Source organism: Lissotriton vulgaris, chromosome 8 (genome assembly GCF_964263255.1).
Source record: "Lissotriton vulgaris chromosome 8, aLisVul1.2, whole genome shotgun sequence".
NCBI lineage: Eukaryota > Metazoa > Chordata > Amphibia > Caudata > Salamandridae > Lissotriton > Lissotriton vulgaris.
In genome coordinates this window covers 954,458,215-954,746,572 of record NC_141696.1, presented here as the reverse complement: position 1 = coordinate 954,746,572, position 288,358 = coordinate 954,458,215, and positions in this window count along the sequence as shown.

Sequence of the window (288,358 nt, the reverse complement as noted above, 5' to 3'; positions counted from 1 at the left end):
GTGAAAGACTTGATCTTGCAAGCCAAGTATTGTAGACTCGCAGGGGAACAAAGTTCAACTGTAGGAATGTTGCGCTTGAAAGTAGCGTATCCAAGTCCCTTGTCAAAATGCCGCAGTCTAGATGATGGCGATTCCAAATAAGTTGATGACCAACTGACACTCTAGACACAGATAGGCACTCAGGCATTCTATGATGTCATGAACATTCTAACAGGGCAGTACAGTGAGGAATAATAGAGAAGTAGTTTACCACAAACAGCCTGCCCAAAGGAGGAGATACCAATAACGCAAGCTCCGTTCACGAGGCCGTCGATCTTGCAACTCCCCCCGAGAAAGGTACTGTGGGCCCGATTCACAGAATGAACCTACTACTTTTGGCATTCACAGAATGCACTTACTACTTTTGGTATTCACAGAATGAACTTACTCATTTTGGTATTCACAGAAGTTAGGACTACTAACTTTAGGACTCCTAAATGCCTTCTGTGAATACCGGAAGTCTTAAAATTAGGATTGTTCTCTATTTAGTAGTAGTAAAGTTAGGACTCCTAACTTTAGGATGCCTAAATGCCTTCTGTGAATACCGAAAGTCTTAAAATTAGGATTTTTCTCTATTTAGTAGTAGTAAAGTTAGGACTACTAACTTTACTACTACTAAATTGAGAAAAATTGTAATTTTAAGACTTTCGGTATTCACAGAAGGCATTTAGACATCCTAAAGTTAGCAGTCCTAACTTTACTACTACTAAATTGAGAAAAATCGTAATTTTAAGACTTTCGGTATTCACAGAAGTCATTTAGGCGTCCTAAAATTAGTAGTCCTAACTTTACTACTACTAAATAGAGAAAAATCCTAATTTTAAGACTTTCGGTATTCACAGAAGGCATTTAGGTATCCTAAAGTTAGGAGTCCTAACTTTACTACTACTAAATAGAGAAAAATCCTAATTTTAAGACTTTCGGTATTCACAGAAGGCATTTAGGAGTCCTAAAGTTAGTAGTCCTAACTTCTGTGAATACCGAAATGAGTAAGTTCATTCTGTGAATACCAAAAGTAGTAAGTGCATTCTGTGAATGTCAAAAGTAGTAAGTTCATTCTGTGAATCGGGCCCTGTGTGTATTGAGATGCAAGAAGTCTCTGTAGCCAACCTGCACATTATCGCTGGTGGCTGGATTGGCCTGAATAGCGCTGGTCTTGCAGGACCTGCAGTTGCCTCACTGTTTCCCTGACTGCCAAAGTAATGTATCTGTTCCAATGCACTGAGTAAGCCTATTTGCCAATCCTCTGCTTAGATCACCGTAATTTCCCCAGCGTTACAATACATGACCTACAAGAAGCACATGTGTTTTCAAAGCTGTATTGCATTCATAACTTTGAGCAATTATAGCGCATGAACCATTGACTGGATTTTTGTAGTTTTGATCTTGTTTGAAAGAGCTAAAGTAATACTATTTTTTACAAAAGTCTTTTGTGGGGTTTTCACTGTGTTACTGTGTGTGTGTGTGCACACAAATACTTTAGACATTGCCTCTTTACTTTAGCCTGACTGCTCTGTGCCAAGCTACCAGAGGGTGAACACAGGTAAACTTGTAGTGTGTGCTACACTTTACGTGACTAGATTTGTGGTTCCTGCTTGAACAGGATGCATACCTCTGCCAACCAGAAACCCAGTTTCTAACATGTACATAGACAAAGTAATGATATGCAAACGCTAAATATAGTACAATATCAGGAAATTGAGGGTCTATCATTGAAGGAACTTTTGGTTTCAAGTTACAAGTTTAAGTCAAACAAAAATAATATTATAACCTGCATTTTTTGAGTGGGCGTCTAATGGTTAGTACAGCAAAAATGTCCGGTCAATAAAATAATAATTCAACAATAGCAGTTTTATTGAAATGATGGCATTGTTGTCGACTGACAAAAGTGTGGAATAATAATAGAGGAGGGAGGTGAAGGTATTTTCTGGTGGGGAAACATGGGAATCTACCCTCTTTCAATAAAACTCCAAAAACTAGGGGAACAGTTCATGAAGGGACTTAGGTGTAGTAAAGTTACAAGTGCATATTCTTCGCACTCGTGTCAGCATCTCTGCACTGACAACTGTAGTACAGAAATTCCCCCCATAGTGTGGACACTACGCCACGAGTGCAGATACTCCTCACTCAACTTTAATACACATATGTCCCTTCAAGAATTGGATCCTGGGAGTGAGACTTGACTTCTGCAACCAAAACCTCATGCTTATTTACTGTGTGTAATTACTGTAAGGTAAAATCAGGGCTGTTTCTTCCAAACCTGGAAAAAACTGTGTCTAAAAATGATGCACTACCGTGTCTAAAAATGATGCACTTGGAATCAGGTGGAGTGGAATTCAAAGTGGTAATTCATCTCTGCCTTACTCGTAACAAGGGCTTGAATGTGTCCCTAATGGTATCGTAATGGTATCTTGTATGAAACATGTAGACGTGAGGGACACCTACTGGTGCAAATTTTAATGTGATGACATCAGGCAAGAATAACCCAAGTACAATTTAACACATCATATGCTTAATAATAGGAGCACTGTTTGGTTACGTATAACCATTACAATTAACAATAGCATATACAAGGTTACAATTCCAAGTCAGATAGATTTCAAAGCATTTTTTCGTTTAGCAGTGTGCTATTAAAATCAGTAGTCATATCTACTATCTTAAAATACAAGTCAAAAGTTATTTTGAGCTCTTTGCAGTTGTCGAAACTGCTGGTGTGCACATCATATTTATTAGAATATCACCTAATATTCCACTCTTTCCTGGTTTACTTTGGTGCTAGAATTTCATTCAGAGCAAGATTACCCCCACTTTGAAGCCATAAAGGAGGGGGAATGTGCTCAAAGAGACACTCCTATTTTTCCCTGTGCTCGAAACATCTATTCAGGACATAAGATATTTTGCAACAGAAAGGTCATCTGTGCCACCTCTTAATCACTGCTCATAGTGACAAAATCACCTAAACAAACATATAGTACATCTGGGCCTTAATTTCAGAGCATATATTTCTAGTAATTAGATGATTTTTTTCCAATATATGATTTCATAAGTGAAACACGTACAAATGAATTATCGTTGATCTGCAGGTCACTGACTGTAATCTTAACAACGTGACTCTAGCTTGCACCCGCCATGTCAGTACATTTAGTACCATTACATTGGTCAATAACAAAGCTTGGGGCCGATTTAGTGGTTGACCGACAGCACTCTGTGTGTCAGGGTGGATGGAAGACATTGCCTCTGTCATCCTGATGGAGTACCACCCCTCAAGTGTTTTCAGTTTGGTTGACATCCACCATCAGTTTTAATAACATTCAAAAACCATAAATAAAAAGTGTTTTTCAAAAACAAATTTCCAAATCAGGAGTTTATTCCTGAAAAACAAAAACCTAATGACCCCCAAACTGGAAGAGGGGTGTAGTACCCTGTTTGCCAAACTCTAAATCAGGCCCTTATTGTTTACAGAGCTTAAAACTTCATATGTACTATCTGAAGAGCTATATAAAATGCAAGTAATTCTTACTATGTTTTGACAGAGCATCCACTACTATGCTACAAAAAGTAAAAAAAATAGCGAGGCAGTGTATCCAGACAATGCACACATTTCAAATTGGATCTTCATTTAGGCGGTTGATACGTACTATATTGATAGCATCTTCAGCCTATACCAATGCCTTAAGTGCACTACCTGGTGATAAAGGTGACTAAGGTGAGTATCCGAAGACCATTTTATTTGTTTATTTGTTTAAGCTAAAATACGAGTCATACAACTTAAATCAAATCTTAAAAATATTCAAGTTAAACAAAAATACTCATCTGTGTTCAAGTTTTTTGCATCCAAGCCTCAGCAAAGCAAATTTCCATCTGCAAGTTCATCAAGGGCAATACAAAGCAAACAATTTAAATTGTTTTTTAACAAAAATTATTATTAAGACCATTGAAATAAACTGAGCATTATAAGGGTCCCAGCCAAAAGGATGTAGGAAAAATCTGGCAAGGTGTGGTATTGTCACTTTAGGGCTGGATGCTGATGGCTGTTGTGCAACAAAGATCTTTCTTGAAGATGTTTGAATGTCTATCTTTTTGTCTTTTTTAAAACACCACAAACCTGCAACAAGAATGGGAGGGCTCTTATGATGAAATGACCCCACCTCAACATTTAGCAACACTGAAGAACGGGAGAGAGTTGTCAGAATATTTCACTTGGAGGAGAATCCTTGTCTGATGAAGAGAGAACCACTTAACATGATTGGTGAGAAATTGCAAGCGTTGGTGGGCCTCTAAGGTGCTATGGTCCTCATGACTGCACTTCAATGTGATGGTTGCCAGCTGCTGCACCCAAATTCCTACTGAGAGAGTTGAAATGATTGTGTAGCAACCTCTGCACCTTTCAAAATAAAACTGTTGACTTGTCTACGTGTGCAGTCTTTGTGTGGTATTTCAGGAAATCAAGGCCTATCTCCTGCTGAAAAAAGCCTGAATATGTGTGTGATGCATGCTAGAGTCCATTTTGGGAGGTTGGGCGAAATAACATGTAAAGAGATTGGAGGTACGACATAAGGTGATAAAGTAGTGAAGGAAAGGTGCAGTAGTAGAAGATACCCTTTTATGTGTGGGTTGTAGCATTGGAACTGGCCTGTCACAGTGATAGGCATACCTCTTGTTATCTGCTCTCCTCTGTGACAAGGTAACCTGCTCAGTGACTGGCTATTTCCAGCAAATTAAGTTGCGTGTGACTCTTTCATAAGCGTGAACAGTCAGTAAAACAACAACCTGGTCAATGGATAAGTTTGAACTTGAAAATGACTTGTTGATTATGAGAATATTTGTGTTTGTTAGGGGTTGACAATTTATGCTTGCGTGTTTATTTGAGATTTTTGTGATAAGTCAAAATAAAACCTGTGTGGAGCCTCAGGTTATAACTTTCTTTGGTACATTATTGATTTTATTTTATAGCACTAACCATTCAAGAGATTTTGAAATGTAGAACGTTATTCCACCTGTGTTTTTTCTGAGTAGTCAAGGAGAACCTACTGTGAAGTAGCAAAAGTATAAAAAGATAATTACAAATTACGTAATAGTCTGTGTAACAAATGTAAGTGCTGAAAGCAAATACGTCTGCATGGTCTTGGGGGAAAAGGCCAGGAGATGTTAGAAAACCTTTGCAAAGAATAAGTTGAAGCTGGTATCGGTGAACAGAGTAGAAGAGTCGGTGTGTCATGTAAAACAAAAGAGCACATCTTGTACAGAAGGGAAAACGACATCTGAGTGTTTCTGATGTGGGAAAACAGTACACAAAGTGAATAGGAACACATGCCCGGCATGGCAATCCACATGCAATACATGTTGGAGAAAGGAAAAATGTTTCAAATGTTGCAGAAGTCACGGAAATAAATAAATACAACAAGAGTTGAAAAGATAGTTTCAAAGTTTCAAGTAGGTGGTTGTCAGTGTAGACATCCAACTGATGAAGTCATGATTGATGGAGTCGTCTTGGTAATGAAATTTGATTCATGTTCGCATCTCACAATGATTTCAAAAAGATCCTTTGACGTAACGTTTAGTGACAAATTAAAAATGCACAGAATGGATGTATCTCCAGTTGGATATGGAGTGTACCCACTGAGATGTTGGGTTACTTCATGGCATGCATTGAATTTAGTGGGGAAAATGTTGGCAGGGAAGTGTATGTATCTAAGAAAGGGATGCAATTTTGGGTTGGCCACTTCATAGACAACTAGGGGTGACACTTAATGCCAATGCTGACTCACAGGTTCAAGTACAGGAGATTTGGAAAGACCCGTACAATTTGAAAGGGAGTTTGCAAGTATGTTTCACAAAGAATTAGGATATTTGAGAGGGTACAAATATTGGATAAACTTGAAAGAGGGGGCACAACCAGTTGTAGCGGAAGTCCTCAGATTATCACTGAATGTTTAGGAAGGTGTGCAGAAGGAAATTGAGCATCTAGTCAAGATAAGGATAATTGAACCGGTGGAAGCCACCAATTAGCTGGCTCCTAATTTGGTGGCGAAGAAAATAAATGGAGAGCTTTGTTTCTGTATTGACCTATGAGCACGAAATAGGGAGGTAGTGTAAATGTCCTCTCCCAAATATAGATGAGATAGTGTCAACACTGGCAGGAGTAAGTTTTTCTTCAACTTTAGATTTGGCTTCTGTCTGTCATCAGGTTGAACTAGATAACGCCTTGTAAGATCTTACAGCATTTATCACACCTATGGGTACTTACAAGTCTTTTAGAATGCTGTTTGGCTTAATAACTGCGGCCTCGGTTTTTCAGGGAATTATAACATCTGTACTACAAGGGTTGTCTCGGGTAAAGTGTCATCAAGATGATGTATTCATTTTTTGAAAATACTAAAGAAGAGCATGATCTGCTAGTATGTAAGATATTACATAGGCTGTGGAAAGCAGGTTTGACTCAAAGGATGGATGAATGTATGAGTGGTGTAATAGAAGTAGATTACTTAGGTTATCACATCTTCGTGAAGGGTGTTAGGGGAGAAGTGTGGTATGACATACCTCGTGATAACCTAGGTAATGTTCTCAAGTAGAATACACCTAGGATGAGATTCCAGGTTCAATAGAATGATTTGGGTCATTCCAGTTGTGTCAGTAAAGGGCGGGATGCTGATGGCTAAGGTGCAATGAAGACCTTTCCTAAAGATGTTCAAATAGGTGTCTCTTTGCTTCTGTAGGACACCAAAGAAGGCCTCTAGTTGCATCTGATAACATAGAAATATAGCCTCACTATGATACCTGATTTTGTGTTGGATGGAGAAACTGACTCCTTTCCTGCAGTGATTTTGCACAAAGAAGAATGAAGTGGAACACAGTTCCCTCACCACTTGTCACACAGTTACAAAGACCTAAATAAGTCTTGGCATTAGACCATTTTTGTGAAAGACAGTACCAGCAGTACTCTCAGCCTAAATGTAATGTGCAATGTACCTTTTACCTCCAGAAAAATATTACCCATATGCATTTCAAAGGAGTTTTGGGCCTTGATTCTGAAGAACTGTGTTAAAAGGCTGTCCCCTTTTATGTGGGACTTGGCCTTGCTCCTGATATTGCCGTTCAATTATTGCCAAGGTCGATCTGTCATTAACTGAGCGATCTCCAGAATGTGGTGTATCATATTTCATTTAGTACTTGAGCAGTGCTTTAAAGCCAACTGAATTCTGAGAGTTCTTCTGTAGATGACGTTAAGCAGCAATATTTCTGCTCCTGCCTGGAGTAACCAAAGACCATGTATTTATGTATTTGTTTCAGCCAAGAACCACAGCCATTTTCCATAGCCATTCAAATTAAACCATAGTAGAAACAATAAAGTTAACATAAAATACAGATCTGTTTTTGAGGTTATTACATCCGAAACTCAGCGAAGCAAATCTCCAACTTCAAGTTCATATAGGGCAAGGAAAAGCAAACCATTTTAGATTAATTTCCAGCTTTGGGTTGGTCCAAAGGCGGTCCCTGTACTGTAAAGATTTCAAAGCAATCAAGTCTTCAGGGTTGTGAGGGTTCAAGTATGCCCTTAATATCACCATTGGAGTGACAGGAACAATGCTTAGTAAATGCTTCTGAAATAAATTCTTTATTTTTTGCAGTCCTGGAATCTTTTGGAGCCCTCAGGGCTCAAAACTATATATGCCAAGGCTTTAATTTTGTTGTATGCTCGAGGCTCTATCAGTTTTCTACCACAGTTTCTGGAAAAGCATATGACCGCTCCTGCATTCTGGCTCATAATTGGCCTCAATATTTGCAGCCTGTTCTGCCCAGGAAAGTTTATTATCAAAGCACATTCTTAGATAATTAAAGTAATGTACATTATCGCTGTTCTTTGGATTTGAAATGTTGACTTAAGGTTTTTGAGTTAAGTATCATCATTTTTTTTCCAATGTTGAGAGTGAGGTTTTTTGAATCACAATGCTTTTTAAACTATTTTAGCAGCAGATGCATTGCCAACTCTACTTGTGTAAATTATACAGCATCATTGACAATATGTTGTAGGGGTATATTGTCTCTACTCATCACTGGCATATCAAAGTTCAGGGCCAATAGCTCTTTGCCTGCATTGTTTATAATCAGATTCAACAAAATGGGAAAAAGTACATACCCTTGCCTAACTTCGGTTTGGATGTGAAAGTCGGGCATGCATTCACTTCTTGGGCCATATCTAACCCATGTTTTTCCAACAAAGCGGTTGTGAATGGCAAGGTGATGGCCTGGTAGGCCTAGCTCCTTCAGTTCATGCTAGAGCAGCATTGTACGACCAAATCAAAGGCTGCCTTTAAGTCTATATAGTCAATTTAGAATTGTGATTTTTTGAGTGCTTGGCGTCCTGACCTTTCTTAAAGCCAACTTGAAGGTGTGCTAAGGTATTTATATAACCATCCCAGTTCTGAAAATGGTTCAAGAGCAATATGCCATTTACTTTTCCCAGTGTATCCAGCAGGAAAATTGGGCAATAATTTATGGGGCTGTTACGTGGACACCAGCAGGAAAATTGGGCAATAATTTGTGGGGCCGTTACGAGGAACTTTTTTAATGAATTAGTACAATAATAGCTTCATCCAGAAAGATGGAAGCTCCTCATGCTCCTAGCTCATATTTTATACTGTCTTGAGGACAGGGATGCAAAGGCATGTGTTGCCACAAACGACAGCTGAAGGAATTTTCCCAAAGTCTGGTGCCTTCATAGGTGTTTGACTGTATATGGTTTCATGGACTTCTTCTTCTGTGAACTCAAACGTATGTTTGATAGTATCCTCTGGCGCTATACATCTAGCCAAAGCAGAGCTAGAATGTCAACTGTACCATATTTATTAGGGGCGTTCTCAGCAGCCAAATCAGGGTTAGAGGCCTTCAAGTAAATATGAGAAAAGTGTTTTATCCTGGCAGTCAAACTAATTCACTTCTCAACATGATAAGAAAGACCCTCGCAGCCCCATCTGACTAACTACCAGAAGTTCCTTCTTGAAATTTTTTAATGTTTCTAAACTTGTTTGGTGTTTTTCAGGTTCTCTTCACAATATAATTTGCCGTAGCTGGTCTTCAGAGTGTTTTTTTAACGCACTCTCATTTTAAACTTTTGTCACTGAACCACTCTGCTTGAGTTGTCCAAGGCTTGGCCCATGCAGGGGATGCACTTTCCTTGAGGAGATTTGTTGTAATTGAGGTTAGGGTTACATTTAATAAAGTCTCTATGCTTCAGATTGCATCTTTGTTCAGCGTAGACATTTTTATTGGTACATTATGTTCGCAGTTCCAGAATTGAAGTGCCTTTTGCCTTTGTTGTTTATCTGGCCTCCATTCCTAAGTTAAATTTTTTTCCTATTTGGCCTGAAGGCCAGGTTGCCAGGCTTGGGATAGCACTTAGCTTTGGCTCTATAAACTTTATTTTATGGGATGGGAGCTTTCATTGTTAATGGTTCTTGGTCACTTTTCTTTCTTCTTTCCAATTTCATGTCAATGTCTCTGCTTCAATATAAGCCAATGGGGGAATACATTCCCCCATTCAGTTTTTAAAAAATCTCCAAATTTACAGTTTGAAAAAACTTGGAATGCATGTATAATGCACGTGTCTTAAAGCAATAATAAAAGATGTATCTTTGGGATAACATTTCCTCACCTAACTAATTAAGCTAATTGATGAGAAGCATCAGCAAGTTTCACACCACTCATTGTTTTTCATTTGAGGTGCCTTTTAGAGGACAGCAGAACTGAAGGACCGGGTTTTAGAACCCAGCGGCGTTAGGGAAAACGCCCGATGCCTTAGAGTTCCCCTGCCTTGGCAAACAGGGACACGGGACACTTCTTGATGACGTCAAAGACCAAAGTTTATTGGCTGCAACCAGGAGCTGAGGTCTACGAAGCACACACGGGTGGTTCGCTAGAGACTGCACACTTTCAATGAGCGGAGCATGGTCTTTTATGCCAAAAATCAAGCCTCAGGCAACATTCCAAATTAACATTGGGTTCATACAAACTAACCAATGACAGTGTGACAATTCAAAAGTAGCGTATGACGACAATCCCACTTTCCGTTGTCCAGCCCACCAGAAATGACCAAGCACATTCTAGTATTCTTGTTCAGTCAGGCCGGACAAACCCATCATAAAAACCTCAACCCAAATCAGCGATTATGTCGTAAAGGAAGGAACAGAAACAGACTGGAAGCAAGATAGAAAGGTGGGTGCAGTGTACTGTAAACGCTGGCATATCCTGCTCTTTGATCTTTATCTGACCAGCTGCTTAACAAGGAACTGGATCAGCAAGGTCAGCCTCGGGCAAGGGAGTCAGTTCGGCCAGGTCATTCAGAAGTCAGCTAAGGTGTACGTGTCCCAAAAACTCGTTTGGCCGCAGTCTTCGGCCTATGTGAGGGCAGCCATACAAAATGGCTGCCGCACACAAAATGGAACCCGAAGGTTCAAACAAAATCCTCAAATACATAGTGTTCTCCTCGATCGATTCATGCGAAAACACTCGTACCCTCCTTTTGCCCTTACATAGGCAACAGACCCAAACCCATGTCAATCTGAATACGGATCTATATTCATCAGATCATCAATATGTTGCTGTAGCATCATCCTATTACCTAGTACCTCTCTCTGGACAGGTCTCCTTGCACACGAAGTAGCACAGAGGCCACAAATAGCAGGAGCACACTGTACACAAAGACAGAACATGAAAAGGATAGCTAAGACCATCCCAATGAGCATCAAAATCTTCCAACCCCAAGTGGATATCAATCCCCATAACCATCCCATCAACGACCAATCTCCTTTGTCCAAATGGACAGAGTCAGAGATCTTATGTAGCTTGGAAATGGCCTGGAAGACTGACGGAGCGTTGTCAGGAATGAAAACGCAGCAGCTCGATTGTATCAGTTTACAAACTCCACCTCGATCTGCTAGTATGACATCAAGGGCAACTCTATTTTGAAGTGTCATAAGTCTATCCGACTGGAGCTCAGCAGTCAAGTTACTAAGGGCACCTGCAGTTTCGACTATGGTGGACTCAACCACTCTCGTCAACTGGCGAATATTCCTGCTATTAGCCATTGGTCCCCAGAACGGCAGAAAAACCTTAAAGAAATCTCCCAACTCTTGCCCTGCAGTGTCTTTTTGACTAAAGACACCTCTTGCAACTCTCGTCTTATGGTAATCTGCCGCAGCTGTAAAAGTGGGAGGCAACAGGAAAGAAACAAAACATGTGCCCGAAAAATAAGGGGGCAACCATGTATATGCTTTGTCATAGCAAACAAAATAAGTACCCTTAGTGGCTAGGAATGCTGGGGAAGACTGAGACGTAAATACGTAGGTGTCAGTACAAACGCTCTTCCCTAGCTGAGCTCTCGGATTCTTGCCATTACCCTACAGACAATAGCGACCTTGATGGGGCACTATCCAAATCGGTGGAGAACTTTTCGCTCGCTGGTTAACACTCAGACTAACTCCATATCCAGTAATATCCCAACCACTATATGGTTGTCTCTCATCCATCGGAATAGTTTCAATGGCATTAGTCCCTTTAACCATGTCGACTATGCCTCTAGCAACAGCACTATTCTTCGGGTTGTCCTTCGGTGAACGTAGGGGATAGACACTATGGGCATAAATAAACATTGTTCTATAAGCCCAAATCGAACCATTCAAACTAAAAGGCAAAACTAAGTACGGAATACCCTTATCAGTCGTATGGGGCATTAGACCACAGATCCAACAGTTTGTCGTGTTCATCACTAACTGGTGTTGGTGCAAAAGTTGAATAAAGGAATTATTAGCAAATTCCAGTCGTCTAACTACCTCATGTTCAGGCAAAGGGTGAAAAGAATGAGAAGAAATAGTAGGTGGAGGTGGAGGTTGCACAGTGGGAACAAACGTTACTTTAAAAGAGAATGTCACATAACCAATTATGAACATCATTAAACTCAATAGCAAAAATACACAAGGTATTATAAAACTTTTCTTTGAAATCAATTTACATATCTTCTTTCTAAAAATCATTGTCCTTGCAGTTCTCACCAACTCAAAGAAATCCATCCTTAACTAAATATGCTGCTCGCGATGGTAGTGTGTTCTATGCTAAGGAATGCCTCTGTCAACCCAGGGCAACTCCCTTTAGGCCAACCAGAACCTTCGACCTAGTGTCTCAGGCTTGCACTCCAAAGACTTTCGGCAACCGCGACCCTACAGCTGAACCCGGATGGCGGTTCGAAAAACAAAAATGAGTAGATGCTCGCTGGAGAGTTATCCTGCAAACAGAAAAATCATAAAAACTTTATTTGTGCTTTATTTGTCCATGACTCTCGGTCGCAAATTATAGCGGCTACTTCCAGGCAATTCTTGATCTTTAAACAACAAATCAGGCTCAGTAGTGTTCAATCGATTCGAAGGAGGCACAGCTTCTTGTAAAAGATCCTCACTTTGTCTCTCAGAGTTCGTACCAATCAGATGAGCATCGCTGAATGGCAAAAATCGTGGAACAGTGTCTGTTTCAGAGTCTGGAAGTCCCTCCTGGACCCACTTATCGTACGGTAAGGGCAATGGTGCTCGCTTACAGTGTACGCCGTGGATCCAGTTTCTCTTGCCTTGTACTCGAACCGCAGAACGTGTCGATAGTAACACTTGAAAGGGTCCTGTCCAGCGGGGCTGATCGTTCTTGCTCCGCTGGAAATTCTTCACGAAGACCCACGAACCAGGTTCAATAGCGTGGCCTGGATCTTCTGAAGCTTGTGGTAGGCTCTCGTGCACCTGTTGGTGTAAGACAAGCAATTTAGTCGTCAGTTCGCGCAAGTAGTCAAGCAACACAGGGTACTCAATCTCGCTAAATCTAGTTGGTCTCGGCACACCCCAAATATTCGCTGGGCGGCCAAAAACTACTTCATACGGACTCAGACCCATTCTCGAATGCACAGTCATTCTTGTGGACAAAAGCGCTAAAGGCAAAGCATCTGGCCACTGTAGACCAGTGCTCGCTTGGATTTTAGCTAATTTAAGCTTCAAAGTGCCAATTTAGCACTCGACTAAACCAGCTGATTGGGGATGATTTGCAGCGTGGAACTTCTGCCGGATTCCTAGTCCCTCACACACTCTCTTCATGACTTGCCCCACAAATTCACTCCCATTGTCACTCCAGATAATTCTCGGCATTCCAAATCTAGGGAAAAACTCTTTTATCAAGACTTTCACTGTGGACAAGGCAGTATTGTCCTTAAGGGGATAAGCTTCTACCCATCTAGAAAAAGAGCAAACAACCACTAAAACATATTTCAAGTTGTTGCATCTCTCCATGTGGATAAAATCTAGCTGCAAAGCCTCAAACGGATACGTAGGAGGAGCAAAATGACCAGCTGGTGTTGGAGTTCCCTTACCAGGATTTTACATCAAGCACACCATACAGTTCTTAACCAAGTTCTCTGCACATTTTGGAATTCCCGCATTCTGCCAAACCGGAGCCAACAACTTGCAAATCCCTTTCACGCTGATATGTGCCATGCCATGAGCCATTGTAACAACCGGAAGCACATACGCGTTAGGCAACAACCATCTCTGATGCTCAGACAAATCAGTCCAACAACCATTCGAATCCAATTTACCCTTGCTTTCTCTCCATTCATTCAACTCTTTCTCCGTAGCTTCAGCTTGAATGGATTTCACACTCTCAATCGTATCTTCACACATACTCTCCTCTGGAACCCATCTCGCCGGACCTGCAACATACATTCGACTCATCACATTTCTCGCAGTTTCTTTCGCAACTTCATCCGCAAACGCATTTTTGCGACCAACATCATCCGTAACTTTCTTGTGGGCACTGCATTTCCCAATCTCTACTTGCAACGGCAAAGTAAGAGATTCAAGGAGTTTATTGACCAACTGCCCATGCTGGATCTTCGTTCCATGCGAAGTCAAGAACCCACGTTCACGCCACAAACGTCCAAAGCTATGAGCCACGCCAAAGGCATATTTGCTATCAGTATACACATTCACTCGTTTTCCTTTCGCCAACACACATGCTCTCGTTAATGCAATCAACTCTGCTGCTTGTGCTGAATTATGTGGAATACGTGCAGCTTCAACAATCGTATGCAAAGTCGTAACAGCATATGCCGCAGTCGTATCACCATTCGGCAACTTAAAGCACGAACCATCAATCCACAAAGTACCATCACACTCAGGAAGAGGAGTGTCTCCAAGATCTACTCTCCCTTTCGTTTCTTCTTCAGTTCTCAGAAAACAGTCATGCTGTTCTTCACTATCTGTCTCAACTGAAATTGGCAACAACGTGGCTGGATTCAACGTGCTGCATCGTTTAATGTGCACATGACTCGCTAACAATGTTAACTCGTAACCCGACAACTGAGCACTAGTTAAATGCTGTGTCTTGGTACGGTTCAACAAGGAATCCACTGCACGTGGAACCATTACCACTAACGTATTGTTCATAACTAAACCAGCAGACTGTCGAATTGAAACAGCCAATGCCGCCGTAGCTCTCAAGCAACTCGGCAACGCTCTAGCTACCGGATCTAAAGTCGACGAAAAATACGCACATGGGCGTTGCTTATCGCCAAACTGCTGAGTCAAGACTGACAATGCACATCCCTCTCTCTCGTGAACATACAATGTGAAAGGCTTACTGTAGTCGGGAGTACCAAACACAGGAGCCGAACACAACGCTTTGCGTAATTCAGAAAAGCTCTTTTGACATTCGTCAGTCCAAGGTATAGGATTTGGAGTATCCTTAACAGTAAGAACTATGAAAGGCTTCGCTAACAAAGAAAAATTAGGAATCCACTGTCTACAGTACGACGTAATACCCAAAAACGCACGTACTTCTCTCTGTGTCGTAGGCACACTCATTTTCGCAATAGCTTGAATTCTCTCTGGGGTCAATTTCCTTCCCTCCTTCGATAAGAGGTGACCTAAGTAGGTTACTTCTTGTCGACAATATTGCAACTTGGAGAGAGAAACTTTGTGATGAAAATCAGACAAGTGGCGTAGCAATGACAAGATGGCTTCCCTACAAATCTCTGCAGTGTCAGCGGCAACTAGCAAATCGTCAACATACTGAATAAGGGCTGCACCATCAGGTAAAACCAACAGATCAAGTTGTGTCTTCAAAGCTTGACTATAGATCGATGGACTCTCGCAATAGCCTTGAGGAGCGCGCTTAAAGCGGAAACTTTGTCCTCCTAAAGAGAATCCAAAGATGTCCCTACTCTCTATGGCAATCGGGATGCTGAAGAAAGCATTCTTCAAGTCAATCACCGAAAACCATGTGGCAGTAGCCGGAATCAGAGTCAACAAGGCAGTAATATCAGGCACAACAGGAAATTGTGGAACAACAATCTTGTTCACTTCCCAAAGGTCGATGACAAACCTATATACAGGAGGCTGTGAAGAATCAGTTCTCTTCAGAACAGGCAAAACAGGACTATTTGCACACATTACCTCTCGTTTCCTCAATCACGCCCTTTCCAATCAGATCATAAATGATCGCTAGAAGTGCTCTCTCACCATCACTCGAGATACGATACTGTGGAATGCGCGGTAACTTAGCATTCGCCTTCAGTGCCACAACATATGGGGGAATTTCTAGTAGGCCCACATCATTCAGACCAGTAGCCCACAATGAATCTGGTAAAGAAGACAATTCAGATGGAAGACTATCTTTCGACATATACATCGGAGAGATCACTCTCTCACCCAAGGTAAGATGTACTCCTGATGGAGAACAATACAGTGTCGCATACAATCTTTTCAATAAACCCAATCCCAACAAATTCTCATTACAACCTGTAGTCAAAAGTAGGGGTGCTTCGAACTTATGAGGACCAAGAGAATGAGACAATGGAGCAAAAATCGGATTTGTAACGGGGGCGCCAGAAAAACCTACAGAAACATTGTCAAAGCCAGACAAAGGTGCACCAGGGAGTTTAGAGTGCATAATAGAACTCTTCGTAGCACCAGTATCTAGCAGAAAAGGCTCTGACACACCTGATGCAATCACTTCAACATAGGTCCACTCTGATCTACTGGAACTGAAACAACTCCCTCTCTTTGTCCATGGCTGTCCTAACAATCATCACCATTCCCTCCATCACCTTCAACATAGTAATCATCCATATAGTACTGTGCTGTCCTACCAGACGAACCTTGCTGCTGATCAAAACTATTCATCGAGTTTTGTGGAGGCAAAGAACGTATGTTCTGTCCGCGACCTCTACCTCTAGGCACTTGTTGAGCACCTCGACCTTGTACACCAGAAGCACCATTTGTGCGCTGTAACAAAACCGGACAACTATTCTTGTAATGGCCCTCTTCTTTACAGTACGCACACTGATTAGGCCCATACAGGAAACGCTGTTGAGAAGACTCGTTCCTTTGCGAGTTTCTCGAATATTGCTGAGGTTGCTGATAATCGCGCTGACTATTACGGGCTGGATAAGCTTGTTGTAGAAGAACTTTAGTCTTCAATTCCTTAGTCTTCTTATCCGCTTTCTCTAACTCATCTTTGCGCCTATTTTCATAGTACTGGGCCGTAGCTAAAATCTGCGCTGACGTGGAAACTGACCAAGCACTCTCGGAATCCTTCAACTTAGTGCACAACTCGGGAAGCAAATTATGCACAAACTTGTCAACAAACAATCTCTGGCCACCCTCGGTATCCATATCCTGACCACTATGATCTGCAAAAGTCTCTTCAAACCGCGTGAAGAAATCAGACACAGTCTCATCTTTCTTCTGCTTACATGCAGACAACTTGTCCCAATTAACACGCACTTCGGGCATCAAAGTCTTTTTAAAATAAAATTAATAATCCTACCAGGGAGATGAGCAATTAGATCTTCAGGCTTAGCACCTCCAACTTGTCTATCATTCGCAGCAACAATATTAACCCAAGTATCACCCAATTCATTATCATGATCCGTATGTCGAATCACATTCCAGATAGGCTGTGGAACAACATTGCCAAACAACATGTCTATGTCTGCTAAATTCATAATGCACAAACCCACAGTTTGAGTGAGCTCTTTATAATATCCCGCCGGATTTTTGCGCGGATCAGGTAAAGTCTGCTTAAGCGCTAGAACTTCAACACGCTTCCAAGGAACATGTACCCATACTTGCTGAAAATGCGCAACAACAGGTGGATGAGCATTTGCATCAGCAGGTCTCCAAACTGGAGGAACCTCACGCATCAGATATTGACGCGCTTTTCTCCTAACTGACGAATCAGGCTCAAACAATCGCTCAGGAGGAGCATTATTACGAAACGACAACAACGTCGACACCGCTCTCTCAATGTCGAGAAGACTCACAATCGTTCCTTTCGCAAACTCGGAACGTACAAAATACAATTCTTCAGGAGCTTTACCCACTCCGTCAATCCATTGTTCATGGAGAAACACACACATCATTTCAAAAACATATTGTTGCTTTAGTGCTTGCCATTGCCGGAAAACATCCATAATACCCTCAAGATCATACTGGGAGGTATACGTAACCCATCTACGTGCCATGCGATCCAAAACTACACGCTCATCTGTGTCAGGCAATTGACTACGTGATTGTCTATCCTCATGCATTGGCGACATACCCAATTGTCCCAACAAGGGAGAAAAGAAACCAGAAACTGCAGCAGTCATTCACTGTCTAGTAGAAGGAGAAGATGGAAGAATAAGGGAAGACGGAACAATAGTAGAAGAATCCAAAGTCGGAACAGAAGGAGTATTAGAGACAGGCGTAAGAGTAGCAGGCAAAGGGGGAGGCAAAGTTGGCGGCCCCTGAGGAGGCTGCGCCAAAGGAACAGTAGCCAACGGAGGAGGAGCTGGCTGTGGAGGAATTACAGGTGGTACAACAACTGGAGGTTGCACAGCCACAACTGGTGGCGGTGGTGCCGTAGCACTTTGTGCATAAGGGGGTGGCGAACTCAATAGATGCAACATTAAAGGATCTTTCGCAAGATCTTTCTTCTCTTCCTGTTCTTTAGGCGGCAAAACTGGGTAGCATCTATCTACCGCTAACATCTTAACTCTTAGCATCTGTTCGCTCTCTTGCTCTTCCTCATTATCCCTAAACGCAACATCAGCTTGTACCATTGACATACCTCGTTCTCTTTTATTCTTCTTCGCTAATTTAATTTCTTTCTGTTTGGCTTCTTTGCGCCATATGCGGAAAGAGTCAAACATTGCCGGCCGGGCTTTCTTCTTGAACAATTTCACTTCGAGATTGTCTAAAATCTCAGCTTCAAAACTACCATAACGGGGCCACTGTAGGACACCGTCTTTTCTCGTATACTTTACCTAGATCTCATTATACTAATAGGACCTACACCATGCTTCACGTATAATTCATATGTAGGAGTTCCAATTGGAGGAACCGGACACGAATCCTCTAACCGGGAATCCTTAGAACAACCACAACCAAATATCTTTCCAAGTCTGCTAAGACCAGGCATCTTGCTCACTAGTCTAGCTTCAAACAACAAGGGAAATCTCAAAATGATAGTCTCGCGAATACACGAGTCCCTTGGCTTTGGGGCCTGCAGGTACCAAATCAAAGCGATCCACTAAAGGGATACCAAAAACAAACTAAGGACTAGGAGACGCTCCACTCATACTTAACTGAAATGTCGATGGCGTCACCAGAAGACCCGTCAATCGTCTTGCTCTACAAACGTCTAAGGCTCCAAGACAGGGCGACAGTCAGGGCAGCAGTCCTTTGTAGCCGTCGGAAAGCGGGGTACCTCACAGCAAAGACCTTCAGACCACGCCGACATACAGGGGTCGATGAAGTGGTTGGCCTTCCTCCAGAAATTTCACACGAAGCTCCTCACGATCTTCGGGCTTGGACCGGTACCACTGAAGTCGCCCAACGTTGGGCGCCAACTGAAGGACCGGGTTTTAGAACCCAGCAGCGTCAGGGAAAACGCCTGATGCCTTCGAGTTCCCCTGCCTTGGCAAACAGAGACACGGGACACTTCTTGATTACATCAAAGACCAAAGTTTATTGGCTGCAACCAGGAACAGAGGTCTACGAAGCACACAAGGGTGGTTCGCTAGAGACTGCACACTTTCAATGAGCGGAGCATGGTCTTTTATGCCAAAAATCAAGCCTCAGGCAACATTCCAAATTAACATTGGGTTCTTACAAACTAACCAATGACAGTGTGACAATTCAAAAGTAGCGTATGACGACAATCCCACTTTCCGTTGTCCAGCCCACCAGAAATGACCAAGCACATTCTAGTATTCTTGTTCAGTCAGGCCGGACAAACCCATCATAAAAACCTCAACCCAAATCAGTGATTATGTCGTAAAGGAAGGAACAGAAACAGATTGGAAGCAAGATAGAAAGGTGGGTGCAGTGTACTGTAAACGCTGGCATATCCTGCTCTTTGATCTTTATCTGACCAGCTGCTTAATAAGGAACTGGATCAGCAAGGTCAGCCTCGGGCAAGGGAGTCAGTTCGGCCAGGTCATTCAGAAGTCAGCTAAGGTGTACGTGTCCCAAAAACTCGTTTGGCCGCAGTCTTCGGCCTATGTGAGGGCAGCCATACAAAATGGCTGCCGCACACAAAATGGAACCCGAAGGTTCAAACGAAATCCTCAAATACATAGTGTTCTCCTCGATCGATTCATGCGAAAACACTCGTACACACTACACTCGTGATTTGCAGTCTGCTGACACCAAAATCGTCTATTTCCGACGACCTTTATTGAACGGATTCGGAACTACCGAACCAGACCCACAAACTCACAGAACTACAGAACATCACGCTTATCCACTGTTTATTTATTTCATTGTTTCTTTATTTTTACGGTGCAAAACACAGACCAAATGTACTTTGTCTGGGCTCCACATATCTGTATGAGAAAGAGCCAAAATAACCCGCATGTCATGAAGTTAGAATCAGTAGAGGAGTCATGCTTTCACAGCTTTACGAAAAGTCAAAAGAAAACATTCCTTCAAAATTTGATTTCGACTGTTGTCCCAGAGTTTAGACCTGATAACGAAATGTGTTATCACCCAGAAATGTACATTTTCTGCAAAGAAATGTCAGACACATCTTGGTAGCTGATTATGGTGGTATGTTATGTACATATTTGGTAACTTTTCAATTCAGATATATAGGAGCCATTCAGAGCATGCAGAGACACAAGAGTGTCTCTGAATACTGGGTGGGTTTGTAAAGGCGGGTGGGAGTACAACAAGGTAATTTACCCTGGTACATGTACTCTTTAGGGCCTCTATTATGGGGATGTGGCGTATGGCAGGGTCACAATTATTCTTGCTGCACTGCCCTATGCCAATGTGAAAGGGTAGGAATGCACTGTATTTACGAAATTGGTGCATTACATTCCTCCTGCGCTTCTGCAAAATTTGGTTGAGAGGTTTCTGCCACTGGTGCGCCAGAAAAGTGAAGCTCCAGTGACACAAGCCTCTCATAAATAAGCTCCTGAGCCTCTGTGATTATGTTTCTACTATGATGGCTATACCTGCTGACAGAATATTCAAGAGATGTGGGATCTACATACCTTCTATGAATCAGGCACCAGTAGGAGGATAAAGAACCTGACTGGACCAGTCTTTATTGATCTGGTTGAGAGACAAGCTAGCTGTGAGACCCCAGTAAGTTCCACTGAGACTTTAAATACAAACGGCGCTGTGGAAACTTTCATGACATTTTACCACCACACAGTGCCATAACAAATTGAATAAAGCTCCTGTTATTAAAATATACATTGCCAAGATAATGTTCATAAAGACCCCTTTATTTAATACACACAGTGCCATGACAGTTTCTTTAAAGGCCTGTCGACTTACATAGCTCTATTAAAGTGTCTTTCTGTGTACTGCAAGCATTCACCCCACTCTCATTGGTTTGGATACACTATATGGTTTTGCATAAAGTAAATTTGCTTTGAGGAACCCATGGCCTGGTTCACAAAGCCTAAAGTTAGACTTCACATCTAAATTTAGACTAAAAGTCTAACTTTACTACTAGTAAAGCTAGACTTTTGGGTCTAAACGTAGACTTTTGGTCCAGGTTTACCTTTGTAAATTGGGCCCAATATGTTGGCCTTTGCGCAAGTAAACTATTGTAACACCAAGAAAGCACATTGGTTTACCTGAAAAAGCATATAACCTAAAGTGTGTGATTTTCAAACACAACATATTGGTTATTGTTCCAGAAACACAGGTTTATACAGCAGAAAATATCTGTGTCTATTTTTTGCATTCTTGTATGCGCAGTAAATACCAATGTGCGTATAACACAATTGTGTACTTGCACAATTGTTTTGCCCTCATAATTAATTGGTTCACATGCCAAACATTGTGGTTTGCATGCATACCTACTGCTGTGCATGCATAACACACTGGTTGAGATGTTTAACATATTAGTTGAGATGCATAGTATATTGGTTTGCCCTCTTAATGTACTGACTGTATGCACAGCACACTACTTTACATGCATATTGACCTGCATTGGAAGACTAACAAATGGGTGAAAAAGATCAGGTCCTAATTTATGAGGCCCTACGGCACTTTTGCGCCCCTGGAACATAACTTTTTGAGATTCTGGTGGGTTAATACGCCACTGCATATTTATAAGACAGCGCAAAGCCGCTTTATGTGGCTTTTCATGGCCTTATAAATATGTGACCCTTTCAACCAGAAAACTGTGTGAAAGGGGTGTTCCATGGTTGTTGCTGTGGGTGTTCTCCCACAAAACCAATGGAACCTGACATTCCCGGATTTAAGAGGCATCGTAAACCTGGGAATGCGTAAGAACCTAACGGAGGCGCAAGAAAGAGAAATTAAACATTTCTCTTTGTGCTTTCATTTTTCTATGTGTGCTGCAGAATGCAGCACAAATAGAAAAAGGAAAGCACCTGAATGGATTGATTTTGTGCAGGAAGGATCCCTTCCTGCACAAAATCAATTATCCCGGCAATGTAGGCACCCTTGCACCATGGTGCAAAGGTGCCTGCATTGGCACACAGCAGCCCATTGTGCGCCAGTGCAGGGGAAAATGACAGGAATGCGCTGTATCATATAGATAGGGAAACCTGCGGCGCTGCCCTACGACAAAAGCCCCTAAATAAGGCGGTCAGTGTTCTGGCTCATATATATATATATATATATATATATATATATATATATATATATATATATATCATATGGTCATGTGCTCAAGGCCTTTTCAGGGCTGAAACGCGTCATGGCGGTTTTGGTGTCGGGCACGCAATAAAGAAAATCTCACCATTCATTGTGTTTGCCTTGTCTTTTTGCTACGCAATTTGAAGACGTTCCTACCATATATATATATATATATTCACTATTGGAGGTTCATCGACGATATTTTTATCGTCTGGAAGGGATCTCAAGAACAAGCAGCTTCATTTGTCAATGACATCAATATAAACAATAGGAACCTAAAATTCACGGCTAACATTACATCTAACTCTGCTGAATTTTTGGATGTCCAGGTTTATATTGATCATAACACTATTCAGACTAAACTTCACAGGAAAAGCACTGCGGGCAATTCCATCTTGCACGCCCGCAGTGCCCATCCCCCACATACCATAAATAGCGTACCTCTAGGAGAATTCATTCGTATCAAACGCATTTGCAGTAGCCCAGATACCACCAAACAGTGTTTATTGGAATCTAGGGAAAGATTCCTCAGACGAGGTTATAATCGAGCTATCTTAGATCGGGCTCTAACTAAAGCACAAGCTTGCCCTCGTGAGGAACTCTTGACCCCTAAAGTCAAAATTATCGCTGACTCCGCTACCTTGGGCTCAGCTCGCTTTATCACCACTTACTGTTCCCGGACCTCCAAGTTAAGCTAGATCATCAGATCAGAGTGGTCTATAGTATTAACGGATGTGATACTTGGTCCATTCTTGCCTAGATCACCGGCCATCACTTTTAGGAGGGCTCCTTCTATGAAAGATTCTTTAGATAGAACCCAACTTGAGCTTCCACCTAAAACCACCTGGCTGAACAAACCGGGTTTTTACAGGTGTACTTCGTGCCGTGCTTGCACTTTTGCTGTCAATGGCACGCACTATACATCTGCCTTTAACGAGAGAGCTATTCCAATAAAAGAACATCTGACATGTCGCAGTGACTATGTAGTCTATCAACTTACCTGCACATGTTCACTCTCTTACATTGGAAGCACTAAGTTGCAAGCTAACCAACGAATATTGCAACATATCCGGGCCATAGTAAACTCTGATATGAATTATCCAGTGGCTCGCCACTTTAAAGCAGTTCACGATAAAAAATTGAAAGATTTGAAATATACTTTGTTGTGTTCTGTAGCTAATCCGGGTAGGGGTGGTGATCGTGAGAAACTTCTGCGCCAAAGAGAAGCATTCTTTATCTTATTGCTTGATACCAGATCTCCTAACGGGTTAAATGCTTTTGATGAATTACATCATTTTCTGTAATGTGTGTTTCTTGTCTTGACCATGATCAGTGAGATATGTTCCCTTTTTGCTATTTATATATATATATATTTTTTTTTGTCCATTATGACATGTTGATTTAAGCTTGATGATTACTTATTGTTGTTCTGTGGTATTTATATATATATTTTTTCTGCAGGTTTTCACAGGAGTTTCCTATCGCCTAATTGTATTCCATGTATCTAACATCTGAATATGAGGTTTTTTTAAGCATTTGCACTTTAGCATTCAAGCACTTTGAGACATTGGTTTACATAAATTTACTGTTTAGGCCTATGGACTTAAATTTTTACATTAACCACATTTTGCAATTGCAATAGACATATACATTTTTTCCTTGTTATACTCTGTGATGAAATGAGGGGAGTTTACACAAGAAGTATATATGTTGTGGTTTTTCCATCTTTATGGATGAGGTTGTCATGGCAAACTATCAATTGAATTAGATTTGATTTACATTGGTTTGTTTGCACTTTTTGACATCCGGCCTTTTCAATTGTACTTGAGAAATATGCTTTGATTTTGTCTCTCTTTCTTCAAACATCTCTATGCATTTTAGCATTTATTGTCAAACATGATGTTTGGTTACTGCTTGTATGGCCGGGATGCCCGCCACCCCCTCTCAACACAATCCCCAAGGATGGGAAGTCGGACACAGGTTTAGAACTTTTGGAAGGCGGGAGGGAGTCACCCTCCCGGCCGTATTTATTAAAATATGAAACAAAATTTAAAACATTAAATAAAAGTTTCATCATTATGTACAATTTTACATTTATTACATTTTCGATGAAGACATGTTCTTTGGCTAACCTTAACAGATCTCTAATACAAAGGTTTCCTAGCCGAATCTAACATCCTGAAAATGCATACATTCTAAATTAAAATTGTACATCCTAGCATTAAGGGCCAACGGCAAGGTCTTAACCGGTGTCAGATCCCTTACTACCAAAACTCTCGCCCTCACGATGTGAGTGGCGCATGCGCAGAGGACTCTACCCTCATTGCCAACTGTAACTTCCCTTGTCGTGGTGGGGGCCCCCTTTCCACTCGACGCCATCTTAAAGGTCGTCCGAGTTCCCGTGTGAGGTATCTGTAGGAAGGACAGCGTGGACTCCCCCCCATCTCCACACTCTCTATCCGCCGTCGCGGATATCCGGCCCCCGGGAAATTAGTAGGAGGGGCATCTAGCCGCCTCCCCCCTGGGAGGGGCCTATGGCCGTCTCCCCCTAGGCGACCCATCCTTAGTGGGTGCCGCCTCCCCGTGGAAGGGGCCAATGGCCGCCTCCCCCTGGGCGCTCCCATCCATTCTGGGTGGCGCCCCCCTCTAGGGACCTTGAAATTACTGCTCACCGATCATGACCTTACCGCCCGACCAACAAATAAATACGACAGTTGTTTACCTACTAAGGAAGGAAAAAATTCTGACATAGCCTTGATGTGCCATCAACTGCTCTCTTCTACAAAGAAAAAACATAATCCTACAAGCAGAAGTCATATCCTTATCTTAAACATTCCTTCTCTTTCTCTACAAAGGAAAAAAGGCCTATCTCAGCAAAACTTTATTTAACCAAACATTGCCATAAGGGGCTGGTGGGTGGGTCAAAATTGCCGCTTGTTCCGTCGAGGGCTCACAAGCAACAAGTGGGTGCGGCCTTCAGAGCACAGGAACAAGAGGACGCTTCTTCGGATTCCCGCTCTATTTATTCTTCTGCGGGAGGGCGTGTACCCTCCTCCAGTACGCCTACTGGGCGTGGTCTTCGGTGTAGGTGTCTAGGACAACCCCTCTTGGGCGGAAAAAGACGCGCCCCGGCTACGCCACTTCGGGCATACCAGCCGAGCCACGCCCCCCGCCCAAAATGGTTTCCCGGGAGGATTGGGGCACCCAACCATACGTTCGGGGGGACCGAGTGGTCGCCCCTTTCCATATGGCCGGGATGCCTGCCACCCCCTCTCAACACAATCCCCAAGGATGGGAAGTCGGACACAGGTTTAGAACTTTTGGAAGGCGGGAGGGAGTCACCCTCACGACCGTATTTATTAAAATATGAAACAAAATGTAAAACATTAAATAAAAGTTTCATCATTATGTACAATTTTACATTTATTACATTTTCGATGAAGACATGTTCTTTGGCTAACCTTAACAGATCTCTAATTCAAAGGTTTCCTAGCCGAATCTAACATCCTGAAAATGCATACATTCTAAATTAAAATTGTACATCCTAGCATTAAGGGCCAACGGCAAGGTCTTAACCGGTGTCAGATCCCTTACTACCAAAACTCTCGCCCTCACGATGTGAGTGGCGCATGCGCAGAGGACTCTACCCTCATTGCCAACTGTAACTTCCCTTGTCGTGGTGGGGGCCCCCTTTCCACTCGACGCCATCTTAAAGGTCGTCCGAGTTCCCGTGTGAGGTATCTGTAGGAAGGACAGCGTGGACTCCCCCCCATCCCCACACTCTCTATCCGCCGTCGCGGATATCCGGCCCCCGGGAAATTAGTAGGAGGGGCATCTAGCCACCTCCCCCCTGGGAGGGGCCTATGGCCGTCTCCCCCTAGGCGACCCATCTTTAGTGGGTGCCGCCTCCCCGTGGAAGGGGCCAATGGCCGCCTCCCCCCGGGCGCTCCCATCCATTCTGGGTGGCGCCCCCCTCTAGGGACCTTGAAATTACTGCTCACCGATCATGACCTTACCGCCACAGGCCGTATAGTTGACCGACTATCTGGCCCCCCCAACTCCTCCTAAAGGTCATGCTTACTCAAACCCCTTAGCCATGCTATGAAGTCTCCTATGAGTAAATCATTCCCCTCCCTGGACAGGTGAACCCCATCATTCAGATACATGAGATCACCCCGAATACACCCGTGAGGAATGCTATGCAACTGCGAAGAGCGAAACAATTTACCAACTTTATTGTTAACCCTTTTCACCGAATGGTTCAGTGCTGACACCGAAAGGCCCCCCCACCATACCTTCCTGGAATCATGTGAGACCAGGCAATCGTGCACCCCGGGATTCTTTTAGCCAACCAACTAACAGCAAACAAAATTTGTTCAAACAACACCCGTCTACCCAGTGTCACCAAGTCATTGCCCGCCAGGTGTACTATGACTACAGATGGCGGTGACCTTTGCCGCCCTAAGAGACCCTCAAAATATGATTCGAATTGGTCAAAACAGAGCCCGCCCTTCCCATTGAAGGCAACTCTGTACCCGTATTCCCCAGCTGCGTGATTCGTGTCACCTGCTTTGAATACGTCCCCGGCACGCCTCACGTATGAGTGGCCCACGACCCATACCACTCTCTCCCCAGACGGTGATCCTTGACCGCTGGTCTCCTGGTGCCGGGTCGACTGCAAATTCCGCCCCGCGTGACAGGCTTGCGAAACTGTAATTCAAACAAAAGACAAGAAGCGTGAGTGCGTGTCAATTGATCTTTACAACATGTGCAATCGCACATACCTTTTGAAGCAATTCGAGGACCATCGTCCCAGCTGTTTCACTTCCTCCGCACTCTGACCCCTGGCTGTAGCCTCAGTAGCAGCCCCTATCCTAAAGGAGTGGGTCCCAAAATCGCGCGGGTCCATGCCCGCCGCAGCGATTGTCAGCGTTAGCACCCTCTGGAACTGAAACCTCGTCAGTAGGGTGCCATCCTTGTGCCTTAGCAAAGTCCCCCCCCATGTATCCGCCCTTACTGCCAAGTATTCCTCTATACACTTTATCGGGCACGTGGGGGACCCTCGCGCGCGCTGCACGACAACACTATTTCCCATAGCCCCCTGGTCGGTCTTAGACCTGGCTATCGAAACCACCACCGAATCACCCCTAATTTGGACGTGATCCCTGCACAAGCCTCCCTCAACGTCTCTCTTATTCCTTGCGACCAGTTCGCTCACCCGCATAGCCCCATGGAATGCTAATGCGAAGGCTGCCCGGAACAGAACCGCTTCGAAATGGGAGGAGCACGTCTCTTCTAGTTTTGCTCCGAGTAAAGATAACCTGTTTAAGGCCAATCGGGCGCCTCGCATCTTGCTTGCGACCCTCGAGGCGCTGCCATCCGCGAAGGGCCTTCTTAACCAAAAAGGAACCCGTTGGGTCTTTTATGCCATGCACCTGTGCCATGAATGAAATGGCCGCCCTATGCCTATTGGCCGTTGCCGCTGTACGGCCTTCTCTGTGCAGCGCCACCAGGAACCCCAGGAAGGATTCCTCCTGACCCCAGCTCTGACTCCCTGTTGGACCCAAAAATGTGCAATAGGAACGAAACGCTCCTTCGTATGCCTTCCTTGTCCTGGGGGCTAAGCTTGCTGCTACGAGGTCTTGTAATCCGGGGCACCGATTAGCCATAGTGCTTCGGGGAATGGTGCCGCCACTAGGTCCGCTATAGGTAGATAACCCCTGAACGCCTGCATATGTGAACGAGAGAGTGCATCAGCTGCATGATTCAGTACGCCTGGCACATGTTTCGCCCTGAACTGTACATTCAGTCTCATGCAGAGCAGCACAACTTCCTTCAACAATCTCAAGATCCATTTGCAGCGTGCTGCCTGCTGGTTAATGCATTCGACAACAGTCATATTATCAGACCAAAACACCACTGAGCGGTCCCTGAAGTCGTCTGGCCATGCCATCAGAGCAACCCAAACGGGGAATAACTCCAAGAACCCAATGTTACCTGTGAGACCGCTGGTGTGCCACCACGTCGGCCATGTTTGGGCCGACCATCGATTACCAAAGATGGCGCCAAATCCCACGCTCCCCGCTGAGTCAGTCCACAGACCTAGTTCATCTGAAGACACTGGCGGCTTGTTCCACACGACTCGACCGTTGAAATCCGCCAGAAATGCCAACCAAATGCGCATATCCTGGCGAACCTCAGCCGACAGTCTCGTACGGTGGTGTCCCTCTCTGAGACCAACCATAGCTTGTGCAATAGAGCGTGAGAAGGGGCGGGCCATTGGTACCACCCTCAAGGCAAAGTTAAGCTGACCCACTGTTTGTTGTAACAGGTGCAGGGTCACTTTCTCCTTGCCCAGGCATTGCGTCAAGGAAGCCCTAAACTTGGCCACCTTGTCCATCGGTAAACGGAAACATCCCTCCACAGAATCGAGCTCAATTCCCAGAAACTCCAGTGAAGTAGATGGTCCAACCGTCTTACCCGGTGACAATGGGACTCCAAACTCCCTCATGAGGATGCAGAAGTCATGTAGCGCCTGCGCACATTTCGTGTCGCCGGCTGCTCCCAAGAACAGGAAGTCATCTAGATAGTGCATAACATGCCTATGCCCTGTGGCCTCAGTGAATGCCCATTCTAAAAAACAGCTGAACATTTCAAAATAAGCACAAGAAATAGAGCAACCCATAGGCATGCATTTGTCCATGTAATAACTCCCTTGAAATGCAAAACCTAGCAAGCGCTGATCCTGTGGGTGTACCGGGAGCAACCGGAACGCTGATTCGATATCTGATTTCGCCATCAGCGCCCCGGGGCCCAGGCGATTTAACATGGCCGCGGCATCATCGAACGATGCGTACCGTACTGAACAAACTTCTGGGTCAATGGCCTCGTTCACCGAGGAACCCCTTGGAGCCGACAGGTTATGGATAAGTCTGAACGCCCCTGGGTCTTTCTTCGGGACAACCCCTAACGGGGAACAGATGAACTCCGCCACCGGCGGGCAACGAAAAGGCCCCGCCACTCGCCCTAAGCTGACTTCTTTTGCAATTTTCTTCTCTGCCACACTTGGGTTGTGCTGTACCGATAACTGGTTTTTACAAAAGGAGTCCCCCCGAAAATCCCCCGCCGGGATGTGGAAGCCATGTAAGAATCCCTTCCTCAACACCCCAGCGGATACATGATCAGGGTATTTGTTCAACCAAGGAGTCAAAGCCATGATATCAATGGGTGTAGGCAATCGGTCACAACTTTCTACCTCACTCCTGCTTAGAACCGCCTTTACCTCCTGTCCCGCTATTTTTAGATACACATGTACTCTCCGGGTGTGAGAAATTCCCACAGCCCGCACACGAATGCCTGAACCTACATGTTCCCTGCGGTCTGTTACAGTTGCCTCGATTGAAGCCCCAACAAACCCCACGCTTGCCGCCATTCCCGCCGGACTTGGGCTGGTAATCCCCACCGGCGCCCGCCCGAAAGGGCACAGTGGGCTTTGGGCGGGCGAATCCTGACCCACTCCCGCCTGGCGAGGACGTACCTGCCGCCCCTGGCAGGAGCTGTTTGTGCCATGACACCGAGTCCAGGCAATCCCAAGTCAAACTAGCATCGTACTCTTTTGCTTTCCAGAATTTCATATCATAACCTTTCCATTCCTCCCCCTCATACATTGAATAAAAATCCATAATAGGATTTTGATAGCAAGTTAACTCAGTCATCAGCTCGGGTTTACGTTCCCCCATAACTGCAGTAAATATCGAAAAGGCCTTAACCCAGTTTGTTACTGTCTCATCCACCCCGAATTCCGCCATCTTTGCGCGCCAGACGCTCGGGTGCCACAAATCCTTCTGGGTTTTAGCATACTCCATCTCGCGATGGTCAGTCAATAATGAAAACATGTTAACATATTTGTCTCCCCATATTAACTCTTTCGTGGCCATAGGGATGTGCTGTACCACCTTCTCCCGCCTCGAGGGTAATGAACCCTCCCCCGCCATTGGCAATGCGAGCTTACCAGGTTCGGCCGTTGTTCCCGCCGTTTTCTCGTGACCAACTGCAGGTCCTACCGGTGCCACCTGTGGGGAAACAAGAGGAACATTCGCCTTTGCGACATCTCTCGACTGCCGCAATTGCTCGATTAGTTGTCTGGCCTCCTCGACCGGGTCTCCAGGGGCCACTGCCCCCCCTGCTTTTTTCTTGAGCCATGCTGCCAACTGGATGGCCAATTCGGGAGGCATCTCCTCATCATTAGCGGGGGTAATCACAACCGGGATCGGCTGACCCATATCTGGGTTTGGTACCGGGTTGTCTGCCGGCATGATGGGGGCGACTGGGGGTACCTCTGGAACCGGGACCTCCCCCGAAACCGGCCTCTTCTTGACCCACTTCCCTCTACCCTCGGGGACGACTCACGGCAAGGCCGGGCCTATTACCTTCTTAGGGTTACCGGGGTTGCTCAGTGCAGCCAGCTGTTTTTTTGACCTCCGTCAAACCTCGACCGATCGATTGGACCTGTCCGAGTTTTCGGTCCATGCTAGCCATCCGGTTCGACAATAGGCATAACACCTGATCCGTCTCGGAACCCTTTCCTGCTTTCTTGCCAGCCATGGTTTCGAGTATACTGCTCCTAGCCGATCAACGAGGTCCTGGACTCTTCGACTCCAAATAACTGAAAGAGAAAAAACAAGATTACAAGTTCTCAAAATTGCCGCTTGTTCCGTCGAGGGCTCACGAGCAATGAGTGGGTGCGGCCTTCAGAGCACAGGAACAAGAGGACGCTTCTTCGGATTCCCGCACTATTTATTCTTCTGCGGGAGGGCGTGTACCCTCCTCCGGTACGCCTACTGGGCGTGGTCTTCGGTGTAGGTGTCTAGGACAACCCCTCTTGGGCGGGAAAAGGCGCGTCCCGGCTACGCCACTTCGGGCATACCAGCCGAGCCACGCCCCCCGCCCAAAATGGTTTCCCGGGAGGATTGGGGCACCCAACCATACGTTCGGGGGGACCAAGTGGTCGCCCCTTTCCATTTGCTTTGTTGTAAACCCTTGCGTCCTGTTTCTTTCGTCGCTAGGGCTTTTAATGACCATTTATTTCACCGCCTACTCCTGAAGCGTCATGTGACCAAGCTCCGGCCGCGAAGCGAAACGCGTCAGGGAGGGCACTTGCTCTTTCTTTTTTTTGCTTAATAAATATGCACTGCTGGCACTTTGATTGGCGGGATGGCTTGGTGATTTGACATCGTATATCTAGCCTTTGGAGTGGAGGTCTGCGCCTGCTGTAACTGCTACCAGAAGCGGTTGGGATTCTTCTTTTCATATATATATATATATATATATATATATATATATATATCTATATATATATATATATATATATATATATATATATATATATATGTTCACAACATCTCCCCCTGCGGAAAGAAACCGAGCCGCACACGTTACTTCACCTTTTTGCCGTTTTTATTTAAAGGGGACAGCAGGATTGGGACTGTTCTGACGCGTTTCGTTTCGCCATGGAAACTTTTTCAAAGAATTGTCCTTCACCAAAAGAACGTGCCATAAGTTCCACAGCCCAATGTTTTTAACTGATTTTTCGTTTCCTCCAATGGCACAACTCTGTGAGATCACTTCTTTTCTGTTGCTGCATTCTGGGGCTTGTGGTCCAAACGGCTGTTCATATTTCAAACCCTCCAGTGGGTGGTGAGTTAAATCCGGTTGTTTGGTAAACCACTTTCTTGGCAAGAAGTTCCCCCATGTCAGCCTACTTTTGAGACTGACTTAGGACCAATGCCGAGGTCCAGTCCTCGGTGGCACCACTCTCCCGATCCGTCTTTGTCGGGTCTGCACTTGGGTTCGAGTTGGGAGAGCGTCGGCGCTCTTATGGCGGTGCGTTTGCTCTTCGGCGGAACCACGCCGATATCAATGTTCACAACATCTCCCCCTGCGGAAAGAAACCGAGCCGCACACGTTACTTCACCTTTTTGCCGTTTTTATTTAAAGGGGACAGCAGGATTGGGACTGTTCTGACGCGTTTCGTTTCGCCATGGAAACTTTTTCAAAGAATTGTCCTTCACCAAAAGAACGTGCCATAAGTTCCACAGCCCAATGTTTTTAACTGATTTTTCGTTTCCTCCAATGGCACAACTCTGTGAGATCACTTCTTTTCTGTTGCTGCATTCTGGGGCTTGTGGTCCAAACGGCTGTTCATATTTCAAACCCTCCAGTGGGTGGTGAGTTAAATCCGGTTGTTTGGTAAACCACTTTCTTGGCAAGAAGTTCCCCCATGTCAGCCTACTTTTGAGACTGACTTAGGACCAATGCCGAGGTCCAGTCCTCGGTGGCACCACTCTCCCGATCCGTCTTTGTCGGGTCTGCACTTGGGTTCGAGTTGGGAGAGCGTCGGCGCTCTTATGGCGGTGCGTTTGCTCTTCGGCGGAACCACGCCGATATCAATGTTCACAACATCTCCCCCTGCGGAAAGAAACCGAGCCGCACACGTTACTTCACCTTTTTGCCGTTTTTATTTAAAGGGGACAGCAGGATTGGGACTGTTCTGACGCGTTTCGTTTCGCCATGGAAACTTTTTCAAAGAATTGTCCTTCACCAAAAGAACGTGTCATAAGTTCCACAGCCCAATGTTTTTAACTGATTTTTCGTTTCCTCCAATGGCACAACTCTGTGAGATCACTTCTTTTCTGTTGCTGCATTCTGGGGCTTGTGGTCCAAACGGCTGTTCATATTTCAAACCCTCCAGTGGGTGGTGAGTTAAATCCGGTTGTTTGGTAAACCACTTTCTTGGCAAGAAGTTCCCCCATGTCAGCCTACTTTTGAGACTGACTTAGGACCAATGCCGAGGTCCAGTCCTCGGTGGCACCACTCTCCCGATCCGTCTTTGTCGGGTCTGCACTTGGGTTCGAGTTGGGAGAGCGTCGGCGCTCTTATGGCGGTGCGTTTGCTCTTCGGCGGAACCACGCCGATATCAATGTTCACAACATCTCCCCCTGCGGAAAGAAACCGAGCCGCACACGTTACTTCACCTTTTTGCCGTTTTTATTTAAAGGGGACAGCAGGATTGGGACTGTTCTGACGCGTTTCGTTTCGCCATGGAAACTTTTTCAAAGAATTGTCCTTCACCAAAAGAACGTGCCATAAGTTCCACAGCCCAATGTTTTTAACTGATTTTTCGTTTCCTCCAATGGCACAACTCTGTGAGATCACTTCTTTTCTGTTGCTGCATTCTGGGGCTTGTGGTCCAAACGGCTGTTCATATTTCAAACCCTCCAGTGGGTGGTGAGTTAAATCCGGTTGTTTGGTAAACCACTTTCTTGGCAAGAAGTTCCCCCATGTCAGCCTACTTTTGAGACTGACTTAGGACCAATGCCGAGGTCCAGTCCTCGGTGGCACCACTCTCCCGATCCGTCTTTGTCGGGTCTGCACTTGGGTTCGAGTTGGGAGAGCGTCGGCGCTCTTATGGCGGTGCGTTTGCTCTTCGGCGGAACCACGCCGATATCAATGTTCACAACATCTCCCCCTGCGGAAAGAAACCGAGCCGCACACGTTACTTCACCTTTTTGCCGTTTTTATTTAAAGGGGACAGCAGGATTGGGACTGTTCTGACGCGTTTCGTTTCGCCATGGAAACTTTTCCAAAGAATTGTCCTTCACCAAAAGAACGTGCCATAAGTTCCACAGCCCAATGTTTTTAACTGATTTTTCGTTTCCTCCAATGGCACAACTCTGTGAGATCACTTCTTTTCTGTTGCTGCATTCTGGGGCTTGTGGTCCAAACGGCTGTTCATATTTCAAACCCTCCAGTGGGTGGTGAGTTAAATCCGGTTGTTTGGTAAACCACTTTCTTGGCAAGAAGTTCCCCCATGTCAGCCTACTTTTGAGACTGACTTAGGACCAATGCCGAGGTCCAGTCCTCGGTGGCACCACTCTCCCGATCCGTCTTTGTCGGGTCTGCACTTGGGTTCGAGTTGGGAGAGCGTCGGCGCTCTTATGGCGGTGCGTTTGCTCTTCGGCGGAACCACGCCGATATCAATGTTCACAACATCTCCCCCTGCGGAAAGAAACCGAGCCGCACACGTTACTTCACCTTTTTGCCGTTTTTATTTAAAGGGGACAGCAGGATTGGGACTGTTCTGACGCGTTTCGTTTCGCCATGGAAACTTTTTCAAAGAATTGTCCTTCACCAAAAGAACGTGCCATAAGTTCCACAGCCCAATGTTTTTATGTATATATATATATATTCACTGAAAAAAACATAGGTTATAGACCATATATAGTTAGGAATTCGCATTTACAAAACCTTATTTTACTCACACAAAACCATTGAAATTCCATATATAGTTAGTTGCACTAACTATATATCGCGCACCCGCAATCCACTGCTGATGATGTCACATATTACATCATTCATGACGTGGTCAGTGACATCACTGATGACATCACTGATGACATCTCAAATGACATCACTGATGACATCTCAAATGACATCACTGATGACATCACTGATGACATCTCATTTGACATTACTGATCACATCACTGATGATATCATTCATGTGATAATACGATGAACCTCTTCAGACTCTAATATAACCTTAGATACAATCAGTGTAAACAGACACTCACAGACTGTCACTCATCCATGGAGTTACTCAAACACCTAGTCAGTCATGCAAAGAATCAATCACACCTCCATTTCCTCAACTATACAGTTATACAAACTTTACTTATTCAAACATATACTAACACATATTTACTCTCTTATACAATCCCTGATACAAGTTCACAATGATCCATACAGCCACTCACACATTCACTGGCTCTTATGCACAGTTATTTATATATGTCAACTCTCACATGTACTGTGTTTTACATATGTACTTACTTTGACATGTAGCACTGAGATATCCATTCACTCACCAATACACTCATGCACACAGTCAACCGCCCATACAGCTGTTTCCACATGCACTTTTGAAACCATACATCTAGTGAATCAACTGCTCACACATCTATGCACAGAGTCATACACCTCCCAGCCACCCACACACACACTCAGTCTCCCATACAAATACTTGGGCAACCAATCAATAACCCATATAGTTACTCATATAGCTACTTATCAACACATGCAACAGTTTACAGAACAACAGACATAATGATGCACAAATTAAGACAGTTTAGTCACTAACCCATGCACTCAGTGAGACACATTTAATCACTCACTCATACAGTCAGTCATGCACCTACTAAATCCTTCATCCAGACACTTATACATCCACTCATTCTTCAATATGTAAGACATATTTTAACTTTACAGAAACATACAGTCACTGGATGTTGTCATCAGTGATGTCATCAGTGATGTCATTTGAGATGTCATCAGTGATGTCATCAGTGATGTCACTGACCATGTCATGAATGATGTAATATGTGACATCATCAGCAGTGGATTGCGGGTGCGCGATATATAGTTAGTGCAACTAAATATATATAGAATTTCAATGGTTTTGTGTGAGTAAAATAAGGTTTTGTAAATGCGAATTCCTAACTATATATGGTCTATAACCTATGGTTTTTTCAGTGAATTTTCAAGGTTTTGTAAATGCTAATTCCTAACTATATATGGTCTATAACCTATGGTTTTTTCAGTGAATTTTCAAGGTTTTGTAAATGCTAATTCCTAACTATATATGGTCTATAACCTATGGTTTTTTCAGTGAATATATATATATACATACATATATAAACATATATCATCTGTATATCTATATAAATACAAACATAAATGCATGCATACATATACTTATATGCATACAGATGCATGTTATTTACATGAAAGTTGAAAAAACACTAATAAAAGCAAAGCTAAAAAGCCACCTCATTACAAACAGAATGGCTTTAACTTAAACGAGGGCGAGATCTATTGCATTTTCAATGCTTGTTTACTTTGGTTCCATCAAGAAGGCATTCAGATGTGTCACACATTTGCCATAAATTCTGAATGTTAGCACTCTAGTTGCACATTAGATCACTGTAGTAAAGCTACTGCTCACCAGGGACGTCTGCTGCTGGTATTCAAAGTGCATGTTTCAGTCTGCATGTCAGAATTTTTTTAATGAAATAGAAGAGGATTTGAGAAGTCACTCAAAATGATCCCTAATTTTTCTTTCTGAAGCACTAATCATACTTTCTATGGCAAAATTAACCCCCTCATGTTGTTCCTTTTTAAATTGACTGTTTTCAGACTTACCACTTCATTCCAATCAAGATGGCTTCTGGTGTGCCATACTTTTGTCATAAGTAAGACTGTTAGCGCTCTAGTTGTTCTTTAGAACACTCTGGGACATTCTGTCATTGGGCTATACTTGGGGTACATCTGGGTGATATTTGGGCTACATTTAGGCTCTTTTGTCTCTGGTGGCCATCTTGGGAGACTGTATGTCAGATTTTTTTAATGAAATTGAAGAGGGTTTGAGAAGTCACTCAAAATGTGCCCTAATTTTTCTTTCTGCAGCACTAATCATAATTCATATGGCAAAATATACCCCCTCATTTTGTTCCTTTTTAAATTAAATGTTTTAAGAGTTACCACTTTATTCCAATCAAGATGGCTTCAGGTGTGCCATACCTTTGTAATAAGTAGGACTGTTAGCGCTCTAGTTGTTCTTTAGAACACTCTGGGACATTCTGTCATTGGGCTATACTTGGGCTACATCTGGGTGATATTTGGGCTACATTTGGGCTCTTTTGTCTCTGGTGGCCATTTTGGGAGACTGCATGTCAGAATTTTTTAATGAAATAGAAGAGGATTTGAAAAGTCACTCAAAATGTGCCCTAATTTTTCTTTCTGCAGCACTAATAATACCTTCTATTGCATAATATACCCCCTCATTTTGTTCCTTTTTAAATTAAATGTTTTAAGAGTTACCACTTTATTCCCATCACAATGGCTCCAGGTGTGCTATACCTTTGTAATACGTAGGACTGTTAGCGCTCTAGTTGTTCTTTAGAACACTTTAGGAGGCTGCAGTAGAGCACAAAGGAATCAACTGACAGTCTCTGTCCTTGTTGGATGTACATGTTTTACTGAGAATGTCAGACTTCATTTTCACATGACTGAGAAAGATAATGTGAATTTACAGAAAATATGCTTTCAGTTTAGCTTATAGATCCCCTTCCAAACCACTGTGGGAAAATCATGAGATATTAGTTTTCTTTCAAACAATATTCATGATATCACAGCAGAAGGTTTTTTCACATGGTAAAATCACCTTAGAACCCACCACAATTCCTAAAACGAGTATGGTACCATCAACAAATGATTTATAATGTAACTAAAGTCCTAAAACCCTCTATTAACTACAATGCTTTTTAATGAGGTGCTATCATGTATATTGGTCCCAAGATGGCTGCCAACACTTCTTGGATGAAGTGCTGACAGCCAATCAGATCAGATGTGTGGTTAGGCTCCGCCCAGATATATATCTTTTTTTTAACCTAAATTACTCAAAGTCCACTGGAGCACATATATTGAGACCTAGCAAAGGCACATCGGGCTAACAGTCCCTACAATTTTGCCAAGTTTCGTGCAAATCCATTCAGCCGTTCGAGCTAAAAGTGAGGCCAACCGCCCAATGGAAATTAACATGGGAAAAACGCGTTTTGGGACCCCCCTTTTTTCTCGGCCCCACCTTGATGAAACCCCCCCAAATTGTCAGGGGCTGCTCAGAAACAAAATGTTCCATTTTCCTGAAAATTTCAGCCAATTCCGTCCACAAACGCCAAAGTTATTAGACATAGAATTTTCAAAAATCCCATAGAGAAAAAATCCTAACTATATATACCTACTGGCGACCACCAGTAGGTAATATATATATATATATATCAAGGGCAGCCCCTGCCCGAAACGCGTCATGCCTGCTGAAACTGCTAAAATGGATAATAAACGCTCGTTTTAACACTCAGGAAGTCGTGTGGTGGTCCTTACCTTCTGTGGTCTCAACTGGCGAGCAGATATTGCCCCAGTGGGGCTAATGCAATTTGCTTAATTTGTTTGTTCATGTGTTTCCTCCCCCTCCAGTGGGGTTCATCTCATTTATGTAAGTTTGTTTTGTTTCAGCTTATTCAACACTTCTCATTGTCTATTTACAAATGAATGTACATTTCTTCCGACTGATTTAAACCATGCGGATGTAAAGGTCTTAAATTCAAAATGTAGCGCGATTCTTTTTGTCAAAGCAGTTTTTCACGATCTCCTCCGCAATCTTTTTGGGGGATTGTCTTTATTCCATAGAATCTCAGCTGTTTCCAGTCTCCTTGATGGAATTGTTCCATGTGTTTTGATATTGCATTAGATCTGTCTTTGTGAGTTGTCGCTCTTATATGTTCCATTATTCTTTTCTTCAATTCACAGATCGTGCTTCCCACGTACAGTAGGGGACATGGACATTCGACCACATACACGGTATATGATGTTTTACAGGTGAAAAGCTGGGGTATTTCCCACACTGTCTTATTTGCCAGTTTTATCTCTTTTGTTGGCTTGGCTATTTGGCACATCTTGCAGGCATGGCACTTTACAAAACCTTTTGTTTTCAACCAATTTTCTTCTTTCTTCTTGCCTTTAAAATGACTATGAATTATGTAGTCTTTCAAGTTCTTTGCTCTTCTGTAAGTCACTGTGGGGTGATTTCCCACTATTTCTTTTACAGTCGAATCTCATTGGAGACTCTTCCAATTCTTCCTCAAGATTTTTCCAATTTGGCTGCTTTCATGAGCAAAGTCATTTATCATCCGTATTCTTCCTGTTGTTTTGTCTGTTGTACTTTTCTCTTGGGGGATTTTTGCTGCCAAGCATTCTTTTCTCGTTTTTGAATTTGCTCTGTCCCAGCATTTTGATACCACATTTGATTTGTTGGGTCTTCTTTTGAAGCATTCCACTATTTTCCCACTTTGTTTTATCCATTCTTCTTCTTCACTACAAATCCTCCCAATCCTTAAAAATTCTCCGTATGGGCTGCTAGAGATAGGGGGATTTTGGTGAAAGCTGGTTGCTTCAAGGGTGGCATTTGTTGCTGTGCATTTTAGCGTTGTATGGATCTGGTTCTCCTTGATATAGATCTCCGTATCCAGGAATACAACTCTTTCTTTACTCATCACATATGTGAATTTTAGATCTTGTACACAATTATTGATGATATCAAAGTACTCCTGGAATTCTGCTACTGTGCCATCCCAAATTATCAGTAAATCGTCAATAAATCTTTTCCAACTGACGATTTTATTGACAAAATGATCATACATTGAATTCCATTCTTTTTCTTGCTCAAACCATCCCATAGTTAGGCATGCATAACTGGGACTTAGGCAAATCCATTGCTGCTCCATTACTTTGACGAAAGAGTTCTTCCCCAAAGGTAAATACTTTTTGACTCAAGCAGATTGATATCATGTCAAGCAGCATTGCATTATGCTCACTGTATTTCAAATTTCCTTCTTGTAGGAAATAATTACAGGCATGTTTACCAAAGTCATTCCCAATGTTTGTATAGAGGGCAATGGCGCCCATTGTGATTAGAAAATACGACGTCTGTCAAGGTGTGTTTTTCAATGCCCTCAATAGGTCACTTGTGTCCTGTATGTAAGAGCTCAGTTGAGCTACATATGGTCTCAGGAAAAAGTCTGTATAGTCAGCCAATGGATCTAGTAATGATCCTTTCGCGGATAGAATTGATGTGCCCGGTGGTTTCTTCTGGTCTTTATGTAGCTTCGGTAAGAAGTATATGGTTACCATTATCGGGTGTGTGACCGTTAGGAATTTGCATTCTCCTTCATCAATTAAGCCCCTCGATGCCCATTTCAATAGATTTTCATCAATCATTTTTTTGATCTCATTTGTGGGGATCTGTCTCAATTTTCCGTAAAATTTGTCTCTTAATTGGCGGTGTGCCTCTGTCACATACTCTGTACGTTTCCAGACCACTATGTTTCCACCCTTATCAGCTATTTTTATTTCTATTTTGTCATCACTTGAGAGACTCTTTAGCGCTTCCCTTTCTTCCTTTGATAAAATGTTTCTGGGGCATTTTAATTTATAAAGATCTTGAATGACCGCTTCTTGGAAAAGGTCAATTTTGTTCCCAGGTCCCAATTGTGGATGTAATTTTGACTTCGGTTTTTTACCACTCAAACCTGCTCCAGATTATTTACATGCATCTTGTAATGAGATTTCCTCCCCTTCAATCGTATCAATATTCATTAAGGTTAGAAATCCTTCGGAATCTTTCACTTGCAGGCCTGCAGGTGTTTCACCTCGTGCTTCTTTATTTTGTTCTTTCAACATTGATTCTTTGAAAGCCTTGGCAAGTTTGATTTTTCTGATATACAAGTATAAGTCCATATGTACTTGTGCCAAGTCTATTCGACTCTTTGGAAAAAAATGTATTCCTCTTTCCAATAACAATGTCTCTGTAGAGCTTATTGGTCGATCTGATAAGTTCACTACCTGAAGTTCATCTTTTATTATTTCCTCCTCTGGCACATGCTCCTCGTTTCGGTGCCTACTTTCTCCGCACCGCTGTTTGCTCCTTTTACCTCTTCTCTTGCTTTCTTTTCCGGTCATTTGCCTGCCTCTTCCTCTTCCTCTCCGTTGTTGGAATTGTTTTGTGGGACGATTTTGTTCCCACTGTCGTTGTTGAAGCATGAGGCGCATGTCGCCTAAAAAAAGACAGCTTGATGCTATCTACCGATGTTCCTGGTTCTCCCTCATTTTGTTCAGTGGAAGCTAGATATAAAGCACTACTCAACATACTTGACATGCTAATCCATGTCACTTGTTCTTTCAAGCCATCGAATTTTCTCACAAAGGTGAATATGCGGCCTTCCATATAATCCTTAGTATCTCTTATGGACTTTGTGTTTTCTTTCCATTACTATATCTTCATGTTTTTCGATTTGAGCTTCAAGTTCTTCATTGAATTTATTCATTTCTGTAGATAACTTTAGTTGTGAAATTTATTTTTCTGTTTCTTTAAGCTGAGCCTTGATTTTATCAAGGCCTATTTCAATATGCTTCACCAAGATTTCTATTAGACCTAATGATGACCTTAAAATGAACTTGCCCCAATCCTGTAGCAATTCATTTGCGCTGTCTTGATTACTTGGCATGAGCATAATCCTAAGTCCCCTTGGGACACGTTTATCCTCCAGATACTTCTTCAAAGTAATACGTTCATGCCATGACATCATCCTTGTGAAAGAGTGGCAGACCTCCTCTCAGCGTAATATAACCTTTGATACACACATTCAAAAATAGATACTAAAATTTTCAAAAAAATGGAGATACCAATACCAGTTACAACAACCTATTCAGTAATTCCACCATCTACATACACAACCACTCATTCACCAACAGTTCTATATAGTCCCTCATACATGTACTCACTCATCATATGTACTCATACACCTATACATCCTGTTACACACCAACACTCATCCATAGAATTACCCACACACATACTCACACTTGCAAATAAACTCTCAAACATCCATTTATTTGCATATACAGCTATACACACACTACTACACTTCATTTTATAGAAACATACACATACTTACTCTCTTAAACAATCACTTATAGAAACACATTCTTATTTATACATGAACTCTTCCAATCTCTCACTCTCACATATAATCAATTATATACATCAATACTCACAAATACTAGATTAAAACATATATAGTTACTCATAAAGATACTATTGAGACAGTCATTCACTCAATAACAAACCCATACACACACTCATCCACCCATACAGTCCTGCACACATGCTGTCTTCAAAACACATACAAACTTTGAGTCACTCATTCATGCATCTATGTGTTAAGTAATACCCCCCACCAAACCATACAGACACTCATACTGATACTCAAAAAAAAATAATAACCCATATACACACTCATGTAGCTACTCACCAACCCATGCAGCCACTTATACACAAAGTGAGACACTGATACAGATATTTACATATTTAAACATTACTCGCTAATACATTTATTCAATAAGATACACTTAATAAGTCAGATATACAATCTGTAAAAAAAAACATCAATTTTTAGACAGTTATTTACCCATTTATTCTTCCATTGACCTTTAGATATACATGTATATAAATATTTATTTTTCAGCAAGACACACATTCACTGGATGATGTCATCAGTGATGTCATCAGTGATGTCATTTGAGATGTTATCAGTGATGTCACTGACCATGTCATGAGTAATGTAATATGTGACGTCATCAGCAGTGCATTACGCACCGCTGTTTGCTCCTTTTACCTCTTCTCTTGCGTTCTTTTCCGGCCATTGCCTGCCTCTTCCTCCTAATCTCCGTTGTTGAAATTGTTGTGTGGGATGATTTTGTTCCCACTGTCGTTGTTGAAGCATGAGGCGCATGTCGCCTAAAAAAGACAGCTTCATGCTATCTACCGATGTTCCTGGTTCTCCCTAATTATGTTCAGTGGAGGCTAGAGATGAAGCACTACTCGACATACTTGACATGATATTCCATGTCACTTGTTCTTTCAAGCCATTGAATTTTCTCGCAAAGGTGAATATGCGGCCTTCCATATAATCCTTAGTATCTCTTATGAATTTTGTGTTTTCTTTCCATTACTATATCTTCATGTTTTTCGATTTGAGCTTCAAGTTCTTCTTTGAATTTATTAATTTCTGTAGATAACTTTAGTTGTGAAATTTCTTTTTCTGTTTCTTTAAGCTGAGCCTTGATTTTATCCAGGCCTATTTCAATATGCTTCACTAAGATTTCTATTAGACCTAATGAGGACCTTAAAATGAACTCGCCCCAATCCTGTAGCAATACATTTGTGCTGTCTTGATTACTTGGCATGAGCATAATCCTAAATCCCCTTGGGACACGTTTTGCCTCCGGATACTTCTTCAAAGTAATACGTTCATGGAATTACATAATCCTTGTGAAAGAGTGGCAGACCTCCTCTCAGCGTAATATAACCTTTGATACACACATTCAAAAATAGAAACTAAAATTTTCAAAAAAATGGAGATACCAATACCAGTTACAACAACCTATTCAGTTATTCCACCATCTACATACACATCCACTCATTCACCAACAGTTCTATATAGTCACTCATACATGTACTCACTCATCATATATACTCATACACCTATACATCCTGTTACACACCAACACTCATCCTTAGAATTACTCACACACATACTCACACATGCAAATAAACTCTCAAACATCCATTTATTTGCATATACAGCTATACACACACTACTTCACTTAATTTTACAAAAACGTACACATACTTACTCTCTTAAACAATCACTTAAAGAAACACATTCTTATTTATACAGGAACTCTTCCAATCTCTCACTCTCACATATTATCAATTATATACATCAATACTCACATACTAGATTAAAACATATATAGTTACTCATAAAGATACTATTGAGACAGTCATTCACTCACTAACAGACCCATACACACACTCATCCACCCATACAGTGCTGCACACATGCTGTCTTCAAAACACATACAACAGTGAGTCAGTCATTCATGCATCTATGTGTTAAGTAATACCCCCCACCAAACCATACAGACACTCATACTGATACTCAAAAAAATATTAATAACCCATATACACACTCATGTCGCTACTCACCAACCCATGCAGCCACTTATACAGAAAGTGAGACACTGATACAGATATTTACATATTTCAAAATTACTCGCTAATACATTTATTCACTAAGATACACTTAATTAGTCAGTTATACAATCAGTAAAAAAACAAACATCCATTTAGACAGTTATTTACCCATTTATTCTTCCATTGACCTTTAGATATACATGTATATAAATATTTATTTTTCAGCAATACACACATTCACTGGATGATGTCATCAGTGATGTCATCAGTGATGTCATTTGAGATGTCATCAGTGATGCCATCAGTGATGTCACTGACCATGTCATGAGTAATGTAATATGTGACGTCATCAGCAGTGCATTACGGGCGCGCGAGTTATAGTTAGCTGAACTAACAATAACGGGGGAATTTCAATGGTTTTGTATGAGTGAAATGTCCAGCTAACTATACCATGTGTGAAACCTATGGTTTTTTCAGTGAATATATATATATATATATATATATATATATATATATATATATATATATATATATATATATATATATATATATATATATATATATATATATATATATATATATTCGAACACTGTTCAACTCCGTTTTGGATTGAAAAAACGGCAAGCACACAGGTATCCGTTTTCTGAACTTTTATTACAAACCCCTCACCCCTGACAGACGCGTTTAATTTTAATGAAGGTTGTATATGAATTATGAACCACATGAAATGTATTAGGAGTATTACACTTTAGGATGGCCACTATGAATGTAATCTAGGCATTAAGCACCATCATCTATGTTGTTGGAATGATAACAAACTGTGGCTTTAAATGGCGTCACTTCGTGTACACAAACTGACACTGACGAAACTCCATAGCGAAGCGCGTCTGTCAGAGGTGAGGGGTTTGTAATAAAAGTTCAGAAAACAGAAATCTGTGTGCTTACCGTTTTTTCAATCCAAAACGGAGTTGAATAGTGTTTGAGTGTGTAAGCGGCTCACCACCGCTGGCTGAAGCACCTGGGAATTGGAAGAGCGACGTCGGTGAAGAATCAGTGCCTAAAATATATATATATATATATATATATATATATATATATATATATATATATATATATATATATATATATATATATATATATATATATATATATATATATATATATATATATATATACCATGTTTGCCTACTCTTGTAATGTACTGGTCTTTATATGGGTTGAAACATGCAGCCTGTTGGTTTGAAAGCATTATATGCAGGTATGATTCACTTGTTGACATGTATAGGCTACTGTTTTGTATGAATACCACATTGATTTGTATGCACAGCGTACTGGCTGACGTGCAAAATTGTACTGTTCTCATACAAAATATATTGTTTCATTCTTGTAATGTAGTAGCTTGTATGCGCACAATACTTGCTTAAATGTAAAATAATTGGTTTGAAAGCAATTTTTGCTGTTTAGCGCACATGATGTGCTGGTTCTTATTTGTGTTCATAAAATACTGGCAGACATGCATAATTACATGTGTTCCTCGAATAACACATAGTTTCCAAGCACACCATTTGTTTTTGCATTTGAATATTCTTTTTTTTAAATATCACTTACGTGAACAATTTCCAGGTACATATTAATCGTATACCTGTTAGAACTGGGGGTCTCTAGTTGGCAGAGGTATGTACCACTGTCCAAATAGGCACCCTTGCTTCTGGTCAGGGTAAGGAGGAAACCCTCTGAGATAACCCCTGCTCACCGTCTAGGTAGCTTGGCACGAGCAGTCAAGGCTAATCAGAAGGCATTGTGTAAAGTATTTGTACCAACAATCACAGTAACACAGTGAAAACACCACAAAACTGACTCCACAACAGTTTAGAAAAATAACGGTATTTAATCTAAACTATACAAAACCAAAACGACAAAAATCCAACATACACAGTTCAAGAATATGGTTGCAAGAGAGTTCTTTAGGTTGTGATAAAAGTAATCCACAGTTGCGTGAAAAGTTCACAGTTGCATCAGGTTTAGTCTACAGTACCTTTAGTTGCGACAAAGTTCCAAAAGCAGAAGCTGGTGCGGTGGAAAACAAGCAATGCATTGCTCCTGAGACCTTGGGGAGGCGATGCGACAACCCCGCTGCGGCAGCGGGCGTGTTGCAACGAATCCGGTCTGTATGGGGAGGAAGGCCACTTGTATGGATTCCGGTACGTAGGTTCCATAGGAAGTTTGTTCTCGCAAAGGCACGATGTGACGATCTCGTAGGGGCTGTGACGATCTCCGGGGCGATGATGCGCGATCCACCGACGATCTCTCTCTTGCAGCTCCCCGATGCGATGGCTCTGCCGACGATGTTCGCAGCGACGTGATGCGGTCCTCAAGCAAGCGGTGCGGCGATCTCAACCAGCAACTACAGGCTCTGCGACGACACTCGCAGTGATGATAGTCTTCCGCACCGGTCTGCAAACAAAAGAAGCGACGGCTCTGGCAGCGGCAACAGGCGCTGCGACGATCTGTAGCTGCGGAAATTTCCTTGCACTGTCGGGGATGCGCTCCGCAGGTCGCAATGCGATAACTTTTCTGTAGCAAAGTCTTTAAAGCTTAGTTTCCAGCTTCCCAGCACAGGTACAACTTCCAGAGGCACCACACATGGGCCACGCAATCCAGGAAGGACAGAACTCTTTCAGTAGAGCCCAGGGGAAGCTGGGGGTGAATTCCTTTTGTTCCTGGGACTTCAAAACAGGGAACCAGCTCTTCTCAGGCGCTTGGAGATTCCTTCAAGCAAGGGGGCACAGCACAAAGCAAAGTCCTTCCCCTTTCCTTGGCAGCAAAGCAACAGCAGGGCAATCCAGCAGAGCAACAGCTGGACAATCTTCCTTCTTTAGTTTCAGCTTTCTCCTTGGCAGGGGTTCCTTCTTGATTCCAGGATGATCTAATTTTCTGTTGTCAGGGGTCCTGTACTTATACCCCTAAAAGTCTTTGTTCTCTTTGTGCAAGTGGGCCCTGAGGCCGGTCTGATCCAGTTCTGGGTGTTCCTTGAGCACTTTGTTTTTCTGGCTTCTCCTTTCCTTTCAGAGTGAGGGGCAGGGTCGTCAGCCACCCAGCAGGAGGTTGAGCCAGCATTGTGGAACGCAGGCACAGCCCTATTCAGGCCCAGGTGCTATCTCCTCCCACCACTCAAGTTGCAAATGCAGTCAATCAGCCTAGGGCTGACTCAGCCAGCCTCCTGGGGAATCCCCAGCCCCTGTCACTCTCAAACCAGACAGTCAATACACAAACAGGCCAAGGCACACAGAAAGGTCAGACAAGAGAACAGCAACTTTCTAAAAGTGCTGTTCTCAAAGACAGGATTTAAAAACAACCTTTCCTAAAACATGTGTTATTAAATTCTGAGTTCAGGGATACCAGACTTTTATGTCCTATCTTGTTCTGGAGTTCTGGACTTTTTGGTTCCGTCCAGAGGTGTCAGGGAACAACACCCAAAGACCCCGGAGTTCCAACCTGCCTTGGTGCACAAATGAACAGAAACACGGGCTTCTCGATGGTGGCGTCAAAGACCAAAGGTTTATTACTGCAGGGACACAGAAGTCACAGATACTACACACGGGCAGTAATCAGGAGCCTGTTCGATTTGTACAAAGAGGGCTGCTCCTTATATACTGTTTTTTATGCTAGGGGCAAATTCTTTACATGTAATACATTCCCAAAACCTTTGTGTCTAAAACAATAAATATTTGGCGTTACACAGGAACCGTCGATAATATCTGAGGCCAAACATTGCGAAGAGAGGGGTTCCCACTAGTTTGTCACAATTCCCTGTCAATATTGCATTCAGGACTTGGACCGCCTCATCGTAAAGTTCGTTACCTCCCCCTAATAAAGATTCAGAAAGAAAGAAACAGAGCCAGGTGTGGAAGATAGAAAAGTGGGATAAGGGATGTTTGTGGGTTGTAAATGGGCAAGGCTACCGGCTTCGGCCGCCTAATCACGATCAGGTACAATGGACACGAAGACCAGTTTGGCAGGGCTGGCCTCGGGCAGAGGAGGCAGCCTTTGTCGAGTCATGCAGCTACAGCGTGATCTGGTTTAAGGTGCACGTGTCATGAAAGAGGTGAATCTCCGGCTAAGGTTACATGTCCTTAATCGAAATGAAGTGATCAGAGGCTATTGCATATGTGAGGGCAAGAATCACAAAATGGCGGCCATGATCTAAGATGGATGCCGTGGGTAGATCAGAAATATGTCAATAGAAGGAGTGCTCTTGCTCGTAGCATAGCGAAAACACCAGGATATACTAAATGGATCATTTGCGGTTCGCTGATACCAATATTATGTATTTCCGACAAACTTGAAAACACGGGTTCAAGTCGTCACGGAACCGTCACGGAACCTCAGACCCTCCTTTTGCCCTTACATAGGCAATTACTCAGTCTATGTCAGAATCTAGTTCTATGCTCATCAGGTCTTGACATGCTGTTGTATCATCATCCTTTCTCGTGTCTTTTCTCCAAACGCAGGTGGTTTTCTGAGACAAGTTGCAGCACAAAGACTACACAGAGCAGGACCACACTGGATAATCAGACAACATGAGAATAGGAATACTAAGATGACACCAATGACCATTAGAACCTTCCATCCCCACGCTGATATCAGAGTCCAAAACCACTCCATGAAGGACCAGTTTCCCTTGTCTACATGTATGGAATCTGAAATCTTGTGCAACTTAGAGATCGCCTCATAGACTGTTGGAGCATTATTAGGAATAAAGACACAGCAGCTCGACTGGATCATTCTACATACCCCACCTCGATCTGCAAGTATAACGTCTAGAACCATACGGTTCTGCAACGTCATGAGCCTATCCGCCTGAAGCTCAGCTGTCAGATTGCTAAGGGCACCAGCAGTTTCGGTAATAGTAGATTCAACTACCCGTGTTAGCTGACGTATGTTTCTACTATTGGCCATAGGTCCCCAGAACGGAAGGAAGCCTTTGAAGAAGTCTCCAGCTTCCTGACCAGCGGTATCTTCCTTGCTGAAGACACCTCTCGCTATTCTGGTTCTGTGGTAATCAGGTGAAGCAGTGTATGTCGGAGGTAACAATCGAGCAATGTAACATGATCCTGAAAAGTCGGCAGGCAACCATGTATAAGCTCTGTCTCGACAAATGAAGTAGGTACCTCTAGCAGTAAGAAAGGCAGGGGAAGAGTTAGCCGGAAACACATAAGTCTCTACGCACTCACTCCTCCCTAGCTGAGCTCTCGGATTTCTCCCATTACCTTGCAAACAGACCTGACCTCGGTGAGGTACGACCCAGATTGGAGTTGAGCTTTTACGCTTGCTTTCTCCTAAACTAAGGCGATACTCTGAAGTATTCCAACTTAAATATACTCGCAATTCGTCTCTAGGGTAAGATGGAGTATTATTGACGTCCTTGACCATGTCAATAATTCCCTGGACTAAGGCTTTGTTAGCAGAGTTATATTTAGTGGAACGCGGTGGGCGTGGAGGATAGGTTTCAAGGGCATAAGCAAAGATGGTTTGGAATGCCTGAAATGATCCATTATAGCTGTAAGGCAAAACCAGATATGGAATACCTTTATCCATAGTGTGGGGTATCAAGCCACACACCCAGCAGTCTGTAGTGTTAACTACCAGTTGGTGTTGGTGCAAGAGCTGTACAAAAGTGTTGTTAATGAACTCTGAGCGTCTGGCTTGCTCATGTTCCGGAAATGAGTGAAAAGAGTGTATAGAAGAAACAGTAGAAATAGCAGGATCAAGGGGAGGTACTGTAGTAACTGGCACAAAAATCAAATTTACACTAAAGACGATTCCACCCACCAATGTTGCTAAAATAATCAAAAATGTAATGGCACATTGCATCAAAAAGCATTTGCTATGAAGAATTCTATTAAGTCTGTTTCTGCGAACATAAATCCCATTTTCTCGTTGCAGCGCAGGAAGCTCCATCTTCTACAATCCGCTCGCGACCACTGATGATGTGTACGTAGATGAAAATGCCTCTATCAGCCCTGGGAGTTCCCAGAACCAATAGAAAGATCGACCTTGTGTCAGACCCCTGCAAATTCAAACTAGGCACACAGCCACGACCCTACGGCTACCCAGACGGCAAGGCAATTTTAAAAAAACAATAAACAATAGTAAACTTCCTGGCTGAAGGCAAAAGTTCAATATATATCAAAATCGCAATATGCAGTTGCCTGCTTTATTTGTCCATTTTATGGCTTCTTAGGTTGTATCTCTGCTTCGCTGGTACTGTCTGATCGGAAAATAGTGTATTACTAGCAGCTGTTGCAGAGTTTAAGTTCGCAGATAGCAAAGTTTCTTCTGATGCTGGAGACAAATGTTCAATGTTCAAAGGAGTCTTTTCTGGAGGAGAGTCAGGTTTTGAAGTGTCAGTAATCAATTCGGCATCGCTGAAAGAGATGAACTTCGGTGTGATTTCAGATTCGGAGGCACCAATTCCCTTTTTCACCCAGTCGTCGTAAGGGAGCGGCAAAGGAACACGCTTTACGTGAGAGGCGTGTATCCAGTGCTTGCGGCCAGCTACACGAACTGCTGTCCTTGTTGCCAGTAAGATCTGAAAAGGCCCCACAAATCTTGGCTGAAGGTTCTTCGTCCTCGCGAAGTTCTTGATTACAATGAAGTCACCCGGTTTCAGCTGGTGCCCTGGACTCTCCGGAGGTTTTGGCAAAGCATCGAAAACCTGTTGATGAATAAGACTCAATTTAGCAGTCAAGTCGTAAAGGTAGTCTATCAACATAGGATATTCAATGGAGCAAAATTGTTTAGGCCTCGGCACACCCCAGATATTTGCCGGGCGGCCAAACACAATCTCGTATGGACTAAGCCCTATTCTAGAATGTACTGTTGCTCTCGTTGATAACAAGGCCAAGGGAAGTGCGTCTGGCCAGGCTAAACCTGTGGATGCTTGTATTTTGGCTATTTTCAGCTTGAGGGTGCCATTGTAACCCTCAACTAAACCAGCAGACTGGGGATGGTTTGCACTGTGAAATTTCTGTTTCAATCCTAGGCCGGCACACACACTCTGCATAACTTTCCCTATAAACTCACTTCCGTTATCTGACCATACAATCCGTGGCATTCCATACCTAGGGAAAAATTCCTTGAGAAGAATTTTGGCAGTAGATAGGGCAGTGTTGTCCTTTAGTGGGTATGCTTCTATCCACCTGGAAAAAGCACAAACTACCACCAGGACGTACTTTAGATTGTTGCAGCGTTCCATGTGAATGAAGTCTAACTGAATCACTTCAAAGGGACAGGAAGGAGGAGCGAAATGACCAGCTGGAGTTGGAGTTCCCTTGCCAGGATTATGCATCAAGCACACCATACAATTTTTCACCACTCTCTCTGCACACTTACTGATTCCCTCATTCTTCCAGACCGGAGCTAACATCTTACATATCCCTTTAGAACTTATATGCGCTACTCCATGCGCCATCGTCACTACTGCAAGCACATACGCATCGGGCAACATCCAACGCTGCTGTTCTGTCAAATCAATCCAACATCCATTCGAGTCCAACTTGCCCGTACTTTCTCTCCATACACGTTTCTCTTCCATAGTCGCTTCTTTCTGAATCTCTTTCACACTTTCCATAGTATCCTCACACATTCCAGACTCAGTAATCCATCTTGCAGACGTAGCAACATACATTCTGCTCATCGTGTCTCTAGCTGTCTGTTTAGCGATTTCGTCAGCAAAAGCATTCCCACGACCAACATCATCCGTGATTGCTTTATGAGCACTGCACTTTACAATCGCAACTTCAGTCGGCAAGGTTAGAGATTCCAACAAGTCGTTAACTAGCTGACCATGCTGGATCTTAGTCCCATGGGACGTAATGAACCCTCTTTCTCTCCACAACCGGCCAAAACTATGGGCCACGCCAAATGCGTACTGACTATCTGTAAACACATTCACTCTCTTTCCCTCAGCTAAAACACACGCTCTCGTTAGAGCTATTAATTCTGCAGCTTGGGCAGAATTCTGACTTACTCTTGCAGTCTCCACAATCGTCTTCAAAGTCGTTACTGCGTAGGCAGCAGTCACATCACCATTTTCCAATTTAAAACATGACCCGTCCACATACAGCGTACCATCCGGATCTGATAGGGGAGTATCTTTCAAATCGATGCGTCCTTTTGTCTCTTCCTCCGTTTTGAAATGGCAATCATGTGGCTCGGAATCACTCGACTCTTGATCAGTCGGCAACAGTGTTGCTGGATTCAATACATTACATCTTTTGATCTGAATATGACTCGCTAGTAATGTCAGCTCGTAACCAGATAATCTCGCACTAGTAAGGTGTTGAGTCTTCGTTCGGTTCATGAGTGTATCCACTGCATGAGGAACCATGACCACTAGCATGTTATTCATCACCAAACCATCAGATTGTCGAATGGAAGCTGCAGCTGCCGCTGTAGCTCTCAAACAACTAGGTAACGCTCTAGCTACCGGATCTAATGTTGATGAAAAATACGCACAAGGGCGTTGTTTATCACCGAACTTCTGTGTCAGAACACTCAACGCGCAACCTTCTCTTTCGTGAACGTAGAGCGTGAATGGCTTACTGTAATCAGGTGTACCCAATACAGGAGCTGAACATAATGCTTTTCGTAATTCAGTAAAACTCTCTTGACATTCATCAGACCATGGCACCGGACTCGGAACATTTTTCCCAGTCAAAGCTACCAATGGTTTTGCTAACAGAGAAAAATTTGGAATCCACTGCCTACAGTAAGAGGTAATACCTAGGAAGGCACGTACTTCTCTCTGTGTGCGTGGAACACTCATCTGCGTAATGGCTTTTATTCTCTCTGGGGTCAACTTCCTTCCCTCCTTTGACAAGAGATGACCTAAGTAGGTCACTTCTTGGCAGCAGTATTGCATTTTGGAAGGAGACACCTTGTGATTCAAATTAGACAAATGATGCAATAGGGAAACTGTAGCTGCTTTGCAAGTCTCCTTGTCATCGGCAGCCACTAAAAGATCGTCTACGTACTGTACTAGGGCAGAACCTGGAGGAAGGACAAAAGAATCTAACTGGCTTTTTAATGCTTGACTATAAATGGATGGACTTTCACAATAGCCTTGTGGTGCGCGTTTAAATCTGAAACTGCGACCTCCTAGACAGAAGCCGAAAATATCCCTACTTTCTTCGGCTATCGGAATGCTGAAAAAGGCATTCTTTAAGTCAATAACTGAGAACCATGTAGCTGTGGCAGGAATCAATGTTAACAAGGCAGTAATGTCTGGCACTACAGGAAACTGCGGGACTACAATCTTATTAACTTCTCTAAGGTCTATGACAAACCTATATACTGGAGGTTTTGTGGGATCAGTTCGTTTCAGAATCGGTAAGACAGGACTGTTACAGACATTTCCTCTAGTTTCTTCAACCACACCTTTCTTAATCAAATCTTGCACAATCAATAAAAGTGCACGCTCACCTTCACTCGATATTTTATATTGGGGAATTCTTGGAAATTTCACATTTGTTTTTAAAGTTACCACATACGGTGGAATTTCTAGGAGACCTACATCATTAGGACCAGTCGCCCAAAGAGAATCAGGGAGTGAATGTAGCTCCGGCGGGAGTGCATCCATTGACAAGTACATCGGAGAGATGATATTTTTACCCAACGTAAGCTGTACTCCTTCCGGAGAACAGTACAATGTCGCATATAGTCGTTTTAACAAATCTAAACCAAGCAGATTTTCATTACAACCTGTCGTCAAAATCAGGGGTGCTTTCAATTGGCACGGTCCTACAGAAATAGACAAAGGACCAGATATCGGGTTGTAAACAGGGGCGCCTGAAAAACCTACGGAAACATTTGTTGAGCCAGACAAAGGTGCGCCAGGGAGTTTCGCATGAATGATAGAACTTTTTGCGGCACCAGTATCCAACAGAAACGGTTCGACCACACCTGATGTTGCTACTGCGACATAAGGCCCACTCTGATCCACTGGAACTGATACTACTCCCTCTCTCTGTCCATGGCTGTCCTAGTACCCATTTTGCTGAAAACCCTCGTCTACTTCATTATAGTCCTCAACAAGATACTGTTGAGATCTATTTTGCTGAGCAGATTGTCCATTTCGCTGATCAAAGTGATTGGAGGGACGATCATTCGTTTGTGGAGGCATAGCACCTCGTCCTCGTCCTCTAGAATTCTGCACAAAACCACCACGACCTCTCTGAACTGCTGCTGCATTATTTTGCGCTAAGATCGGACATTCATTTTTATAGTGACCCTCTTTCTTACAGTACGCACACTGATTCCACTGGTATTGAGGTCTTGTTGAACCATAATCTGTCCTTTGGTATGAACCTTGCTGCGTATTAGTCTGATTCGTGCGAGGCGGATACGCCTGCTGCAAAAGAACTTTAGTTTTTAAATCTTTCGTTTTCTTTTCTGATTTCTCCTTTTCCTCTTTATCTCTATTTTCGTAGTACTGTGCAGTCGCAAGTATTTGCGCTGTCGTAGATACAGCCCACGCACTTTCTGAATCCTTTAATTTATTGCATAATTCAGGTAACAAATTATGCACGAATTTATCTACAAACAGTCTTTGCCCTCCTTCTGTACTCATGTCCTGACCACTATGATCTACAAAAGTCTCTTCGAACCTCGTGAAGAAGTCGGAGACACTTTCGTCTTTCTTCTGCCTGCATGCTGACAACTTGTCCCAATTTACACGTAATGCGGGCATCAGAGCCTTCATTAGATCAATTATTCTACCTGGCAGATTAGCAATCAGAGGTTCGGGTTTCGCACCACCTATTTGTTGACCATCTGCTGCAGTGATAGCTGCCCAATCACCACCTAAGGCAGCTTGATGATCCTCTCTACGGATTTTAGCCCACACTGGTTGCGGAACTACGTTACCAAACAACATATCGATGTCGGCTAGGTTCATTATACAAGCCTCAACTGTCTGTGTTAATTCCTTGTAATATCCGGCTGGATTCTTACGTGGATCTGGCAAAGCCTGTTTCACCGCTAACACTTCTGCTCGCTTCCATGGAATGTGTATCCATACTCGTTGGAACTGTGCTGGAGCAGCTGCAATTCCTGCATTATCATCACGTTGTATTGCTTCGCGCCAAATTAGAGGAACCTCCCTCATAGGATATTGGCGACTTGGCTTCATTTTACCTTTTTCTAAGTCTCTCGGTGAACGAAGAGATGGATCATTCCTAAAACTTAAAATAAGTTCCATCGCTTCCTTTATATTCTCACCCACTATCATTCCAGCGGCGAACTCTTTTTGAACCCTAATTAAATCTTCCAAATCTGATTCGACATCGTCTTCTTCTATCTCCTCACGTAACAACGAGCACATCTCATCAAAGACGTACCGTTGCGTTGGTTCCCCCCACTGCATAAATGTGTCGAGCACATTTCTCGTACTATATCTTCTACCCTTCGAAATCCATCTGAGAGCCGTGGAATCTAAAACTCCTCGTTCCTCAGTACTTGGAAGCTGACTCCGTCTCTGAACAGAATCAGGAGTAGGAGTCTTAATCAAAGTTTTATATATAGGAGACAGCATATTAGTAACAGAATCAGTGATTCTTCGACGAACAGAAAGTGGAGTTAGCACACTCGCAGACATAGAGAACGCAGTAGAGGTAGGAATAGATAAAGGAACAGTAGGAGTATCGAGGAAAATAGTTTCTGGAGCAGTAGGTACAGATGTAGGTATAGAAGCTGGCAGTGCAGGTAGAGAAGGAGCTGTAGGAACACTCACATTCATCACAGGAGGTACAGGAACTTGATTCTGGGGGACAGGAGCAGGAGCACCAGGTTGTCCAGCAACCGGCAATTGAACATTCGGGACGAGTGGAGCCGCAGCACCTTGTGCATACGGTGGAGGTGACCTTAACAGATAAGATAACAGAGGATCGTTTTCAGAATCCTCCAGTATCTTAGCCATTTTCGATGGCAAGGCAGGATAGCACTTGTCAATCGCTAAGTTATGCTCTCGAATAGCTACATCTATGGCCTTCTCACACTCGTTAGCCTGCAACTGTTTAGCCGCTTGCTCTAGAGTTAACTCTTCTTGTTCTTTCTGTTCTTTCTTCAACCTTTTCATTTCTCTCTGTTTGGATTCTTTTCGCCAGTAACGGAAAGAATCAAACATTGCCGGCCGGGCTTTCTTCCTAAACAATTTCGCTTCTAAGTTGTCGAGAATCTCTGGTTCAAAACTACCATGCAGTGGCCAACTAAGGACACCATCCTTCTTACAATAACGGACCCATACCTCATTATAAGATATAGGACCCACACCATGTTTACAATATAAATCATATAGGGGAGTCCCAATCGGAGGAACCAGACAAGAGTCCTCCAATCGTGAGTCACTGTTGCAACTAAAACAAGACAACATTTTCCGACTTACCATTTTCAGTCCGGAACACAAAACAAACAAACACGGAACAAATATGTGCACTCGAACCAAGAACTTAGGCCTACCAAAACGAACTGATGTATCGATACCCAAACTAAACCAAATAGATTATCGTAACTAGAACAACCAGTGATAATCCGACAAAACCAAACCAAACCAAGAACCGATCAAGGATTTTTAACAATCCTCACAAAGTAACCAGCTAGCTATCACTAAATACTTAACTGAGTCACTGAAGACGTCACCAAGGAGAAACCCGTCACGTTTCGCCGTACTAAGGACTGCACCTCGGGTCCAAGACAGGGCGACGGTCAAGGCAACGGCCCACTGCAGCCGTCCTGAACGGGAAACCCTCGTGGAAGAGAACTTCGGGCCACTTTTGCGATATGCCGGGATCGATGAAGTGGGGCGCCTCCCTCAGGAATCTTCACACAAAGCTTCTCGAACTCTTCAGGCTTTTGGACCGGTACCGAATGACGTCGCGCCACGTTGGGCGCCAATTGGAGTTCTGGACTTTTTGGTTCCGTCCAGAGGTGTCAGGGAACAACACCCAAAGACCCCGGAGTTCCAACCTGCCTTGGTGCACAAATGAACAGAAACACGGGCTTCTCGATGGTGGCGTCAAAGACCAAAGGTTTATTACTGCAGGGACACAGAAGTCACAGATACTACACACGGGCAGTAATCAGGAGCCTGTTCGATTTGTACAAAGAGGGCTGCTCCTTATATACTGTTTTTTATGCTAGGGGCAAATTCTTTACATGTAATACATTCCCAAAACCTTTGTGTCTAAAACAATAAATATTTGGCGTTACACAGGAACCGTCGATAATATCTGAGGCCAAACATTGCGAAGAGAGGGGTTCCCACTAGTTTGTCACAATTCCCTGTCAATATTGCATTCAGGACTTGGACCGCCTCATCGTAAAGTTCGTTACCTCCCCCTAATAAAGATTCAGAAAGAAAGAAACAGAGCCAGGTGTGGAAGATAGAAAAGTGGGATAAGGGATGTTTGTGGGTTGTAAATGGGCAAGGCTACCGGCTTCGGCCGCCTAATCACGATCAGGTACAATGGACATGAAGACCAGTTTGGCAGGGCTGGCCTCGGGCAGAGGAGGCAGCCTTTGTCGAGTCATGCAGCTACAGCGTGATCTGGTTTAAGGTGCACGTGTCATGAAAGAGGTGAATCTCCGGCTAAGGTTACATGTCCTTAATCGAAATGAAGTGATCAGAGGCTATTGCATATGTGAGGGCAAGAATCACAAAATGGCGGCCATGATCTAAGATGGATGCCGTGGGTAGATCAGAAATATGTCAATAGAAGGAGTGCTCTTGCTCGTAGCATAGCGAAAACACCAGGATATACTAAATGGATCATTTGCGGTTCGCTGATACCAATATTATGTATTTCCGACAAACTTGAAAACACGGGTTCAAGTCGTCACGGAACCGTCACGGAACCTCAGTTCCTACGGGAAGATCTGCTGGTAGCCACTGTAGCCAGCATCCCCCATAATAACCTATGGAGCAAGATAGCCTTTAAGCAGTGAAAATCAAAAATGGCGGTAAATCACTACTAGAGCATGTCACCTGCACAAGTATATGCTCTACCTTTCACATACACTGCACCCTGCCCAAGGGGGTACCTTGGGCCTTCCATAGGGGTGACCAATGTGCACAAAAAGGGAATTGTTAGCCGTGGTCAGTGGGGACACTGACCAGGAGGACATGGCAGTTCACAGACTGCTCACAGGCACTGCAGTGGCAGGCCTGCGACACTATTTTGGGGCTACTCATGTGGGTGGCCCAATCAGTGCTGCAGGCCCATGAGTGCAAATACAACAGTTTATGGACAGAATGCAGAACAATGTCATACATTCACCCCAGTACAGAGATCTGGGCCTAAATCCATCGTTTTTTTGCACTCCACACCACCCCAGTTCAGACATGGCCATATGCAAATCAGCCTTGACTCTGTGCCCCATGGGAACAGTCCAGCCCGAACTGCCAAGCCATGTCTTTCCTGGACCGGAATCAAGCATCCTAGGACCGGTTTCTGGCTATCAGCCGTCTTCAGCCAGAATAGCTTTACTCCAGTGGTGTGGAGAGCAAGGGACTCACGTCTGAGCATACCCATCCCACTCGGGGTGACAAATGCAAAAACAACAGTTGATGGACAGAATGCAAAACAATGTCATATATTCACCCCAGTACAGAGATCTGGGCCTAAATCCATCGTTTTTTTGCACTCCACATCACCCCAGTTCAGCCATATGCAAATCAGCCTTGACCCTGTGCCCCATGGGAACAGTCCAGCCTGAACTGCCAAGCCATGTCTTTCCTGGACCGGAATCAAGCATCCTAGTGCTGGTTTCTGGCTATCAGCCATTTTCAGCCAGGATAGCTTGACTCCAGGGGTGTAGAGGGATGGGACTCACGTCTGAGCATACCCATTCCACTCGGGGTGACAAATGCAAAAACAGTAGTTGATGGACGGAATGCATTTGTCATCACCAGCCCTGGCACACACAGTGCACTTTACTAGGGACTTCTTGGTAATACAAATATGCCAATCATGTAGATCCAATCACAATAACAATTTACACAGAGAGCGTATGCAATTTAGCACTGATCAGCAGTGGTAAAGTGCACTGAGTCCTATTGCCAACAGCCACGGGTCAGGAAAAATAAGGGAGGAAGAAGCAAAAAGTTTGGGGATGACCCTGCAAGAAGGGCCAGTTCCAACAATACCCATTGTGTATTATTTTTGATGTCCCCAATCACACTGGTTAATGGACAGCAAACTTCTTTTTCTGCATTGACTTGCTCCCGCTACACTATCGTTTGCCTCCAGATTTGATGGGGTGGAGACAGTTGCAAGAGTCACAAGGTCTCGGAAGCAGGAGGCTCCATTTTATCAGGTTGTGAGAGAAATCGTTTCCTCTGAGCTGTTGGCCTCAGTATGGAAATGCCTTCAATCTTTTCCTCATATTTTCATGTTCACAACTGCAAGGCTATATTTTTAAAAGTAATGTTTAAGAGATGGCAACGAAAGCGGAGGCCGAAAAACGCCGGAAGGCTGCGACCCGGGGGGGATCGATCCAGTCGAACATGATCGAACGCTACACCCAGCCGAGAGGCTCCCCTGGGGCCGTCTGCATGGGTGCTGAAGGACTTCAAACGGACACATCGTCTACTTCGGAAGTGTCGCTCCAAGACCTTTTGGCTGCCATTACTGGACTCAAGGCCGACATGAGTCAACAATTCGAAGCCATAGTGTCCAAAATAGACACGGTGGCGGTGGATGTGACTCTGATTCGGGCCGACTTGGCCAAAACAAATGAGCGGGTGAAGGCACTGGATCTTAAAACGTCGAGCCTGGTGAACGACATGGCTGAGGCGCAATCCGAAATTGGCAATCTGCGTGCATCGCACGACTTACTGCTCAAGCGGATGGAGGACTATGACAACAGGGCCAGGCGGAACAACATACGCATTGTCGGAGTGCCGGAAGGTGATGGTGCTGTAGCGACCGATCTTTTGGTTGAGGAACTTATAGTCGCCCAACTGGCTCCGGCAGGACTTAGTAAGTTCTTTGCCGTGGAGCGCGCCTATCGTTTTCCAGGAGGTCAAGTGAAGCCGGGGAACCCGCCGAGGCCTATCATCGCGAGGCTCTTTCACTACCGGGACAGGGACGCTATCCTCCAGGCCGCCCGTAAACATGGTCCCCTGAAGTATGACAATAACTCTGTCTCCATATATCCCGATTTCACTCCCCAAGTGCAGCGACAAAGATCAGGCTTCCTTGGAGTGAAGCGTCGCCTGAGAGACCGGGGACTGAAGTATGCCATGCTGTTTCCGGCCCGGCTCCGGATCGAATATCGGGAGCGTGCCTATTTCTTTGATCAACCTGAACGTGCAGCCGACTGGTTGGACTCGTTGCCGGCAGATGACTTTGGGAGCGGAGGCCCTGGTGGTGCGGAAGGTGGTGCAGCGGCCCAGGAGTAACTGAGGCCCTGGAGGTTCCGATTGAGACTATGCAACGTACTGTGTAAATTGACTTAGTCCTTAATGACTCTGCCCGTGGCGGTGCGGTAACGGGTGATTTCTCCCTTCCTCCTCGGGGGGTTCTTTGTGTAGAAGTATGGGGCGACAGGCACACTGCAGTTGGGGGTGGCTTTTTAGTCAGCAGGGGTGCAGGGAGGGGGGTGTTGTAACGGGTTTGGGTTTTGGGGTTGGCGTTTGGGGATTGGGTTGTGTTTCGTTTAATTTGTTCTGTTTTGTGTTTCATGGTATTTCGTATCTTGCAATGACTTTTCATAGTGGGTCCTGCTGGGGGGTGGGTGTGGAATGTTTTTGTCGCAATGGGGGGGGGTGAAATGCGGATTATTTCTTGGAACGTAAATGGTTTGGGTGACAGGATTAAGAGGGGCATTGTATTGCAATTCTTGAGGCGCCACGCCCCTGATGTTGTGTTCCTTCAGGAGACCCACTTGATTGGCAATGCTTGCAAGGCCTTAGACCGCCGGGGTTATCGACTGGTTGCACATGCGGGTTTCACCTCGGGTTCCCGGGGTGTGGGTATTATGGTAAAGTCTTCCCTTGCTCTTGCTATCGACGATGTTATCCTTGATGAGCGTGGGCGGTATGCTGCTGTTTCGGGGAGGTGGGAGGGTAAGCAGGTCGTGTTTGTTGTTGTCTATATCCCCCCGGGACTGCAGGCTACCACTTATGCTGATTTAGGCAGGACTCTCCTTGGGCTGCCAGACGGCTTGTTGGTCCTGGGCGGGGACTTCAATTCTGTCATGTCCGGCGACTGCGACCGGCTACCCCCTAGAGTGTTGCCACAGTCCCAGATGTGGCTCAGTGAAATGGCTGACACTTTTGGCTTAGTAGATGTCTGGCGCTCACTACATCCCACACTCCAACAATACACTTTTCACTCTGGTGCGCACGGCAGCCTCTCCCGTATCGATTATTTTCTTATGTTAGCCTCCACTTTGTCCACTGTTCGTGAGATTCGGCATCTCCCCCGGGGTATCTCGGACCACTCCCCCCTGCTGATTACGATTTCTGTGGGCGGTCTGCCTGGTAATAGAGTTCCCCCGATCCCTCCCTGGCATTTTCGAAACCCCCGGCTCCGCTCAGACTTGATTAAGGCAATAGATTGCTATTTTTCTGAGAATCTGGGCTCAGTCACTTCCCCCACTGTTCTCTGGGAGGCCTTCAAGACGGTTATTCGGGGTTCCGCCCTGTCACTCATTGCCACTGAGCGCAGGGTCAAGAGGGAGGCTGTTGTGGCTCTTGAAACCGAAATCACTGCGCTTGAAAGTGAGTTGGGTGGGAATGACACGCCTGCACTGTTGCACGAATTGGAATTGAAGCAAGCAGACTATAAAGCCTGTGTCACGGATGCTGCTAAATTGATGCGGTCTAATCAACTTGGTCGACTGTATGATGTGGGTGACAAAGCTAGCAAGCTTCTTGCGTGGCTGGATAAGACTGAGCGTGCGAGTCGTGTTGTTCCTTCCATTGTTCGTGATTCTGGAGAGACTGTTTCTGATCCGGGTGAGATTGTTGAGTGCTTTGTTGACCACTTCCGTATGGTTTACACGCCTGTTAGTGATCGAGATGAGGCCGACTCCAGGCTACTCCTACGTGACATTGCCCTGCCTACTGTGTCTGATGCGGACTGCCTCGCTCTGGAGGCCCCCTTTACTGTCGACGAGATCGCCCTTGCGATTCGTTCCCTTCGCTCGGGTAAGGCAATGGGCCCCAATGGACTCCCCATTGAACTTTACAAACTTTGCCCAGACAAGATGGCCGCCCACCTGCGTCACATGTTTCTCGAGGCGGTTGAGGCTGGATGCCTCCCCCTTGAGCAGCGCCTCGCTACTATAGTGGTCATTTATAAGGATGGCAAACCTCGTGACCGTTGTGCCTCGTACCGCCCCATCTCCCTCCTTAACGCGGAACCCAAAATCCTCGCTAAGGTGCTGGCCACTCGGATGCTTGCTGTGATTTGTGACCTGATCCACCCGGATCAATCTGGTTTCATCCCCCACAGAAACACTGCTCTTAATTTGCGTAGGCTCCACAGTGTCCTCGCGAGAGCTTCTATTCTCGCCGAGCCAGCAGTAGTCGCTTCCCTCGACGCCACGATGGCATTTGACACTATTGAATGGCCCTACCTATGGGCAGCCCTCGCTAAATTTGGCTTTGGCCCCAATTTCATCGCATGGGTCAAGCTTCTTTACGAACAGCCGCTGGCTCAGGTCGCGGTGAATGGTAGATGCTCAGACCCCTTCCCCTTGGGCCGTGGCACACGTCAAGGCTGTCCCCTTTCTCCGCTTTTATTCGCTTTGGCACTCGAACCTCTTGCCGCGTGGCTCCGGTGGGAGCCCTCTATCAAAGGGATCCGATGGTCCCCTGACCTCGAGGATCGTGTCTCCTTGTACGCGGATGATATCCTTCTTTATCTCACTTCCCCTCAGAAGTCACTCAATGTTCTCTTCGACGTCCTCACGTCCTTCGGTAAGAACTCTGGACTTGTCATTAATTGGACCAAGTCCTGTGTCTACGCCATAGCTGGTACCCTGCCGCCTCTCCCCCGCAGATTTCCCATCCTGGTAGCGACTGACGGCTTTAAGTATCTGGGGGTCCATGTATCCATGATCTCTTCGGTCCGCTATGAGCGGAACTTGTATGCTCCGCTCCGCAGACTGAAGCAGGATGTTCGGCGTTGGCGCGATCTGCCCCTATCTCCATTAGGCCGGGCGGCGCTCTTTAAAATGATGTCGCTCCCCCGATTCCTCTATGCCCTGCAAAATTTCTTCGACCCTGTTCCAGCTCGCTATTTCCGTGAAGTCGAGAGTTTACAGCGGCAACTCATCTGGGACGGCCGTGCCCGCATTGCCTTATCCAAGCTCACGCTCTCCTGGTACGACGGAGGTATTGCGCTGCCGGATATTAGACGATACTACTGGGCCTCGCACCTGAGCGCCATCAACCATGCGACATACTCTCCGGAGCCCGCTCCTGCCTTTGCTTTGGATAAACTGCTGTTGCCCGTGGCAACTTTAATAGGGCGCTGTATTCTAAGGCCCCCTTCCGACTCCTTACGGGCCCAACGAAATGTGCTGTGCGGGCATGGCGGGACGCTACGGTGGCCACGGGCTGGGGTGGTAGACTGACACGTATGACGCCGCTGTATGATTCGGAACGACTGGGCAACCTGTGGAAGACGAAAGGGTTTGAGAAATGGGACATGATTGGGAATAGCACGGTGGGGGACCTGTGGGCACGCGGCGCGGTTAAGTCCTTTGAATCATTGAAGCTGGAATACCGGCTCGATGATAGGGAGCACTTCCGGTACATGCAGGTGAGGCATGCCTTGTCTTCTGTCTTCCCCTCCGGTACGGACGTTCCGCAGTCCTCCCCTTTGGAGGATCGAGTTCTAGATGGCCACGTCCCAGACAGTACCATCTCCTTAATTTACAAGAAGCTTATTAATAACAGAGCTGACCAGCTCGAGAAGCTCCGGGCTGCCTGGACGGCTGACGGACTTGAATTGGACGACGAGGACTGGCAGTCAGCTGTGTCCTCCCCTAAGGAGGTGGCTATTCCGGCACGACTTCGCTTTATCCAATTGAAAATCCTCCATCGTGTGTATCTTACTGGAATGCGTCTGGTGCGAATGGGTTTGGTTTCGGATGGACGATGCAAGCGTGGATGTGGGATGGATGGTACCTTTCTTCATGTTCTGTGGGAATGTCCGATGATTGCAGCGTACTGGTCTAGGGTGCATGATGTGATGAGTCGTGTCACGGGGGTCCCATTGCTTCCTGAGGCACGTCGTTGCCTGTTGAATGTGTGGGAACCGTCTGACTGCACTGCTGCCCAGACACTTTGGGTTACCTTAGGCAATATGATTGCGAAGAGGGATATCGCGCAGCTTTGGGGCTCCCCTAGACCGCCAGTGCTAAGTGCCTGGAAAGAGAACATGGACTGGTCCATGTTCCGAGAGAAGACGGTATATGAGGCCCGGGGGCGTCCAGGGAAGTGGTCCAGAGTTTGGGCTCCCTGGAATACTTATCGGGGAGACATCTGTTCTCCCCCGCTTGACTACGAGGTCCCTCTCTCCTCCTTCCCGTGATTTACGTTCCTCTCCTATTCTCACCACATGCTTTGTTCTCTTGCGCGCGCCACCCCCCCCTCACCATCGTCGTTCCTCCTACATCCATCCCCCCCCCACCTCCAGCAACCCTTGCCACTAGGACACCATGTGTTTGTTTGTTTGTGTTCATTTCGACAAAAACATAAAATTAAACCTTTTTTATCCTATTTGTATGATGTTATGCTCTTGCCGATAATGTTGACGTGAGAGATTGCTCCAGCAACGTACTGCCTCATATTGCACTTTTCGCTCAGCCTGTTTTTGTCATAGCGGCCGGCCCAGCGGGGTTGTAGGCAGACGCTGTGTATTGTGCATTCGTAAATAAAGGTTTTAAAAAAAAAAAAAAAAAAAAAAAAAAAAAGTAATGTTTAACATTTTTAACAGTATTGGTTTTACCATTGGAAGTGTGACTTAGAAGACAGTAAATATACATTTAAATATAACTTAAATATAAAAGATATTGCTAAATGTTCCTACTGCTTGCAACAGTGTTGAATCCAGGTAGAAGGACATTCCTTAAAAGGGAGGGTCAGAAATTCAAAATTCTTACATAAGAAATATGTAATGTCTTAAAGACTCTTCTTTTTCAGTTTGCAGAGCGTTACATGCTATTTTTAAGGTCAGTAGTTGTTAACATGTTCTACAAAGCATGACGCTTTTGATATTAGAAGATTTCGGGGCATTATGCTGTCCTTAAATAAAGGAAATTAAAGTTTTACAGGTTCAGTGAAATATCTGAAAAGCACCAGCATAACACACATCATTTTGAACATTTGACAGTTAATTGTATTTCAGAAAAAGTAACTATTTACAGGTTACCAGGGCCATATTCTAGAAAGTGTTCTGGGGTACAAATGGCATGTGCATCTGCTTTTGCCACCTCCGGGACACCCTGGTATTGCAGCAGCATCAGATGCGTGTGTGGCTCTTTCTGTTGTATAAATCAAGCTGGCACTAAATGTGCACCAACATAATCTCAAGGGTGAGTTCCCCTTATTTGAATGGAGTGTGGCTTCAGGAAAATCCTTTGCCATTGCACCCATGCCACATTTCAGACGTGGCTAAGAGGCAAAGATGATGCCAGCAGTCACTTTAAAAGTGTGCCATCTAGAGGTGGCACACAGTTGTGCACCCCTTCAGGGAGTCTCTTGGGAGGGTGCACTAATGAGGTAATCAGTGATGTCATCAGTTATGTCACTGACCATGTCATGAGTGATGTAATATGTGAGGTCATAAGCAGTGCTTTGCTGGTACGTGAGTTCCAGTTAGCTCACTAATTATAATGGCTGAATTTCACTTGTTTTGTATGAGTGAAATTTTTGCTTAACCATAACATCCCTGTAACCTTTATTTTTTTCAGTGAATTCCTAAGGTTTTTTAATTCTATTTACTAACTGTAATGTCTCTTTTACCTTTGTTTTCTTAAGTGATTTTCTAAGGTGTTTTAAATTCGACTTTCAAACTATAATGTCCATGTGAACTTTGTTTTTTTAGGTGAATTTCTAAGGTTTTTTTATTTTCATTTATAAAGTGTAACCTGTAAACTTTGAGTGTTGCAGCACTGTCTGCAGACAGCACTAAGGGCTAGATGTAGGTAAATAGGTTTTACCGATTCTTAAATACCGAATTTTACTGATTCGGTATTTAAGAATCGGTAAAACCTATGTAGGTAAAAAATCGGTAAAAAATACGGATTCGGTAAGAGTCGGTATTTACTGATTCTTTTGCTATTGAATCCTATGGGCCTTGAAGCCCTTAGGATTCAATAGCAAATACCGATTCAGTATTTACCGAATTGGTAAAAATACCGAATTGCCAAGGGGGACAGGGTGTCACTTTGACACCCTGTTGCACCCCTGTTTCTGGCTTGTGTGCCATGTGGCACACAGACATGCCCTAAGGGCATGTCTGTGTGCCACATGGCACAGGTATACATGCACAGATGTGCATGTACACAAGAATTCGTTATTTACCATGCAATTGTATTGCATGGTAAATACCGAATCCTGAAAGCCCTGTAGCAGTGTTAAAAGTGCTTCCTACATTGGAAACATACAGAATCGGTAATTTTACCGATCGGTATATTTACTGAATCGGTAAAATTACCAATTCTGTATGTTTTCAAGGGCCCTACATCTCCATAGCCCAATACCGGTCGGAAACGGCCGAAAATCTGTATTTTCGGCCGTTTCCGACCGGTATTGGGCTACCTACATCTGGCCCTTAGACTCTAATCTGTGATAAATTCAGCTTTTAAAGTCGTGGGGGCATATTATCAAGGGGGTTTATCTCCGCTTCATTGGCTTTAAAAGCCAAGAAAGCGGAGATAAAATGATCTCCCTATTACCTAGCTGTCGCTAACACCAGTTAGCGACAGCTAGTAGGAGATAGCGACCATCTTGGGCCCCGCTTTGCATGTCAGTGATATTTATCGCTAATGACATGCAAAGTGGGCGTGCCAAGATGTTAGCGACTGGAAACAGTCACTAACATCGCTATCTCCTATTACCAACTTTTGGAGATATTCGCGCTAAGCGCGAATATCTCTAAAAGCTAACACCTGCCCCTGAGCAGTTCATAGCCATGTTATCCAATGGTAGGTGGATAACATGGCTAAGAGCATTAGCTCGGTAATGCATGAATATCGCTGACTTTTCAGCGATATTCATGCATTTCGGCCGATTTTTATCGCTTAGGAGATATACCTTGATAATAGCAAGGTCCCTAAGCGATAAAAATCGCCGCAGCTCGGCGATAAAAATATCGCCGCTAAACCAACATAGCGATAATTATCGCTAGTTGTTGGTAATATGCCCCGTGGTTATTTCTTGCATCTCCCTCACAGTGCGCAGGTGGTATATAGGGCTAAAATGCATTCATTATTGAATTTTAATGAAGTGATTCAGACCACCACATTAAAACGTGTTACTGTGACAGCAGGTATGTTTCAAATTTGGGTAAAAGTATTGAGGTGATTTGGTTTTTAACATAGAGGCGTTGATTATGTATTTTATAGGTGCAGTACTGTGTTAGTTTTAATGAGAGGTTTATAATTTTTTTTTAAATGTTGTCGGAGTTCGGGGGGGCGTGGTTTGGACGCCAAGAGAAATGGCGCCCTAGAACGTTTCTCCTCCCGTGGCAGAAGATCAAATGCAGGATTGAAGCCTCTCAAACCGGACCAATCTCGGTTCCGACACCAGTTTGGAGAATCAGAATATGAGGGGCACGCATTGGGCGGATTTCCAGACGTGAGGCAGCCCGAGAGACTCTCCAAGCTGTAACAACCCTGGCCGCGATTGAGAGCGAGCGAAGATCCAGCGGCTTCAGTCAGCCCCAACCAGGATAAGGAAACTTTCCCACGCGGGTTGAGCTCATGAATCGGGGCTTACCGACGGCGGTGATATGCGTCTGGGCTTCTGTGGCTTCCGGGGCCCGTGAGTGAGTACCCTTTCTAATCGCAAGCACTGCCTACACCGTTGGGTCGGCCGCATGGAACACGTATAAGGCATGGGAATACTAGCAAAATGGCCGCGTTATCCGTATCTGCATAGCCGAGGATCGGACCTTGGGCAGCAATCAGACCCACAGTCTCACTGCAAAAACGATGAGCGCAATCATAAACCTGCTGCATATGAACGCCTCTAGCCTCATTTACAGCAACCGATGCCAATGAATGTATGAATGAGCGCTTAGCGAACGCTGTTAAGGCTTTTGTAATCACATATTAACACTCTGCTCCGGACTCGGCAATGAAAACAACACACAGTCGGAATATAAAGACACACGGATGAACGCATCTTGCCTATTTTATGACCATTTGATGCACCACAATCTGTACAGTTGCGTCCCACCATTAAACTCTGATCACCTCAGCAGGAATGGAACGCACACAAAATGGCGGGCGCAGGTTATAGTGGTGAGAATGATTGGCGTGTAAGGTACAATAGTGCAGCAAGACTACGGGCGCTAGACAGGATGCTGACAACTAAAGTGAGTGATCTCCTTTAATAAGGCGGGGCAGTGAAGCTTGTACGGCGAATTGGTCCTGAAAGAGGCTTGACCATACCGATGGGCGCGTTCCTCACGCAATTCCTGTTATGAACATTAACCTGTGAGATATCAGTCAAAATCTTACTCTGCCCTTAAATAGCTCTCCACATCTATAAAAGTGGGTTACATTGAGGAATCAGGCAATAATAGGCCGCGTTTACGCACTTAACTGGGTCTCTGCAGTGTACTATACAAGGGGCAGTAGTTGCAGCTTACTCCATCTTCTCAGCCATTCGCCGATCTAGATGACTGTAGGTTGGTGACCGCTCACAGTCTACAAGCCTAATCCTAGCACTATTTGCCAAGAGCAGCCACTATCATCTCAGACGACAGACCACTGACTGAAAAGTCACAATACGTCTACATAACTCCCGCAGTCCACTGGGCGGCAACATGGGTGATAAGGAGCAAACAAAGAACCTGAAGAGGCTCAAAGGAGAACAACTGAGCCCAATCTCGCCCGTCAAAGGCGGAAAAGCAAACAGTGACGCCTTTGAAACTATACTAAGCAGACTTGAGGAAGTAAGGGACTTGGTCAAATCAACTAAAGATGAGGTTGTGGCTATTAGACTAAGCATGGGCGGAAAATCTGTTCCGCTCGCAGATTTTGCGGATTTTCGGTAAATTCGCAATCCGCGAACTCTCGCGAATTTACCGAAAATCCGCAAATTCGCACGCAGCGGATTTTTTTTCTTGGTGATACAATATTGCGGCGTGCGGCATTCACTTACCCTCATTTAGCGTTTGCCGAGTTGTTTTTCTCGATATTTTGCGAGTGCTGCACCATTTTGGATCTTGTTGCGGGATCCCCAGGAGTTTGGCGACGCATCGCGAGAGTTCGCAATTGCGAACATGTAGGTGCGGCTGGCAGCAACAATCTTGCACTTGCGAAATTACAAAATTTGCAATTCCGCACAAGAAATCCACAAGCAAGCAGCATAGACCTTCTGAAAATGATGATTTTTATCAAAATAACTACTCAGGTTGGCATTTGCCTGCACATTTTTGGATTTGAGGCCTTTTGACTTTCTTTGGATCAATTTTGGATTAGAAATCAACTTTCACAAGTAAGTTTGTTTGGGGCATTACAGTTGCTGTTCTGCAGAGAAACGAGTTTTGCAAAACTGAAAGCACTCAGCAGGTGCAAAAGTTCACTCATCATTAGTAACCATTCCCTGTAGTACTTCCTGAGGGGCCCCTCCAGAGTTCAGTTGCCTATGTTTGTTTGGGGCATTACAGTTGCTGTTCTGCAGAAAAACGAGTTTTGCAAAACTGAAAGCACTCAGCAGGTGCAAAAGTTCAAACTCATCATTAGTAACCATTCCCTGTAGTGCTTCCTGACTGGGGCCCCTCCAGAGTTCAGTTGCTAGTTGCAACAATTCTATGACCCTGCTCTAACCCTCACTGCAGGCTCATAGAATAGCTACAAGTAGGCCTCAAAGGTCCTGGAAAAAAAAATTGCACTGCAACAGAAAGCAAATTACAGATAAGGAAGCAGGTGCCAAACTGGAATTTTAAAACAGTGACACATTAATAAATCAACCCCAAATTAATTCATGTCAGTTGAAGCAGGGCAGGTGTGCTTGCTTTCCCCCCCATAATCTACAGTGATGAACCAGAGGGTGGCATTGATGTGCCAGAAGGTGGCATGGGTGACACAGGGTGGCAGTGATGAAACGGAGGGTGCTGTGAACCTGTGATGATGAACCAGACGTAGAAACAACATAGTCGCAACCGTTGCGAGCCGACAAGTAAGTTCGCAATTGCGAACTGGTACAAAACCCTCGCGAACTGGCAGAAACCCTTGCGAACACAAAAAAAAATAATCCGCAAATTCGCGAGAATTAGCGGATTTTGCGGATTGCGAGTTCGCAAATACGCAAATTCGCGAACGCCAGATTTGCAAAATTCGCCCATGCTTATATTAGACAAGACATTCGGGATACCAACGCAAGATTAACCGAAACAGAGGCGAGGATCAGCCGACTGGAAGACGTGGAAACCAGAACATGCGGAACTCTCAAGCAACTATCCATAACCTCAGACCAAATCACAAAGAGACTGTCTGAATTGGAGGATAGAAATAGGAGGGGGAACCTCCGCATCTTTGGTATTCCAGAGGGATCCGAGGAATCTCATGACTCCTGTGTATCATTTTTGGAAACACGGTTTTCGCAGGCCACCAACATCACCTTCCATCTGCCGCTGGAGTTTGATAGAGCGCATCGAGTCCCAGGCAGGATTTCCAAAAATCAAAAAGGTCCCAGAGCTATCGTCTGCAAACCACTAAGATATCAGCATGTAGAACAGATACTTTCCTTCATTCGTAAAAAAAATCATATATTATTGAAGAACAACAAAGTCTACATCTCGCAGGATTACTGTAAGAAAACGGTTGATGTTCGAAAGGCATTCCTTGCTCTCCGCCCCCAGCTCCATTCAAGAGGCTACCAGTATGGGTTCATAGGGCCAGCAAAGTACAAAGTGACCATACAGGGCTCTCCACATATATTTACAGATCCTCTAAAACTCAAAAGATTACTAGGCGATCAAGATGAACAAGATATGGATACAAACGGTCCAAAAGCTGAGACTGCCTCCGCATCCAGCTACACTGGGAATTCTTCCGCATCCGGCGGCAAATGAGTATCCTTTGCTTTATTTGAAATTTAAAAATTGAAAACTGAAAATTGAAAATCTGAAAATTGCCATGTTGCCATGTTCTGCCGAAGTGCCTGACTGAAGATATCTTTTCCCAGTAATGTTGTAAATGCTGATATGTTGGTGTACATCACTAAGCCTTCTATGTAAGGGCATAATGTCAGTTACATACATGTTGTACCCTTTTCAATGTCTATGCACACCAGGTAACATAGCAGCCAACGATGCTCTTTAATGTACTTAAAAATTACAAGTACCATGCTGGTAAACAGAGTTCACAACACCTAGTGTGTATTTCCATCAATGTATGGGTAGGATAATTGACCATCCCAAGGGTAAAGTCACGCTATGATGACTAACCATCGTTCTCGTATTACAGTGTGGAAATATGGTGTCTGTTGAAATTGCTACAGATCTAGAGGAGTAAATGATATTGGCAACCCGCACATACAATCTTATATGCAGGAACCATGCTTTTTGTGATTTGTAGCGTTCACCATACGATTGTTGTATTAAGTTGTCTTGACCGGCAAAGTCCGCAAATGTATTTTTACGTGGAATGGACACTGCATTTTCTGCCATATCCTCGTAGTTAATGATGTATGTTCACATCAATTTGATAAGTTGTTAAAGGTTTGGCTGAGGATTCAGTCCCCTCAGTAAGAATGGTATAGAAGAGATCCATGGGGGGAACCTACTGTCATTTTTCTCAAGTCAACATGCCTATCATTTATTTTTGGGGAGGGGTGGGTGGGGGGGATACGGGGTTGGGGTGGGGTGTGTGTGGGGTATTTCTTTTCTTTTATGTTCTACTATTGTTTGGTCATTGCATTCCAAATTCAGGTTGTGCACACTGCCAGGAGTCTAGTAAGGGTTTCCTCTTGATACATATATGTACACTACAGATACTCATACTCATAACTAGGTCAGGCCTGCAGTTGATCGCTAAAGGTGTCATTATGATTATATTTGTACTACAGGGGCTGTATGGCTCCCTAGTACACTACCAGAGATCATCTCAGAAGATGGACAACGCATATAGGGGCTTTATTGACACGGCCTTCTTTCAATCATTGCATCACACAAAACATGACTATGCCTACATCTATGATTAATACACCCCTAGGAGTAGCTAGGGTTGGACAACTGAAAGTAATCTCCCTCAATGTTAAGGGCCTTAATAAACCAGTCAAACGCCAAAAAATACTTGATTATCTCCGACGGCAGAAAGGAGACATAGCACTGTTGCAGGAGTCCAAACTAGAAGCTAAACACCTCCATACGCTTAGGAACAAATTCTTTACTGAAGTTACAGGCTCAGAGGCAGTGGGGAAAAAGAACGGGGTAGTAACCCTGATAGCCAGGAAATTCAACATTGACCTACTCTCCACCACGACTGACACCAATGGGAGATGGGTCATGACCAAGCTTCTGAAAGATGATACAGAATTCTAAATAACGAACGTTTATGCCCCAAATACTTGCGACTTGAAATTCTGGTCAGGCTTGACGAAACATATTGACACCATCCCGGACTCGGCAGTTCATATCCTTGCAGGCGATTTTAACCTCCCACTAGATCCAACGATAGACAGAGATTCCCGTTGTTCCTTTCGCAGCAATAGATCACATAAGGCCCTCCTCAATCTCTGTGACCGATTCCAGTTAGTTGATACGTGGCGCCTACAAAACCCTGATGGGAGGGACTAATCATTCTACTCTCCCCCTCATGATTTGTTCTCACGAATAGACTACCTGTTCATAACAAAGAATACTATACCCAGAATTGAAAACACATCCATAGAACCGAGGCTTGTATCTGATCACTCCTGCATCACACTCACCATCTCTGATATTAACCCCTTCGCTGCTCATGACGAGCTCAGCTCGTCATGCAGCACACTGGTCGTGTGCTCATGACGAGCTGAGCTCGTCATGAAATAATGTATTTCAAGGCTCTCCAGCACAGGAGGGGAATTGCCTTAGCAGTCATATGGTTATACCAACTAACCGACAATCTCTATGGCGCCTTAATGATGAGGTCCTAGATCATGAACAACATAGGGCTACCATTTAAACTGCCATCAGAGACTATCTGTCACACAATGGCAGGGGCGATACCACTGACTCGACTAGGTGGGAGGCTCTAAAAAGTACAATCAGAGGGGTTATCATAAAAATCAAGTCGGCCATGAATAAAAACCATACCAGGAAACTAGAGGAGCTAGAAAAAGAAATATCCAATTTGGAAGCCAGACATTGACATGACAGAAAGGACGAATCTTTGAATAAGTTAGCAAACAAAAAGTACGAGTACAATAAATTAGTTAGTGAGAGGGCTGGCGTGTGGCTGGATAGGAGGAAAAGGTTTAAATTATGTGAGTCGAACAAGGCAGGGAAAAGTTTAGCTGCGTACCTTAAATTCAAAATTCAGAAACATACGATAAAGTTTATTGTAGATCAGCTTGGGGTTCCCCAATCCGACCCGACAAAAATCGCAGAACTCTTTAAAGACTTCTACGAATGACTCTATGCTAGAAACACGGAAGTGGAAGTGGATAAAATCCAAAACTACTTGGGGGAATGCAGACTACCGTCTCTCTCCCCGGAAGACCAGGCGGACATAAACGGCCCGATTACGTTCATGGAAATTCAGAATGCCATTAAAACACTGAAATGCGGGAAGGCCCCCGGGCCCGATGGTTTTACCGCAAGGTTCTACAAGTGTTTCTCCCACGAAATCACGCAACCGCTCCTCCATATGTTCGAGGAGATCAGTGTGACAGGAGCAATGAAAGGCACTCTATCAGAGGCTATCATCACGGTCCTCCCGAAGGAAGGAAAGGACCCCACACAACCCAAGAATTACAGGCCCATATCCCTCATTAATCTAGATTGTAAGTTCTTTGCTTCTATTTTAGCGGGAGACTCCAAAAAATCCTACCAAAACTTATACACCCGTCCCAAGCGGGATTCCTGAAGAACAGGTTGTCTAGCGACAACACCAGGACTCTGGTGCATGTGCTAGAAAAAGCAAAACTTTTAACCACCCCATCTGTAGCAATAACGTTGGATGCCGAAAAGGCTTTCGACAGAGTGGACTGGGCGTACCTAGAAGCTGTATTACATAAATTCAATTTAGGATCGCAACTCATAAAGATGATCATGTCTCTCTACTTCTGCCCGGTAGCGAAAGTTAGGGCTGGTGGATCCTTCTCTTCTCAGTTCCGTCTACATCAAGGTACGTGACAGGGGTGCCCACTTTCCCCATCACTGCTTTTATTGGCAATCGAACAATTCCTATATCATATTAGACATAACAAAAATATACCAGGAATTCCCTTCAACAATTGCACTATAAAATTAACAGCATACGCGGATGACGTCCTGGTCGTCTCAGAGAAGGCTGCTGAAGCTATACCGGCCCTCCTCACTACTATTGAGGATTTCTCAAAGGTCTCAGGCTACAAGCTAAACAAAGACAAGACCGAAGTCAAATTACTCAATAATACAGGTGGTAAGGACATCATGGGGAACTCTAGTTTAACGTGGCAGCCGGGCTGCTTTAAATACCTAGGCATAGACTTTGAAAGTGACCTGATATCCACAATGCAAATTAATAAACATTCACTCCTGACTAAGATAAAGACATTACTTGATGGATGGTCTCCTAAATATTTATCCTGGTGGGGTAGGGCTGAGACCCTGAAGATGATGGTAACACCTCTGGTGAACTACTTGGCAAGCATGATACCTATGACCTATTACGACTTCCTACATAAAATCGACACATTGTTTGGTGAGTTTCTGTGGCAAGGGAAGAAACCCAGGATATCTATAAAGAAGCTACAGCTCACTAAAGAAAAAGGCGGCCTGGGTCTCCCAAACATCCGACACTACCAAACAGCGTTTTTATGCAAACAAGGCAGTCACTGGCTAAGCAGGGAATCGGAAAATACCCCGATATGGGTGGATATCGAAAAAGCCATCATGGGCACTATTCCACTACCGGCCCTACTCACCATGGACCTCACGCATCTAGCCAACTCAAAGTACATATTGCTGAACACGAGAAGGGCACTCCTGAGGCTCGATCAGTCAAACCATAAAGGCCTTAAACTTAAAAAGTCTAATTCCATAGCCCTATGGCACAACCCATCTTTGAAAATCAACGGGATACCTCTCAGGTGGAGCCAATGGTCCGCCAAGGGCATCAATATGGTAAGCGACCTCTATGACGGGAAAGATCCCCTACCGTTTTCTTCGATCCAAAACAAATACGCCCTCGAACCAATAGACTTCTATGACTTCTTGAAACTTAAAACACTCTTGTCTGCTCGCTCATTGACACCCTCTACACCATGGCTATGGAGTTCTATACCACGTATTAATAGAGCAGGTCACTTCGTCTTGAAGGTATACAAAATACTCCTCCCCCTTCCCCAGAAAGTGCACAGACGAAATGAAATAAGGTGGGAAGCTGAGCCCAATACATCGGGTGTGTCTCTTGACTGGGATGTAATTCATACAACATCTTTTAAAAACAAAGTCTCTCCTATATTGGCTCAAACTAAATTCATGTTAATCAACAGAACCTACTGGACACCGGAGAGGCTTTTTAAGCTGCATCTAAGAGATGACCCCAAGTGTTGGACTTGTGATGCAGGGGTGGGAGACTTGGCTCATATGTTGTTTGATTGCCCCACATTGAGGAAATACTGGAATAGAATTTTTTATTGCATTGAACATATTCTTGGTGTCAAACTGGTGAGAGAGTTTAGCTATGTTCTTCTAAGAGTGCTAGAACCGAATCTGCCCAACCCTGTTGATCGTCAGCTCCTCGATCTGCTTCTCACGCTGGCATGCAAAGTTGTGCTATGCAAGTGGAAAAATGCCTCGGAAGTAACATTTAAACAGTGGGTAGATTGGTTGTCCTTCCTGATAGGGTCTGATAACCCAGCCCTACAATCCGCACCAGGGCATGCACCTCATAAAAAGTTGTGGAAATCGCTGGACGCTTCCTCCTTTTCATTTGATCCCCCATAACTCAAGAATGCTGTAAAATTTTGTCCCTGAAGTTTGCAGTTAGCCGCTGATACCTATACCGTAAGTCGTACACAGACACTAATGTACTGTGCACCTAACCTGTCGTAGACAACACAACAAAACATTCAAATATGTATTCAAATGAATATGCAAATGTATAAGTATAATTAATGACCTCACATATTCTAGTTTCTTTTTATTATTGCATTATAGTGTATTGTATTGTAATGTATTGTATAGTGTGCCTACCGGGTGCAAGTCGCCCCCCCCCCCTTTCACCCATAAAAGACATGAAGCAGATTGTTGTCGTTCACCGCGTAGTCTTTTATTAAATCTTTAAGCAGTGTCATTTCTTTAATGCTTTATTCATCTTGATTAAGGTAGATCTTTAGATCTTTAAATACTTCGCTTATCCACATCACAGGATTCATTATAAATCTCAAAGTTATAAATTGTCATTATATTTGCAACCCGCTTTCCAAGGGGCCTTCTTCTTTACCTTCGGGCTGTGCCAGCAGGCCCCAACCAAGATAGCCTGCTCTCCTTAAGTTGACCGCCCTCCGGTCAACAGAGCCGCAGGTAAATCAAATCTGCCACCACTTGTGACAACCATACCGGGGTATACCCCCTCCAATGATTATAAATCTACGCACCGGCCTCTTGGGGTAGGGCAGGAACAGCCAGGACCACCAGCAGGTCAGTCCCCGCTCCCGCCAGCCCAGAGCCCATCAATGAATGCTTGCCCTTTCCATGGGCAGCCAATCCATACCAAAGGAAGTCCACACCCTTTTCTTGGCTGGGACCCCGCCACAGGGCGAGTAGCTTACTGGCGGGCTCGCCCTCCCCCCGCCCTACCCGCCTCAGTTTCTGGGAGCCACTTCACACCACTCCCTGTTCATGTATGAAATCACGGCTGATGGCACGCAGGGGCCTCCCTTCGATAATGTCGAAGGTGGACAGATAATAAAGTAACTTCAGGCTGGCTGCAACTTCTTGCAGTGACATGCCTTCCTTGCCAAGCTACCTGGCAGTACTGATCTTCCGATATAGACATAGATGATAGCAAACTTGGTCCACCTCCAGGAATTCCATGTTCTGGGAGGTAACTTTAATCCCTAGTCGAATATGATGCCCAAGGAAAGATGATGCTGGGAATGAATAATGTGACGCATAACCCGCGGCTGCGGAGCCTAATCTTGGCCAATGGGGTATTGCAGTAACTGCAACATCTGCCACTTAGTAACTGCGGGTGATCATCATAAAGGACCTCATATCTTATTAAGACTAAGGTAACGGAAATAACTGTGCTATGCAGAGCAGAGTTTTTTTTTTTTTTTTAGAAATTTGTGTGCTCAGCGGAGCGAGGAGTGCAGAGAACTCTGCAAACTAAGTGAACGGAGCGAAGTTCACCACCCAGGTCTACTTTAAGATGCATTCCCTTATCATCTATTTTTTGTTTCCAGAGGAGTCAACTTTTAATACCTTTCATATAAACTTCTACATCTAGGCATAGAATTCATGCAATAAATGCATGCTGTAATAAGATTTTTATCAAGTTAGGCTCGTTTGTTTATGCCGAAGGTGCCAACATTCTACCATGTTCGGCTTTTCCGATGAACTGGGATGGAAGCTAATACGTATTTTTGATTAATCCAGGCCTTCCGTCCATGACTTTTTGTGTATTTATGTAGATTAATCGCTATCCCGAACACCGGAGCAAAGAAGTATGCGTAAGGACCCCCGCAGGAGTAGCTCAGCGATGTTACACCCCGACGCAAATGCTTCAATCCCTTTCACTATAAAGATTTGCTTTACATGGTTTAACCTACCTTTATTGTGCATGCAATCACTGGTTACTAAGGGCCCTAATGAGTGACGCCTATAAGCCCATTGCATGTATGTCCAATTTCTTGTTTAAAAAGGGGGAAATGCAACACCTTTACTGCGTATTAAATGTACCTATGACCTCAAGCTTTCAAGGCATACCTTGTTACGGATGCCCGATCTAACAGATTATGAAAATATTGTAAAAATTATCACGCCACTGGCGAAGACCCGGTGCCTGGCCAGTAAAGCAATTGTTTACCGATGTATTGTGAACGGGATAGCCATGGGCTTATGCGTACTTAATGCGGCAATGCACATTGCCCGCTTATAACCCACCCATAATAACGGCAGTTAATAACATTGTTTGAAATATTAAGAGAAGGTCTAGAGTAATGTTTCCCAAGCATTATTTGTTAATGGAAGCCGTCTGAAATTTGAGTCCCTCCGGCAGAGCCAATAGTGCAGAAGCATCAGGTCACAATATGCAACATAATCTGATTTGCTGGGGAAAATTGAAGTCCTATTCTATACCTTGCCTCCAAAGTAATTCTGACTGTTCCGCGCCGAGCTACCTTAGGGCAAATGCAGGTTAATTTGTAGTTACCTGCCTTTAACTGACTAGGGTTGTGGATGCTGCTTAACTAGGGCATAGATCCCAGACAAGGAAGCCCAGTACTCCATTGTCTTCCTTAATTTGTAAACTCTTTAATATATTGAGTTCCACTTAAGAAACATCACGTATCCAAATACTTACACATAAATACGTAATCATCCTATTGTAGTGCCCGTACTCCCAGGGAGCCGAGTCGTAGGTCAAATAATCAATAACTGCCACCACCTGTGGCCTCAACGGCTACCCAGGTATGGGTAAGGAGTCCCGGACCACCAGCAGGTCAGCCCCAAATCTCCCGCCATCCCGGAGCCCTGATGACTTTTAATAAGATAGGCGTATACTGCCTGGGTGAAGTTATGTTGATGCAAACATTACATGCCTTTTGAACATACTCAGGCATAAAACTCCTGCTTCTGAATTCGAAATTCTATTCTTTTGCCTCTATTACCATAGAAATTAATTGTTTCCATTTCAACATGCTGGCATATATGAAATATTGCATTCTGGCGCCTGACAGGAAGCCATAAGCCATGATTCCTTTGCAAACTCCACCCACGAATACCACCCTTACTCTGAAAATTTATGCATTTTGGGCAATCAGTTTCACATATATCTCCTTTTTTCAGAAACTACTCACGCCGTTAACTCAAAAAGGGGAACTGAAAAGACTGTAGAGCAGTCTCTATTTCGCCAGTAGCTCTTTAAAAGCAGTTCTTTAGGGAACAGTTGCTCGACAGGGAGATTGGCAATTGTCTTAGAACTGTGTTTAATAGCAAATACAACCCTTTATTATGCCAGGTGGGAAGCTGAGCCCAATACATCGGGTGTGTCTCTTGACTGGGATGTAATTCATACAACATCTTTTAAAAACAAAGTCTCTCCTATATTGGCTCAAACTAAATTCATGTTAATCAACAGAACCTACTGGACACCGGAGAGGCTTTTTAAGCTGCATCCAAGAGATGACCCCAAGTGTTGGACTTGTGATGCAGGGGTGGGAGACTTGGCTCATATGTTGTTTGATTGCCCCACATTGAGGAAATACTGGAATAGAATTTTTTATTGCATTGAACATATTCTTGGTGTCAAACTGGTGAGAGAGTTTAGCTATGTTCTTCTAAGAGTGCTAGAACCGAATCTGCCCAACCCTGTTGATCGTCAGCTCCTCGATCTGCTTCTCACGCTGGCATGCAAAGTTGTGCTATGCAAGTGGAAAAATGCCTCGGAAGTAACATTTAAACAGTGGGTAGATTGGTTGTCCTTCCTGATAGGGTCTGATAACCCAGCCTACAATCCGCACCAGGGCGTGCACCTCATAAAAAGTTGTGGAAATCGCTGGACGCTTCCTCCTTTTCATTTGATCCCCCATAACTCAAGAATGCTGTAAAATGTTGTCCCTGAAGTTTGCAGTTAGCCGCTGATACCTATACCGTAAGTCGTACACAGACACTAATGTATTGTGCACCTAACCTGTCGTAGACAACACAACAAAACATTCAAATATGTATTCAAATGAATATGCAAATGTATAAGTATAATCAATGACCTCACATATTCTAGTTTCTTTTTATTATTGCATTATAGTGTATTGTATTGTAATGTATTGTATTGCTTTGTTTTTTCTGGAATCAGGATCTGGTATGTAGTAACACGCATTTATTGTACCTTTTGTATTTTATTGCACCTTATTGTACTGTCTTGTCTTCATTTTATTTTATTTCCCTGAATAAAAATGATTTGAATTCATAAAAAAATGTTGTGGGAGTTCTTCCCGCAGTTCCCCCACAAACATAGAAGAGTGATACTCTATGGTTCTTGTACCGATTACGTGATTTCAATGGCCTCGTGCAGCGAACCATGGATTCGTCCAAAATTCTGCTATTTTTTAAGTACGCAGGAGGTAGTGTTTTGAAATCTACAATAAGAGTAGACATATTTGGAAGGCAATATGAGACCCTGTATATTCGGTTTTAATTAAAATAAACTATTTTGCTATTTACATAGACCTTCAAATCTGCTGCTCTGGACCCATGGGTCCGCTAAATGTGAAAATAAAACTCTTCCATTCTATTAGGTAACAATACACCACAAATTATGTTAATGAGGACGACTCCCAAAAAGAGTTATTCTTTCTCTAGCGGTCTTTGAGGCAAAATCTCCTTGTGGTTCTTCCTTTAAGAGAGATTGCAACAAAGGCAGAAATGAGTCCTGCATGTCCACCAGAGAATATTACAGAGGAAGAAGACAATAAAGAAAGACCATCAAACAGCAAAAAAGAATCGGATGTGTTGCAATATTTTTCCATTCCAACTGGAAAAAAAGACTGCGCACGCTTTATGAGGTGCAAATTATATGACAAGCAGCTCTCCCATGGAACATCAAAGAAATATAGTCAAGAAAGTTTGTCCATGAGGAAGCATCTCCGTACTAACCATGAAAAAACCTGCCAACAGATGATTAGGGAGAGAGAGATGCTGCCCCCAGAACATCGGGCCCTTCACAGATTACTATGCCATTAGGATGTGAAGATTTGGGGAGCATAGTCACACATGCGCGACGTGTCATAAAACGATTGCAGTCAAAGGGAAGGGGATCACTGAGTTTTTCGGGCTGGTGAAGAAATCATTTTAATTATTTTCTTTAAAACATCCAGTTCTTTATCTCTATTATGCTTTAAAGAAGCAACATTCCTGCATTTAGTATTAGAGAACTGTTAGAACGTTTTTCAACAAATTTCTTTTTTTTTAAAGTGGCTCTTTTTAGAACCGCCATTGAGTCAAATAAAGAGTTGTGTCTGTGTTTTTATTATGTTTCTTTACTTCTTTTTTCTATGTACAGAGGTGTGTTTGGGTGTGTCACTTTATATGTTAGTAATTCAAGGTTGCATGAGTGTTTGTATAATTTAGAATATATATCTGTGTAAGTGAATGGATCACAGTGTCTATAGGTGTGTAGCTTGGTGCATCAGAGTATGCGTGTGTGTATGCCTGGCTGTGTTAATGTATGTGTCGGTGTGTGCAAAGGTATGTTAACATATGTATTTGTGTCTCTCTGGGTGTAGCACTGCATGCATCAGTATCTGCCTGGTTGTTAGGTGTATGCATCAGTGTGTGTCTCGGTGTGTCCCCATATGAATAAGTGTGTGGCAGATCATGTCAGTGTATGAATATATGTGTGCCTGGGTGTGTTCGTGCATCTATCAGTATGTGCCTTGGTGTGTTAGTGTATACATTAATATCTGCTTGGGTGAGTTAGTCTCTGCATTTGTGCATGGCCGGGTGTGTTAGCATATGCATTAGTATGTGTATAGGTGTGTCAGTGTATGAATCAGTGAGTGCATGGATGTTTTAGTGTATGCATCAGTATGGACCTGGGTGTGTCAGGGCATGCATTAGTATGCACTGGGGTGTGTCAGTATATGCATTAGGACGTACCTGGGTGTGTTAGTGTATGCATTATTATCTTGATGCATTAGTGTGTGGCTGTGTGTTATATCAGTGTGTGCCTGTGTGTATCAGTGTATGGATCAGTGTGTGTGTGGGTGTGTCTTCATATCTATCAGTGTATGACGAGATGTGTCAGTGTATGAATGAGAATGTCCCTGGATGTGTCAGTGTGTATATGAGTATGTGCCTAGGTTTATTAGCATATGAAGCAGTGTGAGCCTGGGTGTTTTAGTGTATGTATCAGTATGTTCCAGGTGTGTCAGTGTATGCATTATTATGTGCCTGGGTGTGTTAGTTTCTGCATTAGTGTGTATATAGGTGTGTCAATGTATACATCAATGTGCGCCTGGGTGTGTCAACATATGAATCAGTGTGTGCCTGCATGTGTTAGTGTATGCATCAATATGTGTCTGGGGGTGTCAGTGTATGCATTGGTATGTATCTGGTGTGTCAGTGCATGCATTAGTATGTTCCTGGGTGTGTTAGTATATGCATCGGCGTGTGCCTGAGTGTGTATACCTGTTTTAGTACAATTAATTCTGTGTACAAAGTATATGTATGGATACTGTATGGATTAATATAAATCTATGTTACTAAAAAGAAAAAGATCCTTTAATCTGTGAAAAGAGAGAAAAGATAGAAAGTTTTTTGTTATAAATTTCTCTATAAAGGATAATCAGTAATAAAAAAAGCTAGTGTTAATAATACAACACAAGACATTTATATCATTCATAGCAAGTATACATAGTTTTTAATCGTGTGATATTCCCTTCTTTCACTGTTCTCAGCGTCCATACTTCTACACTATAAATCAAGTGTGTATATAAGTTCAGCACTGAACAGTAGGAAGAAAAAAGTGTCAAATGAACTGTTAAAAAACCCTTAATTACATTGCACATTATTTCAAATTAATATAACAATGCTTCAAACTCACTACAAACATTTACCTCACTGTTTTATCCATATCTCTTAGATATTATAATGTTTGTTGGAGTTTTATAATACAATTATTGTGTATGAATAAAAGTGGTATAATCACATCACTCTCCATAGGCCAATTGACGTAATAAAATCTAGTAATCCATTCATCAGAAGTAGACTACACAAGTGCTGTATTTATTTTATTGTTTTTCAGCTGTTCTTCAAACATATGTTCTAATTATAATATTATGTCTACTCATTTAAAGTTATAAAAAATAGAAAGAATACCAAAAATACTTCTAAAATGAATAAGATTAGCAGTAATCCATTTTTTGTTCAGTCCATGTTTGTCCTTTTCATCTGTGTTACCAATTTAGTGTTATCTCTGGTATTTTCTTGGAAGATTGTAATATTTATAGTCTGTTATAAAGATATTACCTTTCATACAGCAAATTATATTTTAGCTGGTTGTATTAGAAGTTCCAGAAGAGTAGCATTCCTTTGCTTTAGTAATAAGCAAAATCGGAGATGCAGCACACAATGTAATTTTTATATCTCTTTACTCAACTCCATTCGGCCCAATTCCGGAGTTTGCTACCCCCCACACTCCCCCTCCCCCACCCCGCCCGCCACCCCGCAGCACTCCCTCGAGGAACCGCCACTGTCCTCCTTAGAACTTTGGTTCAAGAAAGAGAAGTTAAGAATTTGGTGGTTTATACAGTAATATGTGCATCAAACTCTGTCCATGCAGTTGTGTTTTCTCAGTTGATGGTGTGGTATGCAGATGTAACATTTACTCCTCCATGAAAAATAATAGTCATACAGGTATATATTTCACCAGAAACTGAGATTTGTGCTGCTTTAAACATTTTAATTTGTGTTTCTATTAATTTAGTTCCAACTGCAGTGCATCCCTGTAACATTAGGGTGACATATGTGCCATAATTTTAGAATAATAGATTTGCAATCAATAATATATTTGAAGGCCTCTGATCTTCTCAGATTATATGAGTTTTTTGCTGATTTTCTTGTGAGAGTTTGTCTCACTGCAGAGAAAAACATATTTACTCTTCCTTTGGAGATAACATGCTTTGGATATTCAAATTAACACCTTGTATAAAATTTACCTTTACATTTGTATCTTTGGCTGCAATCTTTCCCACATCTATGGGTTTCGAACCGTAAAACTTGTAGTCTTACGCTTTTGTTATTACCCTCATCTGGGATGGTGCAGGTAGCATACTGTTCTATAAGAGACAGTAACAAGTCAACAATATCAATTCCAAATGAAGGCGCATCCTTTATCCATAAAAGCAGGTGTATACGAGGAGCACCTCTGGTCTGGTATTTTTTTCGCCAAGAAAATTCTATAACTTCTCTTTTATTGCATATGAAAGCCAGTATTGCTTGAAACGTGTTATTAAAATACCTATGTACATTAATAAAATCCAAAGAGCAGATTTCTCCTACTATTCTCAAAATAATATCCTTAATGTTAGAATTTGCTTCTTTTAGAAATTGTATTAAATTATCCCATGGATACCTCACAAAATTAAGTGTCACAAACCAAGTAAGTGCTGCTAAATTTCAGAGCATACATTTAAGTTCTCCATGATGATGATACCGGTATTAATTTGTTCCATGTACACATTCCATCAAATTGATTAAGTTATACTCCAAATGTTCATCCTTACCTTGTATTTTATAAACAAACTGACTTGCAGAAACATTTAGCAGATTAACTCCTGTCTTGAAACTACGGTTGTACACACAAAGAAGCTACCCTGAATGAAGTAGTCATTTGGGACTAGTGACCGAAAATTAAAGACTGAATAGTGGGGTACTGGCCATCTCAAAAAATGTAAAGGACGTCCTAACACACCAGATGTCATGTTTCATCATTGGCAGTCCTGACTCTCTTGGAAGCACGTTTGGTAGAGAGCGGGCCTACACCTGGGGAGAGAGAAGCACTTCTATGATCTAAGTGGGGGCCCGTGAGAGAAGGGATTCTTAAAAACCAATGTAAAAACCGAAATACATTAATCCGCTGGGCATTTACTTGGTATTAAAAGCTAAGCTTGGGGATTGGGGTTGCTAGCACCCCATCACCACCATGGTTGTAGTTGTTTTTAGATTTGGAGGCCTCTAGGTGGCAGAGGTAGGTGCCTTTAACCAAATAGGGACCCTTGCGTCTAGTCAGTATAAAGGGGTACACTCCTAAAATAACCCCTGCTCACCTCTTTGGTAGCTTGGCACGAGCAGACAGGCTTATCTCAGAGGCAGTGTGTAAAGCATTTGTGAACACATACAGTAAGCCAGTGACAACACTACAGATGGACACCACACAAGTAGTAGTACAAAAATAAGTATTTTTATATAGACTTAACACAAGACCCCAAACGACAAAAATCCACAATAGTGTACTTTAAAAATGGTAGAAATAGCTTAGTTCACTTTAGATGTAAAATGTAACACTTTGAGTTTAATGTACCTTTGGATGCGTACCGCTATACAAAGAAAGGGTTGCAGGCAGGTGATGCATTGGTTCCTTACACACAAGAATGGTGATGCGTCGGATCCCTACTGCTGCGCAGGGGATGTGTCGATTCTTCTCTGTTTTGGTTTCTTACTGCGGTTCCATGGTGATGCAACCAGCAGCGCAGTGATGCGATGAAGATCTGGTGCAATGAAACAAAATGGCATCTTCTTCTTGATGCAACAGCGATGCGTACAGGCCCGACGGCCGTGCGGCGACTTAATAATTCTTCTGAGCCGCGACAGGCTCTGCAACATGTTCCCCGGTGATGTAACGGCATCTGCTGCGACGGGGACACTCTTCTTTGGTGATGCGAGGCGCTTTGGGTGATGCAATGGTGACAGTGGCAGCGGCGGCAAGCTTCTCCAGTGATGAGACGCATCTGCTGTGACGGCAACACTCTTTCTCCGGTGATGCAACAACGGCTGCGGCGGCGACACGCTTCTTTATCTTGAGTCGCGCTTTCAGCTTCCAGCAACACGCAGTCTCTCAGAAGGCCAAGCTCAACAGCAGGCACTTCAATTCCCAGCAAGGGAAGGCAGGGGAGCTGGTTAGTGAAGTCTGTTGTCCCTGAGACTTCAGCAAGAGGCACGCTCTTTCTCAAGCCCTTGGAGATCCTTTACAAGTTGATTGGAAAGTAGCACAACGTCCTTTCTCCTTTCTTTGGCAGTCAGACAACAACTGCAGACACATCCCCCAAACATAACTCAGCTTAGGAATAGTCTCCTCAGTTTCTCTGGTTCCTCTCCTCAGCAAAGGCTCTTCTTGTTTCCCAAAAGTGATCTAAAGTTCTTGGGTCTGGATTCACATATTTATAAAAGCAAATCCTTTGTCCTCTGAAGGTAGAGGATCCTGTACCCAGTCCAAACCAGTTCTGTGCAGTCCTTGAGCACTTTTTTGACAAGACTCCTTCTTTCTTTTAACAGTGTGGGCCAGGGACATCAGATGCACAACAGTAGGTGGAGCCAGCATGTGGAAGGCAGGCACAGCCCTATTCAGGTCCCAGGTGCACTCCTCCCACCCATCTACATGCAGACAGCCCTGTGCAGACTCACCCTGTCTCCTGGAATCCTCTAGCCCCTGTCACTCAAACTCCAGACAAGGAATACACAACCTAGCAGAGGCAGGCTTGGATAGTTAGGCAAGAAAATACCCACTTTCTAAAAGTGGTATTTTCAAACACAGAATGTTAAAACCAACTTCACTAAAAGATGTATTTTATCATTCTGAGTTCAGGCATACTAAACTCTAATTTCTACCTAGTTCACCGAATCAGTTAGGATTTTAAGATGTTATAATCAAACTGCCCATTCTGGCCTATGGGGGACATGTAGCCATGCAATTGTGAAACAGGAAACAGGAAAATGACTGTAATTCATTATTAGGACATGCCACACACGTCAGGGCATGTCCTACCTGTTACCTACCATAGGGGTGACTAATATGCAGAAAGGTTTAGGGACTGGCAAGTGGGGGTACTTGCCCAGTCAAAATGGGAGTACCAGACTGCACACAGGCTCTGCAATGGCAGACCTGCTGAACGGTATTCCTTAACCTGTAAAACAAATGTAAGATTCTGTCAGAATGATGTCTGAGTGAGGTCCGGTCAAATAAGAGAAGAAACATACACACCATGCATGTATCATCATTTTTTGCATGTGAATGTGAAACATGTGTCACTGCAAGCATGAAACAGATAATACAATGAATTTCAAACGTTTAGTGAGACCAGCTTACAACCTTACCCCAAGGGAGGGTCTAAATTGCCTCATGGAAAGGGAGTAAGAGGGACCTCTGCAGTCACACTCTAAAAAGGATGATATTTAAGGGAGGTAAATAATCACAAATGCAAACTATTTAATGCCGAAGCTCAAACTATAAAGTGAAATGTTCACAAGTTCTCATTAACACTTCCAGTCACACCCTTACTGTCTCAAGGTGTGTTCCTCGCCGTCTGCCTAGATGTGTCTACTCCTCTCCACCGATGATGGCGGAGTGGAGCAAGACCATCTTGTTTTATGGTATTTGTACAGGTTGATCATTGTACTGGTTGCCTACTCCTGTGGGAAATAGCTGTCAAAAGCAGTGGGCCTCTAACCCTTTCTCTCACACACTGTTTTGGAGCTCCTTTAACATGTTTCATGTGATAATAATCAATGGCATCCTTATCAACTTCTTTTAAATGAACTGGATTTATACTGTAGTGCTCAAATATTTCTTCTGCTTTTTCCTTATCCACTTTTTCTGGTTGCCTACTTGCTTGTAGGGGTTCATCATCAGTACAACTTGCATCTTCAGTAATATCCATATTTCTCTAAAAGACATTATCTTCCAAGTATAATGTGGCTTTTGTAACTTTATTCACATCCACCTGCTCTCGCTAGATTTTTTCACCTTTCGCTGGCACTCTATTTACTACAATAAGCAGTGGCTCGTTTATATCTCCGTCATCACCCACAGTGGCAACAATTATTTTTTAAATCTAAAGGTAAATAGATCATTCTTCCTTTAATTCCTTTTTGTAGTTCTGTTGCTGGTAGTTTACCTGTTTTATTTTCCACTCAAATTATTGCTTGAAATGGATGGACAGTTTGTATTACAATTGCAAAGGATAAATTGTTCCCGAGCACATATATGCAAGTTCTTATATTGTTTCAAGAGAAAAGATAACCACAATCAAATCAATGTTCTTTCAAGGTTCATCGAATCAAGTTCCTTTAATTTCCATTTCTTTTCTCTTCATATATCAGAAAATTCTTCACAGTCTTCATCAAGTTCATACAGAATGTAGCCAATAGATCAAAAAGACCAGTGCCAACACGTGTTTCGTCAGAGGGTACAATAACCCAAATGACTTCTTCAGGGCTACAACAAAATAAACAAATCCATAATATATACATTTCTCTTTAGATACAAAAGCAGTCCATCACGAGTGGATATACATTCCACCTGAGACTAAAAGGTTAAACTATAAAGACAAAAATTGTGTAAAGAAGCTGAAAAAGTCACATAAGGATCTCCAAGACACCAATTAAGTTGCATTACAAAAAGTAACACAAACGTGAAAGGAATAAAACAAAGTCCAAATTTAGAAAGAAACAAGGAAAAAAGAGAGAAAACCCAAGTGTGATAGATCACCACAGCGAGAAAATTATAAAACCTTACTGCCCAAAATGTGAGCACAAGTCATGAAAGGATGTGACGGCGAGTAAGCATACTCCCAAAACATATTTGAAAGGGCCGAGTATCAGCCCTTCAATTATAGAGGACAACCTCTCCCTAAAGGATAATTTAGCTCAAGATAGGAAGTTAACTCACCAGAAATTTAATCCAAATGCCAAATCATACGGGCCAATTCCAGAAGACAGTTGTTCCTCAATTATTAATTAGAACTGAATTAAAGGAGAATAATCAATTAGAGCCCATACTCTCCTAAATTATATCATTTTAAACTGCCTAGGTGCTATATCACAGCACACTTTTCCTGTCTAAAACAACAAAGCTCATCATAACCATGTGATGTAAATACTATATGTTTTAAGCTAGATTAAATTAATTAAAAAAACTCATCTTCAATAAAAATTTTAAGGAGAGTTACCTCAGTCCATATTCTATCGCAGAGTTCTTCATATAGGGTAATATATGATTTAGATCTGTAGAAAACAAACCCATATATATTTTCAAATTTTACTATAACATATTAAAATCGAGTTGTAATGCATTTTAGTAACTATAAACACACTGGATAATTAGTCCATAGTTATAAAAGGGAAGATCATATTATTAAAAAACCTGGCTTATCACACGCTAAAATGTTGATGGGTAATAGAGACCCGACTCGCTAGACCTATCATAAACAACAAGGACATAAATAGGTCTGATTTAATAGGGTTCCCGCTGTAGTGACCCTGGAATATTGGTGACCCATGATCCAATTACAGATAAGACAGTATGATTAATAGCGGTCATGTTACACGATCGGGAACAGACGAAACGAAACGAACCAAACCGGTAATCTATGTTTGCGAGCAAAATCAGAATAACACCGCTACATATTCGGTGCACCTCCCTATAAGCGAGCCAGCTATTAACCAGCCTTACCCGTAACCGCGAGAGCCCATGTAAGCGCCCATAGAACTCACCAGGGAGAGTACTCCTCACGTCATCAAAAGGGGTTCCGTGTTCAATAGTAACACAGCTGTCCTTAAGCGGCGCATTTAAATACCCGATCCGCCACACTTTTACTCCAGACCCAAAATAAACGTAGGACACTCACACTGTTACTTCTATCGTAAATGGCCGCCATCTTAGAGTGGTAAAACGACGATCGTAATGACGATCATATTATACATATGTGAGCTAATATAGCTGAAGAAATAAAACAGCATTCATATTTAAGAAAGGGATCTAACTTTTTCAAGCTGTCTTTAGGTAGCATTTAAAATCTCCTGTCCCGCCAAACTTTTCACTCCAGTCCTGAAATGAAGGTAGGACACTAACACTATAACTTCTTGTGCTCACATTTTGGGCAATAAGGTTTTATATTTTACTCGCTGTGGTGATCTATCACACTTGGGTTTTCTCTCGTTTTTCCTTGTTTCTTTCTAAATTTGGACTTTGTTTTATTCCTTGCACGTATGTGTTACTTTTTGTAATGTAACTTAATTGGTGTCTTGGAGATCCTTATGTGACTTTTTCAGCTTCTTTACACAATTTTTGTCTTTATAGTTTAACCTTTTAGTCTCAGGTGGAATGTATATCCACTGGTGATGGACTGCTTTTGTATCTAAAGAGAAATGTATATATTATGGATTTGTTTATTTTGTTGTAGCCCTGAAGAAGTCATTTGGGTTATTGTACCCTCTGACGAAACACGTGTTGGCACTGGTCTTTTTGATCTATTGGCTACATTCTGTATGAACTTGATGAAGATTGTGAAGAATTTTCTGATATATGAAGAGAAAAGAAATGGACATTAAAGGAACTTGTTCGATGAACCTTGAAAGAACATTGATTTGATTGTGGTTATCTTTTCTCTTGAAACAATATAAGAACTTGCATATATGTGCTCGGGAACAATTTATCCTTTGCAATTGTAATACAAACTGTCCATCCATTTCAAGCAATAATTTGAGTGGAAAAATTAATTCTCATTGAATTCTCTGTTCTCAGAGGACTCTCTTTGGGGACGCAGGTGGCCGCTTTCCCCTGTTCCCTTGAGCCATCTTATTAGGAGAATATTAATTTAGTTGTTGTTGCGCAAGAGCTACCCAGCCACTATCTGTTCTGTTTTGTATTACAATTGATTCATACACGTTTCATTGATCAAGTTTTTATGGTACAGGCACCAATTCTAATGTATTATGAATTGCTCTAGCTGGCATTTTATTGTCCTCTACTTTATCATTCCAATACTTACACCTTGTTTGCTTTATGGCTAAATCAAAGCATTCTTCTGCAAATATATATGTACCAAATGTTTGCCATTCATCTCTGTTATCTTGCTCCATTTTCGAAAATACAACTGCATTACGAAATTGGTTCTTGTAGTGAGTGCGGCAACAAATACAACCCGGATCAGGTTTATCAGAACATTCTGCATTGAACTTGCCTATATCTTTTCCAAACTTTTCAGTACTTATCTCTGTGTACTGTTGGTCTACACCTCCACTCACTATCTCCTAATTTTCCCCATACCTTTCTTTAGGAACAAAAAAACAGAACTGGTTGTATTCATATCTCATAAACATACGGTTGTAGTTTTTACATAATAAAGTCGTCTTACTAAATTTCGCAATTTTGAATGATGCACAACTAACATTCTAAAGTGACGAAAAGTACTTTTACAGAGTTTCTTTGAAAGACATGCCAGTAAATGACCTTGTAATATGGGGCCAGATGTATCAAGATTCCGTTTTGCGAATCTTAAATAGCGATTTTTTGCGAATCGCTATTTAGAATTCGCAAAATGGAAAGTATGTACAAAATCGCTATTTTTTAGCGATTCCTTATTATTCTTTATTTGCGAATTCGCATTTTGCGAATTCACAAATAAAGAATATTTTCCAATGCATTCCTATGGGCCAGGAGGCTAATCGCAATTTGAGAATTATTTCGAAGGTGCAGGGGTGTCTCAAACACACCCTGCTGCACCCCTGAAATCTACATGTGTGTGCATGTGGCACACATACATGCACTATGGGCATGTATGTGTGTCACATGCCACCCTCAGAAATGCCAAATAGGGCATTTTTAAAAGAAATCGCAAATTACCACCAACTACAAGTTGGTGGTAATTTGCGATTTCTAAACACAAAATCGCAATTTCAAAATGTTTCTTACATATCATTTAAGGAATCGCAAAATTTGCAAATCCTTAAATGCTATGGCAAAATAAGGAATCGCAAAATATTGCGATTCCTTAAATTGCGATTTTTTCATACATATGAAAAAATGCAAAAAGGCAGTTTGCGAGTCACAAAAGCCTTGATACATCTGGCCCTTAGTGTATTTCCTAAGTTTGCATGGATCTAATCTTTTGAGCATTTTAATCCTCTGTTTCAGACTTTCATGAAATTTCTCTTTAAAAAGTTTGCAATTTATGAATTGATTCCTGACAGATAGTACAAATACTATTATACTTTCACTTGTATACAGGAGCCTGTTTAAGCCTTCCTTGTACTTCTTTGGCTACCACTTGTTCTACATTCCTAGGAACTATCTGTTCTTTTTCTATTACAGTTCCATCTTTTACTTCATAGCAATGACCAATTGTGTCAACTGCATGCAGTAATGTGTTCTTCTGAAAGTATCTCTCTTCATTAAAATGCTGTTCTGTGCTAGATGTGTGAATCCATCCACCTCTAAACACTTAACAAAAATGTATTTTTCTTCATAAGTCTTTTCCTTAATTTTCTTTTCCTGATGCATAGTACTGTTATGTCTACTGTCTTCATTCTGTTTAATTTAACATGTTTTTTCTTCAGAACAAATGCTATGCTTTCAATAAGTTGCTTTTGTGTAACTGTAGCACTTCTCCTCTTATACTTCTTCATACTCTTTTTTAAATAATCTATTACTCGAATTTTAATTTTTTTACTCTTATCTTCAGTGGCAGCGGCCTCAGTTTGGGATAATGGGGTAGGTGGAGGGGGTGGGGGGGCATGAATAAAACAATATAAATTAACATACCTTCTTCATCTCCGCACGCCTCTCCTCCCTCTTGGCTCTCTGCCACCAGGAGCACCCAGGCCTCTGGACTCTCCCAGCCAATCACGAGCTGCATGAGCGGCATCATGATTTCTCTGAGAAGGCTTTTTGGCTGCTCATGCAGTACCTGGGAGGTTGGGCATGTTCTCCACTGGGCTGTGCAGCACAGCCCAGTGGAGAACATGGCAATTATGCATGACTGTTTGGCCAACCCCAGAGGGCCAGCCAAGCCGCCATGAGCATAGAGAGGGAGTGCAAATCACTCCTGCTTCCTCTGATGGTGGCGAACCCAGCCTGCCCCGTCCAACCTGGCTGGAGTCCCGCAAAGAAAAATTAAATGTTAATAACGTCTTGCTATTATCATTTTATTTTTATTTTACACTGCTCAATGAGCAGTGGGGGAACACTCCTCCACCTTAGCAGAGGAGCCACCACTGCTTATCTCCCTAAACTGTTACTCTCTGCGAGTTAAATTCTCTTTTTTCTAATTACACTTTCCATTTTTAGAAGCGTGTAGTCCTTCCTCTTTATCGTGTGATTTTAAATTCCTCTTTTTACTGGATGAATTAATTTCAGTTTGCAATTTTAGACATACTTTTTTCAAAAAGCCCTTAGTGCTCTTACCACCTGTTCTATTTTTATTTTCCACCTTGTCTGTCTTTTTCCTGTCAGTTTCAATTAGGTCATTTTGTTTCCTCTGTTTCTTTCTTCTTTCTGTCTTATCAGGCATTCTAAGGTGTTTTTCTCAATACTAGTAGATATCTGGAAATCAAATGCAAAATGCCTTTAGCTCTACAGAAAAAAACGGTCAAATTGCATTGTACAATTAATTAGCTGTGTGAGTGTGTTCACTACCATATACATGTCTGTCTCTAACTCCCTCTGTAGCAGGTGACTTATTATAGCCCAGCATAGCAGGTTATATTAACCATTAAAGGACTAGTACACCATTGAATGCCCAAGCTGAACTGCTCTGTGGCTATGTTAAAGAATATATAAGCACCCTCTTACTCTTCACGGTCTGTGTCAGCCACTCATTGCATTTTTTATTAGTCATATCACTTTTAGAATTGCCATGATAATCCATATATAAGAGAAAACATGTCTAAAAGTGCATGTATAAATGATTTTAGCTTAGAAGGGTACATTTCATATTTTGTCTACTTTTCTGTGTAACTTGATAGATATATATTAGTGATTTTCAGGTTGCATTATTGTATTTGTCAATGAGTACATATTTATATCACTGAATGCATCAGAGTGTCCTTTGGTGTCTTAATGTGTGTTTGGATATGTATATGTCAGTTTGTGAGTGTGTTAGTTAATGTATTGCTGAGTCCATGGCTGTGTTCGTATATGTATAAGTAAGCCCCAGACTGTAGCAGTCAGTGAGTGACTATTTTAGAGAATGTATCAGTGTATCTATACGTGTTTCAGTTTATGTATAAGTAATCCCTAGACTTTTGATGAGTGTATATAAGTGAGTGTGTGACTATTTTTCTGAATGCATTTGTGAATGCATTTGTGTGTCCATGAATGTATCAGTGAATGTATTAGTGAGTCCTAGTGTGTTTCAGTATATATATCAGTGAGTGTATAAATGTGTTAGTAAATTAATTGGTGTGTCCACATGTATTAAAGAATACCAGATTGTGTCTGTCTGTGTACCATTGACTGACTGAATCTGTAAGTGAATACATTAATGTGTGCATGGATGTCTCACTATAGGTATCAAGGAGTCCCAGAGTGTCTCAGTGTGTTTATGAGTAAGTGGGTAATATGTTACTGAACATATCAGTATTTACCATGCTGTGTCAGAGTATGTACCGCTCTGTACAAGAGTGTCTCAAGGTGTGTTGAGTGAGTATGTAATGTGTTAGTGGATGCATCAGTGTGTCCATGGATGTATCAGAGTATATATATGTGAGTCCTGGGGTGCTTCTGTATCTATATCAGTGAGTATATCAATGTGATAGTGAATTAATTGGTTTAATCCATGGAGTGCCAGTATATGTATTAGGAAATACCAGACTGTTGCAGTCTGTGTATTAGTGAGTAAGTGAATGTGCTAGTTTATGCATCAGTGTATGCATAGATGTCTCAATACATCTAGCAGAGAGTCCCATAGTGTCTTGCTGTGTGTATGAGTAACTGGATAAATATGTCAGTGAACACATCAATATTTATACTGTCAGTGTATGTACGAGTCAATCCTAGGGTGTCTCTATGTGTGTATTACTAAGTGTCTGAATGTGTTAGTGAATACATTAGTAATGCAGTTGGTGTGTCAGTGTATGTATCAGTTAATTCCACAGTGTCTCAGTATATGTCTAAGTAAATGTGTGGGTATGTAAGTGAATGCATTATTGTGTGCATACCTATGTTAGTGCATGCATCAGTCGGTCCTGGAGTGTAAAGTGTGTGTATAAGTCACTGGGTGAATATGTGAGCAAATGAATCAGTGTGCCCATGGCTGTGCCACTGTATGTATGAATGTGTGATTGGATGTTTAGTTTGTGCTAGAGTGACTGATTTACTGTGTCTGTCAACGTAAGAATGTGTACCTGGGTGTGTCAGTGTATGTATTAATACGGACTTGGGTGTGTTACTGTGTGAATGACTGTGTCAGTATTTGCATCAGTGAGTCACAGAGTGTATTAGTGTGTGTATGAATGAGAGCCTGAGTATGTCAGTGAATGCATCAGTGTGTCTATGGGTGAGTCAGTGTATGTATGAATGTCCCACACGATCAACTGTAATCTAGAAAGTATCCTTCTCCATCACCTATGTACAGCCTAGCTCAGTGCTCTATTTTGTGTAGTAAAAGTAATACTTCTGTGAATGCAAGAGTAGGTTCATTCAGCTCTTCACTGCAATTATGCCTCAGTAAATCAGGTCCTCTCTCAGAGTCCCACCTGATACTTTAGTGATTATACTGAGTGTTGTAAAACAACAGTTTAAGCATTCCTAAGAAACCAGTTCAATGAAAAATGAATCCGACGCTAAAGCACAATCTATAGTAAAAGCACTCAGGAATATGTAACGTAATAATTGTATGGGTAGCTGAGTACATTCTGACACTATTAGCTACATAATTATCTTAGTGCATCAGTACCTCTATGAGAATCCCACCATATGTTTATTAAAATATGTTACATTTACAGATAAGTAACTGTGTGTGCAACTCCTTCCAATTCTGTTATAAATATAGCAACTGTCTCGGTGTGTGCATGAATATATAAGCAGCTCTCTCACTGTCCGATTAGCTGTGTCACTGGCGCCCTCTTACTGTTAATAGGTATATAAGTTGCAGAATGCATATATATCTAGATTTTTTACACATACATGTTAAGTGGGTTTCTTGGTCTGTATATTTGTCTCTCAATATCAGTTCGACTTTCTTCTCACTGAAAATGCTCAAAAAGCATGTATAAGTATGGTACACCACTCTCGTACAAAGCAACCTTTAATGGCAATCTTTTCAACTTTGCTTTCAGGGTTACTCAATCACAAAGCGAATCACAACCTCTCTTTCATATTCAACTTAACTCTGACGGGTTCTTATACTTAATTCTTTCCAAAACATAGCCCTATTCCATACCAGCTTTCTCTGGATTTTCAGATTCACAGCGGTGCACAGTGCGGTCCCGTGTAACCCCGGAGTGGGATCAGTGGGGCTTAGTGCAGCTCCCTGTGTAGCTCTGCAGGCAGATCAGCTTATTCATGCAGGAGTTTGAAATTCATTTTTTCAAGTTATTGTCAAACAATCCCATATATACTCCTGTTTCAATACAAAAATCTCTTCACACCTAATGATTGTTTGAATTGTTTTTTTACACTAGAACTAAAACTGCAAAGTCACAGTCTAGTCTATTTTTGCTCCCTCCACCCCATTCTCCTGCTACTCTGGTAACATAATTTGAAACATTCTCTAGGGTCAGTAGGTCAGAAGTTAATAGGAGTTTGTGCAAGCGCCATGCTTACTTGCCGAGCAAATAGAGCAGGTGTGGCTGATTTTTTCAAATACTACAAATATCCCAAACAGCAATTTGTTTCTACTTTTTCAAAATCCAATCCAACATCAATTAACTTTTCTCACAAAATCACTACAGAGCTTCATGCACCAATATATTTACAACAACCAATAAAATGTGATCTTTCAAATTCTTCCTACTACCCTCCATTTTCAACTGCCTTTCACTTCAAAACTGCCTCATTCAGCTGTTGCCTTTTCCTGTCTGCTACTGCTCCATCCTTCAAAATGGTTAGCGTATGGATTGTGGATCACAGCTTTGTCTTCTGGCCTAGAGAATATGCTAGAAAGAGGGGCATAGACAGGGATTTGCATTTTCCTAATGTGGATAATATTAGTTAGTTTGGCCAGAGAAGGGTTAAATTGGCACCAGTTGCTACCACTGGGTGAAAGCATTATGGACTACCAACATTCACACCTCATAACTGTGCACTGTGCAGTAATAATCTGGGCACACTGACTGGGGTAGGAGTGGAAATCCTAATGAAAGATAACTTTGGACAAATGATGAATATTTTCCCTCAAACTACCTTGGTGTTCTCTAACATATTCCAGAGACAAAAATGGAACTGGTCATATCAATTTTATCCTCAAATAGATAAAGCTAGGAAACATGTTAATTAAACTGTTTCAGCATGTCTCAGAGACCATGCCATGGGTTCTATCTACAATCATAACCTGCACTTAAACATGCATGGAATATATAGAAGAGATGGTGTTCACTTCATGGACGAATGCATCAGAGTGTTTCTGTTTCTGAACAACTTGAAAATCTCCATCGCTCGTATATGTAGTCATCATATACACAAAATTAACACGATGGCACTTGTAAGAGCCACCCTATGCCCTAAACAATTATTATTTTTAACTGTAAATCTTTTTTAAAAGTTAATATTTTGAATCAGTGGACCCTATGCGGATTCACAAACCGAAAGCAAACATTTAATACAAAACAGCACATTTCATATTTGAAGTTTAGAGCTCTAAATTACTCTCACAGTGGATATGAGACTCTAAATTGCAATTATTTTAGTTGCTTAAGTGTCTCTATGCATATCTTAGCATTTGTAACAGTGTCTCCATAGATATATCAGAGGGTGTCAGACTCTATGCATTAGTCTATGAGTGGCAATAAAATGTCTGTCTGGGTGAAACAGTTGGTGTAAGAGTCTCTGTATGGGTTTTTGAACGGCTGTAACAGTGCTTGTAGCATATATGAATGGGTGTAACAATGCCTGTAAAGGTATATCAGTGGGTTCTATAGTGTATCTATATGTGTACGTATGTATGTAAGAGTCTCTGTATAGGTTTGTGAATAGGTGTGACAGTGTATGTATAGGTTTGTGAATAGGTCTCTGTATGGGTTTGTGAATGGGTTGAACACTTTCAATTATGTAAATTAGAGTATGTATATATGTGTATGTATGGGTGTAATAGTCTCTGTATTGGTTTATAAATGGGTATGACAGTGTTGGTATAGGTTACTAAATGGATGTGATAGTGATAGTGCCTACATGGATGCAACCGTGGATGTGAGAGTGTTTGCATGGATATGTGAGTGGGTGGAAGAGTATCTGTATGTATATGTGAGTCAGTGTTAGAGTGTTTATATAGCTGTGAGTATTGCTATGAGAGTTTCTGTATAGGTTTGTGAATGAGTATGACCATGTCTGTATGGGTTTGTGAGTGGTTGTGTCACTGTTTGTATGGATGTAACAGTGGGACTGAAAGGATCTCTATGGGTATGTGAGTGGGTGTCGAAGTATTTGTAAGAGTGAAAGTATTGGTGTGAGAGTCTGTGAATGGGTTTGTGAATGGGTGTAAAAGTGTCTGTAGATTGTATGAATGTGTGTAACAGTGTATGTATGGCTGTATCAGTGTGTGTGAAAGTATAACTATGCATCTAAATGTGTGTGTGTGTGTGAGCCTCTGTATAGGATTCTGAATAAGTATGACAGTGTCTGTATGGGTTTCTGATGGGTCTGAGTGGATCTGGATGGGTTTGTCAGTGGGTGTGAGCATGTATATAGGTGTAAGTATGGGTTTAAGGGTCTCTGTATAGGTTCGTCAATGGGAATGAGAATGTCTTAATGGGTTTGTGCCTGTATGGGTGTAACATTGGGTGTGAGACCGTTTTTATGGGTATGAGAGGGGGTCTGTGGGTCTATGAGTGTCTAGATGGATGTAAGTGTGGCAGTGAGAGTCTGTATGGGTTTGTGAATAGCTGTAACATTGTATGTAGAGTATTGCAGCCCCAGAGACCGTTTCCCAATAAAAGAAAATGGTGGCTGCAACTTCCCTGTCAGGTTGCGACTACCCAATTAGATTTGTTTTTTGGCATGTGAATACATGGATCGACCCGCAGTGGATCTGCAGAGGGGCCGCGTCCCTATATATCTATATTATGTTACCTTTATTGTCTCTGAAACTAATGAATGGGTTTACACCAAATCATAAAAAGTGTGATCTGCATAACTAAATCTACATTTCTCCCAAATTTGGTTTTAATCCATCCAGCGTTTCAGGCTGTAGGCATGTTCAAGGGTCCTATGACAATTAACATGGGAAAAACGTGTTATGGGATGCCCCGTTTTTCTCGTCCCCACTTGGCACATCACCCTGAAACTTTCAACACAGCAGCTGAACTGACTAAAGTGTACATTTTGAAAACTTTGTCAAGATTCATTAAGCGGGCCAGAGTTATCTGTTAAACAAAAAACGCTCTTCCTATGGAAACTAGGTCTGAACTATTGTATATGGTAAAATATATGTAATATATATGTATGGGTTTGCTGGATTAGTGTCCATCCCGCGCTATGTTCAGAACCTAAAAAGGAATAGGAAGATGTGGAAAGCATCACTTGTTAGGGGATCGTGAATGATGGAAGTGCAAGCAAGCACTACATATGAAGATGGCCGCCGTGTTCTCAAATCAGTGAATACTCATCATGACGTAGTGGGGACATTGATACAAAAGAATCTGAGAGATGTGGGCAAGCTTCACCTATTTTGAAGACTCCAGATCTGTTCTGTCAGTTATGTGGCATCCTGATGAACTTCAGAGAGGCAGTGTGTAGGCTGCTTGTTTGGCCGAGGTTTCATGGATCTCATGCTTGCTGGGATAAGAGGACTCACAGTTTGGATTTAATATTTTTGTGCATACTGTGTGGTTGCTTACTGGGGGTGCTTATTCTGGAGTGTCTAAAGTGTCTAGGAGACTGGGGACAGGGTTATTTTCCCTCTTCATGGCATGAACTGTATTTTGGAGTTGGAGTGACAAGAACATTCATTGGCAGTGCCTATTAAGGGAGGGCATATTTTCCAGCTTGAACTTCTGGTTTGGACAGATTGACTTCAATTTCATTTTCTATTCAGAATAAAAACAAATGGTGGTAGTGTGTTACTCTGGATTACTTTTCTAGATTTTAGGGTAATCATTTTTGAAAGTCCATTTTGCATGTATCATTGCGAGCTGTTTTGGATTGCCTTCTGATTTTGTATGCATTACTCTAAATTTGCCTTCTCTTTGACTATTGAAGGGCAGATGTGTGTGTGTATGTGTATATATATATATATATATACATATATATATATATTCACTGAAAAAAGGTTTTAGAGATGTTATAGTTAGCTGGATATTTCACTCATACAGAACCATTGAAATTCCTCATTTATAGTTAGTTGTACTAACTGTAACTCTTGCGCCCACAATCCACTTGTGATGATGTCACATATTACATCATTCATGACATGGTCAGTGACATCACTGATGACATCACTGATGAAATCTCAAATGGCATCACTGATGACATCACTAATGACATCATCCAGTGAATGTGGTTTGGTTTGTTATTTAAATATGTATTATATATACACACCAATCTGCATTGAAGTATAAGTGGATATATAAATATCTGCATAGAGGATTTAGTAGCAGTGTGATTGATTATTTACTTGAGTAATTTATATATTAAATATATTGGATAGTGACTAAACTGTGTGAATATCTGTATTACTTGTTCTGTTGTGTAAACTGCTGCACCAGTTGGCTACTAGCTACGTGATAGTCTATATTAGTTATTGATTAGTTAACTGAGTATTTGTATGGCAGAGTGAATATGTGTGTGGTTCGGTGAGGGGGTGTGACTGCCCAAAGATGTGTGAATAGTTGATTCAGTAGGTATATGAGGTTAGCACTACATGTTATAACAGTTGTTTGGATGACTAAATATCTTTTTGGATGAGGTGATGAGCAAATATATCTCTCAATGGTGCATTTCCAACAAACGAAAAAATTATAATTCAGTGTATGTGACATTTGTTGTATATAAATAAGTGTACATAAGACTCAGTGATTGTATGAGAGACTGCATGGATAAGTGTATACTTGTAATAGTGAATTTAATAATACACTAAATACTTTGATTTACTCTGCGGACAGCAAGGTTCACAACTTGAAGTCAACTTTGCATGTATACTACGGACAATAAGGAATTCAACCTTGATTAATTTAATGCAGAGACAATTGTACTGTATATGTTCTGATTTTGTTAAAATAAGTGACAAAAATCATTTGTCGATATCTCTGCTGACTACTGCCTTCAATTTACAGTGCGGACAGCAGGGTTCACATCTTGAATTCAGCTTTGAATCTATACTATGAACAGCATGAAATTTAGCCTTGTTTTTCTAAGGTAGAGTTAATTGTACTTTATGTCCTCAGATTTTGTTAAAAGACAAAAAAGAATTTCTTGATGTCAGTGATGACTCCTGCTTTTGATCTACATTATGAGGGCTCAGCATTCAGATAGAATGACGATTGTACATGACGCATTCCAGTAGACAAGAGACATTATACAACTGCGACCGCCCCAAACCACGAATCTTCACAGGATACGCACAGGCTGAGTTCTTTCGGTACCACAAACTCACTGCACCACAAGTGATTTCCCCGTATCCTTATTAAAGCAGAATTCACTAGGCAAAAAACATGATCCCAGTCCAGCCCGCTGCATTACGCATGATCGCAGGGTACGTACAAGCTCAGCCACAAAGATACTACTCACTAAGTGCGCCATAAATCATCGGAAAGAAGAGAGAACAGTTTTATGTCAGCAATGAGGCATACTATCACTTTTAAGTGGAATTCATGCAGAATAAAATCGACAAAAGACATTACTCCAATTACTGTGCCCCCCAGACCACACATCATCGCAGGATATGTACACGCTAGGCACCAAAGGTACTAGTAACTCAGTGCACCAAAAATGATTATCACATGGCCTTATTAAGGCAGCATTCATAAACACAAAAAATATTACTATCAGTATGGCCTGCTCAGACCACACATATTTGCAGACTCCACAGAGCCTTGTTGTTTTAGATACAAACTAACTCAGTGCAAACCAAAATAAGTATAACACCTATCAAAGCTACACAAAATCCATTTATTATTCTTCCTTCAAAAACTTCTTTTATATCACTTGTAGATTTATTTGAATAGTAAAATGTATTCTACAAACATGTTCTATTTTCATTTCAATCATGATTGCAGATAATGCAGTCCACCCTAAGATCTACTCTGAGGACAGCAGGGTTTACAGCTTTGGATCTACACTACAGACAGTAGAGAATTTAGCCTTGATTTGTTTAAGGCACAGACAAAAAATACTCCTGTGACACTGCTAGTATGTGCAAGCCCTTTAATCCCTACATCTTGTGAACTATGTTTACAAAAAAGAACACAGCGCCAAAATGTACCTGCACAAACGACAATACCAAGTACCTCTGGGGTATTACCTTCATCATCGCCACCAGACATACGTCCCCATTTTGAGAAAGTTAGAATGCACTGCGTGAAATGCAATTGTTTAATTTGTTATGGGAGCAATCAGTAGATCTAGTTTGCAGAGCAATTGATAACCATTGATGGTAGTTTTTTTTTAACCTCAAAGTTCATGCAGACCAGTATGCAACACTCAATATTTTGAGTACAGACCGCTATAACCACACATAATCGCAGGGTGAGCACATGCTGAGCACCACACGTACCACTAACTCAGTGCACCATAAATAATCGCCACGTGGCCTTATTAAGACAAAATTCAGTTGCCAAAAGACATTTTTACCAGTGCTTTCTGCTAGAACCCCGCATCAACGCAGGCTCTAGACAAACCACCCCTACCTCAGAGTACCAGAACTCATAAACCCTTTACGATAGAATTTTCCTTGTATAATTTCACATATAATGCTACTAGCTTTGTACAGCAGAATTTATAAACCATTTATGATTGAATATCTGTGTATGATATCATGATTACTATTCTACTTCTTACCAACAGAAACATATTAAAATGGAGTCGAGCACACATGCCCGTACCCACTTTAACTATCTATCTGTGTCAGTGTACTTATTATGTTTGTAAAATGGTGCTCCTGCGCCCTACCAAATTATATTGTGCTGTAAACAGCGTATGCAACTATCTTACTTCTGACAGTAAGTGTGGGCTATTCCTCCTTTTTATTTTTTTACCATATTTATATAGCGCAAAATCAACCCAAAACTATACCAGCAATTTACATGAGCACCGTCTTTACAGTACACTTTCAGGCATGCGTAGATTATGTCATTACTCTACAATAACAGGATGTGTTTGCAACTCCGAGCCTCGAACACTGACTTCCGGCACCAAGTTCGACAGTTTACCTGAATGACCACATACGTATATATATGAGCTGCCCTTCATGTGACAAAAACTGCAACCTAAAGCTTTCATAGCCCTGTATTACGACAGCTACAACACTCCACTGAATGTACAACAAACATTCATATTTGCAGAAATGCATTGTGTCCACCATCTTTTATGTATGCAACTATGGATGAATATAGGGTCAGTGATACCCAGTACCTTCCATGTTGGCCATGTTGTGGGACTCTACAGACATAATGACACATTTGCTTTTAAGACCTGGGTGACAGCAGCACTACAACACGGACACCCGAATCAGTTGATATCTCATATAGCTCACGACGGAACCAAGCCCATAGCTCCGGAGTCATCATTCATAGCCTCGTGCAGCACTGCCATACGTCAATCCAGCCCACTCCGCTTACGCTTCCAGGAAAACACAGCAACTCTACATGGCCCAGATTTCCATTGTTGTGAATTCTTAGTTCCAGGTCTAGTTGTCAGAACGGCACACATACACTCTCTCCTGGATGGTATACACTCACACCACACCCATCCAGCACATGCGTCACAACACACGTGACTCTACCAATAAAAAAGACGGGTTGCACGTGCTCTATGTCATTTTAGAGTTGCTCCCATCACAAGCGCTGGTTCGGATGCCGAATGTAGGCCCGAACTACCGAACAGGGGGCCCACCACCACGTGCGTGGCCTCTTTGGTCACTGAGTTAGTGGTACCGCAAGGACTGAGCCGGTGAGGAACCTACGATGATGATGGGTGCACAAGTATGTACTTTCCCATAGGGATATCAAGACTCAGCACCAAATATGAGACTTCTTGGTGACAGAGCAGGACTGCATGGTGTAGAATGTACCCTGTCTGCGAAAAGGTGAGCAGTGAGGTCTGGGTGCCCAGCGGAGGGAGTAGATGGGGTGCAGCAGACTGGATACAAAAAGGCAGCGCAGCGATTTAGGCGTACGCAGTCTTATATACCGTATTTTATTGCATTTGTATTTTTTTTTCCTATAGCAGGAAAGTTTTTATAGTCGGTCAAAAGTCCATCGCTTGTGATGATTGAAACCACGTGTATCACTGCCCACCACTTGTTTTCTATAACTGGATGGAAAACATTACCACTCTACTAATTCTTCATAAATCGAAGCCCATTAAACAAGTTAGAACTGTACAAATAGTTGTATTTTTAATGCAGGAGGGATTATGTGTGAAAGGGTGATGTTATGCTACTCCACATTAAGATAGTGACAATTACCAATCATAATATCTTTCTTTTACTATCTTTTAGATGTGCACTATGTCCCGACACATGGTGGAAGACACACCGGTGACAGAAAGGTGAGCTGCGAATATTCTTTTTAGTCACTTTCTCACTTCCTCTCTCCTTTGATAAACAAATGGCGCACAATCTTATCTTTCTTTTTATCTAACAGGTTGTGTTTCACAAATTGGTGCCTCCCCAACACCTTCAGAGCTCAACGTTTGAGGATTCTGCGATGATGTGTGGCCATCGTAACAACACATAAGAAGGCTGCTTCGACACGTGGTGGACCCTCTTTAAATCACGCCAATGGCACAAGGTGAGCAAAGAAGCTTATTTCCGAAGCAACGAGAAGTCACCTGTCGTCGGAGAGTGTGGATAGTGTGCAGCAGCTTGACTGCGTATGAATGAACAATTACCTCCGGGCAGTGGGAGTGGATAGATTGGAACAGTCTTGGTGTACAAGAAATTACACTTACCTCCGGACACTGGGAGTCAATGGAGTGCAACAGTCTGGGTATGCAGTAATGAGAACTCTCCGCTATGCAGTGGGAGTGCACGGGGTATAGTACTCTGGGAGAAAAAGAGCGCACAGACAACTCCTTGCAGTGGAAGTTGATGTTATACAGTATCCTGTGTCCAAAGGCATAACTCTGAAATATACTTGTGCAGTTGCATGTACTCTGCTATTACTAACTCTATACTATCTTTCAGATCACTAAACTTGAGGGTGCACTATGAACCGGCACCTGCTTGGACACACGCCGGAGGTAAAAAGGTGAGCTACGAAAATTTTCTCCAGTATCAACACTACCTCTCCTGCTCCATCTATTACTTTCTCTCTCACACATTCAATGTTGTTTTTTCTCTCTTTCCCTCTCTCCCTCTCTCACGTTGTTTCTCTTTCTCTTTTTAAGTTATGAACGCTGCTGTCCACTCTGCAGATAAATAAATCAAGCCTGAATTTATTACAGTCTGCAGTATAGAACCAAAGCAGAACTTAAATTATGAGCTCTGTTGAAAACATTGTTTACAAAAGGTAAGCAGAGCGGCCTAGATACACAATGCCTCCAATTAAACGTGTTGCAAATAAACAATTTTGTCCTACATCATGATGTGATCTCGCACCTAATTCTGTCTCATCTCTGAATCATTTTAAAGACCTGCTGGACCATACTGTAGATCTGACCCAGCAGGCACTTCCCTACAGACACCTCTTCAACAGGGCCTATGAGAGGGGTGGGATGTATCAGGCACACTGCACACGTGCGAATAAGCAATATTGCCAAGTGTTATGTTAATTTGTGATCTTTGACCTCATTCAGTCACATCGATCTAATTTTAAAGGCTTATTTTCATTTTTGTTTTGCAGGTTACCAACCTTCCTACCATTGGAGTCCATCTCACATTTTGTTCAATATACTGTTATGTTAAAGTTACGTTTCTATTTATTTATTTTTGTTTTAATAAAAGTTAAGAGGAAAAAAATGAGTGTATACGTCTTCTTTTTCTGGCAACATTTCACTATTATTTAGTGTGATAATCATATGCTTAGAGAAGATTTAACAATCAAAAGTAGAAATGATGTAATTAACTAAAAGTATAATACTGAGGCTAACTCTTTAACAGAGTCTGTAGCTGTGATTAACGGTTCCTCTGGAAAATTTTAAAAAGTCCAGCACACTTACTGTTTGGATTAGCAACATTGTGTGGTGAACTTGTGACCTGTGTGCTCAGTTAAGTGTTCCATGAACTGTTACTATGGTAACAGGCAGTAAGCAGTTTGGGGGGTAGGGTTGAAAGGTACTGGCTGTACAGAAACTGTTATATTTACCCAGGATCCTCTACATGACAGAGGGGCAAGCAAACTGAGCCGACAGAACACTATGTACATTACGAGCAAAAGAAGTACACAACTCTTCGAATTAACCTCAAGAGAGGGCTCGAGGAATAGCCACTGACGTTACAAAACCCCATGTACAATTTACCTACTCTGTACTCAACAATGGGCAATTCTTTATCGATCACAATTAGACAGTGTTGCTTCACTATTCACAGTGTGCATTTCACTAAATACTTCGTGCCTATTTAAATGGGAGTCGGGATTGTCAACATTCCAAAACTTAGGGGCATATTTTCAAGGATGGTGTTTAAATTATCGCCGCTTTAATGGCAGCAAACTACAGCTAAAATGGCGATAATGGATTTCTAAATCCTTTGTTGTCTTACCAGAAGATTTTTTCAACACTGCTGTTTGCTATGGCAGGGTGAGAGCTTAGGCTCCCATCCTGCCATAGCAAACTTGGTTTGCATTTTGAAAGAGAGAGCACGAAAACCTACTTTCTCTTTCAAAATGCAAAGCAGAATGCTTTTCTCCATGGGGAGCCGCATATTAGCAGGTCCACGTGTGGAAAATGAATGGTGGCTTCCGAAGGACGCAGGGAGCTGACTGGCACCGTAGGGACATTGGTCCTCCACCCACAGTCCCCAACGTTGAATATACACCCATGGGATGGGATCCAGAGGAAGAGTAAAAATTAGTAGGAGGTGATATTTTTTTTACAGTAAAATTAGGAGTTGTAATGGGCATATTTGCAAGGACAGCGTTAAAATGTTCTGGTGTAAACCTCTGCTTCTATTGCAATTCACACAAATTCTCAAAAGCCTATTATTAAGCCCATTATGGCCGCTTTAACGGCACCTTCCTAATGCTAAAGCAATGATAATTTTAACGCTGTCCTTGTAAATATGCCCACAATATCGCGAGAAACACCGCGATAATTCATGTTCACAAGTGAAAAGCTTGTTAATATAAGACTGTGGACTTAACATATCAATCCACCTCGCATATTAAACATGCTCAAGTCTACTTCAGAACAGATGTTAGGATCCCACATAAACTGCAATTACCAAGAGTTTTGCTATTGATCCTCAAATCCAGGGCCACCTTGTAAATACAACGATGTTGTCATACCTCCCTCTTCCATGTTAGATTGTCATAGGAACACCTACCTTGTTACTGGGAACACCTACATTGCAACTCATTGGAGATATGAGGCGAGCCATTAGCAAACCGGCTGCTAACATGCGTTAATGCATCTTAGCGTCGCCTAGTAAATAGGCCGATATAATTTTCACCGCATTTTTGGCTTTTTTGAAAAAATTGCGGCGAAATGGCACTTATTAATATGCCCTAAAGTTTGCTATGACAGAGCAGGAACCTCGATTCCCGCCCTGCCATAGCAAACAGCAGTGTCCCGAGAGTAGGCACCCCAAGACACAGCAGGAACCGCTCCTGGGGGGTAGTGTTCCCCAAGGCTTTTGATTGCTCCAGAATGGAGACCACGCGGCCCCCCTCCCAAAATATAAAAAGACCCAGAGGGTGGTAATCCCCGGGGCTTAGATGGACCTTTGAGATCCCTCACTCATTTATTTTGTAGCACTGAGGAATGGCGGTCCCGGCGCTACGGGCCCCTCTGAACCCCCTTCAAATGTAATATTTTAGACCCCGGGATTTGGCCCTCCCAGGTAGCTAATTTTTAAACAAGCACAGGTGCCCGTACTTAGTTTTTATTTTTTAATGGTGGATCCAGGCACCCAGCGCACATTTCTCTGTTTTTTCGAAAAAAAATAAAAATTGGGGGGCCCTAATGGTCCTTTTGGGACCCCCCCTAGCAGGCCTAGAGGGTCAAATATTTCTTACCTGCCCCCTTTATACGTTTTGAACACTTGTCCCACTAATTTCTAGATCCACGCTTCTACCATGGCACAAAATGGCTGCTTCAAATGTTGATAACCACTTGACAATCAATTAGCCCTTGATCGAGACGTTGCGCTTAGAGTGCGCGCAAGATGTGCAGATCCACCGAGGCCATAGATATATATTTACTATCAATTGTAATTTTCTCAGGAACAACTGAACGGATTTACACCATTGAAGCAAAAAGCACAAGTCTGAACCAAGGACTACCTCTTTGCCAAATTTGGTGAAATTCCGTTCAGCAGTTCGGGCTGTAGCCACGATGAACGGTTCCTTTGGGAAATTGCATAGGGAAAACACGTTTTGGGAGCCCCTTTTTTTTCGGGCCCCACTTGACGAATCACCCTGAGACTTTCAGGATAGGAGCGGACTAGTTTTAAAAATTTCGCAAACATTCATCAACCGGCGCCAAAGTTATTCTAAATAGAATGTTGCGGATTTCCTATAGAAAACAGGTCCTAACTATAACTACCTACTGGCGACCGCCAGGGCCAGCTCCAGCCGTGTCCCGGGGTGCCCACTGCTTGGACATTGCTGTTTGCAATGACAGGGCAGGAGCCTCACGGCTCCCACCCTGTCATTGCAAACTGCTTTGCTTCATTGAAGCGAAAGCAGGGAAACCTGCTCTCGCTTCAATGAAGCAAAGCAGATTGCTTTTCCACATGGGGGGCGGCATGTTAGCTGCTCCCTATGTGGAAAAGCAATGCCGGCTCCTGCAGGAGGTGGGGAGCTGGCGGGACTGTGGGGGGATTGGGGATCACCCCACGGTCCCCAAAGAAGAGGGCCAGCCCCGGGGGATGGGGTCCCCGGAGCTACAAGTGGCCCAGGATGGTGGCCATGCGGTCCCCCTCCCTTTAAAATAAAAAAAATGAGGCAGGCCGCCCCCCCGGGATGGGGTCCCTGGGGCCATAATAGTCCTGATGAGGGGGCCCACAAGGCCCCCCTCTATAGAATGTTTTAAAAAAAACAATGGCCAGGCCCCAGAAGATGGCAACACGCCACCCCCTCCCAAATTATACATACCATTTTTTAAAGAGAAAGGCCGGCCCAGGGGTTGGGGACCCCGAGGCCATAAATGGCCAGAGTAGGGGGGCCATGAAGCCCCTCCCCAAAAATTAACAAAAAAAGTGGCCATGCCATAAGGGAATGTGGTCCCTGGGCGATTATGGCCTTGGGAGGGGTGGCACGTGGCCCCCTTCCGGAATTTTTCATTTAAAGAAATAAATTAGGGGGCAGGCCCTGGGGGATGGGTTCCCCAGGGCGAAAAAATGAGAAAAGGAAGGGGGGCTACACAGCGCTCCTTCTTAAATAAAAAAAAAAGAGAAGACCGGCATTGCGCCGGAGGCCATGCCCCTTCTTGCAGCACTCTGCAAATGAGCCCCCTGTCTCTGGGGCCAAACTAGCCCACCAGGAACCTCCAGTATGCGCCAGGGGGCTGCGTTGGAGAGGTGTTCTAAGGCCACACCGCTTTTTACATCTCTCTGCAACGCAGCTCTGTGGTGCTTAATGGAGGTAGCTGGTGGGCTAGTTGCACCCCAGGGACCCTCAGTATTCAAGGGGAGTTTATCCCCAACTTAAAACGCACCATGGGGCGCGTTTGCTCAGTGGTGAAGGTAAGGGGCCGGGCCTGACGTGACATGTGTGCAAACACGACCTGTGGTAGATTTTAAGTTGAGGAATTAATACCTCTTCAATCCTGAGGGTCCCTGGGGGCCAACTAGCCCACCAGGTACCTCCAGGAAGCGCCACTGAGTTACGTTGCAGAGTGTTGTAAAAAGGGGAGTGGTATCTGAACACCTCTCTGCAACGCAGCTCTCTGGCGCATACTGGAGGTATCTGGTGAGCTAATTGGCCATAGAGACCCTCAGGATTGAGGATGAATTAATTATTCAACATAAAACATGTCACAGGTGTGTTTGTGGACATGTCACCTCAGGCCACACCCACTTCCTTAACCATTGTGCAAACGGGCCCGGTGGCGAGTTGTAAGTTGGGGAATTAATTATCTTTCAATACTGAGGGTCCCAGAGGGTCAACTAGCGCAACTGGTATCTTTCGTATGCAACAGGGAGCTGCGTTGCAGACAGGTGTTCAGAGGCCACGCCCATTTACTGGAAGTACCTAGTGGGCTAATTTGGGCCTAGGGACCCTTAGGATTCAAGGGGACAAATTCTCTCAACTTAGGACGGCCACAGGGCACGTTTACACAGTGGTGAAGGGAGGGCACGGGGAGTGAGGTGACATGTGCAAACACGTCCTGTGGCGCGTTTTAAGTTGGGGAAATAATTGCCTTCAATCCTGAGGGACTATGGGGACCAACTAGCCCACCAGGTGCTTCCAGTAAGTGCCACTGCGCTGCGTTGCAGAGAGGTGGTGAAGGGTGTGCCCCTTTTTACACCTTTTGCAATGGCACTTACCGGAGATAGCTAGTGGGTAATTTGCCCCTAGGGACCCTCAGGATTCAAGGGGAGTTATTCTCTCAGCTTAGAATGGCCACAGGGCGTTTTTACTCAGTGGGGAAGTGAGGGGATGGGGCCTGAGGTTAGGTGTGGAAAGACATCCTGTGGCACATTTCAAGTTGGGAAAATAATTCCCCTTGAATCCTGAGGGCCCTTGGGGGCTAACTAGCACACCAAGTGCTTCCAGTAAGCGCCACAGCATGATGTTGCAGAGAGGTGGTCCAGTCCGTGCCACTTTTTACACCTCTATGCAATGCAGCTATGTGGCTCTTACTGGAGGTACGTAGTGGGGCTAGTTGGACCCTAGGGATCTTCAAGGGGACGTATTCTCCCAAATTAAAATGGCCACAGGGTATGTTTACACAGTGGGGAAGGGAGGGGACGGGGCCTGAGGTGATGTGTGCAAACACGCCCTGTGGTACGTTTTAAGTTGGGGAAATAATTCCCCTTGAATCCTGAGGGACCTTGGGGCTAACTATCCCACCAGGTGATTCCCGTAAGCGCCATTGCAATGCATTGCAGAAAGGTGGACTAGGCTGTGCCCCTTTTTACACCTCTATGCAACACAGCTCTGTGGCACTTACTGGAGGTACCTAGTGGGCTAGTTGGAACCTAGGGACCCTCAAGATTTAAGGGGACTTAATCTCCCAACTTAAAACGGCCACAGAGCGTGTTTGCACAGTGGTGAAGGGGAGGGGACGGGCCTGTGGTGACGGGTGCAAACATGCTCTGTGGCACGTTTTAAGAGGTAGTTTTAATCTCCCTGCCCTATTATATACTAGGTGCTTACAGAGAAGGTCATGCAAATCACAAAGGGACCCCAACACATAGTATTCCCTAGTAAATGTAGGTGTTTTGACTGTATTATAAGTGGCTTTGAACATAGCACTGGCTGTGGGACTGGTTAATCAGACTCCGTTACCACCAGTATCTGTCTGAAAAAGTTGAGGTATAGGATGATTTGGAAACAAGGCTTCTTTCTTGTCTTCTGTTTGTTCTTTCTGCACATTTTCCTTCTTCCTGCACTTTTCTTCCTCTTTGAGGACTTCTGTTGCTTCTTTCTGCATTTATTTTTTTTCTTTCTGTGTGTTTTCTCTTCTTTCTTCACATGTCCTATCTCTGTAGGCATAGTTAGAAATAAGCATTTAAAAAACCTTTCAAATTCACTGAAAAAATCATAGGTTTCATACATGTTATAGTTAGGAATTAGCATTTAAAAAACCTTTGAAATTCACTGAAAAATCATAAGTTTCAGACATGTTATAGTTAGGAATTAGCATTTAAAAAACCTTTGAAATTCACTGAAAAACCATAGCACATGTTATAGTTAGGAATTAGTATTTAAAAAACCTTAGAAATTCACTGAAAAAAACATAGGTTTTAGGGGTGTTATAGTTAGCTAGACATTTCACTCATACAAAACCATTGAAATTCCTCCGTTATAGTTAGTTGTACTAACTATAACTCGCTGCCTGCAATCCACTGCTGATAATGTCACATATTACATCATTCACGACATGGTCAGTAACATCACTGATGACATCACTGATGACATCATCCACGTGACAATCTGAAACATCTCATCATACACTAGTATAACCTTTTAAAAATCATTATAAAATAGGGAGTACCATATTTGAAACCATTGACACACCAATACAAGTTTCTAAAAACCCACTAGTGATTCCTACATCTACACACACATCTAAACACTTACCTATAGATTCACTAATACATGCTGACAAAGATAAATAGAACACTATTAAATATTCGACATTACACACCAGTACACATCCTATTCACTTATGCAGTCATCCTACTCACTTATGCAAACAATTGATCATACTTACATTTACTAAGCTACACACTTATACAAACACCACTTTATTTATTCATATAAATAGTAACTCATACTTAGTGTGTTATAAAATCACTATTACAAGTATACAGTTTTACATATAGTCACTCATACAATCACTGAGTCTTATGTATACTTATTTATATACAACAACTGTCACATACACTGCCTTTTAAATTTCTACTTTGTTGGACAAGTATCATTGAGAAATATATTTACTCATCACCACACCCATAAAGAGATTTACTCACCCAAACAACTGTTTCCACATACAGTCTTAACCTCATATACCTACTAAATCAACTATTTACACATCTTTGGACAGTCACACACCTCCCACCCAACCACACACACATTCACTCTCCCATACAAATACTCACTTAACTAATTAATATCTAATATATACTTTCACGTAGCTAGTAACCAACTTATGTAGTAGTTTACACAACAAGAGATAAAGTGATACAGATAGTCACACAGTTTAATCACTATCCCATATATTTAGTGAGATACTTTAAATTAGTCAGTTAGACAGTCAATCACAGTGCTACTAAATCCTCCATCCAGACATGCGTACATCCACTCAGTCTTCAATGCAGATTGCTATATATATAATACTTATTTAAATATTGAAACAAACCACATTCACTGGATGATGTCATCAGTGATGTCATTTGAGATTAAGCATGGGCCAAAAATCCGCTACGTTTGCAAAATTTGCGGATTTTCAGCAATTTTGCGATCCGTGAATCTCGCGAAATTGCTGAAAATTCGCGAGCGGGCGGATTTTTTTTTTGGGGGGGGTCTTTTTTTTGGGGGACCCCTGTGCTCTTTGACGTGATGGCAATTAAGTGTTAACACACACATGGTCACTGGAGACAACTCTTCTGGCACTTTACGCAGCTGTCGTGAAGGAAAAGCACTATTTATCCAACTGTCCCCCAAAGTTCAACATGTAGGTAGGTGTATGTCGCCTAAATGGTGGGTGCCAGCCGAAGAATTTGAGCTGAAAGTGTAAGTTCTAATTGGCATTTGGCTTTCGAAAACTGGCTGTGTAGGTATTTTTCATCCTGTGAACAGGAGGCAATTACCCAGATTTGAAGGACTGGAATGCGCTTCAAAAAGTGGACACAAAAACATAACAGAAGGGCGGCAGGCCTGGTGAAAACAGAAATAAACTTACAAAACAGCAACCCTGCTGTTTTCCTACCACTTTCCACCATCTGTGCAGCATCGCTCTTAGGTCTTTTACACCGGTCACCCAGGTAACAAAAGAGCACGGCCGATTCCAGCAGTTTTCCTATTAGCACGCCAATCAGGCACGCCAGTCAGAGGTTCATCAGGCCCATATGGATGCAGCCAACTGCTGTGCTAAAGCAAGCCCTTTCCCTAAATTGACATGGTAATGAAGTCACGGTACTGTTCGCAGAAAGGCCCTATTATCCCCAGCGCGAACAAACAGGGCCCTTTCACCCTTTTCTGTCCCTAAAATTATCTCAGAACATTACATCATCTGTGAACTGTATTTTAGCCTGTGGATGCCTGCCATGTTTTATTGCCTTGCCATGCTGTACACACTTTTAACAAGGGTGAGACAAGAGCTCCCACAGGAACAGAGAAAAGTTTTAGATATTAAAAAGTACATTTCTCCGAAGATAATAACAGATGTGACTCCCTGCGGCCCCGCCCACCTCCATCCCATTCGCTGGCCTGGCCACCCAGCTGACCCGCCCTCCCAGGCTCCTCACTTAAGGGGCTAGCAGGGGAAGAGCCAGGAGTGACCACTGTGCCTTTGTCAAGGCCTGGTCACCCCTCCTGCCAGCCGCCACTCCTGCTGCCTGCCAGCTCCTGCTTCAGCGACCCAGCCGCCGCTGGGCCGCCCGGATCACCCCTCCTGCCTCCCGCGACCTCTTTCAGCTACAGAGCGACCCAGCCGCCGCTGGGCTGCCCGGATCACCCCGCCTGCCGCCTCGCCTGCCCCCGGGCCGAGGCCGCCGCCCAGAAGCTCCCGCCGCTGACTCCCTGCGGCACCGCCCACCTCCATTCCATTCGCCGGCCCCGCCACCCAGCTGACCCGCCCTCCCAGGCTTCTCACTTTTGACGCCCCCAGAGCGACCGCGCAGCGGACGCGTGCAGCAGGAGCACCGAATGAGCGCCGAAGGTGCGCCAAAGGTAAGCCCGTCTGCGCCCGTCCGCGCCTGGACCGCGCCCAGGGCCAGGACCCCTGGTCCCCGCTGACCCCAGCCCGCCCGCCGGACGTACGACACCGCCACCCTCAACGCACTCAACACCGGCCGAATCCCGGGATGCTACCGAGCCACCCCGAGACGCACCCACGGACCCTTCAGCTGCCATGCCTGCAAGTTCTCCTGCATCTGGACCTGCCTCGCACCAGCACCCGCCAAGCCGAACACCAGCAGCAACCACCTCAAGTGCATCCTGCTCAACACACGCTCCGTCCACAGACACGCCATCGAGCTCTGGAACCTCCTCGACACCACAGCTCCTGACGTTGCCTTCCTCACGGAAACCTGGATGAACGACTCCTCAGCGCCCGCCATCGCCATCGCCATCCCAGAGGGCTACAAGATCACCCGGAGGGACCGCACCACCAACCACATGGGAGGAGGCATCGCCATCATCCACAGGGACACCATCCACATCACGACCAACACCGACGACAACCTGACTACCGCCGAACACCTACACTTCCAGATCCGCACCGACCCGAAGACCACCCTCAGAGGCACCCTGATCTACCGACCCCCGGGACCACGCACACAATTCAGCGAGGACATCGCCGACTTCGTCAGCCCGCATGCCCTCACCTCCGCTGACTACATTCTCCTGGGGGATATCAACTTCCACCTGGAGAACAACAACGACCGCAACACCATCACCCTGCTCGACAACCTCGCCAACCTCGGACTAAAGCAGCTGGTGTCCACCCCCACCCACCTCGCCGGACACACACTCGACGCCGTCTTCTCATCCAGCAAAGACATCGACTTCAGCCACGCCACTGGATTACACTGGACGGACCACAGCTGCGTCCACTTCACCTTCAGAAGAACGACTATCCACCACCACCAGCAACAGGTTGCTCGAAGAAGCTGGAACAAGATCACAGCCGACCAACTCGCCGCTTCCCTGAGCCAGCACCCTCCCGCCAGCTCAGCGAACCCCTGCCAGGCCGCCAACAATCTCACGAAGTGGATCAGCAACTGCGCGGACGAACTCGCCCCACTGAGGACCCCGCCCAGCAGACCCGGCAGCAAGAAAGCCCCATGGTTCACCGACGAACTCAAGAGCTCCAAGAAGAACTGCCGAGCCCTCGAGAAAGCCTGGAGAAGGGAGCCAACACCGGACAACATGACCACCCTCAAGCTTGCCACCCGGAAGCACCACCAACTGATCCGCGCCACCAAGAAAACTGCATTCAAAGACCGGCTGGACAACAACGCACACAACTGCAAGGAACTCTTCAACATCGTGAAAGAGCTCTCCAACCCCAACGCCGAAAACAACGACATCACCCCATCGCAAGACGTCTGCAACTCCCTCGCCTCCTACTTCCACAACAAGATCGCGGACATACACAACAGCTTCAGCCCTCAACCGACGCACGCCACGACCGAACCACCGCCCCCCACCACCTCCCTCCGCGCCTGGACTCCGATCAGCACCGAAGACACCGTCCGCATGATGAACTCCATCCACTCCGGATCTCCGACCGACCCCTGCCCTCACCACGTCTTCAACAAGGCCGACGCTGTCATCGCACCCCACCTGCGGGACATCATCAACACCTCCTTCGACACCGCCACCTTCCCGGAGAGCTGGAAGCACGCCGAACTCAGCGCCCTACTAAAGAAACCAACAGCGGACCCCACTGAACTCAAGAATTACCGCCCCATCTCGCTCCTCCCGTTTCCAGCCAAAGTCATCGAGAAGACCGTCAACAAACAGCTGGCCGCCTTCCTCGAGACAAATGGATCCCTCGACCCTTCACAGTCTGGCTTCCGAGCCAGCCACAGCACGAGACCGCCCTCATCGCTGCCACCGATGACATCGGAGCCCTGATGGACAACGGAGAAACAGCGGCCCTCATCCTTCTAGACCTCTCCGCGGCATTCGACACTGTCTGCCACCGCACCCTAGTGCAGCGCCTCAGCAACGTCGGAATCCAGGAGAAGGCACTGGAATGGATCATCTCCTTCCTCGACGGAAGAACACAGAGAGTCCGTCTACCACCATACAAGTCAGAGGCCACCGAAGTCATCTGCGGCGTCCCTCAAGGATCCTCGCTGAGCCCCACCCTCTTCAACGTCTACATGAGCCCCCTCGCGGCCATCGCACGCCAACACAACCTCAACATCATCTCCTACGCTGACGACACCCAGCTGATCCTTTCCCTGACCAATGACCCCGCCGCCGCCAGAGCCAACCTTCACGAAGGGATGAAAGACGTAGCCGAGTGGATGACGACCAGCCGCCTGAAACTGAACTCAGACAAGACGGAAGTCCTCATCCTGGGCACCTCGCCCTCCGCCTGGGACGACTCCTGGTGGCCCCCCGGCCTGGGCACCGCACCCAAACCGACAGACCACGCACGCAACCTGGGCTTCATCCTGGACTCCTCCCTCTCCATGACCAGACAAGTCAACGCCGTCTCCTCGTCATGCTTCAACATCCTGCGCATGCTACGGAAGATCTTTCGGTGGATCCCCACCGAGACCAGGAAGACGGTCACCCAGGCCCTCGTCACCAGCCGACTGGACTACGGCAACGCCCTCTACGCCGGAACCACCGCCAAGCTCCAGAAGAGACTCCAACGGATCCAGAACACCTCAGCCAGACTCATCCTCGACATCCCACGACACAGCCACATCTCCGGACATCTGAGAGACTTGCATTGGCTCCCCGTCAACAAAAGAATCACCTTCCGCCTCCTCACCCACGCACACAAAGCCCTACACGATCAAGGCCCGAGCTACCTCAACAACCGCATCAACTTCTACGCTCCCAAACGCCATCTACGATCAGCCAGTCACGCCCTCGCTGCCGTCCCCCGCATCCAAAGAACGACAACAGGAGGAAGGTCCTTCTCCTACCTTGCCGCCAAGACCTGGAACTCCCTCCCGTCCGACCTGCGCCTGACCCAAGACCACCTCTCCTTCAGGAAGAAGCTCAAGACCTGGCTGTTCGAGCAGTAGCAGCACCCCCCCCCCCCCCCAAGCGCCTTGAGACCCTCCGGGTAAGTAGTGCGCTCTATAAATGCCTTTGATTGATTGATTGATTGATGTTGTGATACGCTTCCTGATATGAAATAAATAATAATGGTGGAAATGGTTCTAAAAATAAACAACCCGCAGGCCTCCAGCACGCAAACGACTTCTCGTCCATCCCCGGGTGGAATTCTGGATTCCCGATGATGGGTGTAAGGAGGGAAGGAAGGGTAGTGAGTTCTTGACTAACCCCTACTCGGTCCCAGATCTCCAGGGGCACCCGCGTGATGAAGGATGCGTAGAGATTGGGAGGCCTATGTTCTCGTCTCATAAAGGGGATTACCTGCAGAGTCCGTCCTGCGACGGCTTGGTCCTGAAACAACCAGTTTTTCCCAGATTCCCATCTAACCCATGGTTTGGGGCATGGAGAAACTGTCATTATCCAAGGCGGGGGAGGAAGCGTGCTATGCGGAGCTGTGGAAGCCATTCCTGTCCCTGTTGGCATCTGAGTTTAAGGAGGTGACTTGTCCTAAGTACCTCCGGCTGTTGAGATTAGCAGACACCGAAACAGACCCGAAAACACACTGACTCACCATTGAAGGTTGTGAGGGCCCTAGGCTGAGGCAAAAGCGGACCATGGACTAAGGGGAGGGGGGGCGGAGGGAATTGGGGGGGTGAGGGTTTGCGGGGGAAGGGGGTTCGGGGTATGGGAGAAGTTGAGACTGTCTAAGAGGGGTCCTCCCTTCTTTTTCCTTTCCGTTTTGTTTTGGGTTGGTTACTGAATTCCTGAGGATGGGGTTTTAAAGTGGATGACAAGCCGTAGAAGCACAGGAAGGCGCTCGAAGATGGACTGCTGGACATTCAGCAACCGTAATGCAGATAACAGGGCTACTGGTCTTTAAGCGGTTGGGGGAGCAGTGAGTGCCCAGAGATGCTCTCCAACCACAATAGGTTTATAGCGCGGCCGGCCCAGGTTGGGTTGTAGGCGGCTTGCTGTGTATAAGACTGCTTTCTCATTACGTGATCAGTGGTTAGTGCCTTCCTTAACACTGCTCGGCGGGTCTGTCCCCGGATGGATCTGCCACTCTTACATGACATTACTGTTTTGCTACTTGTTGTACACTCAATAAACATATGTAATACTAAAAATAAATACATGGTACACTCTTATGAGGGTCGGTCAGGTCCATGCAAGGATTTCCCAACGCCAAAGGCAAAGTCATAGTTTATCGCGGTTGCACACTGCCACATAAGGGGAAAATGTGCTGCCTGGGGATGAATTAACCCCTTGTCAATGACGCCGTTAAATCCTGAGCGGTTACAAATGCCTTGCCTGGCGATGTGACGTCTGATAGCACTGGAGGATGTGGTGAATGATTGTGTACCATAGTGAATGGCTCTGGTGAGAGGCACATAATTCAAACAATGCTTATAACTCTTCTGGTACTTTATGCAGCTGTAGGTTAGGAAAAGCACTATACATTTACCCAACGAGGTAGCACTTACTGATTACTTAGCCGCTGTAGACAGTGGGAACCAGTCTTTTTGGGCAAATCCGCAAGTTTGTGAATTTTTCGCGAACTCGCAGATTTTTTTGCTGATTTCACGCAAATTTGAGGGATCGCAGATCCGCAAAATTAACCCATACTTATTTGAGATGTCATCAGTGATGTCATCCGTGATATCACTAACTATGTCATGAATGATCTAATATGTGACCTCATCAGCAGTGGATTGCGGGTACACGAGTTAAAGTTAGTACAGCTAACTATAACAGAGGAGCATAGATAGATAGATAGATAGATAGATAGATAGATAGATAGATAGATAGATAGATAGATAGATAGATAGATAGATAGATAGATAGATAGATAGATAGATAGATAGATAGATAGATAGATAGATAGATAGATAGATGGATAGAAAGATGGATAGATAGATAGATAGATAGATAGATAGATAGATAGATAGATAGATAGATAGATAGATAGATAGATAGATAGATAGATAGATAGATAGATAGATAGATAGATAGATAGATAGATAGATAGATAGATAGATAGATAGATAGATAGATAGATAGATAGATAGATAGATAGATTCAAATGGTACTTCTATAGTACGAACTCCAGCTAAAAGGCATTGGAGCGTTTTACATCGTCAAAGGCAAGCATAAACGTGCCAAGTAACAGGAGAGAAAGCAGAGATGTGGACAGTTAATGCATTGTGATGAAGTGTTTGTTCTTTTAGGAGGTGAATCTTCATTTATTTCCTACATTGGAGCAGTGTTGGGGGCGATCCTTATGGAAACAAAGGTGTTATTCCAGAACCTGAGTGCTTAGACGAAAAAGATATATTGTCTTGTTTTGTTTTTACACATTTTAGTCTGCAGGCGGGTGGCATCCTGGCTGCTGGTGTGCCAAGAACCACCAGAGACTGCGAGCTTTCTGCTAGAAAAGTAGAGGTGCTGGTTGTGATGGTTAGATATGTGGTGGTGCTGGCTGGGATGGCTTTCATTTTTAACCCTTGATAAGGGCACTGAGTTAAATGCTCGCAGCTGACATATGTGTAAATCTCTAGATCATTAATTCAGATCTCAGCAATGCTAACTCAGTCGCCCCCCATGAAATTTGCTAAATAGGATAATAGTAACACCTCCTATTTGCAGCTTTTAGAACTGACAGAATTAATGAAGGAAAATTCAGATTAAAGGATTTTTAGTATAACTGTTCTACTTATAAACTATTAGGTAATTATATAAACACACCAGCTGTTGGCTGTGGTTAGCATAGCTTAGAAAAGTCAAGTGAAATGCATTTGCTGCATAACTTACCTTTAGGTTTTGCACAATCAAGCAAAACAAGACTCTGTATTTTAACATAAACCCTGTCTGCTTGAATTCACATGTAACAGGCTGAGATGCAGTGCCCTGAGTACAACACTGTTTTTCTCTCTACTACCTTTGGCCGCAAACTCTACGTTTTAGTATCTGATAATTTTTAAGTTAAAGATGTAGCCTCTCTTTTATTCATTTTTTATAAAAAACCGCTTACACACGTGGACTATACTTTCTACATCGCTTTTGAGACTCTGGAGACAAGTCACCCAATCTTCAGAAAAGCCCTTTGTGAAAGCCAGCAAGAATTGCATTTCAAATTTGACACATAAATACGTTGCTGCCAACAGAATTGGATGAAAACTTATGGATGAAAACGTATGCTCTATGGGATTTTTTTATTCACGTTTACACTTCGGAAAAATTGGATTGAAAAACAGATGGCATATAGAATAGGTGCTGTAATGTTGCATGGTAGGCAGAATTTTACATGAAATGACATCTACGGAATTTAACATTAGACTTCACTCATATTTATATACAATATGTACCGCTGGACATTAATAATGCATAGAGTACAATCCGCATTATTGATTTTTATATTTACCGAATGTGCACTTTTTTCTATTGTATTAGAAACTTCAACTACTAATAACCTTTTATGTTATTTCCCTATTCATTGATATCTCCCTGGTTTAGACAAACCTTGGGGCATATTACCAACAACTAGCGATAATTATCGCTATGTTGGTTTAGCGGCGATATTTTTATCGCCGAGCTGCGGCGATTTTTATCGCTTAGGAACCTTGCTATTATCAAGGTATATCTCCTAAGCGATAAAAAACGGCCGAAATGCATGAATATCGCTGAAAAGTCAGCGATATTCATGCATTACCGAGCTAATGCTCTTAGCCAGTGGAGAAGTGTGGCTCATGGGTGGAGAAGTGTGGCTCATGGTGTAGAGCAGGCAGACCCGGAAGCTGAGGTCAGACCAGGGTTCAATTCCCGACGCGGCAGGGTCTTGAGCTCAAATGTCCATGGACTCGATAATTCTCGCTTCGGTGCCTGCTCTAATCATGGGTTCTCACTCTGCAACTCTGGGCATTAAGCTTGCTTAATCTCCACAACGGCCCCCCTGCGGCGGGATGCCTGGCTTTCACCTTGGGGATGCCCTGTAGGGGCTATCTCACAGGGAAAAGCCAGGACGGGTTCCCAATGCAAGCGCCGGGAAACCTCCGGGTAGCTGTGCGCTCAATAAATGTAATAATAATAATAATAATAATCCACCTACCATTGGATAACATGGCTAAGAACTGCTCAGGGGCAGGTGTTAGCTTTTGGAGATATTCGCGCTTAGCGCGAATATCTCCAAAAGTTGGTAATAGGAGATAGCGATGTTAGCGACTGTTTCTAGTCGCTAACATCTTGGCACGCCCACTTTGCATGTCATTAGTGATAAATATCACTGACATGCAAAGAGGGGCCCAAGATGGTCGCTATCTCCTACTAGCTGTCGCTAACTGGTGTTAGCGACAGCTAGGTAATAGGGAGATCATTTTATCTCCGCTTTCTTGGCTTTTAAAGCCAAAAAAGCGGAGATAAACCCCCTTGATAATATGCCCCCTTTACTTTTATATAAATCGATATAACATAGTGTTATCAAACGAATAAAACATATATTAGTAATTGCATTTTACAGAAGACAAACTTATATAGTGGAAAATATACAGTCCTTTTGAAAGAACATTTATAAAGTCTTATGGTAATGTTTTTTGTCTTCTGTCTTTTCTTGGATCATGATAAGATGCTGATTAATGTGGAAAGGTTGTGAATATTTGTGAGAAGCCAAAGCAAACATCTCTAAAATGTTTTACCAGATGACATGATTTACGTATTTTAAGTAACAGTAGATTGCCTGACAGCATGGGCGTCAGTTATGGGCAGCTAGGAATGGTAGTTTATCCATCTAGCATAACATTTGGTACCACATCCATTGCCCTTGCTAACCATAGGCTTAGGGGTCATGAAGGCAGCAACAAGGTCAGACAGTGAAAGGGTCTCTAGTGACCCTGAATATTTTCTATATTTTTCAATTAGTGTCCATCCCTAGTTCTCCTCTCCCCGATTGCCTTCTCCTACTTAGCAAATAGGAAGCTACTGAGGGATACGGTGGGACAAGGGTAATGTCTTTGAGGGGTCAGGGGGCATGTGACATTAATTCTACCAAGCTAAAAATTTGGGGGCAGATTTACAAGCCCCTTGCGCCTCATTTACGCCGCTGTTGCGTCACTTTTGTGACGCAGCGGCAGCGCAAATCCTGCTCCATGGTGCTGGGTTACTTACAACATGACACATCTGGGAGATGCGTCACTTTCTAATGCCCTGCGCCACATGTAGGCGTTCCTGTGCGGGGGGGGGGCGTTCTGGCGCAGGAACGCCTCCTAAAAGTGGCTGAGTAAAATCTACAAGATTTCACTCAGTCACTTTTAGGCCCATGCTGCGTCAAAACCCTGCGCCTGCCTGAAGCAGGCGTAAGGATTGACGCAGCATTAACTAGATAGGGCCCCCATAGCATTGCTGGAGCTGCGTTGCGCTTGCGACGCAACTTCAGCAATGCGTCACTTTTACGGCACAGATGCGTCACGCATCTGTGCCATTTTTGCCCCATGGTGCGCCGCATTGTAAATGCGGCGCATCCATGATGGCGGAGGCATGGCTCATAATAACTGGTGCATCCCTGCTGATTTGCAGGGATGCGTCAGTTATTGTAAATATGCCCCTTGATATCCAAGATTTAAACCTAACTATTTGATGAAGCTTCAAAATATATCTATAGGGCAGTCAGAGTGCCCCTGCACCTCATCTGCCACCATTTTTACTCATGCAGTCACACGTGTAAAAGTGGCTGCCGAGGATATCAAAATCATAGAAATCTTTAGCTCTACAAACCTTTATTGTATTTTGGAATTTTTGTTTTTAAGCAAGGCACTAGTAAGAAAGAATACAAATATAATGTCTGCACGTTTTTTCAGTGCTCAAAATCTTCTTTGTTTTCAGTCATACTACAAATAGTTCACTCTATTCTAAATCTGGAAACCTATAAACAGAGGTAAGTTTACACAATAGAGTTGTGCATGTGTAAATGTACTCATATACTTTGTAGTAACTTTACTACTATTGGCTGTTCATCATTTCTGAGTGTAAAGTTACTCCAAATTGTAGACTTACATTTCCCCATCTGATGAAAAAATGGAGTGAAGCCACGCGTATAAGTGTACAGTTACTAATAGTACATTTTCACACATAGGCAGTAATTTTTGCCTCCAGGGCAGAGATCTCCACATAGTAAAGTATAGTGAAAAGTAAAAATGTGTTTAAAAGTTTCAAAACATTTTTCCTAAGGAATTTAACTTTCAGTTCCTGACGTCATTATTTTTTAAGAAAAGGTGTTGCAGTTCCAGTGATTGGCCATGTTTTGTATTAGACTTTCTCTAGGTCTGAACTGGAGTACAAATACAAGTATTGGAAATCTCACAGACACTCCCCCATTCCTCCCACCTTGACTACTAAAATAGAAACTTAAAAATGCAGAGATCTCTGCAATCAGAGCAGAGCTAGCTGCATAGAAACATAGGAGAGTCAGAGCTGGAGGTCTCTGCATGTACGTTTTAGAAATATCATTTTGTGGTGCACGAGTAGTACAATTGTAGCACTATTAAGCATACTAAAAAATGCTAGTTCCCCTGTTTTTTCCAGTCTCTATAAAATTCTGGTATTTCTGGGAAGACTGCACAGAAGAGGAAGGAAATGACAGTACCACCATCTAAGACATAGATGCAATTTCCTTCCAACCATCACAATCAAACTTCTATTCATTTTTCCCTATAAGAATCTCTAGTAGATCATAATAAGATGAAAGGTCAAAAGCACATGCAGGTATAAAATTCCCTAAAATGTAGTTACATTTCTTTTAATGTTAAACTAGAAACATATTTCTCATTTGCATGCTGCAATGAAAAAATGCATAGTGATGCATACTATCTGTGTCCTTTGTGATATCTACAGTATGCGAGAGAGAAATCTAAATTACGCCGGTATACCTTAAATAATTTTAGGAACTTTGATATGCTTGTTACGTGACATTCTGTGAATGCTGCCATTACACCACACACCACATTGTGTAATTACTACACCATTCATGGTAAAAGTCATAGCGCAGGTTCACAGGAACAAAGCGAACAACCAGAACAGGAGTAGCTGATGTTCATAGCAACTGGGCTTCTTGCACTATTGTTTTAATGTAAAATGCGTTCTGGCATCAGAATAATTGAGGCAAGGATGCATCTCATGCTACAATATAGCACTAAATGATGGATTTGCATTTTGTTAATTTTGCCTAATTTTCCTGAAACGTTGTGCAATCATGCAAAAGCAAATTTGACACACTCTTAGTCTTCAGCTAAAGCATGGATTGATGGACCTTTCTGAGAGTTCTCATAGATTCTATCTACAAAATTCCCAAGCTGCCTCAAGTTGGTGAAATAATTCTTCTGTTACAGTACATTGAGTGTAGTAGGGTGTAGCCGGGTAATACATGGAGACATGGATCTTAGGCCTTTCAAAGTCCACATTAACCTTTAAGGGGCATTCTCTCTAGTATGATTCTTCAGGCAAAAGTCAGTGGAATGAACCACATAATGGGAACCTATTCTTGTATATAGTTTTTTGTTCTGCCACCACCCTTGCCAGTTTGTTTGGTTTGCTCAAAGTTTCTACTACTAAAGCTTTGTGGTGTTTAAACCTTAAACTTCCCACCAACTCTTCCTTCTACATGTTTTTGTCTGCAGTTGCTCCTCCTCAGTACCTTCGTAGGAGACACATACCTTCACACCCATAACTGGAGGTTTAGGAAAGTGACCACTTGTCTTAGCACCAGCAGGCCATTAGCTTTAGTTCTATCCAGCTTCCTTGACATTTGAAAATTGTACTCACATATTTCCCTCTATTTTTTTTCTTTTGATGCTTGTTGAGAATTTCCAAAATGGAGCAACAATAGAAACTCAAGAAGTCATTCTGGCTTCAGCACTACTCCTTTGGTCTCTATTGCATAGATAACTATTTTGTCTTTTCTCCCTAGCTATTAACTTTGAGAATATCACGTATATCACGTATAAGTTTTATTTTCCACAGATCATACTGTGCTCTGGATATTGTCCTCTTTCCGCTACTTCAGCTCCAAGGAAGTCAAAAGCACTAATGGTGTATCTGGGCTCCACCAGGATCCTGCAATCCTGATTATATTCCTTCTCTCCCTAGTATTTTGAAGGATAATTGTTTTTTTTATTAGAGTACAGACAGCATTTGTTATATATTGCAAGAGCTCTTGCTATTTATTCTTAAAAATAAACTACTCAAACATGCAGAGAAAGTGAGCTTTTGCTCAACCTTTTTCAGCTCTTTGTTCACTTACTTTGTCCAAGTTAGGAATTGCTTTAATGGTCTGCCAGTTAAACCCACATCATTTTCTGGGATCTGTTCATTATGCTATAGTCTTTACATATTCTTTTTGAAGAGGCGAAACATAGATTATTGCTTTAACTGTAGCTGAATGTGCTTGATCACCCCATTGTTCTGCTGCTTGTGGCACCTCTTGTGAGGTATTACTCCCTTCTGTTACATAAAATGATTTCTGAGGCATGCTGTGGTCCACTCCTCTTACCACAGCCTCAAAGTTCTGTCTCCCACTCCCCATTTGGCAACCACTGCAGCCTCAAAGTGTCACCAACACATGCTGTGCCCTAATCCTCCTCTAGAAGGTTTGTCACAGGGCTGCTCTTTTCAAATGCAAAGTGCTCGTTGTCAACCAATTCTGAAGCTCTACCACCTCTCCTGTTGGTCCTCTATGGAGCTGCTGTTTCTGGAGAAGGACTCTTTCACATGGAAGCAGCAAGGCCCCCAAGCAGAGAATGTTAGGTTCTGAAGATGTAGCTTCTGGACACAAGCTAACTAGCAAAGTATAAGGTGATAGATTATCCCTTCAGATGCTGCAGGACTCCATAATATGTTATGTTATGTTATGTTATGTTAAAAGTATTTCTTAAGTGCACTTACACCAAGCGGTTTCATGGCGCTGAGAGAAGAACTGTGGAAGTGAGAGTCTAGGAATGTTGGGGCATATTACCAACAACTAGCGATAATTATCGCTATGTTGGCTTAGCGGCAATATTTTTACTGCAGAGCTGCGGCAATTTTTATCGCTTATGAACCTTGCTATTATCAAGGTTTATCTCCTAAGCGATAAAAATCAGCCAAAAAGCATGAATATCGCTGAAAAGTCAGCGATATTCATGCATTACCGAGCTAATGCTCTTAGCCATGTTATCCACCTCCCATTGGATAACATGGCTAAGAACTGCTCAGGGGCAGGTGTTAGCTTTTGGAGATATTCGCGCTTAGCGCGAATATCTCCAAAAGTTGGTAATAGGAGATAGCGATGTTAGCGACTGTTTCTAGTCGCTAACATCTTGGCACGCCCACTTTGCATGTCATTAGTGATAAATATCTCTGACATGCAAAGCGGAGCCCAAGATGGTCGCTATCTCCTACCAGCTGTCGTTAACTGGTGTTAGCGACAATCTAGGTAATAGGGAGATAATTTTATCTCTGCTTTCTTGGCTTTTAAAGCCAAAAAAGCGGAGATAAACCCCCTTGATAATATGCCCCGTTATTCGTAGGCTTGTGAGAACAGAAGAGTTTTCAGAAGAGTTCTAAATATATCATATCAATGGTACCGTCAGAGTACTGCCAGGGACTGGCTTAGTACCCTGGGGGGTTTTAGGGCTGTCAGTGGCAGGCTTCTGTGTAGGATGTGTTTCCAAGGAGGGGACCAGATCCATTCCTTCTCCTTTGCAATGATGCACATCATATAATAGTGCATCAAGTCACCTTTTGAGGTTGCTCTCTATGAACCTTTCTATCAGTATTAAAATGCTCAGACCCCTGTGGAAATAACATCAGCCAGCTACACTGCTGCCTTCTCAATCCATTTCCTGTAAGTCAAACATACATAATGAAGACGCCCAGTATGCCTGATTGAACCGGCCTTATGTTTCTGGCAGAGATCCTCATGTATGGGTTAGGGGGCCCATAGTTGATAGTACCAGTAGCTCTCCAGATTCAGTGGCTCCATGAACAATGCAGAGGAGAAACGTGCTGTATGTAGGTCAGAGAAACGCAGGCGAAGGGTACCCCAGTCTCTTACTCTTTCCTTTCAAAGTTAGCACTTGAGCTGCTCCTTTTTACTGGCCCTGCTTTATACTGTTTCTCTCACAGGTGCTGAATGTTCGTGAGGGGATGTTATGCCGCCTGCACCCCTCCTCCGGACAGAGTGAGGATGCTGCTTCCTACTGCAACTGTGCTTGTGGCCCCCTAATCAATCCTCTTCTACTTTCCCTCTCTACGTCTTCCCTTCTCTCAGTGCTGTGCTCCAATCTCAGTCTTCACCCTCCTCTAGCCCCCTTTCTTCTCCCCATTTCTCTAGACTCTTCTGCTCTGAGCCTGCTTCCCTCTGGCACCTTGGCACTCTGGACACATGCTCACTTTCTTGTTTCCACATCCCTTTGTTGACCCGTCTTTCTCTGCTCTTGCACCATCCAGCCTCCCTTCTGCAGATGAGGAACATTCACCACCCTATTGTACTTCCATACAACATGCAAATTGTGGTTGTGTGCCGTCTCATCTTACCAAAACATGGGAATCTGTAAATCAGATTGCACAAAGGCAGCTCTAAACCCTGGAGTTTTCATCCCTCATTTCCAAAGAATCATCATTAGAATCTGCACTCTGACATTTGTAATTCTCTAGTCTATGCTGTATGGCCTGTAGTCACCCCAACTTCTGAAATGTATCTCTCTTCTCCTCCTTGCACAATACTCTTTCCTGAAAGGAAAAGCAGACACACACTAGTCTTTGGACTCTCACTGTAATATGGAGTTGGACAGAGGCACAAGATGTAATGAAATCATATCAGCCATGCAGTCATCCATACCCACCCAACCAAGCTCTCACTCCAACTATCTATTGAATCACACATCATCCAACCTGTAACAAAAGGAAATGTTCCTTTTTTGCATAATCAGTCCTATTTATTTGGGCTGATGCTGCTGGTTTTCCGACTCTGTGCACTATGACTATCCAAACCAGGCACAAGTGCATGTGCTCTGACCTTTAAAACATTCAAAATTGGCTATTCTCTTGATTGGCACATTTAACTTACCTATAAGTCTCTAGTATATGGTACAAATGTAAACCCCATTTTGTTCTTTAAGGTAGTATTGCTGGAAATTGGAGTGGAATTGTCTGTTTTGGTACTTCTAAATGCTTTACATATTGTCTTAAGTTATGCTTGTCTGCTCTCTGCCATAGGTACCAGAGATTGAGGTCAGGATTAAATTACTGACCCCTTTGCTGGACCTAATGTGGAAAGTGACATTAGTACTTTTCGTGGATGTTAGAAATTTGGTCTCTAGTTGGCAGAGGTATGTACCCGGCCCAAGAGTGCACCACAATCCTGGTCAGGACATGCTAGATACACACTAATAGATCATCTGTGCTCCCCCTCTGGTGGCCTGGCACAGACCAGTCAGGCTTATCTAAAGAAGTCTGGAAAGTATATGTTCAATACACACACACGGTTTGGATGCTGGACGGTGGGAGGGGAAACATGGCGGCCATAGGCTAGAGCGGCTCCCACGTCCAGAAGCAGGCTCCTGAGACCCTCGCGGCTACTGCCGCGGATGATTGGCGTTATCGAATTTTGAGTGTACCTGTTCGCAGAGCCTATAGGGGAGGCTTGGATTTCCACTAAGGGGATTCCGCGGTGATTTTAGAGCTATATCGCAACCGCGGTTCAAACGACGGGCTTCCACGAATGTGCCCGCCGTTCGTTTCACCTGTCTCCGCCTCTCTCCTGTGCTGGGGGCGGGCAGCCATGGAGATCAGGCGTGGCCGAGCGGCCGCTGCTCGGAGCACACACACGGCAGCAGCGATCGGCAGAGGGAGAGGAGAGGAGTCACGGAGAATTGTGGCATTAATCGGCTCAGCCGTGGAGGAGACGAACGGCAAGACAGCAACTGCGGCGGAGGCTGGTTTGGAGGATTTTGGGGGCCGAGGCATCTTTTCTCATAAACCAAGTAAGGTCTTTGAATTATTCAAGGAGGGGTCAAAGACAGAGTGTGATTTAAACAAAGACTTACAAGACTTACAAGTAAGAGTAACAAGGAGTAAAACAAAAAACAGAAGGAAGGAGATTGGGCTAGAGGAGAACGGACTACAGTTCCCAGAGTGCACCTTGGGGGAGACTCAAAAGAAAGTTCAGGTACAAAGAAAAAAGTCAGAATTAGCAAAAGACAGACACATTACTCAAAAACAGCTCAAAGTAAAAATAAGAGTAAAAAATTAAAAGCTCCAGGTGACATAACTCCATCTCTGCGCTCATATTTTAGAGCGCTGCCACAAGTTTTGCAGATCACACAGGATATGGCCGCAGCTATGGAAAACAAAAATTTACAGCAGGGCAAACAGGATAAGCAGGATAAACAAACAGGGCATGGCCTATCCACCTCGAGATTAGATTTATCCTTGGTTCCTTCACTAGAGGGGACATCACCTGAAGCCCTTGTAAGATTTACCCAGTCTACCCTGCCTGATTCTGAAATACATACAAAGAGTCTCACCGATAACGCAACATCTGCCTAACAAAAGGAAACTTTAGAAAAAGAGACTCCAGCAGCCGAAGTGGTGAAGGAGAAAAATGCAACCGACCAAAATTTAGATTTAGGTTTCGGTAAAGCACTCGAGGCCATAGTCTCCTCTATTGCAGCAATGTGAGAGGAGATAAGAGACAAGACTTCGCAGTCTCTAAAACTAACCAGGCAGAGATCAGAGTAACTTGTGAGGAACTGGGTCAAAAGGTTGATGGCCTTTGTGAGAGAACGGAAGTACTAGAAAGCTCGGTAGGTCTACTGACCACAAATCTGGAGTCGGCTAGATCAAAAATACATACTCTCCAAAGAGATGGCGACAGCATGAGAGAGAGGATTGAAGTCTTAGAAAAATTTTCTAGACGCAACAACATTCGACTCCTAAAAATCCCGGAAGGAAAAGAAGGGGGGGATCTTAAAGGTTTTATAGTACAATTAATAAAAGGTTCACTTAACCTGGAAGAAAGTGCTGAAGAACTAGACAAAGACATTCAGCGAATACACAGAGACCCGTTTCGTATGAATCCGGCAAGGACCAAACCAAGGAAAGTGCTAATCAATTTCTTGACTTATGCTCTCAAAGAAACAATACTAAATCTTGCTCTGAAAGCTGGTGCAATAAAGGGCCCCGATTTCTCCTTTGAGATACGCTCAGATCTCTCGAAAACTACACTGGATATGCAGTGGGAGCTGGGGCAGCGCATGGACAAATTTAGATCATTTGGTGTGACGGTAGAGATGAGATTTCCTGCATTTCTCCGAATCATGTATAATAATAATATGCATAATGTTCGTTCTATACATGATGCCGACGACCTATTAGATTCCATCAGAGATCATGCCCAAGCCCAGGCTCATAAAACAAGTTAATTTAGGTATTACTGAAGATACACAGATCTTTTAGAAGGACAAAAAAAAAAAAGGATTTACACACATAAAAAGAGAGGAGAAAAGATAAAAAAAAAGCTATAAACAAATAATAAATAAAATAATATACGCAATAAAAAAACTATATAAAATAAATAAATGGTATTCATTTAAAATACAATATTGAGACACATATACACTTAAAATCCCCTCTTGGTATGAGATGGTGATTTTTTCGCCTTTACTGGCTCAGTTACAGCTACTTCTTTTTACTTGAGGAAAATGTAGCCGTAGGGGGTCAAAGTATAGGCTGCTGGTGGGCGTTTACCTGGTTCAACCCCAATCCAGAATAAACAAGGGGGGGTTTCCCAGGGGGAGGGTGAGGGGGGGGGTCGAAAAAAAGCAAAAAATCCTCATTTGTCAGTCCGATTTAGTGTTCTAGCTTTCTACTTTTCTCAAAATCAAATTTTCAACATGCTAAAATCAAAAAGTTATCGAATAAAAAGTAAAAGTAAAAGAATGAAGATGTTAGGGAATAAAGCCAAAACATGACAACTATAAACTACATGTCCTGGAACATGAATGGTCTGTGCGTGAGAGGAAGAAGAGATCGCATTTTACAATATTTGAGAGACTCACAGGCGCAGATCATTGCGTTGCAGGAAACTCATCTTCTTAAATCAGAGGCCATCACTATATTAAAAAAACAAAGGTGGATAGACAAATTCTGCTCCACAGACCATAATGCGAACATAAGAGGGGTAATATTAATCTTTAAAAAATCTGTAAAAGCGCAAATACTGGAATGTAAGGAAGACAATACAGGGAGATGGTTAATAGTTAGAGTCTCTCTCGATGGTCAGATCAGGACATTGGTAGGCTACTACGGTCCAAAATCAGATGACCCATCACACCTGAACGCTGTAAGAAATCAATTATTATTAGTCCAGGAGCCAATAATCTGGATGGGAGATTTTAACATTGTTCTTGATCCCAGATTAGATAAATCAACAACATCCAGAATTTGTAGCTGTGCTAAATCCAGAGAAACCCTTAAAACAATCATCATACACCTGGGATTGGCGGATTTCTGGAGAGAAAGAGTCGGCAATAAGCCAGGGGTGTCCTTTAGGAACAGTCGTTTTAAATACAAATCTAGAATCGACTTCGCTTTTTTCAGTTACTGTTTAAAGTTTACTCTGGTTTCAATAGATTACCTACCATCACATTTATCAGACCATTCTGCATTAAAATTTACTCTGAAATCTGATAATCTTGTTAAACACCCATCTTGGTCTTTTGACCGGACACTTCTACTTGAAGAGGAAGAGGTCAAATTTCTGTCAGACGAGGCTTTAACCTTTTTCGATATAAACAGAAACTCTGCAGGCCCAACAGTTGTTTGGGAGGCTTTTAAGGCCTTCCTAAGAAGTCAGATTACTAACAGAGCCTCTTATAGGCGGAAATTATATATTGGAAAAGTAAAGAGACTAGAATAAGATATGAAACTTCTAGAAGCAAAGATCGACCCGTCTATAGTAACATCAGAAGAACATGAAAAATTGGCTGAGTTAAAAACCCAACTGGAAAACACTCTACAAGAGAGGATAAACAAAAGGTGGGAAGTGAGCAAATCTTCCCAATTTGAATTCGGAGAAGCCGCAGGGAAAGTACTTTCATGGAAAATAAAATCTGACAAAGCCCTTAATTATATCAGGGAAATTAAGATAGTAGGAGAGTCAGAGACAAGATCTACCAACCTAGAAATAGGGAGAGCCTTCTTTGATTTTTTGGAGATTTATAAAGAAGATCTTCCCAATGACCAACAAGCAAGGGACAGTTGGCTGGATGCCATTACCCTTCCAACCCTATCAAAAAGTCAAATTAAATCCTTAGAAAATAAGATTACAGAGGACGAGGTAAAAAAAGCAATTCGCCAATCAAAAAAGGGAAAAGCGGCAGGCTCGGATGGTCTGCCAGGAGAAATTTATAGATCTCTCGAGAATATCATTGTCCCAGTGCTCACGGCACTTTTTAACGGTATCTTAATGGATGGAGATCAGCCGCCCAAATCCTGGGGTGAGGCCACAATCGTACTTATTCCGAAACCAGGAAAATCTCCTTTAGAGTGCGGGTCATATAGACCGATATCACTACTCAACAACGACTACAAAACATTTACAACTATCATCTCCACAAGATTGGCTAGCGTTATCAGCAATTTAGTTCATTCAGATCAAAAAGGATTTATTAAGGGCAGACAACTAGCGGAGTTAACACATGAAGTTGTGGGGGCTATAGACATCGCTACTGCCTTCTCTGTACCCTTGGCTACTTTGACCTTAGACACAACCAAAGCGTTTGATAGAGTCAATTGGCTCTATCTAAACGACGTATTAAAAAAATTCAATTGTGGGGAAGGGTTTTGTAGGACTATTAAACAACTATACAATGCACCCTCAGCCAGGTTGCTGGTTAATGGGGCCTTGACCGAAGCCTTTAATATATCTAGAGATACAAGGCAGGGCTGCCTTCTTTCCCCTCTCCTATTTAATTTATACATCGAACCGTTCGCTCAGCTTTTAAGGGACGAGGCTAATATTCCATCTTTTAGCTTTGAAGAGTGGGAAAGGCGGGTAGCATTATATGCAGATGATATTCTGGTCTTTACATCTGACCCATTAAAGGCATTTCCAGTCATTATTCAACGGGCTGAAGAATTTGGTCATATCTTGGGTTATGACATTAATTCTAGCAAAAGTCAGATAATGGCATGGAATTTACCAAATATACAACTTGGGGTAAACATATCAACATCAATGCGATACCTAGGAATAAGAATAACCCAAAAAGTGGGCAGCATTGGGCAAACTAATTTGGATAGAATACACACTGAGAGTAAAAGACTATTAAAATCTTGGACACATCTACCACTTTCTATAATGGGTAGAGTAAATCTAGTTAAAATGTGTATCCTTCCAAAATTCACCTTTATTTTTAATACTATCCCAATTGCCTTTGATCCGAAAATGATTGAAAAATGTCAAAGAGAAATCAACTCTTTCATACGGAACTATAAAACCACAAGAATAGCAAGGAAAAAGCTAAGAAGAAGTAGAGAAAAAGGGGGCCTTGCATTGCCGGATTTGTTGTATTACTCATGCGCCTTCCAGATGTCACACTCAAGAATGCTTCTAAAAATGCCATCTAATCTTACTACTGATTCTATGTATAGGGCAATGTTAATTGGGCGAATTTTTAAATTTGGAAGTCAAAAATTCTTTAAAAACATCAAACTTAAAATGGCACAATCATGGGCCAAAAACTGGGCTAATATTAGAAAAAAACTTGGCTTGTCATATTACTCCAACTACTCCCCAATCTGGGACTCACCCGGTTTACCACCATGCTTGAGAGATAGTCTTTCTACCATAATAGAACAAGCAGGCATTACAAGATGGGGCCAACTATTTAAAGATGGGAAACGAGTAGCCTGGGACGAGTGGTACGAACTAGTTGGCTCAGGGCTATCCAGATTCAAATACATTCAATTAGACAGCTGGGTGAGATGTCAGAGTCGCATAGATGCTAATATTGGGAAAATATGCATAACGGAACAAAAGTTGGTAGAACGATCCACAGGAGGAAAAGAAGTTCCTACATGGTACTGGCAGTTGTTGGAGGAAAATGACGGGGAGTTCCAACTTCCAGATGAGCAATGGGGAACTGTGACTGGTATTCCATGTGAGGAGAGGTGGCTAAATTCTTTAAGATACTATATAAAACCTTAAAGCCTTCATGGCTAAGACGAAACCATCTCTTCTCTGTACATCGTGCCTATATAACACCGTTGAAACTTTCTAAATTTCTACCAGATAAAAAGTGTAACAAATGCAACTTGGTAGGTGCTTGTGATATGCACATGTTTTTAGAATGTCCAGACATTTCAAATTTTTGGGAAGAAGTGAAGAATACTTTAAACTCTATATTAAATACATCTTTGTCAATAACCCTCCCACTTGTCATCTTTGGGTTGGAAGATAACATCAAAGGCAAGGCGAAATCTTTTCTTTTCTACTCACTCTTATTGGCGAGAAGACAAATTTATATACACTGGGTAGAGAAAACACCCCCACTACACTCTCGGTGGCTTTCATCCTTATATGAAACATCTAAAATGGACCTTAAAAGAACAGCTAGTAAGCGTAACTTGGCCTTCTGGGACTTCTTAATCAACTGGAGATAATTCCGGGGTTTTTTTTGTGTGTTTTTTTTCCCCCGGGTCCAAAGATTATGCCATGTACACTCCTGGACCAGGGCCAGCCCAGTATCTATAAAGGTCCTGCAGGCTGAAATATACCTAGATGGAGTTAAAAGAAAACACCCTTCCTTCTTCTGGGACATCTCTGCCACCAAAATGTCAAATCACGCCTTCAAGTCGTGCAAGGTGGTTGGTATCGCCCTCTTTTGAGGGGAAGGCAAATGAGGACAAAAAATAAATAAATACACACACACACACACTGGAACACAATCAAAACACTACAAAAATACTACACATAGGACTAGAAAATTGCAAATATTTTTTATAAGAAGCTCAAGACCAAAATAACAAAAATCCAATAAGTACAACCAAAGTTATGGATTTTTAAAGAATAAATCAAAAACTAGTGCTTAGATTCAAATAGCGCTTAGAGTTTACTTGAGGTTGCCCTGGACCAGGGTAAATCCAAAGTTCAGGCTGACCACGATGAAGTGCAGGGTGGCTACAGGACTCATGCAGTTGCCGCTGAAAAAGTTCCATGGATGGAGAAAGCTTTGTCTCGAAGAAACAATGTGAGGAGTCAAGGAAGTGCCGCGTCAGCATAGATCCCCAAAATGGGGGCGAAGTGTCGGAGCTTGTCAATGCAGTCAATGAGTGCTTCATCAACAAACCCCTTTACGATACAGGGGCTGTATTGTCATCGAGCCTGACTGTCTGTCGCGATTGAGCCACACAGTCTGTCGAGGCGATGTCGTTGATTGATTCCTGCAACAGAGGTGAAGGGCAATGCGTTGTTCCAAACAGCTCAAAGTTGTCACTGCATCTATTTTAAAGGTTGTGGATAGCAGAAATCATCTTTCAAGGCCCCAGGAATGGATTGTCACCTCTTGCCAGGGCGGGACTCACAGATGGCAGAGTCTAGGTGCTGTTTCAGGGTTGAAGGAAATATTTGATGGCCCTGGATTTCAGAACTGAGGGTAAGCCAGAAAGCTCTTGGAATCCCTCTGGGTTTAAGTGAGATTGGTAAAGTCCTTGTCCTCAGCAGGGTAAAGATCACCAGGCAGCAGGGAAGCTCGGCAGAGAAGAAAGCAGTTCCTTCAGGCAAGCAGTCATGTAAAGTGGCAATCCTTGTAGCACAGCAGTTATTACTCCTGGCAGAGGTCTTCACAGATTCAGTAATGTACTGTCTTGGAAAGGTCAGAGCCCCAGTACGTATCCCCAATGTGCCTTTGAGTTGGGGATGGCATCAAACCAGATCCTTGAAGTGTTCAGGTCCCCCTTTATACCAGTCCTGTCTGCAAGTTGTTCCCTGGGCGTAATCACCCCTTTGTGGGGGACACCGGACAATGCCTATTCAGGTGAAATTGTCAGCTCCCACTTCCTCCTCCTGCCCAGGAAGAGCTATCAGAATGTAGATGAATGCAGATTACTTCCTTGTCACACCCACCCTTTCTGTGTTTGTCTAGATGGAATGCACAAAGTGCAGCTGTCAACCACCCCAGATGTGTATTGGAGACAGGCTGCAAGGCACACAAAGCAGTAAGAACAGAGAGATGTCCACTTTCAAATCAAATCAAATCAAATCAAAGCAAAAACATTTATATAGCGCGCTACTCACCCGGAGGGTCTCAAGGCGCTTGGGGAGGGGGGGTATGCTAGTGCTTGAACAGCCAGGTCTTAAGCTGCTTCCTGAAGGCGAGGTGGTCTTGGGCCAGGCGGAGGTGGATCGGGAGGGAGTTCCAAGTCTTGGCGGCCAGGTAGGAGAAGGACCTTCCTTCTGCTGTGGCTCTTCGGATGCGGGGGACGGCGGCAAGGGCGTGGCTGGTCGATCGAAGCTGGCGGGTAGGAGTGTAGAAGTTGAGGCAGCTGTTGAGGTATCTTGGGCTTGGTTGTGTAGGGCTTTGTGTGCGTGGGTGAGGAGACGGAAGGTGATTCTCTTGTTGACCGGGAGCCAGTGCAGGTCTCTCAGGTGTCCAGAGATGCGGCTGTGTCGGGGGATGTCGAGGATGAGTCTTGCTGAGGCGTTCTGGATCCGCTGAAGTCTCTTCTGGAGCTTGGCGGTGGTTCCGGCATAGAGGGCGTTGCCGTAGTCCAGTCGGCTGGTGACGAGGGCCTGGGTGACCGTCTTCCTGGTCTCGGTGGGGATCCACCGGAAGATCTTACGTAGCATGCGCAGGATATTGAAGCAGGACGAGGAGACGGCGTTGACTTGTCTGGTCATGGAGAGGGAGGAGTCCAGGATGAAGCCCAGGTTTCGTGCATGGTCTGTCGGTTTAGGCGCTCTGCCCAGGGCGGGGGGCCACCAGGAGTCGTCCCAGGTGGAGGGCGAGGAGCCCAGGATGAGAACTTCCGTCTTGTCTGAGTTCAGTTTCAGGCGGCTGGTCATCATCCACTCGGCTACGTCTGTCATCCCTTCGTGTAGGTTGGCTCTGGCGGTGGCTGGGTCGTTGGTGATGGAGAGGACCAGCTGAGTGTCGTCGGCGTAGGAGATGATGTTGAGGTTGTGTTGGCGTGCGATGGCTGCGAGGGGGCTCATGTAGACTTTGAAGAGGGTGGGGCTGAGCGATGATCCCTGTGGTATGCCGCAGATGACTTCGGTGGCTTCTGATCTGAACGGTGGAAGGCGGACTCTCTGAGTCCTTCCGGCGATGAAGGAGATGATCCACTCCAGTGCCTTCTCCTGGATTCCGACATTGCTGAGGCGTTGCACTAAGGTGCGGTGGCAGACAGTGTTGAAAGCCGCGGAGAGGTCCAGGAGGATGAGGGTCGCTGTTTCTCCGTTGTCGAGCAGGGCTCGGATGTCATCGGTGGCTGCGATGAGGGCGGTCTCGGTGCTGTGGTTGGTCCGGAAGCCAGACTGTGAGAGGTCGAGGGATCCATTCGTCTCGAGGAAGGCGGCCAGCTGCTTAATCACGGTCTTCTCAATGACTTTGGCCGGAAACGAGAGGAGCGAGATGGGGCGGTAGTTTTTGAGTTCGGTGGGGTCCGCTGATGGTTTCTTCAGTAGAGCGCTGAGTTCGGCGTGCTTCCAGCTCTCCGGGAAGGTGGCGGTGTCGAAGGAGGTGTTGATGATGTCCCGCAGGTGGGGAGCGATGACAGCGTCGGCCTTGTTGAAGACGTGGTGAGGGCAGGGGTCGGTTGGAGATCCAGAGTGGATGGAGTTCATCGTACAGATAGTGTCTTCGGTGGTGATCGGGGTCCAGGCGCGGATGGAGGTGGAGGGGGGCGTTGGTGCGGTCGTGGGGAGCGTTGGTTGCATACTGAAGCTGTTGTGTATGTCTGCGATCTTGTTGTGGAAGTAGGAGGCGAGGGAGTTGCAGAGGTCTTGCGATGGGGTGATGTCGTTGTTTCCGGCGTTTGGGTTGGAGAGCTCTTTAACGATGTTGAAGAGTTCCTTGCTGTTGTGTGCGTTGTTGTCCAGTCGTTCCTTGAATGTAGTTTTCTTGGTGGCGTGGATCAGTTGATGGTGTTTTCGAGTGGCGAGCTTGAGGGTGGTCATGTTGTCTGGTGTTGGGTCTCTGCGCCAGGCTCTTTCGAGGGCTCGGCAGTTCTTCTTGGAGCTCTTGAGTTCGTCGGTGAACCATGGTGCTTTCTTACTGCCGGGTCTGTTAGGCGGGGTCCTCAGTGGGGCGAGGTCGTCTGCGCAGGTGCTGATCCACTTCGTGAGGTTGTCGGCGGCCTGGCTGGGGTTCGCTGAGCTGGTGGGAGGGTGCTGGCTCAGGGATGCGGCGAGCTGGTCGGCAGTGATCTTGTTCTAGCTCCTGCGTGCAACCTGTTGCTGGTGATGGTGGATCGTGGTTCTTCTGAAGCTGAACTGGATGCAGCTGTGGCCCGTCCAGTGGAGTCCGGTGGCGTGGCTGAAGACGATGTCCTTGCTGGATGAGAAGACGGGGTCGAGTGTGAGTCCGGCGTAGTGGGTGGGAGTGGTCACCAGCTGCTTGAGACCGAGGTTGGCGACGTTGTCCAGCAGGGTGGTGGTGTGGCGGTCGTTGTTGTTCTCCAGGTGGAAGTTGAGGTCCCTGAGGAGGATGTAGTCAGCGGAGGGGAGGGCGTGCGGGCAGATGAAGTCGGCGATGTCTTCGCTGAATTGTGTGCGTGGTCCCGGGGGTCTGTAGATGAGGGTGCCTCTGAGAGTGGTCTTGGGGTCGGTGTGGATCTGTAAGTGCAGGTGTTCGGCGGTTGTGAGGGTGTCGTCGGTGTTGGTCGTGATGCGGATGGTGTTCCTGTGGACGATGGTGATGCCTCCTCCGGTCTGATTGCCGCGGTCCCTCCGGGTGATCTTGTATCCCTCCGGGATGGCGATGGCGATGTCGGGCGCTGAGGAGACGTTCATCCAGGTTTCCGTGAGGAAGGCGACGTCTGGAGATGTGATGTCGAGGAGGTTCCAGAGTTCGATGGCATGTCTGTGGACGGAGCGAGTGTTGAGCAGGATGCACTTCAGGTGGTTGCTGCTGGTGCTCGGCCTGGTGGGTGATCGTGTAGTGCAGGTCCGGATGCAGGTGAACTTGCAGGAGTGGCAGCTGAAGGGTCCGTGGGTGCGTCTTGGGGTGGCTCGGTAGCTACCCGGGATCCGACCGGTGTTGAGTGCGTTGGGTTCGGTAGAGTCGTAGGTCCGGCGGGTGGGCTGGCATCTGCGGGGGCCAGGGGACCGGGTGCTGGTCGCGGTCCAGGTGCGGACGGGCGCGGACGGGCTTACCTTTGGCGCACCTTCGGCACGCAATCGGCGCACCCGCAGCGCGTCAACGCTGCGCATGCGCACGGTCGCCATTTATGGCGAAGTGCGAGGGAGGGAGGAGCAGCTGGGAGGCGGGAGCGGGGAGGGCACAGAAGGAAAAGGGGGCGTGTCCTTAGTCATGGCGGCGGGAAGCAGGGAGCGGGGCGGGAGGGCACAGGTGAAAAACGGCAGGGGAAAAACGGCACAAGGGGGCACAGAAAATCCGAAAAAGGGGGCAAAAGCCTAAAAAAGGTTACAAGGCAGCACAAATACCTAAAAAAACACAGTAGCGCAGGAGGCCACCCCGAGCGATGGCGGGGGGTGTGGTCGGCAGGCAGGCTCAGCGAGGCTGAGAGGCAGCGGCAGGTGGGGGAGCACACGCTAAAGCTGGTGGCTGTGCGGCGCGGGGGTGTCCTACGAGTTGCATTTCTAAAACAGTATGCCCCAGCAGCACTCCAAGACAAATGGTCTGGACCCCATACAATTGTTGAGAAAAAGGGAGAGGTTACCTACTTGGTGGACCGAGGAACTCCCAGGAGCCCCCACAGGGTGCTCCATGTCAACAGTCTGAAGGCATATGTTGACAGGGCAGACATGGGCTTGCTCATGGCTACAGATGAGGGGTAGGAGGAAGAGAGTGACCCTCTCCCAGACCTGTTAACTCAGAACCCTCAGTAAGATCCAGACCATAAAGGACTGGTCCCCTCCAACTACCCAGACTCAAGTCAGAGCTTTCTTGGGCCTGACTGGGTACTACAGGAAGTTTGTTAAGAACTATGGGTCCATTGTGACTCCTCTTAATGATCTGACATCCAAGAAGATGCCCAAAAAGGTTCAGTGGACAGTAAACTGTCAAAAGGCATTAGATGACCTGAAGAAGGCCATGTGCTCTGCACCTATCCTGAAGAGTCCTGACTACTCAAGAGAGATCATTGTCCAAACAGATGCTTCTGAGTTGGGAGTGGGAGCTGTGCTTTCACAACTTAATGTAGATGGTCAAGACCAGCCCATTGCTTTTATTAGCAGAAGGCTGACCCCCAGGGAGAAACGTTGGTCAGCTATATAATGTCCCTGCGTTTGGGGGGATGGAGGAGAGTAGGGTCTGCTATCCTATGGTCACCTCAAATTTTTGCTTTTTGCTTCACCCATTTATGACTTAATGTGGCTGTGGGCCTGCTAATCAGACCCACAGCCTGCTGTTCTCTCTCTAAATTAATGCCCATGCACTCTAGGTGCATTACAAATTGGAACTGGTTCACCTTATAGGCCCCTGTAATAGTGTACGCCAGGTACCCAGGGCATAGGTGTATCCAAAGCCTACCAGGGGCTGCAGCATGTAATGTGCCACTCCTGGCCTGGCCTCCATATTTGACACCACTGGCTGATCACTCAGCTGGGGTAAGTTGGTGTAATCACCTCTTACTTAGATATAGTATCCCTATATCTAACCCTATCTGGACACATGTTAACCTATAAGCCACTCCTATGGAAGGCCTCAGCAATCCTGGAGGCAGAGTGCTTGGTTTCATGTGAGATGACGCTCTGGCACGAGCTGAGCCATCTGCAGCTGTAGGGAACAACTCCCTTGGCTGTTCCGGGATATTGCCATACCATATACTCTTAAGTGCATTATAATCCTCGCGGTTATTTGCTAACTTTGGTTTGGCTTAATTAAAACATGTCGAGTAAGGTGTCATACGAATTGGGATACTACCCCCTCGCCAGTGCTGGCGACGGGGGTAGCATTCCACCCTTCTAGAGGGACACGACATGTACATATCCCTGAACCCCGGTTAAAATTAAACTCGAGCCTCAGCATCACAAAATGGATGCTGCCACCACAGACACAAGTCTGACCTCCTGCTGCTGGGAGTCCTTCCAGCAAGGGAGGCTTGGGCAAAGGGTTTCCTGCCTTGGGAGGTGCGAGCAGCACCCCAGACAGGATTTTGTGTATTGGGTAGGACAGGGCTGAATAGAATGAGACATGCCTGGGGCACACAAGGTGTCCCCGTGCATAAGCCAGTACAAACCGGTGCTGGGGCTTTCCAGCCCCAGTCCTGGCACGGAGCTGGACAAAGGAAAGGGGGTGTAACCGCCCCCTTCCTGGTCCCACCCAGAGGAGGGGCCTAGCAGGTGATCCGGCCCCCAGATTTGGAATAAGAGTAGGAGCTGTGTCCCAAGATTTCAGATCATCCTGAATTCGATTTGAAGCTAAGAAGAAAACTGGACTTCGACATTCTGCTGCACAGAAGACTGAAGAGCATCTCCCTTGTGGCCAAGGAGTGACCACCCTGTGAATACACAAACACAACAGGTGATGGACCGAATGTGGATCAATGTCACACACTCTACCCAGTCCAAAGATCTGGGCCCAAATCCATCGTTTTTTTGCACTCCACACCACCCTGGGTTAGACAATGGCGATATGCAAATCAGATCTGACCCTGTGCCCCATGGGAACAGTCCAGTCCGAACTACAAAAGCCATGTCCTTCCCAGAACGGAATCAAGGATCCGAGGAACGGACCGGTTTCGAGGTAACACCTCTCATCAGCCCGGCTAGCTTGACTCCAGTGGTGTGGAGTGCCTGGGACCCACGTCTGGGCATCCCCAGCGCACTTAGGGCGGAATATGCAAACACAACAGGTGATGGACCGAATGTGGATCAATGTCACACACTCTACCCAGTCCAAAGATCTGGGCCCAAATCCATCGTTTTTTTGCACTCCACACCACCCTGGGTTTGACAATGGCGATATGCAAATCAGCTCTGACCCTGTGCCCCATGGGAACAGTCCAGTCCGAACTACAAAAGCCATGTCCTTCCCAGAACGGAATCAAGCATCCGAGGACCGGACCGGTTTCGAGGTAACACCTCTCATCAGCCCGGCTAGCTTGACTCCAGTGGTGTGGAGTGCCTGGGACCCACGTCTGGGCATCCCCAGCGCACTTAGGGCGGAATATGCAAACACAACAGGTGATGGACCGAATGTGGATCAATGTCACACACTCTACCCAGTCCAAAGATCTAGGCCCAAATCCATCGTTTTTTTGCACTCCACACCACCCTGGGTTAGACAATGGCGATATGCAAATCAGCTCTGACCCTGTGCCCCATGGGAACAGTCCAGTCCGAACTACAAAAGCCATGTCCTTCCCAGAACGGAATCAAGCATCCGAGGACCGGACCGGTTTCGAGGTAACACCTCTCATCAGCCCGGCTAGCTTGACTCCAGTGGTGTGGAGTGCCTGGGACCCACGTCTGGGCATCCCCAGCGCACTTAGGGCGGAATATGCAAACACCACAGGTGATGGACCGAATGTGGATCAATGTCACACACTCTACCCAGTCCAAAGATCTGGGCCCAAATCCATCGTTTTTTTGCACTCCACACCACCCTGGGTTAGACAATGGCGATATGCAAATCAGCTCTGACCCTGTGCCCCATGGGAACAGTCTAGTCCGAACTACAAAAGCCATGTCCTTCCCAGAACATAATCAAGCATCCGAGGACCGGACCGGTTTCGAGGTAACACCTCTCATCAGCCCGGCTAGCTTGACTCCAGTGGTGTGGAGTGCCTGGGACCCACGTCTGGGCATCCCCAGCGCACTTAGGGCGGAATATGCAAACACAACAGGTGATGGACCGAATGTGGATCAATGTCACACACTCTACCCAGTCCAAAGATCTGGGCCCAAATCCATCGTTTTTTTGCACTCCACACCACCCTGGGTTAGACAATGGCGATATGGAAATCAGCTCTGACCCTGTGCCCCATGGGAACAGTCCAGTCCGAAATACAAAAGCCATGTCCTTCCCAGAACGGAATCAAGCATCCGAGGACCGGACCGGTTTCGAGGTAACACCTCTCATCAGCCCAGCTAGCTTGACTCCAGTGGTGTGGAGTGCCTGGGACCCACGTCTGGGCATCCCCAGCGCACCTAGGGCGGAATATGCAAACACAACAGGTGATGGACCGAATGTGGATCAATGTCACACACTCTACCCAGTCCAAAGATCTGGGCCCAAATCCATCGTTTTTTTGCACTCCACACCACCCTGGGTCAGACAATGGCGATATGCAAATCAGCTCTGACCCTGTGCCCCATGGGAACAGTCCAGTCCGAACTACAAAAGCCATGTCCTTCCCAGAACGGAATCAAGCATTCGAAGACCGGACCGGTTTCGAGGTAACACCTCTCATCAGCCCGGCTAGCTTGACTCCAGTGGTGTGGAGTGCCTGGGACCCACGTCTGGGCATCCCCAGCGCACTTAGGGCGGAATATGCAAACACAACAGGTGATGGACCGAATGTGGATCAATGTCACACACTCTACCCAGTCCAAAGATCTGGGCCCAAATCCATCGTTTTTTTGCACTCCACACCACCCTGGGTTAGACAATGGGGATATGCAAATCAGCTCTGACCCTGTGCCCCATGGGAACAGTCCAGTCCGAACTACAAAAGCCATGTCCTTCCCAGAACGGAATCAAGCATCCGAGGACCGGACCGGTTTCGAGGTAACACCTCTCATCAGCCCGGCTAGCTTGACTCCAGTGGTGTGGAGCGCCTGGGACCCACGTCTGGGCATCCCCAGCGCACTTAGGGCAGAATATGCAAACACAACAGGTGATGGACCGAATGTGGATCAATGTCACACACTCTACCCAGTCCAAAGATCTGGGCCCAAATCCATCGTTTTTTTGCACTCCACACCACCCTGGGTTAGACAATGGCGATGTGCAAATCAGCTCTGACCCTGTGCCCCATGGGAACAGTCCAGTCCGAACTACAAAAGCCATGTCCTTCCCAGAACGGAATCAAGCATCCGAGGACCGGACCGGTTTCGAGGTAACACCTCTCATCAGCCCGGCTAGCTTGACTCCAGTGGTGTGGAGTGCCTGGGACCCACGTCTGGGCATCCCCAGCGCACTTAGGGCGGAATATGCAAACACAACAGGTGATGGACCGAATGTGGATCAATGTCGCACACTCTACCCAGTCCAAAGATCTGGGCCCAAATCCATCGTTTTTTTGCACTCCACACCACCCTGGGTTAGACAATGGCGATATGCAAATGAGCTCTGACCCTGTGCCCCATGGGAACAGTCCAGTCCAAACTACAAAACCATGTCCTTCCCAGAATGGAATCAAGCATCCGAGGACCAGACCGGTTTCGAGGTAACACCTCTCATCAGACCGGCTAGCTTGACTCCAGTGGTATGGAGTGCCTGGGACCCACGTCTGGGCATCCCCAGCGCACTTAGGGCGGAATATGCAAACACAACAGGTGATGGACCGAATGTGGATCAATGTCACACACTCTACCCAGTCCAAAGATCTGGGCCCAAATCCATCGTTTTTGTGCACTCCACACCACCCTGGGTTAGACAATGGCGATATGCAAATCAGCTCTGACCCTGTGCCCCATGGGAACAGTCCAGTCCGAACTACAAAAGCCATGTCCTTCCCAGAACGGAATCAAGCATCCGAGGATCGGACCGGTTTCGAGGTAACACCTCTCATCAGCCCGGCTAGCTTGACTCCAGTGGTGTGGAGCGCCTGGGACCCACGTCTGGGCATCCCCAGCGCACTTAGGGCGGAATATGCAAACACAACAGGTGGTGGACCGAATGTGGGTCAATGTCACACACTCTACTCAGTCCAAAGATCTGGGCCCAAATCCATCGTTTTTTTGCACTCCACACCACCCTGGGTTAGACAATGGTGATATGCAAATCAGCTCTGACCCTATGCCCCATGGGAACAGTCCTGTCCGAACTACAAAAGCCATGTCCTTCCCAGAACGGAATCAAGCATCCGAGGACCGGACCGGTTTCGAGGTAACACCTCTCATCAGCCCGGCTAGCTTGACTCCAGTGGTGTGGAGTGCCTGGGACCCACGTCTGGGCATCCTCAGCGCACTTAGGGCGGAATATGCAAACACAACAGGTGATGGACCGAATGTGGATCAATGTCACACACTCTGCCCAGTCCAAAGATCTGGGCCCAAATCCATCGTTTTTTTGCACTCCACACCACCCTGGGTTAGACAATGGCGATATGCAAATCAGCTCTGACCCTGTGCCCCATGGGAACAGTCCAGTCCGAACTACAAAAGCCATGTCCTTCCCAGAACGGAATCAAGCATCCGAGGACCGGACCGAAGGATGCGAAGGACATGGATTTTGTAGTTCGGACTGGACTGTTCCCATGGGGCACAGGGTCAGAGCTGATTTGCATATCGCCATTGTCTAACCCAGGGTGGTGTGGAGTGCAAAAAAACGATGGATTTGGGCCCAGATCTTTGAACTGGGGTCAGTGTGTGACATTGATCCACATTCGGTCCATCACCTGTTGTGTTTGCATATTCCGCCCTAAGTGCGCTGGGGATGCCCAGACGTGGGTCCCAGGCACTCCACACCACTGGAGTCAAGCTAGCCGGGCTGATGAGAGGTGTTACCTCGAAACCGGTCCGGTCCTCGGATGCTTGATTCCGTTCTGGGAAGGACATGGCTTTTGTAGTTCGGACTGGACTGGTCCCATGGGGCACAGGGTCAGAGCTGATTTGCATATCGCCATTGTCTAACCCAGGGTGGTGTGGAGTCCAAAAAAACGATGGATTTGGGCCCAGATCTTTGGACTGGGGTGAGTGTGTGACATTGATCCACATTCGGTCCATCACCTGTTGTGTTTGCATATTCCGCCCTAAGTGCGCTGGGGATGCCCAGACGTGGGTCCCAGGCACTCCACACCACTGGAGTCAAGCTAGCCGGGCTGATGAGAGGTGTTACCTCGAAACCGGTCCGGTCCTCGGATGCTTGATTCCGTTCTGGGAAGGACATGGCTTTTGTAGTTTGGACTGGACTGTTCCCATGGGGCACAGGGTCAGAGCTGATTTGCATATCCCTATTGTCTAACCCAGGGTGGTGTGGAGTGCAAAAAAACGATGGATTTGGACCCAGATTTTTGGACTGGGGTGAGTGTGTGACATTGATCCACATTCGGTCCATCACCTGTTGTGTTTGCATATTCCGCCCTAAGTGCGCTGGGGATGCCCAGACGTGGGTCCCAGGCACTCCACACCACTGGAGTCAAGCTAGCCGGGCTGATGAGAGGTGTTACCTCGAAACCGGTCCGGTCCTCGGATGCTTGATTCCGTTCTGGGAAGGACATGGCTTTTGTAGTTCGGACTGGACTGTTCCCATGGGGCACAGGGTCAGAGCTGATTTGCATATCGCCATTGTCTAACCCAGGGTGGTGTGGAGTGCAAAAAAACAATGGATTTGGGCCCAGATCTTTGGACTGGGGTGAGTGTGTGACATTGATCCACATTCGGTCCATCACCTGTTGTGTTTGCATATTCCGCCCTAAGTGCGCTGGGGATGCCCAGACGTGGGTCCCAGGCACTCCACACCACTGGAGTCAAGCTAGCCGGGCTGATGAGAGGTGTTACCTCTAAACCGGTCCGGTCCTCAGATGCTTGATTACGTTCTGGGAAGGACATGGCTTTTGTAGTTCGGACTGGACTGTTCCCATGGGGCACAGGGTCAGAGCTGATTTGCATATCGCCATTGTCTAACCCAGGGTGGTGTGGAGTGCAAAAAAACGATGGATTTGGGCCCAGATCTTTGGACTGGGGTGAGTGTGTGACATTGATCCACATTCGGTCCATCACCTGTTGTGTTTGCATATTCCGCCCTAAGTGCGCTGGGGATGCCCAGACGTGAGTCCCAGGCACTCCACACCACTGGAGTCAAGCTAGCCGGGCTGATGAGAGGTGTTACCTCGAAACCGGTCCGGTCCTCGGATGCTTGATTCCGTTCTGGGAAGGACATGGCTTTTGTAGTTTGGACTGGACTGTTCCCATGGGGCACAGGGTCAGAGCTGATTTGCATATCCCTATTGTCTAACCCAGGGTGGTGTGGAGTGCAAAAAAACGATGGATTTGGACCCAGATCATTGGACTGGGGTGAGTGTGTGACATTGATCCACATTCGGTCCATCACCTGTTGTGTTTGCATATTCCGCCCTAAGTGCGCTGAGGATGCCCAGACGTGGGTCCCAGGCACTCCACACCACTGGAGTCAAGCTAGCCGGGCTGATGAGAGGTGTTACCTCGAAACCGGTCCGGTCCTCGGATGCTTGATTCCGTTCTGGGAAGGACATAGCTTTTTAGTTCGGACTGGACTGTTCCCATGGGGCACAGGGTCAGAGCTGATTTGCATATCGCCATTGTCTAACCCAGGGTGGTGAGGAGTGCAAAAAAACGATGGATTTGGGCCCAGATCTTTGGACTGGGGTGAGTGTGTGACATTGATCCACATTCGGTCCATCACCTGTTGTGTTTGCATATTCCGCCCTAAGTGCGCTGGGGATGCCCAGACGTGGGTCCCAGGCACTCCACACCACTGGAGTCAAGCTAGCTGGGCTGATGAGAGGTGTTACCTCGAAACCGGTCCGGTCCTCGGATGCTTGATTCCGTTCTGGGAAGGACATGGCTTTTGTAGTTCGGACTGGACTGTTCCCATGGGGCACAGGGTCAGAGCTGATTTGCATATTGCCATTGTCTAACCCAGGGTGGTGAGGAGTGCAAAAAAACGATGGATTTGGGCCCAGATCTTTGGACTGGGGTGAGTGTGAGACATTGATCCACATTCGGTCCATCACCTGTTGTGTTTGCATATTCCGCCCTAAGTGCGCTGGGGATGCCCAAACGTGGGTCTCAGGCACTCCACACCACTGGAGTCAAGCTAGCTGGGCTGATGAGAGGTGTTACCTCGAAACCGGTCCGGTCCTCGGATGCTTGATTCCGTTCTGGGAAGGACATGGCTTTTGTAGTTCGGACTGGACTGTTCCCATGGGGCACAGGGTCAGAGCTGATTTGCATATCGCCATTGTCTAACCCAGGGTGGTGTGGAGTGCAAAAAAACGATGGATTTGGGCCCAGATCTTTGGACTGGGGTGAGTGTGTGACATTGATCCACATTCGGTCCATCACCTGTTGTGTTTGCATATTCCGCTCTAAGTGCGCTGGGGATGCCCAGACGTGGGTCCCAGGCACTCCACACCACTGGAGTCAAGCTAGCCGGGCTGATGAGAGGTGTTACCTCGAAACCGGTCCGGTCCTTGGATGCTTGATTCCGTTCTGGGAAGGACATGGCTTTTGTAGTTCGGACTGGACTGTTCCCATGGGGCACAGGGTCAGAGCTGATTTGCATATCGCCATTGTCTAACCCAGGGTGGTGTGGAGTGCAAAAAACGATGGATTTGGGCCCAGATCTTTGGACTGGGGTGAATGTGTGACATTGATCCACATTCGGTCCATCACCTGTTGTGTTTGCATATTCCGCCCTAAGTGCGCTGGGGATGCCCAGACGTGGGTCCCAGGCACTCCACACCACTGGAGTCAAGCTAGCCGGGCTGATGAGAGGTGTTACCTCGAAACCGGTCCGGTCCTCGGATGCTTGATTCCGTTCTGGGAAGGACATGGCTTTTGTAGTTTGGACTGGACTGTTCCCATGGGGCACAGGGTCAGAGCTGATTTGCATATCGCCATTGTCTAACCCAGGGTGGTGTGGAGTGCAAAAAAACGATGGATTTGGGCCCAGATCTTTGGACTGGGGTGAGTGTGTGACATTGATCCACATTCGGTCCATCACCTGTTGTGTTTGCATATTCCGCCCTAAGTGTGCTGGGGATGCCCAGACGTGGGTCCCAGGCACTCCACACCACTGGAGTCAAGCTAGCCGGGCTGATGAGAGGTGTTACCTCGAAACCGGTCCAGTCCTCGGATGCTTGATTCCGTTCTGGGAAGGACATGGCTTTTGTAGTTCGGACTGGACTGTTCCCATGGGGCACAGGGTCAGAGCTGATTTGCATATCGCCATTGTCTAACCCAGGGTGGTGAGGAGTGCAAAAAAACGATGGATTTGGGCCCATATCTTTGGACTGGGGTGAGTGTGTGACATTGATCCACATTCGGTCCATCACCTGTTGTGTTTGCATATTCCGTCCTAAGTGCGCTGGGGATGCCCAGACGTGGGTCCCAGGCACTCCACACCACTGGAGTCAAGCTAGCCGGGCTGATGAGAGGTGTTACCTCGAAACCGGTCCGGTCCTCGGATGCTTGATTCCGTTCTGGGAAGGACATGGCTTTTGTAGTTCGGACTGGACTGTTCCCATGGGGCACAGGGTCAGAGCTGATTTGCATATTGCCATTGTCTAACCCAGGGTGGTGAGGAGTGCAAAAAAACGATGGATTTGGGCCCAGATCTTTGGACTGGGGTGAGTGTGAGACATTGATCCACATTCGGTCCATCACCTGTTGTGTTTGCATATTCCGCCCTAAGTGCGCTGGGGATGCCCAAACGTGGGTCTCAGGCACTCCACACCACTGGAGTCAAGCTAGCCGGGCTGATGAGAGGTGTTACCTCGAAACCGGTCCGGTCCTCGGATGCTTGATTCCGTTCTGGGAAGGACATGGCTTTTGTAGTTCGGACTGGACTGTTCCCATGGGGCACAGGGTCAGAGCTGATTTGCATATCGCCATTGTCTAACCCAGGGTGGTGTGGAGTGCAAAAAAACGATGGATTTGGGCCCAGATCTTTGGACTGGGGTGAGTGTGTGACATTGATCCACATTCGGTCCATCACCTGTTGTGTTTGCATATTCCGCTCTAAGTGCGCTGGGGATGCCCAGACGTGGGTCCCAGGCACTCCACACCACTGGAGTCAAGCTAGCCGGGCTGATGAGAGGTGTTACCTCGAAACCGGTCCGGTCCTTGGATGCTTGATTCCGTTCTGGGAAGGACATGGCTTTTGTAGTTCGGACTGGACTGTTCCCATGGGGCACAGGGTCAGAGCTGATTTGCATATCGCCATTGTCTAACCCAGGGTGGTGTGGAGTGCAAAAAAACGATGGATTTGGGCCCAGATCTTTGGACTGGGGTGAATGTGTGACATTGATCCACATTCGGTCCATCACCTGTTGTGTTTGCATATTCCGCCCTAAGTGCGCTGGGGATGCCCAGACGTGGGTCCCAGGCACTCCACACCACTGGAGTCAAGCTAGCCGGGCTGATGAGAGGTGTTACCTCGAAACCGGTCCGGTCCTCGGTTGCTTGATTCCGTTCTGGGAAGGACATGGCTTTTGTAGTTTGGACTGGACTGTTCCCATGGGGCACAGGGTCAGAGCTGATTTGCATATCGCCATTGTCTATCCCAGGGTGGTGTGGAGTGCAAAAAAACGATGGATTTGGGCCCAGATCTTTGGACTGGGGTGAGTGTGTGACATTGATCCACATTCGGTCCATCACCTGTTGTGTTTGCATATTCCGCCCTAAGTGCGCTGGGGATGCCCAGACGTGGGTCCCAGGCACTCCACACCACTGGAGTCAAGCTAGCCGGGCTGATGAGAGGTGTTACCTGGAAACCGGTCCGGTCCTCGGATGCTTGATTCCGTTCTGGGAAGGACATGGCTTTTGTAGTTCGGACTGGACTGTTCCCATGGGGCACAGGGTCAGAGCTGATTTGCATATCGCCATTGTCTAACCCAGGGTGGTGTGGAGTGCAAAAAAACGATGGATTTGGGCCCAGATCTTTGGACTGGGGTGAGTGTGTGACATTGATCCACATTCGGTCCATCACCTGTTGTGTTTGCATATTCCGCTCTAAGTGCGCTGGGGATGCCCAGACGTGGGTCCCAGGCACTCCACACCACTGGAGTCAAGCTAGCCGGGCTGATGAGAGGTGTTACCTCGAAACCGGTCCGATCCTTGGATGCTTGATTCCGTTCTGGGAAGGACATGGCTTTTGTAGTTCGGACTGGACTGTTCCCATGGGGCACAGGGTCAGAGCTGATTTGCATATCGCCATTGTCTAACCCAGGGTGGTGTGGAGTGCAAAAAAACGATGGATTTGGGCCCAGATCTTTGGACTGGGGTGAGTGTGTGACATTGATCCACATTCGGTCCATCACCTGTTGTGTTTGCATATTCCGCCCTAAGTGCGCTGGGGATGCCCAGACGTGGGTCCCAGGCACTCCACACCACTGGAGTCAAGCTAGCCGGGCTGATGAGAGGTGTTACCTCGAAACCGGTCCGGTCGTCGGATGCTTGATTCCGTTCTGGGAAGGACATGGCTTTTGTAGTTCGGACTGGACTGTTCCCATGGGGCACAGGGTCAGAGCTGATTTGCATATCGCCATTGTCTAACCCAGGGTGGTGTGGAGTGCAAAAAAACGATGGATTTGGGCCCAGATCTTTGGACTGGGGTGAGTGTGTGACATTGATCCACATTCGGTCCATCACCTGTTGCGTTTGCATATTCCGCCCTAAGTGCGCTGGGGATGCCCAGACGTGGGTCCCAGGCACTCCACACCACTGGAGTCAAGCTAGCCGGGCTGATGAGAGGTGTTACCTCGAAACCGGTCCGGTCCTCGGATGCTTGATTCCGTTCTGGGAAGGACATGGCTTTTGTAGTTCGGACTGGACTGTTCCCATGGGGCACAGGGTCAGAGCTGATTTGCATATCACCATTGTCTAACCCAGGGTGGTGTGGAGTGCAAAAAAACGATGGATTTGGGCCCAGATCTTTGGACTGGGGTGAGTGTGTGACATTGATCCACATTCGGTCCATCACCTGTTGTGTTTGCATATTCCGCCCTAAGTGCGCTGGGGATGCCCAGACGTGGGTCCCAGGCACTCCACACCACTGGAGTCAAGCTAGCCGGGCTGATGAGAGGTGTTACCTCGAAACCGGTCCGGTCCTCGGTTGCTTGATTCCGTTCTGGGAAGGACATGGCTTTTGTAGTTCGGACTGGACTGTTCCCATGGGGCACAGGGTCAGAGCTGATTTGCATATCGCCATTGTCTAACCCAGGGTGGTGTGGAGTGCAAAAAAACGATGGATTTGGGCCCAGATCTTTGGACTGGGGTGAGTGTGTGACATTGATCCACATTCGGTCCATCACCTGTTGTGTTTGCATATTCCGCCCTAAGTGCGCTGGGGATGCCCAGACGTGGGTCCCAGGCACACCACACCACTGGAGTCAAGCTAGCCGGGCTGATGAGAGGTGTTACCTCGAAACCGGTCCGGTCCTCGGATGCTTGATTCCGTTCTGGGAAGGACATGGCTTTTGTAGTTCGGACTGGACTGTTCCCATGGGGCACAGGGTCAGAGCTGATTTGCATATCGCCATTGTCTAACCCAGGGTGGTGTGGAGTGCAAAAAAACGATGGATTTGGGCCCAGATCTTTGGACTGGGGTGAGTGTGTGACATTGATCCACATTCGGTCCATCACCTGTTGTGTTTGCATATTCCGCCCTAAGTGCGCTGGGGATGCCCAGACGTGGGTCCCAGGCACTCCACACCACTGGAGTCAAGCTAGCCGGGCTGATGAGAGGTGTTACCTCGAAACCGGTCCGGTCCTCGGATGCTTGATTCCGTTCTGGGAAGGACATGGCTTTTGTAGTTCGGACTGGACTGTTCCCATGGGGCACAGGGTCAGAGCTGATTTGCATATCGCCATTGTCTAACCCAGGGTGGTTTGGAGTGCAAAAAAACGATGGATTTGGGCCCAGATCTTTGGACTGGGGTGAGTGTGTGACATTGATCCACATTCGGTCCATCACCTGTTGTGTTTGCATATTCCGCCCTAAGTGCGCTGGGGATGCCCAGACGTGGGTCCCAGGCACTCCACACCACTGGAGTCAAGCTAGCCGGGCTGATGAGAGGTGTTACCTCGAAACCGGTCCGGTCCTCGGATGCTTGATTCCGTTCTGGGAAGGACATGGCTTTTGTAGTTCGGACTGGACTGTTCCCATGGGGCACAGGGTCAGAGCTGATTTGCATATTGCCATTGTCTAACCCAGGGTGGTGAGGAGTGCAAAAAAACGATGGATTTGGGCCCAGATCTTTGGACTGGGGTGAGTGTGAGACATTGATCCACATTCGGTCCATCACCTGTTGTGTTTGCATATTCCGCCCTAAGTGCGCTGGGGATGCCCAAACGTGGGTCTCAGGCACTCCACACCACTGGAGTCAAGCTAGCTGGGCTGATGAGAGGTGTTACCTCGAAACCGGTCCGGTCCTCGGATGCTTGATTCCGTTCTGGGAAGGACATGGCTTTTGTAGTTCGGACTGGACTGTTCCCATGGGGCACAGGGTCAGAGCTGATTTGCATATCGCCATTGTCTAACCCAGGGTGGTGTGGAGTGCAAAAAAACGATGGATTTGGGCCCAGATCTTTGGACTGGGGTGAGTGTGTGACATTGATCCACATTCGGTCCATCACCTGTTGTGTTTGCATATTCCGCCCTAAGTGCGCTGGGGATGCCCAGACGTGGGTCCCAGGCACTCCACACCACTGGAGTCAAGCTAGCCGGGCTGATGAGAGGTGTTACCTCGAAACCGGTCCGGTCCTCGGTTGCTTGATTCCGTTCTGGGAAGGACATGGCTTTTGTAGTTTGGACTGGACTGTTCCCATGGGGCACAGGGTCAGAGCTGATTTGCATATCGCCATTGTCTAACCCAGGGTGGTGTGGAGTGCAAAAAAACGATGGATTTGGGCCCAGATCTTTGGACTGGGGTGAGTGTGTGACATTGATCCACATTCGGTCCATCACCTGTTGTGTTTGCATATTCCGCCCTAAGTGCGCTGGGGATGCCCAGACGTGGGTCCCAGGCACTCCACACCACTGGAGTCAAGCTAGCCGGGCTGATGAGAGGTGTTACCTCGAAACCGGTCCGGTCCTCGGATGCTTGATTCCGTTCTGGGAAGGACATGGCTTTTGTAGTTCGGACTGGACTGTTCCCATGGGGCACAGGGTCAGAGCTGATTTGCATATCGCCATTGTCTAACCCAGGGTGGTGAGGAGTGCAAAAAAACGATGGATTTGGGCCCAGATCTTTGGACTGGGGTGAGTGTGTGACATTGATCCACATTCGGTCCATCACCTGTTGTGTTTGCATATTCCGCCCTAAGTGCGCTGGGGATGCCCAAACGTGGGTCTCAGGCACTCCACACCACTGGAGTCAAGCTAGCCGGGCTGATGAGAGGTGTTACCTCGAAACCGGTCCGGTCCTCGGATGCTTGATTCCGTTCTGGGAAGGACATGGCTTTTGTAGTTCGAACTGGACTGTTCCCATGGGGCACAGGGTCAGAGCTGATTTGCATATTGCCATTGTCTAACCCAGGGTGGTGTGGAGTGCAAAAAAACGATGGATTTGGGCCCAGATCTTTGGACTGGGGTGAGTGTGTGACATTGATCCACATTCGGTCCATCACCTGTTGTGTTTGCATATTCCGCTCTAAGTGCGCTGGGGATGCCCAGACGTGGGTCCCAGGCACTCCACACCACTGGAGTCAAGCTAGCCGGGCTGATGAGAGGTGTTACCTCGAAACCGGTCCGATCCTTGGATGCTTGATTCCGTTCTGGGAAGGACATGGCTTTTGTAGTTCGGACTGGACTGTTCCCATGGGGCACAGGGTCAGAGCTGATTTGCATATCGCCATTGTCTAACCCAGGGTGGTGTGGAGTGCAAAAAAACGATGGATTTGGGCCCAGATCTTTGGACTGGGGTGAGTGTGTGACATTGATCCACATTCGGTTCATCACCTGTTGTGTTTGCATATTCCGCCCTAAGTGCGCTGGGGATGCCCAGACGTGGGTCCCAGGCACTCCACACCACTGGAGTCAAGCTAGCCGGGCTGATGAGAGGTGTTACCTCGAAACCGGTCCGGTCCTCGGATGCTTGATTCCGTTCTGGGAAGGACATGGCTTTTGTAGTTCGGACTGGACTGTTCCCATGGGGCACAGGGTCAGAGCTGATTTGCATATCGCCATTGTCTAACCCAGGGTGGTGTGGAGTGCAAAAAAACGATGGATTTGGGCCCAGATCTTTGGACTGGGGTGAGTGTGTGACATTGATCCACATTCGGTCCATCACCTGTTGCGTTTGCATATTCCGCCCTAAGTGCGCTGGGGATGCCCAGACGTGGGTCCCAGGCACTCCACACCACTGGAGTCAAGCTAGCCGGGCTGATGAGAGGTGTTACCTCGAAACCGGTCCGGTCCTCGGATGCTTGATTCCGTTCTGGGAAGGACATGGCTTTTGTAGTTCGGACTGGACTGTTCCCATGGGGCACAGGGTCAGAGCTGATTTGCATATCACCATTGTCTAACCCAGGGTGGTGTGGAGTGCAAAAAAACGATGGATTTGGGCCCAGATCTTTGGACTGGGGTGAGTGTGTGACATTGATCCACATTCGGTCCATCACCTGTTGTGTTTGCATATTCCGCCCTAAGTGCGCTGGGGATGCCCAGACGTGGGTCCTAGGCACTCCACACCACTGGAGTCAAGCTAGCCGGGCTGATGAGAGGTGTTACCTCGAAACCGGTCCGGTCCTCGGTTGCTTGATTCCGTTCTGGGAAGGACATGGCTTTTGTAGTTCGGACTGGACTGTTCCCATGGGGCACAGGGTCAGAGCTGATTTGCATATCGCCATTGTCTAACCCAGGGTGGTGTGGAGTGCAAAAAAACGATGGATTTGGGCCCAGATCTTTGGACTGGGGTGAGTGTGTGACATTGATCCACATTCGGTCCATCACCTGTTGTGTTTGCATATTCCGCCCTAAGTGCGCTGGGGATGCCCAGACGTGGGTCCCAGGCACACCACACCACTGGAGTCAAGCTAGCCGGGCTGATGAGAGGTGTTACCTCGAAACCGGTCCGGTCCTCGGATGCTTGATTCCGTTCTGGGAAGGACATGGCTTTTGTAGTTCAGACTGGACTGTTCCCAGGGGGCACAGGGTCAGAGCTGATTTGCATATCGCCATTGTCTAACCCAGGGTGGTGTGGAGTGCAAAAAAACGATGGATTTGGGCCCAGATCTTTGGACTGGGGTGAGTGTGTGACATTGATCCACATTCGGTCCATCACCTGTTGTGTTTGCATATTCCGCCCTAAGTGCGCTGGGGATGCCCAGACGTGGGTCCCAGGCACTCCACACCACTGGAGTCAAGCTAGCCGGGCTGATGAGAGGTGTTACCTCGAAACCGGTCCGGTCCTCGGATGCTTGATTCCGTTCTGGGAAGGACATGGCTTTTGTAGTTCGGACTGGACTGTTCCCATGGGGCACAGGGTCAGAGCTGATTTGCATATCGCCATTGTCTAACCCAGGGTGGTGTGGAGTGCAAAAAAACGATGGATTTGGGCCCAGATCTTTGGACTGGGGTGAGTGTGTGACATTGATCCACATTCGGTCCATCACCTGTTGTGTTTGCATATTCCGCCCTAAGTGCGCTGGGGATGCCCAGACGTGGGTCCCAGGCACTCCACACCACTGGAGTCAAGCTAGCCGGGCTGATGAGAGGTGTTACCTCGAAACCGGTCCGGTCCTCGGATGCTTGATTCCGTTCTGGGAAGGACATGGCTTTTGTAGTTCGGACTGGACTGTTCCCATGGGGCACAGGGTCAGAGCTGATTTGCATATCGCCATTGTCTAACCCAGGGTGGTGTGGAGTGCAAAAAAACGATGGATTTGGGCCCAGATCTTTGGACTGGGGTGAGTGTGTGACATTGATCCACATTCGGTCCATCACCTGTTGTGTTTGCATATTCCGCCCTAAGTGCGCTGGGGATGCCCAGACGTGGGTCCCAGGCACTCCACACCACTGGAGTCAAGCTAGCCGGGCTGATGAGAGGTGTTACCTCGAAACCGGTCCGGTCCTCGGATGCTTGATTCCGTTCTGGGAAGGACATGGCTTTTGTAGTTCGGACTGGACTGTTCCCATGGGGCACAGGGTCAGAGCTGATTTGCATATCGCCATTGTCTAACTCAGGGTGGTGTGGAGTGCAAAAAAACGATGGATTTGGGCCCAGATCTTTGGACTGGGGTGAGTGTGTGACATTGATCCACATTCGGTCCATCACCTGTTGTGTTTGCATATTCCGCCCTAAGTGCGCTGGGGATGCCCAAACGTGGGTCCCAGGCACTCCACACCACTGGAGTCAAGCTAGCCGGGCTGATGAGAGGTGTTACCTCGAAACCGGTCCGGTCCTCGGATGCTTGATTCCGTTCTGGGAAGGACATGGCTTTTGTAGTTCGGACTGGACTGTTCCCATGGGGCACAGGGTCAGAGCTGATTTGCATATGCCATTGTCTAACCCAGGGTGGTGTGGAGTGCAAAAAAACGATGGATTTGGGCCCAGATCTTTGGACTGGGGTGAGTGTGTGACATTGATCCACATTCGGTCCATCACCTGTTCTGTTTGCATATTCCGCCCTAAGTGCGCTGGGGATGCCCAGACGTGGGTCCCAGGCACTCCACACCACTGGAGTCAAGCTAACCGGGTTGATGAGAGGTGTTACCTCGAAACCGGTCCGGTCCTTGGATGCTTGATTCCGTTCTGGGAAGGACATGGCTTTTGTAGTTCGGACTGGACTGTTCCCATGGGGCACAGGGTCAGAGCGGATTTGCATATCGCCATTGTCTAACCCAGGGTGGTGTGGAGTGCAAAAAAACGATGGATTTGGGCCCAGATCTTTGGACTGGGGTGAGTGTGTGACATTGATCCACATTCGGTCCATCACCTGTTGTGTTTGCATATTCCGCCCTAAGTGCGCTGGGGATGCCCAGACGTGGGTCCCAGGCACACCACACCACTGGAGTCAAGCTAGCCGGGCTGATGAGAGGTGTTACCTCGAAACCGGTCCGGTCCTCGGATGCTTGATTCCGTTCTGGGAAGGACATGGCTTTTGTAGTTCGGACTGGACTGTTCCCATGGGGCACAGGGTCAGAGCTGATTTGCATATCGCCATTGTCTAACCCAGGGTGGTGTGGAGTGCAAAAAAACGATGGATTTGGGCCCAGATCTCTGGACTGGGGTGAGTGTGTGACATTGATCCACATTCGGTCCATCACCTGTTGTGTTTGCATATTCCGCCCTAAGTGCGCTGGGGATGCCCAGACGTGGGTCCCAGGCACTCCACACCACTGGAGTCAAGCTAGCCGGGCTGATGAGAGGTGTTACCTCGAAACCGGTCCGGTCCTCGGATGCTTGATTCCGTTCTGGGAAGGACATGGCTTTTGTAGTTCGGACTGGACTGTTCCCATGGGGCACAGGGTCAGAGTTGATTTGCATATCGCCATTGTCTAACCCAGGGTGGTGTGGAGTGCAAAAAAACGATGGATTTGGGCCCAGATCTTTGGACTGGGGTGAGTGTGTGACATTGATCCACATTCGGTCCATCACCTGTTGTGTTTGCATATTCCGCCCTAAGTGCGCTGGGGATGCCCAGACGTGGGTCCCAGGCACTCCACACCACTGGAGTCAAGCTAGCCGGGCTGATGAGAGGTGTTACCTCGAAACCGGTCCGGTCCTCGGATGCTTGATTCCGTTCTGGGAAGGACATGGCTTTTGTAGTTCGGACTGGACTGTTCCCATGGGGCACAGGGTCAGAGCTGATTTGCATATCGCCATTGTCTAACCCAGGGTGGTGTGGAGTGCAAAAAAACGATGGATTTGGGCCCAGATCTTTGGACTGGGGTGAGTGTGTGACATTGATCCACATTCGGTCCATCACCTGTTGTGTTTGCATATTCCGCCCTAAGTGCGCTGGGGATGCCCAGACGTGGGTCCCAGGCACTCCACACCACTGGAGTCAAGCTAGCCGGGCTGATGAGAGGTGTTACCTCGAAACCGGTCCGGTCCTCGGATGCTTGATTCCGTTCTGGGAAGGACATGGCTTTTGTAGTTCGGACTGGACTGTTCCCATGGGGCACAGGGTCAGAGCTGATTTGCATATCGCCATTGTCTAACTCAGGGTGGTGTGGAGTGCAAAAAAACGATGGATTTGGGCCCAGATCTTTGGACTGGGGTGAGTGTGTGACATTGATCCACATTCGGTCCATCACCTGTTGTGTTTGCATATTCCGCCCTAAGTGCGCTGGGGATGCCCAGACGTGGGTCCCAGGCACTCCACACCACTGGAGTCAAGCTAGCCGGGTTGATGAGAGGTGTTACCTCGAAACCGGTCCGGTCCTTGGTTGCTTGATTCCGTTCTGGGAAGGACATGGCTTTTGTAGTTCGGACTGGACTGTTCCCATGGGGCACAGGGTCAGAGCTGATTTGCATATCGCCATTGTCTAACTCAGGGTGGTGTGGAGTGCAAAAAAACGATGGATTTGGGCCCAGATCTTTGGACTGGGGTGAGTGTGTGACATTGATCCACATTCGGTCCATCACCTGTTGTGTTTGCATATTCCGCCCGAAGTGCGCTGGGGATGCCCAGACGTGGGTCCCAGGCACTCCACACCACTGGAGTCAAGCTAGCCGGGCTGATGAGAGGTGTTACCTCGAAACCGGTCTGGTCCTCGGATGCTTGATTCCGTTCTGGGAAGGACATGGCTTTTGTAGTTCGGACTGGACTGTTCCCATGGGGCACAGGGTCAGAGCTGATTTACATATCGCCATTGTCTAACCCAGGGTGGTGTGGAGTGCAAAAAAACGATGGATTTGGGCCCAGATCTTTGGACTGGGGTGAGTGTGTGACATTGATCCACATTCGGTCCATCACCTGTTGTGTTTGCACACCCTGTGAATACAGGCACCATCCAGCAACTCGACATCTGCTTTGCTGCCACCTTCCGCCGGAGACCGAGCCCAGAGCCCAACGAAACTCAGACTCCCAGACATCTCAGAGCCCGATCCACAGTCCCTGAAAAGAAGAGACCCGTGGAGGCACTGAGAGACGTGGGACCGGACATCTCGAAAGACCCACGCGAAGCTGACTGCGCAGCACCCGAGGCACCCTCGATGCTGTGCTTTGGAGTTTCAGAAGCCCCACCACCGAGCAGCATTTGCACTGAAGATCAGCCCCCCAGCATCTCCATGATCTGAGTGGGGCCCTTTTAAACGTTGCCACTCGATGCGCCATCCCGGCCACTTGCCACGTGGCTAGCGGCCATCTTGGCGACGAAACCTCCAAACAACACTGCTGGTCTGGTTTCTCCAGACTGGCCCTCGCTCCCCTGAAAAGGATCACCCGCTCTGACCTTGCTGGTCCGATTGAGAAGCTTGCATCGATTCCTGCGTGGCTTGCATTACCCAAGGCTTGTTTGCTCCCATCAAGAAGCCGATGCCGCCAACAGCTAAAGCCTTTAAGGGACAGCTTGTGACCAACGCCTAGACATCCTCGACCTCTTCGTGTCCATGTGGCTGCAGAGACAATCTTCACCTCTTCGTCTGTTTGCACCCGACATCGCCTGGTTCCATCCTGGTTCCACGGTAGTCACTGGCTAGTGACTTTGAACATTGTCTCGTCTGCTTTCAGGTCTTCACCTCTTCGACGACCCACCTGCAGCATCTTCATCTTCAGGCACCATCGACCTGCGTGACGAAACCCGACACTACTTTGCACCTGTGCACTCACTTCCTGTGGGTGAGGTAACTCAGCAACGCCAGTGTTCCTACACTGGTACTTACCTCTAGTGTCTAGGTCTTAGGTTTTGTCCTTCTAGGTCAGTCGGAATGTTCCTTAAACAGTAACTTTATAACTTTTACGCACTATTGACATTGCATTGGTGCATGCGTGTGCTTTAGGCGCTGCTCCCGAGTCCCGCGGGCCTTTCCCGACTTTTTCACTGTTAGTCCCGAACAGCTCCAGCGATTCCCCAGGCCCTAGTCCTACTTCCTTTCTGATAGGTGGTTCTTCTACCACTATTTTAGTATATGGTTTAGGTGGCCCCTAGGGCTCATCCATATTGTGCAACTTTTGTATATTTAAACTGTGTTTTGTTTTAACACATTTTTTTCTGTGCTCATAAAGAGTATAGGGGATTTGTAGTAAATACATATATATATATTTTCCATATATATTTGTGTGGTGTCCTTTCATTTGGTATTCAAGGGGATTGTGTATGGTAAAACAGCTTGCTTCACATGCCTATACAGAGTTTAGCCTAAGACTGCTTTGTCCACGCTACTAGGATAGCTGGTCTATAAGGTTGATTTACAACCAATCATCATAAGGGTTTCTTGGCATGGTACAAGGTGATCACTAGAACTAGTGAGCATCATATACCAGGCCAACTTCTCACACCATCCATCCATTTATTATTTACCTACCCTCAATCCACTCATACATCCCATTCTTCACTTGCACAACAACCAATTCATCCACTCACCTACCTTTGCACCATTCATCTCTCCAACCATGCATCCATTCACTCACTGCATAGTGGGTGGGTATCAGAGTATGCTATTATTTTAAGCACATACTTAGCCTCTCTCATTGATAACCAGTCTTTTGCTGAATGCATACAAAAAATTACGACCCCAAATGGGCAGATTTGTCAGTAATTCTATACAGTTCGATATCAAGCCTAAAAACATCAAGGGGCACATTTACCATTAACCCCATCGCTGTGGGGGTAATTACCCCGCTGTGCTGGGGAGGGGGGGGGGGCGCGCACAGCGCCCGCATGCTCACGGGAGCACCGTGCCTCATGACGAGCTCAGCTCGTCATGAGCATGGAAAAGGCTAATTCTCTCAATGTGGTACAGCTGTGGAAATTGCTGCTCTGCCTTGTGTGAAAAGGAGTGAGCAGAAATCCTCCATATTTACAAAGGTACAGAGCATTTTTCTCTCTTCTTGCACTAGCACACTGTGTGTTTGCTGCACAAAAACAATCCTAAGAGGCATATTTCTATTTCTTTGTGTGCACAGATGGAAAGAGGAAGTAACAAGAAGAAATAAAGATATTTCTCCTCTTAATGCTTCTGTTGGGTCTGCACACCATTAGGTGAAAACCCTGGTTTACAGTCTTTGTTAACCTGGGTTTGCGTTAAAATACATTAGTGGGTGTATGGGAAAGTTCATGCTCCACCCATGTACTGCCTACCTGACACAAATTAACCAATGCAGCTCTATGCTCTTGTTAGGTTATTTTGTACCATGCAAAGCCATGTAAAGTTAGTAAATACCAAAAAACGATTTTGTTTCAGAGCTGCACCACAAAAGTGAATCAACATAGACACAAATCATTGTAAATCTGGGCCTAAGTTTCAAGTGAATTTTTTAAGGGAAGGGAAACTCTTTTAGGTTATTGGAACTATATGTATGCAACCTCTGATTAACTTGTAAAAGCCGCCCTGTTTCCATTGCAGCCAGGTTCAATACCTCATATCAGAAGAGCGCGCCCTTTCCTATGTTGAGGCTAAATGTGCTGAAGACATTGAAGGTACAAAACTTACTCATCCTGTCCTCATTTTCTGTGGAAATAAAACGGTTGAACTGTCTGTAACAAAACTACATTAATTGTTTCATGAAACACATTTTGCTCCACGGTTCTCCTTTGCCATTTTCTTTACACAGGACGGGTTTGTGTTGAGATCGATTTTTCCAGCAGACCAAAGCATGTCAGTAAATGTCCTATTTCTGCGGAGAGTAAACACAGAGTGGCAGATCCGGGCGCGCAGTGAGAACAGCCTCCAAGGAACAACTCGTGTCCTGTGATTTCAGGTACACTTTTGTGTCTTTCCCTGTTAAAAAATAGCACTTCACACAACAAGGCAATCCCTTAGGCATTTTCCACCAATTACATATTTATGAATTCCTTCTTCGTGGAAAGTTGAGCTCAAAGTTTAACGTCTCTGAGACGTTGCCTCTAGAGCCCATGGGATGTTTTAGTTTAACAGAGAGGAGCACCAGCTCCCCCAGCCCTTCTTGCTGGAGCACATTTCTATTGTCTGAGGTGCTCACACGATTCCGAGAAGCGAGCTGTATAAAGGCAGTGAGAAAGACAAAGGGGCATATTATCAAGGGGGTTTATCTCCGCTTTTTTGGCTTTAAAAGCCAAGAAAGCGGAGATAAAATTATCTCCCTATTACCTAGCTGGCGCTAACGCCAGTTAGCGACAGCTAGTAGGAGATAGCTACCATCTTGGGCCCCGCTTTGCATGTCAGTGATATTTATCACTAATGACATGCAAAGTGGGCGTGCCAAGATGTTAGCGACTGGAAACAGTCGCTAACATCGCTATCTCCTATTACCAACTTTTGGAGATATTCGCGCTAAGCGCGAATATCTCCAAAACCTAACACCTGCCCCTGAGCAGTTCTTAGCCATGTTATCCTATGGTAGGTGGATAACATGGCTAAGAGCAGTAGCTCGGTAATGCATGAATATCGCTGACTTTTCAGCGATATTCATGCATTTCGGCCGATTTTTATCACTTAGGAGATATACCTTGATAATAGCAAGGTTCCTAAGCGATAAAAATCGCCGCAGCTCGGCGATAAAAAAATCGCCGCTAAACCAACATAGCGATAATTATCGCTAGTTGTTGGTAATATGCCCCAAAGTCTCTGACTTAAAACTTAAAATGCAAGCCATCATATTTGGCTCTACCAATGCTTGTTTTACGTATCATCAGGAAAAACATGATGGTGTTCCCACTACATCCCAATCTGCATGCATGACATCAGGCGTGGGTCAGTCATTAAGCTTAGGTTGAAAGACCCAGGAGGCCACATCAACGCCTGCTAAAGAAGCATGTCACCTGTGTACTTTGCAGTCGATGTCTGTTATTCTAGGGGACCAATGCAAATCCAGCCGTGGAGCCTGGGTGACATTCCTTAGTGGTGCCTCTTCAATCTGATTGGACGAGTAAGTGACTGAGGGGAAATACAATGACTGGTGTCCCTTTGTGAGGTGAGCCAAAGAGGAGGAAACCAGAAACTTGATTCACCTAGGGTTTCCACTCAATATTTCCAGGTGGGGCCTAGAGTTTGAAAAATAATGGTTTCGGTTATATTGTGTTTTAAAATGCTGCAACTCAGAGCTATATATATAGCTGACGTGGAAAGCCAACTTAGCACTTGGACCCCATTATTAGTGGGCCTTTAAATTCAGGTGTGTGTGTTGATTTCAACTACCACACAAATTGGAATTTTGAGTTTTATGGCAAACACTGTACCTCTGCAAGTTTCCTAAGGTACATTTTGACAGGTCAAATTCTCTTGAAATCTGCTAAGGGATAAATGTTTCATAAATACTGGGACATGCTGATTATGATGCGAAAAGCACCAAAATCCACTTATTAAGCCACACATTTTTGTAGGCAAACTTCGGGAAAAAAATGTATCATGGCATCTGATAAATTCTTACCCTCTCCATATAGTATTTAATGAGGTGCCATAATTATGGTATCCAACAACAGCCATCTCTCAATGAACGGCTAAATAGAGCAATAGCATTATCACTTAAAAAAATATGTTTAAGACATTCATATTTTCCATGGGAGCAGCCCCTTTTAAATACATCTCTCAAGCCTTTCTGCAATATGTATTAAAACTGGTCACATTATTTGACTGAAAAAATAAACTAACTCTTATTAGAACATTGTAATGTTGGGAGCTCCATTGAAAACAATGGAGTACTCCAATTCCCTCAAGCTCCTAAAAGGCTTTGTTTTTTTGTTAGAACATTCTGTCCTCTAGTGACAGAATGTTCTAATAGCCTTATAGCCCTTCATAGATGGGCTATACCGCTATTAAAGTCCCTCTCCCTTGTTGAAGGCCCTCGCCTTCAGCTCGGGCCTTTAACGCTGGAGAGGGCCTTTAATAGCCAGTATAGCCCTCTACGGCGGGCTATAAGGCTATATTAGAACATTGGAATGTTGGGAGCTCCATTGAAAACAATGGAGTACTCCGGGCTTATAATGGCTGGTATAAGCCTGGAGCTCCAACATTCCAATGTTTCTTTGTTCAAAGCTCTGGCTGTGAACAAAGGCTTCAGGGACCCTGAGGGGATTCCAATCCCCTTACGCTCCCATAAGGCTTTGTTCTTTTTTGTTAGAACATTCTGCCCTCTAGTGGCAGAATGTTCTAATAGCCTTATAGCCCTTTCGTAGTTGGGCTATACCGGCTATTAAAGTCCCTCTCCCTTGTTAAAGGCCCACGCCTTCGGCTCGGGGCCTTTAACGCTGGTGAGGGCCTTTAATAGCCGGTGTAGCCCTCTACGGCGGGCTATAAGGCTAAAGTAAAAGCCTGAAGCTCCTACATTCCAATGTTTGTCTTTCACAGCAACAGCAGTTCACAAAGGCTTCACAGAACCGTAGGGGATTTCAACCCCCTCTGTGAGGCCTTTATTTTACTAATTAGAATATTCTGCCCTAATGGGACGGAAAGTTCTCATAGCCTTATAGCCCACTGTAGCTGGGCCATACCGGCCATTAAAGGCCCACTCTTTTCTAATAACTGGCTACAGTGGGTTATAAAGCTATATTTGAATAATGGAATGTTGAGAGCTCAACTAAAAACAATTGAGAATTTCAGGGGCAATAATCGCTGGTACAGGCCTGCCTCTGCAACAGTCTGATGTTTCTCCTTTCTCTACTCAAATAGGCAACCCACAGTGGGCGGGATGTTGTAAAAGTCTTATAACACTTCTTCATCGGGCTATACCAGTTGTTAAAGACCATATTCTTTGGTATGGGTCATAACCAGTAACTTGAACCTATAACTTGGGCTCTGTGATAATATCTAATTTGCTTCTTGATTATTTTATAACCCTCACACAAATAAGAGGCCAATGTAAGCACTAGTAAAAATAGAAAGTGATATTAAGCCTCGGGGATCCCTTGAAGAACAGCTGCAAACACAACCACACGAGCACACTCTTTACTGTAGCACAAATACATGCATCTGAGATGATGCATCATCAATGATATTCATTTGATTAGATTCTTATAGAAAAATAGCATAAAAGTGCACAGATTTATGAAGCATCTCTCAACCTCTTAATCTCTGTTTTGCTGCATGACAGGTATGATTGAATATTTATAAATGAACACATTCTTTTATCAATATCAGTCCAAGCATTACCTCTAACAGTTACTGCTGTGAAAGATAAAAATGTTAATAGACAAGGTGTATAATATGTGTGGACATAAATAATGTAGACTACGCATGCAAATGCTTGCATATATATTATGCATCTAGTGAAAGTTGTACCTCAGATTTAGCTGGAAAACAGAGCCATTGCCTCTATGTTCCACGTCCTCGAACCAGTCATAACAATAGAGGTATATTCCACTGACAGTCAACAAAACTGGAAATAATTTTAGGCCACACCTGACCTCCTTCCAGGGGCTATAATCCAGTAAAAAGCACTTCCTGTTATGTTTTCTATCCGGTGGATATGCCAGGCTCTTACCTTCTTTTGGGTGTCCTCAGGTTACCTCCTTTGCTGGGCTCTCGGGGTACCATTGTACCCTTGTGGGAGCTGCTGGAGTCGGGATGCCTGGACTCAGTGGGTGAGTAGATCCGTGTGCCTGGATGTTCGGCTTAGGCAGGGTTTGCTTCCTGTTCCTTTCCCTCATGGATGAGCTCTTCGTTACAGCCCTCCTTTCATGGGTGATTCTGAGGCCAGACTGGAACCGGTCTTTTTACTTGATATCATCTGCTGTATGCCCGCCCGTGATTCAGGTAGTTGAGGCTGTGTCGGCCGGCACCCCCCACAGTGTTAAGCCTCAGTGGGGATGCTGGCGTCTTTCTCTGCTGCTCAGCGGTTTCAGCCAGCTTCTCCGATTATTCGGAGGTGGGCGAGGTGGGGCATTGGTGGGGATTGTGTAGTAATGTTTCTTTGTTTCATCTTTTGGTACCTGTTTTTTCCGTATTGTTACTGTTGTCTGCGCCTGTCGTCTTCTCCCTGTTGTAGCTTCATCCCAACATGTTGTAGAAGGCATTATTACCAACTGTAGTGCTTGTGGTGGTCTCCAACTCGTTGCCAAAATGTATGTAGTAATGATGAAACGCTGGTAAGTTGTAATCCAAGTAGGTTTATTCACAGGTAGGTACTTATCAATAGGTAGGTTATCATTGACAAGTATATAAGTCCTGTAGGGCAGCCTGTAGGTGGAAATCAACAGCCCCACTAGGAGCAGCCTGCTAGCTGCTCAGCCCCTCTAACCAACTGTCACTCCTCATCCAGTCACCCAGGAATTCTACTCAAGGTCCACTCACCAACATTCCATACAGAAGACACACACACAGGCTGAGCAGCTAGAGCAGAGAAACATTGAGAATAAAACATCATGTAAGAACACTACAGATTCCTTTGTGTTCAATGGAGAGTCTGTGTCTGAATAGACCCACTTCAGTGCTAGCAGGACCCCTCCTATTGCAGAGTGGCCTCCGGCAGATGCTTTTTGGCTTCCTTTATGTTACGGCATGAGGTCATGAGACCAAGCGCCCCCACATTCCTATCCTTCACGCGTAGACTGCCAGATCGTTTTGGGCTGCCTGTCTTTACCCGCGCTGGGTCCGGTTTTGGGCAGATTGTTCTGCCTTTAAAAAAAAAAATATGTAAATGAACGAAAAGGGGGAACTACTTTCGTAAGTGACTGCTGCTGTTTCTCCTTGGTCATTTTCCTTTGGTGTCAATATGGGGAAACATTGTCAGAAGCACAGGCATGTTTCTCCTGTTTCTTCTCCGTCTTCTTCAGGGTGCAGTGTGAGATCCGCCCCTTCTTTGAAGCAGAGTAAATTGGATGATGACACTTGTATTAAGAAACAAATTTTGGATACTTTGTCTAATATCAAATCCTCCAGGAAGGCTTCTGGTGTGCGCTCTGGTGGGGGTTCTGATGTCTACTCCAAAATTTTGAGCTTTGAGTCCTCTGATGGTTCCTCCTTGTGTCAGTGGACCTTAAGGTGAAGTATATGTCCAAGGATATGTAGCCAAACATTCTTTCCCATATCAGTGATAACATGGGCTTCCCTGATGTGGAGGTTTTGAGCACTTTCAGGGATCTGATGTTGCCGCAGTTTCGGAAGCAAGCCACAAAGTCGTTACCCATTCATCCTTTTGAGATGGAGATGCTTTTGAAGGCGTGGGAAGATCCTGACCACATTATGATTGCAAGATTTATGTCTAAGCTATACCCTTTGCTATTCCAGAGTCGGTACATGTTGGCTCTATTTGGCCAGTCTGGTGAGGCGTCTGTCCAGGGTTGAGGATAATGTCCTGAAGGGAAATGGCCACTACAAGGCAGCCATTTCCACGCATACCTTAACCATGCATGCATTACAACGCATGCATGGTTACCACTAAAAACTTTACCATGCATACCTTTACTACGGGATACATAGTAAAGGCATGTGTGGTAAAGGCTAAATTTACAAAAAGAGGGCTTGAGGGGGTCTCCCTTCCCCCCAAAAAAGCATGGAAAAAAAGGAGGCTTTGGGGGTTTCCCCCACCCCAAAAAAATGCACCTGATGTCATGTCACGAAGTGGAGGTAATCGGCGTTGTTTGAGAGGAAACGGAAAGAAACTTCTGCTTCCTCTTTAAGACGTACAACGTCACCAAGGAAGATGAAGGCGAGGAGACAGCGTGAAGAGGTAAGGGGAATTTTAGTTAAAAAATATATATATATATATAAAAGGATTGAGGGTTCAGGGCTGGGGTAATTTTAAGAAGGATTGGGGGTTGGGGGTCACGTAAGGGTACAGGGGAAGGGTATAACCTTTACAAAGAATATGTCCTTACCATGCATAAATTTACAACAACATTTTTCGTAAAGGTATGGGTGGTAAAAGAATGTTTGTGGTAAAGGTTATGCGTGGAAATAGTATTCTGTTGTAAAGCATATGTGGTAAAGGCATGCGTAGCAACGGAATGCGTTTTAACGACATACAACCTGTCTTGAAGGATTCTGCAGATAAGACGACTGATTTTTCCTTGAGAAGGCCTTTGCAGGGTCACATCTCACCAGCCATTCTTGGGTTCATGGTGCTTATGTCGCAAAGTCCATTTTGTCCAACTTTAAGTCCTTGTTCACCACCATGCAGGAAGGTGGTCAGTGCCCTGAGTTGTTGGAGTCCATGCAGCATCAGGCTGAGTTCCTCTCTGATATTGGCTTCGACTCTGCTCATGCTTCAGCCTTGGCATGTTGTGCATCCATTGCTGCTAGACAGAACTTGTATGCAGTGCAATGTTTCATGGCTCTGCGATTACTGTTTACTGGCCATGGTCTTTTTCGGAAAGCTGTTGAGTAGAAGTTGCACAAGGTGTTCAAAGAATGGAAACATTCCTTATGTTTCCGGCATCAGCAGTAATGTAAAGATTCATTATTTTATAATGCTAAGACTTTTCAGCCTCCTCCTCGCCTGCAGAGGAGTCCGGTCAGGAACCAGAAGGGCTCTGGGAAGGGTTTCCCGCAGAGATTTCAGAAGAAGCCTCATCCTGATGTAGGTCCTAGAAATCAGCATTCCTAACTATGCTGGGGCCCGACTCGTACCTGCTGGGGTGCTACCAGAGGTTGGTGGGAGGTTGCACCACTATCTGGAGGATTGGTGTCTCTTGACGACGGCCCAGTGGGTTCTGGATGTCCTGGAGCAGCATTACCTGATCAAGTTCTTATCCCCTCCCCTGCATTGGGCAAGATACAGACTCTGCATCTGAAGGATTTGTGTCATTAAACCCTGTTGGATGGGATTCAAACCTTGTTTCAGAAGAAGGCGATTGTGCCTGTCCCTAGGTCGGAGTGGGGTCATGGGACTTATTCTGTCATCTTCCTAATGCCTAAGCTCATGGATGGCTTTTGGATCGTGATAAATCCCTGGCGTCTGAACCAGTTTGTCAGGATGATTCCCTTCAAAATGGAGACCCTGCAGCTTGTGATACTGTTGAATCAGGCTGGCTGGGTGATGTCTACCTTGGATTTTCAGGTTGCGAAAATACATGTTCCTCTGGCCCTGGAGTACCAGCAGTTTCTGAGGATTTCCCTGAAAGGTCGTCATTGGCATTTTTGTGTCCTCCTATTCAGACTGCGTTAATCTCCCAGGGTCTTCACCAAAGCTCCTCTTGTGGTCCGTCTTCACCTCCTGGGAGTGTCTGTGTTTCCCTACCTTGACAACTGGCTTTTGCAGGCTCGTTCTGCCCTGGTCGTGTCTCAGCATATGGATTTGACCATTCAAACACTAGAGAGCCACAGCTTTCTCCTGAATTTTCCTAGGTTTTATCTTCTTCCTGCCACCCAGAGGTCATTTATAGGGGCAGACTTCGATTCTTTTCTGGGCAAGGTGTTATTGCCTGCTTCCAGGATGCTACATCTGCAGTTGTTATTGGGGAAGCTGTAGGCTCGGACTTTGGAGCCTCTGATTCAATGGTTGGAGGTGCAGGGTTCACATGGCTGCTTCAGTGTTCCCTGTTCCTTGGGCCAGGTTGCATCTTCGCCCTTTGCTCTGGCATTTTCACTGTTTTTTTCCTTTCACTGTTCAGTATTTCTCTGTCCAAGTCCTGGTGTGTCTGGAGGTGGTGGCCGCTCTCCAGTAGTGGATGGACTCTTTCAATCTTTCCTGGGGTATGTGGTTAAGTCCCACTCCACCTGTGGTGTTGAGGATGAATGCCAGTTCTTCAGGTTGGGGCACAACTCTGGGTTATTAGACCAGGCAGGCTCATTGGCAGATCTCGGAGTCCCATCAGTCCTCCAACTGGATGAAACCGTCTGCTTTGTAAGCAGGCTCTCCAGTTCTTCCAGGATCATCTGCTGGGTTGCAATGTTCTGATGCGGTCCGACAACCCGTGTCTATGGCTTACATAAATCATCTGGGCTGAACTCGCAGTCAGTTCCTGAATCTGGTGGCCTGTGTGATTGCAGGTTGGGCGGAACTTCATCTCCAGGCCATTTGACTTAGCCTATCCTAGGATTGGACAATACAGTGGCGGATGAGCTAAGCCACAGGTTTCCATCCTCTGTGACTTTGTGCCTCTCTACCAGGGTGTTTCGGTTGACTTGCCGGAAATTCAGGACTACAGTGATGGATTTGTTTGTTTCCAGGACCAATGTTGTTCTTCCCCTCTTTCGTTCCTAGATTCCGGAATTGGGAGCATGGGGGTGGCGGCCTTGTTTCTCATGTGGCCCCCTTGGTTGCTGCATGCCTTCCCTCCTTTTCCTCTCATGCCTGCAGTTCTGTGAAAGGTTCAGAGGGTGGGGGCTCAGGTGGTGGCTGTGTTACCTCACTGGCCCAGGAAGTCTTGGTTCCCGTTGTTGCTGAGTCTGGTGGTGGGTCGTCCTTGGATCTTGCAGTGCTGCACATCTCCCCCACTTGTTTCCTTCTGGTCACTCTCACCTTAGTGGTCTGGAGGTTGAACAGCAGTCTCTAGGGGGTCGGGTTAGCCTGAACACATTACTACTGTGATGCAGACCCCCGTAGGTCTACGTTGTCTTTGTATTCTAAGCCTTGGGGTTCTTTTGACTCTTAGTGTTCTGGGCTTGGTCTGTGTTCTATCTCTTGTCCTTTCTCTCACATTCTGCAGGGTTTTTTTGGTTTTTTGGACGGGTTCCACAAGGGTTATTCTTTGTCAACCCTGAAGGGCCAATGGGCTGCTATTCGTGATTCTGAAATCCAGATTTCTTGCCCTTTTCTGACGGGCTGCTGGTGTCTCATTTGTTACGGACTTTTTCTCTCTCCTGTCCTGTTGTTCTTTCTTCAGTACCGCCGTGAGATCTTTATGTGGTCCTGTGTGCTCTCCAGTCATTTCCTTTGTACGCTGATCTCAAATTCTTGTGTTTAAGGTGGCCTTTCTGATTGCTTTTACCTCGGCTCAGAGGTTGGGTGAACTAACTGCCTTGTGCTGTCTCCCTGCCCTGTTTGAGGTTAGTGGACAACGCTGTTTGGATCCTGTTTTTTTGTTTAAAAAGTGTGTTCTAGGTTTCATACTTCTCAGGAGTTGGTCTTTCCTTCTTTTTACCCTTCTCCTTCTTCTCCTGCTGATCAGTTGTTTCACACTCTTGATGTTAGGAGTGCTTTGACCGTGTATGTGGACCAGTCTGCGGCTATTCGATCCTCGGAAAGTCTGTGACGTTTAGGCTGGCTGCTCGTGAGAAGGCTGCTTCTCGGCCTACCCCGGTCATTGTATCAAATCTGCTATTTCTTTGGCTTATCAGGGCTCTGGTTTGCCTTTTCTTCAGGGATGCACGCCCGTTCTGCAAGGGGCATCTCATCTTCCTGGGCTGCCTTTCATGGGGTGTAGCTGGATGAGAATTGTCGTGCTGGGACTTGGGCTCTGACTACACCTTTGTTGAGCATTACCGGTTGAATTGTGCCCTGAATGACCATGTGAATTTCGGTTGTGGTGGTTTGCGTGCCGTGAAGCCTATTGCCCACCTTGATTCTGTTCTGCAATTAAACATTTCACTGTGGTGCGCTTCACTCCTGTGTGCTGTCTGGCTTGTTTCTACTTGTGTTCCAAATGCCTTCGAGGGTTTGGTTGCTTTGACATACCTCAATTGTTATTACTGGGTCGAGGATGAGGAACATAGATGTAATGCTCTGATTACTTACTGGTAATCCCCATTACCCTTAGTCCTACTCATCCTGAACCTAGTCATGTTTATAGATCAGGCCTTTGTTGTGCTTGGTATGTCAGGAAGTGTTTTCTACTGGCTATGGTATTATAACCTCTGGCAGGAGCGTGGGTGGACCCATCAAGCATTTCCTGTTTTGTTTCCTGTCAGTGGAATATACCTCAATTGTTATGACTGGGTCGAGGACGAGCAGGACTAAGAGTCAGTGGCGTTGAAAGGTCAGGTGGAACCTGGTGCAGAACATTTCTTGTCTCCCCCGGCTTGACAAAATGGCAAAAATATGCGTTTAAAACACAGATTTTTGCCATTTTGTCACCCCCTCAGAAAAGACACGCGGGGCAGTCTGCACCCACTGCACCCCCTCCCTACGCCACTGCTAAGAGTAATGAGGATTACCAGTAAGTAATCAGAGCATTCCCATTCAAGTGAAGGGCAGGCCTGTGACATATCTTCCTGTGACATAGAGATGAGATATCATTGCACATTGCGTCAGATAATTAGCCCCCAACAATTTTTAGGACGTGTGAGGACACAGTTTATCCCCACACTATGGAGTAACAAACATATTATTACAATTGGGAGTGTTAGGGAAGCTAGGGAAATATAGGCAAAAGAGTTCATAAAGGATGGAAGTCCCTCTTTTGAGGCCGCATAAAAGAGGTACAAAGGACCAGCATATCCCCGCCCTGACTTCACCTCCATTAGAGGAAAGAAAATCAAAACCACCAAATAGACATTTTGCAGGCCTTCTATGGCTACCTTTATATATGTACTTTCCTCCTTTCATTTGTTGTCCAGGAAACGATCTTGTAAGCACTCTCTTATTTATCCGTGTGCATTTTGACTGGGCCTTCAGTTGTGCCCTCTGTGCTCGCAGTCTGAAATGCAGCAATTAATACCCGGTAGCAGAAATCAAGGAAAGAAAACAAGTACAATTCGATCAATGTATTTGTCATTCATTTAGGCATGCTTATTCAGGAAAGACTGACAGTTCTTCTCAGTGGCGACAAAAAGCCGTGTTTTCCACAGATACCATGTCACCTTCACTCTGGATAGGTTCCTATCTAGCAACTGCATTCCTAGCGGTAACATGGTGAGTGAGGCCTTTTCCAAGGGCTGTAGCAGAAACAGATTCCCCTCAAAAACTGTAACTGAATGAGTGTAAATAGGGCCCTGTCCCATTTGTGTCTGTTTCTGTAGTCATACAGAGTTCTCCAGTTCTGACAAAGGCAGTGAGCAAATGTCGTGTATGGAAATCCAGTTTGACAGTAATATGTTTACATTTTGGTGCGGCTGTTGATGGTGCTCAGTCAATTTTTGTACAGCATATATTTTGCAGTTTTACATCGGGCTAACGCGACCCAAAGGGATTGGAGCGCTTTATAGGAATATTAGTTACATTACCAATAGCAAAATTTAGGCAGGGAGAGATTAACTGATTTGCCCAGAACCACAGGATGTTGACCCGACGCCGAGACCCGAACGTGGTTTTTCAGTTCCGAAGTTGGCAGCCCTGCCCAGAGTGTCACAGTATTAGCAGACTGGTCAAAAATGTGTGCAGATGTAAATAACGACAACAATCATCTGATGAAAAGGCTGGTATTTAATTACAACATTTGGGACAACTAAGGGCCAGATTCCAAGGCAGGCGGAAAGAAATGAATACATGCTTGCATGCGTTATTTTCATATCTCCTCATTACTGATTAGGGTTTTTTCCGTACTCGGATTTCCCGGGTGTGAAATAACCTGTGCCGATTTTTCTGGCGGGAAAAAACTACTGAAATAAACCGCCTGAGACTTTGGCTGTAGCAGCTGCAACGTCCCATGCCACTTTTTTGTAACAGGGGGAAAGTAGACAACATCTAGGCAGGAACTTCTATTTTGTACCCCTGTATTTGAGAGAATAATGACATTCAAGCATTATATGCCACCATACAGACAAGCACAATTTCTTTGGTTCTTATTCAATGTGGCTCTGCCTCTCTTTGTGGGTCTTTCCATAAAATACATAAATGCGTTGTGCCTAACAAGCACACAGCATGCGACCACAAAGGTTAATTGGCCCTAGAAAACAAGATTGACTTGTGTGCTGCTTTGACAATGTAAAATGTGTTTAGAGGTCTGGTCCATATGTCTATGGTGAAGTGTTTTTGTCCCTTCTGAACCATCCACTGCTTTTCTCACTAGAGTTATGTGGGGGTTCGGATGGGGTCGGGGTCTGTACTGCGGGGTTCTCGAAAAGATTCGCACACACGGGCTGTCTGGGTAATGCCGGTTTTATTGCTTTGTACAATCGACGTTTTTGAATAGGCACTCTATAGAATGGTAGTGGCGGGTCCGCCTCCTCCGTCCTGGATCTTCCTCCTGTTGCTCGTCTGTCCCAAGGTCTCCTGGGAGTCGTAGGCCTTTTCCCCGCCGTCTCGCTGGTCTCGTTGCGCCGGTTCACCAAAGAAAAAGGAAAGAGAAAGATCCGTCTCAGTATAGGTGCTGGATAAAACGTCTCTCAGGGAAGGGAGTGAGGGGAATCACACGTGCAACCTTCTACCCTGACTTCGGGATGTGAACCCTTGTGAAAAACCTTCAAGGGTGTGAAGGGGTGTTCTCGTTTTTATGAGGGCTTCCCTCGTCTACTACCTCCCCACGCTGTGTTATTGGACCGTACCTGGGTGAGCCACACTTCCGTGTTAGTGTGGCTGGGCGATGCGCGTCCCGCAGAGCCCCCTGGCTTCCCGCGGTAGTCACCCTCAGGTTCGTTGTCTGGTCCCGCCGCCGCCTTCCCTTTTGGAGTCGTCCTGTAGCTCTGCCTCGCCTCAGGTTCCGTCTGGCTCCACCTCCGTGGTCTCTCTCCGCTTTCCCCGCCGTGCCTGGGATGATCTTGCTGCTCCTCCTCCACCTCCGTCCTACTCTCTCCGTCCTCCTCGTCCTCCGTCCTCCGATCTTCCTCCGTCCTCCGCTCGTCGTCTTCCTCCTCCGTCCACTCCGCTCCGCTGTCTCTCCACTCGCTCCACCAACCTCCAACTCCGCCTCCGGGTGTCTCGCACACCTGGCTGGACTCCGGGATGGGCTTTACGTCGTCAGGGAGGGTGTGGCGCCAATCCGACTCCGCCCCCTTAAAGGTGTAGTCCCGTAGGTGCTCCGCTTCAGGTCGTCTCCGTATGACGTCAGGGGTGTTCCACGCCTCTGTATGCTGGACAAAAAGGGCAAACACATTAATAGGCATACCAGGGGGGACCTCGTCCGGGTCCCCCGTGTCACAAGTTATTAGCTGCTCATACAAATGTTTTACTCCTTTCAATCCCAAAACAATGCAATTTAGTGATTGTAAGTGGTGGCCAACATTTGACATCCATTCCCTAAAATCCCAGATGTTCTGTTGAGTTATCTGGTACAATGTCAGCTACCATCTTTATTGTCAGGTCTGCATTGTACTGGCACCCACCATCATGCATGCCTCCTGCTAATTTGTGTTATTGGGCTGACAGTACTGGTAGCCCGCAACACCAAAAACACATTTCCTTGGCCATGACTCTTTCAATGAGTGCTCAAATTAACTTTTGAATTGTTTCACTGCGAAATGGATTTTTTATTAATTTGTTTTCCTGCCACTTATCGCAGAGGTTTCAGTAGCAGAAGGCAATCCAGGCAGTTATTTGGAAATTGGCATTCCTGGCAAAAATATTCTGAGCAGTCTAGTCACTTATGGATCCTCCTGTTATAAGCTACATGTCCTATTTAAGGGAGGGCATATCCTGACTGTGCCCAGGGGCCTGGAACCCAGGCCCTATAACTCCAGGCAGGATTTCATACTCAAGGGAACAGCTGTGTTTGCTCTGCTGCACCATAGCACCGACTTGCAGGGCTAGTAAAGACCCCCTTGCTGGTACTCAAGGTTCTTATCATTGCAGTTATTATCTCTCAGAGCCAGGGAAGTCAGATGCCTCCCTCCAAGCAGATGACCTGGAGAGGGACAAGCAAGTAAACCGTTGCCTCTTCAGTTTTATATGCTGCTCTTTGGTGCAAAAACAACAGTTGATGGACAGAATGCAGAACAATGTCATACATTCCCCTCAGTACAGAGATCTGGGCCTAAATCCATCGTTTTTTTGCTCACCACACCACCCCAGTTCAGACATGACCATATGCAAATCAGCCTTGACCCTGGGCCTCATGGGAACAGTCCAGCCTGAACTGCCAAGTCATATCTTCCCTGGACTGGAAACAAGCATCCTAGGACCGGTTTTGGGCTTTCAGCCCTAATCAGCCAGGATAGCTTGACTCCAGTGGCGTGGAGAGCACGGCACTCACGTCTGAGCATATCCTTCCCACTCGGGGTGACAAATGCAAAAACAACAGTTGATGCAAAGAATGCAGAACAATGTCATGCATTCACCCAGTACAGAGATCTGGGCCTAAATCCATCGTTTTTTTGCTCACACACCACCCCAGTTCAGACATGGCCATATGCAAATCATCAACAAAACAGGTGTGTGGAGGGTCAAGGGGTGTTATTTAACGACCTGTCACCTTATGCCCCTACTACTAAACTAACAACAGAAGAAGGTGACCAGGTCATGGGTGGCGTGTCGACCTGATGATACCAAAGGATAACAGGGGAGTGTGTGCCAAAGAGTAGAAAGAGTCACTAGTGGCCAATAGAGTTCCCATCTGACCACCCTCTTGGCGGAATTTCATCATCTGGGAATTGTAAATCGACTCGAGCACCGTCCAAACCATGAGGTAGCGGTGCGGAGGTAACTGTCGATACATTGGTCATGTTAGTGCTCAAAGGAATCATGCTGGTGAAGTGCAGTGCTTAGATAACGATGTGTGAAATAAAATTGGCTACCTAGAACAAAAGGGAATATTTAGTGTAAGATGTCTAGGTGTCAAAAAGATAAAAACCCGCCTTGTTGTCAAAACATGGGACAACATTATGGCGATGTGAGATGGTCAACATGTTTCAGCCGGTTTGAGCATTGCTCCGGCTTTCGTCAGGACCTAAATTGACAAAAATGCTACTGCAAACAAATTACACATAGACACTCAAGAATGTATAAGCGTGAAGTATAAAGTTGTTATCTGGATACTATTATATCTACCACGAACTTGGAGCCCCAATGTCCGCTGGAGACGGTAAGAGTTCTTCTCCCTGTCGACAAAACACAAAATAAAGACATATAGAATCTACTCACTGGCATACACACAACCCCACCATCTCCCAGTAAACATACAGGAAGACACACATGCGGCAATAATTTACATCCCGCATTTCGGGAAAGCATACTAGCTTAATCATTCAGAGGCATTTCCTGCAAATGATACTCACCCAGCATTGTGTGGGTGATGGCCTCACCTCGCCCGGCAACCGCTCGGGAAAACTGAGGCCCCGCTCTAGAGTGTAGAAGAAAATGGACACAGTAAGTACCAAGTTCCACTGTGTCCTGCCAATTGGCTCTACACATGTAACCTGAAAAACGTGTGGGACATTGTGCCTCTTACCAAACTCGCTCCCCGCAAAGACCAACAATTTCATCTGATTCATAGTGACCCTCGAAATGGGTATAGTAACCAATGCAACAATGAGTTTATTATTGGCTGGAATTCTCAAATGAGTCAAAGCTAAAGCACGTGCTATTGCTACTCAGAATGATACTACATAGTTACAAGGAGAGACCACAGACATAGAACTGGTCAGGGTCTCAAATAGAAAGGGCCGAAGTGTGGACAGCCCTGCACAGATACGAGGGCTCACTACAGACTCCTCCCGACTATATTGGTTCTGCTTATAATTAATTAAGAGCTTAAGAAATGATTTAAATGAGGCCAGACTAGGCTTACCTGTCCGTCGGTACCTCGCGCTCACATCGAGCGGAAGTGGAGGTACCGGCTGGACAACCCTCGCGGTTTAAATAACGGAGCCGGTTAGGTACGTGAAGACACAGGAAGTGACGACCGCGGACAACTGGGTCCGCCCCTGGGATCAATCCATCATATGCGTGCCCGTACTCACCCGTCCTGCAATGTACATGTGGCGTTTCAGGAAAGGATAAGTTGTTTTCATGTTGTCCTAAAAACAACCGCTAAGTTGTATTACATAAAGAGCTATCAAACAGGGAGAGCGCCGAGCTCTCTGCGCATGCGATCATCTGGTGATACTATCCAGGAGGGGCTATGTGTCCCTGCGCATGCGTGAAATCAAATACAGGGATTACGTGGTTATTTTAGTCACGAAAGCTTATAAATCCCAAAACAAATACAGAGGGCAAAGACCTTCTATCTGAATACTCGCGGAAGGAATGTAGTGAGCGTTTCTTCATTCAGCCAAAGGCCGGCTTTGGTACCTGTGCGCATGCGCTCTAGTGGCAGCCTCGGTAGGGGCAGAAGATAAAATCCCTGCGCATGCGTGTTGTTTTGTAAATCAAATGTAAATCAGGTTGACACAAAGCCTTGTATTTAGATTTTTGTAAAGAAGCGATATAGGAGCACATTTCAGACGAACACCTATTAGTTAATCGCTAGTGTCTACAGAGCATGGTGAGAAGAAATATGGAACAATTCTTCCAAGGTAGTCGGTCAAGGGCTGGTGAACGAGGCAGGCAGAGGCACGGTCCCTCAATTAATTCAGGTGAGCTAAGGGGTAAACGGAATGTGTTAACATCCCAAATATATATAGACCCGCAACCTAGCGGTTGCTCATAAACTTCAACAAAACAGGTGTGTGGAGGGTCAAGGGGTGTTATTTAACGACCTGTCACCTTATGCCCCTACTACTAAACTAACAACAGAAGAAGGTGACCAGGTCATGGGTGGCGTGTCGACCTGATGATACCAAAGGATAACAGGGGAGTGTGTGCCAAAGAGTAGAAAGAGTCACTAGTGGTCAATAGAGTTCCCATCTGACCACCCTCTTGGCGGAATTTCATCATCTGGGAATTGTAAATTGACTCGAGCACCGTCCAAACCATGAGGTAGCGGTGCGGAGGTAACTGTCGATACATTGGTCATGTTAGTGCTCAAAGGAATCATGCTGGTGAAGTGCAGTGCTTAGATAACGATGTGTGAAATAAAATTGGCTACCTAGAACAAAAGGGAATATTTAGTGTAAGATGTCTAGGTGTCAAAAAGATAAAAACCCGCCTTGTTGTCAAAACATGGGACAACATTATGGCGATGTGAGATGGTCAACATGTTTCAGCCGGTTTGAGAATTGCCCCGGCTTTCGTCAGGACCTAAATTGACAAAAATGCTACTGCAAACAAATTACACATAGACACTCAAGAATGTATAAGCGTGAAGTATAAAGTTGTTATCTGGATACTATTATATCTACCACGAACTTGGAGCCCCAATGTCCGCTGGAGACAGTAAGAGTTCTTCTCCCTGTCGACAAAACACAAAATAAAGACATATAGAATCTACTCACTGGCATACACACAACCCCACCATCTCCCAGTAAACATACAGGAAGACACACATGCGGCAATAATTTACATCCCGCATTTCGGGAAAGCATACTAGCTTAATCATTCAGAGGCATTTCCTGCAAATGATACTCACCCAGCATTGTGTGGGTGATGGCCTCACCTCGCCCGGCAACCGCTCGGGAAAACTGAGGCCCCGCTCTAGAGTGTAGAAGAAAATGGACACAGTAAGTACCAAGTTCCACTGTGTCCTGCCAATTGGCTCTACACATGTAACCTGAAAAACGTGTGGGACATTGTGCCTCTTACCAAACTCGCTCCCCGCAAAGACCAACAATTTCATCTGATTCATAGTGACCCTCGAAATGGGTATAGTAACCAATGCAACAATGAGTTTATTATTGGCTGGAATTCTCAAATGAGTCAAAGCTAAAGCACGTGCTATTGCTACTCAGAATGATACTACATAGTTACAAGGAGAGACCACAGACATAGAACTGGTCAGGGTCTCAAATAGAAAGGGCCGAAGTGTGGACAGCCCTGCACAGATACGAGGGCTCACTACAGACTCCTCCCGACTATATTGGTTCTGCTTATAATTATTTAAGAGCTTAAGAAATGATTTAAATGAGGCCAGACTAGGCTTACCTGTCCGTCGGTACCTCGCGCTCACATCGAGCGGAAGTGGAGGTACCGGCTGGACAACCCTCGCGGTTTAAATAACGGAGCCGGTTAGGTACGTGAAGACACAGGAAGTGACGACCGCGGACAACTGGGTCCGCCCCTGGGATCAATCCATCATATGCGTGCCCGTACTCACCCGTCCTGCAATGTACATGTGGCGTTTCAGGAAAGGATAAGTTGTTTTCATGTTGTCCTAAAAACAACAGCTAAGTTGTATTACATAAAGAGCTATCAAACAGGGAGAGCGCCGAGCTCTCTGCGCATGCGATCATCTGGTGATACTATCCAGGAGGGGCTATGTGTCCCTGCGCATGCGTGAAATCAAATACAGGGATTACGTGGTTATTTTAGTCACGAAAGCTTATAAATCCCAAAACGAATACAGAGGGCAAAGACCTTCTATCTGAATACTCGCGGAAGGAATGTAGTGAGCGTTTCTTCATTCAGCCAAAGGCCGGCTTTGGTACCTGTGCGCATGCGCTCTAGTGGCAGCCTCGGTAGGGGCAGAAGATAAAATCCCTGCGCATGCGTGTTGTTTTGTCAATCAAATGTAAATCAGGTTGACACAAAGCCTTGTATTTAGATTTTTGTAAAGAAGCGATATAGGAGCACATTTCAGACGAACAATCGCTAGTGTCTACAGAGCATGGTGAGAAGAAATATGGAACAATTCTTCCAAGGTAGTCGGTCAAGGGCTGGTGAACGAGGCAGGCAGAGGCACGGTCCCTCAATTAATTCAGGTGAGCTAAGGGGTAAACGGAATGTGCAGAACAATGTCATACATTCCCCTCAGTACAGAGATCTGGGCCTAAATCCATCGTTTTTTTGCTCACCACACCACCCCAGTTCAGACATGACCATATGCAAATCAGCCTTGAGCCTGTGCCTCATGGGAACAGTCCAGCCCGAACTGCCAAGTCATGTCTTCCCTGGACTGGAAACAAGCATCCTAGGACCGGTTTCGGGCTTTCAGCCCTCATCAGCCAGGATAGCTTGACTCCAGTGGCATGGAGAGCACAGGACTCACGTCTGAGCATACCCGTCTCACTCGGGGTGACAAATGCAAAAACAACAGTTGATGGACAGAATGCAGAACAATGTCATACACTCACCCCAGTACAGAGATCTGGGCCTAAATCTATTGTTTTTTTGCTCACCACACCACCCCAGTTCAGACAAGGCCATATGCAAATCAGCCTTGACCCTGTGCCTCATGGGAACAGTCCAGCCCGAACTGCCAAGCCATGTCTTCCCTGGACTGGAAACAAGCATCCTAGGACCGGTTTCGGGCTTTCAGCCCACATCAGCCAGGATGGCTTGACTCTAGTGACGTGGAGAGCACAGGACTCACGTCTGAGCATACCCGTTCCACTCGGAGTGACAAATGCAAAAACAGCAGTTGATGAACAGAATGCAGAACAGTCCTAGGATGCTTGTTTCCATTCCTTTGGTGCAGCACCACTCAGAGATTGTATTGCGGAGTAAAATCCACATTGCAAAGGTATATATTTTTGTGTATGCTTGCCTCCTCTTCGGAAGTCCCAGGGCCGCAAAGACTTCACCTGCAGCCCACTGACTAGCACCTGGACTCCTCTGTGGACTCCTGCATTCAAAAGGGTGCTGTTACAAATGGGATTTCTGGTTGGCTAGGGCTTTTGTCTAAACCAGGCAGACCCCACCACTCTAGTCATGGCAAGGGAGTTACACGCTGAAGATAGCCCCTGCTGACCTCCTTGGTAGCTTGGTACGAGCAGTCAAGCTTATCCCAGAGGCAATGTGTAAAGCGTTTTGCACAAAACACAGACACAACAGCAACACACTAGGCACCCTACAAAACAAACTCCACACAAGGTTATATCAAAAATAGCCTTTGTATTATCATAAACACATTAGACACATAATCACACATTTACTCTGTGCCAACTAGCACTAGGGAATATTCACAGGGGATTATATACAAGATCGGGCCTATCGGGCCATGGCCAGAACCATCAGAATGCAGGTAGTAAATATAAAACACAATCAGTAACTACTGGTACAATAATGACCTCAGCATTATCACATTAGGCATAAAACATTAGGCATTAGGCCTCACCAGCATAAACAGATTATGCAATAACCTCATTGGCATAAACACATTACTCAATAGGCCTCACCAGCATAAACACATTATGCAATTTCATTAGGCATTAATCATGGTGCATACATCACATTTGTCATAGGCATCACATAAATCACATTGGGCAATAAATCACCAACATAACCACATAATGCAATGGGCATCATAAGCCTAAACAGGGTGCCACAGTAACACAGCACCTTAGGGCCTTGCGCCCTACCAACCATAGAGTTGAGCCCAGGCCAACTGGCCTTCTGTGGGCTCCAATGCCCTTTGTACCAATATTGTCAGGGCTCCTAGTGGGACCTTCCAAATGGCCCACTGACTGCCTCCGCAGCGTAACCAAAGTGCACAAATGTGCTGGGGCATGGGGGAGTGTATCTCACTCCTTTCCTTAGGAAGACAATAGATGCCCCCAAGTCCCTCTCCGGGACTTCTCAACTGATCTGGCCTAACGTTGCAGCTGCCCACTCTCTCCCGCGGTGCAGCCGTGGCCAGAAAATGAGCAACGGGGCTCTGGAGCCCGGCGAGGTGCTTTCTACAATATTGCCCCCAACATTGGGGCGGCCCGCTCTCCTGCGGGACCGCTCAGGAAACCTGGAACTGACAATGTTCCTCGAAAGGGGCTTCACTCGCTGGGCTCTCCTACTGCAGTTTCCCATGCGCCCCCCCTTACAATGGCAGGCTTAGAGGCTCCATCTCCTGGGACTCCGGCAGACTTCTTGGGAACACGCAGGGCTCCCACCGGCACACAGGAGCCCTGCTCGGGCTGACGCTGACTTCCTCTCTCTCCCGGTCATGGAGGCAGGGTGGGAGGGGTGGGCTTCCACCCTCCTGTAGGCACAACTCTGCCTACGTTGCGCTGCCACCTATTTGGCCCACCCACAACCAGGCAAGGCCGCCTGGCTTCCAGGTCACTTGGGAGGCAGCGCCTCTCTATTTCTTCTCGGGCCTCAGCAGTGATCTCCTTGTGGCGAAGTGCGGGGTGGGCTCCCACCATAACAGCAAACACCACAGTGCAGTGGGCACCCTCTAAGTTAGAAATTCGGGCTGAGCACCTGTTATTCAAATCGGCAGCGAAGCAGGGTGGTCTTCTGCAAAGCACACAATGCAGGGTGGGCACCCACTGCCATAAAGTGGCCACAATGCGGGATGGGCTCCCGCTGGAGAAGCACAGATGCAGGGTGGGCTCTTCCCACAACAGCGCAGGGGAGTCCCCATACTGGGATTCCCCCTGCAATCACTTTAGCAGCACGCTGCATGATGCCAGCTCCTCGCTTCCTGGCAATAATAAGGTAAAGAGCCCACGAGGCGCTAACACATTGTGATAAAACATTGCAATCTGCATGTTATTTTGTGGGAAAGGAAAAGCTGAACTCACTCTCAGACGAATGCTGTTGCCTGATTTGATGCGAGGAGGAGAGTCCTGCTGCACATTTTGTAACATTTATTTTGCCTTTTATATTAGTGCATGTTCCTAGTTAGATGGTGTGTTTAGGCATTTGAGACTTTATCATGCTCATTTTTACACACAGCTATTCCCAGAGACCCATTTTTTCTTGTCCCTTGTTGACAGCTGTGGTCACATCCGCTGCTGTTCTTGTTTTACCTTATTCTTGAGGCTCGATAAGTTACCGAATTTTACTGTGAATGCATGGTATTTTTTTTTGTTTGTTCGTATTATTGAGACTCGGCTGAGGTTTATGAACTGGAAGTTCTGCTGTTTTAAATGGATTTTGAGCTGTATAGTCTCTTTATCTCACTCTTTTACTTGGAATTGGAACTCTTCATGAGTTTTGCTAACTCTAAATTCTGATCCTGTTCTTTAGGATAAGGAAAATTCCCTTTATGGAACGCACTCGATGCACTATTTGATGATTTGGTCTATCAATATTTTAATGAGATTTCTGTAAACTTACTTGAATTTATTGACTTATCAGAATAAAAAGAATCTTACTAAACTCTTAATGAGAAATAAACTTTCAAAACTAATGTAAACTCTCATCATTGATGGAACTTAGAACTGTTATTGTGACTTAACTTATTATGATGAAATACGCCCTGTTTCAAAACATGGTAGAAAAGATCCTTCACCTGAAGTGAGTTGTACTTTAAAGCCAGCGTGGAAACTGGGCTTAACCCTGAAACTGATGGTAAGAAAAGGTCAAAACACATTATTTAAATTTTGCCCCTACCGCTTCACTATCAGGTCCATTGCAGCACACAAGCCTGCACTCTGTATCTGCACATCTATTTTACCAAAGAGTGTTCCATAGGATCAAACATGGAGACATGGCCTTCGGAATTCCGGGTCCCACTCTGTGGAATCATTAAATCTGATTCTGAGGGCGGGGCCCTTCAGCATGACCTCAAACAGCAGTTCACATTCCAATAAAAATGTTTTACCTGAAGGCTTTAATGAACAATATCCAGGAGGAGCCAACAGTAAAAACTGGACTCTAGCTTACTTTATTGTTTCAATGCAGAGGCTGTTACACTGATGTAAAGTGATTAAAGGTTGAAAAATAGGACTCTAAAATATCCCAAGAAACAGATATCAATTCCATGTTGATAGACAGGAGTACATGTTCCAGTGCTGACATCTGCTGAGGTACCAGTGTCCACTGAGTCCTTGGCTTTAGGTTTTGATTTTGAGAAAGTTCAGGCACAGTGCTCAACAACAGGTCAGGGTGAAAGTAGAATATCTTACTTGTGCACATGATCATTGCATCTTCCACTTATTACGTTTGCATGCATTTTGACTTTGTTGTTGGAAATGTGGTCAAGGAGACATACTTCACACCTCCTCTGATATTGTGTCTGACCACAGTCAGGCATTACAAGAGTGGATAGAGAATAAGTATGCTCTGAAACACCACCAATCACAGCATCAATATGGTTTAAAGGCAACACATCCACAGCAAAGTAGTTATCCAATGAGCACTGTGTACAAGACCATAGGGTGATAAAGTGTCAGTTCTTCCTGTCAATCTGTGGCACCTTCACCCAGAGGATTAGTAAAGCTGCCAAGCTGCCGGTGGGACATATGTCAAAGCATGTTTGTATTCTAAATAAGAACAGGATTAAGCAGAACATCAGACTCAATGGCACACACGCATATACATATATATATATATATATATATATATATATATATATATATATATATATATATATATATATATATATATATATATATATATATATATATATATATATATATATATATATATATATATTACCTACTGGCGGTCGCCAGTAGGTATATATAGTTAGGATTTTTTTGAATAGGGATTTCTGAAAATTCTATGTTGAATAACTTTGGCGTTGATGGACGGAATTGGCTGAAATTTTCAGGAAAATGGCACATTTTGTTTCTGAGCGTCCCCTTAAAGTTTGGGGGGGGTTTCATCAAGCGGGGGCCGAGAAAAAAGGGGGGTCCCAAAACGTGTTTTTAACTTTGAGTTTTCCATAGGGCGGTTGGACTCACTTTTAGCTCGAACGGCTGAATAGATTTCCACAAAACTGGAAAAATTGTAGGGACTGGTAGCCCGATGTGCCTTTGCTATGTCTCAAGATATATGCTCCAGTGGTTTTTACGAAAAATAACTTTGAAAAATATATATTGGGCTACATTGGGCTATATATATATATGTTAGAGCCCAAATGTAGCCCAATGTAGCCCAATGTAGCCCAAAGATGGCCACCAGAGACAAAAAAAAACAAATGTAGCCCAAATATCAGCCAAATGTTGCCCAACTATAGCCCAGTGACAGAATGTCCCAGAGTGTTCTAAAGAACAACTAGAGCGCTAACAGTCTTACTTATGACAAAAGTATGGCACACCTGAAGTCATCTTGATTGGAATAAAGTGTTAACACTTAAAACATGTAATTTGCAAAGGAACAAAATTAGGGGTTTCATCTTGCCATAGAAATGTTATATATATATATATATATATATATATATATATATATATATATATATATATATATATATATATATATATATATATATATATATATATATATATATATATATATATATATATATATATATATATATATATATATATATATATTACCTACTGACGGTCGCCAGTAGGTATATATAGTTAGGATTTTTTTGAATAGGGATTTCAGAAAATTCTATGTTGAATACCTTTGGCGTTGATGGACGGAATTTGCTGAAATTTCCAGGAAAATTGCACATTTTGTTTCTGAGCGTCCCCTGAAAGTTTGGGGGGGTTTCGTCAAGCGGGTACTGAGAAAAAAGGGGGGTCCCAAAACGTGTTTTTAACATTGAGTTTTCCATAGGGCGGTTGGACTCACTTTTAGCTCGAACGGCTGAATGGATTTCCACAAAACTTGGCAAAATTTTAGGGACTGGCAGCCTGATGTGCCTTTGCTATGTCTCAAGATATATGCTCCAGTGGTTTTTACGAAAATTAACTTTGAAAAATATATATTGGGCTACATTGGGCTATATATATGTTAGAGCCCAAATGTAGCCCAATGTAGCCCAATGTAGCCCAATGTAGCCCAAAGATGGCCACCAGAGACAAAAAAAACAAATGTAGCCCAAATATCAGCCAGATGTAGCCCAACTATAGCCCAGTGACAGAATGTCCCAGAGTGTTCTAAAGAACAACTAGAGCGCTAACAGTCTTACTTATGACAAAAGTATGGCACACCTGAAGTCATCTTGATTGGAATAAAGTGTTAACACTTAAAACATGTAATTTGCAAAGGAACAAAATGAGGGGTTTCATTTTGCCATAGAAATGTTATTTATTACCTACTGGCGGTCGCCAGTAGGTATATATAGTTAGGATTTTTTTGAATAGGGATTTCTGAAAATTCTATGTTGAATAACTTTGGCGTTGATGGACGGAATTGGCTGAAATGTTCAGAAAAATGGCACATTTTGTTTCTGAGTGTCCCCTGAAAGTTTGGGGGGGTTTCGTCAGGCAAGGGCCGAGAAAAAAGGTGGGTCCCAAAACGTGTTTTTAACATTTTGTTTTCCATAGGGCGGTTGGACTCACTTTTAGCTCTAACGGCTGAATGGATTTCCACAAAACTTGGCAAAATTGTAGGGACTGGTAGCCCGATGTGCCTTTGCTATGTCTCAAGATATATGCTCCAGTGGTTTTTACGAAAATTAACTTTGAAAAATATATATTGGGCTACATTGGGCTATATATATTTTAGAGCCCAAATGTAGCCCAATGTAGCCCAATGTAGCCCAAAGATGGCCACCAGAGGAAAAACAAACAAATGTAGCCCAAATATCAGCCAGATGTAGCCCAACTATAGCCCAGTGACAGAATGTCCCAGAGTGTTCTAAAGAACAACTAGAGCGCTAACAGTCTTACTTATGACAAAAGTATGGCACACCTGAAGTCATCTTGATTGGAATAAAGTGTTAACACTTAAAACATTTAATTTGCAAAGGAACAAAATGAGGGGTGTCATTTTGCCATAGAAATGTTATATATATATATATATATATTCACTGAAAAAACCATAGGTTATAGACCATATATAGTTAGGAATTAGCATTTACAAAACCTTATTTTACTCACACAAAACCATTGAAATTCGCATATATAGTTAGTTGCACTAACTATATATCGCGCACCCGCAATCCACTGCTGATGATGTCACATATTACATCATTCATGACATGGTCAGTGACATCACTGATGACATCTCAAATGACATCATTGATGACATCACTGATGACATCTCAAATGACATCACTGATGACATCTCAAATGACATCTCATTTGACATTACTGATCATATCACTGATGATATCATTCATGTGATAATACGATGAACCTCTTCAGACTCTAATATAACCTTAGATACAATCAGTGTAAACAGACACTCACAGACTGTCACTCATCCATGGAGTTACTCACACACCTAGTCAGTCATGCAAAGAATCAATCACACCTCCATTTCCTCAACTATACAGTTATACACACCTTACTTATTCAAACATATACTAACACATATTTACTCTCTTATACAATCCCTGATACAAGTTCACAATGATCCATACAGCCACTCACACATTCACTGGCTCTTATGCACAGTTATTTATATATGTCAACTCTCACATGTACTGTGTTTTACATATGTACTTACTTTGACATGTAGCACTGAGATATCCATTCACTCACCAATACACTCATGCACACAGTCAACCGCCCATACAGCTGTTTCCACATGCACTTTTGAACCCATACATCTAGTGAATCAACTGCTCACACATCTATGCACAGAGTCATACACCTCCCAGCCACCCACACACACACTCAGTCTCCCATACAAATACTTGGGCAACCAATCAATAACCCATATAGTTACTCATATAGCTACTGATCAACACATGCAGCAGTTTACAGAACAACAGACATAATGATGCACAAATTAAGACAGTTTAGTCACTAACCCATGCACTCAGTGAGACACATTTAATCACTCACTCATACAGTCAGTCATGCACCTACTAAATCCTTCATACAGACACTTATACATCCACTCATTCTTCAATATGTAAGACATATTTTAACTTTACAGAAACATACAGTCACTGGATGTTGTCATCAGTGATGTCATCAGTGATGTCATTTGAGATGTCATCAGTGATGTCATCAGTGATGTCATTTGAGATGTCATCAGTGATGTCATCAGTGATGTCACTGACCATGTCATGAATGATGTAATATGTGACATCATCAGCAGTGGATTGCGGGTGCGCGATATATAGTTAGTGCAACTAACTATATATGCGAATTTCAATGGTTTTGTGTGAGTAAAATAAGGTTTTGTAAATGCTAATTCCTAACTATATATGGTCTATAACCTATGGTTTTTTCAGTGAATTTTCAAGGTTTTGTAAATGCTAATTCCTAACTATATATGGTCTATAACCTATGGTTTTTTCAGTGAATATATATATATATATATATATCATTTCTATGGCAAAATGAAACCCCTCATTTTGTTCCTTTTCAAATTGAATGTATTAAGTGTTACCACTTTATTCCAATCAAGATGACTTCAGGTGTGCCATACTTTTGTCATAAGTAAGACTGTTAGCGTTCTAGTTGTTCTTTAGAACACTCTGGGACATTCTGTCATTGGGCTATAGTTGGGCTACATCTGGCTGATATTTGGGCTACATTTGGGCTCTTTTGTCTCTGGTGGCCATCTTGGGATACTGCATATCAGAATTTTTTTAAAGAAATATTAGAGGATTTGAGAAGTCACTCAAAATGTGCCCTAATTTTTCTTTCTTCAGCAATAATCATAATTTCTATGGCAAAATGAACCCCCTCATTTTGTTCCTTTGCAAATTAAATGTTTTAAGTGTTAACACTTTATTCCAATCAAGATGACTTCAGGTGTGCCATACTTTTGTCATAAGTAAGACTGTTAGCGCTCTAGTTGTTCTTTAGGACACTCTGGGACATTCTGTCATTGGGCTATAGTTGGGCTACATCTGGCTAATATTTGGGCTACATTTGTTTTTTTGTCTCTGGTGGCCATCTTTGGGCTACATTGGGCTACATTGGGCTACATTTGGGCTCTAACATATATATAGCCCAATGAAGCCCAATATATATTTTTCAAAGTTAATTTTTGGAAAAACCACTGGAGCATATATCTTGAGACATAGCAAAGGCACATCGGGGTATCAGTCCCTACAATTTTGCCAAGTTTGGTGGAAATCCATTCAGCCGTTCGGGCTAAAAGTGAGTCCAACCGCCCTATGGAAAACTCAATGTTAAAAACACGTTTTGGGACCCCCCTTTTTTCTCGGGCCCCGCTTAACGAAATCCCCCCAAACTTTCAGGGGACGCTCAGAAACAAAATGTGCCATTTTCCTGAAAATTTCAGCCGATTCCGTCCATCAACACCAAAGTTATTCAACATAGAATTTTCAGAAATGCCTATTAAAAAAAATCCTAACTATATATACCTACTGGCGACCGCCAGTAGGTAATATATATATATATATATTACCTACTGGCGGTCGCCAGTAGGTATATATAGTTAGGATTTTTTCTCTATGGGATTTTTGAAAATTCTATGTCTAATAACTTTGGCGTTTGTGGACGGAAGTGGCTGAAATTTTCAGGAAAATTGAACATTTTGTTTCTGAGCAGCCCCTGACAATTTGGGGGGGTTTCATCAAGGGGGGGCCGAGAAAAAAGGGGGGTCCCAAAACGCGTTTTTCCCATGTTAATTTCCATAGGGCGGTTGACCTCACTTTTAGCTCGAACGGCTGAATGGATTTGCACGAAACTTGGCAAAATTGTAGGGACTGTTAGCCTGATGTGCCTTTGCTAGGTCTCAATATATGTGCTCCAGTGGATATTGAGTAATTTAGGTTCAAAAAAAGATATATATCTGGGCGGAGCCTAACCACACATCTGATCTGATTGGCTGTCAGCACTTCATCCAAAAAGTGTTGGCAGCCATCTTGGGACCAATATACATGATAGCACCTCATTAAAAAGCATTGTAGTTAATAGAGGGTTTTAGGACTTTAGTTACATTATAAATCATTTGTTGATGGTACCATACTCGTTTTAGGAATTGTGGTGGGTTCTAAGGTGATTTTACCATGTGAAAAAACCTTCTGCTGTGATATTATGAATATTGTTTGAAAGAAAACTAATATCTCATGATTTTCCCACAGTGGTTTGGAAGGGGATCTATAAGCTAAACTGAAAGCATATTTTCTGTAAATTCACATTATCTTTCTCAGTCATGTGAAAATGAAGTCTGACATTCTCAGTAAAACATGTACATCCAACAAGGATAGAGACTGTCAGTTGATTCCTTTGTGTTCTACTGCAGCCTCCTAGAGTGTTCTAAAGAACAACTAGAGCGCTAACAGACCTACTTATTACAAAGGTATGGCACACCTGAAGCCATCTTGATTGGAATAAAGTGGTAACTCTTAAAACATTTAATTTAAAAAGAAACAACATGAGGGGGTATATTTTGCTATAGAAAGTATGATTCGTGCTGCAGAATGAAAAATTAGGGCACATTTTGAGTGACTTCTCAAATCCTTTTCTATTTCATTAAAACATTCTGACATGCAGTCTCCGAAAATGGCCACCAGAGACAAAAGAGCCCAAATGTAGCCCAAATATCACCCAGATGTAGCCCAAGTATAGCCCAATGACAGAATGTCCCAGAGTGTTCTAAAGAACAACTAGAGCGCTAACAGTCCTACTTATTACAAAGGTATGGCACACCTGAAGCCATCTTGATTGGAATAAAGTGGTAACTCTTAAAACATTTAATTTAAAAAGAAACAACATGAGGGGGTATATTTTGCCATAGAAAGTATGATTAGTGCTGCAGAATGAAAAATTAGGGCACATTTTGAGTGACTTCTCAAATCCTTTTCTATTTCATTAAAACATTCTGACATGCAGTCTCCCAAAATGGCCACCAGAGACAAATGAGCCCAAATGTAGCCCAAATATCACCCAGATGTAGCCCAAGTATAGCCCAATGACAGAATGTCCCAGAGTGTTCTAAAGAACAACTAGAGCGCTAACAGTCCTACTTATTACAAAGGTATAGCACACCTGGAGCCATCGTGATTGGAATAAAGTGGTAACTTTTAAAACATTTAATTTAAAAAGGAACAAAATGAGGGGGTATATTATGCAATAGAAGGTATTATTAGTGCTGCAGAAAGAAAAATTAGGGCACATTTTGAGTGACTTTTCAAATCCTCTTCTATTTCATTAAAAAATTCTGACATGCAGTCTCCCAAAATGGCCACCAGAGACAAAAGAGCCCAAATGTAGCCCAAATATCACCCAGATGTAGCCCAAGTATAGCCCAATGACAGAATGTCCAAGAGTGTTCTAAAGAACAACTAGAGCGCTAACAGTCCTACTTATTACAAAGGTATGGCACACCTGAAGCCATCTTGATTGGAATAAACTGGTAACTCTTAAAACATTTAATTTAAAAAGGAACAAAATGAGGGGGTATATTTTGCCATATGAATTATGATTAGTGCTGCAGAAAGAAAAATTAGGGCACATTTTGAGTGACTTCTCAAACCCTCTTCAATTTCATTAAAAAATTCTGACATACAGTCTCCCAAGATGGCCACCAGAGACAAAAGAGCCTAAATGTAGCCCAAATATCACCCAGATGTACCCCAAGTATAGCCCAATGACAGAATGTCCCAGAGTGTTCTAAAGAACAACTAGAGCGCTAACAGTCTTACTTATGACAAAAGTATGGCACACCAGAAGCCATCTTGATTGGAATGAAGTGGTAAGTCTGAAAACACTCAATTTAAAAAGGAACAACATGAGGGGGTTAATTTTGCCATAGAAAGTAAGATTAGTGCTTCAGAAAGAAAAATTAGGGATCATTTTGAGTGACTTCTCAAATCCTCTTCTTTTTCATTAAAAAAATTCTGACATGCAGACTGAAACATGCACTTTGAATACCAGCAGCAGACGTCCCTGGTGAGCAGTAGCTTTACTACAGTGATCTAATGTGCAACTAGAGTGCTAACATTCAGAATTTATGGCAAATGTGTGACACATCTGAATGCCTTCTTGATGGAACCAAAGTAAACAAGCATTGAAAATGCAATAGATCTCGCCCTCGTTTAAGTTAAAGCCATTCTGTTTGTAATGAGGTGGCTTTTTAGCTTTGCTTTTATTAGTGTTTTTTCAACTTTCATGTAAATAACATGCATCTGTATGCATATAAGTATATGTATGCATGCATTTATGTTTGTATTTATATAGATATACAGATGATATATGTTTATATATGTATGTATATATATATATATTCACTGAAAAAACCATAGGTTATAGACCATATATAGTTAGGAATTAGCATTTACAAAACCTTGAAAATTCACTGAAAAAACCATAGGTTATAGACCATATATAGTTAGGAATTAGCATTTACAAAACCTTGAAAATTCACTGAAAAAACCATAGGTTATAGACCATATATAGTTAGGAATTCGCATTTACAAAACCTTATTTTACTCACACAAAACCATTGAAATTCCATATATAGTTAGTTGCACTAACTATATATCGGGCACCCGCAATCCACTGCTGATGATGTCACATATTACATCATTCATGACATGGTCATTGACATCACTGATGACATCACTGATGACATCTCAAATGACAACACTGATGACATCACTGATGACAACATCCAGTGACTGTATGTTTCTGTAAAGTTAAAATATGTCTTACATATTGAAGAATGAGTGGATGTATAAGTGTCTGGATGAAGGATTTAGTAGGTGCATGACTGACTGTATGAGTGAGTGATTAAATGTGTCTCACTGAGTGCATGGGTTAGTGACTAAACTGTCTTAATTTGTGCATCATTATGTCTGTTGTTCTGTAAACTGTTGCATGTGTTGATAAGTAGCTATATGAGTAACTATATGGGTTATTGATTGGTTGCCCAAGTATTTGTATGGGAGACTGAGTGTGTGTGTGGGTGGCTGGGAGGTGTATGACTCTGTGCATAGATGTGTGAGCAGTTGATTCACTAGATGTATGGTTTCAAAAGTGCATGTGGAAACAGCTGTATGGGCGGTTGACTGTGTGCATGAGTGTATTGGTGAGTGAATGGATATCTCAGTGCTACATGTCAAAGTAAGTACATATGTAAAACACAGTACATGTGAGAGTTGACATATATAAATAACTGTGCATAAGAGCCAGTGAATGTGTGAGTGGCTGTATGGATCATTGTGAACTTGTATCAGGGATTGTATAAGAGAGTAAATATGTGTTAGTATATGTTTGAATAAGTAAAGTTTGTATAACTGTATAGTTGAGGAAATGGAGGTGTGATTGATTCTTTGCATGACTGACTAGGTGTGTGAGTAACTCCATGGATGAGTGACAGTCTGTGAGTGTCTGTTTACACTGATTGTATCTAAGGTTATATTAGAGTCTGAAGAGGTTCATCGTATTATCACATGAATGATATCATCAGTGATGTGATCAGTAATGTCAAATGAGATGTCATCAGTGATGTCATCAGTGATGTCATTTGAGATTTCATCAGTGATGTCATTTGAGATGTCATCAGTGATGTCATCAGTGATGTCACTGACCATGTCATGAATTATGTAATATGTGACATCATCAGCAGTGGATTGCGGGTGCGCGATATATAGTTAGTGCAACTAACTATATATGGAATTTCAATGGTTTTGTGTGAGTAAAATAAGGTTTTGTAAATGCGAATTCCTAACTATATATGGTCTATAACCTATGGTTTTTTCAGTGAATATATATATATATATATATATGCCAAGAACTTCGTTGCTTGTACCAAAAAAACTGGAAACAGAATAACGAATCGGACCCATTCAGGTTAGTTTTAGCGCATATTTTATTCTTCGTGCACCATCTTGTCCGCCATGACGCGTTTCGGGCCCTGGAGCCCTTGATATATATATATATATATATATATATTCACTGAAAAAACCATAGGTTATAGACCATATATAGTTAGGAATTCACAGGCGCTACAGCGCTAACACCTGCAGATGGGAGGAGGAGCCGTGAGACCGCCCTAGAGGGAGGGGTCCCCCCACTGAGGTGCAGGACTGTCCTAAAAGGAGTGGTCAGCGATCCGAAGCCCGCACGAATTGCCAGCAGCCTGTGACAACGGCACTGAAGACGGCCAAGACGGCCAGAAACACGTCTGCCCACACAACAAGAAGCGCATCACGGACTGCAAAGGAAAGTGCTGTAGGTTTCAATAAAATTCCTACCTGTTTTTGAATCCGGAGCTGTGTCCCGCTTACTTTCAACGGAGGGTGAGCATTGGATTGTGTATGTTTCCGGTTGGCTGAGACCGGTGGGGGCACGCACTCTCGGTCAGGAGCACCGCACCATTACAGCACAACAAACTTGGACAGTACGAGGAGTACAAGGTGCGGCGCCCCCCCAGCGAAGACATTGCCCGCGGGTGATTGGTTTCCGCTATGGGGAGAGAGGAGGTGGCATTGCGCTACCCGATAGGATGAAAACGCGGGTGGTGACGGAACAACACTTTTCCTGGCTGCATTGCTAGGATGTATGGAGCAGTGCCGAGGGAAGGGGACATCCCGAGAGGTTGTTTGGAACTCCGCTATTAAGCAGGGAATCCACACTGGACTACACATCCCAAAATGCAATCCGCCAGGCGCTACAGCGCTAACACCTGCAGATGGGAGGAGGAGCCGTGAGACCGCCCTAGAGGGAGGGGTCCCCCCACTGAGGTGCAGGACTGTCCTAAAAGGAGTGGTCAGCGATCCGAAGCCCGCACGAATTGCCAGCAGCCTGTGACAACGGCACTGAAGACGGCCAAGACGGCCAGAAACGCGTCTGCCCACACAACAAGAAGCGCATCACGGACTGCAAAGGAAAGTGCTGTAGGTTTCAATAAAATTCCTACCTGTTTTTGAATCCGGAGCTGTGTCCCGCTTACTTTCAACGGAGGGTGAGCATTGGATTGTGTATGTTTCCGGTTGGCTGAGACCGGTGGGGGCACGCACTCTCGGTCAGGAGCACCGCACCATTACAGCACAACAAACTTGGACAGTACGAGGAGTACAAGGTGCGGCGCCCCCCCAGCGAAGACATTGCCCGCGGGTGATTGGTTTCCGCTATGGGGAGAGAGGAGGTGGCATTGCGCTACCCGATAGGATGAAAACGCGGGTGGTGACGGAACAACACTTTTCCTGGCTGCATTGCTAGGATGTATGGAGCAGTGCCGAGGGAAGGGGACATCCCGAGAGGTTGTTTGGAACTCCGCTATTAAGCAGGGAATCCACACTGGACTACACATCCCAAAATGCAATCCGCCAGGCGCTACAGCGCTAACACCTGCAGATGGGAGGAGGAGCCGTGAGACCGCCCTAGAGGGAGGGGTCCCCCCACTGAGGTGCAGGACTGTCCTAAAAGGAGTGGTCAGCGATCCGAAGCCCGCACGAATTGCCAGCAGCCTGTGACAACGGCACTGAAGACGGCCAAGACGGCCAGAAACGCGTCTGCCCACACAACAAGAAGCGCATCACGGACTGCAAAGGAAAGTGCTGTAGGTTTCAATAAAATTCCTACCTGTTTTTGAATCCGGAGCTGTGTCCCGCTTACTTTCAACGGAGGGTGAGCATTGGATTGTGTATGTTTCCGGTTGGCTGAGACCGGTGGGGGCACGCACTCTCGGTCAGGAGCACCGCACCATTACAGCACAACAAACTTGGACAGTACGAGGAGTACAAGGTGCGGCGCCCCCCCAGCGAAGACATTGCCCGCGGGTGATTGGTTTCCGCTATGGGGAGAGAGGAGGTGGCATTGCGCTACCCGATAGGATGAAAACGCGGGTGGTGACGGAACAACACTTTTCCTGGCTGCATTGCTAGGATGTATGGAGCAGTGCCGAGGGAAGGGGACATCCCGAGAGGTTGTTTGGAACTCCGCTATTAAGCAGGGAATCCACACTGGACTACACATCCCAAAATGCAATCCGCCAGGCGCTACAGCGCTAACACCTGCAGATGGGAGGAGGAGCCGTGAGACCGCCCTAGAGGGAGGGGTCCCCCCACTGAGGTGCAGGACTGTCCTAAAAGGAGTGGTCAGCGATCCGAAGCCCGCACGAATTGCCAGCAGCCTGTGACAACGGCACTGAAGACGGCCAAGACGGCCAGAAACGCGTCTGCCCACACAACAAGAAGCGCATCACGGACTGCAAAGGAAAGTGCTGTAGGTTTCAATAAAATTCCTACCTGTTTTTGAATCCGGAGCTGTGTCCCGCTTACTTTCAACGGAGGGTGAGCATTGGATTGTATATATATATATATATATATATATATTACCTACTGGCGGTCGCCAGTAGGTATATATAGTTAGGATTTTTTTGAATAGGGATTTCTGAAAATTCTATGTTGAATAACTTTGGCGTTGATGGACGGAATTGGCTGAAATTTTCAGGAAAATGGCACATTTTGTTTCTGAGCGTCCCCTAAAAGTTTGGGGGGGTTTCGTTAAGCGGGGGCCGAGAAAAAAGGGGGGTCCCAAAACGTGTTTTTAACATTGAGTTTTCCATAGGGCGGTTAGACTCACTTTTAGCTTGAACGGCTGAATGAATTTCTATGAAACTTGGCAAAATTGTAGAGACTGTTTGCCCGATGTGCCTTTGCTAGGTCTCAAGATATGTGCTCCAGTGGATTTTGAGAAATTAACTTTCAAAAAAATATATATATCTGTGACAGCGTCCTGGTTAGCGCCCCGGTTCGCGTACCAGACGCATAACGGAACTTCGTGAGGAGAAGCGGATTGCCTCTCCGGTGACTCTCAACATTCTAAACAGTCCGAAGCGGCCGCCATCTTGTCTCTCGGTAGAATCGAGAGACAAGAGGTGGAAATAAACGAAGGGGGAAATAAATGAAAGGGGCAAGGTAGACCCCTCCTGACCCCCTAGGATTGATGTGGGGGCTATTAAAGGGCCCCGCGGGGCAAAAAAATAAAATATATATTTTTTTTTTTTTCGCGGTGGTAGCGCTGCCCGGTACGCGAACCGGGTAGCTCACCAGTAGCGTAACGGGAGTCCGCCATCTTGTGTTTCAGACGAATTTAGTCACAAGATGGAGGATAAACAATGTTGGGAATGGGTATAAGGGGGCACGGGAGACATATCCTGACCCCCTAGGTTTTCTGAGGGTGGCTGAGGAGGCCCATATATGTAAAAAAAAAAAACCTTTTTTTTTCAAATTTTCGCACGGTTAGCGCCCGGTCCGCGCACCGGGTAGCTTTCCGGAAAACGTAACAAGGGGAAAACCAAGGGAAATAGTAAAATAATATTTTAGAGTGCTTTGAGGTAGGGTAGCTCTGAATAGAGCTGCTGTGTTGTGTGGGTGATGTAAGTACCAACATGTAGGTACCAATGAAGAGTCTAAAATTCAATGTACACCGTCTCCTCTGTAGATATTTTGTATGTTCTAATATGAGTTATTTAAATGTAAATGTGTGGAAAAGCACTTCATGCTTTAAAGCAATTGTATTTTTGAACTTATTGTTCTTTCCTCTTAGTCATCCTCTTTGTTTTTTTTCCCCCACACTCTTCTTCAGCATGATAGTTGATAAATTTGTTCCCTCAAAAAATGTATATACATAAAAAAATTATATTAAATACGTTTAAAATATATTTTTCCTTTAAAAGAAGAATACATTTTACAGCTTTTGATATTTGCTATTAAAAAACCATTGAAATTCACTGAAAAAACCATAGGTTATAGACCATATATAGTTAGGAATTAGCATTTACAAAACCTTGAAAATTCACTGAAAAAACCATAGGTTATAGACCATATATAGTTAGGAATTCGCATTTACAAAACCTTATTTTTTTCACACAAAACCATTGAAATTCGCATATATAGTTAGTTGCACTAACTATATATCGGGCACCCGCAATCCACTGCTGATCATGTCACATATTACATCACTCATGACATGGTCAGTGACATCACTGATGACATCACTGATGACATCACTGATGACATCTCAAATGACATCACTGATGACAACATCCAGTGACTGTATGTTTCTGTAAGGTTAAAATATGTCTTACATATTGAAGAATGAGTGGATGTATAAGTGTCTGGATGAAGGATTTAGTAGGTGCATGACTGACTATATGAGTGAGTGATTAAATGTGTCTCACTGAGTGCATGGGTTAGTGACTAAACTGTCTTAATTTGTGCATCATTATGTCTGTTGTTCTGTAAACTGCTGCATGTGTTGATCAGTAGCTATATGAGTAACTATATGGGTTATTGATTGGTTGCCCAAGTATTTGTATGGGAGACTGAGTGTGTGTGTGGGTGGCTGGGAGGTGTATGACTCTGTGCATAGATGTGTGAGCAGTTGATTCACTAGATGTATGGGTTCAAAAGTGCATGTGGAAACAGCTGTATGGGCGGTTGACTGTGTGCATGAGTGTATTGGTGAGTGAATGGATATCTCAGTGCTACATGTCAAAGTAAGTACATATGTAAAACACAGTACATGTGAGAGTTGACATATATAAATAACTGTGCATAAGAGCCAGTGAATGTGTGAGTGGCTGTATGGATCATTGTGAACTTGTATCAGGGATTGTATAAGAGAGTAAATATGTGTTAGTATATGTTTGAATCAGTAAGGTGTGTATAACTGTATAGTTGAGGAAATGGAGGTGTGATTGATTCTTTGCATGACTGACTAGGTGTGTGAGTAACTCCATGGATGAGTGACAGTCTGTGAGTGTCTGTTTACACTGAATGTATCTAAGGTTATATTAGAGTCTGAAGAGGTTCATCGTATTATCACATGAATGATGTCATCAGTGATGTGATCAGTAATGTCAAATGAGTTGTCATCAGTGATGTCATCAGTGATGTCATTTGAGATGTCATCAGTGATGTCATTTGAGATGTCATCAGTGATGTCATCAGTGATGTCACTGACCATGTCATGAATGATGTAATATGTGACATGATCAGTAGTGGATTGCGGGTGCGCGATATATAGTTAGTGCAACTAACTATATATGCGAATTTCAATGGTTTTGTGTGAGTAAAATAAGGTTTTGTAAATGCTAATTCCTAACTATATATGGTCTATAACCTATGGTTTTTTCAGTGAATATATATATATATGTACACAAAAGCTCCCCAAGCCACCTCCAATCCGATATACTGGTGGAGCAAAGAAAGGAGACGGACCACTGGATCTAGCCTCAGATGTCTTTAATGGCGCAGGTAAGCAACAGCAGCAATGACGCGTTTCGGGCTCGTAGGCCCTTTATCACATGCAAAGTCGTTACATTTTTTACAAGTTTTATATGCTGTGAATTTCACACCCGCCCCTGAATACAATGGCCTCCTAGATCACATGACCATGGACATAGTAGAAAAACTCTCCGTTATATCAACGATGCCAAGTAAGCTCTTCTTTTGAATAATAATGTGCATTAATGCAATTTTACTGAAGAGGAAGAAGAGGAAAAAACAACTAATAGATGGTGCTACAGATAACGGCATGAATGCCTATTGCTGACCTTGTAGGAAAAGCAAACTAGCTGTACAAGTATCTATCAGGATGAATCCTCATTGGCTCACACCATAGTTGTTGGACATTATGTACAACATTCCTCACTACTTCAAAAGGCAAAAAAATAACTTATCAGGGGGAATTTATAAACATTCCAAAGTACATAAAACATTTTTTGTGTATATATAAATATATTAAAAACATCAATTTTTTATATATAAAATTTGAAGTAACTCCTTTACCAACTGTGCAAAAAAGGCTGTGCAAATATGAAAGTGCAAAAAAGCCTTTGATTAAAGTGCCACATGTATAATGCTGAGATATAGAAACTGTGTTAAAATATGGATAACAATATAAATTCTAGGTCCTTGCCTAAATTCATTGTTAAAATCACATAAAAATCACATTTCTTAAAACACACTAATACATCATATATGATTGAAAATGTAAACACCCTATAAAAATAGAAAAAGAGAGCAGCATTTCATAATATTTACAAGGAAATTAAGCTATTCATTGAGGCAACAGGGAACCTGACTACCTCAAGAGATATCACAAGATACTAGATGAAAGATGCCCAACAGACGGAACTATTCCTATTATTTCCATACTAGGTGACAGGGAACCTGACGACCTGTATTGTTCCGCCTGAGTGTGACTCGAAGCACGGGGCTAGCAGAGCCCAGTCTAAACAGCACCGAAACCTAAAGAGTGGAGACAACCAACGATATAGTCCTAGAGAAAGGTGTACATATCCTCTGAGTTATTCAAACCATTCGGCCATTTGCTGTCAAATTCTAAAATCATGATTGTCTCCAACTGCCTTCATTTCTGTTCTCTATTCCCGCCCCTGCGCAGTTTCCGAATAGACCCCACTACAAAATAAGACAGGCAGGCTACGTCATTATTGTGTTTGTTCTTAAAATGACGTGCCACCGGATAGGTGGGGACACTGTGCAAGATGGCTCTAAGGTGCTGTAAAATCCTGACGTGCACCTGCAACTTTGTACTGCCTATGTAATTAAGGCCGCAGTTGCACATCAGGACATACACTGCAAATTCAGTTTTGCAGTTAAAACTGCCAACAATAGGAATCTCTCTCTGTTGAAAAGGCGTTTGGTAGTGTTTTTTATTACTACCAAATTTATACGCCCTGCAAGTTGAACACTTGCGAAACCCTGTGGCAGGTTTCAACCACATACTTTTTTGTGTGATTTCTGGGCTGCTTTTTGCCTAACATAGACCCCATATTTCTCGCCCTTCGGAAAGTGACCAACGGCTTATCAGGTAGTTGAAAACCTAATATAGAGTCAGCTAACAGAAGTGGCCAGTTCTTTTTAACAATTATTCTGATCTTATTTTCCTCATTGCTAAAGGACGTTATCAATCTGGGGCAGTCATTAGTAACAGTGGTAGGCATTACTTCATCATCTGCCTCTACACTGCTTACTGGGATTGACTGAAAAAGACTTTCCCTAGGGCGTGTCTCTGCTTTAATTAACGCTTGCTGCAATATAGCGTCTGAATAGCTCCGTTCCCTGAGTCTGGCATTCATTTCTAGTACACATTTGTCAAAATCAGCTCGGGAACTACAAATTTGTTTCAACCGTAAGATCTCACCATACGGAATACTCCCTATAGTATGTTTGGGATGTAGGCTGGCTGCGTGCAAAGTAGTGTTTCCAGCCATGGGCTTTCTGAAAAGTGTAGTCTCTAATCTATCATTCTTGACATATACCTTCACATCTAGGAACTCTATTTCCTGTTTGCTTACTTTTGATGTGAAGTTGAGATTGAGGGAATTGTTATTGATCTCTTCAACAAACATAGATGCTTCGTCCTCATCCCCCTGCCAAATATATATATATATATATATATATATATATATATATATATATATATATATATATATGTCCACAATGTGATCCAGATTGGTCTAATCAGCGCTCAACAGCGGGTGCCCAAAGTAGGTTACTTAGTGGTTTTTATTCTTCCACAGCTCCACTCAAGCTGGAGCTGTGGAAGAATAAAAACCACTAAGTAACCTACTTTGGAGTGCCGCGCCATTTGTTGTTGTTGTTATATATATGAGTATGGAATTTCATCGCAAAGGACAGACATGGCAGTTTGTTGACCCACAATGGATGTCATAGATTTGTCACACATGGGTCATCTGTGACCACTGCTTGTGCCCTGATATTTCTCAAATTCAATTCAATTCAGATTTGTAAAGCGCATGACCAACACAAAGGGGTTTCCAAGCACTGGTGGAGCAAAAACAAAAAAAGCAGAAATTAGATCTAAAAGAGCGTGGTCTTGAGCATCTTTCTAACCATCACATAAGAGTTGTATAGAGAGATATTGAATGACATGGCACTCCATAGCTTTGGCCCAAGAAAAGGCAAAAGAGTGAACTCTCTGTCTTGTCAGTCTTACTTTAAGGGTAATGGCTAGGTTGGAGTTCGCTGATCAAAGTTCCTGCTTAGGAATATTGGGACAGATGAGAGGTCATATATATAAAGAATCAGCCTGATGCATGCATTTTTATACATACCACAGCGCCTTGTACTTTGTGAGTTCAGCTATTAGAAGCCAGTGCCTTTGGCAAAAATGTTGGGAGGCTGAAGCATTGCGAGGGGTGTGCATAGGAAGCAGGTCACAGCATTATGAACAGTGTGCAGCCACTTCTTAGCTGGTAATGACTGACACTCAGATATAACACATTGCCATATTCCAATCTAGACATTATTAAGCCTGCACAATAGTTTTTCGAGTATCCAAAGGTAGAAACCATTGAATCTTTCTTAAGCATCTAACCAAGCTGAAACAGCATGCCACTGCCTTGGTAATTTTGATTATCCTTAGTCAACCTATCATCCAACTAGACGTCTAAGTCCTTAATCAATTGACTAGGTGTGGGGTAGATACCTAGCCCCTCTGACCAACAATGAGGGCTCCAAGGATGGGGTTGATTGCCCAGTATTAGCACCTCTGCCATTTTGCCATTTAATTTCATGCAATTGAGCCACACCCAGTCCACCACTTCCTTGAGACAATGCGCCATGCTAGGAGTTGTGCTGTTGTTCAGTGTGAAGAGTGATATCGCGATTTGTGTATCATTCGGATAGGAGAAAAAGGGAGAGGTGATGCTTTTCCAGTATGTCTGCCAGATGACAAACATATATATTAAATAATGTAGAGCACAAGGAAGGCACTTGGAGAACTCAATGACGTAGACTGCACAGTGAAGATTAATATGTTTTCGCAATTCCCTGAAATGAGTGCTCTTCTAGAAACAATTGAAACAAGGATAAAGCTAGTTCTAGGAACCTGTTAACTAATAATCTCTTAAGGACCACACAATATGAAATAATGGATAATGCAGCACTTAAATCAAAGAGAATCAGAGCTGCACTTCACCTCAATCCAATTCATGACTGATGTGTTCAGTAACACAAAGCAGCATAGTTTCAGCGTGGTGTTCTGTACGAAGTCCAGAATGGGAAGAATGCAGTATATTATGGGCTTTTAGGAATGCAGAGAGCTGGCTATTAAAGTGCTTCTCAATGATCTTGGTATATAGATGCAATAAAGAAATAGGACAATATTTGGCTTAGTCAGATACTTCCGATTGTTTTTTGTTTATAGAGGTACTACCATAGCATGCTACCATGCCCTAGTGCAGCTCATCAATTAAGAGCGAGGAGAGCATATCACTCACTGTGCCTAACTTATCCAGTGGTTAAAGCTCAGAAGGAGAGTCTTATTTAGTTGCCTTTAGTAGGGCCAGAAACTGTGTGGTTTCTAACCCCCACATGCATCAACCTATTTAGGAAGTGCAAACTGTGCGAATCGGTAAATTCGGCCGTTTGCACTTCCTAAATAAGTTTTTGGGATGCACCATGCATTTTTGTGAAATTCGCTATTTTTACCGATTTCCAAAAATGCGATTGCTTTTAAGGAATCGCAAATTTGCGATTCCTTAAAAGCAATGCATGATTGTTTTTCTAATTGCGAATTAGCAATTAGGAGGTGCAAATTACCACGAGGTTGAACCTCGTGGTAATTTGCGAAAAGTTTTGAAAATGCTCAAAAATGCATTTTTTAAACTTTTATGTTTCAGACACACATGTCCTTAGGACATGTGTGTGTGAAACATGCACTTCAAATTACATTTCTGGGGTGCAGGAGTGGGGGTCCTTTGGACCCCCCTCTGCACCCTTGGAATGCATTAACAAATTGCGATTTTCAAAAAGAAAATCGCAATTTGTTAAAGCCTTCCCATTGATCCCCATGGGCCTTTTGGCCCATAGGAATCAATGGGAATTGCGAATTCGCACTTTGGAATTCGCATAATATTTGCGATTCGGTAAAAATTGCGATTTTTACCGAATCGCAAATATTTTGCAAAAATATACATGCATCCCATTTTGCGGATTCCAAATTGCGATTCCCTATTTTTCGCAATTTGGAATTCGCAAAAGGCCGGGATGATGCATGTGGCCGTTAGTACTGAAAGAAAGTCAGTTCTTTCAGGGAATTTCTGGCTGTAGAAATTCTTTTTGAGTAATACGTAGTACATGCAGATCTAAAGGCCCTATGGTAGATTCTAGAAGCCTCCTTCAATTTGAATGTGTCTTCTAATAAATAATGCTTGTGCCAAGCACACTCCAAATGTCTGCACACCATCTTTAGGGCCAGAACAGCATCTATGAACCATGGGGCAGGAGAACTGATTCTGCTGCTAAGTTGCAACAGAAGGACAAAATCCAAATTTGATGTAATCCAATGATCCACCAAACTAGTGCGCAAACCCACTGATCCCTCTAGTTTAGGCAACATGTTTTGAAGGTGAAGATTAACGTCTGTTGGATTTAACTCAACCCAGCTCCTAGAAAGGGTCACAGGAGCCTGGTGCCTTTCTTCTGATGTGTGTCTCATGATCAAAACAGGACCTCCAAAGTGATTGAACTAACTAAGGGAGAATGGGCAGTATGCAAGGGTACAGAGTGAATTAGTGAATACCAGGCCTAGGAGATGTCATGCATTGTGGGTGAGTCCCTTAACTGAAAGTTGTAGCCCCAGCACTTTAAAATTTCCAGCGATGACAGAGGCTTTATAGCACTTTATGTTACCAAAGTGAACATGAAATTCAACTAAAATGATAAAGTTGTCACATTTAAGAATATAGGGTGAGAGTGCTTCAACCTGTCTGAAGCTCAAATTGCCCACTGGACCCTGTGGGTGGTAAATTAGAGACCCAGAAAGGGTAAAGTTATTAGTCCTGCCTAGGGAGGAGAAAGCACATTCAAAATCTAAGAAAGGATGGTTGGGTTAATGGTAGGAGAAACCAGACTTGAAAATAATGCCTAACACACCACCCCTTTTTCTGACACGGTCCTGCCTAGTTATGCAGAAGCCTGTGGGAGGGCTAATGCAATATCGAGCATGAAGTGCTCAGGGAAACACGTTTCTGTCAGGAAAACTACATCAGGCTTATGGTCCAGTGAAAATATCAAAGACCTCTGAGGAACATACACCTTTACAAAGCAGATTTTACTCCACAATTCAATCACAATGCAGTTGTTACAACAAGAGCATTGTAACCCAGCAATGCCATTACTACGCAAGTCATTACATCGACTTGCAGTTGACTTCGCCGTAACATGCAAAATGCGATGCAGGGTGCGCTACGAAATTTGTTTTATTTATTAAATTGTTAACTTACCTTCAATTATCCATACTCCAGTTTTAAGCACCTCCACCCTGCCCCTCCCCCGCCCCGCCTCTCCGCCCCACCAAAACTCCCTCCATGGGGCTGTGACTGATTAGTACTATTGTCTTGATGTTGCATTATTCTAACCATGTCATCACCAAGGCTTCATGAACCGCTGTTGTCCAGTTGAAGGAGTGGGACAATTCTGTAAAGAATGTAGAGCCAGAGGTTGAAATTCTTGACTTGGATATGAAATCACTCTTGGGGCCAGATGTACGACCCTTACATTTTGCGAGTCATTAATTGTGTTGCTTTGCGACTCGCAAAATGCAATTTATAACAGTGTCTCAGACACTACTAGCATTTCCTAATGTGGTCGCAAATTGCCTACCTCATTAATATTCATGAGGCTAGTGCTATTTGCGGCCCCATTAGGAATAGCTAGCACTCCCAGGGATGGTGGCCTGCTGGGGTCAGCAGACCACCATGCCTGTGACTGCTTTTTAATAAAGCTGTTATTTAATGCAGCCAGTTTTCCTTCATGGAAAACAGAAAACGGTATGAATTTAAAAAAGAAAAATGAAACTTTTCAGTTTACTTTTTTAAGGACAGGCAGTGGCCCCTGGGATGGAATTGTGCATTAAAACTGAAAGGGCAAACTCTTGATCTGTTTTTCCCTAAACACTACAATTTGTGGCATGGACCCATTCAAGCATATAACATTCTTGTTCGGCCATTGGAGTACATGGTCTAGTTAGGAAGTTACCTAGAAATTTATTTTTGAATTAATATTGGCGTACACTTGCACTTATGTTGCAATTTGAGTAAGAGCATGTGAGATTTGTGTTAATTGAAGTATATTTTCTGATAAAGCTGGGCCAGTTCACATACTTGATGCAATAACACCCACAAACCACTCATTATTCATGAACGCCCAACGTATGTGGCCAAGCCCATTTCTGCAGTACACTCCCTAGTAGTTTGGGCCTCTCACTACCACTCAGAGATTTGATTGTTGTGGACATATTAATTAAAAATCACCATACTGGTCTAACACATCCCACAGGCTGGCAGCACCTACCAAAGCTGTTTGACATCATCAGGCTTGTATTATCATGTATCTGGTCCCACCAGAATGCCGGAAAGTATGCTACATCACTCAAATTTAGATTTGAGTGATGATTTAGTTTTAGATGAAAATACAACATCCTTTGAGTTTTACAGTTAAAGGATGTGTGCCACGCAATTGAGGCATTTTCAATTAAAATGAATCTCCCTTGGTATTTCATTTGAATACATGTCCTTTCAAAACAATTTCACACCAAATATCAGTCAAATGATTATCATGTAATTTGCGTAATATTCCATCATTTACGCAAAAATAATGCATTGAACATGAAATTTAAATATTTTTCAAAAGCTCTCACTCTTAATTGCTCCCCTCACACTTGTGATGTCAATGCAGAGAACGGTCTTGAAACGAAATGCAAATGTGCATTATTTATTTAATGTAAGATTAAGTCGGACATACTATAAGAATGCACTAAAAAAGAAACAGCGTGATCGAAAGAGAGAGAGAACTGGAGACGACTGTATAGAGACTGCAGGGTTTGGAACTATAGAAACAGAGATAACTCAAAGCTATTATATTTTAGCTCTCCGTCATTTTTTCCTGCATCTCGGCGTTCTTACACACATGTTCGTGTTGCTGGTATGTATAGCTTTTCAGAAATCTATGCTATCTCAGTATCTAAAGTTTATAATGTCATAATATAATGAAGAAAACAAGCTGAAATTCGCCTTTAAAATGTAAAAAAAATTGAATTATCACCAAGAGAAACTACTAGCTTAACACACAAGCAACTGCTGCTGCTCTAATTAAATTGAACTTTCCTGGAGGCTCTGTGGGGCCCATACATCTTTCATTTGTACCGGGTTAATGCGATTGCGCTTCAGATGGGCATAAAATCAGCCTCCTGCCCCACCACAAATGCTCCAACCTATTTGTTTTTGTCAATTTGTGCTGACAGTAATTGCATTCTTGTTACACCTGGGGGCCATTCAACAGTTACACTCCTGACACTGCCAGATTTGTAAAATCCATTAATCCATACCGCCAGGATCAACCATGACTGGAAGAATAGTATAAATCGAAGCTGCCCAAGAAATGCCAAACCTTCTGACCTTTCGCATCTCTGGATTGATCTGGCTCCAGGGCCCGATCCGTGCTACCTGTGGCTTCTCTCAGGAAGTACGGTACAGCTACTATGAAATATCCAAACGTCAGCTGCTCGGCTCCGTATTTATAAGCCAGACAATTGTGTATATTCCGATAAACACCCTGATCTGATCAGATTTTCCAATATTGCCATACAACTGAATCTGAAAATATATGGCTGTCACGTGGAACGGTGCTTTGTAAAAAATGTGCTTCGGGTCAAGTTAAAGAGAATGTAAAGAATATGCCCTCTGGAAGATGATGCTAATTTATAGATACATTATGTGCCTGTGTCTGTTGCAACATTACAGGAAGGGGTGGTTATGTAAGAATACCAAGAAATAACAAGCATTTGCAATGCAATAGGTCTCGCATTAGGAAAGTTTGAGCTATTGGTATTGTAAATGACACATTTTTTATTTATGTGTCTGTTTTGAAAATAGCGAAATTAATAGCTTTGTCATTTACAATGCCAATAGTTTTAAGTTTCGCAAATGTGACACCTATAGCATTTGTAATGCAATATTTGTTGTATTTACGTGACTTAGATGTATTGATATTACAAATAAAAATGGCTTTTAATTTTTTTAATAATTAATAATTTAATAAAAATTATTAAAATGTATAATGGCAATAGCTTTTCTAAATAACTTTTGTGAAGATTATGTTAATTGTATTTTATTGTGACAAATATAAGAATAGAAGTGAAAAATTAACATCTTTTTGTGACATTTGTAATAAAGCTTGAAACATTGAGAGAACATATTTGAACTAGTTGTTGAATGGTTGCACAGATTGATGTTGTGGTGGTGCTGAGTGATGTGGTGGCGACGAGTGATGCTGTGGCATTCAGTGATGCTGTGGTAGCGCATAGTGATGTTGTGGTGCCCCTGAGTGATGCTGTGGTGGTGCTGAGTGATGCTGTGGTGATGCGATAGATAGAGTGAGGGCGATAGATAGACAGATAGAGTGAGGGCAATAGATAGACAGATGGATAAAGTGTATTTATGTTGCATTGAGTGGAGTGTAAGTATGAGGTGTGTAAGTATGTGGCACTGAGTGGTATTTGGAGTGTATGTTGCATTGAGTGCAGTGTAATTATGTGGCACTCAGTGGTATTTGGAGTGTATGTTTCATTGAGTGCAGTGTAATTATGTTGCATATAACTATGTGGCAATGAGTGGTATTTGGAGTGTATGTGGCATTGAGTGCAGTGTAATTATGTGGCACTGAGTGGTATTTGGAGTGTATGTTGCATTGAGTGCAGTGTAATTATGTGGCGTGTAATTATGTGGCACTGAGTGGTATTTGGAGTGTATGTTGCATTGAGTGCAGTGTAATTATGTTGCATATAACTATGTGGCAATGAGTGGTATTTGGAGTGTATGTGGCATTGAGTGCAGTGTAATTATGTCACGTGTAATTATGTGGCACCCGCACAAATGTGTGCGTTAGCAGGAGCGACACATTTTAAATTAAAGCGCAGTTGAATGAAACAAGTTTTATAGGAGGAAATAAAAGTGCAAAATAGAGAAAGTTACAACAAAGTCATAGTTGTTGCTTATTTATCTTATGTAACTAACAACCATTGACAAAGCCACCAGTCATGGCTTGTTTAGGTGTAATGTTACTTGTAGTATATGTCTGGATGCAAAGACAAAAACATTAAAATACATGGGGGCACACTCTGGTAAGAACAAATTAGCTTAGGTGTTTTTAAGCCATGCCCTTAATTATATGGACCACGCACATTTGAGAGACCCCCCCCCCCAGTTTTTTCATCTCACTTAAAGCGCTGGCTATACCATATGTAGCATTCTAGCGAATAGGTCATCCACGGCAAAATGCTAAATCACAAAAAGCCGTCATGTGGCTCGGTACTGGGGGCAATTTCTGACTACTTTTTCCCCTCATTCAGCTCAGCTGATGATCTGTCGAATATGATTATGTAGGTGATGTCATGGACGAATCCACTGCCATGCCATAAAATGCACGGAAAACCAAAAAAATGGGACACATTGGAGAGCGCTGGACGCATTACTTAGACACACGTAGGTGCAGGATTCAGAATAATGCAGATGTGTTTAAGGACATCGGAAAAGAGGCTCGGGGAGCACACGTGGAGCCTTGCAGCGCTGCGCCGCTTCCAGGCACGCATTAGCGAAGCGCTCCTCTAATTATTTCTGACACTCCTCGGTGTGGGAGTGAGCATACGGGACATGGGGCACTCGCCAGGGGGCTTTAGGGCAGGGGGCTGCGTTGAGGGCTGGAGGGCGGCCCTCGGCCCCACCAATCGTGAAAGCAGCCACAAAGTAAAATGTCACTGGCACATCCATGTCTCAGAACTTCATGCTAAACCGAAAATCTTTATTTGAAAATAATTTTTTGGCGTGATTTAAAAATAAATATCAGGTAAAGAACCCCCTAGCCTCCCATGAGAGGATCAGAATGTGGCACAGAGCACCATCAGGGCCAGGGCTTGTCTGAAACATGCCGCCGCGCTGCCCGCGGCGACCCGGAAGCTCTTATCCGGCCGGCCAATCCGCTCGCGGCTGACCGGAAGTCCCGCCTCCCGAGGTCCGCAAGCCGCGAGCTGCCGGCGCATGGAGCGCCCTGCCGGTCCGGGGTAGCCCGGGTCCCCAGGAGGGGGCCGGGGAGAAGGAGGAGTGTGGCACCTGTTGCGGGGCTCCTCTGACCTGAGGGAGCCCCGATTTAGAAGAGGAGACACGCCGCGAGGAGGAGGAGCGGAGCGCGAGAGGAGCCCCGCCGGAAGAGCGCAGTCGGTGAGTGCGTGCCTGTGTGTATGCCTGTGGGGAAGGGGAGGGAAGGGGGGGAGGGGAGGGAAGGGGGGAGGGGAGGGGAGGGGAGTGTGTGCGCGCGTGTGTGCATGTGTGTGCGCATGCGTGACTGTGTGTGATTGAGAGAGAATGCGAGGCGGGGGATAGTGTGCCGTGTGCCTGTATGTGTGCCGTGTGCATGCGCACGCCTGTGTGTGTGTGTGTGTGTGTGTGTGCGTGCGTGCATGCAGAGGGGTGGGGGCTGCCTGTGTCTGTGTGAGAGCAAGAACTTTGCGCATGCGCAGCTACCAGACGGTCGCTCCCGAGGTGAAATCTGACCTCGTCAAAGCGCGCGTCTGGTAGCTGTCCACATTCCTAAATACGGGCCACATAAGGTCTGAAGCAGACACTCTCAATGCTCACGCATTGAGAGTAGGTCTGCTCGACCTAAAAACCAGGAAGGAAAGAAGGTGGTTGATGGTCGCTGTCGTGCCTGTTTACATTTGTGAAAATCATTAAGGAGAACTTTCAAGCCAATCACAACACAATGTTTGTAGAAGCCCACGTCGAGAAGAACAAGCGCGTTCACACCGTTTTTTTCTAACGCACGCAGTCATCAAAGACTAAAAACCCTTTGTAGCAGAGCCTTTCTCTGTCAATCATAATGAAGCAATGCCCAGGTTGAATACCAGTTGTTTGAGATTACAATGAAGAAGACCTCAGACCTGACCTTGAAGAAATGGCTCAAAACTGTCCTCATCTATCTCCCTGATCCTCCTGCCCTCACGGTCAGCGGGTGTTTCCAAGTGAGAGTGTGTCTTCTATTTCTGACCTTAGGACTTTGTGAATGCCTGTCCTTGCCTCTATGAACCCACGCAGGTCTCGTTCTACTTAAAATGCTCTGGCACAGTTTGTGGGTAAATAAGCACGACAGAAATGCTACAAATAAAACACATGAAAAAAATAAATAACTGCCACCTGCATCATCATAAGGAATTGCGATTCCTAAATAACATTTTTAAAAGAATTGCTATTAAGGAATCACAATTCCTTAAGCATGTAGGAATCACATTAAATTGTGAATCGGTATTAGGTAATGTCACTCCATTCATTCCTATGGGCCAGGCCCATAAGAATGAATAGGAAATGCATTCCTAAATTGTGATTACCAAATTGGTAATCGAAAACTGCGAATGCAATTCCAAGGGTGCCAGGGGGGATAAGGCCCCTGTGATGCACCTCCCAAAATGGTAAGTATGGGCGCTGCACACCACTTTGAAAAATGCACTTTGGTTCATTTTTCAAAGCATGCACAAATTGCCATCAACTTCAAGTTGAAGCTAACTGGAGTTTCCTAAATGCACAGTTTGCATTTAGGAAAGGATTTACGAATCACAATTAGGGAATCGCAAATTGCGATTCCCTAAATGCATGCGAATGAGTGAATGAGAGCGAAGGTGCGAATGAGAGCACTAATGCTGTGCTAACTAAAAGAATCAACATAATACAACTGCACTGCAACCTGAGATCAACATAATGTGGTAGAGACTGTAACCTGAAGGGCTTTTATGCTTTTAATTAAAGGTACATCTTTTAGATTCCCATCTTTTAGATTTTCAATATGACTACTATGCTTAGAGCAAGTGACTCTGATCCAATATGGGCATGGTGTCCAGATTAGTGGCAATGTTTTTATCTAATATGCAAAATGTTTACTATGTGAGCTGTCTAAATGCAGTGTTGTGTCCAAAATCGTAATATGTCCACTATAGAAGCAATGGAAATCTGAGTCATACTGCATAGGTTTTTTGTTTATGTACACTGGTTTTTAATTAAATGAACTCTGTTTTTTAAAATAAATGTTGTTTAAATTTCAGATCTTTTGGGGAGACATTACATGTAATCCTGATGAACGTGGCCATATGTTAGTGTCCGCCGAAACGCGTCGATGCTAAAGGAGAAATACACCTTACATGAACTGAGGATAATTCTGACCTTTTGGCTGAATTAATTTTCTGTTTTGTATCTCTTTTTTACTGATAGGAAGTTTATGATTTATGTATGTAGTTTTCCTTCTTCAAATAATGTCTGTTTCCCAATTTTAATTATGTTTCAATGTATATGAATAAACTGTGCAGGATTATTTTACAATAGTGTTTTTATTGTTATATCTGTTGCATTGCTTCTATATTTTAGTTTTTGTTTTTCATTAATATTTGTCTTATGTGGTTGAGAGAATTGTTGTTTCTAGTATAAGGTGCCCAAAGGGAATCTTTTTTGACGAAAGTCAATTGTGGAACCCTATCCCTTTGGTACTGGGGTCCCTCTCTCTTTTATTAGAGCAATCAGACTTTTGTCAGAAAACCAACATTTTTCACACAGTTTTGGCATTTTTCTGCAACATTGCCTATTTTTGCTATTTTTGGTGCTTTCAACCTCCTTCCAGTTAATCTTAGAAATGGGTATACAAGCAATAATCGATCCAAGTAAGCTATACATTTTGGAAAATTAGACAACATTCTGAATTTAACAAGGGGACATTTGTTTAGATCCTTTAAGGTTTCTTAATTGAAACTAACAGTTAAATATAGGAAAAATTGAAAATTAATTGAAAAAAACAGCCTTTTGTGTCAATGTTTTCACATGTAACTTCTTCTAATCATGACACTTCTTTGAAAGCAAAATACTGTTACATCCTCTGGATCTTCCTGGTTGTGGTGATATATGGTACTTGTAGAGTCACCAAGAACCCGACGAACCCAGAGCCAAAAACTGAGCAGCGACTTGCAATGGTTTTTTATTATGTACCGGGTATCTAGCAATTATTCTGGGAAAATGTATACCAGGAAAAATCGTTATGAAAGTCACCTATGTATTTCTGAATTGGGAACAAAATATACATTTTAGAAACAGTAGATATTTGCACATTTGCAAAACTGGGAATACTCATACTAGCATGAGAATTATCGATCATTTTTCAAAATTACTTCATTTTTTACACATTGTCTTTCATTTGGAAGGCAGAAATGCATCAAAAGTCAATAGGTAATAACAGTTCTTTTACAAATCTGAATTACCCTAAGTCTCCTGATAAAAATGGAACCTCACTTGTGTGGGTAGGCTTAGCGCCAACGACAGGAAACGGCTAACAATGCAACGTGAACACACCACATTTTCACAATGAAAAATTACCCTTTTTTTGCAAAGTGCCGAGCTGTAGTTTTTTAGCCCTAGCTTTCCCGGTACCTAGGGAAACCTAGCAAACCTATACATTTTTGAAAACTAGACACCCAGGGGAATCTAGGATGGGGTGACTTGACTGCCTCTCACCAGGTTCGGTTACCCAGAATCCCTTGCAAACCTAACAAATTGTCAAGAAACCCACATTTTCCTCACATTTCTGTGGTGGAAAGTACTGGAATCTGCGTGGATCCACAAATTTCCGCCCACCCTCTGTTCCCCAAAGTCTTCTGAGAAAAATGGTGCCTAGTGCCCGCAACAAGAAATGCAGGGGCGGCTCTAGGCTCAGGCAGCCCTAGGCAGGGAGAGTAGGTAGGGGACCCAGAAAGAGGGGGTCCGGGCTGGGCGGAGCGCGGAGGCCAGTGAAGGGGGGGGGGGGGGGTGGTCAGGGTGTTTGGAAGTGGAACAGAGCCGGAGGCCGCCAAATCCCTGCTACGCAAATATGTATCCATCCTCAGAGGATTAATATATTAAGGATATATATTGGCGTGGTGGCCCCTGGGGTTTGGCAGCCCTGTGCAGGTGCAGAGCTTGCACATGCCTATGGCCGCCCCTGAGAAATGACACAAAACGCAACGTGGACACATCACAATTTCAAAGCGAAAAATGACCTTTTTTTGGCAAAGAACGTAGCTGTAGTTTTTCAAACCTTGCTCTGCCGGCACCTGGGGAAACCTGACAAACCTATATATTTTTTAACATTAGACACCCAGGGAAATCCAGGATGGGGTGAATTGAGTGGCTCAAACCAGGTTCTGTTACCGAGAATCCTTTGCAAACTTAAAACATTGTTAAAAAAAACACAGAGGCATATTATCAACAACTAGCAATATTTATAGCTAAATGAGCTTAGCGATATATTTTTTATCGCCGCGCATCGCCGGGTTTTATCGCAGAGATAACATGCTATTAGCAACGTTTATTTCAAATGCGATAAAATATCCAGCGATAGCGGCTCAATGCGTGAATATGATTGGAAATCCAGCGATATTCAGGCATTAACGCCAATAGGGTCTTAACTTGAATATCCAAATCCCATTGGATATACAGGTTAAAAAGTGGTCTGAGCAGGCGTTCGTTTTTGGCGATATTCACGCTTAGCGTGAATTTTTTAATCGCTGTGCCTGCGTTGATAATAGGCGATAGCGATGTTAGCGACTGTTTTCAGTTGCTAACAGGTTGGGTACACCCACTTTGCATGTCATTAGCGATAAATATTGCTGACATGCAAAGCGGGCCCCAAACCACTCACTATCACCTACAATCTGTCGCTAACAGCTGTTAGCGACGGCTTGCTAATAGGACGATTAAATTATCGCCGCTTTAGCAGGAAAAAGTCCCGCTAAAGTCTTCCTAGAAAAATGGTACCTCACTTGTGTGGGTAGGCCTAGTGCCCATGAAAGGAAACGGCGCAAATCGCAACATGGCCACACCACAATTTCACAGCGAAAAATGACAATTTTTGGCAAAGAACCTAGCTGTGGTTTTTTAACCATAGCTCTGCACCTAGGGAAACCTAGCAAACCTCTACATTTTTGAAAACTAGATACCCTGGGAAATCCAAGATGGGGTGACTTGACTGGCTTACACCAGATTCTGTCACCCAGAATCCCTTGCAAACCTAAAAAATTGTAGAAAAAAAACCCACATTTTCCTCACATTTCTGCGGTGGAAAGTTCTGGAATCTGCGTGGATCCACAAATTTCCACGCACTCCGCTTTTCCCAAAGTCTTTCAAGAAAAATAGTTCCTCACTTGCGTGGGTAGGCATAGTGCCCGCGACAGGAAACGGCCTAAAACACAACGTGGAAACATCCCAATTTCACAGTGAAAAATGAGTCTTTTTTTGCAAAAGGCCTAGATGTCGTTTTTAAAACCTAGCTCTGGTGCCACATAGGGAAACCTAGAAAACATATGCATTTTTTAATACTAGGCACCCAGGGAAATCCAGGATGGGGTGACTTGACTGCCTGTCAACAGGTTCTGCTACCCAGAATTCCCTGCAAACCTAAAAAACTGTCCAAAAAAACACATTTTCCTCACATTTCTGTGGTGGAAAGTTCTGGAATCTGCGTGGATCCACAAATTTCTACCCACCCCGCGTTCCCCAGAGTATTCTGAGAAAAACAGTACCTCACTTGTGTGGGTAGGCCTTGTGCCCGCGACAGAAAACAGCGCAAAACACAACGTGGACACACCACAATTTCATAGTGAAAAATTAACATTTTTGGCAAAGTGTTTAGCTGTAGTTTTTGAACCCTAGCTCTGCCTGCACATAGGGAAACCTAGCAAACCTATACATTTTTGAAAACTTGATACCCAGGGGAATTCAAGATAGGGGTGACTTGACTGGCTCACAACGGGTTCTGTTACCCAAAATACCTTGCACACCTAAAAAGTTATCGAAAAAAACACATTTTTCTCACATTTCTGTGGTGGAAAGTTCTGGAATCTGAATGGATCCACAAATTTCCACACACCCCACGTTCCACAAAATCTTCCAAGAAAAATAGTGCCTCACTTGTGTGGGTAGGCCTAGTGCCCATGACTGGAAACGGCACAAAACGCAACGTGGAAACACCACAATTTCACAGTGAAAAATGACCCTTTTTTGGCAAAGTGCCTAGCTGTAGTTTTTTAACCCTAGCTCTGCCAGCATCTAGGGAAACCTAGCAAACATATACATTTTAAAAAACGAGACACCCAGGGGAATACATGATGGGGTGACTTGACTACCTCTCACCAGGTTCTGTTACCCAGAATCCCTCGCAAACCTAACAAATTGTCAAAAAAACCCACATTTTTCTCACATTTCTGTAGTGGAAAGTTCTGGAATCTGCGTGGATCCACAAATATCCACTCTATCCGCGTTCCCAAAAATCATGCGAGAAAAACAGTATCTCACTTGTGTGGGTAGGCCTAGTGCCCGCAACAGGAAATGGAACAAAACACAAGGTGGACACACCACAATATCACAGTGAAAATGACCCTTTTTTGGCAAAGTGCCTAGCTGTAGTTTTTTAACGCTAGCTCTGTCAGCACCTAGGGAAACCGAGCCGACTTATGCATTTTTAAAAACTAGACACCCAGAGGAAAACAAGAAGGGGTGACTTGACTGCCTCTCACCAGGTTCTGTTACCCAGAACCCCTTGCAAACCTAAAAAATTGTCAAAAAAACACATTTTCCTCACATTTCTGTGGTGAAAAGTTCTGGAATCTGTGAGGATCCACAAATTTCCACTCACCCCGCGTTCCCGAAAGTCTTCTGAGAAAAATGGTACCTCACTTGCATGGGTGAGTCAATAGGTTTTGGGCCCTTGCCTGTCGCGGGTACTTAAATGAATTGATACTTGTATAGCGCACTACTCACCCGCAAGGGTCTCAAGGCGCTTGTACGAATACCGCTGTGGAACCCATCCTGGCTTTCCCTGTGAGGCGTCCACTCCTAGGCACCCCAAAGGTGGAGACCAGGCATCCTTAGCGTTGTGGGGGCCGTTGTGGAGATTAAGCAAGCTATTGCCCAGAGTTGCAGAGTGGGACTCCATGATTGGAATAGGCACCGAGGCGAGAATTATCAGGTCCGTGGAATTTTGAGCCCAAGACCCGCCGAGGCGGGGAATTGAACCCTGGTCCCGGGCTAGACCTCTGCATCAGGGTCTGCCGCTCTAATCATTGAGCCACACTTGACCCACCCACTTGAGTGAGGTATCATTTTTATCTGGAGACCTGGGGGAACGCTGGGTGGAAGGAAATTTGTGGATCCACATAAATTCCAGAACTTTCCCACACAGAAATCTGAGAAGAAAGTTATTTTGTCCGCTAAATTCGAGGTTTGCAGGGGATTCTGGGTAGGAAAACGTTGGAGGACCCATGCAAGCCATACCTCTCTGGACTCCCCCTGGTGTCTAGTTTTCAGAAATGTGTGGGTTTGGTAGGTTTCCCTAGATGGCCGCTGAGCCCGGGGTCAAAAAATCATGGGACCCCCCTTGCAAAACAAGGTTGTTTTGTGATCGGTAATTTTGATGTTGCTCAACAGGTTTTGGGCACTTGCCTGTTGCAGGCACTAGGCCTACCCACGCAAGTGAGGTACCATTTTTCTTGGAAGACTTTGGGAAACGCGGGGTGAGTGGAAATTTGTCGACCCATGCAGATTCCAGATCTTTCCACCACAGAATTGTGAGAAAATTGTTTTCTACACATTTTTAGGTTTGCAAGGCATTCTGGGTAACAGAACCTGGTGAGAGGCAGTCAAGTCACCCCATCCTGGATTCCGCTAGGTGTCTAGTTATCAAAAATATATAGGTTTACCAAGTTTCCCTAGGTGCCGGCAGAGCTAGGGTTCAAAATCTACAGCTAGGCACTTTGCAAAAAAAGGGTCAGTTTTCACTATGAAAATGTGGTGTTGTCCACATTGCGTTTCGGACCATTTCCTGTCGAGAGCACTAGACCTATCCATGAAAGTGAGGTACCATTTTTTTCGGAAGACTTTGGAGAATGCAGGGTGTGTGGAATGTTGTGGATCCACGCAGATTCCAGAACTTTCCACCACAGAAAAGTGAGGAAAATGTGTTTTACTTTGTGCAAATGTTTAGGTTTGCAAGAGATTGTGGGCAACAGAACCTGGTTAGAGCCAGTCAAGTCACCCTATCCTGGATTCCCCTGGTTGTCTAGTTTTCAAAAATGTACAGGTTTGCTTGGTTTCCCTATGTGCTGGCTGCGCTAGTGCCAAAATCCATAGGTAGATACATTGCTAAAAACAACTCTGTGCCTAGTCAGCTTTCTGCCAACCTGGGGGGATATCGGGGAGGGGGTTGTCCCAAAATGCCCCCAAGAGGGGCAGAAACACTGTGGCTATTGTTTTAGGGGCTAGGGGCATTGGTATGCCTATTCTGGGCAGCCCCCACCCCACGCATAAAAATAGCCAGGGTAATTGTTGGTGTCTAGTGGGCTATTTGCCCCCGGGGTGCAGATTGGGAGCTACAGCCCCCATCTTCCCCCCAGGGGGGGGGGCAGAAAGGCTGTAATTGTTGCGGTGGGAGGTGGGGTCATTGACATGCCTGTTTTCAGAGCCCTCACCGTACTTAAAATGTGCCCAAAATAAACCCTGGCTTCTATTGGGCTTTTTGCCCCCTGGGGGATGGCAGATTGGGTGTTACTGCCCTGTCCGCCCAACGGGGGCAGGAAGGCTGTAATTTGTGTGGGGAGGGGCTAGGGGCATGGGCATCCCGTTTTGGGCAGCCCCCGTCCTAATTCAAATTTGCCCCAAAAAAATCCCAGGCGTCTAGAGAGCTTTTAGCCCCCCCGGGGGGGGGCAATTTGGAGGCTACCATCTGCCCCCCGGTGGGGGCAGGAAGGCTGTCTTTTTTGCGGGGAGGGGATGGGGGCATAAGCATGCCTGTTTTGGGCAGCCCCCACCCTAATTCAAATTTGCCCCAAAAAAATCCCTGGCGACTAGTGAGCTTTTTGCCCCTGTGTGTGCAGATTGGGGGCTAATGTCCCCATCTGCCCCCCCCCCCAGGGGGGGCTTAAAGCCTACTAGATGCTATGGATTTTTTGGGGGCAAATTTTGATTAGGGTGGGGGCTTCCCAAATTGGCCCTGCCAATGCCCTCACCTTAATTAACATTTGCCCAAAAAAATCCCTGCAGTCTAGTGAGCTTTTTGCCCCTCGATGGGGCAGATTGGGGGATACTACCCCATTTTCCCCGCAGGGGTGGCAGAAAGGCTGTTATTTTTGTTGGGGAGGGGGTGGGGGCATGGACATGCCCGTTTTGGGAACCTCCACCCTAATTCAAATTTGCCCAAAAGAAATCCCTGGTATCTATTGAGATTTCCCCCCCCCAACACGGCAGATTGGGGGCTGATGTCCCCATCTGCCCCCCAGGGGGGGCAGAAAGATTCTAATTGTGCAGGGGGTGGGGACTTTGGTAGGCTGGTATAACTGACTCCCCTATTGTTACCTTTTGAGATACTGTTATCTTTTATCATATAATTACCCTGATCTCATGAGGTTTATAGGTCATACACTTGAGGTTTTTTCTACAACTTCCAATAAAAGATCATCACATCTGGGTAAGAGAGTGAATGAGCCGGAGCTCTTACAACTGGTAACAGAGCTCCAGAAGTAGGTAGCAGTAGGTAGAAGTGGGTGAGCCCCAACACCACTGAGCACAGTTCTTCTCGTCTGCTGAAAAACAGTGATCAACTTTCTTCCTTCATTTATTTATTTATTTTTATTTATAAAGTTTTATATAGCTCGAACATTACCCACAAGGGTATCAGAGCGCTTTACAATATAACATAACTGAACATTACATAGTTGAAGTAGTGTACATACATTCAGTGCTCACCATAATACAAAGGAGGTAGGTTATAGTAAATAGATAGCTTAGGTAACTAGTAATCAACCAAGAATGATCCCCAAGGGAATCGGAGCAATTCACGTAACACAGTTTTTCAGCTTTAGGAGGTTGAGGTAGTAAAGGTACAATTTGTATTTGCAATTCAACACAAAAAAGTAGATAATAATATATATGGATAGCATAGGTGCCTAATAGTCGGCGGTGAGTGATCCACGAGGGTAATCAGAGCACATCACATTACACAGTTATTCAAACTTAGCAGGATGAGGAAGTATACATACATTTGGCATTCGCAGTTCAATACAAAAGAGGTAGACAGCAATAAATAAATAGATTGCATGGTCACTAGAAGTCAGGGTAAAGTATGATGCCTTAGGATGTGAATTTGTTCATTAAGAGCATTATCACTTCTTTTTTGAAGGGGGTAAAGCAAGGGATTCCACGTACAGCTGGAGGTAGGACGTTCATGGCTAACATGGTGCTGTACAGCCTCATAACAATGCCTAGTGGCACGTAGATCACAGCACCATTGAAAATACCACATCTCTCTTTCATTGGTTCTTTTAATAACCATTCAGATCGTTTCTATACAAAATCTGTGTATGTACCAGATGAACTCTAACCTACAGAAATAGCAATATGAATATAAAAGTATTTTAATTATTTCATTTATTCAATAAGTTTTATTTGTGGCATGAAAAATTGCCCGAGGGATGTCAATTGCTCCTCTCGAGAATACTAGTGACCATGCCATGAATAGTTGCACTCTCAGCGTAGCAGATCATTTTTTTATGTGTTTGCAAAGTCTATTGCTCTTGCATGTAACTGGGAATTTCTCTGAGTTAATGCATGACCTGCAGACAGCACAAGTTGGAAACAGCGAGCAGGGATTGTCTCATACTGTTCTGAGCCAGCACAACTGTTTATGATATGGACCTTGAATTCTATTGAAGCATGCATCGTAGTCAGACATATTGGAAACAGTGAACAGTGACTGCCTCGCACTGGTCTGAGCCAGTGAAACTGTCTGTGATAGGGAACGTGAATTTTTGTTCGGCAAGAATCTTAGTCCATTTCCTTCATAGGGTATTTGGCAGTATCAGGTACTGTACATTTCTGAACGGTTTTCTGAATGCAGCCTCAAGTCTGACCATCAATCTGAGAGGGTAGGTCATCTCAACCTAAGTTACTGAACCAATATAGTTCAATTTATTCTCCAGGATTGCCTTGCCATTCCCACACAGAAGTCAATAACTCACAGCTATAAAAACATGCAACAGTCTGTGGTCTAATTCTTTTTTTTCCCTGTACCCCGTTCTCATTCCAACATCCAATTTTGGCTTATGATTCCATGCTTGTGTTTTTGTGATATCACTCCCACCCTCCTCATTACCGTTTATTTCACCCATCACAAACAACAAATGTATTAGTGAGTTGATATGTTTAGTATTCATTGTATTATTTGCTAATGTGTAAAGCTGAAGTGTGATTAAAAAACCATTGGGCCATTCCCAAAAGTAAATTTTAGTTGTAAACCTATGTTATCTGCTAAATGTACCTTTTATTTCTTTCCCTGCCATAAATGTACAACTGGTTAAACTCTGCAGCCATAAACTCCACTCAAGTGGTGGGATGTGGGAGTTCCAAATTGTGGTTTATATTTATTTTTGGGAACTCCCACAAACTCCTAGGATTGTGACCATTCATAAACTGTGAGCCATCCTCCTTTCTACCCTGGTAAGAGTCAGAAATTTACTCCGGAACACTGTAGATCCCCTCCCAGTGGGGGTAAGGGAATGCATATGCTAAGGGTGAAAGAAAAGCGCTTTTTCCACTGGGATGTTTTTTTATGTGTGTGAAAAAAACATGTAAAAAAAGTGCATTGGCCCGGAAGATCGTATTTCCCCTGTGAGTACTTCTCGGGAATGGAGAACTTTGCCCATGGAGAACATTGGGCCATATTATCAAGAAAGGGCGCTCCATTATCGCTCCTTTTATCGTCAGGAAACTGCAGATAAAGCGGCGATAATGGGCTTGAAAATATGCCCTTGTGAATTCCCATTGAAGCCCAGTTTAACATTAGAACATGGGCTTCTATGGGAATTCACAAGGGCCTATTATCAAGCCCATTATCGCCACTTTAGCGGCAGTTTTCTGCCGATAAAAGCGGCGATAATGGAGCGCCCTTTCTTGATAATATGGCCTTCTGCCCCGTGAGAATAGGGTCCGGCTGAAAAAGTTGCATGACCGTCCTAGACTTACACATGGTAACCTGCACCTGGTGCTGCTTTCCAGGCATAACTTTGGTAATGCTGGTGAATGTCAAAAGGTTCATTAAGAGGTGGGGACCGCTGCACATATGTTTTCTCTTTTATTGTGAATCAATCACTTTGTTTTTACAGGCACAACTGCTGTAACAATGACTCCAGTGTAAAATGATGACGTGCCATTAGAAAGATGAAGAATGGTTAATGATGCTTATGGTTTCAGTCTCTTTTTAGTATTATCGGATAGGGGCACTTGAATCTTCAGTACTAAGGAACTCATTGCAAGCGCCCTGGTTTTACCCCCAGTATTTCCCTCAGAGCTACCATTGCAAAAAGCATTGATGGCTGATGGGATCAAAAAAATTATCAAGTGTACCTTAAGAGTACACCGTAAACTGTCAGATTATCAGGGGAATCTGTTATTACGGTGGTTCTTAATCTTTTGACTTCTGTGGACCCCACCTTAATCATTACTCTAACCCAGGGATCCCCACAGAATCATTATTGGAATCAGAGGACCCTCTCCGAGTCATTACTGAAACTGGGGATCCAGCCAAAGTATTTTCAATGCTTTGAATAGCGAAACATACTCAAAAGATGCAATAACATGCATTTATTAAACATATACACATATGATGACATTTTTATTTAATTCACAAGCAAATAAAGAAAAAAAACTTTTAATGCTACTTGGAAAGTTGGAGCATTTCTAAGTGTAATTAAGGCCCTTTATCATCCAGGCTATATTCTGTTGGATGCAATTCCACTGCTCCCACAAAACAGTCCGAGAATACTAACTCAACTTATAGACTCCAATTTAAAATTCCTTCACTTTTTGCAAAAGTTTACAATTTGTTCATTTTGCTTCTTTATATGCACTATATGACTGGTTGACTGGGGTGTGAGCCCTGGTAAAGCAGCAACCACATTCCTTGTCAAAGTGAGGCAAAAGCCAACCTTAAATTAACCTGTGGTCAGCCTTCTGGCAGCATGGCACAGAGCAGTCAGGCTTGACTTAGAGTAAATGTATAAAGTATTTGTGCAACACTTTAAACAGTAATTGTTAGACCTGAACCCTTCGGGTAGCATTTCCCCAAACTTTTTTCGATTTTCTTCTGAGTTTTGATAAATCTTTTGTGGTGACCTTAGGGCCTGGGCCACTTTCCCACTGTAAACGCATTGCGAAAGTGCACACACCCTTCTTATACACGTTAGGAAGTGGAGTGTACCCAGTGTGTGAATATGTGTCCAGCCTTTGATTGCAGGCTGGTGTGTGCTCTGCACCAAGGATGGCCCTAAACATGTGTCAGGCTTGCCATCGCAGGTCAGTGGGCCCCCTTGCACTGATGGTATCCCTAAATATGTTTCCAGCCTGCCATTGCAGGCTAGTGTGCGCAATTGCATACTTACGCAGACTGGCCTGTTTAAGTCACTAGCCATCCTGTGAGGACCTTTCACTTCCCCCCGAGTACCCTGAGGATATGCCTTCAAGAGTGTAGTGAGTGGTATATGGAAGGCAGGGCAGGTACACATATGCGTCCCCTGCCCAAGTAGTGTGGATTACCCAGGGGCGTTTTTACTACCCATGAGGTTTGCTCCTCCCCTTGGCTAATAGGTGGAAATGATTGATATTACTTCCAGCTGCAATATTTTATTGCAATGGCACAACCTCATGATGTTTCCTATCCTTGGATTTGCAGTGACAACCCCTTTTTCAATTTTAAAGGTCGCTTTGTCTTAATTTGCGTAGAAATACCACTGCTAGTAAGTGGACATTTGTATGTTCTAAACTCTGCGCGTACCTTGTTGCTTGGCTCCAGTCCACAATGGAGGTTGGGGAAGCACATCTGGGCATTCCCCAGCAACAGCCATAAAACACTGGGCATGCAACTGGAATGACAGTCCTCTGCCATTTGCGGGCCAGTTGGAGAGATTGGAGTGAAAGGCTTTGACACTTGGCCTCTGGGACCCAGATAATGGCCCCAATGAAGACTAAGATCTGCATTCCACAGCCCCATGGCAGACAGGACCGAAATGTAGGAGGCACATCTGTGGTTCAAAAGGAAACCATTATTACCACCTCCATCTTCGAAGGTACACTTCAGTATAACTACTGGTGCCATACCTCAGAAAAGGGTGAGATTTTCTTTGGCTGGACATAAGTCCAGAGAACCTGGACTTGGGTAGTGCACACTGTCAGAGGAATCTGTTGTGAACAAGGAGGAGCACTGTCATTGAAAGGGACAGTGTGCCCTCCCTGAATAGTGACTGGACTGGGCCTTCTATCTGCTGCTGTGTGGCAACCGGAAGTGTGCTGTTCAAGGGCTCGGTGAGCTTGCCCTCTGCTCTTTTGGAGGTCTCAGGGACATCAAAAATCTCCTAAGTGGGACCTACGCCATCTATTTGTGATACCTGAAGAGCGTTGCCCTCTCAAATGCCCATACAGTCTGTTGGATGCCAACTGACAGTGCAGTGTGGACCTAAGTATTGTGCCTGGGGACCAAATTGCCTTGTGTGGAGCCTTGAAATCTTGTCCTCTTCCAAGGCATGTGATCCAAGCATCACAGTGACCTTGGAACACACAAGCATCTCCTTGTGGGTGTACGGATTCACTAGCTGAGGGAGCAATTGTAGTAGTGCCTCATTCTACCCTAGTGAGGCATTTCTGAACTTGCACATGTGTTTGTAACCGTAAGTGTCCGGTGCAACCAATATCGATGTGCACCAGATGTTGTGCCTCATTGCCAGGGAGGTAGGGAATGTGCAACTTTTCATTGTTTGCATGTGCCCGGAGTCGTCTGGTACCTCCAATCTCGATGTGCACCAAACTTGCACATGTGTTTGTAACCGTAAGTGTCCGGTGCAACCAATATCGATGTGCACCAGATGTTGTGCCTCATTGCCAGGGAGGTAGGGAATGTGCAACTTTTCATTGTTTGCATGTGACCGGAGTCGTCTGGTACCTCCAATCTCGATGTGCACCAGACGTTGCGCTTCATTTCCAGGTAGTTAAGGAAGTTAAAATTCTTTGTGTGTGACGGAGTTGTCTGGTGCAGCCAATCTTGATGTGCAACAGGAATTGTGCCTTATTTCTTGGGAGGTACAGAATGTGCAGAATTCATGTGTGACAAGAACAGTCATGTTCAACCCTTATGATCGTGCACCTTACGTTGTGCCTGGATGACCTGGGTGCGACACTGATCATTGTGTACCTGACGGGGTGCCTCCTTCTTCCAAGAGTCCCCCCTACTTTATTCTCCATTCATCTACTGTTGCTCTATTTGGCCCTCAGGGTGACGGATCAAATATCCTGTCCTCATCCAGCCCTCCATGATGACAACGTGTATCCAGTTAGTATTGCCCTGCTTGGGCCTGAGTGTTGATAGTGACTAACTGGGCTTGAAGAACGCTTCTGAGAACCATCAGAAGTGGGTCAAGAGACTACGTGACCCTGTGTGCTTTGTAGAACTGGGCTGGTGCCGGAAGGCCCTTGGGGACGACTTGGGCATGACCGTCTGTTGCACCGCAGCCTGTTTCTACTCCACATTCTGTAAATGTGCTTCTGAAGTAGCAGCCAAATCCCTTTTAGCCAACTTCCTCATAACTAATCTGGCTGCCTAACTCATGACCCTGATTAGGAGTGACTTCAGTGGCGTGTGGCCTAGGGCCCGGGGGGAGGATGGGGAGTCTGCAATTCGTGGGTGTAGGATAGTCATGTTGAGTTTAAGGCGAAGGGAGACATGGGCCCCTGGGGTCTGCATTGTGTAATCAATTGACCTCTTCGGTATCAGTTGCACTGCATTAGAGAGCTGAGTGTGCATGTGTGTGCAATTGCATTCTGTATTGACTTGCCTGATAGCCATTGCCCTGTGTATTGATACAGAATGAGTGAGTGTGTGTGGGAGTGACAGTGGGGAACTGCAGTGATTCATAGCACTGGATCGCAGTTTGTCCAATATGTAGATTTTTTTATAAAAAAGAATTACATTTGATATTGGTTAATCCCCGCGCCTGCACTGCTGCTAAAAGTGGTATAATTCTGTGTATGTACATATTTGTGATATCGGGGTGACTCGGGGCCCTCAAACTGTAAGGGAATTAGTTAAGCAAATTTCTATGGTGAGCCTGGAGTGGACAACGTGTTGCACCACATAAGGGTGCTGGAGGGCGGTGTAGAATAGGATCTATCCCAGATGTGCCTAGTGCTAATGTCGATTTAATATGGTCGGGCATAGTACTGCTAGCAATATTTCCAAGTGTGACTTATGCCCATAGATACAATATATTTGTGTTATGTTATTTAATGTGTGTGTTGAAAATAAACTTTATTTACACACATCACATGTGAAGTCTCTTTTGTGATACTCCCTGTCCCCATTTTAGCTTTTTACAGCACTAACCATAATTGTTGTGGGAATAAGCCTGTCTTATTTATATATTTTCTAAAGGAAATGCTTTAAGTATTACAGTTTTGATTGTATGAAGATGACGTCAGGTGTACCACACTTTTGTAAGTATAGAATGTTAAAAATCTATTTGTTCATTAGAATACTGTTTCGAGGCAGAGGTCAGGGACATGACTTGGACAATTGAGGGCAGGGAGGAGGGTGCGGATGCAAAAAGTTGACCACACTAGGCAGGTGGAAGCGGCAGTGGCAGCACAACTGACCATGGAGGGCAGGGGTAAGTGGGGCAGGGACAACAAAAAAACATGCAGGACAGGCTAGAGAGGCTGTGGCTATATAACCGACCATTGAAGGCAGAAGGAAGAGGCAGTGGCAGTACAACCATATATGAAAAACACCCAATGTGGGCAGAAGACTCCTGATGCTTGTAAGCCCAAAAGGTCTTTATTTTACTTCCCCTACCTAACATCTCCTCTTTTTCAATGTAAGTCAATGAAAAAAATTAATTCCCCAGTTTTTTTCCAAATCTCCCTCTTATCAAGTTTAAAATGTTGGGAAATGTAGAAATAGGGGTCTCTAGGTGGCAGAGGTAGGTACCATTGTCCAAATAGGGACCCTTGCTTCTAGTCAGGGTAAGGGGGATACACTGCTAAAATAACCCCTGCTCACCCCCTTGGTAGCTTGGCATGACCAGACAGGCTTAACTCAGAGGCAGTGTGTTGAGTATTTGTAAACACATACAGTAATACAGTGAAAAAAACTACAAATGCACACCACACCAGTTTAGAAAAATAGTACATCTTTATCTAAACCAACAAGACCAAATATGATAAAAATCCAACATACAATACTCTTGAAAAATAGTATTTGTGCAAAATAACCTTTCAATTGCAGGAAAATCAATAAAACACAATTCTTCCAACTCATTAGCTCCTCCTGGGGCTACAGCTATACTGAATACGACAGAGTCTAACAATTTCAGCCGACCACATCGATACGGGCCAGCTAGAGCATTAGCATACTCTGACACAGTACCTTTCTTGTTGCAACCAACACGTTGCTGCAGGTCGGCCAAGGAAAAGTGGCAGATGCATTGTGAACCGGAGCGTTGCGGTGATGATGTCCTCACGATTCGGTGCAGGCAGCTGCTCATTGACGGAGTTGGTGAGACCAGGGCTTGCATTGAAGGTTGAGACGATGCTCGCTGTGGTGCTGGCAGATCACAGTGCGGCGACAGAGCCAGTCGATCTTCAGGTCGCGCAGCGACAGGGTTGATGATGTCCCTGCAGCGTGTAGCGAAGCGTTGCGGAGTGTGATGCCCACAGAACGCAATATAAGCAGCAGCTCGTGGATGGAATTGGTGAGACCAGGGTTGCATTGCGAGGTGTGGTTCTCAACTGTGCTTTCAGGACACGGAATCCTGCGTCAGACTCAATGACAGAGTTGGATACCCTTTTCTTCTGTGGAGACGAGCTGAGGCAGTGCCCACAGACACCGTGAGGTCATTGCTGTTCCTGAGACCTCTAAAACAGGGGGCAAGCCCTTGGAGATCTTTTCTTCAAGCAGGGGGACAAAGCAAGCAGCAAATAATTTTTCTCCTTTCCTTGGCATCAAGTAGCCACTGCATGCGAACCCCAGACAGCAAACAGCACAGGGGCAGTATTCCTCCTCAGCTTCTCCGGCTCTGCTCTTTGGCAAAGGTTCCTCTTGAATTCCTAAAAGTGATCTAAAAGTCTGGCGTCTGGGCCCCTTTTTCTATACACACAAATCCTGTGTTCTCTGAAAGAAGAGAGTGTCTGTACCCAAACAAAACCAGTTCTGTCCTCACTATTGCAGCTTCCTGGCAGGAGGTGGAGATAGCATTGTTGAAGGCAGACCAGGCCCATTCAGGTGAAAAGAAATCTCCTCTCCCTATTCTAAATGCATCCCAGGTCTATTTAGCCCAGCCCTGAGTCATCAGACGTCTGGAGCCACTGCCCCTCTCCAGCCCCTGTCATCCAAAAGCCAGACAAGTAATACACAAATCTAGCAGAGAATCAGAGTGCGTGCACATTTAGGGCCAGGAAAAGGGGGTGATAAGCCTTTCAAAATTCTAATCTTGCCCTAAATGCCCTGATAAAGGCACATCATGAGCCAGACCCAGTAGGAAGGCTCTGAAGGGCTGGGGTACCACCAGCACACGGGCTGCCCCAGGCTCAGCCACCTTAGGCTCACAATACAGGAGACCATTCTCCCAGTTAATCCAATGTGATCCAGACTGATAACCTGCTGCCTGGTGTGCAGCCTACTGCCGCAAACCAACAAGAGAAGTGCACTCCAGCTGCTCCTGGCAGAATTCCTCCCTGGATAGGCCCCTTTCTGCTGCCAATGGGCCAGCTCAGCCAGGTCCGCTAGTTCAGCCACTTATTACCCTGTAGGCTCCAGGGCATCCCACTCATGGTTTGCCTCCTCCTGGACTGTGGCAACTTTGGGGGCATGTTTCCTGTGCCCCCTGCCTCTTCTCTTTCTTGCAGGCACCTGGGCCACTCTTTCAGGCTCCAGGTCCTCTTGAATGCCCTTACAGGCTGCCATTGACCAAGTGGTCACACACGCCCACTCAGGCAGACCCAACATCTCCAAATGAGACCTTCGCTCTACCTTCACCAAAAGGGAGCTGTCCAAATCATTGCCTAGCAGAAAGTAAATTGACGTGACTGGCCTCACAGCTACTTTCAAGGTACCCGAGACCCCCCCCACTCAAAGGGAACTTGTGCACTTTGCAGAGGCACTCTGAATTGTCAGTGGCAACTACTGGGTAAAATGGGTTGGGGACCACTTGCTCTTCAGATACCAGCTGACAACTGACAGCCGTCACACTGGCTTCGGTGTCTCTCAGAGCCTCCACACTATGACCAATGATGGGCCACCCCCTCTCCATGTACTTTTCAGTGTTATCAGCAGATGAGAACTTGGGACCATCTCACTGTCTCCTAAAGAGACCAGGGACAGTTCTGCGGGACCCCACCCATCTTGGGCACCCAACTCCTCCCCCAAGGCTACACTAGCCACCTGCAGCGGCAGTGCACCAGTGGGTGCAGTGGTAACTTTTTTGGGACACTAGGGTACCCTTGGAAGTAGACCACCCGACCACAACCATAACAAGCCTTGGAACCCCTCTGAACAGGCTTACCTGCCAGGGCCCTGACTTCTTCTCAGTGGGAGGCTAGGAACCCTTAGCTTGGTTCCCTTGGGGCCCTTTCTGGAACTCCTTCTGTTTACCCTTGTCCCCCCACTCTTCTGCTGGGGACCCTGCCCACCTTTGGTGAAGTGTCCCATACAACCTTTTGGACCCTGGTGCTGACCCAGCAGTACGCCTCCACAGCAAGCTTCCTGGGATCACGCACCTTACTGTCAATCAGGTGCTGGCATAGCTCTGGAAAACAATTATCTGACAAGTGCTCCAATGCAACCAAATCATAGATCCCCTGAAAATCATTCACCTTGCTACCCTTTACCCAACCACCCAGCGCTCTACAAAAATAGGACACATACTCCACTGAGGTACTTGACTCCAGCTTGCTTCAGTTTCTAAATTTCTGCCTATAAAGCTCTGGGGTCAATCCATACCTGGCTATCAAGACTTCCTTCATCGGAGCATAAGAAATCTGATCCTCAGTGGGCAAGTTCAGCAAGGTTTCCCTCTCTTCACTGAAAAAGCGGCCCCACAACCCCGCTCCCCAATCTTTCTCAGGGACCTGATGGGACCTCATTGCTACTTCTTCATAGGCCTTGAACCACTGACCAATGTCCTCATGCTTCATAAAATCCTTAATAACATATTTGGGAATGTATACCTTTCCTTCCCCAGGCACTGATGGTGTGCTGCCATCAGAAGGATTGATCTCTAAACTCTTTGCTTTTAGATCCAACTCCCTCAACCCTCTCTCATGCTCTGAAAGCATCCTCTTTTCCTTCATGGCCAATTTCTGCTTTTCCAACTCCAACTTCTTATTCTCTATGTCACCCTCCTTCCCCAGCCTGAGATTAACAAACACCCTCTCATGCACCCTATCTTTCTCTCTGTCTCCAACTCCTCTGGAGACAGACCCTTTGAGAAACACTGCTGCCATCCATGGAAGGTACCCTCCCACCTGGCAGATTCTATTGCCCCCCCCTGTTGCTCATCCACATTCTCCGCCTACACCATAGGCTCCTCATCATTCCCATTGGCATTTCTCGATTCCAACCAGGCCCTCAGCGCCTTTTGGTATTCATCTTTCCTGGTGAGGCTTTTCACAGAGACTTTACATTTCTTGCAGATAGTTTTCAGTTGAGACACAGTGTAGGTTTCCACCATATCTTCCTCAAATTCGATATCGATGGATGCAATGGATGCTGGCTTGGTCATGATGACAAAATTGGCAGTTCTTTACTTTGCAGAAAAAACAAGGGAAAGGTTCAGTAAAAGTATGTGGTCATGTAATGGTCTGCACTATGCTAGTAGTGTACACCAATCCCTGTATGTAAATCAGAAATGCAAGTCCATGATCCTCACCTCTGACCACCAATGTTAAAAATGGGTTTCTCTATTTATCAAAGGTAGGTACATTTGTCCAAATAAGGACCCTTGCTTCTAGTCAGGGTAAGGGAGTTACACTCCTAAAATAACCCCTGCTCACCCCCTAGTTGTTTCGCCTGACAGGCTTATTTCAGAGGCAGTGTGTTAAGCATTTGTGAACACATATAGTAATACACTGAAAACACTACAAATGGACACCACACCAGTTTAGAAAAAGAGTAAAACTTTTTCGAACCCAACAAGAGACAAAATACGATAAAAGTCCAACATACAATACTCTTGAAAAATAGTCTTTGTGCAAGATAACCTTTAAATTGCAGGAAAATCAATAAAACACAATTCTTCCAACTCAGTAGCTCCTCCCGGGGCTACCACAAAACTGAATACCACAGAGTCTAACAATTCTAGCTGACTGCTTCGATACGGGCCAGCTAGAGCATCAACAGACTCTGACACAGTACATTTCATGTTGCGACCAACACGCCGGTATGAGTCGTCGGGGAAAACGTTGCAGCCGCGTTGTGAAATGGAGCATTGCAGCTACGATGTACTCAAAATTTGTTGCAGGCAGCAGCTCGTTGATGGAGTCAGTGAGACCAGGGCTTGCGTTGAAGGGTGAGATGATACTCGCTGCGGTGTGGCGACGGAGCCGGTCAATGTTCAGGTTGGGCAGAGACAGAGTCGGTGATATCCCTGCAGCGTGTAGCAAAGCGTTGCGCAGTACGGTGCCTACAGGACGTGGTGCAAGCAGTGGCTCATTGACAGAGTCGGTGAGACCAGGGTTGAGTTGCGAAGCGACAAGGCATTGCTCTCGGCGCTGCTTTAAGGACTTGGAATCCTGTGACAGACTCAATGACAGAGTCAGCTACCCTTTTCTTCTGCGGAGACGATCGGTGACGGTGCCCACAGACAGAGTAAGGTCTTTGCTGTTCCTGAGACTTCTAAAACAGGGGGCAAGCTCAGTTCAAGCCCTTGGAAATCTCTTCTTCAAGCAGGGGGACAAAGCAAGCAGCAAAGTCCTTTTCTCCTTTTCTTGGCAGCAAGTAGCCACTGCAGGTCAACCCCAGACAGCAAACAGCACAGGGGTAGTATTCCTCCTCAGCTTCTCCTAGGCAAAGGTTCCTCTTGATTTCCCAGAAGTGATCTAAAAGGCTGGGCCCCTCTTTTTATACACACTATTCCTTTGATCTCTGAAGGCAGGGAGTGTCTGCACCCAGCAAAACCAGTTCTGTCCTCACTGGGGCAGCTTTCTGGCAGGAGGTGGGGATAGCTTGTTAAGGGCAGACCAGGCCCATTCAGGTGAAAGGAAATGTCCTCCCCTAAACTAATGCAGCCCAGGTCTATTCAGCCCTGCCCTTACTCATCAGAATTCTGGAGCCACTGCCCCTCTCCAGCCCATGTCATCCAAAAGCCAGACATGCAATGCACAAACTCAGCAAAAGTCACCCTGGATGGTTAGGCAAAAAAATACCTACTTTCTAAAAGTGGTATTTTCAAACACAGTATGTAAAAATCACCTTCACTAAAAGATGCATTTTAACATTCTGAATTGAGGCATTCCAAGCTTTATTTTCCTACCTTGTTCCCAGGGCCAGTTATGTTTATAAGATGTTATAAACGAGCTCCCCATTCTGTCCTATGGGAACAGGTAGTCTTGCAATAGTTAAAAATGAAATTGGCAGTAATTCACTATCAGTACATGCTACACACACTAGGGCATGCTACCTTACATACACACTGCACCCTGCCCAAAGGAGTACCTTGGGCCAACCTTAGGGGTGACTGACATGTAAGAAAAGGGAAGGGTAGGGCTTGACAAGTGGGTTCACTTGCCAAGTCGACATGGCAGTTCCAGACTGCACACAGGTTCTGCAATGGCAGGCCAGCATCACACTTACAGGCTGCTTGTGTGGGTGGCACAATCCAGTGCTGCAGCCCACTAGCAGCATTTGATTTACAGGCCCTTTCACATTCATGCACTTTACTAGGTACTGACAAGTAAATCAAATATGCCAATCATGGAAACACAAATCCATAACACAATTTACAACAGGACTACTTCCACTTTAACACTAAACAACAGTGAGAAAGTGCGCAAAGACACTAAACCAGTAAAAACAGAGTTAAAACCAGGAGGTCAGAAAGCAAAAAGACAGGAGAAACACGTCAAAACATGTCAAGTCTAACACAAGTCCCCTCCAGCTGAAAGTAGTTAGAACTACCCAAACTCCTTGGAGTTCTCTTCACTAAGGCGGAAGAACCTGTAGAGACCATCTGTGTTGGCATGTTCTGTGCCAGGGCGGTGTTCCACCCTAAAGTCCATTCCCTGTAGGCAGATGGACCACCTCAACAGTTTTGGTTTCTCACCCCTCATTTGCATCACCAACCGAGTTGCCTGTGGTCTGTCTGAACCTAGAAGTGAGTCTCAAACAGGTAGGGTCTTAGCTTCTTCAGTGCCAAGACCACAGCAAAAGTTTCTCTTTCTACGGCACTCCACCGCTGTTCCAGGGGAAGTAGTCTCCTGCTAAGGAAGAAAACAGGCTGGTATAGGCCCTCTTCGTTCAGTTCTGAGAGCACCACTCCCACACCATGCTCTGAAGCGTTAGTCAGCACAATGAATTCCTTGGAGAAGTCTGGTGCCTTGAGTACAGGCACCATGCACATGGTTATCTTAAGGGCATTACAAGCTTTCTGACAGGACTCAGTCCAGATCACCTTCTTAGGCTGCTCCCTAGAAGTCAGCTCTATTACGGGGGCAAAAATGGTGCAGTAGCACTTAACAACCTCCTGTGGCACCCGGTGAGACCTAAGAAGGCTCTCACCTCTATCTGGGTCTTGGGGGGCTCCCAAGCCAGAATGGTGTCAATCTTGGGCTATAGGAGCGCCACTTCCTACCTGGTGTCCAAATTATACCACAGAGCCCTGCCCGATATGACACTTACTGGCCTTGATAATGAGGCCTGCCCTCTGCAGAGCTCTCAACACTTCCCTGAGGTGCTGAAAGTGTTCATCCTAGCTGGAACTGAACACTGCAATGTCATCCAGGTAGGCAGCACTGAAATCCTCCAGTCGAGCCAACACCTGGATGACCAACCTCTGAAAGGTGGCAGTGGGGCATTCTCCAACCTAAAGGGCATCACCCGGCACTGGTAATGTCCTTTGGCAGCTCCCAACTGATCAATGAGCTCATCAGCTCTGGGGATGGGGTGCGCTTCATTCCTGGTGACGGCATTGAGCCCACTGTAGTCCACACAGAACCACAGTTCTGGAGTGGTACCGGGTGCAGCCTCCTTTGGGACCAAGACCAACTGGCTGGCCCAAGTACTGTTGGAGGGCTCGATCACCCCTAACGCCAACATCTTAGAGACCTCCTCCTTGATGCTGTCCCTGAGCCGCTCAGTCAACCTGTAAATCTTGTGTTTTACAGGAGGGCTGTTTCTAGTGTGCATGTCATGGGTACACCAGTGAGTAACACCTGGAGTCAGAAAGAACAGTGGGGCGAACTGTCCCAATAACTGGTGACAGTCCTCCTGCTGCTCTGGGATTAGTATAGGAGAGAGGATTACACCTTCTACTGGAGGCTCTCTCTCCTCTAACACCCCATCATCTGTATCCAAGAGCATGCTCACTTTGGACCTCTCAAAGTGGGACTTGAGGCGGTTCATGTGGAGGACCCTCAAAGGGTTCCTTAGAGTCTGCAAATTCACCAGGTAGGTGACCTTACTTTTGCTCTCCACCACCTCAAAAGGCCCAATCCACTGGTCCTGCAAGACACAAGGATCCACAGGGGCCATTACACACACTTTTTTTGCCCAGGTTGAATTTTGACCGGAGTGGCATTCTGGTCATACCACTTCTTCATTTCTTCCTGGCTTGCTTCTACGTTCACCTGAGAAAGTTTCCTGAAGCGGGCAGTTTGGTTTCAGAAGGCCAGCATGTAGCTAAACACATCCTGGGAAGTTTTCTTGGGAGTTGCCTCCCAGCCTTCCTTCACCAAACTCAGAGGTGCTCTAACAGGGTGGCCATTCAGGAGCTCAAAGGGACTGAACCCAAGAGACTTCTGAGGCACCTTCCTGCATGCAATGAGAAGGCATGGCAGGAGAACGTCCCACTCATGCCTCAGGGTTCTGTTAGACCCTTAATCATGCCCTTCAAGGTCTGGTTGAATCTCTCCACCAGACTGTTACCTTATAGATGGTAAGGAGTGGTGAACTTGTAGGTTAGACCACACTCCTTCCACAGAGATGTTATATACTTGGATATGAAATTGGTCCCCATGTCAGAAACCACCTCTCTAGGAAACCCCACATGGGACAAGATCCTCGTTAATGCCCGGCCCACCACTGGTGCCGTTGTTGTCCTGAGGAGGATTGCCTCTGGGTACCGGGTAGCATGGTCTACCAAGACCAGGATGTACCTGTTGCCCCTGGCTGTCTTGGGATCCAGTGGCCCCACAATATCCATCCCTACCCTTTCAAAGGGTGTTCCAACAACTGGAAAAGGTTGGAGAGGAGCTTTGACCTTCCTCCTACTCTTACCACTTGCCTGGCAAGTTTGGCAAGACCTGCAATGTCCATCCGACTACCTTCGCGTTTGGGCCAAAAGAAGTGGGTGACAAGCCTGTCAAATGTCTTGTCCCGCTCCAAATGTCCTGCCGAAGGCTTGTCATGAACCAGACCCAGTAGGAAGGTCCTGAAGCGCTGGGGTACCACCAGGCCACAGGCTGGCCCAGGCTCAGCATCCTTAGGCTCACTATACAGGAGAGCATTCTCCCAGTAGATCCAATGTGATCCAGACTGATCACCAGGTGCCTGCACCCTGCCACTGCAGACCCTCCAGAGAAGGGCACTCTTTCGACTCCCTGCAGAATTCTTCCCTGGTGGGACCCCATTCTTGCTGCCAATGGGTCAGCTCACAGATGTCCTCCTGTTCAGCTACCTGTTCCCCTGAAGGCACTGGGGCATCCCCCTCAAGGTCAGCCTCCTACCAGTCTTTGGGAACTTCAGGGCCTGGTTTTCCATGTCTCCTGCCCTTTCTCCTGGCAGGGACCTGGACCACTGTTTCAGGCTCTGTCTGATCACCCTGTCTGGCCACCATTGACCGAGTAGACACTCATGCCCACTCTGGCAACCCAAGCATCTCCAAGTGAGACCTGAGCTCAACATACTTCCAAAAGTACTGCTCCAGGTCGTTACGCAGCAGAAAATCTACAGGCGTGGTTTGTCTCACCACCACCCTCAAGGGACCTGAAACCCTCCATTCAAAGGTAACCTGTGCCACCATACACTGGCACACTGAGTTGTCTACAGCAAGTACTTGGTGGACTGCCCCTGGGACTACCTGCTCCTCAGAGACCAGGTGACACCAGCCAGAGGTCACACTTGGTCCAGTATCTCAGCAAACCTCTACCCTTTTCCCATTGATGGTCACCCAGGTGCTGTATTTCTTTTTGTTAGGGGGCACCTGGTTTCCTTGAACCATCTCACTGTGAGACAAGGGTAATTTCTGCGGGATCCGCTTTCTCCTGTGGGTACCCCTCCTCCCCAAGCGCTACACTATCCAACACCTTGGGCTGCCCACCAGTGGGTGGCTGTGCCCCCATTGTGCACTTGGGATCCCCCTTCAGTTGAACCACCTGGTCACATGCAAAACACTTGGGAGCACCTGTCTCTGCAGGCGTTCCTGAAGAGATCACAGCTTTCTTGCCTCCTGGGGGATGTGAACCCCTTACCAGGGTATTAGTTTGGGGCTCTTCAGGGAACTCCTGTCCTTTACCCTTGCCCCCCCCCTTTCTGCTGGAGACCCTGCACACCTTTGGCTGAGTGTCCCCCAAACGCTTTCTTGTGGACCCTGGTACTCTCCCAGCTGTTCACCTCCATAGCAAGCTTCCTGGGGTCAGTCAGCTTACTATCAACTAGGTGCTGGTGCAGATCTGAAAAACATAGACTAGACAAGTGATCCCATGCAATCAAACTGTAGAGCCCTGGAAAATCTGTCACAATACTGCCCTTCACCCAGCCATCCAGTGACATGCAAAACAAATCTACACATTCCAACCAAGTATTGGCATCAGACTTCTCACTGGACCTAAACTGATCCCTGTACTTTTCAGGAGTGAGACCATACTTAGTGAGAAGGGCCTCCTTCTTGTCAGCATAGGTGAGGTTACATCCCTTACCCAAAGCTATCAAAGTATCCCTTGTTTCTTCTGGAAAAAGAGGCCACAATCCTGCTCCCCAATTCTTCTCAGGGACCCCATTCATGTGTATCGCTTCCTCGTAACCCTGAAACCACCTTTGCATGCCATCCCCCTTCTTGAATTTCTTGCCTACATTCTTAGGGATGTGTACAAATCGGTCTGCTTGTCCTGATGGGTTGCTACCACCATCTGAGCCGGATCTACTCCTCTGATCCAGCTCCTTTATCCTGATCTCATGGTCTAACATAATCCTTTTCTCCTCCATGGCTAACTTAAGCTTCTCTAGCTCTACTGCTACTCTCCATGCTTCTTGCCTGTCCTTGAGCCCCTTTGGGGACGAACTGTTGCTGCCTGGTTTAGAGGGTGCACCCCTCCCAAAAGCATTTCGACCTTTGGATTAGGCTCCTCGGCTTCCAGGCTAAGATCCCCAGACTTCCCACTGGCATGTATGGCTGCTACCCAGGCCCTCAGTGCCTTGTGTAGCTCCTCTTTTCTTGTGATGGCCCTGATTTGGACTTTGAGGTTCTTGCAGATAGCCTTCAATTCCCTCATATTGTAGGTTTCTAACCTCTCCTCCTCAAAGGACACTTCCAAGGATATAACAGATGATATAATTGAAACAGGCATTTTGTACTGGAAAGTGCAAGTTCAAAACCAATGGAAAGGGAAAAATAGACCAAAATAACAGTATGTGGTACGTAATGGTCTGCGCGATATGGTATTAGTGCACACCAATCACTGTAAGTTAAGTGCAAACACAAGTCCTATCCTCACTGCTGACAACCAATGTTAGAAATGGGGGTCTCCAGTTGGCAGAGGTAGGTACCTTTGTCCGAATAGGGACCCTTCTTGCTAGTCAGGATAAGGTAGTTACACTCCAAAAATAACCCTTGCTCACCCCCTTGGTTGGTAGCTTGGCATGAGCAGTCAGACTTATCCTAGAAAGGACTAAAAAGGAGACGTGGTGGGTGCACTGCTAGATAAGGTAAAGTTCATATGGTGTTTAGAAGGCTGGGTGCACTCGCAGGTGGCGTTTCCGTCAAAACTCTAAAGAATATATGAAGCAAGTTGTGTGCGCATAAACATGCGTGTACATCCCTGGATGAGGCACTCCGGGTGGATCAAGAATTTGATTCCAAAGTTCTTAGAAAGATGCTTTTATTTTTTGATGATTATCATAAAAAGTTTTATAATGATATTAACATCATATCAATGAAGCTTATGATTAAATCGGCATTTTGTTGGTTACATGAGAACTCCGATGCATTTCGGGCTGGGAGCCCTTTGTCAAGGAGAGCTGAAAAGAAGAGACGAGCCTATGTCAGGATAATGGAATTAGAAACAAAAAAGCGGCGTGCATCAAGTAAAAGAATCTAGTACAAAAGAGTGATGTATTAAGTGCCTAATGAAGGAAATAGATGACTGGAAATCGCGTGGGGAACTAGGGAGGTTAACGAGAATGTAAAGAGGGTTACGAGGGTGTTGGGTAGTGCGGGATTGTGAGTGGAAATTAGCCGAGTGCGTGGAGGGAGATAAAAAGTTAAAAGTGTCTAAGGTAGAAAATACTGGCGGAATGGTGATAGTTCACGCGGTCCCTTATTCTAGAGGCAGTGTGTGAAGAATTTGCACATGATCAACAGTATTACAGTGAAAGCAGTACAAAATAACACCATACTTATTTCGAAACATATCCAATATTTTTATATAGTCAAGACAAGACCAAAAATGATAAAAATCCATGATACAGTACTTAGAAATCTTCAGTTATCAAAATAACATTGAAAAACACTTCCCTGAAGTCGATAGCTCCCTCTGGGGCTATCACGGCATCAGGAACAAACATATTCAAACAGTTCTGGCTGACCACGGCGGCGCAGGCCAGCTATGGTGTCGGGAAGACCCACAAAACAGGATTTTTTAGAAATGAGGGCATCAGTGACCTCTCGTTGAGCTTCCAAAACCACAAAGTCAGCAGGCATTGGTTCCGGAGGTCGGTGCAAGAGTTGTCGGGCCCTCGAAGTCACACGTGTTGCAGATCGAACTCCTTGCGGTTTAAGTCAGGAGCGCTGGTGTCGGCAGGTATTGGGTGCTGCAGTGCGAAGTGCAGTGGTGTGGTATGCAATGCCCTCAGGTCGCGTGTGAGCAGTGGCTCGGTGGCAGTGTCAGATGGCGTCATCTGTGAGGCCAGGGTTGTGGTGCAAAGCGATGCAGTGCTTCTCATTGTGCTGGCAGGTCGCAGTGCAGGCAGTGGCATCGTTATTGCTGAATCGCTGTCGTCTGCTGCTAAACTGGAGTCGATGGCACCAGTGTCGGTAGGCCAAGGCTGCGTTGCAGGATGAGGGTGGTTCGTCGTGTAGCTTTATGAGCAGTGCCCTCGAACCATGGTTCAAGCAGCTGCGTCGATTTCGGCATGGAGCAGAGGCTTCAGGGATACCAAGGTGGTGTTGTGAAGCAAGGTGATGCAAAGTGCGGTGCCCCCAGCTCGCAGGGCAAGCTGCGGCTTGGTGGTGGCAGTTGCAGGCACCGTCGGTGAGACCAGGGTCTCAGTGCACCGTTGCGGTGGTGCCCTCTGCAGTGCCTTCAGGACACGGAGTTGGCAGCGGCATCGTAGACGGTGTTGGATTGCTTTTTCTTCTGTTGCAGCATAAAACATAATCAATAAATCAATCAGGGGGCTTGTATAGCGCGCTACTCACTTGTGAGGGTCTCAAGGCGCTGGGGGGGCAGCTATGGATCAGTCAAAGAGCCAAGTTTTGAGGTCCTTCTTGAACGTATGCAGGGTCGGGCAGCATCTGATGTTCACAGGGAGCTAGTTCCAGGTCTTGGCTGCGATGTAGGAGAAGGCTCTCCTGCCTGTTCTATTTTTGCGGATGCAGGGGACCTCAACCAGGGTGAGGTTGCTAGAGCGGAGGTTCCTCTTGGGTATGTGGAAGGATACTCTCTCATTGAGGTATTTGCGTACGATGTTGCTGAGGAAATTATAGGCGTGGGTGAGGAGTTTGAAGGTGACCCTCTTCTTGACGGAGAGGCAGTGGAGGTCTTGTAGGTGTTGGGTCATGTGTTTGTGGCGTGGTGTCCCGAGGATGAGTCTGGCAGCAGCGTTCTGGATGGTTTGCAGTCTTTGTAGTAGAGCTCTGTTGATACAAGCATATAGGGCGTTGCCGTAGTCCAGTCTGCTGGTTATGAGTGCATCAGTGACAGTCTTTCTGCAGTCAGGGGGATCTATTTGAAGATCTTGCGGAGGATACGCAGGCAGTTGAAACTGGTGGAGGTGACAGAGTTGATCTGGTGGTTAATATAGAGGGAGGAGTCGAAGAAGATGCAGAGGTTTTGTGCGTGATCAGTAGGAGTGGGTGGATTTCCGAGGGCGGGGGTCCACCAGGTGTCATCCCAGGCAGAGGTGTGGGGTCTGAGGATGAGGACCTCGGTCTTCTCTGACTTGAGCTTCAAGCAACTGTCCTGCATTCAGGCTGCCGCATTCTTCATTCCTTCCTGGAAGCAGAGTCTGGGGTCTCTGGGATTCTTCATGAGTGAGAGGATGAACTGGGTGTCATTGGCGTAGGATACAATGCTGAGTCCCTGCTTTTTGACGATGGCAACGAGCGATGATCCTTGGGATGCTCTGCAGTTGATGTCAGTGGGTTTGGAGAGGAAGGGAGGGAGTCAGATCCTCTGGGTTCTGCCGGAGAGAAAAGATTAGATCTAGTTAAGGGCTGCTCCTTGTATTCCTTCGTCGTGAAGTCTGCCTCCAAGGCTGCGATGAGAGATGGTGTCAAAGGCTGCAGAGAGGTGTAGAAGGATAAGGGCAGCTGTGTGTCCCTGGTCGAGAAGTATGCGGTCGTCGTCCGTGGCAGCGTGGAGGGTGGTCTGGGTGCAGTGCTTGCTGCTGAATTCAGACTGGGAGGCATCTAGGATGGAGTTCTCCTCGATGAAGGTGATCAGCTGGGCTTTCATGAGTCTCTCGGTGTCTTTGACCGCGAAGGGGAGGAGAGAGATGGCCCAGTAGTTTTTCAGGTTGGTAAGGCTCAGACGTGGGCTTCTTGAGGAGGGGTTTAACCTCCGCTCACTTCCAGTCGTATGGGAAGGTGCCAGACATAAAGGAGGAGTTGATGGGTAGTTCTAGTTTGGGTGTGATGGCGACCCTGTGGAATATGTGTGGAGGGCATGGGGCTGTTGGGGCTCCTCAGTGGGTTTTCTTCATGGTAGTGGTGATGTGTTCAACAGTGGCGGGCTTCCAGGTCATGACGGTTGGTTTGTTGGGGTTGTGGGGGGGTGTTGTCCGCGTTCGGTTCGTTGAAGTTGTCATAGAGGGCCCTGATCTTCAGATGGAAGTATGCGCTGAGCTTGTCGCAGAGTTCCTGGGAAGGTGTGATGTCTGTGGCTTTGCTGGGGGGTTTTGTGAATTGTTGTATGATGTTGAACAGCCCCTTGGCGTTGGTCTGGACTTTGTCTCTCAGGAAGGTTCGTTTGGCGTACTGGTGGTATTCTTTCAGGGCACTCCTGTGGTTGTTCTGTGCTTCTGTGGTTTTCTGGGTCTGCCAGGATTTCTCTAGGCATCTGCAAGAACGTCTGGCTTCTTGTATTTCAGTGGTGAACCATGCGGCCTTCAGGGGGCGTTGTTTGGTGGGGTGGCAGAAGGGTGCAAGCTTGTTGGCGCAGTGTGAGTTTCAGCGGTGAAGTTCTGTGGCTGCAGAATTGGTGTTGGTCGTGGCTCTGGGGGGTCTTAGAGGAGGGTGGTACAGAGGTGTTCTTCTGTGACCTTGCTCCAGTTCCTTCATGTTGGTTGTGGTGCGGGCTTGGGTGCGGAGGTGGTGTTGAAGGTGAAATGGACAGAGTGGTTGTCTGTCCAGAGGGGCTGAGTTGTGTGGCTGAAGCTGATGTTTGTTCCTCCTGCGAAGATCAGGTTGACGGCGTGTTGACCAGCTGCTTCAGCCCAAGGTTTTCAAGGCTATCTATGGCCTACTTTAGGGGTGACTTAGCTAATAAAAAGGGAGTTTAAGGCTTGGCTAGAGGGTTATCTTGCCTAGTCAAATTGACAGTTTAAAACTGTCAATAGGCTACAATGGCAGACCTGGGACATGTTTTAAGGGCTACTTAAGTGGGTAGCAGAAGAAGAGCTGCAGGCCCATTAATAGCATTACATTTACCACCCTGGGTATATAGTATACCACTTTACTAGGGACGTATATGCACATTAAATATACTAGTCAGGTGTAAGTCAATTTTATTATGCTTTAGGGAGTAAATACAGGCACTTTAGCACTGATCATCAGTGATAAAGCATACAGAGTGCTAAGGCCAACACAGTGAAATTAGAAAAATAGTGAAGGTATAAAGTTTGGGGGTGACCCTGCAGAGATGGCCAAGTCCAACACCTACCTTATGGGCAATGAGGCCTACTTAAGGGTGACATTTCTGTTTAAAAACAAAGTTTGTACCTTTCAAAAGCAGTTATTTTTATGGGCGAGGAGACCAAAGGAAGGCCTGCAGTCATGGTTGCATTGTCAGTGCACTGAGTGGTACATTGGCTGTTGCAGTCCACTTGTGAGAATTAACCTTCAGGCCCTGGGTACAGGTATTGGTACAGACTGTGACTAGGGACCTTTAGTTCAGTTAAATATAGCAATCAGGAGTATGCCAATTTCATCATATTAAAAGAGGGAGCACACGCACTTTACCTCTGGTTAGCAGGGGTAAAAAGCACAGAATCATACAGCCTATGGAAACAGTCAAGACAAACATCTAGCGGCACACCACATATAAGTTGGTCATATTCAAAACCCCCTTTTCCCGGTATCCCCTAAACCTGGAACTATTACATCTTCTGTGAGAAACGGAAATGCGTTGACTTTCTCAGTCTCTCATTTCCATTTAAATTCAACATCTGGGTCATTTGTCTAAATGTAGTCAACACCATTCAGTGTACAATAGGTTACATGATTCAGTTTACAAAAGTAAATCTCTACCCAGCAGCTTTCAGGAATGATTTCACTTATCATAAACTCATGCTTATCTATAACTGAACTTCTCCTCACTGGAACAGAAGCTTCCATTTTATGAACCGCTGGTTTATTTGCAATGCCTACAATCTGTCCTTCTTTTCCCGAGAGGGTTAGGTTAGGAACCTCCACCAGTCTAGCTATGGAATGGGTACTACATGTATCAATTAGTAAGGACACAAGATAACCATTAAATCTACCTTCCACATGTGGTACAGTTTGGCATACCGCAAGAACTGCACCACGCATGCTGTCATCTTCCTCCCACAGGTACCAACATTGTGTCTGATTAGGTCCCTGTGGTGCCCCTAAAATATGTGCAAATTGTGTAAATGAATCACTGACTGTTTCAGAATCTGTTAAGCCAAACTTTCTTGCACCTGTAAATCTTTTACTAATTATATTGTATCATTATGTAACTCTGATTATAAGGATAGAGCTGAAGGCATAGCCCAGTAGAGCTATGTAGAGCTGCCTTACATGCCCATGTGTCTGTTGGCCTGAGGTCAGTGACACCATCATCATTCCAAGCGATGACTTTTGAGTCAGCACACGTATCATCTCTGTTCCATTGGCAGGGTGCTGAGCCTGTATATTTACTCTACAATTTCTCTTCCAGAGTCCAATTGTTCTATATCTGTGACACTCTGAAGGATTTTTCATCCCATTGCTTCCTGTATTATTGCCTCTGCCTTTACCTAAATGTTGACCTTTACCTTTTGGAGGACAGGGAGCTCAAAACAATGAGATAACATGGGATGGTTCCTCAGGGGTTCCACTGGAGTATCAAACTTGCCATACTTGTTGAATAAACTCAGTCTGTGACACCATACACTTCTGCTTTGACAACTTCTTTTTAGAGTCACAATAACCAGTACAATATTTTGCTTAACCCCTTCCATGCTCATGACGAGCTCAGCTCGTCATGAGGCAGAGTTGAGCTGTGCTGATGACGAGCTGAGCTCATCAAGACACCAGCAAAATGGCAATTTCCAGCACAGGGGAAAAGTAACCACAGCAGCGATGTGGTTAAGCCAAAATATCCTCAATAGACCTTGCTAGCTAGCACATTACACTTTGTTGAATCTGTGCATAATTCTGTTTTTTAACATCAATACACAAGCTGACTGAGGGACAGATTTACAAGCCCCTTGCGCTGCTTTTACGCTGCCGTTGCGTCAATTTTGTGATGCAGCGGCGGCGCAAAAGATGCACCATGGTGCGGGGTATTTACAACTTGACGCATCTCCCAGATGCGTCAAATTGTAAAGCCCTGCGCCAGAAGAGGCGTATCATCGCAGGGGGAGGCGTTCCTGCGCAGGAACGCCTCCCAAAAGTGGCTGAGTGAAATCTACAAGATTTCACTCAGTCACTTTTGGGTCCATACTGCGTCAAAACCCTGCACCTGCTTGAAGCAGGCGTAAGGATCGACGCAGCATTGTACAGATAGGGCCCCCCTGATCATCACTGGAGCTGAGTTGTGCTTGCAACGCAACTCCAGCAATGCGCCGCTTTTACGGTACAGATGCATGACGCATCTGTTCCGTTTTTGCCCCATGGTGCGCCGCATTGTAAATGCAGCGCATCACGGGTGGTGGGGATGGGCCGAGCAATTACTGGCGCATCCTTGCCGATATGCAGGGATGCACCAGTAATTGTAAATCTGCCCCTGAGCATTTTCTTTAGTAAGATCTTCCATCCTATTATATTTGCTGCACACCTGCGCCAATCTCTCACAATCCACATAAACTGACTCATCTGTGGTGGAACAGGGATCTCACTTAAATTTATCGGTTTAACACTAGGATAATTTCTACCATTCTTTCAAGAAGAAATCCACGCTGATTTACTGAAGAGCCGGTGGATCTTAGATGTTGACTGAGATTAACCAGGAGCTGCACATCGCATTGAATTGTCATTATGATAACTAATCCACTTTTAGTCAAAAATGATTTAAAGGGTTTTATCATTCAAATTCTTATTAAGCCATATTTATTATGGTTGCTAGTTAAATTCATCAATCTTAGTCATTAGAATTTCATTAGAAATCAATAATCAATAGTTAATCAAATAAATCACAATAAGGTACAATTAAGCACGTTACAGAAAGGAAAGAAATCTCAATTCTAGGAATGAGAAGGAAAAGGTGTCAATTAGGAACCCATAAAGAGTGCTGATATAGAGAGAAATCATAAAGCGTCAGTATTAAAGTCAGGTCACTAAATTTATAATCGATCAAGGCAGAATTTCTCATATAGAGAGGTTAAAAAAACTCTGTAGAGTCTCAGAGCAGTACAAACAAGTGTAAAATAGATAGGGCAAACTTGTTCTCACCTGACCTGGCCTATTGGGTATGTGTGTTGGGCTGGGTAATTATGATATCAATAAATGTCATGGTATGTGCAGGCCCGGTAATTACAATATCAGTAAATGCAAGGTGAACGTATGCCACAACCTGTGCCCACATCGTCGTCAATGCAATGTCAAATTATACCGTAACTCGTGCCTGCACAGCAGCACCAACATCAGCAATAATAATACCAATGTAGGTAGTATTATTATTGTTGGCAATAAGACCAATGCCAAACATACATTTGAAAACACCAGTTAGCACAATGTTAGAGTGCAAGATGAAAAATGATATCAGTGGCTGCCATATTATTCTTAGGAGTTCCAATGAACTCACATCATTGCTTTCATATTCACCGAAGGTGAACTCCCCATCAACCCCTAGTCAGAGATACATGGCCAGGCAGGTCCTGTGACCCTTGCCCACGCTTATCGAGTAACAAGTTACAGGTTGGGTCCCCCCTAAATTACAGAAAAACACACACCCAGGGAAAATCCTGATTGATTCCACAGATAGATAGTTGCACCACAATCAAGTACAAAGTAATTGGCCCCAATGAAACCTGTTTGGCCAAAGGCTCACGTTCCTCAGAAATACTACAAATTTAGATACCACATGTAGATAGGTACACTCAACCAATCAGACCACAGCATATACACTGCACGTAGCAATCATGCGCTCCTCACACCAGACAGCAGGATACATACACACTTGCCCACATTAGCTCTGCCCAAGGTTGAGAGCCATCTGTGTTATTAGCAAATGTGTATCTGTGATTTGATTTATGACTAGGCTACTCTTTTAGAATATAGAGAAAATGTTATTGAACCTCTAAAACTGTATTAATTGTGGGCCAAAACTTAGTACATCAAGAGATTTTGAGCAGACGCGTTCTGTCCCAGTTTTACCAGCTGCAGCATTGGATTAAAACTAAATTGTTCCTGTCTTACCAAGAGCCTCTTGTCTTTTCATTTATTTAATGTAAATTCATATCTGAGCAACATTTTGGCGAGCCAGCCAGGAGAAATTGGTTCATCCAGCCCAACAGCTGTTGAAGGAAGGGCCTTGGCCCAAACTGGTTCTTCTGCGCAAAAAAAATCGCTGCAGAGGTCTGGCCAGAGACAGTTGTCATAGGATAAGAGAGCATGGAGTAGATTTTCAAACATTTTGCACTAGGTTAGCATCACTAAAGTGACGCTAACCAGCACAAAATGTTTTTTTAGGGAATCTACTTTCCAGAGCAAAACTTGTTTAGTGCTGGAAAATACCCTAAAAGTTGCACAAAGCAGTGTCAAGCACTGCTTTGCCTTACTTAGCGCCAAGAGGGTGTCGCATGGGTGGTACATGGGCATTCCCATGCAACCATCCATGCCTTTTGTGCCAAAAGTTAGCGCCACTTCAAAGGAGGCACTTAACAGGAGAAATGTTTTTATTTCTCCTTTCTTTTACAACGTTGCATGCATGCTTCACTATGCAGCACACATACAAAGTGGGAAAAGCTTTTACATTTGTCCAGGCATGGTATTTTGTACAGGAAGGGTACCCTTCCTGTACAAAACCTCTTATAGACTCATGCACACACCCTAGCACTATGGCACTCTGGTGTATATGTGGTACTCGGCAGCTGAAATCAGAGCCAGTGCTTGGTGGAGGGGAGGATAGAGGCATATATCTCCTGATATGGTGCTCTCCTGCTACCTCCATGTCATGCAATGCAGTGGAGCTTCTTTGGGTGGTACACTGTACTGTGTGTATTTTTTGAAAAGCTGTCCCTACATTTGATCTATAGTCCCAATTTGTGGCATATGGCAAGCTAGGACAAGTACGTAAATGGCTTTTGTTTTTCCCCTAGACTACATGATAGAAGAAAGCAGATGTACCTGCCTGACCTTGGGCATGGAACAGAAGGTATGCCTCATTCCCGGGTGCTATCAAGAGATAGCCAAGCTTTCGTCTAGGAACAGGGTCCGCCTGATTCCCGGTTGTTAGCAAGGGATAGCCTCGATTTGGACTTTGAACACGGCCCACATCGTCCCCAGGTGTTAGTAAAGGATTGCCTGGCATTGTGCTTGCCACAAGGTGAGCCTAGTCCCCTGGTGTCAGCAAAGGATTGTTTGGGGTGCTGGGCTTGGTGGCAGGTTGGTTTGCATGGACTCTGGGTGCTGTAGAGAGCCAACATCTCAAACTTGATTTATTAATTACAAAAGTTCATAGGGCTGTCTATTCCAACACTGGTAGCACCTGAAAGAAGTGAGAGGTGTTCCCTTTATTCACTCCTCTTGTATAGTTGGGTGTTAGACAGTGACACCCAAACCCTGGATTTAATATAGGGTGTAATTTGAAGTTAGGAAAAACATTTTGGACCTTGAATAAATAAGGTATAGCTTGTGTCTGGCCACGGATGGCCGATCGTTTCAGATTATTCAATTTTCTCTGATCATATTGTTGCTATTTTTACCCACTGAGCCGATAGTGACAGACTATCAAGCTCACCTGGCTCTGCGCACTTTGTAGAGCATCTCCTCTCCATGGGCTATAGGCACTAGGAGAGGGCTCAGTTTTTAGACAAATTTTTTTTCTGTGAATCTTTTTAGTCTCTTTTAGAACTTTTCCATTTATTGATGTTGTGGTGCTGTTGAATTTTACAAAATCATGCCACATGTTTAAATGTCAAGTCTAATTAATAGGTCTATGCTTTTGCGTGATGATAACCATTTTTTCCAAATCAGAAGTTCATGATTGCTTGTTTTTTGCTTCAAAACAATCCGCACTGCCCTGAACTAACAGTTGCACATTTTGTTAAAGGTTACTATTGCTTCGTCGCATTATTGTCTCTATTTTATGCTAACCAATTTCTTGCTGATGGATCAGTATGTTTTTGAGCTCAAAGCCAGTAAATTGAGTGTTTGTACAGAGTTTCCCCAAATAAAAGTAAAATTGGTAACTAATTGTAAGTAAATCTCGAGATAACCAACATTTTGCACACCCGCTATGGAAATTCCTTAGACCACCTGAAAACAAGGTTCCCTACCCAGGCTAGAGAAGCACTGCCAAGAGTGGCATACCCATACCAAGACACATGCATTCCACTGGCCTGAAGGGGGCACGTTCAGCACCAACTGCATTTAACACACAAAGATTCACATAAAGATCAAGTACACAGGACATAAGAAAGCTAAGTGATAGGCCCTCCTAGTATTTTGAGCCAACTTTGAGTAGGCCCAGCCCACAAAACAATCCAGTAACCCATGAGTAAGGCATCTGCACCTCCCCACCATACATCGGCAAGGATATGCTCTCACTAATGCCAGCCATCCCAGTGGCCGTTGTACTAGGTTATACCAATCCACCAGTTGAGGAGGCTGCTGGATCCCACACATGGCAGCATGCTGCCAGGCGGGGAATGGGGATACCAGGTTCTGCCAGACCGGCACCTTCAACTCTGGCTTAGACCAGCAACAGGACTACTCTGAGTTCAACCCCTCACCTATCAGCTATGATCAGCCGGTCCAGACCAAACAAGGAGTGCATACTCCTGAGTACCCCACTGGGTGCCATAAGGTCAGAGGGAGGTTTGTGGCCCTCCTAGAGGGTAATGCCATTAGTGGAGGATAAGAAAGGAGCATCAGCCCCACAAAATCTGACTACAAAGGGGAAGCCACAGGCTAATCTCTGCCCCGCAGCCCTATGGCACAGAGGAAACATCAGGGAGTGAGGTTGAGGCCAAAACATTGCCTAGAAAACCAGCACCTAGCTCTGAAAGAAGGAGGCAACCCAGGTGGGAGGTAGAGGAAAGGCTGGAATTATGGATAGAAAGAGAGAGAGCTCTTGCCTGGACGTCCAGCAGGGAGGGGGGGCAATATTTCCTCCTCTGGGGGAACATGAGCTTTGACTCAGGTCTTATGTAGAGTTAATCCTAGGGTTGAGTCAGAAGGAAGGCCCCTAATAGAATTTCACACATCAGCTGGCTATCGGCGTAGGGGGGGGGAGACCAGGAAATTAGTAGTCAGGAGAGGACACATTGAGGCATAGGAGGAGTAACATGGCACCTTTACGTGTGGATGAGGAGAGCGATGATGAAATCATCTGCCGCTACCCCCAAGTGAGCTGGTCAGACAGATCGGCCCTAGTGAAATAATGTCAAAAGGTGAGGGCGAGAACTTTGTGTGGCCTTTTCGCTATCTGCTGGCCTGCTGGACTGACAGCAAGGGCAACCAGTCTGATTGCCCTTAGCCAGAGAAAGTATCCTTTGAACCTGACGACAAGGATACTGTAGAAGGTAGCATCTGGCGTGGAGGGGGTAATCCAAAGTGGAATTACCCCTAAATGCAGGAATGCCTGAAGAGTTGGGAGTGCTGCATCAGGGAGAAACTGGCTGAGCAGCCCCAAAAAGAAGCAGCCGGAACAATCCATGTGCCTTGGGCACAGATGGACAAAGAAGGGATCAGGAATAAACTACCCCCATTTGATGTATGGGGCAGGAAAATAGATCTCATGTTTTGAGAAGAGTACCACGGGTATAAACTTAGCTATAGGTGAAGTCAAAAGTCTGCCTTGTAGCCTCATTAGGGAGCAGACCAACAAGGTGTTCTCTCGAGCCTTCATTCCCACAGTCATGCTCACCAACACAGAGTATGAAGGGGGTTTGTTTAATTCTTTCAGGCACCAGATCTGGACAGCCCTGAGTGATCTGTTTCCTGACCATCCAGATGGAGGATAATTGATGGCATAAAGCATGAAACCTGCGCAACCATTACCGAATTCCTAGACAGAATGAGAGAATGATGGGGCAGGAGACAGGACAGCCCCGGACTGACATCGGTCCCCAGGTTGAATTCTTCTACAACATCCTGAAGAGGGGATTACCCATGGAGATTCAGACCAAATTAGATAGTGTAGTAGGGATAGACACTGAAACTTGGCAGGAAATTCAAGTCCACATACTACACTATTAACGGAAGAGACAGGAAAAGAACAGGGAAAAACAGGTGCAGAGAGATCCCACCGAATTGGTCCAACATAAGTTGAAAAAGACCACCCTTGAGGGGCTGCACTAGAAGCAAGCACCCACATGGCCTCTGTCTCAAGAGGAGCTCCAATCGGGGACCTCAGTGGGTATCCACCAAGTGCTAGTGGCCAAGGCAAAGAAGGCTGGGCCCAAACAGGCCTAATAGAATGATACTACTGTCAAAGAATGGGACACATGGCCAACCGATGGCGTCTAAAAATATACCATGATCAAAATGGAATAGTAGAGGAACAGGGACAGCCCCCACAGTGCATCCACCCTCAAAACCAAGCACAGGAGAATGGCACATGTCACACGATCAGCTCCAAGAAAGTCCGGCTGCAGCTGCCCCCACTGGATGGGTGGCTTAACACACAGCAGTCATGTAAGTTTCAACCACCTCCAGGGTCCTCTGTCAGAATGCCCCAAAATAGGGCATAGCCCACTAGGACCCACACAAAAGGGCCCAATTGTTCTCAACAATTTCAGAAGAAAGGCGAGACCCATGAATTCATGCGGATTAGAGAAACCTCATTCCACGGCACGTGCAAAGACACAAGGGAAATGCACTTGTCAACGGAAACTTAAAACCTTAAAAGTAAACACTCGCCTCTCCTCACAATCACCTGTAGCCCAGATAGGTCACAAGGACACCTCAGCACCTGCTAAAAAATTGTGCACTGAGCAGGATAGCCTACAGAGAAAATACTGTCTGCGCAATAGCAAGGAAGGCGGAACCCATAAGAATTGCATTAAAATTATTTTAAAAATCCCCAGTCATACCCAAAATTCTAAATGCATGAAATGTGTTTAAAAATCCCTGGCCGTTCCCAAAATTCTAACGGTCAATAAAATTAGTTTCAAAACATCACTAATACCATTGAAAAGTCTATTACCTCCATCCAATCCTGATAGGAAAATTTGCTCCCCAGTAAAACCAAGTGGACCCCAGCAAAACCATGTAGCAGAAGCGTTTTATAGATAAAACAGGAATATTCCAATAAATTGCCTAACAAATAAATGTTTCCAAATTAAACTACGACCCACAGTTCTTACACTACAAGTCAGCAATTAAACTATAAGTGCAGCAGCATTGCCGCAGTCTGCCATTCCTTTATTCAGGACTCACAACAGACTTTTAAAAGACCAGTTGGTCAAATACTTCAGAGTTCAATTGACTTTGTACCTTCATTTTTAAGAGACACAATTTTTGCACTGCACCAAGATGAAAAACACCCCTGGACACACAGACATCAAACATTAGAAACCAAAGCACAGACAACAGCCACCCGACACTGGACCACGGACATCGAACAACAAAAGACAGACATCTACACAAAGATGATTCATCATTCTATAAATGCTTTTCAAGTTATGAACCCTTATATTTTTGTACAGGCTCTCCTTAGTCAGGGTGCTTTCGAGCCACTCCAGCACAAAAAATGTAAATGATTTTGTAAGCACTTTTTCTGCATTGTTGCAACGCATGCGCAGAGACCTCTCTCACCTCACCTATGCCTACAATGAACCAAATACTAGCATTCCTCATGCACTAAACAGCACACTCCTACAAAACACTTGGTACCAACACATGTCTGATATGGACGTACAAACGAGGAATAGATCATGTTACATCTGTTCATTAATACCTCATGCCCAAGGCGCAAACAGACTTCATTCAGTGCACAAGGTAGCCCTGTAAAATGCAAAATGCCTCTTCTATCTGTACCTATGTAGGATCAAGGCAAAAATCCAACCCAATGGAGTAGAACCCCATACAACATTAGAAACATATCCTGGTATGAGACCAATTCAGCTGCACTATATCTCTTCACTGAACCGAATGACATCCAATCCAAGGTAGATAGGATGCGCAGAAGGGGTACCATAGGAGAAGACACATATTTGTGCACCAAACCTGCGCACAAATATTTCCCCTCCCTTCTCTGTCTGTGGTCCAAAGGCTGGTCGTGCCACCTTCTTTAATGATCAATTAACCCCAGAAATGAAATTACAGTGCATGGCAGCTCATTTTAATCATGCGGGGGGAAATGAGTCTCATGGGGTGGTCAAGTACCAGCATGGAGATCCCTTGCCAGGAAAGCTGGGATAACGAGATCTATAGGTACAACTGATTGGAGTGGAAGGGACAACAGCTAATTATACAGAAACTAATGTTCTACTCTTTATGTTTCTGAAGAAAAGGAACCATATCGTTGGACAGCAATGAGAATTGTGGCACAATACTGAACGTGCCGGACCTGCAATGGGGCACCTCCATGCTGATGGATATCTACTGGCATAGCAGTGACCTTGTCTACACCAAACTCTACCCTGGATGGTGGGTCCACTGTGCCCTTGTGACCATATACACCCCATCCCTGGTCAACCCTTGAGAAGATTTGTCTGAGTTGTGTCAACATCTGTTAGAGAAGAAAACAACTCTGTTGCATCAGGCTTGAAGGAGAAGCACTGCTTATTATTTTGGCTGCGCACAGTACAAAGACATTCAAGAAGTATTCAGACTGTTCACAGAAGCTCAAGTAAATTCCAGAGGTTCAATACCCTCCTTCACCATCCAAACAAAAGCTGATGCCCTCTGGTTAAAAATACCCAGATGGGAACTGATGCGAATGATAAATAATACTGAGCTTGGTCTAAATGCAATCAAGGAAGAACTGTGAGCCGTCCACCTTATGGTGATCCATTATCTATTCGTCTTGGACTTGATGACCACGATGGAGAGTGGGGTGTGTGATAAAGATTGGTGCTTCCTGTTGTGCTTTTATGACATAAATAATGGGGCATTAGTCAGTGCCATTCAAGATCTGCATAATCTACAAGCTGATATGAAGGAGTGAGGTGCCCTGGAGCAGGACTGATTTCATAGTATCTTTTCGTGGATCCCCTTTAAGGTATCCAAGCTACTTAGATCCATGATGCATATATTCCTTGCTGTACATCTGTTATGTGGTTTCTTGCTGTAAGCAGTCCTCAGATTTGGTAGAATACACTTAGGAAAAAATCGACGAACACTACCCACTCACACACACTTTCAACTGTCATGACATAGGAAGAGGATATATTATTTAATGACTCAACTAGAGAGTTGAATGTTGGGATGGGTGAATGCAATGTCAATGAATGTCTTGATATATGCATTCCCGACAACGGCAATATCAGTAAATGCAATATAAATCTATGCCACAGCCTGTGTCCACATGTTCATCAATGCAATGTCAATGTATACCAGAACTTGTGCACACACAACTGCGCCAACATCAGCAATAATGATACCAATGAGTGTAGTAATCCATGCTTGTATGATAATATTAATGTTGTCAATATAATCAACGACAATGTACATTCAGATGACAGCAAACATACTTTTGATAACATCAGTAAGAACAATGTCATTGTGTAAGATGACTACTGTATGCAGCTTGTTAGGAATGTTGATAAAAATGATACCAGAGGCTGCTGTATTATTCTTAGGAGTTCAAAAGAACTCATATCATTGCTATTAAACGCTGGGATGCCCGTGGGTAGCCATGCACTATACAAGTGCGCATTCATTCATTAAATTCACCTAAGGTGACCTCCCCATCAACCCCGAGTCAGAGATACATGGTCAGGCAGGTCCTGCGACCCATGCCCACACTTATTGAGTAACAATTTAAAGGAGGGTTCCTCGATATATTGAAGTCAAACACGCATCCAGGGAAAACCCCGATAGATTCCACAGATAGGTAGTTGATCCACAAACAAGCCTGAGGTAATTGCCCCCTATAAAACCCATTTGACCAAAGGTTGCCGTTCCCCAGAAATACCACAAAGCTAGATATTACATGTACATCGGTACAATCAACCAATCAGGGCATGTCATGCACATCACACATAGCATCATGTGTTCTTCACACCTGGCATCTGAACACATATACACTTGCCCACATTAGCTCTCCCCGAGGTTGAGAGCCATCTGTGTCCTTATCATAGGTGCACATGTGATTGATTTATGACTAAGATGCTCTTTTAAATGTAGAGAACACTTTATTGTACCCCATGAAGTATATAAATTGATTGCCAAATCTTTGTACATTGAGAGATTTTTAGCAAACGCATTCTGTCCAGGCTTCTCCGCCCGCAGCAATTTAAAAAAAAACGTGTTCCTTTTTTGCCAAACGCCTCTTGTCTTTTCATTTATTTGAATGAATAATGGTGTCTACTCTAGAAACATGCACTATTATATAAACAACACATATTTTTAACGTTGCTGTTATTTGCCCCTTTTCCTCTACAGTCAGCTAATCATCTTTCAGTGATCCTATGGCAACAGGATCACTCCTTGTCTTCTCACCAAGAATACAATGTGCTTAAGCAGCAGTGTCGAATTAAATATTTCTTATGAAACCCAATGTTAATTTTCTTCTGCATAGTGGACCTTCTTAAATCTCCATTCATTAGTTAACAGTGATCTTTGTGTAAGTAGAGACATTTGCAGAGTTAGATGAACCATTTATGCAACTAGTATTGATTATGAAAAGCATGTCCATGGGAAGGTCAGAAAATAAACATTGTGGGTAGTGTCATCTTTCTTTAGTCATGTCAGCCTCATGTCAGCTTTTGTCAGGCAATGTTATTTCATCTATTCAGGCCTAGAGAGTAAATATGGTTCCCTATACCAATTTTGGCATTTCACCATATCAATTTTCAGTTCTGCACATGTTTTGCATTATTTAAACTTCATCATCTGCATTCTGTCTCATCAATCAACTTTTCATATATAGTAGACTGTGCACCCATTGTTAAAATCACAAACTCAAATAAAATTCAAAACTAATGCAACAAATGCTAATGGATGCATCAAATATGTGCTACACATATAATAGCCTCTTAAAAAATGGCATCTGCGCTGTGCTCAACGGGAAACGGGAAACAGGAAGTAAATTCAAGCTCATCAGATGAACACCAATGCATAGAAGCACTTCACAAGCATACCAAGATCTAGACATCGACTAGCCACAACATACTCAGGGCCCAAAATAGCTTGCCCTTTTTGCACAAATAAATTACTACCACTATTCAATTACAAATTTGTACACTCTCACCTTGACCATTAATGATATCATAAATTTAAAACGTGGGAACGACACGTTTAATCCTTTATGGACACTATACCTGAATATTTAACGATATACCTGACTCCTTCACTCGGGACCTGCCAAAAACAAAAATATCAGCACATGAAATGCCTCCAGACAATGTACACTTTACATAGAATTCTCAAATCCGAAATCCAGATACATAAAAGAATTGTACTTCTATTAAAAAAAAACTGTTCCAATCGCAATTCAACATAAAAACGGTTAACACAATCCCTGATCAACGGTACAAGTGGATTGCAAAGTGAATTCAAAACAAATATAGTTTACCAAAAGGTCCTCACTTAGCCTTTTTATAATTAGATGTGTTCATTGAATTGAATTAAAATAGTCTTGAGCATGTAGCCAAAAGAAATAATACAGAACCCAATATTTATTGTATGCATAAATTGTCAAAAGAAACAAAACAAGTTTTAAATCAAATAATCGAATGACCGAGACACTTAGAATAACTAATCAATTATTTGCATGAGAAATCACAATGTGTCCTCAGAAAAAAAGCCCATAATTAGTGCACTTGTTGAGAAGTTTCATAATAAGTTAAAATAAACACACAGTGCAGGATGCAACACACTTAGAAAGAAGAGACGATCAGAATTAAAGATATTTCTTCGAATTGCGCCTCTAGAGGTGAGGTGTATGATTCTGACACATTCCCATGTCTACCAGTGTTGGTAAATCTGGAAAAGTGTCTGAATGAATGGATGGATTTGTGAGAACACTCACACTTCACCCATAACATGCCTGTCTGCCGCTGTGTAACACAAGACAGCGATTTGCACTGCCTTGTGTTACTCTAGAATTATCAAACCATGCAGAGCCAAGCAAGGTGGACTTGCGTGGCTTGATAAATCTGATTTTGGGGTTTGCCTCACCCTGTAATCCCTTGCACAGCACAGGTTAACGCAAACCTTTCATACATTTCGCTCATAGTTGCAAGAGCAGAAAAGCCCTCCAACCTCCGATATACTGCTCTGGGCAGCTAGTAATGGGGCCCTTTGTGCTCTGTAAAGTGATGTGGAAGTCAGGCGCGCAACACCCAATGGACTCAAAGGGCTTCAGTCACCCCCCCCCCCCTCCCGCGTGTGCGGCAGCCCGGGATGACAGCTTTCCAGGCACACCCACAGCTGCACCCGAGCATTTCACAGGTCTTTAAAAGATCATTTGCATGTTAAAGAGGCTTTGGTGTTGTTTCACCCCTTCTAAGAGCCCCTGCAGCTCCACTCTGCCTATTGCTTAAAGTAACATTTCAGCCCTGAAATGTTTTCTTAAAATTGGCTCTAGTTGCACATCTGGTGGACGGTGAAGTATCCAAATTTGATTTAATGAGAAAACAGATTTTCTTACAGTTCCGTCCCCTTTGTTAATTTAACCGCATTTGGGGATGTTCTACAAATACACCGAAAATGCACAGACTCTAGCTGCACATGGGAAAATTGGATGCTGCAAACAAATTTAAGTTAAGATAATATAAAATCAGTAAACCCTCAAGTACTTGGACAACTCGTTAAAGGATTTCAAAACATTTTTATTTTATTAATTTCTGGTCCACAATCGCTGATCTGAGGCGGTATTTAAGTGGGTGTTAGGCTGTCTCTAGAAAGAGAGCTTAGGAAACACCTTCAGGCAGGGAAGCAAGTAAGGAAAAACAGTAGTGTCCCATAGCTGCCCCAACATAGTATAGGCTTGGTTAGGGCATTGCTTCAGCAACCTGGGGACAGACAAACACTCCAGTCCCTATCCAAGACACAGGCAGTAGCTGGCTGCCAGACATTTAGGGAGGGGCAGGGTGTTGACTCTGAGGGGAACATGGGGTCAGAGCCTACCTTGGCCTTATTGATGGAGGTAGGATTGTTGGGGAACACCTGTACTCAGGAATGGCCAATCTTGGCTTGCCAGGACAGGGATAGCCATCCTCACCATCTGGAGCAGGTAGAGGAGAGAAAGGTTAGTCGGGGGATTCCAGGCCAGGCATCCCTTTGGCAGAGCCCCCCGAGGGGGATTTTAGATTACACAGGGGCACGAAGGGCAAGATGCGACTGCTGGAGGCAATGAGGGGGGACATATGTACATGCAATATGGCACAGGGCTAGATCCTAGGAAGCGTTGGAGGTAGCCCACAGGCGCAATGAGGGGGGACCTAAGTACATTCCATTGGCACGGGGCTAGATCCCAGGAAGCGTTGGAGGTAGCCCGCAGGCGCGCAAATGCAGCCATGCGAAAAATCACGGAGATGCGTGGGTTGGGATTCATAAAGCACGGCCTGCTGCATGCCATAGCTTTTGGCTGCTAGGAAAGAGACGGGGTGCACTGGTCCAAGGTAGTAATGGCGATATTCTTGCTAGACCTGGGTCAGCGCTAGAGGCAGCGGGTTGCAAATAGCTGAGATGCGAGGAGCTAGGTGGTGGGGGCTCTGGGTGCAGCGGAGGCCACACCCAGGGCTGTGGAGGAGTTACAGGGCGATCCCATAACAGGAAAGGCGCAGGAACAGGACCTGAAGCCTCCAGTGCAAAACGCACCATGCATAAGTCATACATGCTCCAAGGGGTCCGTCTTGGGATCTTGGAGTACGATGGCACCCCGTTAGTCCTTAGGGCGGTTGTAAACCTGAGCAACCAGGGGCTTGCCAAATAACGCTCCGCCCGGCTGGGGAAGGTGTGAGTCACTCTCCCTTGTTCAGAGAGCGGAGTGGGGTGGACGATAGGTTCACCGGTGGGAGGAGTAGATCCTCCCAGGTACAACACCGGGCTATGGCCGCTGGTGGTTCTTTGACTAAACTTCAGGTACCCTGCAACGAGGGGTTGCGGGGCGGACGGGATTGCCTGTAAGATAACCCACCTTTTATTTGTATATCAAATAAACCTGCAGCTCCTTTTTCCAAATAACACTGTGTCTGTATATTATTGTGTGAATGTTATGGGGTGCTGTGGGGGTGGCATACCGATAGAGGTACTATGTAGGATGCCCGTGGTCTTTGCAAGGGACCCCATAGGAGGGCTGCCCCCGTAGTATCGCTGAGGGCAGCCGGGCAGCACATCCTTGGGGACGGCGCGAGCGAGCGGCTGGGGAGGGGGCGGGGCTACGAGTATATAGGGGTGGCCCCTCCTCCCTCGCGCTCTCTTTGCTGCTGCCCCCCTCTCCAGCCAGGTCGCATCCTAGGCTGCTCTCTGGCCTCCTCAGCCGCTCTGGCTGTTATGTAGCTCGCCCTCCCCTTTTCAGGACCCTTAGATCACCTTACCAATTCCCCTCCCTACCGCTCACCCGTTGTAAGGGTGGGAAGTGAGGAGGGGGACCGCTATTACTATTTGTCTCTTGTTGCAGGAGGAGTTACAGGGCGATCCCAAAACAGGAAAGGCGCAGGAACAGGACCTGAAGCCTCCAGTGCAAAAAGCATCGTGCATAAGTCATACATGCTCCAAGGGGTCCTTCTTGGGAACTTGGAGTACGACGGCGCCCTGTTAGTCCCTAGGGCGGTTGTAAACCTGAGCAACCGGGGGCTGGCCATATAACGCTCCGCCCGGCTGGGGAAGGTGTGAGTCACTCTCCCTTGTTCAGAGGGCGGAGTGGGGTGGACGATAGTTTCACCGGTGGGAGGAGTAGATCCTCCCAGGTACAACACCGGGCTATGGCCGCTGGTTGTTCTTTGGCTAAACTTCAGGTACCCTGCAACGAGGGGTTGCGAGGCGGACGGCATTGCCTGTAAGATAACCCACCTTTTATTTGTATATCAAATAAACCTGCAGCTCCTTTTTCCAAATAACACTGTGTCTGTATATTATTGTGTGAATTTTGTGGGGTGCTGTACCGATAGAGGTACTATGCTCAAAGTAACGTTTCAGCCCTGAATTTTTTTCCTAAAATTTGGCTTTAGTTGCACATCTGGTGGACGGTGCAGTATCTAAATTTCTTACAGTTCCGTCCCGTTTGTTTATTTAACCGCATTTGAGGATGTTCTACAAATACACCGAAAATACACAGACTCTAGCTATGAACCTGTTTTATCGATAGCTGTTTTCCGAAATGTGCTTCTTCGTGACTAACTGCTAAGAAAAAAAAGTTCTTGGAAACGTGTAACGTGATGCATTACTAAGCTATTCACTTTCATTTCATGTCGCCTTCATCTTTTACCTAACCTGGAGCGGGAACCGTTGATGCAAGCAATTTGTTAGACTGCACGACTTTGATCCGAATATTTTAAAATATGTTAATGTTTCATAGAGATTAATGTACCTATGCATAGCCTGAAAGTATTTTGTGATAATGGGAAGAACGTGTCTCCCTAGATAGGTGGCTATGCGGCACTGCCACCACAGAAGGAGAAACTATCTTCAAAAAAAGGAAAGATGTATTTGTCTTCGTAGCCCGAGGACTATTTTTTCTGTTTTGTTCAACCAATTCAGCTCTGCGAATCGAGACTAATCCTATTACATCATAAAAAAAGAGAGTTAGAGGACAGGAAGATACATTTTCATGGTGTGGGGCTCCTGCTAAATTTGGCAGACAGGAAATAAATCACTCTTTCGAGCGTCTATTCTTAGTGCGGAATCCAAAGTGTGGCAGGGAGCTTTATTTATTTAAAATGTAAGAGTCGATGAAAAATCCGTTATTTGAAGCTTCAAAGTGAAAGGGCAGCTAAATCTAAGCCAGGAGTCCTTCCTCACAAATAGCAGAGCATTAGTCAAATTAGATGCTCAGATAACGCCTGGACAGTGTCTTTGAAACCAAGGGCATGGCTTCTCTCGCGGTTGCTGTTTTATCATTAAAAACAAACAGAACGTGCCCTTGAGATATCACCTCTCTGCGAAATGATAAAACGGGGACTGCAACATAGAATTTTTAACACGAGGGTATATTTTACTTGTTATTCTTCATTCGTTCATGGGTACTTTGTAGCGCTCCTTATTACAGAGAGGAATCGGAGCGCTTTTCTGGAAAACATAAGAAAGGCTCAATGATGGATCCGAATAATTACCGGCTCGTTTCTCTTCTTGACACCTAGGGTAAACTCATCTCAAAATTCACAGCAGAAGAATAAATGCGATCCGATGAATCTAAATATAATACCTTTTAATCAATCTGACTTCAGATCTGGATGCTCAACAGTGGATAACATCATTACTCTTAAATTATTAATAAATAGCACTCGAAGGAAGAATCTTTGCTTGTACGTTTGCTATGTACATCACTAATCAGCATTTGATGAAGTAAAGCAGAAAGTCCTACTGCTAACGGGCTTAAACAGGGTTGCACTCTGGGGCGGCTCCTCCATGTGGGCGGAGGGGCGTCGCCCCACTGTTTTCTCTCAGTGCGAAAAGCAGAAACATAAAATGGTATTATAAATACAATTTTATGTTTCTGCTTTTCGCACTGCGAGAAAGCAGAAGGGTTTGGTTGGAGCCGGTGGGTGGGCGGCCCTGCTTGAGGACAGGGGAGAAGTGGCTTGCACACTCTGAGGGCGCTGACTGTTTGGTCGGCCCCAGGGCAGACCAAACTAATCATGAGCACTCTGCCTTTTCTCCAGGTAGAAAATGGCCTCCTCATAGATGCCTGTGTGGTCGGCGCCCTAACCAATCACAACGCTGCCATTGCAGCGTTATGATTGGCTTAGGGGAGGGGAGGAAGGCTGCCTGCTTCCTGTGAGGAGCAGAGACGATGAGGGACCGGACCGGGGCGGCCAAGGTAAGTTAACTGTTTTTTTTTTTAATTAAGCCCCTCGCGTGACCGATCCCACCCCACCCTCAAGTCATGCTGGCCGTGACTGGTTGCACGTTATCTCCGCTGCTTTTATATATATATATAGCTAACAAGTCCTCAAACTTAAATCATAGCGAGGCTCGGTCCGTTAGGTTAGAAGGAAGATCCATCAGCTTCTTGGTCTATACAGATGACATAATCATATTTTCCTTGACACCAGCAGGCTTACAAACACAGTTAATAAGATTACAGAAATTTCATTCAGAAAATGAACTAAAAGTTAATTTAGGAAAAAGAAAACTAATGGCATTCGGTATATTTTGGTGTCTACTAAGTGATAAAATTGTTAGCCAAGTTCTTCAGGAAGTTACCACGAGAAGTGTGGCTCAATTGTTAGAGCGGCAGACCCTGATGCAGAGGTCGAGCCCGGGACCAGGGTTCAATTCCCCGCCTCAGCGGGTCTTAGGCTCAAAAATTCCACGGACCTGATAATTCTCGCCTCGGTGCCTATTCCAATCCTAGAGTCCCACTCTGCAACTCTGGGCAATAGCTTGCTTAACCCCTTGGATGCTGATGACAGAACCGCTCCGTCATCAGCTGCGGGTGCGCTGTGCTGATGACGGAGCGGTTCCGTCAAGGCCTGCTCGGAACGCCTGCGCGGCGCGAATTCCGCGCCTGCGCTGAGCATTCTATTGGGCGGGCCATGACGGAACCGCTCCGTCATGAGCACAGCTCAACCGAGGCTGGTGACGGAGCGGTTCTGTCACCAGCATACGCCCGCCCCGCCCCCTTAGCACTGCTGCGGAATAGCCGCCGCAGTGAAGCGGTTAATCTCCACAACGGCCCCACAACGCTAAGGATGCCTGGCCTTCACCCTGGGGGTGCCCAGGAGTGGACGCCTCACAGGGAAAAGCCAGGATGGGTTCCACAGCGGTATTTGTACAAGTGCCTTGAGACCCTTGCGGGTGAGTAGTGTGCTATACAAGTATCACTTTACCACGTACAATTTTCTGGGGTTACTGGCGGACAGCAAGCCAAATTGGAAGACTCACACCACCAATCTGAAATCCGTGACCATGCAGGCAATTAAAAGATTCTCAAATGAATATGGTGGTACGCAATAACTCATTCATTACAGATAATACATGAGAAAATAGTACTTTCCTTATTTTACGAATCCATAGTTTTTCTGGGCCATATTATTAATTTTCTGCTAAACGTACACTCCCCAATTCCACAGTGTAAAATAGGACTGGAACTATCATTAATTTTGTTATTTTCTCGACAACTTATCTGTGCGAATGTATAGAAGCAGCTGAAGACTCCCTGAGATCCTTGATTTTCAAAGAAGTGACAACTATGTACGATTCTCTCTCGTATCTTAAGATCAATAGGACAATTACAGAAATATTTTGCCTTCGCTTACACACCTCCAAAATATGCCTCGTCTTGAACAGAAAAATGTAGTAAAGAATATCATGAAGCAAAATAAGAGCCCTATTGATCTGCCAACAGCAACACAATAGAAACATGTACATTTTACAATCGATTAGTATATTAGTATAAAACACAAATATATTACTTACAATTTGGTGTTTAGCTATAAACTAAAGTATCTAAGATTCTGTCTTATGCTTATACCACTGAGTCAGTTTGAAGGCTCTTGACATCCCAAGTGTTTGTCATCAAAGAATTGTCATTTATGTGGGTATAAGGAATAAACAATAGAACATATTACTTGTATAGATCCTGCTATACTTGACTTAAGGAGGAAATATATGAAGCCTGTATTTATTATTTCCAAATGCAGAACTTTCCGAGATGCTATTGCTGATTGTTTCTCTCCTACAGACACCAGTTCATTGGGAAATTGACAAAGTAGTAAGATCTATCTTATTGTCATTTTATTGATATATGATCTAGTGATATCATTATGATATTTATTAAAGAGAAGGATTTAACGCATGCAGTTTATGTAATATCTTTTACTGTAATTAATCTTTATTATTTTTATACAATAAACCTTTCACCATCACCACCACTATCACAAGAAATATGACAATGCTAGGAGAAGGAAATAGTATGAAATCATGATAGTAAGGAGAAGAGAAGGTGATGACTTTAGTTCTACAATATCTTTGGAATGAGCAGACTTAATCAAGTGCAATCATGTTAAGTTATTGGACTTAGCCCTCTCTACAAGGTTATTCCCAACCCTTTTAGGTTTTGTTAGCCCTAGGACTCTGTGCACTTTACCACTGCTAACCAGTGCTAAAGTGCTCTTTCCCCTAAACACTGTTAAATTGGTCTATTCCAAATTGGCATATTTAATTTAGATCTGTTGAAGAGTGGTTTACTATGGCCTTTGGACTCTGTGCACTCTACCAATGCTAACCAGTGCTAAAGTGCTTGTGCTCTTTCCACTAAACACACTTTAATTGACTTGTACCAAATTGGTATATTTAATTTAAAGATCCCTATTACATTTAATATGCTGTAATATCCAATTGGGAGCGGGTAATTATGCTTGGTGGATATACAAATTGTAATAATAAACCCTTTTTAATAGTAAAGTCGGATTTTTCATTACAATTTTGAAAATGCCATTTTCAGGAAGCTGTACAAAAAGGCGTGGTGATGGACGGAGCATCTGAACCAATCAAACACCACACCCAGTCAAGAGATCTGGGTTTAATCCATCACCGTTCTTTAGCCCACTCTGCCACCCCAGTTCAGACATGGCCATATGCAAATCAGTCTCACCCTGTGCCTCATGGGAACAGTCCAGCCCGAACTGCCAAGCCATGCCTTCCCTGGACCGGAAACAAGCTTCCTAGGACCGGTTTCTGGCATTACAGCCATCTTCAGGTTTTAGGAAGCTGGCATGTTCCTGCCCTTAGCCCTTTTGTACCTGGAGCCTGTCCTGAGCCAGATGAGTGAGTGTAACTGACAGACTATGCAAATTCCTCCTAGACAGTCACACAATAAAGGGATTAGGTGTGACTCAATGGACAATCTGCTTGCAGGATGGTTGGAGCTGAGCCAAGTCCGACTAGCAACTGAACAGGGTGTGCTCTGTCTCCACACAAAGGAGCTAATGACCCCACATTGTCACTGCAGCCAGCTCAAAGCCAGGCAGGGGAATCAGGAAATTCCATGCACTTCAAAGCCACTGTCTAGAAAACTTCCCCCAAGACTGATTTGCATATATCTGGGTCTGAACTGAGGTGGCGAAGTGAGCTAAAGAATGATGATGGATTCAACCCAGATCTGTGACTGGGAGTGAGTGTCTAAAAGTTTCAGCGCTCCATCCATCATCTCCTTGTGTTTGCTTTGTTCACCCTAAGTTGGCAGGGTATGTTCAGATGTGGGTCCCTTGCTCACATTGCCACTGGATTCAAGCTAGCCTGGCTGATGAAGGGTGTTACCCAGAAACCAGTCCCAAGATGCTTGTTTCCGGTTCAGCGAAGACCTGGCTTGGCAGTTCGGGCTAGACTGTTCCCAAGAGGCAGTGTCAAGACTGATTTGCATATATCTGAGTCTGAACTGTGGTGGAAAAGTGAGCTAAAGAATGATGATGGCTTCAACACATCTGTGACTGGGGTGAATGTCATAAACGTTTCAGTGCTCCGTCCATCATCTCCTTGTGTTTACAAAAATAGTAACTCAGACACAAACTCTTCAGGACACTTCTGGACCTGTGGATAGAAGGACTGCTGTGCTGCTGGAAAGACTGCCACTCTGCTGGACTGCAGCTCTGAAAGACTGCAGACCTGATAGTTTGCTGCCTTCTGCCTGGGACAAGGACTGGATATTCATCTGTCTTTGGACCTCCAGTGTGACTCACAAAGGCTAGTTTGCTGGCCTCCTGTTCTAAGCCACAGGGACACAAAAGGCTTCATCCTTCTTGAATCCGTACTTGGACAAAACCTAAGTGAGTCCTGACCCTCCAAGTATAATCCCTCTAGTCCTGGGCCCCTGGAAAAGCTACTATAGGTTCCTAGATTGCCAAAATCCAAAACTGATATCAGACACATTTTGGACCAAATATACCCATTTATTCTTCCATTGTTCAAGAAGTCTTTATTCGATTAATTCATCATAAAAGACATAAATACAATAAACACAATAACATATGTAAAAACAGTATTAAATCATTGACATCGAATAACTTCATGCTAAAATATACAAAAGTTTAAAAGAGTTACAGATACTGGAAACCACAATAATACAAGATAAAACAGTCTCAGCTAGTTTAGTTTAATAAACCTGCTTCTGATAACCCAGGCCCAGCCTAGAAACTTGGCAACCCCTACCACAATGAGCGGATCCAAATTAGTTTTTAACAATCTCAAGGCCTCAGCAGATGAGCGTGTGCCTAGTTGACTACAGACTGGTTTGAGCCACTTAGATCTGGGGGCAGAGTATAGGGGGCACACAAACAAAAAATGAGATATACTTTCCCCAGAACCTTGACATTTTGCACAGAACCCCAGAGGAGCTTTTCCCCACTTAATGGTGAAGTCCCCAATAGGGAGAGTGCCACATCTGAATTGGAAAAAAAGTTTTCGGTCCAGAGGTTTGGTAATGATCTCCCAGTATTTTTCTAACTTGGGTAGATCTTTGTGTACCAAAAATAAACCAGAAAGACTACTTGGGCTTGTTTTTGAAAAAGTATTGAGCATCACCCAGGCCCAATAACATTTTTTGAGCTCATTTTTAGATGGAAATGTGGCTGTCTCAGGCGACAACCACAACTCAGTGAGGCCCATAGATAGAAGAGTAGCCTTAAGATCTCTGAACCATCCTATTTTTAAGGCCCCCGGTGAGTTTTTTAACTCCAGACAGGCTTCAGCATAGTGGTGTAGGTCTGGGGTTGTCCACAGGCGTCGCCAGAATGAGATCGGTCGATATCGAGCACAATCGACCACCGAGTGACACCCCAGATCGTATAGTAGGGGGATTAAAGGTGTCGATTGTGGCAGACCAATTGCCATCCTTAGGAATTTGTTTTGGGCGTGTTTCAAGGAATCCAGGTTGCTACCACCCCATAACTCTGCACCATATAGCACCGCTGACAAGACCTTCCCGCCGTAGATCTTCATCAGCGGTGACATAGGTTTGGTAAAAGAGCTTTTATGTTCCTTGATCAAAGCTCCACCCAACTGTTGATGTTTCAGGGTCAGGAGCTCGATCTGGTGAGACCAGTTAAGTGTGTCGCTAAAAGAAACACCTAAATAGGTAAAATGCTTGGTCTGCTCTAAGGGGGAATTCCCCATATTTACCCTAGCCTTGACCTGTTTGTGTCCCCTCATGACCATAAATTTGGTCTTGGCAACGTTCACCTCCAGCTCATGCTCACTACAGAAACTCTCAAACCGCGACAGTGCAAGCTGTAATCCCTGTCTGGTTCTCGAAATCAGAAGAGTGTCGTCAGCGAACATGAGCAGAGGGATTTTCATGCCAGCCAAACTGGGAGCGTCTGTGGGGCAGCCCTCAAAGTACTTGGTGACTCTATTTATGTATAGGGAGAACAGGGTTGGAGCCAAAACACATCCCTGTCTGACACCTTTCAACACAGGAAACTTATTGGTCACCTCACCAGGTTTGCCCCATCGTACATAGGCGTAGGTCTCCGCATGAAGGTTAACAATGATACGAACCAGAGAGGGAGGCATACCCAATTCCAGAAGACTGTTCCAGAGCCCAACCCTTGGAGCAAGATCAAACGCAGACCTAAGGTCTACGAAGGCCGCATAGAGGTTACCTTTGCCCAGAGTGACCGTCTTCCAGTGTAGTAACATAAACCGAAAAGCCTGATCCAGGGTGCTTACATGGGGTCTAAACCCTGCTTGGAGAGGGGTAAGAATATTATATTCCTCAATCCAAGCCTGGACCCTGGATAAGACAAGTCGTGACACTATCTTTTGAACAGCGTCAATAAGGCTGATCGGCCGGTAGTTAGAAGGAACCGACCAATCACCCTTTATGAAGATGGGCAAAATCTCAGCACCCGCCCAAGAAACAGGCACCTTTGCTCCACTGGCCAGCGTGTTTGCCAGGTGCAGTAGATAGGGGACCCATAGGTCTTGATCCTGTTGAAAAATATCTGCAGGAATACAATCCGGGCCGGGCGCTTTGCCCCTGGGGATGGTGTTCAGAACGTTTTCAACCTCTTTGGCCGAAAACACAAGGGTGTCAAAGGACAGCGGCCAACCAATGGGTGTTTCACATTCCCTGAGGCACCTGAACTGATCCTCAAAATGGGACACCCATTTTTGTTGGTCGACAGAAGCAGGGCTAGGACGATCATCCAGGGACTTACCCCATTTAAGGAGGTGCCAAAAGTGCGTGAGATTCCTAGAACCACATGCCTCAACTAGGAGAGCCCAGCGTTCTTCATCCCAGGCAGCTTTAGCCCGCCTCTTGGCTATATTGTAGGCCTGCCTGGAAGATTTAATTAGAGCTGTGTTCCTAGATTTTAGAGCTATGGACAGGTTTGAATGAGATGTGCCACACTCATCATTAAACCAGTTCGCTGGCTTCCTCAGCTTTCCTGTGCCCTTTTTTGCAACAATTTTAATGAATATGGTCTTAAGGGATGTGAACAAGCTGGCATGAATGTCGGAGATTTTAAGAGATATTTGGTTCAGGTCATCACATTGGTCAAATAATCTTAGGGAGTCAGAGACCAGGGATCTTATTTTAGTGCGTGCATCCACGTCCACAGCAACCTTTGGCCACCGAACCCTCCTCAAATCATTCGTTAATACCATGGCCTCTTGTACAACGTTTGGGGAGTGCACAGAGGACCTGGAAAAACTGAAATCCTTGAGTTCTGCTAGGAGGGGTTCGTGGTCACTTTCAGGCCGGGGTCTGATTACCATATCCGAAACTAGGGGCCACATAGTTACATCGACTAAAATATAGTCGATGCGACTACTAAATCTTCCATTAAAGAATGTTGGGTTGCCCAATCTGTCCGATCTAGTACGACCGTTTAGGGCACGCAGTCCCCAATTCAGACATAGGCCTTTAATGAAAGTGGCACTTTGGGACCATTTAGTAATCGGAGATAACTCTAGTTGTGGAATTCCCCATGTCGAGTCCTCAGCCTCCGTTAACATCCCATCCTCCACACTTAGTGGTTCGAAACAAGTATTGAAATCACCCGTAACCACCACATGACCCTTTTGCTGTGCGGAGCCAAGGAATTCATCTAAGAGTGTTAGGGTAGTTGATACACGACCACCCGGTGTTCCTCTGGCATACACATTAAACAACAGAATATCCAGCCCACTATTGAGCTTCAGGCTAACAATGAGGATATCAGGGCAGTCAATATGAATTTCTTTGACAGAGACTCCTACTGATTGGCGCACCCAAACAGTAAGACCCCCCATGGCCCTGCCTCTTTGACCTCTAACGGCGGGTTTGTTAAAACTCAGATAACCTGGGAGATAGACCGGATGAGTTGACCAAGTCTCCTGAAAGGACCAGACGTCACCTTGTCTGATGAAGTCAGCCCAATCAGGTATACATATGCAGGAATCAATACCCGCCACATTCCAGCAACCCAGTGAGGTACCCTTAGGAGGGGCTTGAGCACCCGGGACATTAACATCTACGAAAGAGGATTCGCTGGATTGTTGGGAACTTACAATGGAAGCGGAAACCTCAGCAGGAACCCCTACAATTGGCAACCTACAAACCCCAACCTGTAATGCCTGTGCTGGGAGTGGGCCTGTAGCAGAAGCTACACAAGAGGGCAGAATGTCATGAGACGGGGGGGAGGTTACCCACCCAGTTGGGAGAGCAGGGTTGCCTTCCTCACAACCTACGACAGGAACTTTAACACTTACAGCATTACATGGAAGGAAACACGGAACCAATCCCACATGAGAAGTAGACTGGGCGTCGTTGCTATTCTCACTAGTTTGTCAATCGTTAGACGACAGCCCAGAGAGTGGATCGTATAAGTTTCTCAGTGGGATGTTCCACAGATCTTTAGGATGGGGGGGCCTGTTGAGATTAGAAAAGGCTGGAAATAAGCTGGGGGGCTGCAGTGCCTGTCTAAAAACTGGTGTAGGTGGGATCAAGGGATACGGGGGATTATTAAAAAAAGGCATTCCCAAGGATGTAGAAGGACCAGAAGGCTGAATATATGGCTTAGCCCAGCCCGGTGTTTGGGGTGGACAGTTGTAGGTGGATTGGATGTATGAGCGATATAGAGCTTCAGGGTTGAAGTGGGGAACATGGAAGCTTGATGTAAAGTTGGACCATTTGGGTGGGTTTTTGGATTTACTAGAACCACCAGGCTGACTTTTGTGTGGATTAGTCAGGGTTTCGGGGTAAAAATAACCTAGATTCCTTGTGGAAATCCCACCCTCATTGTTCCCCACAAACCAGTCAGTGAGGTGGGATACTACCCTATGGTCTCTAAAGTTGATAATGACAATATCCCCCTCAATATCCTTAGGGCGCACCCCAACCCACTGACATCTTCTAACCGTGACGATGTCCCCGTTAAGGTTCGGAGGAAGGGGTCTGTTTGTTTTTAACCAGAAGATGACTTTATTTTTTAAACTATCGTCATTTTCCCTGTCCCCTTCCTGTAATGGTGGCACACCTGTCATGACAATAACAAAGTTTAAAGAATCGGGCGGCAGATCAACATTTCTTTTCGAAGGTAAAAATTTCTTCTGTTTACAGTTTGTGTCAGCAGATTTGCCCAACCCGTTCTTTTTTGCTGGTACTGCCCTCTTGGCCAATGGTTTAGTAATTGCCACACTGGGGGTAGCTGCCGCAGGTGGTTGTAGTGATAAGGATTTCGCAACCACTAACGGTGCTTTACTTGGTATGGAAACAGATTTGGTGGAGTTGGAAGTGAGTGTTTTGGTGGTGGTGGAGGAAGAAAGACTAATGGCTTTGGTTATTACACCTGCATTGTGAGGTAAACTTGCAGGGTTACAGGGGGGGGCTTTGATCTTATCCAAGCCTGAGGTCTGAGACGATTCAAAGGACGCCACAAGGCGGTCCAATTTTTCCCCCATGACCCTTACACGTTCCAGCAAGGGAAGCATGTAAGATTTAATAAGTTTCCCCATGATGTCAACAGTCGCTTCATTCACCCCTGTGGACACTGACTCAGAAGTTACTACGACGGGGGCTGCATGCTCATCGGAAATAGTGGGGCGGGACTCTGCTGTAGGGGGTGGGCCCAGCGCACTATTTGTGGTGGGTTTCGGTGGAGGTGGAATGTGGTGACTACGTCCTTTCCTTTTTACCCCCTTTTTACCCCCCCTTTACGCCTCTTCTTCCTTGGAGGAGAGTGAACCACCCCTAAAACTATGTTGGGCGAGCGTCCTGGTGATAGGTCATTCGCCTCCGGCATAGTCTCACCTGGGACTAAACAACCCAGAGACAAGGTGGACCGCATAGGGGAAGGATCTACTTCCCTACTATGTGACTCAGGGATATTTATTTCTATTATACTAGAGTGGTTAATAGGGGGACAGATCAGCTGACCTCCACTAGTAACACCACTACAAGGCGGAGAAATATCAGGGAACCTAAATATGCTAGGGGTGAGATTGAGATTAGTCGTGTCAGCGTCAATAACGCTCAAACCTTGGGCTGGGAGATCCTTGGTAAGATTAAGGACAGGCAGTGGAATACTCTTTAACTGCTCAATTGAGCGTCTACGCTCAGCTCTCCTTTCAGCCAGAAGCAGGTCCATATCGACCTCCTTGGCAGATTTCTTGAAGAATTTATCAAGGGGACCCAAGACTGAGACACTAACACCTGGTGGAGCGGAATGGCTCATGTTAGCAAGGGGATAACAGAATAAGGAGATTAGAATAACAACAAAAATACAATGCTAACAATCCCAAATGTCAAAGAGCAGAGTCACTGCTTACTGCGGGTCAGATGAAAGTGTCCTGGCCCAGCCCGGCCTCCTGCGGCCCCGGACGGCCACAGACGGACCCGCCCTTGTCCCGGGCTTCTCCCGGCGCCCTCCCGCGCGCTCCCGCGCAGCGGGGTTGTAACCTTGGCTTTATGGAGCAGATTACCCCGAGGGGGCGGGGCCGGCAGGGAGAGGAGCCCAGCTGTTAACGGGCGCGCGGGGACTCCTGGTCAATGGAGTCCTCCGCTCTACCCTCGCAGCCCTGCCGGTGAAGTCGAGCCCCTTGAGTGATGAAGGACGCTGTGTGTCCGCGAAGCGGGACCCGCGAAGCGGGTCCGGCGAGCAGGGGCGGCACACAGCAGTCAGGAACAGCGTTTCAGCAAGGAGTGCCCAGCGGTAGTAACAGGAATCCGTGGAGGAATGGATCAGCAGCTTTTTCAGCTTTCCCGGCGTTGGGGGCGGGGCCGGCAGGGAGAGGAGCCCAGCTGTTAACGGGCGCGCGGGGACTCCTGGTCAATGGAGTCCTCCGCTCTACCCTCGCAGCCCTGCCGGTGAAGTCGAGCCCCTTGAGTGATGAAGGACGCTGTGTGTCCGCGAAGCGGGACCCACGAAGCGGGTCCGGCGAGCAGGGGCGGCACACAGCAGTCAGGAACAGCGTTTCAGCAAGGAGTGCCCAGCGGTAGTAACAGATGTCATCAGTGATGTCATGAGGGATGTCACTGACCATGTCATGAGTGATGTAATAAGTGGCATCATCAGCAGTGCATTGTGGGCGCATGAGTTATAGTTAGCTGAACTAACTATAACGGGGGAATTTCAACGGTTTTGTACGGGTGAAATGTCCAGCTAACTATAACACCCCTGAAACCTATGGTTTTATAAGTGAATTTCTACGATTTTGAAAATGCTGATTCCTAACTATAACATGCCTGAAACCTATGGTTTTTCAGTGAATTTCAAAGGTTTTTTAAATGCTAATTTCTAACTTTAACGTAACTGAAACCTACATTTTTTTAACTGAATTTCAAAGTTTTTTTAATGCTATTTTCTAAATATGCCTACAGAGGTAGGACATGTGAAGAAAGAAGAAAAAACGCACAGAAAGAAAAAAAGAATGCAGAAAGAAGCAACAGAAGTCCTCAAAGATGAAAAAAGTGCAGGAAGAATCAAGACCTATGCAAAAAGAACCAACAGAGGAGCAGAAAGAAGCCGTGTTACAAAGTCATCCTGTGCCCACAACCTTTTCAGATGGGTACTGATGTTAACTGACTCTGACTAACCAGGCCTAAAGCCAGTGGTATTCTAAAATACACTTAGAATACAGTGAAAAGACCTGCATACACTAGGGAACACTATGCGTTGGGGTACCCCTCTGATTAGCATGACCTCCTCTGTAAGCCCCTAGTACATAATAGGGCAGGGAGAATAAAACTACCTCTTAACATGTGCCACGGGTGCGTTTGCACACTGGTGAAGGGAGGGGGAGAGCCTGAGGTGACATGTGTGCAAACACGCCCTTTGGGCGTTTTAAGTTGGGGGATGAAGTCCTCTTGAATCCTGAGGGTCCCTGGGGTCCAACTAGCCCACTAGGTACCTCCAGTAAGCGCCTCAGAGCTGCGTTGCAGAGAGGTGCAAAAAGGGGCACGGCCTACACCACCTCTCTCCAACACAGCACAGTGGCACTTACTGTAAGCACCTGGTGGGCTAGTTGGCCCCCAGGGTCCCTCAGGATTGAAGGGGAATTATTTCCCCAACTTAAATCGTGCCACAGGGTGTGTTTGCACACGTCACCTAAGGCCCCATCCCCTCCCTTCTCCACTGTGTAAACCTGTCCTGTGGCCATTGTAAGTTGGAAGATTAAGTTCATTTGAAACCTGAGGGTCCCTAAGGTCCAATTAGCCCACTAGTTACCTCCAGTAAGTGCCACAGAGCTGCGTTGCAGAGAGGTGTAAAAAGGGGCACGGCCTAGACCACCTCTCTGCAACACAGTGCATTGGCGCTTACTGGAAGCACCTGGTGGGCTAGTTAGCCCCCAGGGACCCTCAGGATTGAAGGGGAATTATTTCTTCGACTTAAAATGCATCATAGGGCGTGTTTGAACAAGTCACCTCAGGCCCGTTCCCTTCCTTCCCCACTGTGTAAACACGACCTGTGGCCATTTTAAGTTGGGAGATTCAGTCCCCTTGAATCCTGAGGAACCCTGGGGTCCAACTAGCCCACTAGGTACCTCCAGTAAGCGCCTCAGAGATGAGTTGCAGAGAGGTGTAAAAAGGGGCACGGCCTAGACCACTTCTCTGCAACACAGCGCAGTGGCGCTTACTGGAAGCACCTGGTGGGCTAGTTGGCCCCCCAGAGCCCTCAAGATTGAAGGGGAATTTCTTCCTCAACTTAAAACACACCACAGGGCATGTTTGCACACGTCACCTCAGGCCCCATCCCCTCCCCTCACCACTGTGTAAACACGTCCTGTGGCCATTTTAAGTTGGGAGATTAAGTTCATTTGAATCCTGAGGGTCCCTAGGATCGAACTATCCCACTTGATACCTCCAGTAGGTGCCACAGAGCTGCGTTGCAGAGAGGTGTAAAAAGTGGCACGGCCTGGACCACCTCTCTGCAACACAACACTGTGGCGCTTACTGGAAGCACCTGGTGGGCTAGTTAGCCCCCAGGGGCCCTTAGGATTGAAGGGGAATTATTTCCCTGACTTAAAATGCGACATAGGGTGTGTTTGCACAAGTCACCTCAGGCCCCATTCCTTCCCTTCCCCACTGTGTAAACACGTCCTGTGGCCGTTTTAAGTTGGGAGACTAAGTCACCTTGAATCCTGAGGGTCCCTAGGGGAAAATTAGCCCAGTAGGTACCTCCAGTAAGCGCCATTGTAGAGAGGTGTAAAAAGGGGCACAGCCTATACCACCTCTCTGAAAATGCAGCGCAGTGGAGCTTACTGGAAGCACCTGGTGGGCTAGTTGGCCCCCAGGGTCCCTCAGGATTGAAGAGGAATTAATTCCTCAACTTTAAAACACGCCACAGGGCGTGTTTGTACACATGTCACCTCAGGCCTGCCCCTTCCCTTCACCACTGTGCAAACGCGCCCCGTGGCACATTTTAAGTTGGAGGATTAACTCCCCTTGAATCCTGAGGGTCCCTGGGATGCAACTAGCCCACCAGCTACCTCCATTAAGTGCCACAGAGCTGCGTTGCAGAGAGGTGTAAAAAGGGGCGTGGCCTCAGAACACCTCTCTGCAACGCAGCCTCCTGGTGCATACTGGAGGTTCCTGGTGGGTTAGTTGGCCCACAGGACCCCCAGCATTCAAGGGGAATTTGTTCCCGATCTGCAAGCCCGCCAGGGGGCGCCTTTGCAGAGTACTGCAAGGAGGGGGCATAACCTCTGGCACGTTGCCGATCTTTTATTTTATTTTGTTTTTTAAGAAGGGGGCTGTGTGGCCCCTATACTTTTTCTAATTTATTGGCCCTGGGGACCTCATCCCCTAGGGCCTGACCCATAATTTGTATTTTTAAATAAAAAAAATTGGAAGGGGGCAGCGTGGCCCCCCTCAGGAGGTCTTCACTGGCCCCGGAATCCCATCCCCCGGATATGGCCTTTTTCTTAAAATTCTTTTGGAGGGGGCTGCATTGCTTCCCCCTCCTCAGGCCACTTATGGCCCCGGGGACCTCATCCTCCGGTGCCGGCCTTTGTTTTTTAATAACTTTTTGGGGAGTGGGGCCACGTGGTTCCCCTTCCGGGCCACTTGTAGCCCCGGGGACCCCATCCCCCAGGGCTGGCCCTCTCCCTTGTGGACCGTGGGGGGTCCCCAATCCCCACACGGTCCTGCCGGCTCCCCACGTCCCTTGGGAGCCGGCATTGCTTTTCCACATGAGGAGCTGCTAAGGTGCAGTTCCCCTTGTGGAAAAGCAATCGTCTTTGGTTTTTGGAAGAGAGAGCAGGTTTCCCTGCTCTCTCTTCCAAAAACCAAAGCAGTTTGCTATGGCAGGGCAGGAGCTGCGAGGCTCCTGTCCTGCCATAGCAAACTACAGTGTCCTGGGGGTGGGCACCCCGGGACACTGCAGGAGCCTGCCCTGGGGGTGGCGGTCCCCAGGGCCATGGCAAGGCTCCAGGAGGGAGGCCACGCCGCCCCCTCCCACAATTTACAAAGCCCCGGGAGGTGGTGGTCCCCGGGGCTGGGGGTCCCTCATGGACCCCCCCAATTTTAATATTTAGTGCCCAGGGAGATGGCGGTCCCTGGGGCATGTGGGGGCTTGAGCCCCCCACACATGTTATTTTTGTTTTTTAAATGAAAATCAAGCACCGGGGGTGGTGGTCCCTGGGGCTGCGGGGGGACCATGAGCCCCCCGCAACAATTGTAGATAAGCCCCAGGGGTGTCGGTCCCCGGGGCTTGGGAGCCCCTTTGGGACCCCATGCCAATACTAATATTGCCCCCAGGATTTGGCCCACCCGGGGGCTGAATATTAGCGAAGCACGTGCACTCGCGCTTTTTTTTTTTTTTTCTCAGCTGGATCCACCCACCCTTCACGGATTTTGCTGATTTCTTGTCCCTCAGTTCTACCGAGGCACAAGATGGCTGCCAACACTTCCTTGTTTGGAGTGTTGACAGTCAATTAGCATGAAGCTAGTGATCGGGAGGGTGTGCGGATCCTGCGCGACCATAGATATCAAAACTTTTTTCATTTTGAATTTCTCAGGAACTACTGAATTGAGTTACATCATGTAACACAAATGGTTCTTTCAGAACCAAGATCTAACTTTTTGCCAAATTTGGTGTAATTCTGTTCAGCAGTTCGGGCTGTAGCTGTGTCTAAAGTTTCCTATGGGAAATGGCATGGAGAAAACACATTTTGGGACCCCCCTTTTTTCTCGGCCCCGCTTTACGAATCACCCCAAGATCGGAGGAGACCAGAGCAGGCCATACGTTTTGAACATTTTGTGAAGATTCGTCAATCGGCGCCAAAGTTATTGGGAATAGAACGTTGTGAATTTCCTCTGGAAATTAGGTCCTAACTATAACTACCTACTGACGACCACCAGTAGGTAATTAACATTATGATGCATACATTGCTGCTTAGAGCAATATATGAAATCTTAAATTTGTGCTTTGTTGCATAGCCCATATAATTTAATATTTCTAGGTGATTGTACTAATTCATAAACATGGTCTCTGGTAGTGCTTCGGACACTGAAAGAATGACCCTGTTTGAGCACTGACATAAATAAAAATTTGTAGTAGTAATAGTCTGATGTGACATTTAAAATAGATACAATAGGGGTTTTTTACGATGGTGGACGGACTTCAGTCCATCTGCCATCGTCCTGAGGATGGGATAGCCCGCCTGTAAGGCGGCGGTCCCACACATGGAATTAAGATGCGTCCTCCACCATGACAGTCGCATCTGCAATATTCAACATAATGTTAAAAATGCACCTTGAACGAACATTTCCCTGCAGAGTGGCAGGCACCATGCGGTGCCAGCCACAGGGTGCAGGGAAATGTAGGGGGGCACCATAGGTGCCCCCCAAGTGCATACCCGAACTGCTCCTGGTCAAGGGGTGCTCTCAGAGGGCCCACAAAGTACATCGCCACAAGTCTTTCCATGGAGGTTGAACCACCATGGTAAGGCGGGCGGGGATCCTGTATACCAATCAGTTGGGCTGTGTCTGCTAGGCACCACCACCATTCTGGGGAAGAGGGCGGTCTGACAGGCAATCGGAATGATTGCTTCTGTCAGACCCATGGTGGTCGGGTTTTCCAACTGCCATTATAACCCAGCAGGCGGAAAACAGCCGCACAATGGTGGTGAACCCGCCACCGACTGCCTGTCGGTGGTGGGTTCACCGATATCATAATCAGACCCATAGGGGGTCATTAGGAGGTCGGGCGGATTGCCTCCGCCGGCCTGGCGGAGGCAATCCGCCCGACATCCACTGCCCAATTCCCCCGCCATATTAGGATGGCGGAGGGGACCGCGGCGGTGTAAAACACCGCCCACCTGTTTTACGCCCCGGTCACCTTGCGGCCGGGTGGAAAATGTTTAATATGGTGGCGGTGTCTGTTAGACACCGCCAGCCATATTACAATGGGCAAATTGGCATGCCTTTCCAATGGCGGCAATGCCGGCACGGAAAGGCAGGCGTCTTCACTTTGTGTGCCCCCTGCGAGCCCCCAGAGTGAAGGAGAATGGGGGGTGCACACGGGGGTTACCTGTGGTACCCCCCTACATTTACATAATGAAAGCGGCAGGCTTTGGTTATGCACATGCTGCATATCATTTTCAGTATTGTGGCGGGCGGTGCAGAAAGCACCACCGCCGCAATACTGGAAATACAGGATGTGCCTGCCACTGTGGCGGGCACATCCTAATTCTCCCTACGGAACCCCCGCACTTCCGGCTGGAGGTATTCCCGTTCTCCGTTAGGGTGGCGGGAGGACAAAGTCCGCCCGCCATCCTAATGAGCCCCATAGTGTCATGAAACCACCTCATTAAAATAGGAAAACCAACTCTTGCTTCAGGTATTTGTAGAACAGAAAAGGGGTCAGATAATTTAAAATACAAAGGTGAGTTGGGAAAAGTGCAATGCCTTTCCTTATGTACAAAAACAAAACTATTATATTTTGTAAAGTTGCTTGCCAATTGTACAACAGAATTTAGTTGTGCATAGAAAACCAAGGCCTGTCATTTCTTGGCAACACTATATTACAAATGGCAGAGAGCCCATTTACTGTACTGCTACAAACTGAAATATTGTAATGACATTAGCTAAAGAGCAAAAGAAAAGTGCATATGAACTAGTTTGTATTTACGGTTTAATTACATTGAAGCAGTAATGCAATCAACTCATGTTAGAGCAGTTTGATACATCCTTTTTGATTGTTACAGTGACCAGAATCCTAGGGTGCTCACAGCAAATACTGTTTTACAACAACAAATCAAATACATGTCTATTCAGAATCAAAAGTATACATAAAAGTGCAGAAACAATTAAAACTGACATTTCCTAAAAATACATTTTAAAATGAAGTTACAAAATATATCATTAGGCAGTATTAAACTGTAAGACAATTCTAATTAGTATGATTGCCAAACGAGCGCGGACAGTAATTTTCAGAAACATGCCCACATAGAAAATACCCTCATCATCAGTGAGTTGAAGCAGCTTACTATATGCATCTTTAAACCCGCTGATAGCAAGCCTCTTCATTAGGGCAAGGAAAATCCTATGTGTATTTAGACTAAAGAACACAGGTAAATAAGAAATGTAACAAAGATTGACCTGAGTTTCCGTTACACGGGGAGGGGGAAGTGTCCAAATTTAAGTGAAATTCTAAGGGAAAACATAACAAATATTTAACAGTGCATGCCCTGAAACTAAACAGTAGTCTTAACTCCCAACACCCCATAGGTTTTGTTAAATACACTGCAACTGATCTGCTAACTTTGATATTCATATAGGCCACCACACTTGAATTTTAAGTCTCTGAAGCTAATCTATCTGCCTGTAGGGATTTGTACAAAACTACTTATAACTGTTTTCTACTAATTGTGTTTGGTCCATCAGGGTTTTCAAACAACTGTTGGCAACCTGCCTTTCGTAAACCTAAATCCACTGTCGCCAACTTTGGAATACTCATTTTTTTTTTAAAACAATTTGTATTGATTTGATATCTCATGAAGACATTGCATCCGAAGCGAAACCAGCCTTAGTCATCGACCCAACCCGAGTCAAGAACTTTTTGACGTGTCTTGTACAGTAGGACAATTATTACTTAAGCTCAATGGGCTGTTAGGAGCGATGTCAATGCAATCAATTCAGAGTAAATGGTAAAACAAAACCCCCTAGGTGATTCCCCTCCCTCCATCATCTACGCTCTACCCCAACTCTATCCCTTCCTTCCCCTTCCCAAACATCCCCCCTCCACCCCCCAGGCGTGTCGTGGTGTAGTCCTGCTGTGATGTAGGTGGGTTTACAACTCCGGTCGTACCTAACCAGTGGACCAATGACTATTCTATAGTACTATGGAATACTCATGCCTGTTTAACTTACTAACTGAACATACACAAAACATGGATGCAGCAGCATCGCCCCTCTGGCTCAAAGTTAGCAGCTGGAAAATAAAACGATGCTTTATTATTGTGGAGAAAGACTTACTGTCCAAGGACTCTCTCTGTTCCTGCTGCTGATCCCTGCTACAGGAGTAGCACAGCTTTCCATCCAAAGCCCCGCTGAGCGACCGGGAGCGCGAGGCCGCAGAGGAGGACGAGGCGCCGGCCCCAGGATTGCGAGGACCAGCATTCACCACCTTCAGCTGGTCCTCTTCCTGCGAGAGCCGCGCCCCCTTCCAGTGCCCCGCCCCCAGCGAAGCGATACAACTTCTCGCGGCACCCGCTGCGCGGGTGCCACTCGTGGAGAAAGACTTACTGTCCAAGGACTCTCTCTGTTCCTGCTGCTGATCCCTGCTACAGGAGTAGCACAGCTTTCCAGCCAAAGCCCCGCTGAGCGACCGGGAGCGCGAGGCCGCAGAGGAGGACGAGGCGCCGGCCCCAGGACTGCGAGGACCAGCATTCACCACCTTCAGCTGGTCCTCTTCCTGCGAGATCCGCGCCCCCTTCCAGTGCCCCGCCCCCAGCGAAGCGCTACAACTTCTCGCGGCACCCGCTGCGCGGGTGCCACTCGTGGAGAAAGACTTACTGTCCAAGGACTCTCTCTGTTCCTGCTGCTGATCCCTGCTACAGGAGTAGCACAGCTTTCCAGCCAAAGCCCCGCTGAGCGACCGGGAGCGCGAGGCCGCAGAGTAGGACGAGGCGCCGGCCCCAGGACTGCGAGGACCAGCATTCACCACCTTCAGCTGGTCCTCTTCCTGCGAGAGCCGCGCCCCCTTCCAGTGCCCCGCCCCCAGCGAAGCGCTACAACTTCTCGCGGCACCCGCTGCGCGGGTGCCACTCGTGGAGAAAGACTTACTGTCCAAGGACTCTCTCTGTTCCTGCTGCTGATCCCTGCTACAGGAGTAGCACAGCTTTCCAGCCAAAGCCCCGCTGAGCGACCGGGAGCGCGAGGCCGCAGAGGAGGACGAGGCGCCGGCCCCAGGACTGCGAGGACCAGCATTCACCACCTTCAGCTGGTCCTCTTCCTGCGAGAGCCGCGCCCCCTTCCAGTGCCCCGCCCCCAGCGAAGCGCTACAACTTCTCGCGGCACCCGCTGCGCGGGTGCCACTCGTGGAGAAAGACTTACTGTCCAAGGACTCTCTCTGTTCCTGCTGCTGATCCCTGCTACAGGAGTAGCACAGCTTTCCAGCCAAAGCCCCGCTGAGCGACCGGGAGCGCGAGGCCGCAGAGGAGGACGAGGCGCGGCCCCAGGACTGCGAGGACCAGCATTCACCACCTTCAGCTGGTCCTCTTCCTGCGAGAGCCGCGCCCCCTTCCAGTGCCCCGCCCCCAGCGAAGCGCTACAACTTCTCGCGGCACCCGCTGCGCGGGACGCGCGCGGGACGCAGCCCGGGGCGAAGCCCGGGCCAAGGGCGGGCCCGTTGTTGCCCGTTAGTGCCCGATAGAGACCGGACCGGGCCATTCCTCTTTCAACAACAACCCAGCAATAAATAAATATGCCGCCCAAAACAAGAAGTGCCTCCAAACCTAAATCCAAACATGCGCAGGAGGTAGCACAAGTAACAGGCCCTATTGACCTATTTATATCACGGGTCAATGAGACGATAAACCAAAGCATAGCTTTAATGGAGAAGAGAGTATCATTGGATCTCATGAGTGCAAACGCGAAGCGCTCATCATTAGGCGCTATAGCAAATGCCGCTTCTCCAATCAACCTCAACACCCAAAACAGCTCTCTTCCTGTGACTCTATCAGTTCCAGACCCAAACACTGTCCCATCGGTAGTTGACCTGTCAGTCACGCATTCCGAGTCGGATTTCTCTATAACATCGGACGACCTGGAAGCAACTCCCGACCTAGCTGGCTGCCAAACCCAAGGAGACAACCAACCCATCGAAAATCTGCCCCAGCAAGGTGAGAGAGAAGGAGCAATACCGAAAACACGACTAACAAACAGTGAAGAAACGCACAGTCCACCGTGCCAGGAACATACAACGACTCAGTCAAACTCCTCAACGTCTAATAGCATACTTCACATCTCCGAATCAACCCTCCCACACAAGGCAATCTCTAACGATAACACCTCCAACCAATGTAAGACCTGCAGAATCACTTCGCAAGTTCTTACTACAACTAAAGACTTACTATATCAATATTTAAAGCCTCTTCATTTAAGCATCAGAAATCTTGAAGCCCAACTAACGATAATCTCGGACACCCTCCTAGATTCAAATACCCGGATAGACATAAAGGGGCAGCGTAACACCTCGCACCCACCAAAAAAGCAAAACCAACCACATACACAGAAAACAGCTAATCACTCAAACTCAATATCTCTAGCACAGAAGAATCCACAACAAACGACTACTATACCCAAATCAACTGCGAACACGCCTCATCCCCAGAAGGAGAAACCACCCCCTAAAATAGCACAGCAAACAGTAACCACAGACAAAGTCACGGTAGGCACCCCATGTCCAGTAGCAAATATAGATTCCAGCAGAATCTGCCCAGAAAAATCTGAATTTCATTCATCGAAACCACTGCCCCCTCAAAAAACACCTAAAAACACACCTAAAACCACACCAAAAAAACCTCCTACAGTTAGACGTCCTGCCCATATGCCCCCGGAAGCTACTCCCTATACAATAGTTTTAACAGGAGTACCCGAGTTAACAGATGATACACCAGAAACTGCATGGTCACTTAAAAACAAGGCCATGCAGTGGCTTAGCATAAACAGACCCCTTGAATCCCATCTCTCGGGAGGGATCACTGCAGCCCGTAGGGTAGCCTGGATAGGCGAAACAAAAAAAACAATACGCGGTGACTGTATCATCGTAACATGTAGAGATCCCGCAACCGTAGACCACATTTGTGCTTGGCCTCAACTCGATAAAAAAGGGGGAATAGACGCCCGTCACCTTTCCTTCTTCTACCCCCCAGTGAAACAACATCGCAACCTTCCACCTTGGGCATGGCACCATCATCCCAAAGATCCACGAAACCAGGACCCATGGCACCAAGCACCATGGAATCAGAGGGAATACCCACATGATTACATAGACAGGGGTGGACCAAGAGAAAGGTACATTGAACGTCAAATACCCTACTGGCAGGACAGACCCTATCAAGCATATGAAGGATGGCAGAGCTTCCCAACTCAAAATCATTTCGATTGCCTCGAAATGGTCGACTGACCATTCCTGGATAAATTTAGCCACTACAAAGCTGACTCCACACAACACTCTGTGTCTGATAAACAGTTTACAGCATTACCAGAGTTGCCCCATACACCTGAGACACCATCGACTCACCCAAACAATCTCCTGATTAGCATTCCCTCCGTAGAAGCAGATATCAGCCAAAGATTAAACACCGAGATAGATACAGCTAATGAAGTCAATATCAACAACTTGACAATACCTGCTATCACGAAAGATAAAGAGGTCATGAGCATAGGTATAGCCTATTGGAACGTCGCAGGCCTAACCGCAAAAATAACATGCCCTGTATGGCTGAATACAGCAAGGAGCCACCAAATCTTGTGCTTACAAGAAACCTGGCGTACAACCCCTCTCCATCTAGTGGGTTATAAGACATTCTTTACCAAAGCAACGCCAAGCACAATGGGAAGACCAAAAGGTGGACTCATGATCTATTTTTCTAACACTGTTCCACTCACAGTGAAATTAATAAAGGAAACATCTATCTTTCAAATCATTCAAATCACTCACCAGACGGCAGCAACGAGAAATGTATTTATACTCATAAACTATTACAACAACACAGGCACCCTGGAATGCTGCTCACATTTAGACGAAATGGTGGCATATATATCCTCATTACAAAACGCAAACCTTAATACGACACTCAACTACCTATGGGGAGGTGACTTTAACCAAACATTATGTCCATACCATAAAAGCGGGATCTGCTTTGCCAACGAACTAGTTAACCCGGTGCAGGAATTTTTACCCACCTTCCATGGGCGAGGTTTGCATGACAACCATTGACTTTATCCTAGCCTCAAACACCTGTAAGGGATCACTAAAAAACTACAAAGTAGGGTCCAGTCCGATTAGCGACCACTACCCCCTGAGTGTGGAACTCCTTATGGGAAAAGTGGGTGCACCTTCAACAAAAGCCAGTCTTCTCGACCACCAATCACTGGCTATAAAGAAGAAGAATGGCTATGCCATCAAATGGTCAAAGATCGACCCTGAAGTAACCACACAAAGGATACTAGCAAAAACGCACCCATGGTTAACGGATTGTCTGTCCGCAGAGGCATCCCCCGAACTAATCATCATGTCCTTTAACAACATCCAAGGAGCAATAAGGGATGAGCTATTCAAAAACACAGCAAATAAACTAAAACCTCCCACGTCGAGGTGGTTCGACTCTGACTGTCGAAAGGCCCTCACGTCCCTCAAAGAAGCTCTTCGACAGAAACCAAGAGATGCCCAAATAATTTCATCCTGGAGGAAAAAGTACAATAACGCCCGGAAAAGCCGCAGGCGACAGATAAAGCAAGACCTATGGCGCCAATTACATGAGAGTGCACTAAAAAAAGACAGCATTACATTCTGGCAAACTATTAGATCACCCTTTCTAGACAACATCACTGACCCACACCACCTAGACGTGGCAATAACCGAGAATGACTGGGTCCATCATTTCACAAAAATCTTTGGCTCGCTAACGGACCTTCCCCAAACAAAAGACCAGGAACAAGCAGAGAATAACTTTCACCCCATTAAACTACGTTTCACTGTTAACGAGGTCAGAAAGGCCATTAAAGCCTCAAAAACCGGCAAGGCTCCTGGCCCAGACGGGGTACCTATGGACTTGTTTTTACACAATAGTGATTATTGGTCACTAATAATCACCCGGGTAATGACTGCAGTCACTGAAATTGGACTTCTTCCATCATGGTCAACATCTACCCTTCTGCCAATATTTAAGAAAGGGGACCGTAACGATCCCGCGTGCTACCGACCGATCTCCCTTCTGGACTCCACGGGCAAGATTCCAGGTCGACTACTCCTGGACCGATTACAATCTTGGGCCCAGGAAAATAACACCATCACAGACCTGCAATATGGCTTCCAAAAGGGGCTCGGGACGGTGGAACAGGCCCTAAACCTGACCCTCCTGGCCGGAAAATATGCACGCGCGAAAGGAGGCAAAATCTATTTGGTCTATGTAGACCTGAGCGCGGCATTCGACTGCGTTCAGCATGCAAAGCTGTGGCAGATCATGACTAACCTTGGAGTGGATCCATCCATACTAGCCTTCCTTAGGGAACTATATACCAACGCGGAAGGCCGAGTTCGCTATGGCATCGGCGGCGAGCTATCACGCCCCTTCAAAATATCAGGAGGAGGAAGGCAAGGATGTGTACTGGCTCCCTTCCTGTTCAATCTATACACCAACGGGATTGAACAGGCTATGCTGGAAGGGAGCCAGGACCTTCCACAGATAGCACGCCGCCCGATACCCATCCTCCTGTATGCCGACGACTCGGTCATCCTGGCCCGGACAGCTAACCAACTCCAGTGACAGTTGAATAAATACGTGGCATTCATGGACTCCCTGGGTCTAAAAGTAAACATCAAAAAAACATTCACAATGACTATCGGACCAAAACGTGGAGTCTCAAAAACCATATTCATTAATAAAAACAGGCTGGAAAAAACATCGGTATACCCCTACCTGGGTATACTTGTGGATGACACAATGACCTGGCATAAGGCAATCGAAGCCAGAAACCTCAACTTTCGCCGAGCAGTATCAGCACTAAGTGCTTTCTCCAGGAAACTTGGCAAACCAGCTCCAGCGGAACTGCTAACGATATATTATGCAAAATGCCACAGTGTGGCTACGTATGGAGCAGGTATTTGGGGCCACGGATGCATTGACCAACTCCAGGTAACGGAGAACGCTTTCATTAAATATATCCTAGCTCTTCCTCAAAGCTCCCCGATTTTAGCCTCACATCGG